This window comes from Fringilla coelebs (genome assembly GCF_963513975.1).
Source record: "Fringilla coelebs genome assembly, chromosome: 4".
NCBI lineage: Eukaryota > Metazoa > Chordata > Aves > Passeriformes > Fringillidae > Fringilla > Fringilla coelebs.
The window spans coordinates 43,996,939-44,285,296 of NC_140032.1; the positions used below are offsets into that span (position 1 = coordinate 43,996,939).

The following is a 288,358-nucleotide window of genomic DNA, read 5'->3' on the forward strand; positions in this document are numbered from 1 at the left end:
AGACTGCAATAAAACACAGCTGCTGTGGAATTCGCTTAATCAGAGACGTAGGTTTGCAGGTATTTAGTCCACAGTATGTAATTGTATGCAGGCAGTCTGCTGAAGTGCCAAAGTTGAGAAATGCAGCCTTTGCACAAAAGTTCCATCAGGGCTTTTAGCCCAGAGACTTCAGTCTTAATTTAATCCAGCTGCCATGAGAACCATTATAATCAATGAACAAAAAGAAGATTTGCAGAGTCAGCAACAAAACGCCACTTTAAGCACCTACATATTTGAGAATCCAAGTAACGTACCTTTTCATAAATAAGAGGCTTCCAACTGAGCATGTAATAATAAATGAAGTACATTGATGCTGGGCCACAACATGTTTAGAAAAGCTGGGGGCCACTAAAAAATAAAGTGCATTTAGAGCAGGGTTTTAACCACCAAAAAAGTCACAGAAATAGTGCTGCATTCTGTGGCTGGCTGCGGTCAGACAGCTGGCACCATCATCATCTTACCCACGTACCTATTTATGCAAGTCTGACACCACCTTCAAAGGAGCAATTTTTACCCTTCTTTGCACACTTCTGTCCCGAAACATCACACAGCACTGCTGTCCACTTGGACAGGTACTGTTGGACATGGTCATATTCATTTTTCAAGTCTGAGCTTTTTCTTTCTGGTCCCTGATAAATCAGAGCAACACAAACATAAATTCTGCATTTCACACAGAGGGAAGTGCCCCATGCTACTCTGTGGCATTTTACCTTTGGTTTGCTCATTAATGTAAGCAGCCCAAGTGCCATGTATCCTCCATTTCTGCTGATAATGCTCAAAGAGTGCAAGGAGGAACATACTCTAATCATCTAAATCAGATCTGGACACAGCAGTATTGTTACTGTACAGTGCCAGAGCTATCTGAGTTAAAAGAAAGAGGAAAATCCCAGTATTCTACTCATAAACACAGATGCAATTTAAATGTTACAAACGTAATGGGAGCTGTCATAAGAACTGCAGGCATGACATAGCAATTTCAGTTAATACAGCAGAGTAAATTGCTTATTAAATCAAGCCATCCTCAAACAGGAGCTGTGGCTACAAATTCAAATGATACAATGACATAATTTAACTGCAACAAATCACACTGCTCCCATCCTTTTCTTTCCAACCCTGAGATTTTAGAGCATCTTAGGGGAGCTAAAAAACCCTCCTGAAGCATGAAACCTTCTGAGAGGCTTAAGCAGAGTGCACAAAAGGGTAGCGAGTGTGTACACGCTGTGCTGGATGGTGAACTTCTCTTGGTAAATAGAACTTAACCTCTTGAACTTAAACCCTTGGAGTCTGCAGGATGCTGCAAGTTTGTTTGCAAATGTTTTTCTCTGTAGGACTGAACAGACCACTTAGGCTTTGTGCACAGGCCAAAGAGCGGCATTGGTGGCAGGAATGCTGCTCAGGCTTCCTGTCTATCCAGTCCTGCTCCCATTCCAAAGCACAGCCCCCTGCTGATGTCCAAGGTCCACCTCAATCACACTTTGTTTTCTCCCATCCTAGGAAATTTACCAATCTTACTAAAAATACCAAATTACACCTGAAAGGCGAGTGCTCTGTACCACAGCATGACACCACTGAATTCAGACTTTTTGCAAAGTGACAAACCCCAAAGAAAGAAGAAACAAGTAATTTATGAACTGGATGCTTGGAATCATGTACCTGGGCCTGCTGGTGGGAGGGACAGTCCATGCCTGATACTGGAATTTTCTCATCTCCGCAGAATACAGCTGAAAACAGAAGTTCTCATTTCTGTTCTTCAAAACCAAAGTCAGAAGTTACCAGGACAGAAAAAGACAATGCATTTTTCACACCCAGAACTGCAACACCAGTAACTTGATCCTATTCAAAATATCATAATATTCTTTAGGGCACACATGAAAAAGATCATATTTAAGAAAAATGCCTAGAATACAATAATAAAGGTAGTAAGCACAGCCAGCAGCACGTGAACTGCACCTGACTATACATGTCCAAAGATCAGCACAAGCAACAATGAAACTGCTGAGAGCTTTAGTCCAATTAATACAAACCATGTGTCTGAGACTAACCCAGAAAGCATCCAAAAATGGCCAAAGTAAAAGAGAATGACTACATAGTTTTGAAGACAAAGTGCTCACTTTAGAGGTAGGCTGCAAAAACAAAATAAACAAAACCAAAACCAAACCAAAACCACACACACACACACACACACAAAAGCAGGTTGAAAATGCTGGAAAGATTTCTTGCAATAGCAGAACAGCTTAAAAACACACTCCAAGGCTACATAATTGGAAATGTGGCATTCACAGTTTGAAGTATCTAGTAGGAGACTGGAAATTCACTTTGGTATCACTAAGCCACCACCTGAAGTCTTTGGAATGGATCTGCCAAGGCACTTCATTTGGAACTGATGCTGAGCCAATGTACCAAAGAAGGACTGCTCCAGTCACACACCCACCTGAATGTGGGGAAAACCAGATCACAAAGCACTTCCTTGTTGTTGGAAAGAACAGCATAATGCTGTTGTCCTTCAGGGACCTACAGGCAGGACCACAAACACAAGTTTTTTTGGGAAAGGATGTATCATTGGTGAGAGACAGGATAACACATTATCTAACTGGAGAGAAGCTTATTGGAGAAGCATTTGGCTGAAGAGCTTATGCACACAGATGTGATTCATTTCAAAAGATCAACATTTTCAAGCTAAATCACAGGTTCTGCATTTTGAAGGCAGGAAGAGGCAATTCCCACCAACAGTTTTTTGTGCTGGCTGCCAGACATTATACTGCTATTACATCTGAGATACAGCTGCAAGTCTGATCCCATTCAGAAAAAAAGCAATGCAAAGGTACACGTATGATCTGTATTTTTACATTCTAAGCCAGGGTCACTGCACTCATCCACCTCTTCCTTTTGGGGAGCTGGCAAACATTTCCCGTTGGTGAGGGGACACTGAGCACAAACACAGCTCTGACCTTTCAGCAAGAAGTCTTCCACAACTCCAGATTTCAAAGGCTGACTTTTTCCTACTGGATGTAAAACATAAGCTCTACTAAAATGCATGAGGAAAATCCTCTCCTTCCTCCAATTTACAGATGCTTTTATGAGCAGTCCACATTTTAAAATCCTCATGTAGCTTAACAGACCTGCTAGGATGAAACTGCAGTGATTTTGTCCATTTGCTGAAAACACCAGTTAAAATTAACAATCCCAAAAGAAATCCCTTCTACCCAGCAAATAAGGATTCTTAGTTTAGAATACAAACAAAGGAAAAGAGTGTTCAGGTAGTAATTTACTGCCTTGAGCACTGGTCTGCAGAGTTCTTTATTTTTAAAAAAGTGAAATAATCTTTCTAATTAGCTTTTAAAAAGTCCTCAAAATAAAAAAAAGGGATTAGATTGCTTCTGCATTTTAGCAATTGTTTCTGAACCATTAAAAGTCAGCTGATCAAACTTTCCTTTTGCTCACCTGTAGTTCTTGCAGAAGAGGTGAGAAGCAGAGCAAGCACTGACTGTACAACCATAATGCTAAAACACTTTGAACACACTCACTGAACCCCATCAGCCCAGGCCTGTGAGTACAGCATGGAAGGCAGCAGAAATGAGGGAGTGGGGAAAGAACCCACAGTGCCCGAGGAGAAGTTTAAAAAAAATTAAAAGAAAAAAAAATCTATCAATTAATCTCATTACCCATTTACATCAACAATGGAGGGATGGGGGAATTGAAAAAGAAAGAGCTCTCTTCAACCTGGGTAACTAATACCTAAGGAAAAACCCCACAGCTTTGGCTGCAGCTTCCAAGAAAGCTGGTGAGGTGAAAGAAGACCATGTGGAGGTCAGTAGGTGATTTACAGAATGGTGATGCAGTGGCACCTGAAAAACTAAACAAGTCATAAATGAAAGCAAACCAGAGAGAGTCAGCTAGAAAGCAACAGGACCCCCAGCCATCATGGAAGTGAAGACTGTGCAGCAAACAAGAAAAGATGGACCCAGAAAAGATCTGGAGGTGATTTTGGTGGAGGCAGACTTTGGGATTTTTTTTCTTGGAAAAGCCCACAGCAGGCTGACACAATGAATGCAGACACTTTAATCTATACCTTGTAGATTAAAGGAAGAATTTTTCAGAACTACCTAAAGGATTTAGGAGCTTAAATTGCACTGCACATTCCAGAGGAATTTGATGTGCAATTAATTAGACTGTTCCGGAATGTCTTTGGTTTTTGTTTTTAAACTGGTTTCATCCTTGAAATCTCTGAGAAAGTGTGTTTCAAAATAAGAATGTGATCAGCTGGAATTCCACATTATGGAATTACAATGAGCAGGAGAACTAATGTATGCAAATGTTATTTCTGATTTCTGTTTCTTCACATTTTTTGGAATCACTGTTAGTTTGTATCCTGGCCAAAAGGGTTTATGGCTTTCTTGAACTAAGCCCCTCTTTATGTAGCCAACTACAACACACTGGAAGCACAATTATGCAGCTAAGATAAGACAAAATACAGTGGTGATGCACCAATTCATCACGTTTGGGTTCTTCTAATGAAGCCCATTACTCACAGAAGAGAATTTTCTCAAGCAGTTAGTCAGCAGCAGACAGCTTTCCCCATTACTCCTTCCTTTACTGAGCTGGTGAATAGCCTGGTCCTCCCCTCACCATCCCAGAAATGCAATATTAGGAAAAGTCAACACCTAAATTAAAAGTAAACAAACAGTATTTAACTTCCCCTTAACCAAAAGAAATTAACAATAAAACAGTACACCTTTCATGAGCAAGCAAACCTTTTTCATTTAATAAAAAAAAGACAAAGAAAGACAAAAAACAGCCTGCTGTCCATTTAACACTACAGAAAAATACAGAGTATCTTTCTTTAGCTTATTAAAACAAGCATACAAATAAACTAGACACTAATAACAGCTTGCATAGAAACATTTTGTTTTGTACTTTGTGCAAATCTTACTAAATAAGGCATGCTTGCGGGCTTAGGTAGCAATGCAAGAGTTACCAAGGAATGCCGAGGAACCGCAAGGAAAATTCCAGGCAGTCTGCAATCCACATCCACTTATACACACTTCACTGGACTTCAAAGCTCAACAGCTGATAGCTGCAGATCTGTCTGCGACATAAGGCAATATGGTATGTGTAGGGCCCAGCACCTGCTTTCAGCTACTCTTGGGTTTGCTACACATAAGATCACTTGAATTCAGGAAACCTGAGCCAGTAGTTAAAATGGGGGTTTTGAATGGAGATCGATAAGAACCCGGCTTCAGGGTGAAGCAAGGGAAGAGGCAAAGAGGACAATGACATCAAGGAACACAGCCCTTCACATAACCCCTTCAGGGTTTTGTGCAGATTTTGCATGTCTTTTATACTGTGAACTTTTCCCATGGGGCAATGTTTTTTCAAGCAAACTTGTCTCCTAACAAGTTATCCAGAAGAGTATTTCTGGAACAGAAAAAGCTAACATATTTGTGTTTCTTAGCCAGCCAACAAGTGTCTACTGCAGAAATCCAACAGGAATCAGTGACACTGAAGAAGGGTGGCTGTGTAACGAGGAAGGGATGAAGAAGGAAGCTGCAGTAAGAGCAGTATTAGAAATCTCAAATAAATTATGTAGCACAGAGGAAAATTATAAGGCCTAACTGGAATAATATTTTGCCTCCTTCTTCCCCCTCCAAATCAAGTATTTTCAGGAAATATTGAAGTACAACCTTCTTTTGAAAGCAGCTTTGCATTAAAAAAATCTGTTTAAACTCCAAAAGCTTTTCCAAAACACATTTTAAAAACCCACTAATAATAATCTTCAAAATCCCCCAGTATTTTTTAACATAAAATGGAATGTTCCTGGGCTAGAGCTGCCAGCTCCTTCAGGAACTCTGGGAAAAGGGCAGCTGCAAGTACGGCGTTCCTCACGTGTGCAGGAAGGCTGGGATGAGCCAGGCCTTTCTTTCCTTTCTGTCCCAGGAAAGGCTGCAGTACAGCTGGGTAAGCTTCGGGAAGATTCCTTCCTTTCCCTGGGTTGCTGCTGTGATGGACATTACCTAAAGACAGGAGGAGAGGGAGAGGAAAGAAAAAAGACTCTGTATATTAAGCACACAGAGTACTTGTGCAGTGCCCAAACCCAGTTTATAAGGATTGTGTTCTGAGCTGTAATTTGCAGTACCCACATTGTGCAGGGAGATACTCCACTAATCCAGCATTTTAAAGTTCTCCGTGGCCTGGTTCTATTGCATTTTTTATTACATCTTTCCCCAGGTTATATATCATTCATTTACAGCTCTGATGAGAGAAATATGTGGGCAGAAGAGGAGTCAAGGGAAAGAGTAATATGGATTTACTTTCTGAAACAACTGATATTATCTACCCGTCTAGAGCCAGCATGGTTGTCTCCATTTCAACAATACTATGCTCTATCCCTCCCCCACATCAAACTGTTGTTTTGATTTTATTTCTTTTTCTCTGTCCTCTCCCTGTGAATCATCATGTCAACGGGTTCGAGGCCAAGCTACCACATCACCACAGAAGTTTGAAGCAAGTCCGAAACTAAGGGGAAAAAAATTTTTTAAATTGTATTTTTCTGCAGCTATAGGCCCCACTAACTACACTTACTTCCCTGTAAAGCAACTAACCATTAAAAAGAGAGCAAGTGAAAGCCACTGTGTGCTCTGCTATATGATCTCTGCTGCCAGAGTTCAGAGGACCAGAGCTCAAGTATCAGAATGTATGGAATTACAGTGACAGCAGCACTTAAATTTCAATCAATTGCTCCTTGTTTCAACCTGAAGCAGAACTGCCCTTTAATTAGATGATAATTAATTTAGTGAAACTAAAAAGGTGACAAAATCTAATGCTGATGGAAATAAATACTCTACAAAGAAAAATTAACCTCTAGAACTCACTGCTACAAGATAGAACTCACTGCTACAAGGTATCGTTGAGGCCAACAGCAGACATAGATAAAGTCCCGTCTAACTTACAAGTGGGATGTTCTCCTGAGATGTATAAGTAAATCATTAAAAAGAAATAAAAGGGCTGTTTTGTTAATTCACATATGGCAGACAAACCCAAAACTGCATTGCTGCCTTCAGAAGGGGTTTCCCTTACACTGCACACAGTTTATGTTAACAGTCTCAAGTGATGCCAGCCTTGCTCTGAAACCCCTCCAAGCAGTGAAGAGAGGGAGCTGTAGATGAAGGCCTCACTCGATGCTGCACAGCAATCCTTGTTCAACAGCTCTGCACTTTTGTTCCTTGCCTGTACTTCACCCAAGGCACTGTGGAATTACTCTACTCTTCCAAACACTTGAAAAAAAAAATTTCATCTCAATCATTTAACAGACTCGTACTTTTCTTGAGTTTAAAACACCTTTCCAACTCCAGAGTTATCAATCATTCATGTTGTTATTCTACAAATTTCTACCTACTAGAGACAGAGTACAGGAATTTCTATTCTGTGGGAAAATCTGACTGTGGGAGGAAAAACAGCTTAAATTATAGATTACAATGAAAAGATAAAGTTTTAAGCTTCCCCTGAAGATTTTTTCTCGGATTTTCTAATGTCAAAACATTTCATAATTAATATTTTAAGTTTTTTTAAATAGTTTAGGCAATATAACCAGAATGCTAGTACACTGTCAAAGCTTTGCTCTTCTTTGTACTCTTCCTTTTAAAAAGAATCAAAACTGATACATCTCTAAAAATATTTTTTGTTTAGATTCAACTGCTTGTTTGGAAAAAAACCCAAAAAAACAGAAAGGCGCAGAAAGCTGATCTAGGAACTAGAGATTTGGGGTTTTTTTTCTTTGATCAGGATTGTTCACTTCTCTCTAGGGTCAGGATGCAATCTGAGTCATACAATTGAAAATTGAGCAAATGAGTACTCTGAAGATTGCTATCAACACACTGAAAAAGGGGCAGCTTGCACATGGAACTACATCGTGACAGCTCTAGATGTTTAACCAGAGCCCAAGCTGCTGTGGAAGAAATCACACACTACTGCAAGCAAAAAAAGAACAAATTGTACCATTTCTGTTCAAAAACCTTCAGAGACCAACCCTGTAAAGTGAGAGGAAATTCTCTATAATGTTCTGGTTTTACATTTGTCTTCCTCACTAACTCTGCCTTCAGGTTCTCATATGTGAATTCTGTAGGAGGTTGGCTATGCTCAGACCTGCAGAGAACACTGGGGTTTATTCACCATTTCTTTTCAGGGGAAAAATCCCTCAGAGATCAACCAATATGCCTGACAGTCAGAGATGGTGTTCAAGCTAATGCAAAGAAGTCCATGGGGAGTTCCCAATTTGTTGTTTGGTTTTGTTTTTTTTTCTTTTTTTTTCATTTACCATTATTGCAGCAGTTCCTACCTTGCACTTTTTAATCAACATAATGAACTACTGGTTGATGGGCTACTGAGCCAGCTCTCCCCCAAGATTACAGTCTGATTACCTGCATCACTAATCCTGTAGGGAACCAAATCTGCAGTTATCCAGAAATTTACTTACTCTCCATTTATTTGTCAAGAGAAGCCTTCTTTGCAGGAGTTGCCACTATACAGAAAAAAGTGCACTAACAGTGTGACTAAGCAGCCTTGTTTCAAAGTCCTAAATAATGACCAGCATGAGTCAACCTGCAAATTCTGAAGCCCACAGAAGAAAACTGATGTAAAACAGGAAGTATAAATAAATGTCATTGGGAATGCATTATGTGAAAGTTCTTATTGCCAGCACCTGAGAAAAAAAAAGGACTCTGAATATTGCCTCCTAATCTCATCTCCCACATGCTAGCTATAATGCCATCTGATTGTTCAGCTTTCTATTCTATGGCACCAAAATGCAGAGCCTAAAATGCTACTGACATGTGCAGTACACAGTTTTTGTACAGCAGACCAATAGACCAACTCTTTGGGAAGCAGCCTTAGCAAGATCATAATTTTACAGACTAGATATACTGCAAACCTTAGAAACACAGACTATGCTGACTACAAACTAGGCAGATTATTCTTCAGAGTCTTGAAAAATTAAAACACAATTAAAATGGCACATTAAGAGTCCTGATTTACACACCTCTGGAAATCCAAGAAAAGCATCAACATCTTCACAGAAGTGTGGGCAGAGTGGGTGATTATTAATGACTCCCAAAGATGAGTAAGCACACACCTGTAAATGCAGCCTCTCTTGAACCCTCTTACGGAGTCAGCTCTTCATGACTCACCAAATTTGACATATTCCCATTGTGTGGTAAGTTGGCTTTTAAGAGAAGGCTGCATCCACCACTGCCCACTCAGAAGCAAGCTGAGAACAAGCATGTCCTCAGGGCAGGGCTTCAGCTCTATCCATTGCCTGCCTGTGTCTGGAAGTTTCTTATTTGGCAGCTAAGACTTCATTTTGTTTATTTTTACTAGCTTGCCCCACAGTGGTAAAAATAAGTACAGGTATCTGTAAAGACAAGTGCAGTATGCACTGTGCTTGAGAAGCAGCAGATGTTGCAGAGTCCCCTGCAAAGCTGGCTTGGTGGGCTGATACCTGTATAACTCCCCACTGCTCAGACACACATACCTTTTAGTTTTTTCTGTTTGTTTTACTTTGTTTGTCATACAAGAAAGATACTAGCCAGAAAACTTCCATTGTCTTACCTCCTTCAGTGGTAGCTCAAACCATGACACCAAGCCTCATTCAATTGTTGCAGAAACCAGTTCTTACTGTCCTCCAACATTTATCAAAAAATAACCAATGACCTAGCTGAAGGTCAGGCTAAAAATAAAATGAAATCATGCACATATGCCACCTCACCTGATGCTTTGAAAGCGAGTTTGTTTACTGACAGCAAGCCAAGAACTGATTTTGTTCCTTCTTTAAACAGACATTTTATATACCAAATAAAATCTCGTAAACAGCAAAGAATATCCAAATAGACCCATACACTGTGATCTACTGAGCATCATCACTTTAAAGTCAGAAGGATACAGCTGGCTAATAACATCACAACACACCACACCTTTTAATCATCTGGAGAAAAGGACAGGGGTAATAGGTAAGTCATTCCACCAGCCCTCCTCTGAGCATGCTTATCATTTACCTTTGGTGAGCAATTCTTCTGCAGCATCAGACATGTCCACACGAAAAAGCAGGTACTGTTGGGCCTCCAGGAGAAGACCTGGGAAGTCTTTTTCAGTGGAAGCAAAATGTTCAATCTTATTTTTCACAGATGCCAGCACCTGCCAAAACAACAGTAATAATTACTTCTTTCTCCTTTGCTCCCACTGCAGCCATAGCCTGAATATTCAGGCTTTCTCTACCTGCATTAAAATAGAGTTCTGACAAAAGCTATGGTCATAGAGAGTTTCCAGTTCTTTGCACAAATGTAATTAAAACATGGAAATGAAATACGAAGCTCGTAGACAGGTAGGAAAGCTGCATGTGAAAGGAGCTAATGTAAGGTTTAAGGAGACACTAAAGACACTGCTCCAGCAGGCATAGCTAACACTGTGGTAAATACCTGATAGAGCGAGCGCACGCTAGGCTGAAACACCATGTTGGTGTTGAGCAGAAAGGAGCGAAGAAGCGGCTGTGGATAACTTGCCAGCTGAGTAATAATCCCAATAAGCAGCAAATTTACGTGCAAGGAATTCTCCAGCATGTTCTCCAGCTTCGACAACACTACACTGATGAATGGTCCTGCAAGAAAATAAGAAGGAATCAATGCTTTTGTTTCCACAGAAGAAAAACCCTAAGATCCAGGAAAAAGGCATTTAAAGGGAATTTTGACCATCATAACCAACCAAATTAGCCCTCCCACACAGTAATTAAAGACAGCAGGGAGAAAACCCAAACTGTAGCTGAACAGAGAAAGCAGACTTAACAGAGCTGTTGCAAACTTTTGTGGTTAGCAGCACATTTTCTACCTAGCCAATCAGTTTACATTAATGGCTTATTTAACATGCATGACTATTCCACTTGTATGTGCCAATAAGGATTTAGCCTAGGACATTACAGTCTACCACTCTATTCCCCTTGAATAAACTGGAAGGGTACTACTAGTTTAATGCAAACAGAATCTGCTCTTTTTACTCTTCCTGTGCCTTATTTCTATGTCAGGACTGGCCAAAGTGAATTATTGCTAGCTTTCTTGTTCTATCGAAAAACTGGTGTTCTAAAGAAAATATGAAAATGCTATTCTAAACATAAAAATCAAGCTGTGGTAGTTCCCATCACAAGAAAAGGCATCTTCAGTATACCAAACAGTCACACAAAGCAGGGAAAACATTAAAATAGATTTATAAGCATAATTGCTGGTAGACATAGGCGTTATCATATAAATGTCACCAATAAATAATAGCTTCAGTTTGTGCATTCATGCTGAAGGACAGCCACTGAACTACAGAAGCATTTACCATGAAGTACATAAACCCTTAATGCTCAAGCTTAAGAACCTTTGCAAGGCTGAGAATGACTTCACCCAAATACTACCCTGTTAGACCACACAGCTGGGGAGATGCTTGAGGCAGCCAGTACAAGGGACTACCTCACAAGTAATGTCCCTTGTCCCACCACACCATTCCAGTTGCATAAGAGCCAGGAAAACCACACAGAAGAATCCCTGGATGATTAGCACTGTTATCTTTGAATATCCCACCCTCAAACCTAGCAAGAGATACATGCCATGGGCATTTCTAGGGTCAAGCAGATGGTCATAACCCAACCCCATTCCAGCTCCCCTCAGCTTGCACATGGCTGCCATTCGAGCTGGCTGGGCACAGGCACAGCCCAGTTCAATGTGCCTGCTGCAAACTGCAGCAAAGGCTAAGGCACTTCTGGCCCAGAGCAACAGGAAGGATCAAATGAGGAGCGCCCCTGCTGCAATTTCACTTAACAGAGCTCCACTAAAGGCTGGGATCTGTCATGCTTTACAGCAACTGTGAGCACAAAGGCAGCACTCCTTCCAGACTCATCTCTCTGGATGAGTCTGGATGAGGGTCTGGATAAAGGTGTCTGGATCAGGATTTACTCCATCATACAAGGCAGACCAAACCTTACAATCTCTCAGGACTAATGCTGGCACAGGAAAAGTGGGAGGGCCAGTGTCGACAAGGCTTCATGTGGCTGCCGCTTTTCAACCACCACCACAGCCACCAGAGCCCGGGCACCCAGTGGAGCAGCCAGCCTTACACACTTCTGCTGACATACAGTTTCTTCTGTCCCAACATAACCTATTCTGTTCATGGTGACAATTTCACAGAGCTCCTGAGGGGAGCTCTACTGTATCAAAAGGGATGGCAGAAGGAGCTGAGATGTGTCATTGTTTCTCTTCTCTAGGTAACACTTCAAAGGTGTAGGTAAAGCTGAAGCTGCAAGGGAGGTTACCAAACACATTTAAAAAAATTAAAGTGATAGCATGACTTTCACTCCCAAGAATTTATTGAAATGAGAATCAGAGGATGTAAGCAGAGTTTAGAAGCCTTGTAAGAAAAAGGGTAACTAGATGAGAAGTCAAAAAATTACTCCTTTCATGGCCATGAAGTCAAGTACTGATATATGGAGAAGGAGGAAACAAAATACAAATTCCTGTTCCTGAGCATCACAAGTGAAAATAGAGATGACATGCCTTTACTGTGGATATAAGACACTGAGAGGGCATTTTCTTCACAGATTCATAGGCCTGAAAGGAGCATCTTTGCATTGCTGACACTTACTGGCTGTGGGAACCTTCTGTCAGAGAGAGGCCTCATCCCTTAATGACAACCCAAAACAGTAAAAGTAACCTAAAAACTTTATCAAACACATCTACCAACATAATACAGCATCCCAAATTAGATACAGAATCACAGAATGGTTTGGGTTGGAAGGGACCTCAAAGACCATCTAGTTCCAAGCTCCCTACCCTGGGCAGGAACATCTTCCATTAGACCAGGCTGCTATCTTTGAAAGGCCCTGCAATTTTAACATTTCCAAGGTGCTGTTGTGAGTACCTCCTTACAGGCAATCACTAAGACCTACATTAAAGCCAGGTAAGGAGTCTAAGAGTAAAACACACTGCAGATGGGTAGCAAACATCTAGGCTTATCGTGTTTAGCTTTTTATCTTCATTTTCCTCAGTTTTGAGGTTTTTGTGGGTTTGGGTAAGGGGTGGGTTTTTGAAAATGAACAAATGGAGAGGGACTGGATGAAGAATGAGAGACAGAACATTTTTGAGCTACATTTGACAGCAGATAATATGAAACAAAGATGTGGATACAATTAATGTACCACCACAGCAAAAACAGCAAATTAGTTGAAAAACAGACTGGATTTTTCAATTAAGAAACAGTGCCAAGCATTCTGGCATAGCTGACCAGAAAGGGCTGCTTTTCAATGAACACATATTTTCCCCCTCAAAATGAATGAGAAGCCATCTTATAGAGGTTTTTTGCTGGGTGAGGAAACCTAGTACATTATTATTTTGTATTATTTGCATTACTCTGGTATCTAAGAGACCTAATTAAAGAGCAGGAGCCTGCAGTGCAAGGAGCTGCACAAATACAGATCAAAAGCCCACTCTGACCTCCAGTAGTAAGGCCATTCCTGAATAGCTTGGACAGTCAGCAGAGAGCAATCTTAAACTGCTGCCTGGCACTGGACAGAAAATCATGCCAACAGCGAGGGCAGACCTGATACTGGAGAACAGGATGTCAGGGCAGAGCAGGGAGACAAGGCACGTACAGACACGGCATCAGTGCTGACACCTTCTGCTACAATGTGGAATAGCAGAGAGAGGAAAAATGGCACTGTGATGTTGCATCCATCCCATCAGAGATGAAAGTTGCCAAAAAAACGAATTATTTACCTGGGCTCTGTATATTAAAATAGCTACTCTAAAGACCTTTCAACTGAAAAAGCTTCCTCTGGTGTGACAGAGTTCTCACATACAAACAACATAAGCCCTGCTCAATGTTCTAAACAATTACCAAGAAAAAAAAACCTGAAACACTACCATTTGCTTTCACCACACTGATGACTGCTGTATTTTCACATTGGTTCTCTCACTCTCCTTGGAGTGGTTTCAGCTATGTAGGCTATACCCTGTTTAGTGCCAGGACTCTTCCTTGCTCTATGCTTGCATTGTGTGCCACACCGTGTGATCTCATTTGGCCCCCTTTAATCACCATGCCTTCTAATATTTGTTATGTATGTAATTAACAGGACTTTCCACCTGTAAATGGAGCACTCTGGCTCCTTGGAAAGTGCTTGGGAGAGACATCCTCTTTTGGTCCAAAGGGAGATATGCTCTCTGCAGAAGGGGTATCTGCTGAGAAATTCTCAAAGTCCTCCTCTTCTTCTGCTGGAGAGACAGGATCAGGAGAATCCAACTTCTGCTCCTCCATGCTTGCACTGTTTGGAACCAGTTCCTTAATAATCCTGTCATACTGTGCAATGAAATCCTCACCATCTGTGCTCAGCACTTTTACACTTAAGTTACAATCTGCCTCCTGAGAAGAAATCTTTAACTCTAAGTCTGGCTGTGGATCAATCTCAGTCATTTTCTGGTTTATTTGTTCTCTCATTACACCTTTAGTTGAGCTTGAATTTCTCTTACTGTGCTCATCCAAATCCATTTCCAGCTGGGTCTTTGCAAGAGACCCATTGACTATGGTCTGGCTCTGTGCCTTGTGTTCTCTGGCTACATTTAAAGCTTTCTCCTTGGAGCTGTCATCATCTTGAGTATCCTTCTGGGCACATAACCTGTAAACCATAACATCATCCTGAAAGTCTGACTCCTCTATATAAGAGCCTTTGATGAGCATAATGGCATTTTTTTTCATTTCTTGAATGTGTTTTGGTGGCTCTGCAGGTGGCTGCATTTCTGTGCTTCCCAGATCATCATACGGTTGTGGAGAGCTCACGTTAGAACCAGGAGAAATCCCCGTGTCATAGCTATCATCCCATTCTAGCTCCAGCTGCATCTTCTCACTGAACGGAGTTGCTCGAGCAGAGCTACACGTGCTAGGTGTCCTTTGCTGGAGCCGAAACATGGGGTGCTCCACATCCGTACTGCTCTCCTCTGCAAGCGTCTGGATAAAGGTGTCTGGATCAGGATTTACTCCATCATACAGTGCAGACCAAACCTTACAATCTTTCATGCACTGGATGATGGCTTCTTGAGCTTCCCCCAGGTACTGCAAGTAGCTGATGTCCACAGCCCTTCCATATTCCACAATGCAAACAGACTCAGAAGAGCGTCTATCAGGATCTGGAAGTAAAGAAGACAAATCGTATCAAGAGTAGTACATCAAATTTTCTCCACCAAGGCACTAAGATGTTGCAGGGAGAGTCTTTAACCCTAACAATCCAATAAGGCAGGAAGACCGAAGCACAACAACTGAGATTTGCTCATAAACACACGACTTTTTCCTATTGCAAAGACAGAGCTGTAACTCAAGATTTCTATGAGAGCAGCCTTCATCCAAACCTTAATGCAGCAGCCAAACTGAAGCAGCCAGAGTTGCTGCCGCGTATCAGTACACTATTGTCATTAATGCATATTCAAGCTGGATAGTTAAAACAAGGTTTTGATAGACCTGGACATATGGAAGGAATTAAACAAACTTTCTACTCCAGGCTTGCCCAGTTTACTGTTGCCCACCACATTTCCTTCCCCTTCTATTCCTTCACAATTCCTCTCATAAGGTGCTACCAAATCAAACTCAATTAATTATTTCATCTTCCCCTGAGCACCAATTACCTGTAGTTTGTGATGGTTTTGTCCAGAGAATATAGTCTTTTCCTTGGCTTTCAAGTGTCAAAGTGATTCCAGTGGAGCAGCAGAGAGGGGTCAGGGCCAGCAGTTTTGCAGCAGATACCGAGTAACAGTCTCTCTCTTTCACAGCCCGCCGCTGGCTCAGCATCATGTGGTTGCACGGGATCAGATACCTGAAACAGCAGTGCCCAGCATCACTTATCCTTTCATGTTAGAGAAAGCAGCAACACACAGAATTCCCTTTCCACCTTCCTGCCTTCTCAAAAAACAGTAATAATAATATTTACAGTGATCCATTTTCTAAGCCTCTCAAGAGCACTCTTTATATTGTGATGCTTGATTTGATAAGGAGCTGTGAAGATGAGCAGAGATAGGAGACAGTTGCATCAGAACAGGGAATCCTTTGGAGGTCAGAGCAAACCTGTTGTAAGAAAGTATGGAGGAAACGTGGGATGGGCAGATGTCAAAGGCTGGCAGAATGGTTTAGTCTGGCTATGAATGCATCCTGTCTCAGAGACAGGATTTATTTGTTTTCCTGGGAAATCCAGAGAGAGGCAGTTTGCCAGGCAAGCAGCCAGGAAAAAAAGGAGGGAAGGGTCATCCAAGCATTTTACTGCAGTAGATCAAGATTGAGCTCCTAGGCAGAGGAGGGAAGAAACTAGAGAAGCTAAGGAACAGAGAAAGCACAGTCTCATGCTGAACTTCTTTAGAGAACTTTGGTTTTACTTTTTAAAGGCACTTTTATAAGAGTCTCAAAGTTAACTGCACCAATGATCTGTCATTTAAAATGCAAATAAATTCTAAAGGATTCCCTAAATAAAAAGATCAACCACAACACTCTAATGCTAGAGTGGTGATATACTTGTGCTCATAGACGTCCTAGCAGTATTTTCCAGGCACTGCCAGATCTATAGGGAATTTCACCTTAATGCCTGTGTGTGGAGGGACAGACAGTATCTGGAATATTCATGTGATCTGCAATGTTAAAAGCCCAAATCCGTTACACCAATATTTCCAAATAAATAACCAGTCCTCATCTAATAAACATAGCCAAATTATAAGTATTTTGAAGCAATGTATAGAATCCCAAATTAAACCCAAAAATTAGCACTGCATTTAGTACATCACTTAATCTACCTACAACAGTGCAGGAACATGAAGTATTCTCATTGAGCAAGGAATCAAAGAGGTGGAAAACAACAAGAAGGGTAGGAGCTGAAAACAGTATACAGGTCTGTATCACAGTGCATAATACACTAGAGAAAACATGCAGGAGGGAAGAATTATGCATTTAGAAGCAGGGAATAAGGACTTTGGAAGTGATAAATATATTCTTAGCTTCTCTCACTTTTATAGAAATAAATCACAAGAAAATCTCTTGCTCTGGAGATCTCAGGACGTAAATCAAACTTCGTCAGGTCTGGTAGACTTTTGTCGGAGCCATAAATATTCTTATCTCTGTAGTTACTTGGATTTCTGCTCTCTTGGTGAACTCCCACTCAGCTCTGCATCCACAGAGAGAGACCATACGTCCCAGAGCTAGCATGAAGAATAGGAAGAAAGAGTTTGGGCTTTACCTTAAAACCAGCTGTAACATCACATCTTCACAATGCAAGCCAATGAGCGTTCTGAACAACGCCAAGGAGACCACACAGAGCTGGAAAATGATAAACATTGTCAGCTTTTGATCTGGAAATTGTATCTTTCCAATCTTTCCTGCATACTACATTACAAAATGGCTCTGCCAGAACATCATGATTTATAAGACACTCTTAGAATATTTCATTTAGCCAGCACCCCATGAGATTTTTTTTTTCAAGTTGCTTAGGGCTATACAAGTAATATGTTACACTTTAACCAAATACAATCCTAAACAGAAATTTCCTTTAAATAAGCTATTAAAAAAAGAAGGCTTAAATATTATTTAAATTTATTAATTTAAGTTGACTTAACATGAACTGAACCCTGCAACTTCCAATGTAGTGTTTTAGTTTTCACCTGTGACACAGAATTTGAACCAATTAAAGGTCTTTTCTGAAAGAAAAGTTATAAATCACCTCAGGTTTCTGTTGCTTTAGGTATAAGGAATAATTAGTGCTCTGCACATTAAGAAGATGAATGGTTGAAGAGCTTCACAACAAGCCTTTGGAAGAAGTCAGATTCTTGCATAAAAGGTATGTTTTAACTGGGGAAGGGACATAGAGGAAAGCAGATTTCCTGTTTTCCCCCAATGAAATTTACAAGGAGTAGAGTATAACTTTTCTTCATGGCATGAAACTTCAAAAACACCTGCTGCCTCAAATTATCCTGTATTTAAGAAATTTACAGGGAAATAGCAATCATTAGTCTTTGCAAATCTGGAATTTTCTGAATAACTAAATCCAAATCTATTTTTGTACTGTGTAAAAAGATAAGATTTAAAATGCACTCAAGAAAAAAAGAGGATAGTATTTTTACAAGTCCTTTCAGGCACCTGTCTGTAAATAAGTTTAACTCTGTGAATTATTAATTAGTATTTTCATCAATAGTAATGTACACAGCTTTTGTGCTATGTTTGCACTTGGCTGAGCTATACTGCAGAAAACTCCTTTAGCATCACAGAACCACTTTGGCTGAGATCCCGAGCTGCTCAGGGCTGCAGAATTCTTTACCATTCCCATCTCATTTGCCTATGGAATAGTATTTAATGATAAGCAGAGACAACAGCATTTGCATTTTTGTTGACAGAACTGTTTCAGTTTTCAGAGTTAATCCATCTTAGTGATGCAGTAACAGCAGCATATATCGATATTTGCATGCACGTACATTTCAAAACAATTTTCAGATGCAGCTACTGTCCCTAATACACAAATTTAATGCACATGCTGGTGTTCTGGCTTCTCTAAAACATTACTGCACATTCTAAGCATTCACTTGCACTAAAACAGTATTCTCAACTTCATCCATGAAGCTCTGCATCACCCAAGAGTCAGCTAAGGCTGCCAGTCAACAGAGGCTCGCTCAAGTAGTCCAGTGCAACAAGTAGTCATTTTCTCATCCAGAAGATCCAACGGTTGGCCAAGGTAACAACTCTCTCTGGCAAGCAGCTCTCCAGCCATTGTGCTGCATTGTGCCTAGGCTGAGAAGGGGCTCAGCACAAACCTGAGGTAAACCCTACAGCACAAGGCAATGAAGGCAAATAGAAGGAGGCATCAGCCTCATCACTTGAGCAAGAAAGTGTGTTCTTTTAATCAAATAAAGCAGGCAACATCATAGTTAAGTAAACATGCTACAGAAATACAGAGTATAGATTCCTGAGAAATACATCAGTGAGATTGCAGTTAACAACTGGGATCCATTTGGAGACTTCCGTAGAGGGCTCCCATTGTTTCCCCAGACGGACTATTTGAAAATGCCTGTTGCTTGGCAAAACTCCAAAGACCAGAAATGCTCCTCACCACAAGTATATTTATAAGTCCCAGGGAGAGTTATCTATGATAGCACTAATCCAGCATGGGTCAGAATAAAAATGCTTCCAAATTTACCTTTTATCTTCTAACAGGATTCAGGCTTCCAGAAGCTCTCTTTACCTCTATCCCATTTCCTACATATGTGAAACCACCTCACAGGTTTATTAGCTTTGTATAGTGGTTTCTAAATGTCAAAACACACACACACACAAAATTGAGAGGGTGCAGAAATCATTCTATTGGGTGGAGGGGAGAAAATTCCTAGCTAAACAAGTACCCAACTGTAATATATGAAATCTCCCACTTAAACATTGAACCTACATCCATGCTGAGTTCCTGAAATTCCTTCTGCTTGTCTTACCCGGAATGGTGTGTTGATTCTGCTGGTAAGTGTATCCAGGATATGAACATTCTCATGTCGGTGCAGCAAGATAAAGCGGAGGAAAATCTTGAGGAGGGCTGGCTCCGAAACGCTGCGCAAGAAGAGATCCAGGTATGCAGTCGTAGTCATCACTTCCTCCACAGTCACCTGTAAGCAAAAGTAATGCAAATACTGCAAACACAAACATACTGCACACACAAAATATCCACCCATCCATCTTCTACAACAGCACATCCAGCAAAGCTCTCCATTTTTAACACTGCCACAAAAACACTGAGTCTTCACTCTTAAACTGGCCTCACAAGCATTTTGAACACATTTCTTACCTGTCTTGCATCCCCAGGAAAAATATCCTCCCTCATACTGACACCCCAGATCTCACACATAGTGAAAATCAAAGGACCAAATCATGCCAGAAGATCCCCAACACCATTCTGCCCATGTCATCTCCTTTGCATCACACTTCTGTTGTCCCTCAGAAGCACAGAAGCATTTTCAGATGTTGTGAATGCCTGCATCTACCACTTAATTAAAAATAAATGTCAGAGCAGAATCAAAGCACAGTACAAAGTCATGGTCGTGCAGCTTTAAAGAGAAAATTCCCATAGATATCCAAAATTTTGTCATGATTTTCCTTCTTTTTATTTTGCCACAGCACAGTTTCTCATTTTACTCAATTTTTAAAAGGAGTATATATACAAATATATTCACACATAAAGCCCAACCCAAAATCTTCACTACCGACTATTAGTAGATCAAAATAGAATTCATGATCCATGTGACATTTGCATACCATAACCCACGCTGCTCTGCTTATTGCAATCCCTTGGAGATTATCTATTCACAGAACACACTGGCAAAGCACAGAAAATTCCAAAGCCCACCTCTGCACCATGTATTGCTCTTGCAAAGTCAGCATTTTTTAAATAGTTACCCAGGAATCTAATAAGCTTAAGTGCACAAAGATAAACCCTTAAATACAAGAATCTGTCTATATGAAAGGAAGTATTAAACATCTTTTGTTTACCAAACTTAGCTGGATAAATGAAAAGACTGATTTTATTTAAAAAAAAAATCAAAGCTGTCACTTAAGACCTAAGAGGATTTAGAAAATACTCAGAAGGGCAACGTTTACGTAATATGCTGTAAATATTAAAATCCCTGTTCCATTATGCTGCATGTTAGCCATGTACACAGTAATGTCATGATGCAAACATTCTCTTTAAAGCATTTAACATCACAAGCTGCTTCTGGGTGGTTACACAGAACATAGGAATGGAGTACACAGCCTGCAGACCTTATGGAGAGAGAAGCTCTAAAGCAAAGGTCATTGAATCACTCTCAGTCTGAGGCTTTATTCTAATACTCAGCTATACCATCATTAATACAGTGGGATACTAGCTCATTTTGGCATTAGAAACAAAGCAGCAGTGAAGTAGCAACAGCCAAATTTTTCATCAGGAAATAAAAGCAGCCCAGCTCCAATCAGAAACTTTTTTTCTTGGAATAGGTCTGGGGAGTTGTTGTGTAAAAAGGAATAGCCTTCTGGTGAAAGTTAGTGCCTCTTGTCCTAAGAACTGTCTTTTTTGCCTTTTTTTTTTTCTTTTTTTTATTGCAGTGAGTGGTAAAAAGCAAAGCCAAAGAAATCCATCATGTGACATCATTATGACACCATACAGTTCATGGACAAGTTTAAACTCTCTGCCAAGGAAAGGCCAGACAGAAGTAATGCATCCTTACATCTCCACGTCACTTCTCCATCCTTTATGGGGAAAAGGAAGCACGTTCATGGCTGTCAGTTTCACCAATGTTTGCTGACAGAATGTATATGTATCAAATACTGCAGCTGTACATGAAAGCAAGAAAAGCCAGCAGATTCACAAGGGCAGTGACCTTTTTCTAAAACCCACACTCCTTGGACAACTCATCCTACAATTTCTATCAGTGAGAAAAACCCACATGCTTTTCAAAGTGCGTATCACGAATGAAACAAAGAGCTGCAGCCGAAGAAAGCCAGCTGGAGAGCAGCTTAGAAAAGAAATGTTACATTCTGAGAGTGTGTTCAGAGCTCCTAACAGCTTGGGCAGTAGACAAAAAATGAAATCATGTTTAATAGCCAACACTTCACTGATACCACTAAGCAGAGCTAGAAGAACCAACCAATGATTAATGAAGACCTAATAGTTCATAAAGGTGTTACTTGCAGTCTTGTTAAATCCTAATTTTTTTCAATGAGGAGGTTTTTTGAAGGGTACCACATTATACTTAATTTTTATTTCTTCTTGGGGAAAAAAGTTGGTTAATCTGATTAACCATTTTCCAAGAAAGAGACAAGATGACTAAGTTTTGTAAAGATTTAAATGGATTTGTCAGAATCTTTTTCAATTTTCAGTGAAAACACACTGCCTTATCTACAATACTCCTTCAAATTTCCTAAATAAATGAAGCTAGGATCTATTTTGAAGGGTCACTGTGCCACACTCAAAGTAGGCACATTGAAGCTGCACAAGCAATTTTTATGCTATCATGTTCTAGAAGTTCTAGTGTTCTCTGAGTGTGCCTTTGTGTGCAACTTGTCCCTACAAACCAGCAAGAAGACCAACCTTCTGCTTCCTTGCAAATCAAACAAAACCATTGCTGTTGGGCACTTAAATGCAAGCCAGGTATGCAACTTAGGAAAAAGATCAATTAACCTGGCAAACAGATGTCTGTGCTTTTACAATTACTGTATCTTATTTTGCCATCTTGCACTCTGTGTTTGCTTCTCCCTTTTAGCATATCTGATGGTGAGTGTAACATCTGAAGATTCAAAGCACCTAGAGAAGTATTCATGAAAGCCAATTTTAACTCCACGAGGCTAATTTTCCTTTACTCTGTAGAATACATTAGTCTGCTCTGATTGAGCCTCTGGAGAGCTGACTCTTTTTGCAATTAACTAGAGAAGGACGCTGGAGAAATCAGTTAGATGAGGCTAAACCCAGCCTTGGCAAAAATCCTTTTAACTCTGCACACCTTCTTTACAGACTGCATCATACATAAAACATGGAGTGTTGAAAGTGAGACTGGTTCAATTTGGACAGTTATTATTGAAGATTTCTGTTTTCCACTACACCAAAGCCATGCTATTAAGCTTCATTCAGTCTACCTGCTGGCTGTCTCTTCTTAAACAAATGTCTCGTGAGACAGATTTGGGGGAAGAGGGAAATCATCTCTAATAAATTCAAATCACTACTCAGATAAACAACAAAAGCACAAACCTTCCCAGAGAAGTAAAGAGGTGCTACCCATGTCAAGTACGTCCACTACAGTGAAATCCTGAGGCAGTTCAACAAAAACTGTTATTGTAAACATTGATTACAGTATCATTTCCCCAAGTAAGCTTTTAGTTACTAGCCCTCGGAAATGAACATCTTTGAAAAGATGATAAATAGCAAGCCAAAACTTACAAAAATCTTATATTTAATTGGAAATTCTTCACCTTTGGTAATTCAAATGTCAAGAAAAATACTGTAACAAAGGGAGACTAATAAAATCAAGACATGGGTTTCTAGAAAAATCCTTTGTTAAGTAATTAAATTTCAAGTTTGTTTCTGATAAAATTTTTTATTAAATTTTTATTAAGTTTCAAGCTATGTTCTGGTAATACCTTTTTCATAAAGGTATTTCAGCAATAATAAAATCCACCACTTCCTCAGCAGCAAAAATAGAAACCAACCAGTAGCATCCCTTGCATTAGATCCTTTCTGCTAATGGCAGAGACCAGGGATATCTCTGCTCTTAAAATAAAACTACGGGATTAAAAATTTAAAAAAACAACAATAAAACAATTCATTTTCATTGCATTAATCAGACCACTACTGTACCATTTTTATTTTGATTACCCACAAACATAACTAAAAGTTGCTGCATTTTTTTTTCAATATAAAGTGTCTATCTAAAAATACCATTTTAAAAACCTCATCCATATGTTTTTCTATACAAAATCAGTTGTTACAGATCTTTTTCTGAGATGTAAACTACAACAAATGGACTAGCTGAGAGTCTTCATGGCCAGAGAGGTATTTGACTGGAGATTATTTAAAAGAGAAGGCCACTTTTGCCATGTAATACCCTTCTATAATTATGTAATAATTTTCAGCAAATCTTTCCTCGCCTCCTCTGATGACTGATTAGATGGTGAGGCAGAACACTGCAAAGGGATCCAGCTTTTACAAGTTACTCTGCCAAGTAATAGCAAAGAGCTAGAAATTACTGTTACTGCAAGCTCAGTTTAATATATTACACACTGTGTTAGACCAATCACATGGATTCTTTACTACTGGCCATTTTCCCTTGGGAATCACACATATATTTTCTAATTTACAGCTTCATGCCCACTTACATGATTATGCCTATGTGATTTCTGCTTTCCATCACATATCCCTTCTTACAAGGACTTCATATTGCCCATGAAAAGACCACAATGTTCTTATTTGAACTTATCCTCTAGATCCATCCACAAGCAGTTTCAACCTGGGTAAGTTCACCCCACTGATTAAAAAAAACCATTTCCAGTGTCTTCTTATAATTTTCAACTTCTTGCCCCCTACTTTTACAGGCAGAAGGGTTCATGCTGCACAATGAATTGGATCAGGAAATTGATTCAGATTAAAAATACTCAGAAATAAAGATGAGTTTTAACCTCAATCAGGTTTCAAGTACAAACAGCTGTCCTGGCAAAAGAGAGGGACAAGCAGGGTCAGGGACGGAGGATATTTGCCCTCTGGGGGAACCAGAAAACCCAAACTGTTTCAGCTTCCTTCAGCTTACGTTTAAAACGTGCTTCAGTTTATACCAGGTTAAATTCAATTAAACTGCATGGCTGAAGCAAGCAGTGAGAGGTATATATCCACACCATAGCTGGTAAAATTAAGTTTTTTGTAGCTATTAATGGGCTTCTGCAAAGCACAAGGCTATTCAAAGTTTTCCAGTGACACTTGGTTTACATGTTTTTACAGCAGCTGTCCAAATGCTTTTCAGTAAGGTGAAGGATGGTATTATTCCTAAATGGGAACTGACAGTCTTGTAGGATATTTATAAAGATGCTCCTTCTAATCTGTAGAGTATAATTTACAGGTCATTTCCCCCTAGCTGAGCTGTGTAATCATGAAGCAAGTATTATTGAATTATCACAGTAGCACACCATGTCAGAGGGGTTTTTTTAGATGGGTTAATGTGCAGTAGACTTGAGGTCCATTTGATAGAGCTTATTTGACAGGATTGTGCCAGCAACTCTGTAGAGCAATTCTGTTCACTTGGCCAATAATAATGTTTTACGCCAAAAAGCTGGTACAATTTTCCATTATTCAGAATAAACCAAACATATTCAGATTAAAACAAGCCTTCCAAGTATAAAAATAATTAGATCATAGTTAGCAATTAAATGCCATGTAGTAGAGGAGTAAATGCTGACATTAAAATTTTGCTTTTATCATATAATTTGTTAGATTTTAGCGCTTTCTTCAATAAATTGAAGTACCACAAATTACATAAACATTCAAAGTGGTCTGAATAGCTGCCTCTGTCAACCAAATTCTTTGAACGCCAAACTAAAATGAAATCACATGTCTTTACAGTGAAAGGACGTATATAGCCAATCTGAATTGTACCAAAAGAAACAAAATATTTATAAATACCAAAGTGTGGCACCTAATTATCTAGCATAAGGTTTTGACTGCAAAATATATACATATTCAAGGTCTTCTGAAAAGGATTTCACTTATATTTCTACAGAAGCACTGTAACTACCTAAAAGAATAAGGTAAATAAACACAGTCTACTAACAACTACATAGAGACCAAAATAAGGTAATACAGCCTCTAAGAGAACCAGTAAAAATGACTTCAACAGGGTTATTCTGGATTCACTCTGGGATTTCAATGAGGTTTCAACTGAGGAGAAAATTAGTCTTATTCGATTACTTAGACCCTTGTATAATCTGCCCCAAAAAAACCTTGTATTTTATTGATAGAGCTTGATGTTAGTTTTGCAAGACCAGCAGGAAATAGCCAGTGAAATGTGTCACAGAATCCAATGGTATGGCTCTGTACCATTCTCTGAACTGAACCATACCTTCTCTCGAGTATTTTTTTCCCTATGTATCAAAATATAAGGAAGAACATAAAGAGCTGTATAATTTCAAGTTGTAACTGACATGTCACCATAAGTTACCAGTCTTAATTTAAGAACAATTTCTGTAAGATAGTCTTAATTTTTTCTAAATCCCAGACACTTACACCAGAAAGAATAAAAGTTTTAGGCAAAAAATTAAATAATTATAAAAAACTACCAAATTAACATTTTCTTTAGCTCTGTATCTTTACAGACAAACCATTTATTCCTCTGTTTTCAAATAAATTTGTGACCTTCCCCCCTGCTTTGCAAACAGATTCATTAAATCACTTCTTTGATGTCTCAAGCAACTCCTGTATCAGAAGTAAGGGAGGTAAGACTTCTGTAAAATGTACAATAACATCCAGATAACCAAAGGACAAGACAGAGCTCTCCAGCACAGCCAGCTAATGCACATGCCCAGCTACATAATACAAATCTGGGCCCTGACTACCCATTCAGCAATGTGCAGCTTTGGAGATAGGAACATGCTTGTCAATCGCTCATTACATATGTAGGTGGGATAACCCACACAAAGTGACAAGACTAGGACAGACAAGGTATAAATTAGGCTACAAGAACATGCTATATTTAGGATACTTATCTTTGAGAAATGAAGTTAGGGAGTCATAAGCTTGAGAATGTTTGGGTTATTTAAGCACATCACAGTTAATCTGCTACAAAAATAACCTGCACAGAGCTCACTGTGAAAAACAGGTTATTTCAAGCTAGCTAGCTTGCCCGATCAATTTGAAACTTCCTTAACTGGAAAAAACCTGAACTAGAGAACACTTTTTTTCAACTCCATACTAGCTTCCCAAAATAAAACCAGAAAAATCACACCAGGAAAAATATATATTGGTCTTCCCACCCCCAGACTTTTTCATAGAAACATCTCCATCCTCAATGGTCTTGTACTTTTTCATTCACACAGTGAACTGTGTACATAGTAAGTATTTATAAGGAGACTATGCAAAAGTTTTTAAAAGGCAAAGCTTACACATGGTTCCATAAATGTCAAAAACATTTCAAGATCACACATAAGGTAAAGTTTTGAACCATGCAGTGAAACTTTAAATTATTTTTAATGAAATTTTACTTACTGAAATTTTAATGCTACTTTGACCAAAAGTCTTTTTTGATAGTCAGATGTTTTAAGCTGGAAGAAGAGAAGGAAATCGAGGAAAATAAGTAAGAGGCCTGGATGAACTAAGAGCCCCTAAAAAGTCTGAAACATGAAGAGACAGAAGCATGGAAAGGTGACCCAAGAGGAATATGGAAAAAGTGCCTGAATATGCAGAGAAAGGATGTGGAAGGCCAAAGCCCAGTTGGAGCTGAAGAAGAGCTTCAACAGCAAAAGAAAGATCATGAAAATGCATGCTCACTGCTAAATGGTGATGGAGACCTGGTGACAAAATACATTAAAGACATCACAGTATTTAATCCCAGAATAACTAGGGTTGGAAAGAACCTCTGGAGATACCTAGTCCAATCCCATTCTTGACTGGAACTGTCTTTGCATAAACAATTAATGTTAGTCTGTGTCTTGCTGCAGAGCAATTTTTTTCTTCAGAACATATTTCTTATAGAAAAATTAGAATATAGTACAGAAAGATCAGGTTTGTAGTAGTCAGCCTGCCCAAGCCATTCTAAAGCAGAGCCAGAAGCTCACCTTCCTTCCAATTCTTACATTAAGATTTAACCATGAATGTGAGATTGGATGTGGGATGTTAGGACACATGAGGTCTAGACAGACTGACTGGCTTCCTTCTGTCCTATCACCAAGAATTATCAGAAGCAGCTGTTTCACACCAGTTAAATTCTAGAAATAAGATTTATAGAAACACCTTAGGAAGATGTACCAGTAATTATCATCAGCTCTTCTTACCACCCTTTAACCTTGCACTGATCTGTCTTCCTCATCAGGTATTTATACCATGCTCCATTACACACTGTATTTGAACTCAAGCCAGAATGAATCAGAACAATCCAAACTGAATGACTGAATTAAAACTAAAATCTTCAGCCACAAGGAGACTTTATGACACCAAACCAATCTGAGACAGTTCAAAAGAAAAAAATCAAGATACATTTAGTATTGGACAGTTCAAAAGAAAAAAATCAAGATACATTTAGTATTGTGCTAAATGAAAGAACTTCTGTTTCAAAAACTGTCATGAAACATCTGGCCTCTCACTTTGGCCCTTTCCATTTTTTTATTAACCTCAAGGTTAATTACAACATTAACTCCCCAAAAGGGAGATACAGTTTTCAAAGTCCACTCTTCCCCTTAGTATAAATGTTTTCAATGGAAACTAGAAATAATTTTAATGTATGAAGGAGCTGCTGCAGCATAATTATCATAGTGCATAGACATATGTCTCAAAAGCAAGAAGGCAAAATATTTATTTCCTGTTATTAATGTGGAGCACAGGACAGAAAGACTGAAGAGGTCAAATGCGCCTCAACTTAAAGTAAGTTTTGGTCTCACAGATGTATCAGATCCACTAGATGGTGCAATCCATCTTCTCCATTAAAATCATTTGAAGTTTATACAGAAGAAGTTAATTTTTAACAAGGAAGAAGTCAATTTTAATGCTAATCAAGGAAAGGTTGATTACTGGAAGAACAAGGCACCAACCAGAATATCAGGGTTCAAGAAAGATCTAGGCTATTAAAGTCACCTATGTTAGCAGCCAACATCCCCATTTTCAAGAGAAATATGATTTCACCCACTTTCAGAGTATATAAACAAAATTTTCATCAAAGGAAAAAAGGAATCACAACAACCATCTTTAAATTATTTACCATCAAAAGGGAAGTAATCAACCCAATAAGAGGTCAGGAGATTTACTGACTGATAAGAATGGCTTTCAGATGTGTGGTAGTATTCAAAACAATCTAGGGTTAGTCTCATAGAATTCAGAGATAAAGTAGTACTCACTAAGACTAGAATCCATTCTGCTATCTCCCTCATTATCCATAACCCTGACCTAAAACTGGTTAGGCTTTTCACTTCTAATTCCCAGTCTTGGTAAGGGATTAAGTCCAGATACAGGAATAGAAAAAATTACAGCCAGGTAAGGAGGTGAACAACCTCAGGACAGATTAAAGCCTTGATCTGGATCATAGCCAAATTTTACTTCAACCCTCGCCCAGTTCCCAAGTGTTTGAGGTCTGCCAAATCATTGGAAAAGACTGCATTGCTTATGACTTTCTTGGTGACTATTTACCGTGAAGAATTGTGGGTGCTACTGAAACAAGTTGTGAACAAGAAAGCAGAGTACAGTGTTTCACTGTCCTCCAGAAAATGGAACAGCTGTAATGCTTTGTGCTTGGTAGGCTTTGTGAGAATAAGGAGACCTTACAAAAGTAATTTTTTTGTTTGCTTCTGAAAGTTTTTTGTGGATTTTTACTCTCAGCTGTTTCTACATTTTCTCCTCAAAAGGAGTGTCCTTTTATAGGGCAATAGACTTAAGACTTAATTCATAAAATCACAGAACCATATGATGACCTGGGTTGGAAGGGACCTTAAAGATCATCAAGTTCCAACTCCCCTTCCAATAGCAGGGACACATTCCACTACACCAGCTTGCTCAAAGTCCCATCCAACCTGACCTTGAAAATTTTCAGGGATGGGGAACTGACATAATTGACATATTCTGCAACAGCTGGAAATGTAGCTTTTTGCAGTCCAACCAAAAAAAATAAATATATGATTCACTAACATTGGTGACATATTTTGCAAAAGATAAACCCTAAAATTCTAAGAAAAAATGAATTATTTTTCTTCAAAGAAACATAAATTGCACTCTAATGCATTAGAAAACTGATACCGAACTCTATTTAGGAAAATAACTCTACCCAATATGATAAGGAACTACAAAACAATAGCAACCTTGCTAAGACTAGCATAATATTTCTTGACTAAACATCTTCCTTGTGAGCATCTTCCTTTAGAAAAATACTCATTTAGGAAATAAAATGCTCATGGAAATACGTCTACCATGATGAAATGTCTAAAATGTCACTGCTTTTTTGATGGTATGTGAGTCTAGAACAACACAAACATTTTGGTTCTTCATTACACTTAAGAATTTTAAACATTTTCAGAAATACCTATACATTGCTTAAGAAAGTATACAGAATGAAAAGATGGAGAGTTAGTCTAGAAACATACTGAATTGCACGGAAGTCACTAGTGACAATACATTACAACAACAACAACATGATATTGTTGTTATTGTTATTATTATTATTGTTGTTGTTGTTGTTTTTGTTGTTGTTGTTGTCTGAAATTATTATTAGTAGTAGTACATTTGATAGTATCTTTACACAGAGATCTTCCATAATACTTTTTCCCATTATTCTTTTGTGCCATGCTTGCAGACATCACTGACCTTATGGAGTGCAGGAGCCATTACTGGCACCAAAAATCCATTGTAAATGTAATTCACAAGCTGGTTGCGTATCAAGGGATGTGCCACCTAAGTGGGTGGGGGAGAGAAAGACACAGAACAGCTCCAGTGAGATTTAAAAGACAGGGCACAGAATGGTATTATTCACTACCAACACCCTTTCCCATTTAATAATACATTAATTTGTCCTTCTCACCAGCATTTGATATGATTCTGGTTCTTAACAACTGTTTCTTCTACAAAGAAATACACACACCATCTTTAATTACAGTAAGTCTGCCAAACTTGAAGACATGGCTTTTCAATCTTCCTGCATGCTGACAAAGATGAATGGATGGACAGAGAAGTGTATACAGTCATGCATCAAAGCAAGATCTGAAATTCTAAATTCAGCTCCTGCAACCTTCTCGGGGTCACTTGAAGGTGGATTTGCCATTGTTAACTTGTCCTTCTACAATAAAGAGAAGCAGAACAGCTGCTCTCCTGTAGTTCAAGAGTAGGCAAATCAAAGCACTCTCTAGCTATGGGGTAAGAATACACTGTTCACATGCCCTTCTCCCAGCCACTGTAAAACAAACAGAAATTACAACAAAATCTGTACAGTTCATTCAATGGGATGGTTAAGAGCTTTAAAACAAACAAACAAACAAACAAACAAACAAACACCCCCAAAATATTATTAGAGGCCAAAAATTTACTTATTATAATTAAACTTACTTTTTGTCTTTGCAATGAAAACACATCAATTCATGTATATAAAAGCAAAATGAAATTCCATTCAGAAGCTTTCAAAACCAAAACATTGTGTTTGAAGTTTACAGAGACTGGAGTGCCACAGCCTACCCATGGCCTCCAACAGATTTTCCAACCTGCAATTCTTACCAGACTTCCTTTAATTTGTAACTCTTAATTTGGTAACAGGAAGAAAAGAGTGGCCCTTCCTATGCTGTGGTCCAGGGAAAAAGCAGTAAATGGCAAGAGGTCTTGGCTACTCTGTTCCTTTTTAATCTCTGGCCAAAGTTTTTGGGTGAACACAGACCATTCTATGTGCAAAGCAAAAATTCCTACTGTCATTGAGCTTTCAAGTCAGCTGAAGACTATACAGACACAATCAAGCAGCAGTCAGAAACTGCTCTTTCTGCATGTCAGCTGATATCCCTAACCATTTTGAATCTATTTGAACAGTGTTTTTTTAAAAATAATTCATTCTTTAACTTTTCTGCAGGGCCCTTTATGTAATTTTTTATGATAAAGGTATCAATTATGATCTCCTGCAAACGTAGATCTGCAGAATAACTCTGGTTAGACACCAAAATTAATATTGTCTCCTCTTCATGTTTAAACATGCATGCTAAAAACCTTGTATAGTGCATTTGAACAATGACAGCTACTATTATTTTTGCTTGTTCAAGGCTTTAATAGTCAATCAGTTCCTTTACTGTACTTTGCACGCATTGCACCGAAACATATCTTTTATTTAACAGTAAATGTGACTAAATTTTCAATCCTATCCAGCACATTTCTTCAAATAACACAAATCCACAGTTTCTGTAGAATTTAGATCCTGTTTTAATGAAATACTGGATTTAAGCATTCAAGGCTTAAAAACAATATATAAAGACAAAAATTTAATTTTACATTTAAATCAGAAAAAAATAGTAAGGGAGCAAAGCACTGAAAAGAAGAACAGAACAGATTCAAAATAGGCCAATCTAAAATGAATTAATACTTCTAGAAGAACACCTAAATAATTCTGCTTGGAAGGCTTTCTTTGTGTTGTGCTCACCAACAGGCAAAACAGACTATTTTCACTATTTTCTTCTGTATGCTGTTATGAGAGCTTAAACAAATACAGATATAAACCCTATTTTTCCCCACATGTAAAGGCAGTCCATTTACTTCTAGGATCAACAGTGGTATTAAAATGCAATAAACATTTGCTTTTTCTTTTAACAGAAAATGTTCCCAATATCAAGCTTTCATTTTAAACATTTGGCACCTCAAAACCACAAATATATTAGTTCATCCTTATAACCAGGACAGACAGCACAAGGCATTCATTTTCTACACAGCTTTAATAGTTCATGCCATTGAGCTTTAATAGTTCATGCCATTAACAAAAATAAATAAACTCTATGACATACAAGCTTTTGCAGGAGCTGTAACTTACTACTACTTCTAAAGAATAAGCTAACTCCATTCAGTTACCTGTATCACAGCATTGCAAAATTCAAGGGAATTCATGAATTGTACAAGGGCTGGTGACAAAAGCCAGTCGTCTTTCATCAGACAGTGCCATTCTTCTCCTTTTTCTTCCAGCTTTGTAGGCAAAGATGAATAGAGGCCACTTAGTCCTGTTGCTAGCACCTGTATTTCAGAAACAGAAGAGGAAATAAGTTAACTTTCCATCTGCTTGAATGGCAGTACCACAAATGGTTTCTCCTATTAGTTTCAGTAACATAAGAAAGTGTTAAGATTAATTTAATTTCCTTTCAAAAAAGTCCTGTGGCAGAAAGACATAAATATTTTAAAGAGCCTTCCATATAATAAGCTTAGTTCAAGATCTGGTATTTAGGAGAAAGTGATGGAAAAAATCAGGTTATCTTGTCTTTTTTTATTCATCCAAAGTTATAATTTCTTTTAAAAATTTTCTAAACTTATTTATGCTTTCCTTTAGTCCCTTTTAGAAACAGCCATCAGTGCCATTATCTACAGCTTGTCTTTTGCTGGTGATTCATATGTCACTGCTCAAACATGTATGAAGTCATTTCACTCAGAAACATGAAACATCAGAAATGGAGGGGGAAAGTGCCCCATTAACAACAGTGAAGTTCAGCCCCACTTAGACCACAGATACATATTGACTTTGATTGCCAGGCACTTAGACTCAGCTAAATTCACTTTTAAAGAACTAAATTTAACTGTTCATAATTTCCCATCTTCCTTACATATTTGTTTAAAGGAGGGAAACTGAAAAATAAAAGAGTCTGAAATCAGTTATTATTTAAAAAATGTTTTCAGTAATATTAAGCCTTACAGGTGATTTATGTAGAATGTATCACCGAAGAACAAGAGAGCATTTTTAGTTACAATTTAGAAAGCATATTTCCAAAAAGGTTATTAAATTTTGCTGAATGTATCTAGAGTACAGTATTTTCAAATGCACTCTTTAATTATTAAAGTTATTTGAAGCCAGAAACTTTCTAAATATTACTTAGGACTCTTATCCTTCTGAGATGACTTCATAGAACTTCACAATTAATTTTTTAATATGATTCTCATTTTAATGGGAACATTATAACTCAGCCCGATGGAAATCTTTTTAATTTTCATTCCACAGACACTTCTAAGAATATTTCCTCTTACAAATGGCTACTTGGCATCTACAGGGCTAGACGTCAAGCTCAGATGAAACACAGATCTTATCTACTAAAACACTGGAAAACAAACAGTTGACAATGTCCAGATCAAAGACCAAGGGTTCACAGACAGTGATCAGGTTTTGGTCCTACCCAAGCACAAGCAATTGTAATTGTTAATCCATACAGTCAGACTAAGTCTGTCTTTCTGAATACTTTTTATTCCTAATAATTTTGAAGATGGATTTATTCTGGCATAGGTAAGTAAGCCAAATATTAAGGTGGAGAGGGGAATACTGTGGAAATTGACTGCTTTAGTACAGTGACACATACACAGTCTTATATACACAGTTAGATAAAGGACAAAGCTGGACATATGTTAAAAAAATGAGAATCTAAAGCTATTGAGCAAAGCTTTATTTGTACAATCCCATTCTTCTACAACCAGAATCTCTTTGGGGTTTTTTCTTTCTCACGGTAGAAGAGCTCAGAAAAAAGCTCATACAGAACTACCTACACATAACCCACACAAACACACTCTCACAAACCCAGGCTTCCGATGATGAGAGAATTTGACATTTGTTTGTCTTGTGAACTTTTAATTAATGCACACTTGATTTTCCATTGTCTGCTTAAAGTTTAATTGCTATTCATAAACACAAATGCACCCTCTCAGTATGCAATCTGATTCTCAGAGCTGTGTCCCATCATGTTTCTCCTTCATGTGGGTATTAGCCCTTAAGCACAAGAAGCTGACCTTGAACAAAACATACTACTCTCCGCTAAAAGGAGCAGTGAACTCACAATCAGTCAAAGTCTTGAATTCTTTAGTCTGTCAGACTTACTGAAGTAAGAAGTGACAGATGCAGCTGCTAAAATCCATAAAGTTTAGGAAGCTCTTATTTTTGCTATGAAGTATAACACAAGTGGCTCTGTGGAATTGTTTCTTAAGCACTGAGTAGCCACAGGATGCAATTTCATCTCTTCAGATAAAAAATATTTTAAAATGTTCACAAAGTGTATGGTATAAAGAGGGTTACCATCTGAAATTACCAAGAGAACAGAGTTTTAATCAGAAATGAAACATTAATGAAAAAAGTAATCTGAAAGGGAAGGAAATGAATGCATTCACATCCTGAAAAAGGAAGATTGGTTTTATTTTTTGTTTTATGCAAGCAGTGTCCTTTTAAACTTCTTCTAGCATTTGTCATGTCAGCCCTACATGCTCATCTACTTTTACAAGCATCCTCAGCATTTTTTTTCTCACCACTGAGTCATGGGTACCTCTACAAACCAGTTTCTTTGATTTATTTACTTTCTCTTGACTCACAGAAGACATTGACTACATGATTTGCAATCCCAGGCATACTATGTGAGTATAATGTGTTGTTAATGCATAAACAATTGCTATCTGGACAATTATTTCTTTTTAATAATTCTCTCTCCTCCGACATCCATAGTCTTTCTCTCTCTTTGCAGCCACAACTTTTGAAGGACACTACAGAGCCATCCCTCCTCCTGCTATAACAGTTGCTTTCCTAAGCTGCAACGTATTTACAAAGTTTTGTGAGGGACTTTGTGACGTTACCCTGCTCAAAATTCTCGAGAAACATTTTTTTATTATAATGCTGAACAGATAGTATTTTCAATCATATCCAGAAAACTTTCACGTCAAAACATGATAAAAGCTATTTGATTTAAACCAGAAAACTTTACCAAATAGTTTGCCCACACATTCTGTGCTAAAAACATTTTTTAGTGATGCAACCCATTGCAAACTGTCTCCTTCCTTCCTTCCCTATAGTCTCTTCAGCTACAGTTTTGAATACTGTGGATCTACAGCCAGCCCAGGTTTTAAAAAGCTGTTAACCAAATTTATGTCAAAAAACAGGAAGGTTCACATTGGAACAGATCTAACATTGATCTGGGCACATAAGGCAGCAGAGATTTATGGGCAGACCCCTCCACAGGGGATACCTATATTATGAAATAAGGCATGGTAACGAAAACCCTACATGCCAACCCATCCCCAGAAACAAAGATAACATCAACACAGTGCCACCCAAAATGTCTCTGCTATTAACACAGGACTGCATTAACTGTTTTGCAGAGTACCTGAGGCAACATTTGCACTGATTTCAGTGATATACAGCAATGTCACTGACACCTACAAAATCCTCCATCAGAACAAAATCTGTTTTTCAGTTCATCACAATTCAAATTCAAAAAAGATATTGTGCTGGGAAGCTAAATATATGGCATTACATTAAAGTCCTATTATAGACTTAGGCCAACCTCATTACTGTTCAGAGAAGTCTGATTTTAGCACATTTTGACAAGAAGCCTTCCTAATTGGAATGATTGTCAGTCATGACTTCCTGATGTTGAAAGCTGGCTTTTATCTTCAGTGTAATAAGTCTGGGTTTTTGTTGTTGGTTTTTTGTTTTTGTTTTTTTTTTTTTTAACTAATTGGAAAATGTAATTGTGGAAGTTATAGCATGGATCCAATAACGGTATCTGTCTTAAGGACAGCCGGAGAATCAATACTATATTCTTTGGCAGTATCTATTAAACCAGGTCAACTGGAGTCTCAAATTGATGCAGTATTTACAACTGACAAAAGAAACCATTTAGAAGTTTTGTTGTGGAATGTTTAGGTTTCACCTACCCTACAAATGTGGCTCTGCCCTACTGCTCAACGCAATCTCAGAATAAATGAAAGCCTAAGGCTGGAGCAGCTGTCGAGCAGTGGCAGGGATTCTAGTGCTCTCTCTTCTACAGCTCTCTGCTTTAGTAGCCATGTAAGACTGTCCTCCACTTCAGTTCTCCAGTACTTTAAATCAAAATGCAAGCCATGCAGAATATAAAAGAATCCATCCAAAAAGTGACCCACGAGAGCAACTTCTGTACAGAATGATATTTGGGTTTAAACACATCCATTGCAGATCTCAGACTGTGATAAGGCATGAAGAAGCAGGTGTTGTTATTCCAGTCTGCTTTAGCTTTAAAACTGCAGTAGCACAGCTTTGTTAGTTGAATCAGATTACTTACTTAACAGCAAGGTAAGTAAAGGTTTTCTATTCGTGTAGTAACATCAATTTGCCAGGTGTAACAATGTAACAGTGCTACCAAGTTTTGTAACACAGAACAACATAGCAAGATGGCGGTTAGCCTGAGACAGCCATAGAAACATCCAATTTTGTGACAATGAGCAAATAACCCTTTTATCTTGAAAAAAAATAAATATTTCTGTAACACCGTCACTATTCTCACACTTGTTTTTTGGACTGTTAAACTGATGTCAGTGTGGGAAGCACAGCCAGCTTAAGCTTGTGCTGCCACCTGAAACAACCACCCTCAGGACACCTCACTCCTCACTCCCTTCAGCCCCAGAATCTCAAAGGTACCTCACAGTAAGATATAATAGATTTCCCTCCCACTACGTTCTGCTATAACTTCCATCAGTTTTCCAATTCAATTCACTGTGTGACTGCAAAAACATTTGTGCTGGCCCAAAAGCACAAAAGTATGGAAACCAGAAGCATGACTGTGTTTGGCATTGGGGATGGTTTAAACAGCATTACCATTTATGAAATAAATAGGCGCCAGCAGAAACAAATGTGTTACCACACTTCTTTACCAAAAATGACAGAAAAGGAGGAAAGAATGCAGGAAAGACAGTTAGTTTAGCGCTGAAGACCATGTAAAACAAGAACAACTTACTGGGCAAAAATAGGTGTTTTCTGCTATGTGATTTGCAACAAGGTTGTTTTCTGCAGACAGAGACATAATAAAAAGCAGGGCATCCCGGGCCTGTTGGCCTACTGTTCCTTCTCGATGGATGAAGGGGATCAGCAGGGAAAAAATGAGGAAATTGGCAGCTCCTTGGTCCTCACTAGTGTGGAAAAACAGTTCTAAAATGGAGGGATCTTTGGCTATTATAGAGCAGAGCTGGTTCAAGAGGACAACCAACTCTGTTTCCACTGTTGGAGTGGTTGTTCCTGAGCACGAGCTCAGCAACATCATCAAAGGCTTCAAAATGGGCTTGTGATGCAGCAAAGGCTGGTGAGACTGGGTTACAAGCATTTCATACATTTTGAGTTGCTCGATTTTTGTCTCATCAGTGAACTGTCGCCGTAGGCTCCAGAGGAAAAGCTTCTCCATGATGTTTTCTGAGACCACAAACTCCAGAATAGGCCCCATTGAGGCATCCTTTGCTTGCTCCTCAATTAATAAGAAAAGCATGTGCTCCACATAATTCTGGACAGTGCTGGCCTCATCAGCTGAGATTGCCCCATATTTTGCCTGAGTATTTTTCAAAGGATCATGCTTCTCTAAGATTTTCAGAACCTAAAGAGAAACAAAGATAAAGTTTTAATGCGCTTGAATGCATCATAAAATGCATGCACCTATCACTACAAGGGAAGAAATTATCAAAATTCTTTAACACAAAAAGCATTGTCTTTTTATGTTTTCAAATTTAGGAAGTTTGACAGACAAGACCCAAAAGTTTCACATTTGGTGTGTACAAGGCAAGAATATACTGCTGTTGTTCACCTTTTTTAATAAGCACCCAAATTTGTCATTTACTCTATTCCTGAAAACAAGGGGTTCTCTCAAATAGAGATAAATTAGGTTTCATTAGTGTTCAGAAATTGAGCTTCCATGATGTTTGAAACAAGTTTGTCATGGAAGACTGAAATAAAAGGGCCTGTTCTGCAGCCAGAGTAACTGTGCTCAGGAATATCAATATCATGGGATGTTTTGCAGTAGTAAGAGTAGTAGCAGCTGACAGTGCTATTCTTTGTTTGCCAACTTTTACATGATACTAAGTAGCCATTGACACCCACATACTCTTGAAACTTTCAATATAGTAATAATAGTCAGACCAGCACTTGTAACAATGAAGTACATTCTGTTGTGCATGCAAACAATAAAGCTCATAGTCTGCAAAAAAAAAAAACAAAACAAACCATTATCTTTAGCCTTTTTCCCACAAAAGCCTATAGGAACAGTGGCTCCCTTAATATGACACATCACTAGTTAGGTAAGAAAAGGTGATTCTTGAATGACAGCTTCTCTGACTCTGGAACACCTCGGAAAAACCACCATCTGTCTGGCTAGTTTCTTGGAAGCACCAAAGAACAACAAGAACAGCAGCACAGAAATCAATTTTATCTAAATTGTTAGGTTATTAACATTACTGCACCAAACAAGATCTTATATTATGATGCTCACAGCAAAACATCTTTGCTTAAAAGCAATTATCTTGATGACATGCAAACAATTTTTAGAATATGCTGAAGTGTATAATCTACATCTATCCATAATAAACGAGAGTGCATACAGCTTTGCACTGTGCATCTAATTTGCTTTAAAAAGGATAAGCAAGGCTTACCTAGCACAAGGAAAAGAAGCACAGAAGTCTGCAACTTTGTGTGCAAGTCACAATGAATCAACAGGAAAGCCAGTAAGAAGATCTAGGCCTTCAATAAGATATTACCATGTCCTACCATTTCCCATTTAGATGCAAATCCAGAGTTCCACATGTGGTTAGTAAAGGCTAACCATACCTTGAAAGGTCAATTATCTTTGCATTTTAAAAATAGTTGAGTGTCATCTACTACATTCTGCATGAAAAGACATTTGTTCCTGAGCAATTCAGGATTATCCCAAAAGAAAGAATGAAGCAAATTTGTATTAATGCAGCTTACTTCAATCAATAAAACTAATTAACATTACCTGTGCCCAATGTGTTCTAAACACTATCATGCATGTTTCTGGGTCAACACCCTGCAGGCTGGGAGCCTGCCTGTTTCTGCTGATACTTGTTCCAGAGGACATTATAAGATTTCCACAGGTCAAGCCAACTAGGTCATGCTGAATTTCTTTTTGAAATCCTCCAGTGAGCTACAGATGTTCAAGCATCGTGATGAGATTGATACTGTGACCTGAGCTTTGGTACCCACAGAAATCTGTTAAAGAGAAAACAAAACCAAAAAGAAATGTACCACACATGTACCAGTGAACATCAAATTATAGTGTCTAACAGAAAAAAACATTCTTAAAGAGAACACAAACTTTTCTTCTTTTAATTCATTTTGAGGATAGAATTTTTTAAAGCATGTTATATGGGATATTATTTGCTCATAATAGCTTAATGCTCAAACTTTTGAGATCAGTGACTGTAATAAGGTGCTACTGAAATAAACAAGCCCAACAGAAGTTTATGCAATAAACATTTTATGCATATCACTGCATTTTTAGTTTCACATTATGACACTTGCCATCTGACCATGTCTGTTCAGAGTTACTTAGTAACTAATGTTGCATAGACTGCACAGGTAAAAAAAAAAGAGGCTATTTCTCCAGGTTTTTTTTTAAAATATCTTCCAGTAATAGATATAATTACAAATTCTTAGAAGTGTTCTGCCAGAAACCATATCATAAACAGTTGAAAACATCTGTAGAGCGCCATATTCACATAGAAGGGTGCATCTCCATCAATACCAAAGTAAACAAAACTGAACAACATGAAAGATAAAGCCTTCATGTATCCAAAGCCAAATAAATTGAGAGGTCATATTAAAGGACTATGACAATAAGAGAAAATATTGAAACATTCCATTCATCCATTATTTAATATCCTAGCTATATGAGTATCAAAGTAGCTGCACACCTGCAGGGGAAAGTTAAAATGAAACAAAGATTGATATCCTGCAGATATTTGAGAGGCTTAAGAGAACATAGTACTCCCTTACACACCAGTGTATAAGTCACACAGCTCCCCCCAACCCTTTTTCTTTTTATAAAGTTTACATCTTTATTCTCCTTTTTGCAAACCAACTAGGCATTTAATTTATTTCACTTTGGGACCATAGCAAAAAAAGCCCAACCAGAAGCGTCCAACAACAAACAGAATTTTTTTGTAGCATAAGCTGCCAAATCCCACACAGCAATTCTTCGCCAGTATAGAAGGGATTTCTCTTTGCATATCTTAAAAGATGAAAATCTCTTCTCTGTAGTGGACATCTCTGCTCCCTGTACATGTGTTCTGTTTACATTCTTGAAGCTGCTAGCAGAGGAAAACATACAGTCTGTCTCAAAAGTAGCAGTGACTTCTGCCACTTTAAAAGAGTTCAAAAATATACAGGGTACAACTGTTAAGATTTCTGAGGCAAGCAAGGAGGTTATGCACTTCCCTGTGTATATATACACACACACATATTTTCATATATTCAAGATTCAATCTTCATCCTAACCCCGCTTCTTTCAGCATTTAAATGTACTTCCTATGCATTTGCTAAGCACTCTCACACAATACAAGTAACACAATCTAGCCCATCCTTTTTGCAGATAACATATTCCATGTGTGGAGAAGCCAGGACAACCAGTATAAATCCTGCACACTTTATCTGTTTGGGTGACAACGCTTCCAGAATGAAGCTGGCACTCCAGGATCTGAGTGTTTTTATCATGACTTCCTTAAGTAATAATATCACTATATCTTAAATGCACGCCTTCTAGCAATGTGTTTGTAACTCTGAGCACTCAACATTTCTACCAAGAAACACTGGAAAAACACAATGCATGCTTACACACCAATTAGAAAAAGCCTACTCTAAGTACTTTGCCTAATACCATAGCTGATAATCCAAGGAATATTTAACTGACATATACTTCAGATCACCTGCCCACTTCCTGCTGGTTCCTTTTGCCAGCACCTCCTGCAAAAAGAAATCTTTCCATGTCGGTAGAAGTCCAGCAGACTCCTCCAGGCAAAAGTGACCTTCACTTTACAACCCTAATTCACCCTTTTAACAGATCTCTACCACGCATGAAGCAAGCAGCTTTGGAAAAACTAATATGATCTGTAATTAAAGATGGTATCAGAAGGTGAAGTAAGGGAAGTTAATTAACAAAGCAGAGGCAATTTATGAGTTCCATCATTTGACAACTTAAAAGTTGTTTCAATGTAGCCATTGCATGTCATTTAAGAATTTAACTGAAACTAATATTACGCATCTACCTATCACATGACAAATTCCATCAGCAGCACAGAATCAGAAACTTAACATCAGTCTCCAGTACTTGTGATAAAAACAACAACAAAGGAGACTATGGCTGTCTTCACAGATTCTGATAAAAATCAGTGCTGTGAGACTCTCCAGATGCAGACAGTTCAAGCACACAGCAGACAAAAGCAGCATGCCAAGGGGAACACAGGACTGCCACAACATGGCTCCCTCCCCATCTTTCTGCTTTCCACCAGCTCCGCCCAAGGCTTGCGCTACTGCTGCGCCTAGGGTTGGGGTTAGGGTTAGGCCTAGGGTTAGGGCTCAGAAAACCACAAATCTAAAAGTAACAAGACAGCATTGCAGACTGAAGTGTGCAATAATATTTCTATGTTCAATTCAATTCCCATAAGGAAGAAAATATTTCCAGTTTCAAAAGCGTCTTGGGATGCTGGGATTTCCTTAGTAATACAAAACACTAATATATTGTGTAGGCTTTAAAGACTTCAAACTCTGTAATAGTGTTTCAAAAAGCTTTTGACAACTTAAGTGGTCACAGAATAGGTCCTAAAAACAGCATCCCTATTTTAAAAATGCAATTGAACTGGATGAGAGAATATCTTGTAAGATACATTTCAAACTAACATGCTGTAGTTATACCAGAAGCAGACAGACTACATTCATTGTAAGCAGATTTTGTTACTATATTAGGTTTTCTTGATTATATTGCAAGACCAAATGTGCAATACTAAATGTAACATCACATCATTCCCGGTGAATTAAATTTCACTTCAATTAAACAAGACAAATAACCTGACCAGAATAAGTCCAAAGGTGAGGAAGTAAATTAATTTATAAAACACCAATTCATGGAGAAAAAAGCAGAAGTGAACTCAGGGGCCACTAAGAACAAAAGTAACCATTTATTTTAATCAGCTCATTATTAAAATTTTACAATAATTTAGCCTTTTGTCTCTGCTAAATCCTGATCAAGTTATTACTCCACCATTTGATAACCCTGACAAGTGTGAATATGCCTCTCATGCAGTCCATTCAAAATTCTACTTCCAAAAGCCTCTGCTCAAGTTTAATACTTGGACTCTGCCGTACAGTAACAGAACCTTCCTAGCAGGTAAATCTTTCACATCTTATCTAGCAGTTGTTCAATGATATCACAAGGTCAAGCCCACTTACATATGCCTTCTAGAGCTATTTCAAAAAGCTTTAGTACAACTCAGCCTACATCCAGTTGAAGAAAAGCAGCAGTGCACAAGACTCAGTCATTGGGCTCGTGGGAGGACATCTACATTCAGCTTTCCTTCAGAAGCCTGGAATCCATCAGCTCTTTTCACACAGCTGATTACAGGGCTCAACACCTCAAGCAAAACAAGTACTTATTTTACTGCGAAGTACAGTAGGAAGAACAGCCTAGCAGAGAACCCCTTGAGAAGTTTTCTCACAGTTTTCTCACAGTCAAGTGACTCTTCTCAAAAACTTCACTTTTGCATTAATAAAAACCAAACAAACCAGCACGAAAGTTTGCAGGATTGGGGTTTCTCTGGCAATGCATAACAAAGACAAAAGATACACAGCCTAATACAGTAACACAGTAAAGAAGGTATAAAATATGCTGCAAGGCTGTGCAATTTATCAAGGTTGTCTTCTGTTGAGACATTAGGATGCCATGCTCAACAATTCACAAACACAAGTGAACCTCTGTTATCAGATACTGCACTTTTGCTCTCTACAGGCCAAAGCTTTCCTCTGTCAGCCCAGGTACACAAGAAGCAACAAAGAAGCCTCATTTGCAGTGAAAGAAACATTAAATATCAAAACTTTTTCATGGATCAGCATAGCATAAAGGGGCTTGAAATTAGACCACTTCAAAAGAGCAGAGGGAAATGATATGCTCTTGCTCACAGCTATGCAATCACGCCTCTGCAGTCTCTGCTAAGTGGATGAGGGAAGTAGGAGAAAAATAAGTGTCAAATTTTAGCATGCCTCAACTTAGTTTCAACTTAAAAGGGACCTTGTTCAGGATTTGTTTACTTTTGGTTGAAAAGAAAGCCTTCTGCACGAATTAGTCAGATTTTCTTTAAGGACTATGATCAGGGAGAGGGTTTAAATCTTAACAACAGTGTTCCAAAGGAAGACATCAGTCCTTTCACAGAAAAGGATTCATAGTGTTATGACAAAAGTTTTGCTGCAAAAGCAAAGCCTATGAAGAACAGTCACATCCTACCCTTAATGATCCTATTCAATCACCACAAGAGTGCAAAAGGATTACAGGTTGTTCACTGGAGAGCAGTAGGTCTGTGGTAGGCAACTGCAAAACTATCAGTGGCTAAAAGTCACTGCTTCAAGGAACACTCATTTTCATAAAGTCCTACTCATCTCCAGAAGCTCTACTAGCAAGAAAGCTGAAGCAGATAACTAGAGGAATCATTTAAACAATGTGAACTATTATCTGCCTTCTTAGTTCAGTGCTGCAGTCCCAATTTCTCCTGTCCTTTGTCTACCTCAAGCAAGCGTTTCACATCTAGGCAGCCTTCTTCAATCCAGCTTTTCTACCCAGTATTTGCAAACATGCTAAGCCTTCCATGTGCAGGTGGAACAAGATGTTTTACACTGATAAAGCTATCTAGTTAAAAGCCTAACAGAGAAGAGACACCACAAATTTTAAAGCAATGTAGTTAATCAAAGTATCAATCTGTTCTCATCAAGCACAATTTAATCCAACCTGCTAACATGAAAGTAAGAATGTCTTGTGCCTTGTCCCCACAGACTGCCTAACGATCTCTCTCATGAGAGAAACTACACACAGTGTGCTTTATAATGAGACAAAAAATCTTCCTGTCCCATCTACAGTCAGCCTGCTTCAGTTAAAAACCACAATTCATCTTTTATCAAATGTCTGGGGAGCTACACTACTCACATATTTATTGTAGATTCCCATTAGCTCAATCAGACTACCACTAAGCTCTTCATGTGATCTGTATAATCCTACCGTATGATACATTAGGAGGTCCAGGTTCCAGGATTAAATGATTCCATGGTTCTCCAGACATATCAAGATGCAATTTCCCCACAGCAAGCAAGCAAGCAGCAGAGACACCCCAAGGCCCAGCTGACCACTCCAGCCCAGCAGTGCTACACAGGCATAAACAGACTTGCTCCAAGAGCAAGCAACAGGATCAACTCCTGCTGGCAGCCTATGCCCTGGGACATGGCTAAGCCACATACGAGGCCCTCAGAGACTCCTGCTGCATGGGGCAGCCAAAATGAAAGAACAGAGATGCCAGTTAGGCACTATGATCCAAAAGGCATTGATGGGTTAGGCTGAAATTACACACGGTGTACCCAGCAAAGATGGTTCATCGAAGGTCATATTACCAAAGTAGAGAAATGGTACTGACTGCTCAAGAAAACAGGAATTAAGCAACATAGACTACTTGACAGAGACCTTGACCTGCTCAGGAAAGGCCCGATTTACCTGTTACACTACAGGGTATGTTCATCTACCACACTCATTTGCACATAGGCAATTTCACTGGAACTTGAGAGCATATAATTACTGAAGCTGTGTTTGCGAAGTCCCAGGAGGAATGAACTACATGTTCATATCCCTAGGTCATAATTCTGGAGCTAGAGAAAGAAAAAAAATATGGTTGTTATTCTAATGGTATGATTTGATCCTTTTTATGAGAGATAAAGAATATAATAAACCTGTTTCTCTATTGTATTTTATGTCCTCACATTTAGCCTACTATAGAAAGGCAACAATTCAGTAACAATTAGTGGTTCAAAACACATATTACATTGGTTAAAAACATAATAATAAAATAGCAGCTAGGGTCTTTAAAATCCAAGATAGATACCTCTCTATTCCCAACAGCATTGTGGCAGAGTATGACTGAGGTGTCCAGTCTGCTACTAGTCAAAACGATATCAAACTGAACTTTAAAAAAAGGCCTTTAAAATAGCAGTTCAGAAAAGCTCTTTTCTACCTACAAACTAAAGAATGCAGATGTCATTGAACTGAAATCAGTTCAAAGGCTTTAGCTTTGTTGGTTCATTCCCACACCACCAGCAAAATTGATGACTCCAGAAAAGACTGCTTCCACACAAAACCAAGTCATAAAAATGTCCAAGGCCCACAGACCAAGGCATTTGGTGTTGTACTGTGTGAGACAGACATTACAAGCAAAACAAATCTCAGTTTAAAACTTTGTACTGCAAATGTTTCCATACCAAGTTTCAAAGAGAAACAAAACAACTCCAGAGGGCACAGCACAGGTCACTGAGTGAAAGAATCTACTTTCCATTATTTCATGTATAGTGAATTACAAATATCCCATGCTATGTCTAGACTAGTAATTTTTTGCTATAATTTAAATGAATTATTGCTAAAAAGTTGTTGCCAAAGTCTTCATCTTCACTGAGAATCTGTACAGGGTTTATTTCAAAATTCATCACTATCCAGGAATGGGAGGGAGTAACACATCAGAAAGCAGACATTTGACAAAAGCTACTTTATGTTCTGATTATGCTAGTGGAAGAAAGAAATCAAAGTGACCCATGAACTCTGCACATCAATTTTGCTTTCCAAGATAATTCTGACAGCTGCATGACACACAAACCCAGCTCCAACATGCTCATAATTTAGAGAAGCCACGTGCTTCCTGAAGTTGTGATGCTGAAGTGATGAAACATTTTTTGTTGTTTAGATTGTTTTTGAGAAAGGTAAAACAGTTTCCGTAGCCAAAAGTAAAAAATAAATTCATAGGAAATTATTAAGTTGCCTTTCTAGAAAGCCTTCCTGACAGAAAGATGAATGAGACCAGCAAAGCAGTAGAAGACTCTATATACTCTGAAGATTTAAAACTATTTTCAGAACACTAGCATACAGAACAGGAAATACTACCTTCCCAAGAGAAAGATGGTCTAGAAAAATGTTATCAATACACCTGTAATTATCATATGTAGATTACAGAAAACAAGATTAAGCTATATATTTTATGACTATAGCAATAATATGTAAGACAATTTTTCAAGTGATTTGTACAACATGTCAAATTACTCATTATAATAAGCATAAGAAGTCCGAGAATAATGTTCTCAAGTGTACAATGTGGCATTAAAGAAGACGTGTGTGCTTTCAGCATTAATCACAATAAAATGCTAATACACATATATTCTAAACATTCTGTGCTTCATGATAGAGAAGCCACAATTTTTATTTTTTTTTCATTTCCATACTCTGGGTTGATTCTGCAGGTTCTAAATATAGTCCAAACACAAGAATCAGCAGTAAAACACCATTAAGACCACCATGATTATTTGACCAATAAACAAAGAAACCAAACAACAAGCTTCCCAAGAGGGTTGTTGCCAAGTTTGCACTGAGAAAAGAACTTCCACTCTGCAGATAGAATTGCTCTCTTGTTCACATACACAGGATACTTCTCTTTATGTTTCTCTTTCAAACTAAAAGCACCAGAAAAGGACAGAATATTCCATAAAATCAAAACTGTTATGTGTAGAATGGTTACGCATAGTTGTTAACATAATCTATATGGATATTTTTTTCCTCCCAAAACTTCATTCACAATACAAAGTTCTCTTTTTCCTGGAAAAAAATCAGTTTATACCTCTATCTAAATTTAAGTAGCTATAATACAGTAAAACCCTTCTATACCTCTCAATATGTTCATTATAGTACCTGGACTATAATAATTGACTAGAGAACTTGAATCTATCATTTATCTTCTTTAGCTACTGAAACTACTCATTTTAGAGATAATTACCACCCCAAGCTACTTATCCACCAAGCCAACCTTATTTCCTACACTCTGAAATGATAGCATGTTAGTGACATGATGAACTAATGAACAAAGAGAATGAGCAAAAGCATCTTGTTACAGAGCTTCAGGACAACTGTTTCAGTGTACTGTAGGATGGCAGAAGCCCATCACAAATTACCCCTCAAACTTAGTCAACTTAATGAGCCACTAAAATCTGAAAGATATTTTCCTATCTTGCCCTATGTACATTTATTGCCTCATACTAAATAGGCCTCCTGGCAAAATGTTACATTTAGTGGATTGATACTTTTAAACATAAATGTATTTTTGTGCGATTTCTTTCCTTCTTAAAAAGAATTAAAAGAAAGATAGAAAATACAGAACTCTTGAACCAGTATTGTTTGCATCAGACATTTCCAACTTAGCTTAGAGAAAGCTCCAGAAGCTGCTGAACTTCCTTTGCTCTAAATTATGTTCAATTTTGACACAGAGAAAGTCCCTTGCAAAATTGGTTTTTATGATTTGCAATTATCAAACTTGGGCAAAACCACTGAATAAACATTACTGCTTAAGATGATACACACAAATCATTATATCTCACTGTTAACTGAAGAACAAAGAGGTGGAAGAATAAAAGGGGGGGGGGGGGGAAATTGCAAAATGAACACTTCCTTACAAAATCCTATCCTACCTCTCCAGCTCCCCATTCCCAGTGCACAAAACCCCAGGTATTCATGTCATAGGAAAGTGCACAGAAACACTGCTCTCCCTCCTCTCCCTTTCCATTCCAACTCAGAGCAGACAATCAGAAGTTGAAGATTCATGTTATATTAATTCCTAAAACAAAGTCAAGAACCTCAATAAAATAAAACATCTATGAGCACAGTTCTGCGGAAAAACACCCTCACCTCCTGCAGTGACACTCTTATTTAAATAAAAGTATTAGTACAGATTTGCATGGTGGGTGGACTTTGGCAGACTATAGATTTCTATATGTAGGTTAAATTTTTTGCCTTTAATAATAATAGGGTAGCAAACAAGAAAATCCAAAATTGAGTGTTGGCATTTTTATGATGTTTAGTGCATAAAAATCTAGATCAAAGAAAAACCTACATGTTATTTATATTTCCATTTCCATTTAGTTACATTGCATTTTATACAGGCGGTAGATGTTTTTCCCTTGAAGCTTCTCCAGCTTTCCTAGGAACAAAATTATTTGTGTCATGTAAACAGTGTTAAGTTTTTCATTACACAGAGTGCAAATTAATTCTGTATCTCTGATCTCCTAACATAAGGCTACTCTACTATGAAAATATTTTACACTCTTACACTACCTAGTTTTCTGCAACTGAAAACTGAATATCATTACAGCATGTCCCATTCCTGTGAATGCCTTTCCCTGGATAATGAAACATCTGAATGCATTGGCCAAAAATGAAACATATACAGTCTGTACAACACTTGTCTCAGACATGTTGCCAGCATGCAAAAAAAAAAGAAACTGATAAACAATCAGAGGAACAATTTAAAAAAAAAATTATTGAGGTAATCTGACACTTTGATAGCAATTCTGTATAATTTTTTTCCAATCTTGCCTTTGGACCTTTGAGTAAACACAAACTGAAATACAGGTGTCTTTCCAGTCCAGGAAGGAATGCAGATAAACTAGCAACTCTCACACCCTGGACAGTAAAAGAAGGCAAATAACCTAACAAATTGCAAACGAAAACTATTCATCTTGTAAGAGGGGTGCTCTGAAAAACTCAGAACCTCACAAATGTATCTACTAAAAGGTGAACCAAGTATCAGATTAAAGTGAAAATACAATCTAATTACTATTTAAACTTTCTAACACTTGGAATGACCAATACTGAAAGCCTGGTAAATAAGAGAGTTGGACGTCAGCCCTGGCAGGAATGCTTCTCAGCACAGATAACCAAAGTCAAACCACAGCCTCTCCCATCTAATTTTGTAACACCTAAGGAGGCTTCTACCGGCGTGGGAAAGCACAGGTTCCACCCATCACCAGGCTGCTCATTCCTGCCTGCACAGTTCTCAAAGTGGGGAGTGTCTGTGTGTGTCCTGGGGAAGCCTGCAGCTTCTCACCTGCATTTCTGTCCTTCTGTAAGGCTGTCAGAGCTGCAGAAGCCACAGTATCCTCTCAGATCTGACACACCAGTCCTCAGAGAACTCCCAAGCTGAAGACAGAAGCAGTTCAAAGGGGCAGGAGAAAGTCTGTTTGTATGCATAGACCTTGAACAGCTGTCAGCTGTAACCACAGCACACTTGGAAGTGAGACATCCAACTTTTTTCCTGAGGACATTGTTCTTGACATGGAATTAAAAAAATTATTACTATTTTCCCAACCTCTGAACTGTAGAAAGCATATGCCAAACCAATTTTTTGTTTTGATGCATCAGTTATGAAAGCACTTTAGAATATGCAAAACTGTTACATCATTCACCAGCTACCCCTCTGCTAAAACAAAACTCATGGTATTTCTATTGTCACCACACACACTGCCATCTCCGTTCTATTTTATCTTCACCTTGCCCCACAGGTAACATTGTACTTGCACAGTGATTGATGCCACAGCCACTGCAACAATAAAGCCCTTCCCTTCTGTTTCAGAACTATCAGCAGTTCAGACTTCCCTGCTGTTCTCAAGCAGACTTTCACTCTGAAAGACATTACCCTCAGTCCTGAGAGTCACAGAATGTCCCAGGAAGCCCTCCAGTGACTTTATGAAGCATTTGCATACAACCAAGTGTCTGTGCTGAAAAAACGAACAGAAAATAAATGTTCCTAGTAAGTCAGCACAAAACCAAATATATATGACTAATGACAAATTAATGAAGGATAGAAGAAAACCCTGCCCTTGTGAGACCACACCTGGAATACTGCAACCAGGTCTGCAGACCTCAGCACAAGAGAGACGTGGACCTGTTAGGGCAAGTCCAGAGGAGGGCCATAAAGATGGCACCTCTCCTACAAAGACAGGCTGAGAGACCTGGGGTTGCTCAGCAAAGAGAAGGCTCCAGAAGGCTCCTCATTAAGCTTTCCAGTACTTCTGGAGCCTTACAAAAAGGAGGGAGAGCAATTTCTTACATGGATAAACAGTGATAGGACAAGGGGAAATGTTGTTGAACTACAAGAGAAGGGGTTTAGATTAGGTGATAGGAAGAAGTTCTTTGCTCAGAGGGTAGTGAGACAGTGGAACAGGCTGCCCAGAGAAGATGTGGATGACCAATCCCTGAAGTATTCAAGGCCAAGTTAGAGGGGGCCCTGAGCAACCTTGTCTAGTGAAAAGTGTCCCTGCCCATGGTGGCAGGACTGAAACCAGATAATCTTTCATGTTCCTTCCAACCTAAGCCATTCTATGATCCTATGAAAGCCTCTCTTCAGGAGTGCCAGTACCAAAGGCACATACAGCTGCAATTATGGATACCACAACAATCAGCCTAACTGGGAAGAACCAGTCCTCAAAGTTGCCAACACTTAAAAATTAAAACCACTGGATCCATGTGTACAGGTGGGGTTATGGCAATGCCCCTCCATTCTCTAACTCAGTAGGACTGGGAAACAAATCTGTAGTTTTCTCTAAATAGGGGAAAAAACTGAGTTTTCTCTGCAACAATGTATCTACCTATCATCTGACCATCACTAAGATCAACACAGAAAATACAACACAGCACTGTGAAGGATGAGTACTAGCATAGTCCATCTACATCCAAAAGTAGTCCACAGGCTCTCTGCCCCTCTGAGCTGCTGCTATTAAAATACACTGCTAGCATCCCTCAGCACACTACAAAGAGGTTTAAATATCAGTTTAACACACAATGGTAAGAAAAGAGATTCCCCTTACACCCTAGCAACCATTTAAACAGATTCTGTCATGACAAGACCATATGTATTTGAAATATTGCTTTAATATGGCTCTAGAAAGAGATGCAAACATTAAAAAATTCAACCTGAGAATGCTAGTAGAAATTTTTTTAAATAAAAGGCCACATGGAAGCAAACCTGAACCAAATCAGCTTACAAGTGGAATGACTGAGTTTTGTTGCCTCAGACACCAGAATCACCCCTGCCCACTCCAAGTCAGTGAATCTTACTAACATTTACTGAGAAACCTTCAAAGCTGGAAAGTTTTGAGAATAATTGAACAAGTTTCTTTAGACTTAGACAATGCTATATGAGCAACTTGCTGGGGAAAAGCATCAAAACTGGACTTGCTAGAATAATTACTTCAAATGTGTTCAAGTTTTTTTACTTGCTCTGAATAATATGCAGGGCACACAATGATCATCATCATGAGCTGCAATGGTAACTGCTTACATACAAGAGCTCAAGCCATGAGACTTTACTCCTTCAATTTTCTTCTCCAATTCTATTTCCTTTTAGATGGGCCCGAGGCAAATTACTCAGCTCAGTTTCTCCCTTAATACAAGGACCACAGACTTTTGGAGAGCTCTGATTATTATAAAAGCAGCAAGGCAATATTATTCAGTTGACTGTCTGGCCATTTACCTGTCCCAGAAACTCTCAGAATCCCTATGCACCACACTCTTGGAGTTACAGACTACACACTTAGACTTAAAACCCATCACAAACTCCTATTTAGCAAAACACTTCTAAAGCCAGAGCCTACGATTAATGAATTCTCCTCTTACGTTCATTTCTATATTTTGACACTGTGCAGAAGAGATAAGACACAATCAAGGCCCCCTAAATGAAAATAAATAAATAAATAAATGAAGTGTTTCAGAACACCAACCAGTGGGAGAATTTCATGCAATGTATGGCTATTATTAGATTCCTATTTTGCTTAGCAGATCAGAGGGTATAATCGGCAGATGATGCAGCCCTGATTTGCGAAGCACAGCCTTATTAAAGGCTAATGAGATAAATGAGTTAAAATTTACATTTTGCTCCACTGATAAGGTTCATTGGCACACTTAACTCCAACACCATGGTTTGAATATTAAACCTACTTATTGATGTCTAGTAAAGCTAATTATAATGCTGAGGGGCATTAAACTATAATAACCAAGCAGGATGTTAGAATCACATCCTTTAGTATTACTGTAGCCCTGCAGTAAGTGTTCTGCACCTGGAAATAAGCACCTGTTGAGGTCATGCTGAGAGAAAGCACAAGCCTTCTGTGCCTTTTTCCTGATCCTTCTGAGAACCCAAAGCCCTGTTCTTCTAACAATATATGTTAGAAGAAGCAACATCAACATAAACATCACTCATTACTATGATTTCAACAGTGTCTGTCTTACTTAATCCTTGCTGTTAACTGCAATGACTCTTTTCTTTTATTTTTGTATCTACAATATATTAAATTACACTCGACATATACTCTCTAATCCTTAACAGAAAAAGAAAGCACTGAGATACTAACAAAATTAACAACAAAACCCTGGAAACCATACCTGTTGGTTTTTTCTCCCCCTTTTCCACCACCTTCTGGTAAAACTACAAATATAACAATAAAAACACCTCAATTTACTGGAAAGGATACTGGAAATATACTTTAGACCTTACACTAGCCTACGTTATTTTTATGCCCCATCTATTTAAGCACTTAAATGGACAATAATTATTTTTAAGAATAATGTAAGAGGACAAGGACCATAATATTCTTTCCCTTTTAATCTCCACAATGCATTTGTCCTGTGACAGCAATGGAAAGAAGAGGAGATGGGATAATTAAGAGCCAGATATCAGTGGATCAACAGTATCCAGTGTGGAGACTCACATGTGCCAGTCCAATAACAATTTACAGTCAGCACAAGCTTGAGATACACTGTTCCTCTGGGATCTCCCCATCCCAACACAAGAGTGGTGCCAGCTCTCCTTCCTCTAGGAGAGTCATATACAGGACTGCACAGCAGCCATCATTACCTTTTCAAAGTAAAATATAAAGAATGACAACAAAAAGCATAAAAACACTACAGATAAAATCTCCGCTTTTTATTTTTAAGGTAATACTCAAAAGCAGACATTCATTACACACGTAAAAATGGCACTGCAGAACAATTAGATTTTCCTCTTCTGTGGGGAAAAGTGAAAAGGCACTTGTACTGTGACAGTAAAAGGAACTGGCTGAGCAAATCATGTGTGAAACATTAAATGCAACTGCTTTTTTGAACACTTTTGTTCCTTTCAATTTATTACCCGATTTAAACATTTAGCTTGTAACACAACACAATCCATTCCACTTTCTTCAGCCCAGCTCTAAAATACAGGCATGCCATATTTCAGCAGTAGAAGCAAAGAAATGCTATGGAGGTCAGAAAGAAAAGATTTGGTATATGGCTTTCTGTGGAGCTTTCGACTGCATCCCTGCTTGCAGGAAGCTGTGAGTACTGCCCAGCATCCCCAAGCCTGTGCTGCAGACGGGGAAAAAAACAAAAATGAGAGCAGTCTAGCAGTCTACTTCAGTGGTAGATTTGCGATGCCACAAGCTCACCAAGCCAGCTGAGCACTCCACCAGAGCCCTTTTGTATGAATTATGCTAAGGGAACACACAACCTGTCCCCTCCCTCCCACCCTGCCATGCTCTTCTCGTGGGTCCTATGGCACACACCTGAAGCCAAACCTAGAAAAGATTGCTTGTTGAGGGCTCAAAGTATCCCTCACAGAAATGTGTTCTGAAAACGGATACTGGTGACTTTTAAAATGCAGAACCATCAAGTCTCTTTCCCTAAGGGAAAACCCTGCCAGCCTGATGCCACAGGAGCAACTCTCTCTACAGGTTCTGCCCACAGAGCAGAAAGTGCCTCTGCAGTCTTTTTCCTCCAGTACATTGTACTGGATGTGGCTTTTCCCAAACCACTTTATGAGTATGGTTTGTTTACTAAAAGCATAATCAGAGAAGCTCCTCCAATTACTGTTTCAACTATGCTAATACTTGGTATGCATTCTGAATCTGAATGTTTCAATACTCCTCTGCATCTACAATCAACAGATACACCTAAAGCACACTATATTTTTAAAGAAGAGACAGCCAACAGCACAGTATTCCCACAGGCAGGCTTGTCAGGAAAAGATAGGTGGTAAATAATTAATTTTCCTAGGTTAACTTCAGTTCCAGACTAGCATTTGTGAGCATCAGTGCCACAGAAAGGCAACTTATAACTCTAGTTTGTATTCTTGTCCAGTAAGGAGTTTTGCCTTATGTGCAAGCATTCACAGTGAAAGTTTTATCATCTCAGGGATAAAAAAAGTAAAGAACGCTTATACAAGTCCAGTAAAAGCTCTTCTGCAAAATTCAAAGAAACCAGAAGTCTTTGCTTGGCTACTACTGTTTTTTTAATTATTTCCTTCTTTGACAGATAATGGGCCAAACACAGATAGATGCTGAGCACTGATGTCAGACTGCAGCACACAGAAACTGCCAGTATAATCCACCCTACAAATAATTAAAGACATCATTCACTGCTTACCATGCTTTCTTTTAGTCCATTACAGATGTTTGGCAGGAAGGGTGGGGACTATTCTAAACACATTCCTGACAAATCTTTTTAAAACTGATCTTGAGCTTAGCAGTTTAACACATCAAGGTTTCAAAAAGCTCATCAAATGTTACAAATACTACCGATGTAAATTCAGTATTCATGGCTTGAAGTGACTGAGCTTTTACATAGACTATCTATGATCTAATTATTTTTCCACTTCTATTTGATGCCTCAAAGGTGCTAGCAGATCACAACAAAGAATACTTCATAGAATCAGGAATAAATTGGCAATAAAGAGAAGATTTTGCAGAAGGTAGTTCATTTTCCCTGGAAATAATTAATAAAAATGGACTAAAAAAATCTAAAAAACTATTTAAGAAACAAACTTCATTAACATATTGTTTCTGCAATAATTTTCAAAGAAACTGGGTGTTTCTTAAGTAATTCCAGACCTGCTGGTACCTACAGAGGAAATGGAAAAGCCTCCGGCTTAGCGTCCTCTTCAAGTCAGGGAACTCAGTCTAATACCCCTGAAACTTCTCTTCCAAGTTTGATTTTATTTCTTGTGCTCCCAAACTGCCTTGACTGTGTGATCAGGAGCAAAGTTCATGGACCTCAAGATCTTATTTCCTATCATTTCAGTCAACTGAATTTTTGGAGGATCAGAATACAGTTAAATATTTCTTTATAACACAGCTGCATTACAACCATGATAAAGAAATGGGAGAAATGTTCTGCTCTGTTCATTACAATCAATAGATTATGCAGCTCAGTCACAAAGCAGAAGGAAATATGAAAAAGAAAGTAATCTTTAAACTATTAATATTGCCAGAACAACTTTTCTTTCAGATACGCAGACTCCTACCTCCCAGACAGCTAATAATGTCAGAAGCTCTGAGATTCATATGGTCAGAATGACTAATATTTACATTAAGCAAATGTATTGCCATAGTAACATAGACACCACAGAGCTATCTACCTGCCACAGCTCTCTAAATTATTTAGCATGCCAATACTACAGTGACACTGTGTAAATGATCACATTCATTAAGAGCAGAGTATGTGCTGAAAAACTGAATGTTAGACAGCCATACTTATTGCTAGGAAAAAAACAACCGCACCAGTATTCAGAAAAAAAAAGCAGAGAGGTATAGAGGAAAGCTCCAGCCTGAAGCAGAACAACACACCTTTACAATCTTCATCTAAAAAATATGTTCACATCTGCACCCCTGTGCAAAGCAGCACAAACAATAATCTCACTCAAGGGACAGAAGGCTGACCCACTGTGACCAGAACAAACAGAGATTTCAGTTATGTTCCAAGCCACATTTTTGGGATAGTCACTCAACTTGTTTAATTTGAATTTTTTATTGCCAAAATATTATTCTACATTGTGGAGTTGCAAAAGCCAGTACACAGAAAATAGAAATAACTATGGCATACCCTCAGAACAAGGCTATTCCTCAAGAGTCAACAGATTTATGGTTAGGAGAGAGCTGCAAGACTTTGGATGATGGTCTGCCACTTCCTTAAGCAGTAGATGATGGCAGGGATCTGAGTGGTTTGTGTAAGCCACTACTGTCATCCTGAGTTAAAACTTTTGGAAACTTCAAGCACTATGGATATTTTCCCCTCATCACATGCAATGGCAGAATAAATGGCACATGGAGAAAACAAAGGACAGCTCAGGTCAACTCTTGCAACCAGATGGATTTTTCCCTAATTTTTATCAGCTATAGCCCCTTCTTTTGTTGGACACAAATAATGCTTTTTTCACATTTCTCTCTGAATTCAAAATAACAGAGAAACCCCCTAAGAAGCACAGCACAAAGATCCAGGCATAAAATTAACCCAGCCCAGCTCTAACCAATTCCTATTCTCTCTGATTTTTTTAGTTCTTCATAGGCTCAATTTACAGTATGTCAATACAAGAGAAAGCTTTAAATAATTTCTTCTGCTACATTTTTATGAAAGTAAGTCTGGCATGTACCCATCTCCTATTATTCATTTGCATTAAAATGCCACAAAGTCTTACTTAAAGACATTTTAATGGCACTAGTAATAATCAAATCGAATCTCAAACCAATAGATAACTATTACAGAGACTCAAGTAGAATTTGATCTTCAGAGACAGAATTTTCAAAACAATGAAGCGATCGGAACATGCTTTTCTCCAGAGAGATTACTGCTTACATAACAAGAGTCTGCTTTTCTTAAGCAAGTTACTTTAATTAAGAATTGTTCAAGAACTGGCTTGATCCTCCACAGAATGTCCGGAAAGTACAGAGACCCTATTCTAAAAGCAGTTTTAGAAAGCAGCCTCATGGAGCCCAACAGCCAGACCAGTGAGGGTACCTCAAATACTGGTGCTGGAGAGCACAGGTGTGATGAAGAACACCAAAGAGGTGTTCTTACAGAGGTCAGGTCATCTGCCTGAAGTATTTAGGTTGTGAACCTCTGTTTGGAGTCTTCACTCAGTATCCCATTTGAGATTGTGAATTTAACAGAATGTCTGCTGATTTTAGAGAAATATCTGTGAAGGATGAATACCGCTCCTAAGACTGTCAAAATATAAGGGATCATATGAGAAGCAACTGACTAGTGGACTAATTAGCAGTAAGGAATAGAATTATGCAAAGCCTCCAGATTCCAGGCAGAGCTATCAATTACATTTACATGTTACAAATCACCTTGCTGATGAAGTGCAAGCTGGAAATAGGAAGTCACCTTCAAGCGTTCAGCACCTTAAAGCACATTTGTAATGGAACCCAAGGGGATATCTACTTAGTTGTTGGAATAATTTAAAATGTGCACTAATACTTGAAATGATTCCATGACAATTGAGCATTCAGCTAAAGTGGCTGAGATAAGCCTTGACAATTCTAGATAAGAAACCAAAGCAATTAATAGAGGTATCCAAACACTAACCTTTAAATCCACTTAGGCTGAATTTTCTCTTGCAACTTGTATCTTTCAAGCTTTTAACTGGGTGCACTAGGAAAGTCAGTCCTGCTACATAAACCACAGCTAATTCTGAACACAAACCCTGTGTTTTGCTTTCAAGCCAACAGTGAGTAGATGAACCAAAAAGCAAGGGAACACAAAAATAGTGGCTGAATTTCATTAGGTTTGGCTCAGCACCACTACAACAGAATCCAAATTGTTTTTTACAGAGCAATTCAAGTAGCAGCAACACAAAGCACTCAGCTCCACAGGAGTCCTTCATGTATCAGATGTGGTACCATTCACAAACTAAGTCTACATTTCTGCATGAGGCTAGATTATGTCCCCTCACCAGCAGGGCAGTACAAAAAGTAGAAAAGGCCTTGGCTCTAAGTCCTGCTCAGCAGTAACAGAAACATCTCTATTATCATTAGTGTGTCCAGCACAAATCCAAAACACAGCCTCATACTCGACATTGAGAAGAAAACTAACTGTACCTGAGCCCAAACCAGCACACAACAAAAATCCTAGATCTGCAGGGCACTTTGTCAAAGAACCAAGTAACTTCATACAAATCAGTTAAGAGCTGATACTGAGCTTTTGTTTGGTGTTGAGGTGTAGCAGTATCTGAGTAAATACAATTTGCAAGAATATCCCATGTGTTCAAATGATTCCTCAAAATCCACAGGAAACAACCACAGTGAAGACTCTAACTATAGCTGGGGACTGAGACCTGTTTTTATTTTTACTAGAAACCCAAAAAACCTACTTCCACATTCTTCTCTCCTTCTCAGCCAGGATGGGAATGGGAAACTTTGTCAGGGTTAGCTCAGCCAGTGGCCTCTCTCACCCAGGCAACTGCTTTTATACACAGCAGGGAGACAGAAGAGGTAAAGCAAAGCTTAGTATTACTCCCTCAAGCTCTGGACTTTACAAGGAATAGAATCTTTTCCCACTTTGCATACCAAAACAACTCAAACAACTCCCTAGTGCAATGAACTATGTCCTTTTCCCCTTCCCTCCAGCCTCCACAATGAAGAAGTATCATTGCTGTGTCCTCTGACAGAAGCCTCCCACCCAGACTCAGCAAACAGGATTAATGTAGAAAACAAAACCAACCTTTTTTTTGACCCCAGGCAAAAGGCGATGGGAAGAAGTAAAGAAAGACAAAAATGGAAACCAGAAGATAGATTTATATGACTTACAGTGATTAGAAGACTAATCAGCCTCTTCTGTACTGTACAGCAGGGTTAAAACCCCCACCACCACCCTGCACACAGAACAACACACACCCAAAACAATGTACACTGCTGTCAGGAGTTGAGCTGCTGTGTACTTAATATGGAGGCAGATTTACTGATCAGGTATTTCTAAATTCATGTTCAAACCCCGTAAGTGTCATACCTAAAAAGCATATTGAGTCCTCCATATCTATAACTTGAACATAAAAACTGCAGTTTGAGATGCAGACATCTTTCTATTAAAAAAAAATTGGACAATTACATATGCATTAAATAAACCTTACGCCATAAATGTCCTTGATTCTTTATGCGCCTAAACATGAAAAAATAAATCCAACAAATCCCCCACAGAATAAAAAGCAAATAACAAAACCCCAGACATGGGACCAGCTTACTACACATTATTAAAATGCCAAGCACAGTAGGTTGTTAATTTTTCACTTGAAGTAACTGCATAACTTGGTTGGGGAATTATTCAGTTCTAAAATCTCTGTAGCCATTTCATTTCACCTTTCATTTTCTATCATCCACAAGTCAAAATCATGTATGCAGTTTAATGAAAAGTGCATAAGTCCTTGAATACCAGATACAGATAGGATGAGCTGTGAGTGATTCTCACCAAACCTAATAAGCAAGAAACCAAAATAAAAATTGAAATGTACCGATACTAGTATAAGCATAGTAAGTCAGTGGTACTTTATCAAAATGAAAAAATATTTTCTTCTTTCTATAAACCCAAGATACACATTCAATCTTTTTGTCATCTATCCACGCTATGCATCATGAAGATAAATGGTGATTGGTGAATGGAAATAAAATGGTGATAGATGAATGGAAACAGAATGGTGATAGATGAAAAACAGTGACACTTAAGAGTATAAGCAGCCTAAACAGTACTTTGAGTATAAACGTAAGTGCATGAGCAAGAAAATAATTACCTATATTCTACAGACAAACACAGCACAGTCCCAGGGACAGATTCCTTTTCTGTGAACACCCTCATGCTAATAACTGTGCAGGAGTCAGGGTCTGAAAAGGATGCAGAGTCAACTTGTGGCAACTAAACTATTTAACCACAACAGACATGCTTTCACCTGACGAACGTAAGTGGGAATCCTACTTGCAGGGATTCAACCACTCTGCTACAGACAGTTTAAAGACAATTATTCTACATCATGAGATGCTTATTGCTTTTGTATGCTACTATAGCAATTTTTATTAAGAGAATCAACTAAGATGATATACCATATAGGTTTAAAAAGTAAGACGCAAAAAATGTCACCCAACACAAATTCTCTAACTTGTCAAGAGAAGGGGAATGGGATCTATGCCCTCCAGAAGTATCCAGTACTAGGCTTGTCTCAATTAGATTCAAAGCCCATATTGTTTCAGAACACTTAAGGACTTCTGCGGAAGCTAATAGTGACATGGTAAATAAAACATGCTGACAGAGCACATTGTCCTATTAGTAACATGCCAGGCAATACAAAAAGAACAACACATACTTTAAAAACTGCACCTACACAACCTCCCCACTTTGCTTTTTAGAAGACACAGATGTAAGATACACTGCCCTATACCAGTTCAGATGTTTTTCTGGAGTATATGTTTGTAAGATAATCATGCAAACACTAAAAAAATTTCCATAATAATAGAAAAAAAATCAAAGCATTCATAAAAGAGAATGAGTAATTCTGCTCCAGATTTGTTGGTTTTGCTTTCTGTTTGTTTGAGGTGGTTTTTTACTGTTTGGTTGAGCTTTTTTTGTTCTCTCCTCTGCACTCAGGAGGTGTTTCAGGAAAAGCCACAAGTTCTGAACAGGGTCATTCATGATTCTGATTCAGCTGCTGACTTACCTTTCAAAAGTGCCAGACCAGTTTTACCTCATTTCTTTTAGGAAAGCAATGCAATGGGACAGTAACTTCATCTCCCAAATTAACTATTGTTGGATACCCAGCTCTAGGCAATTGGCTTACTCTGCGCAAGCACTTTATTCCTATCCTCCTACATGTTTGTATTTCTCAAAATGCAGCATATTACTCACTTTGACTGTACTTGCTTCCCACATGTTCATTCATCTTAGTTTGTCTCACTGGATTCTTCAACTGCATCTCATTAAATAGCCTGAATTTTTTCTTCCAGTTGCATGCTAGGCTGACTTTCAGTGAAATGAAGGTAGATTTACACCAATGAGAGGAAAACAGAATGTAGTTGCATGGTCTTATACTTTAAGAGGCAACAAAGCTTTCTAGGCTATGAATTTTAATACTCAGAGATTAGCAATTCATCTTAGTTTCAGTTGTATCCTTTTAAGACAGCACAGTTATCTAGAGAATCCCTGATAGGTCTTTTACTAAAAGCATTGCTCCAAAAGCTGTGGTGAAGCAGCAGAGCAGTTCATTGCTCACACAACAAAGAGGTCCTATCCTATGTCCCATGTCCCTGGCACACTCATGCTGCAGTTCCTGCTCAGTTCACAAACAAGTCAGTTCAGCAACAGCTTCAGGAAGAGTAAAACAGAAGGGAGTAAGGCCACATCACAGCAAACTGGGAATAGAACCTGGGGAGGCTGTGCAGCTGTCACCCTGGACAGAGACTCCATCAGCTCTTTTGCTTCTAGAATCACTCCATGGTTTTTATTACCGTAACTGCATATTTAGAGTAAGCAAGTCAGAGTCTGAAGACTTAGAGACAGTAATTAATGCTGTGTTAGTTCTTCTGCAATAATGTTACAATAATTCAAACTTACTAGCAGCAAACATGTTCAACATGTCACCAGAATCACCACACTCCAGGTTCCATCTAACTCTTAACTGACAAATGCAAGAGCAATATTCTCTGCCCTAGTAGCCAATGTACTTCTGGTAAGGGACACAATTGAACATTATATTAAACACTTGCAGAACTGGACAAAAATTCATTAGATATACTGAATATGAACACTAAGGAAAACATTCCCAGAGATTATTCTCTTTTTGCAAATAAATCAATAGAAATTCCTGATTTTTCTAGAGTAAATTTTCACACCCTTTCCTCTGGAATTGAAAGTGTTCTGGTTTATCAAAGATTGCTTTCCTATTTTATTACTCAAAAATTAAACCTTCAAGTCTGCATTGAGCCAGTTTCAAGCTGACCCTTGGAGGCCAGCAGATCTTCTTGCATCTTATCCCCCCCAGCAGCTAAAAGTAGGACTGTGCCTCTCCCTACCTGGCTAAAAAGAAAAATAATCATGGAGAAAGAAACTCCTTATCTATTCTATCCCACCCTCAAAGGTCCTTGGCACGGAGGGAAGCAATTCCAAAATGCATCTACTATGGCACCAGTAAATACACTAGCTCCCACCTTAAAATGTGCATAGCTGACACAGTTTTGAAAAGGAAAACAGACTGATAATGTTGCAGTCATAAAATAAGGGGAGGAGCAGGAAAGTAAGTTGTTTCTCTAAGGCATTATACTTTTCTGACTTGCTCCTGGAATGATGCCTAGCATTACTTCCTTAATCCCAGCAAAATGAAGTTTCAGTCTTGCCATTCATAAATAGAAAAAATTTATGCTGAAGGTTTCTGAGGTGTTTTCAGAAGAGAAATACTTCAACTGCTTTGGCTTTTGAAAGATTTTCCTGGTATCGTGACCTTTCTTAGGACTTGGAACTGAAAGATTTCCTTGGTTATCAAGCCTCCCTCATCTGTTGTCATAATTTATAATCCTCCATAAATTGATGAGGCTCCAGCTTTTTAATATTCTCTTGCATTCTCTAAAGAAAGACACTATGACATTTCCAAAGCAGGGACCTATTAGTCCACACACTTTTTGCCGAGTATCACATTGTAGCCTACTTACTCACTAGAATCACCCACAGGATGAGATTATAGCCAGAGTGGTTTGGGAATGTTTTTTTAAATTAGAAGGTAAGTAATTAGACCTTTAATGACTGCACTGCAACTTAAATGCTAAAGTTACTGAATTGACATGTAAAATCTTCATTACCAAAACCTCTTTAAAAGACTCACCTTTTCAGTTCCAACTGTTTGCTCAAGGGTGTACCTGAACAATTATACCATGAGGCTGAAATGAAGGTTCCTCTCTCCAGCACTTCCTACAACAGTAATACTCAGCTGCTGGTGTGTAGAAAGTATATTTTGCATAAGTCACTTGAGCATCCACAACATTTTACAGATCAGCAATGTAATTTCAACAGAGAGAACAAACTCTCAATTCAAGTAAAGCTCATTAGGATGTAAAGACAATCAGCAAAACTGATTAAATATCAACATCCTGAGATAGGGTTGAGGGGTAGGGATTTTTTAAATTACGTTGTTACATGTCTTTTCAGTATAAGTGGTAGCCATTAAGTGTGAACAACAGCTATAAAGTGAAAAAAAAGCCGTTGAACAAAATCAATATTAAGCGGTACTTAGACCAACTTAGTTTGTAGTATCCCTTTTTATATCTGAAGGATCACAAACTACTTCAGTTTGTGATCCTTCAGATAAAGCACTCAGATTTAAATTGATACAGTGATTAAATTAACACCTACAGCTCTTCAGTGAAACAAAATATTGATGTTGGTAAAGTAAGTCACAGAGGAGTGCCAGAGAAGTCAAAAAGTTACAGGAATTTTATCTAGAACACCACCTTTGGTCAAAGTTTCAATATAATTTCAGATTAGCCTCCTTCTGTGGTAGGGTAGTCACCAACAATTTCCCCTTAGCAAAAGATTCAAGCAAAGACATTCACATATTGTCACATACTGACTCATTGCCACACCTAGCATATAGTGAGAGACTTTCCCTTCCCCTTGAATATTATGTTCCTACTAGGAGAGATGCAAAAACCCCATGTGTTTCATAAAGCAGCTTCTGTGCAAGCTGCAAAAACAATCTTCAAATGAGACTAGTGGTCAGCTGCACACAGTTTGCAATACATGAAACAGCCTACAACAGAACAGCCCTCGTATAAAATGCACTGTAGCAGTTCACTGGAAGAAAGGGGAAGCTTTCAAATTGAATGGACATAAAAAGAATACTAGAATAAATCATATTGCAAACTACATGCTAGTTTCAATAAGCAATGTCCTTCAGGAATGCATTATATTTTAAAATTCACTTCCACCTTTTGTTGGTTAAGATAAGCTAGTTTATTTTAGTTAGTAGAGCCACAAAGTAGGATGAAACAAGTATTCTGCTTAGCTTGCATTTTGCAAACTTGAGCATGCATACAGCAATGGAATCAATTACTTTACTCCCACCCAATTTCTTCACTTTAAATCTCAAGCACTGCAAGAAAATCTCAATCTAATCTGGATAGCAAAAAGGTTTATCCAAATTTCCTTTTCAATAATGTTATACTTACAGTGTACAAATCCTTGTTTTGAAAGACTTACAACAGAAATACTCAATGTGCATTTCACAACATTGAACTTAATATGAAACAAGGGCCACAAGCACTGCTTTAAAAAGCCCAACAGTACACTTGCAGTAGGAGACAGATTAGTTTTTCATTAATCCAATTCTATTTGAAGCAAACCAGACTTTTAAAAAATTCCTGTGAATCCAGAAAGTTGAATGAGAATATACTTCTATACCTCTGAAATATACAATATGCAGAGTCCTTAAAAAAATTAAAATTAGTATGTGATACATGATTTAGACACCCAGAACTTGGACCTTGCATTCTCCTCTCACTGGACAGCTCTTCTTGCCATCTATGTTCCTGCACAAGTGAGAATTTGTGACAAATTACGGAACTCATTGTTACAGGCCATAAGAGTTACCAAAAGCACAGACGATTTTTAAAACAATTTTGAAAGAAAAAGACAAAACCCACTGAATTTATAGAATGGAAAGACTACTAAATAAGACCATGGACTGGTCTTATTATATTATAATATAATAGTTATACTCATCTTACTAAATAAGACCATGGACTGGACATGGCCAGGGACACTGCCATTTGCTTGGACTATGCACATGGTCACCTGTCCCCTTCCCTCCCACCAATTCCTACTCAGAGGACAGCCTACCAAGGACAATTTACCCTGATTTAGTACTAAGGTATAGCCAATTTCAGCACAATACATACTTACCATGTTTATTTCCATGAGACCAAAGTTAAGAAAAACAGTTGTCACTAAGATGAGAAAGCCAGTCATACTTTTCCATTTCCTCATGCCAGTGGCCTCTATCCACCATTACACACTGCTCACTTCCCTGCACTGTGCTTAGTTCTTCAGGGCAAAATACACACTTAGCTATTAAACTCAGGACACGAGCAATGACAAGTAAATTAAGATGGTTGGACAAAACATTCTTTATGACATACCCAGGAACTTTACTCACATTGTGTGATACATACACAAGTTTTTCCCTTGTTTATCTTGAGCTGAGAAAGAAAAAACACTTCATGCATAATGAAAGCCATGTATACATCTTTATATTCTGTGAATTGCCAGGTGGATGTGTTCTTTACAGACCTCTCCCTCAGCATCACAGGGAAAGCAAATTTGTACGCTAGTGTATAGTGATGAAAGATTAGAAATCAGAACCATTTAAATTATTTATAGAACATACAGAACTGATTCCTCAAGAAGGCCATGTGAAGTAGCCTGCAACTGGCCCAAGGAATCCTATGAAAGAGTAAAGTCATGTAATAGCTATTTTCTATTAACATTTTGTGAAATTCAAGGCAGTTTAAAAATTACCTACATCAGTAAAACAGGATCTTCCTCTATAATATTCATTTCTGTCAGTTTTTACTGGCTTGCTCCTAAGACAAAACTCACTGCTGAATGAAAAAGATGTTTTCCTCCCCACAAGTCTGAGTCTTCACAATTTTTACAACGAAAACAAACTCAAAACTCTACAAACTGACACCAGAAGAAAAAAAAAACAATTAAAAACTACAAACAAACAAATAACCCCCACACCACAACTCGGGAAGAATACAGCTCAAAGGAAGCAAGATCCTAAGGTACTCCATATAAACTAATGGAATTTTTTTTACAATGTGTCTTTTATCATTCTGAAATTCCAACTTGAATCTATTAAAGTCTTAGAAAAGTTTAATTGAGAACAAAAATATATGGGAACATATTTGTTCCAGATGCATTAATATTTTCCAATAAAAAACACTAAGGATTTAATACAGCTGGGACTAGAGTTGGTAATCACATATATTTAACAATCTTAGACTAGATACTAAAGCTCGTGTGTTAAGGAATTAGGGGTTTCTTTCATGACTGCTGTTAGCTAAAGCAACAGGAATCCAAACATCCTAGTAAAATTGAGGAGTTACACAAACACAGAATAGGAAGAAATGAGAGAAAGACTCCACATCATTGTGTTGGTTCATGTCACTTCCTGCCATCGGTGACTGTATTGCCTTTCCATTAGCATAACTAGATTTTACATCAGGGAAAGAAGAAAGAGACAACTGAAAGCTTTACACTGCCAGAAATAAAGTCATAGAGTAAGACCAAACTCTAGTTTAAATTAACAGTTGTTGTTACTTAGTTTTCTCTCTGGAGAAGGAAAGAGACTTGTCTTTATTGAGCAAGATAATATATTCTAATGCTACAAACCATCTGAAGAACTCTAAGCTACAGCAACAGATTGACAAATAGTCACTTTGGCAACTAAAGCTGCTTCCATACAGCCACACAATCATGGATTAGCTGCAGGTCAGTACATGTAAAAGCTTTTACTCAATAAATTCTGGATAAGGTGCCATTAGTCTCAGGAATATGTAGTCCCTCCAAATACGCTGCTAGATGAACTTTTAGACAAGGCTTGATATTCCAAAGCATTCTAATGATCTGGGCTTAATAAAACAGGTTTGCAACCCTGTCAGAGTTGCCAAGTTTTTCAGAGAGAGGAAACAATAACATACTGAATATTTGGCAAGCATCAGACTATCTACAACCCCTCAGTTTCCTGAAGATACTTTGATATGATACTCTGGAACCTTTTATAAGCTATTAAAGAGAAACCAGACACCTCCTTAATCCTTACAGAGCAGCGCAGGTTAGGATGAGAACAGGAGCTTTGTTTCCCACTTGACAAAATGGTCTCCCATCAGCACCAAGAATTGCAACAAACAGCACCAAAAAAGAGGTGGAAGCACTACAGAGGAGGATAAAACTAGACACATGCTACCTGAAAGGCAGCTGAGAGATGGCTTTCATTTCATTTTCATAAAGCAAGTGTTTGATGGTTCAGAAATAACAAACAAGGCACAAGAGTTTACCAGAAAGTTAATATTGAATTATAATCTAACAGCTATTTTTTCTAATCATTTTGAAAGAAAACCTGGGTATATAAAAACTAGGAACTAGTGGTTATTATGAAGTATCATATTCATAATAACCACTATTATGGTTGTTAATAACCAGAAATATTTCTATTTTTTCCCGTTTCTAGTGTTGTTTGACTGGTATAAATGTTCCACCTGATACAACAAGCACAACTTGGGAAACCAAACACACTGTCAGGTTTCCTGTGATTTCAAGCTTGTCTGTACTAATCCCAGTCTCATTTCACACCCACACATCAGGCTCCCTCCCTAGCTAGCTTGGGCTTCTCTTCTGTACACAGCTTCCTTATGACAATCTTGCAATCAACACCCACATCTCCTCCCCAAATTATGCCAACTCTTCTATGAAACATTCAGTCTATGAAAACCACACCCCTGTTTCATGCCCTTTAATCTGGCCCTTTTGCAAACTGAGAATAAGCATCTCTTGGGGAGGTGACTCATAAGTGTTCAGCCCTTTTCACATTGTAAAACAGCTTATCTAATAAAACACAGCACATGTACAATGTTGCATCAAGAACCAAACGATATTCATGCTTGTAGATCGGTCTGGGGAAAAGACTTATCTGAATTTTCATCTGTCAGCTAACTAGTTTCACTGCAGAGTAAGATAAAGATGATCCAATGACAAGCCAAAGTCTGGGACCTCTGTCTCTTATTCAGCTTTTGTTGTAAAAGGTTTTCTAAAGTTTCTGTGCTCAATTTTTAAACTCAGATAGAGAATACTTGTCCTTCCTCATTCAACTCTTTTTGTATCCTACATTGTACGTGTTGGAGTCAGAAGAAAAAAAGGAAACATACATTCTTCAGATGACAAGCATTTCAATTTCATATCCCGTAAGCCAAATACTGTGGAGATATTCTGAAACAAACAAACAAAAAAAAGAGGAGTCTTGCCAACTCAAGAGAATCCTGGTGTACAGGCTGTTGGGTTCTCATCAATGTGCCACAGGTAACCTACCTCTGACTTACAGGGTATGTAGGTCACAATATATTTATTGCTCTCCAGAAGCTACAGGGCACTAAAAGACAGCTAAAGCACCTTTGATAATTGCTGTATATTCACTTCGCATGTAAGCAATTACTGTGATTGCCACAGGAATAATGCACAATAGTTACACTGTACAGTTGTGAGCACAAACCGAATTGAAACACAAAACATTGATAGGATGCTCCAGAGCCCATGGTGCCTAAATGCAGCTGAGTGCTACTGGAGACTCTACCAGGCTGATATCAGACTGAAGTCTCAAGCTCACTTTTCATAGGATGGATGTCCATACCACAAAAACTGATTGTGACACCCAAACAGCACTCCAAACAGCAAACTCATGGTTCAGCAGACTTCTGTTCTGAGCTACCTATTACAGACACACACTTATCTTACCTGCAATTAAAGAATATCAACAGGTCAGCAAGGAAAAATTGGCTCTGGCAGTTCTTCCATTTGGTCAAGAATCTAGGCTTAAAGTTTCTTCAGCTTTCAGCAGCATTCAGCTTTCCACTACACACAAGGAAAGGCAGAGAAAGTAGAAAAGTAAAAATTATCATTCTCTATTAACAGAAATATGGCAGTGTAAAAACTGAGAAGGAAAAAACTTCAGCCTTAAGAAAACAAGATAATAAACTCTCAAATACACAGGAGCAGTAGTAACAGAGCATATTTCACACCACAAGACACATCCACACAGACAAGGTCAGAGCTTCCAGGCTTTTCACGAATACCTAGTGAGAAGCCCTTGAAAACACCAAGGGCATCATCAGCTAAGAGCCCACACCACTGCAGAAGCAATCCATATTTGCCTTTCTAGCTGCCTTCTGTTCACTGCTGCAACTTAAAAACATTTCCATCCATGTTGCAACCCAAAAACAATCATGCATAACACACTGAATAAATACGAAGCAATTAAGAAACTGTTCTGGCTAAAATTTAACCACTGGGGGAAAAAAAAAAACAAAAAAACACGGAAGCAAAAAGAAGTGGTATTACACTGAATAGTAAAGCTGGCTACGCTGCCAAAAAACTGATTACAGAACTCACTTTTCAGACAAGAAATGCATCATAACAGCATCTTGTTAAACAAGCTAAACACATGCAAGGGAGAAGGAGAAACCCACACCTTTCTGTCAACACTGAAGTAATTCATATTAAATTTATATTTGACATGTAACAAGGCTGCACACATACAGAAAAATGCAAGTATGAAAAGCGTGTCTATTCATTTACACAGTGCTTAGCATTCAAAATTGATTTTACAGACATCCTGCTAACCTGCCTGACAGAAATTCCTCCAGACTACACAAATTAATTCAAAATAAGGGGACTGACATTTTTCTGTGTCTTATAAGCAGGGAGGTAAAACTCTGAAAGTTCTCAGTATGCTGAAAGGAATCCTGCAAAAATTGAGGAAGTATATACATCAAGGCAAAAATATTTTTTTTTATAAACAGAATTTTTAACCAAGAACTCATAGTTTAAAACAGGTTCTTAAACAGCTTTCCCATCAGGGGAGCAAGAACAAAACAGCTAAAAATTAAGGCCTTATGGGAAGACTCTGTTTTTATATTGCAAATATTATATGGTTTCAGTACATGCTAGACTAGATGACCCCTTGCCATTTCATGCTCCTGAATTTCAGGGATGATTATATCAGGTTCCTCCACAGATGTAACCAGAAATTTCATGAAGAGACTTTTAGCATCATTTTCTCCTTCACCTACAACAAAGAGGTAGTCCTAAAAATTAGCCAGTTTCCAAGTGAAATGGTAACAGGGTCAATCTCTCTATCCTCCAGATCACCTCTAAAACATTTCCTGTAGTAAAATACTGTTCACAAAATTCTACCTCACTAACCCTGCTATTTTTAATATATTTTCTTATTACTCAAAATTATTACAAGTGAGGGCTCTAAAGGAAGAAGATTTCTCCATAATTTGTAATTAATACTAACTTCTCTCCTGTTTGCTTCATACATTCATTGCATCTGGTCGTAAAAATAAGGTACCAAGTTTAATTTGTTAAACACATTCTCCCTATTTTTGTTTTGCTGTTTCATTTATCTGGGTAAATTTCCAAGTGGAGCCTATAATTATGTTCTTGACCAGACGGTCTTTTAGAATAAACAATTATTTTTTCCCTTGGATTATCTTCTTTAATTTGCAGCATAGCTTAAGAACTATTGTCACACACATAACAAAATAGGTATAGTCTAAATGACATCCTCATGTTTGAGATTTTCAAGTTAATCAGCCTGGTATTTTTATTTCCTTTTACTACGCATTAAATAATCCATCAGAGGGAACAGAAAAGAAGAACGGGGGAAAAATTAAAAGAGAAATCTCCCCTACCCAGAGTCCAAACTGAAGTCCTAAAGGTAAGCCACAGCCTCTACAGAAATAACTCTTTCCAGTATATGTGGGAAAGGAGTATGCAATAAGCATCTGTGGAGGGCCTTCAAGTGAACAGAATCAAGGGGGCATTGGGGGAGGGCAGAACTTCTCAGCATATTTGTTTTAAAGATTCCAGCATGCTTCCATCTAAACATCATGTTTTGTCTAGAACCACAAGCCTGAAATTGAAAATTGGTAAAAGAGACTGACACCAGAGCCAATGAAGAACAGACGCATGAGGGACAATCCCATTTCTGACATGGCTAGTGCATGTTTTCAAATATATGCTTAATAAAAAACTACACAGTAGTGCCATATTATCCAAACTTATTCAGTGTTTCAGCCTCAAAGTCCTCCGAGACTGGCTCAATGAATCTTTGTTACCACTACTGAGGCAGTCAAGAAAATTACAAGGGTCTGTTCTTTTGTAGGCTACAAACGTTCTTTTGTAGTCTACAAAAATTTCTCTATGATATGCAGTTAATGTGCAGGTTTTAAAGAGAAAGCACTCAGAACATGGAACGATTCCCTGAACCAACATATGTAAAAAAATCTGAATCTGAAACCTGAGCACCTAAGCTATGGAAGATGTCCAGAACCTAAGTATCTTTAGCTTCCCAAATAATTTGGAAAAAAAAAAAATAACAAAAACCCACATAAAAAAACCCCCACACAGACACCCCTTAGGTTAGAGTGCTAACACACAGTCTAGTATATGAAAGAACAAAAAGCAGAATAATTTAGCAAGTTCCAATTTTGAATCATCCTTTTTAATATTATTTTTAAAAGCCGTAATTAAATTAAAGAAGCATGGTGATAATCAAACTGAGAGTTTCCTGTAGTTGTGATCTAGGAGAGTCATATTAATCACACAGCATCACCAGTTTAGTATTGCCAGACAGGAAATAATACATCCAGGGAGTACTGACACTGGGATCTCTTTGCAGGCACTGACAAACCACTACTGCCAAGCACAGTCTTGCCTTATGTAATTTGGAAGAGCAAATATTGTGCTTTTGCATCAAATACACAGCTTTTTAAAAGCAGGCAACCAGGTAAAAAATAATACACATCTGCATTCTGTATCCTGGATGGTAAGGAGAGGGAACAGAGGGAGAGAGAGGAGATTAAAAGGTTCTGCCTTCTCATTTCTGAAAACTGAGACAGATGAGGAAAACAAAATGGTAGAAGAACTGCTCAAAAACTTTCAACAAGACACAAAAATGTTATATTTTATCTAATATTTTCTATCTCATATGATTTATATTCTGGATCACAGTATTCATACAAATAATTTGATTCATAATTATAGGAATATAAGAAAAAATATATATCTCAGCTCACATTGCTTGGATAGCCTCAAATTCTGTCCTAAAATGAGTATGGTGAGGCATGCATATTAAAAAGCTTTAGAACATAATCGATTCTTAGTAGTACCCTTCATTAATTAGGATGCTCTACTTTGTATATTGAGATCATCAAATCATGACAGACAGCAGTTTTCAATGTTTCTTCAGTCCACAGCAGAGCAGACTGTCAAACTTTCTTTTAACAGGCAGGTTACCAGGACATTCTCAGAATGACAAAACCCTTTTCAAGGATTTATACGTTCTCTCTCCCCCTGTTTTGTTTTTTTTTTTAACACAATTAATTTTGAGCTCAGGGTTATACCGCATTTTATTTGAGAGGAAAGTTGTCCTTAGAGACGGTATCACATCCCATGCATCTTAACCTACACCACTACCCAAGCTGGATATTATGAAAGATGCATAGCTTTGTGGTTTGGGAAATTCAAATTGCTTTCCTTATCTTTCCCCTTCATGTGAAAGCCCAAGAAAATAATCCTAGAAACCATAGTCCACAGATATATGAATCAATACAAATACTCCCAGTACCAACAGATACGATTCAAAACAGCAGATGGACTTTAAAATATTAAGAGGGAAGTATGTTCCGGTTTCATACATGCATTAATTAAGATAACAAACACATCACAGAGGTGATACCTCCTGGGAAATCTCCCTCTGTGAGCAACAAACCAGAAATCTTCTTAACTGCTAATTTTACATAAAAATGTGCCTATTTGCTTTTGATTTAAAGATCAGTTGACATTGCAGGACTTCCTCAAATCTTTGTTTTCCTTCTGCTATTCACAGTTTTGCCCAATAACATGCAGCTGAAATTAAAACCCTTGTTTAATGTCACTGTTGTTATCCCTATCATTTGGACAAGAAAAATCCTGCAGTGAAGAACCCCTTCTGCTTTGGACTGTTACTGGGCAAATAATTAAAGAAAAGGAATTAGTGTATTCAAATAAACACAGGCTACAAGGGCAGCACAATAGAGGGCTGTTAACAACATACAGCAGATTACATGAAAGAGTTTTCCAAATTTTCACTAGCACAAGCTGATTAAGTCTGTGTGGCAGAGAGCAGACTCGCACAGGTCTGGAAGCAGTAAACCCCCAGTGGCTTGGATGCAACACCACACAAATATGAAAAATTGTTTTCAAAGCTAATCCAGGCATCTTCACACTACATTTCCTTGTACTCCCTGTTCAAGGATTTGCTCCCGCAGAGCCAGTGTGGGTATAGCCATGCCCACAGTCATTTTTTTCATGTTATTATCTCTAACAGGGAGTTCTAGCTACTTTTCAACAGCCACAGTACTGCAAGTCTCCCTCATCTACTCCATGCAGGTGAAAAGGAAAAAGAAAAAAAAAAACAACAGAGAAAGAGGCATAATGTTCTGATATCTTTTGGATCCTCCCTGTCAGTTGAAATATAAAAGTAGGGATACCAAAGTGAATTCTCAGTACTGTGCTCTCCCTGGACTTTACACATCATGCTGCACCACAGTAACCATCTCTGTTTTGTACTCAAAGGATTAAAAAAATCACCTCAAAGTCATCTAGTCTTTCCCCCGTGCCATGGTAACACACACCATGTTTCTGTCACAACTCACAGCTGCTTTCATTACCTGTCCTTAAAATCATACACAACTTTTTCTGATATTATATTCCAATGCAATTCCATCTTACCAAGCAAGGAAAGAAAACACATCACTGTGAAAAACACTTTTATCTCATACACTTAGACAAACCCTCACTTTCTGATTTCTCTACTGTCTTCTTCACTTCTTCGAAGCTAAAATAACAGCTCCCAGTTCATTCAGTCATTCCTCCAGACATCCAGGTATCCTTACTGCTCTTCTCCAGACTCTCTCCAATGGGTTCATATTCCCTTTTTTTTTTCTTTTAAATTATTTTTTAATTGATTCCATCTTCAAAACATGACACTACATCAATATTGGCTGGAAAGATTCATTCATTTAACTTGTAGAACATATTTCTATTTACACATATGTGGTGCAGACACAGGATCCCATAACAAGAACTGGAAAGGTCCTTAAGGTCGCCTGAAACAAGCCTCAGAGAGAAGCATTTGGTCCTTCTGGCCTTCTCTGATTGCTCCCGTCAACCAGGAGGCAGAAATTACTTTAAAGAAGCCTTGCTGTGTTTGAAATAAGGAACTGTGTTACAGAGGTTTGCAACACAAACTTCAGTCCCAGTCTAAGAACCAGCTTTATTTAAAAAAACCCAAAACCTTCTAAGAGCAGAATTGAATCATTTTGATTGAAGATATTCTCTAATTTTATAATTCTATAGCAATGCTGACTCCTGTTACTCTTATTGTCCACTAAAATATATAAATCCTTCATGTATATATCTAAAATAAACCTCTCACCCCTAGACCAGATCACTATCTCATTAGGCCATTTCTAGGGAAAACAATGTTTTTCAAGCAGTTTAGCACTTGCCCACAGTCAATTCCTCCAGACATTCTTTAATAAGAATGAAATTTTGATGGTTACTATAATAGAGTCAAGCTACCAGAGGCCTACTGCTCCTCTTCTGTTAGCATTTTGAAAAGAGAAATTCTATTAGTCCAATGGTTTAATCCTAAAAATAAAATCATATGGGCTACTGCTTATTTCTTTCTCATCTTCTAGTGCTTTGAGAGGGTTTAATTCCCAAGAAAAATACTAGAACAGATAAAGATAAACAACTGAGTCTACAGTTACTCATTTCCACTTGCCCCTTGCCTCTGACACCTCTACAGACAGACACTACAATCCCTCTTCTCAGTGGCACAGTATTACACATACCCTCCATGAGTTAAGTAACTGCAGCAGCTCAAGGATTACATCAGCCAGCCCTTACTCCTTCTACAGTGTTTTTGTAACCACTTCAAAATTAAACTTCCCTAACTGCTCTAAAATTCATTCTTTCCTCACACCACCTTAGGGTTTTAGTGCTTGCTTTGGACATCATGTTCCCCTCCAAGTCCCACTATCGTTTATTAGACCTGAGGTGAAGAAACAAACAAAAAAAGACCTCAGTCTGCTTTGCATTATCTGTCCACAGCTCCACTAGTCAAACAGGAGCAAACCTGCTCTTTCTTTTTACTAACTTTCTATTTCCATAATGATTTCTCATTATTCTCTTTGAGCTGGCCATTCTGAATTTTTAATTGCATGTGTGCTTAATTTTTACACTTATCCTTGAAAATCCAGCTGAGAATTCCTTTCACTTCTTGCATTTGATGTTAAAGGGCTCACTAGTAGCCAAGCCAGCCTCTCCCTACTTTTCATATTTTCCTCTGTGGAAGAATAGTTTCAATTTCTGCATTAGCAAATGTCACAGACTCCAATATTCCTGCTTCTGAATAAATCATATTTTTATCTCAGAATATTTAAATGTACTTTGAATTATAACTGATTAGACCACATTGTCTCCTGACACCAAGCCCAATGCCAAGTGCTTCTAAAATGTTGCTGTTGACTTGATGCCTCTTTTTAATCTGAACTGTTGTTACTTTAAATGTTTGCAAAACAAATGCACACTAGTAAGAGAATATGCCTTGCTGCCAATACAACAAAATTTTATCCCCCTTGCTTGCTACAACTTTAAAATCAAACAGTAATGTTTCAGCTAACAAATGTAAGTTGCTTAAAACACTACTAGCAAAAGATACAATTTGCAAATAAGCATGCATTATAAATGCAGTCTTTGCTAAACCACCTCAGTTGTTACTCTCTGAACATTTTATTTTTTTTCTAACAATAAAGGTTCTTGTGAGAAGAAAAAAAAGTTCTCCAAGTTCAAGGATTCCACTGGCATCAAAGAAAAACAAACCTAGCCCTAACGAGCTAAAGCAAATTTTTCAAAAGAAACTCAATACTACTGTGTGTTCTGCTTTATCAACACCAGCAAGTCAGGAACCCATAAGCACTGGGCTGGCAAACATCACCTCTGTAAAAATCATGCCAGCAAAATATGCTGAAAGCAGATGAAACCACTGACAGCCATAAAAATCTCTGTGTTACCTGGCAGCAAGTTCAAGGAAATATCTTTTAGCGTTGTTCACCCTACTGTGACCAAAACATTAAGAACAGAATCACTGCAAAGGCAAATCGGTTTCTGTCCTCCATGCTTTTCCTCCACTCAAAATGTACTCTCACTTCACGCTTCTCATCCTATGAATATGTTTCAAGAAGCTGATAAAGAACTTTCTAATTGTTTACCTGAAACCACTCCAAGCAGACAAGCATAATTAATCTTAATGCAAGTCAGCAATTCAGATAGGAAATTATCCTGTTACACCTATTGCTGACTATGTGTTCTTATGTGTTCTCTGCTTCCGTGTACTGAATGGCAAAATGACCAATTAAAAGGAAGAAAGAAAATAAAAAAGAAAAAAATTCGCAATCCATACCAAAGGCATTCCAAGGACATTGGGTCATTTGAGAACAACATCAGAGCCCAAAATAAAAAGGAGCAGCACACACTTTTGTGAAGTTCTTTATGGTTTGCAGCAAAATTTTTGGCTGCTTAGCACCTGTTGTCACTTTACCTTGGTAAATTCCAATTCCACTCAGAGAGGAACAGAGCCTTCACTTCCAAAACAAATCCACATCATGCTGTGGCTGGGGGCATGCACTTCTTGCAAGTCCAGCACTGGAAAACACTGAGTTCCTCAGAAGTGGAGATAAACTTTTGACCTACACAGATTTTCTTACAGGAAAATGTGATTTATAACACTGAACTAAAACACATTAATGGCATGAGTGAAGTCTAAAAATGCCACCAGCGCGCCAAGAGGAAGCAGCACAGTTCTGTTTACTAAGAGTCATGGGTCCAGTGCAGCAACTTACTGATGTTCCACCTTCAACTTGTAATTATGAAAGGCATACCTCCCTACTCAGGCTTCCTTCTTCCCTTGTATAAGGTGTACATGTTTACAGAAGCACTACTCAGGATCATGCCAGCACAGTGATGAAGCAGAAAACCAAGTTATCTCTCCCTGTCAGGTCTGCTGTGTTGGGGCAGGAACCTGCCACAGCAAAATGAGGTAACAAAATTCAATAACAACCCATGCTATTTCTTGGACTTGGCTGCACAACTGTTTAACCACAGCTCTCTGACTAGTGTGTAAAAAACCTAAACATCTGAAAATAATTTAGTTATTACAATTATATAAACTGTTAATTGTTAATTAAACTAACTGAAAAGTGTAATATTCTCTTTTTTCCTGCTCAGGGGTATCTGAGGTTTTACAAAAGATTTTGTGAATGCAAGTGGGATTGATTCTTCAGTAGTTTAACTCTTCAACTGTTAGCCAACAGCTAAATTTAAGTTACAATCCAAAGGTTTACTGGAATATAAAGACTGTCAATACTTTAAAACTTTTATTTGTTTCACATGCTCTAGGAAATCCTTCCAATTATGAACTTGTTCAAGGCCATCATTTGATCAGTTCCACAGGCAACCTCCACTTGTATTGCTAGAATAGTCTTTCTATATAAAAACCTTCACAGAAAGAAATCCTACCCTTTGCCAATATACAACCCAGGCAACTTGCAAAAATGAGCTAGAATAAGAAGGATAATGGGCACAATTGTCTTTCAGAAATGGTTACTGACACAAAGAATCTAGCATGTTTTTATTACCACACAGCTTTCCTGTCTTAAAAAAAAAAAAGGACAAGTTCTTCTAAGGCATGCAAATGTTTAAATAAACAAAACCGTGTCTGTCATATGCTTGGAGACTACAGTAGAGGTGTAGAGGCACAAGGGGAGAAAACGTTTGACTGTGCTTCTAAAGCTAAATGGCAAAAACTACATTATAAGAATTTGCCTCATACTTTTACACTAATCTAGCTGTGCTATGTATGTTCTCACACAAAAAGTAGATAACACCATGCTCATTATGTTTAGATCAGAATCAACTGTCATGGTCTAACATTACTGTATGCATAGGCAATTCAGTATTGCATCAAAATTTGACCTTTTTTTTTTTTATGGAAAGGAAAAAGATAAAGAAGCCATTGATTTTCCAATAACTCACCACCCATGGCAAGCCACCACAGTTTGAAACATTTCAGAGCAAATTTTCCAACTGTTAGGAAAAGGTGCTACATTTGGTTCAGAGATAATCTGAGTCAAAGTCCCAACTACATCCTGGGCCTCCTGCATGCAGATAGTTATGACTGTGTCATGCTTCCAAACTTTCTTCTGCTAATTAAATGTAATCTCACTTGATAGCATAGGTAACACATTCTTAGATTATGTCTTCACATGCCTTGAGCCTGTATCACCACTCTCACAAGCTCTTATCTTACCTGCTCTGTTTCAATTCCACATGGAATTGCCTCACCTGGACATGCCTTTCAAGACCACCCTAGACAAGAATTTTTTAGCCACATGGTTTAACATGGAAAGCATTCTTATCACACCATCACTGAGTCCCTGACTGAGAGATACCTACCTGTACTAATAGGAAGTCTTATGATCAATGCCTGCAACAGAAAGTAAGGGAAGATTGATTCCCAAAGCTCCTCAGGAATCATAATGCTAACTTCAGCTGGTGAATGCTTCCTTACCATCACAGCACTTCTACAGTTAAAGCTGACTCCTTAAAAAGTACTGGTGTGTGTACACATGTGCTACAATGGAGTGATACTAAGCCAGAGGCACTTAGTGTACACAATCACAAGTGCATTCAAAACTGTTCTTTTAATTAATTAGAACCACAGAATTATTAAGGCTGGAAAGACCTTTAAGATCAGTAAGTCCAACCTGTGACTGAACACTACCATGTCAATTAAACCACAGCACCAAGCCACATCCAGTCATTTCTGGAACACTCCCAGGGAGGGTGACTCTACCCCTTCCCTGGATAGCCCATGCCTGTGCTTAACCACTTCTTCAGTGAAGAAATTCTTCCGAACGTCTGGCCTGAATCTCCCCTGGCACAGCTTGAAGCCATCTCCTCTGTTGTTGGTTGCCTGGAAGAAGAGATCAACACCCACGGGGTTACCTTTCAGGCAGCTGCAGAGAGCGATAGACCGGGTCACCCTTGAGCCTCCTTTTCTCCAGGCTACACACCCCCAGATCCCTCAGCCACCCCTCAGCTGGTGAAGGGTTTAGAGAGTGAGTCCTCACAGGACTCACTCTCTAAACTCTTCACCAGCTTCACTGTCCTTCTCTGGACATGCTCCAGAACCTCAATGTCCTTCTTGTGAGTGGCCCAGAACTGGACTAAGGACTTGAGGTGCAACCTCAGCAAATTGATCCAGGTCTAATTGACCTGATACCCATGACACAATAAAGTCCTAGCTCTACTATCCAAATAAAATAATAAGATCAGGAAAAGGCACTGTTTCTTGTAAGCTGTTTGCATGAGGTTTTAAAGATACGGACATTCTTACAGAGCATCCATACCAGCATCTACTTACAAGTCTTTATTTGGCCAGTATATTGCCAAAAGGACTGAAAAAAATTTCAGAATTTCTAGGCCACTCATACCCCAACTTCTGACTAGTGCAGACCTTTGTAGTCTCTTCTGGAAGCACCCCAGGGTTGTCTTTACTCAATACCATAAGAGCATCAGAAGTGCAATCATAACAGCATCAGCTGTTGTGTACTGCATTACCTGAAAAACAACCAAAAGCACTATTCTGCTAAGAGCCTTCCTTGGTGCCCTCTTTCCTGGTGCTTATTCTGATGCAGATACAGCGCGTGACCATTTTGTTGAGGTGGCAGCTATGTAGTATAAAACTGACCTATCCCATTAGGCTGAGAAGAGACCGCAAGTAAGGTAACAATGCCAAGCTGGCATATCTGAGTAGAAGAGTCTGAGAGCATAGTTATAAAATTGTTACCAAAAAGGATTACTGGAACAAGAGGTCAAAAAAGTCTTATTCTCAGCAGCACATAACAAGCAGCACAAACATGCCAACTACACTAAATATGCCATGGGAGAAAGGGAGAGAGAGAACACATCTCTCTCATGTCTGAGGGAAACTACTGCTCACAGTAACATCAGATCAGGATGTGGAGAATTACATCTTTAAAAAGTCAAGTATGCTACTCAGATATTATAGAGCTAAGCAAGATTCCCATCCGGCTAATTAAAATTTGGAGATCTTTTTCAATGAAACCCTCTGCAGGCATCAAAAAGCAGCATCTATATATAAGAAATAAAGATATACAAGGGAGGAACAGCAGCACTTGTGAACACATTCTTTGTTAAAAAAGAAGTCTTAAAATGATGTATATCAAAGTAATCTTAATAATCCTTCAATGTACAGTTTAACAGAGAAACTGATGCTTCAGATGGTACTGAGAGCCTGTAAATCTGAAGACTTAAGCTTGACAGGCATCAATGCATCATTATAATCTTTTTGAAGAGAAAACATAGCTATATATTTCCAAAACTCAGTTTCATTCCAGGATCAAATAAAACCACCTTAGCAGCAGTTTCTCCAATTTTGCTTCTCTTGGCTTCAGATTCTATGAAAGTTTGTATCCCATTTGGAGGAATAAAGCCCCAAAAATAAAACAAGAAAAACAACTCAAAGCCAAAACCCTTACAGAGTACAATCCAGTTTTTACCAGCACCACCATATAGTTTAGACACAGTAAAGGTTAAAGAAGAAAAAAAGGAAACTATGTACATAAAGCTAAGTTTCTTCCATGGGCTTTGTCCACACATTTTTAATCAATCAAATTGGATTCACTTATTTTTCAAAGCACATATTGTCAATCACCAATAAACAGACTAAAACAGCTGTTAGTGGAAGTCAATTGAAAACATTTGTTTTGATTGAGACAGATAAGAGGAAAAGGCATCTGGATGTTCCACAAGTTTCACCACTGCCATCCTCACATCAATATCTCACTGGTACAATCTTGCCCTCTACAATCATTTATACTTCACCTTATGGATTGTAAGTTTTTCTGTCTTTCCTTTCTCCCTTTGACCTTCCATGTTCATTAAAGCAGAGCCAGAGAGAAAGAAACAAATTACAGCATTAAAACCTAATTCTTAGATTAGTTTCAGATCAGGTGGACTCTTGTAGACACATACTCCAGCAGAAGTAAAGTAGCACAGATAATGTGACAACCATCATCTGACATCACTCTTTCAGGTATTACAACCCTTCCAATCAACATTTTTTCTAAAATGCTTACTTCTAGAAATTTTGATATAAAACCAGCCCCGGGCAGAGACATGGGTCTACACTGCATGACCTAACACTTATTGGTGCATGACCATACACCTTATTGGGGTATGAGAGATCTCTTTGAATGGATAATTTATTATCACCACCTCTTCTCTCTGAAAATGAAAACAAAACTAAGACCCCATGCTTCCCCACTAAGACGAGGCCCTAGATCCTTCTTACTGCTATATGGGAGAATAAAAACACTGTGGCACTAAAGGAAAATGTAACTATAAACTCTTGCACAATATCAGTTTCACATTGATCAACAGAAAATACCTAGGCAGAGAGGGCACTGGCAGATTCTTAAGTCACATTCAGTTCAATCACAAGTAATGGGGTGGCATACAAAATTACACAATTGGTTTTATGCATTTTTTTCTTCTTACTGTCATTGTATAAGATATGTTAATGTTAATCACAAAACCAAACAGCCCAGGGAAGAGAAAAGTCCGACTGAAATAAAAATCTCCAAATACCATCAAGTATGCCTTAGCCTTTCTCAGTTACAAGAAACCACATATCCCAGCCTGGCAAACTCCTACACTGGCAGGCTGGCCTTACGCATGACGTCCCAGAACACAGTAGGCACCTGCCAGCACCTAAGTATTTGTCCACGTGGAGCAATCTAATCATGTCAAGTTGCTACCAGCACCCTTGAGCAACAGAAAGGTTCACATGACCTTGCTAACAGCTCCCCAAAGATCAGAGAGAGCAACACAGTAATCACTTTGCCAGGGCACACTGCCTTCTCCCGCTATCCGGGCCCCGAAGTTGCCGAGACCTCTGCCTTCCTTTGGCATCTAAGGCAAACCCCAACATAGCCTTCGGTGATTCGGTGATTGACGCAAGGAGAAAGAAATAATCAATGTAAATTAACCTGTTAAAGCAGTAGTCCGAACACAAACTCGGCACACAGACACAGGGTCACGCCGGTGACAGCGCCACGCAGGAATACCTGGCACTCCGTTAGGCGTCACACTTGGGAGGAAAAGCCTTCCGGAAAATATCCCATGCTCTCACCTCGGCACTTGACCGCTCCCACAGCCCTGCGCGAAGCCTGGCTCCTCTCTCTCCCACAAGTCTGCGACCAACGCAGCCCAAGGGTCGCCCTACAAACCAACAGCGGAAAAGCCGAGCCAAAAAGATAAAGGGGATTAGGCGGGCATTACTTCCAGTGACCTATATACTGCCCTCAGCCCGCGGCGGCCCTGCGGCAGACGGCAGCTGCTCGGCCGGGGGTGACACCGGCCTGACAGCCCGCCCCGCCTGCCGACGAGGCCGAGCGGCGGCGCGACACCCCCGAAACTCGGCGGCCCGTCCCAGCCGCCCCCTCACAGCTCCCGTCCCAGCGGGACCGGCCCCTACCTGGCGCGGGTGGCGGCGGAAAGTTTCTCCGGGGAGGGGCCAGGCGGGCTCCACTCCCTCTCCGCCGAAATCACCGGCTCCGGGAAGGAAGGAAGGAAGAAAGGAAAGAGGGAGGGAGAGAGGGAGGGAGAGAGGGAGGGAGGTGGCCACCCAGGTAAATCGCCGTCCGCGACGGGACAGCGGGGCCGTCGTTAATCCCTCGGACGAGAGCGCCCTCACGGCCGCCCGCCCCGAAGGCTCCGTCCCCTCAGGCGGGCATCTTACCCCGCGCCCCCCTACCTCCCGCTCCCTCAGGGCAGGCGGCCCCCGCTCGGCACCCGCCGCCGAGTTTGTGTAAGTGAGGCCGGGCCGTGAGTCAGAGCGGCGGGGAGGAGCCGCGACCTGCCGGGGGAGGCCGGGCCCAAGGCGGCCCTTGCCGGGCGGGCGCCCGCCGGGAGACGATTCGGGAGACGGAGCCCGACTTGCGAAACGACACCCCTGCAATTAAGAAAGCTTCCTGCCATCTCTGCCTGCCTACATAGAAAAGCCGCAAGCCAGAAGTACCATTTTAAATCTACCTCGATCTTACAAATTAAAATTAGAGGTAGTTCCCTACTGATACAAGCTGCAAGGTGATCAGTGGCCTGGAGCACTTCTTTGAAGAGAAGCTGAGAGAGCTGAGGTTGTTCAGCCTGGAGAAGGCTCTGGGGAGATCTTGCCTTCCAGTACTTGGGAGCATCTCTCCCAAGCAGGAGCTGGGCCTTTTTAGTCCCGAGAAGAAAAGACTGGGAGAAAATCTCATTAATACATACTAATATGCTAAAGGCAGGTGCCAAGGGGATGGTGCCAGACTCTTTTCAGTGGTCCACAGCCACAGGACAAGGAGCAATGGGCATAAACTAAAACACAAGAAGTTTCACATCAGCATGAGGAAGAACTTTATGTTGAAGGTGGCAGAGCACTGGAACAGACGTCATGGAATCTTGTCTCTGGAGACCTTCAAAACCCAGAGGAGTTCCTGTGTCATCTGCTGGAGGTGAACCTGCCTTGGCAGGAGAGTTGGACTAGATGATCTCCGGAGGCCCCTTCCAACCCTATCAATTCTGTGATACTTGAAGTAGGCTCATAAAAAAGAGTGAGAGGGACCTTTAGTGCCATTATGGGTACATAATGATAGGACAAGTGGTAAGGCTTTAAAACTAAAAGAAGAGAGTTTTAGATGAGATTTTAGGAGAAATCCCATATTCAGAGGGTGATAAGGCACTGCAGCAGGTTCTTCTCAACTCTGGATGTTCCCTCCATGGAAGTGTTCAAGGCTAAGTTGGATGCAGCTTTGATCAACCTGGTCTAGTGGGTGGCATCCCTACCCATTGCAAAAGGTTGGAACTGGATAATCTTTAAGGTCTCTTCTGACCCAAACCTTTTTGTGGTTCTGTAACACTATATACTTCTTATTTTTAAATACCTCGCTGTTACTGTGATAGACTACTGTGGTGAATAGTTAAGCATAGTTCAGTATGCCACTATGTTTTCTTCTTCTTCTTCTTCTTTTTTTTTTCTTAAGGCTTCAGATAAACTAATTAAACTGTAAGTGTTCTTATTATGGTTTCATAAAGACTCAAAACAGGGATAGATAGTGGCATGTTAGGGTAACAGCTTATTTAAAGAAATGTATGGTATAATCTGGAAAGTGTAACGGTGTTGTCTCTGAGCTCAGGAAGCATTCTCTCCAAAGCTCTATGTAATTAAAGGATAATTTACTGAGATTTCTAACTAACTAGTCTCACACAAACTAACTCACACCTAGGTATGCCAGAGTTAAGGTTTCCCAACCCAGAATAAAACTGTCATCCAAAAATCCACTAAGAAATAAAACTGATGTAACATAACTGAGGTTCCTCCACTCCTCCACTTAGGAAGACTGGAAGAATCATTGGTTCTTGTACTATATCTTGACACACATTGAAACTAAATCTAAACTTTAAGGAGCAGGGAGTACTCCCATTTCTAGGGACTATAATTCCTCCCTCACATGCTGTTGTTTATTGGTTTTGGAACTGCAAGATGAAATAGTAAGGCCATATAATTCTTTATTGAAAATGCTATAGCAGAGGTGCTTGGTGCTCAGCAGAGCTAGTAACACCATCCCCTCACAGTCTGAATCCAGAATCTATTGCCTAGATGTCTGAGCATGCATGTCTCTCTTTGGAGAGCTGTTTTCCAATGTTAGATCTGGTATTTCTTTACATAAATTCAGGAAGTGGCTTCCAAGTGCTGCTATTGAGCCTGGCTGTGGAGATGGATGGCATTTGGCTGCTGTCTAGGACAGCAGAGCAGAAGCCAGTTTAGGAATTTGGTAGAATTGTCTGGAGGACTTTAGGAGAAACTGAGAGGATACTTGTCTTTAAATTGTTTGGTTTCAGAAGCACGGGAAGCATCAGCCAGTACACAGAGGAAAGATGCCCTTTGTGTGAAACCTCTCCTCATAAGCAGATCATAAAGGAGTGAGCCTCTGAAGCACTGTGTCTTGCAGATGCCGATAGAATCTAGTTTGCTTCTTTCTGTTGCTGCTCTAAGCATTTTAAAAGCACTCCATAATTATTTTTGCTGTGATAATTAGGTTGAATCCAAGATAGCCGTCCTTTTACATCCCTATCACTTAATGATTTGATAAGCTGTTTTATCACACCGAGTTAGAAGAGATGGAAGTGTAAAGATGGCTTATCACAAGCTCACACTAATCCTGCTACTCACCCTCTTTGTTCTGGAGGCGTTCTTAGCTACTGAGAAATACTTCACCCAAGTGTAAGAGTTAGAGGCGTGAACACAAACACAATTGGCTGACAGCATAATTGCAAGTGGTAAAGGTAACATGAGATTCCACTACCAGTACTTGCTGGTCTTGAATGTTGTGTCATTGATAGAGTTGTGCAGTACCTCTAGTGAAGTTACTAATAATTACAACTAACTTAGTATTTACAGTAGTTAGAGAACACAGCAACATTTTTGCTTATACTTTTGGTCACAAGTTTTACTGCACAGAAAAATCAGGCTTTCTAATGAAATTTCAGAAAGTTTCTGCTTTCTGTGACCCGGGGCATGCCTGCAGCATCAAAAAGATATTTTCTGTTGCAGACAAAAAATGACCAAGTGTATCTATAAAGGTAAACCAGACAGCTTTTAGAAGAGCTCTCTTACAGTAGATTTCTATGCCATTTTTTCATGTTACATATTTTGTCCATTTGTCCATAAAGAAGTGTACTTTATGCAAAGAATTGAATTGCACTCTCCAATTATTAGTCACAGGTGTACTACATAGAGAAAATCCCTAAGATAGAAATAGTTTTATTTAAAGAAACCCAAGTTACTGTCAACAGACCAGAATGCTCACTGTAAATTAAGTGACCTCTGAACTGCCCCATTTAACACAGATTTTTCTTAGATTTTATCTAGATACCACCTCAGTAAAACAAACCTGTACCACATTTGCTTCTTAGCAATAGATCTGATTTCCAGGAAAGGTGTAAGAAGATAAACATTTCCCATTTAAGAATGAATAGAAATACAGGCATTTTCCAAATCATGTTATATGCCTTACTACAGCCATTGTTCCTTATCTTCTCTGAGCAACAGGAATAAAGAAAGTTTGCTTTAAATCTTCAGAAAGATGCTTCAGACTTTTCTCTACACATACCTTAAAACCATCATACTTCGAAAGGAAAGCACTCTAAATGCCTATGGAAAACCTTTGCTTACTTCTACCTAAATCACATTAAATCAGAATGGTATAAGCCATATTCATCCCTTAATGTTAAAAGATGTCCCCAAGCTTTTTCTGAGATATAGTTTTGCAGATATTTTGCTGCAACACACAATTTTCAATGTAGTAGCATCCTAAAATCATTAGTACAGGACAGATAAATGTTGAATTTACATGGATAGAATCCAGACGCTTGGCTGGATTGGTAACTAATGCAAATATGTATATAAATTGGAAATTACTACATTATCTTTAAGTGTTTGTACTTTGATGAACAAAAAAATGTTAAAGATTTCATAATCTTTCTTAATTGGTATGTATTGATTTACCTGTTTCAAGACAACTCTTTAAATAAAGGAAAATTTGTTTGAAACGTTATATAACAGGATTTAGTAGAAGGGATTTACCTATGACTATTATAAGTTAGTGATTTATGAGACAAACCAAAATAAGTTCACTGCCCCTTTAATAAAATTATTTTTCCTCTTTAAAACCAAATTTGGTTATCTATGATCCATTGTAAGGGCCTGACAGTAATTTTGAGAATACGTTAATTCACTGTGCTCCAAAAGTCAGTCCACTCACGGTCTGTAATTTCTCATGCACGGTAAAATGTCACAGGTCAGCACTGCTAGCAAAAGAAGTAATCTTGCCTTCCTCCACCCATTCTGTTCCTCCCTACATTTCCATCTTCCCTGACCTATGCAGCTGTTTATTAAATGAGATCAGTTCCACAATCCAGATTAAAATTACCCCCCTTTTTTGTTCTTAAATTTAACATGGATCAGTTTTTTGATCTGCTTCACCTGCCACCACATAAATCCTTACTCTGGCACAGAAAAGAGAGCAGCATGAGGGCAAGAATGAACTGGGGCATCATAAATTAGCACAGAGAATATATAAAGTAGAAAGTGTGATTTTAAAAAAATGGCTTTTAATAGATAGGCATCTATAAACAACTGTACTCTAGTCTGTTGCTTGTGAAGGTGGGTGGTTTTATGGGGTTTTTTTGAGATTATGTGCCCAAAGCACATGATACAATATTGCTACTCCATTATCTGAGAACTTGCCTATGTCCTCTTTAGGTGCTCATCTTTTCTCTTTGTGCTTTAAAGACACAGAGCTGAATCCTGGACTTGTGCTGTAAATCCTTCAAACTGTGTCTTTGGGGAGGAGGAAAGCAGCTGACAACTTAGGAAAAAAATCTTTCCTTCTGAGAGAAACAAGACAAGACCTCCTTTCTTCTCCACAGGCTGCTAGATTTGCAGGATAGAATTTTTTTCTGTCTTATAAATTTCTTTCAGATTTGCTAAATCATCTTTGCCAGAAAAGATTTCTGTCTGGACCATGGCAAATCCCTTACCTTAAGAATACAGCTGGAGGATATTTAACAAAAATATATCTCTAGAGGCTGAGTAGCAGTAGACATATAAAGGCTCAGTCCTCCTTTTCTAATTACAAGTTGTACTCCAAGGTCCAGGGGGAGATTTGTCCAAGAACTACATAACACATTTTTTAGTGAAAATCAGGTTATCATCATTACTCTGCTGTTCTGGTTATAAAAACTGGGATTACAGCAAACATGGTATTTGAGCAAATAGAGCCAAAGCTACTTCTCTATAACTATCTGTGTCACATCATAATCACTAGAGAAAAACATCCATGTTTTCTAACACTACTCCCTCAAAAGTCAAGTCTGAAAACCTGAATTTAATAATTTAATTGTTTCAGACTTGTAAAAAAAAAAGAATGTTGACAGTTCACCAGCAGGGAAAATTTTAGTAGGCCACAACAGCAGTGCTGCACACTGGGTCAAATGCAAGGCCCTTTCCTAGCTAATTATGATGCAATCTGTGGAGATTCCCTAGAGAAGCACTCGCTTATTAATACCTACACAGTGTTCTCTGTTTCCATAACATCTCCCTTAATATTCACCATTATATTGCCCTTCCAAAGTCACACCTCTCTCTGCTTTCATAAAGCCTTCTACTTTGTCCTCCTGATAGACCTGAGCTACTAACAATGGGGAATAGGTTAACTGTGATATGGGAAAATCCCAAATCCCGCAGTCTGAGGAACACAAAGCCTATCTACCAAATGTGAAATCTGTCTTATTGTAATTTTGCAATTTTTTTTAAAATTGTGCTTAATTTTTTTTTTTCCTGAGCTAATATAAATTTTCATCTGCTGGAAACTGAGGGAAGGAAAAATAAATTGTCATACTGTACTAGCCCCCTGCTCTCTGAATACAATGACTGTGCAGCTGCATGCCTGGGAAGATGCAGAGATAAACAGGCAATGGAAGTTCATATAAGCTGGCATGTCTCTCTTATATTACTTGAAATACAATGAAATATTATTAAGAAGCATTCTTGTGTGAGTATATGAATGCTGATTTTCTCTGTGAATAGGCTAATGCTAGACAGGAGATGAACCATTCAGCTGCAAGGCAAAAAAATCTAAAAATCAGAGACTAGTTGTTACTAATGTTTTGTTTCTCTGCAAGGACTTTTTTGTTCCTTGCTTTGGTCTGGAGTAAAGTGATTCTTCTCAATTTTCAGATACTTTGCATGGCCAGTAGCTCTTACTTTCTACAGAGAAAATAAGAGACAGAAGTAAGACTTGCCAAGGAAGAAAGCTTTGCTTTGCATTTCTTGCAAATGCAAGGATGTACAGAAAATGAAAGTTTATTTCCTGGAAACTGAGTTGGTTTTAATGTTTTGCATTGTAGCTTATTTTCTCTTCAGAGTTTGTGGGTTACAAGAGTTAAGAATCTTAAGTATAAAGTATGGATAGAACTGATAGAAGTTTTTGCAAAATCTTTTGAAAAATTGTTTTTAACTTTTTTGCCAATAATTTGATTTATGCCAAATAGTTTAGTTCAAGAGAAAAGCTGAGCACCCATCTTTGTGTGCAATTAAACACTTCAAACTCTCAGAGTAGACAGCTGGAGAGAGATGAAACCTCCAGAATGACTACCAGCCAAATCGCACATATAAAACCCCGTATTTTAGGCTCCCTCCTTGTTCTGCAAGGTATTCAATAGGAAGTTTACTGAAATTCTCATAAATTTGCTGAATGAGAGGTCAATGGCTGTTGGAGATTTGGGGGTCAAATATCTTCATTGGTAGGCACCTAAATTATTTGAAATAAAGTCCTGTTGGGATTTTTTCAAAAGCATCTAGCTGGTAAGAAGCACTCATAACCCTTTGCATTTTAAAATCATTGGATAAAATGCAAAGACCAAGTTTCAAGTCTTTTTCTCACTCTTTGAGAGTTAGTTCCTAGCTGCCAGCTGATACAATCATTCTCTTGCTTGCTCTTCCAGGATTGTGTTCTTTGCAGCATAGTACTCCATCTCCAAAATACTCCCTAATTTCCCACTTTGCATCAATTGATGGATAAGAAATATTGATGTAAGGAAGGGAAGGTGAATTTTAATTTTTTTGGCCAAGTTAAAATTAAGTCCTGATCTTTTATATTGCAGGCAAATGATCTATTAATGTACTGTATCTAGAGCCAACCGCAGCCCCTCAGCAGATATGTTCTGAAGGAAGCTCCCTTCTGTTCTTTCTGAGAGCAGTTTGTAGATTCTGGGTGCTCTCTAAATAAAAAATCTTCATTTGCAGCCCTAATTAGTACCCTTAGTGTCCAGGAAGTACAGAACTGCATTTACATGCCCTGGATGACACAGCCTTTTAGGTGGCTCAGAGCAGCTCCCTGCTCAGTGGCACTTCTTGGATGGCCTGTGTAGGGGCTACATTCCAGGGACACATAGCTCAGGCTGAATCTCACTCCAGCACCTGAAAGTTAGGCACTGCCACTGTCGGTGGAAATCTGGCTTGCTGAAGGCAAAATAGGGAACCAGAAATACTCAGAATTCTAAGGGAATTTGTCTTTCAGCTGCCTTTTTGGGTATTTCTGTTGATTTTTTTTTCCTTTTGCTGTTCTTCCTTGTATTTCTCTCCCCAAAAAGAAATTCTGTAGTATTTACTTGCATTAAGGGAAACTTGCATATTGTTGCCATTTACCAAGACAAATGTGAATAATACATAGTTACTATCCAAAATAATTTGGTTGATATATTAAGATATTGTTAATTTTGAATTTGGACCTTTACAGCTTAAGAAACCTGCCCTAAATGTAGATCATGAGTTGTATGCCTCTGAGAAATCAGTCTGCATGACCAAGAACTTATATATTTAGAATGTAAGCTTCCAGATACTAGTGTCTGGAGATTCTTTATCAAAATAATTATTTAAGTTCAAGCTTGACACCCTTGTTCTTAAAAAACAATTTTAGAGACTCTGTCCTTTAAGATGTAGTCACTGGAAATGGCAATCCTGACGGAATTAAATGTTTTTTATTTGTTGGCCCTGGCAGCTGTGTATTAGTAAAATAAATAAATTAAATAAACAGAAACATCTGTTCCAGTCACTAGAGGCTTATTGCTGGAGTTATCTGCATCAGATGGGAGGAGACGCTCTAGTAGAGGAGCTTGGCTTTCCAGAGCAGAGATTAGTGAAATCAGTAGGAATAAATATGTAGAATTGTGTGACCTGTGGGAAATATCTCACCTGCCAAATGATGACGCTAACTAGTGTTAAAGTTTGAAGTCCTCTAGTATCTATTCTGCATTATTCATACAAGTAGAAATCCCATTATATTCCAAGTGCTAGCAGAGTCTCAGTCTGTATCTTATTAAAAGGAAAATCTGTGGCTTAGTTGAGAACATAAGCCTGTAAGATTTTTAAGATTTTTCTTTTTGTTCATTATTATTGGATCCAGGATACCTTACTCCATGTATATGTAAGAAGAGTAAATGTGTGAGTGTGTGTGCGTATATATATATATATATATATATATATATATATATATATATATATATATAAGTATATATGACTATACACATAATTTTTTGCGTGTGAGTGCACTGGATAGTTGTCATGCACAGAAAGCAAGAAAAGGCAATCTATTAATGCCTCAGAATTACAATTCTATTAATATCTCAATAAACTTGAGAGAGCAGACAAGATAGGTATCCCTTTGCAAGTATTCCTATGCTGGTATTCCTACATGATAAATTGATTGAAGCTTTGGTACAGTTTTCAAAAAGATGCAAAATAAATTCTTCATCAGCTGGACGTGTGTAACTTGCTAATTTCATGAAAATAACATGGGGAAGTTGTATAGAGCTGTAGGAAAAAAGTGGCAGAATGAACTAGAATGTTTCACTTTTTGATTGTAATCTGCAAAGTCAAATTGAAGTTGCTTACTGGGTTTGCAACTGTATCCGGGAATACATGATTGTAATAATAAATAATAAAATAGAAATGAAAACAGAATTGAAGTTTATAGACTTCTTCTGAAGATGATTGTGCTACTGAAGGGCTATAGTTGTATAGTGCATGGTTATTTCAAATGGCAAAATCAGATTTCTTTGAAACTAGTTCTGTACTGAATCCTCAGCACTTCAGAAAATAATTTCTGGTAGTTAATCTGCTCCTAGCAGGAACTCACAAGTTGGCTTCTTTTGATAGAAATTGCTCTCTTCTGGGAATCATGGAACATAGAATGGTTTTTTTCAAAGGGACCTTAAAAATCATCCTGTTCCACCCCCTTGGCCATGAGCAGAGACACCTTCCACTAGACCAAGTTACTCAAAGCCCAGTCCAATGGTCTTGAGCACTTCCAGGGAGGGGGCAGCCACAGCTGCTCTGTGCAACCTGTTCCAGTGCTTCACCACCCTCACAGTAAAGAATTTCTTCCTAATTTCTAATCTAATCTAATCTAATCTAATCTAATCTAATCTAATCTAATCTAATCTCAATCTACCTTCTCTCAATTTAAAGCCTTTCCTCTTGTCCTATAAATGCCCATATAAAAAGTTCCTCTCCAGATTTCTTGCCGGCATTCCTTAAGTACTGCCAGGCTGCTATAAAGTCTCCATGGAGCCTTCTCTTCTCCACCTCAAAGAACCCAAACTCTCTCTCAGCCTTTCTTCCTAGGAGTAGTGCTCCAGCCATCTGATCATTCAATGGCACTCTACAGGACTTGCTCCAATAGGTGCACCCACAGCCTTCTTGTGTTTCCCACGTTATTCCTCACCTTCTTCTGGTTCAATTGTAACAATCAGGGACTCATAGAAACAGAATCATTCATGTTGGAAGTGATCTCTGAGGCCACCTTGGTCCAGACCTTGCTCAGAGCAGGACCAATTAAACCTGGTTCCTCAAGGCTTCTTCCAGCCCAGATTCAAATGCTTTAAAAGTTTCTAAGAATGGAGATTCCACAACCTCTCTGGACCATTTTTCCAGTATTGGACTGCCCTCATGGTAACAAAGTTTTTTCTGGTACCTCGTGGGAATTTCTGCTTTCTAACTTACTCCTATTGCCTCTTGTCCTATCTCTCTGCCCCTTCAATAAGGGCATGCTGCCAGCTCACATTCAACTCAATTTCAAACAAACCACCAGTATCTCCAAATCCTTTTATGTGGAGCTGCTTACCCATCTGGCTTCTAGCCTGTCCTATTGCATGAATTTATTCCAACCCTGACACAGGACTTTGCATTTGCCCTAGTTAAACTTTATGAGGTGACCATCAGCCCATTCACCCAGGATACAGAGGTCCCTCTGAACAGCAGCCCTGCTCTCTAGCCATGCCCTCCAGTTTGGTATCACTTAGAAACATGCTATACATACAATCCATCCCATCATCTGGGTCTTTATAAAAGATGTTATACAGTATTGATCCTGCTAGTAAATGATAGCTATCTGGATTTTGTACCATTATTCCTAGATAGTTTCCTGAGGCCTTTTGATGTTTATCCCCTTTATTTCAGTCAGTAGAATTTGTGGCACCATTATTACCATAACATAAGCACTGGAGTGCTGCCAATGAAGAGATCTGGTTGCAGGTTTAAAGCAAGTGAGTAAGCAGCAGGTAGTGGTAGTGTGAGGGATAGTAACTGAAGCCTAGGAGGAGGTCTCAGGATCAAAGGGGAGTAAATAAAATGGAGGACAAGGCTCACTGATTAAAATTGATATGGAAGAAAACTACTACTGGCACTTCCTTGGCTTAGAAAGTTTCTGAATACCTTGCTGCTGAAGAGAGAGGTCACTCAAGCTATTTTCATACTTTTCCTGGAAGTATGGACTACTTGCTACTGCAGAAGATGGGATATTGGGCTGGACAAACCCATCTGTGGCTCACTTCGTGAGCCATTATTGCTTACTTTACTTTCCTCTCTTTTCACATTAAAACATGAAAGTATCAACAGACTAAGAGGTAGTGATGTATAAGTTGGAGAAAAGAAGATGTTGTCTTTGTTTTGATAAGCAGGAGAATATTGAGAAGGTTGGAGGTTCCCACTATCTTTTCAATTCTTTAGAAGCATCAATTTTTTGCAAATAACTGTTACAGTTCTGGGAAGTATTGTATTTACCAGTTCTCTGAACTTTAATCATTGTATGTTCAGCCAAGTAAGTCAGATGGATTTGTGTGGGTAAAAGGGATATGTGGTAATTTGAAGGAACATGAGTTTGCCAGCAAAGGCTTCCTCAGCTTTGTGTGAGGGTACTCTTTAGTTTCCAATTTGTATCTCAGTCTGCTAGATAATCTTCAGTCTTGCTGAAGTCAAAGTTGTTAACTTTTTAGTACAGCCAATATTTGATTACTAATTGGTTGGCCTTTATCTCTCCACTTTTCTCAATTTTGTATTACTTCTGATTTCCAGTAATAGTAAAATGTGTGGACATCACAGATACAAATATTAGGAATTGCAGCATGAAGATAGTTATTGTGTAATAACTCAATTTGATAATTGCAGCTATTTGAAGTAAAATTATAAATGGTTCGTATAAAATAATTTTGGTTTTAAGGATAATGAGCTGTATAATTTAGTAGCACTGGGAGCTAACTTCTTTAAAAGTTGCTGTGGCTAATGCTTTTCTCACACTAATTTCATGCTGTTGAAGCTCCACCAGCACTAACAGAGTTAATCCTAATTTTCATTTACATAAATGCAAAGAAAGCTCAGCCTCAGTGATTTTTTACATACTGTTTCAAGGGTGCTTGAAATTGCTAAACCCACTTAATTCCACATAAAAATAAAGCTTAATGCAGAGAGATCTAATTGTTCTTATGTCACACACAAAACTCCCTGGTTCTTTGACATTTTAGATTTGCAATTCTCGGTGAACATTCAGAGGCATTTTGAGCTGTATTTTTATCAATGAAAAGTCTGTGGAACTGCTTAAGTAAAAATTAGCTTGCTTTAATGTTGGCTTGTCCACTAGTTTCCACAGATGATGGAAGTGCTTAACTGCCTGTATCAAAGGGAAGAAACAGCATTTGATTTTTAAGACATAAATCGAATACTTCATTTCTTACTCTTTGATCAGCTTTGCTTATACGGGCACGTAATCTGACCCCCTTTGCCATCCAATTTTCAACCTCTTTCCCCTCCCTCCCTTTAGTATTGAGCTTTTATCACGGCCAGTTTTCCCCCTCCCCTTCCCCACTGCTCCCCCCTCCAGGGAGTAGTCATGCCTCCTGCATTTTTCTCGCTAGTATTTAGAAGCCCCTCTGAAATGTTAAACCCTTAGGAAAACACCCACTTGTAACATCAAGTGCATTTTTTTTTTTGTTGTTACTAGGCTGCCACTCTACGGCCGTGCATATAAACTACAGCTTTAGTTCCACTGGAGGAGTTTATGGGAATGAGTGAGAGAACATCTGGGCTTCATGTCCTACAACGTGAGTATGAATACTTCAAAGAGGACAAAGGTAAAATCTACCATATCATGTGTAGGCATTTACCAGACTGATGTCTTAAATACATTACAAAGAATTTTTTATCATTAATAATGTGCATCCAGTAGTGCCCTAACATAGCCCCTGCTTGTCCTGGCTGTCTAAAATAATACTAATTTGTGTTAGATTTTCAAAGGAAAGCAAAAGGACAATGCTTTCAAAATACTCTGGCCAGGAAAACAACTAAATGCTTAGACTGACCCATGCCTGGTATCCTTCATAAGTATGAAGTTTTGATGACTTTGAATCTGTGCAATAACTAAGTCATAGAAGTGAATCAAGTATTTTAAGAGTAGACATTTATATGTAGCCATACACAGTGGTTTATAAACAGGTTAAAGGGGTATTAAACTTTTCTTAACAATGGTTTCACTTACACTGTTGCCTAGTAAGTTATTACATAAGTCACTGTTTTCATAGCTGCATCTGAAAATCGATAGGATTGCAATTTAGCAGATGTGCCTGTGGGTAGAGTACTGTGAGGAAGTTGTAGATTTTTCTGCCTGTAAGCACTTTTACTTGAGTCCTCCCAGTGTCAAGACCTTTCATAGCCAAAAGTCATGTTCAAAAGTGTGGGAGTGGCACTCCATATGTGTTCCTCACCCTTGGACAATTTTGCATGTTTCCATTCAGAAAGTGGAACAAAAGCAAACTTGAGATGTTTTCCTGCCTTCATTTTTAGCACACCCAGGTTTAGAGGAAAACTACAAAGTTGATGGAGATCTAATTTCTTGGAGATGTTAACTTCTAAAGAACATAGTCCCTGGTTATGACTTGTCACTGACACAATCAGTTACTACCTAAAATATTGTAAGGCTTCAAAATTATACTATTTTCTATTATAGTATTTTGTGTATAAATAATGTTTGAAAGTGATCTGAAAACCTGAGTCCAAAGCAAATTCATTCGAGTGAATAAAAGAGGTCTTATTGGTCAGAGAAGCCCAGTAGATGGAAAAGAAGCTCAGAAGTTTTAATAGGTGTTTTGCTTTGAATATGCTCCTGCATGCACTCCTAGATGTGCTGGAGGGCAGAGAGGAAGAAGGATTATTAAAAATTAAACAGCTTGCTCTTACTAAAATAAAAATCCATTGTATAGTTTTCATTGATTCAGTTTCATTAAACTGAAACAGATGCTGACCTTTGGCCATGTTAGTAACATTGTTCCAGACATTCTCTTCAGCATTTTAATATATTTTGTTAATGTAGGTTAATATTGTAAGATGGGACAAATCTTCTTAGAAGGGTATTTTCCAGGATCTTCAGCCATAAGGCAACTTTGTTTTCTAAACAGAGCCAGCTGTTAAAAGTGCTAATTAGTTCTGCCAAGAAGGTAATAGTGCCTATGTCCTAATAATCCAAACTCTTATATATATTAGGAGGTTCTCAATGCTACAGTTATATCCCCCCATTTAGGAATATTACAAGAAAATTTTACTATGAACAGGAGGTTAAGAAAGAAGGGGAAATCAGAAAAAAATATAAATCAGGTTCTCAGAAAGAAGTTGGACAAGAAACATCTTGGGTATAGGAAATAAACCAGTATAAAAGGAGATATAAGATTATCTCATTTTCTAAAGTATTTCTACAGCAGTCAGTGCACGCAAGAGCAACATAAGTGGTGTGACTTAAAACCATACTGAAGTTCCAAGTGACAATATTGAAAGATAATTAAAGCATTTTCAAAGAACAGGGATGCTGACCAAATAGCCAGAGGCTGGAATGCAGAAGAGAGTGAGTTTGCCTGAAGCATGATGCAGGGCAGTGCAAGATCTCTCTCTGTAGTTTATTTGTTGCAGTAGAAGCACCAAGGTCCCCAGCTACCATCGGTGCCACACAAAAATCTATAAAGTGCTACAGTGCTGCAGTCTTTGACACCTAACACATGCAGCTGAAAGGCTCAAATCTACCAGCCAGGCTAGAGTGAGAATTAGAGCAGTAGACAGTGAAAAAATATCAACACACTTTCTGTTGGGTGGCAGTGTGTCAGGCAGATGCGCATTAAAATACATATGCAAAGACACAGCGTTAGCAAAAGCCAGGTTAGCTGTCATTTGAAATAATTAATTTAACTTTTGGTTCATGAAGGTGAATTGAACTGCAAACCAAACCTGGTACTGTAACAGTTAACACTGGTTTTGAGCTGCTGTAATAAACTGAACTATATGGAGCCCCTAAATGTCCATTTTGTACAAAGCATTGTATTATTTCCCCTGAAACTTTTGGAAAACTTTGTCACCATCTACCATAATTTTTCTCCAGCATTATTCCTAAATGATTGGAAATGCCATTGCACTGTATTCCAGATATGGCTGCAATAGGGCTGCAACAGGACTCTAGGGGAGATTGTTTATTCTGCTGAATTCAAAATATGAGCCATAGCTATTCTCAGAATGCCACCGTTTCTTTGGTTTTACAATGGCATCACATAACAAACTTGTATTTAATTGCATACTTTTCACCTGTCTGGTTTAGCTCTGCTTCTGAGATCACAGGTGGCCCAAACTGATATGTTTTTTAAAACAAAATAATATGCCCTCAATATTTTGGAAATGTAAAAACGTCTTAGAAAGAGACCTTTTCTTCCCTGTGCATCTAAATTAATCAAAAGGAGAAAAGGCCTATATAACCAAATTAATGTTATTGTCAAGACATGAAAATATAAATAACAGCTTTTACCTTACATTTCTTTTCTCTTGTTCTGTTTACTAGAAATTAGACAGTTAAACAGATTAAGTGTATTTATCTTATCATAGTGTTCAGGTGATTTAGTTATTTCCAGAATCCTGTTGAGGCAACACAGAAAGTGCCTGGAGGACCCAAAAGTAAATTTCCCAGTCTTCCTGACCTTTGCCAGTAAAGATGTTGGGTAGCATCATTGAACCAGGAAGGGGTAGAGCCTTAGAGAGGCTGAGTTAATACCTCACTTCTCCCATTCCTCATGAAATGCTGTTTCACTTTTCCGTATTTCAGTTTCCTCATCCATTATATTTCCTTCCTCTTGTTTCTGTCACTTGTTTGCTTGTTTGTTTGCTTTCTGGTGCTGTTGCTTAGGTTTTGTCGGTTTTTTACATATTGTTTGGATAATAAGCTATTCAATGTAGGAACAGTGCATCTAAACTGTCCAATAGGAATTGGAAACACTTTGTGTCAGTATAATCACACTAATAAATTCTTCAGCTCAGCTACTCTAGCTCACTTTATTTACTAGACACAGTGAAACAAAATGAGCTAGAGTAGCACACACAGCACTTCCTCCTCACTAATAGTCTGTTTTAGTGGGAATGAATGGATTTAAATGAGTGTGCTGGACACCTGCTACCACTTTTGGAAAATGTTGGAAGCCATGGTCCAATCCAATCAAGAACATAACCCTAAGAGATACTGAGGGTAGTATCCCCTTGAGCTGCTCTGCTATCTCTCACCTCAGATCAAGTTTTGCATTGAAATAATCTTCTGTCCTGATTCTCCTGCTTTGTTTAATTATGTGTACTGTTTGTACTATTTCTATTAATGTTCTGTCTATAAGGCTACCAATTCTTTTCCTGTTGGCTTGACTGCAAAAGTCTTATCCTGAACATGCATGGAATTTAGCACAACCTTCAGGCAGTGGTGAATCTCCAGTACTGTTATTTATAAAAGATATTTTAGGGACACTGTACAAACAGTAGTAAATTTATTGAAGTGTAAAGAGAAAAATGGCTCAACACAATGCAACACTTCAGGAACACATTTTGATATAGCTCTCAATCACACACAAACATGAAGTTATACTGACTGTCATAAAAGAATTGGATGTGATAAATTCTGTGAGCCTTATATTAAATATAAAGGCTCAAAAAGCTAGCCACTTTCACTGATTTTTCTTCAGTCTTATATTTAACAAATTGCCACAAAATTATGTGGGTGTTCTTTTCTTTCCCTTCAAAATACAGCTTTTTGAAACATCATCCTTTATTATTCTCATTTCCCATCCCAGTGGATAAATATTCATATCTCAGAATTTCCCACAGCTGGTAGAAATTGGCAGCCCTGTTGTTTGCTAGAAGAGAGGCAAAGGACTGAAATGGAATGAAATGGCCTTATTGCCCCACAACTGTAATCACATAAAATCAATCTGTAGGTTTGGAAAATATGTAGTTTTCCATTGAGTTACTTCAACATTGTACATGTTTTGTGGATAATGTGAGGATTTACATGCCTGACCCAAAACCAGCTGAAGTTTGTAGAAAGACTGATTGTAACTCTTTGGAGTGTGTCCTCATCTGCTGACAGATTAAAATAGATGTAAAGAATACCTGTGCCAGGCTTCTCTGCCTGTTTACAATACAGGAAAAGCGTTCCTATTTATACTGTTTTTTTAAGAGAGGAAACCCAATTCTGATGTAGAAAGGAGCCTGACAAATTAAGTAAACAATGCAGCAGGGCTACAGGAGAAATTTTACACTGCATGTGTAGAAAAAGGAGAACTGAATTCACAGCCTTAGGGGAGGATAAGCAATACCGCCTTTATACCATCTTTGTTCTCAGATTCTGGATTGCTCAGCAGTCTGAACTGACTTCTGACTGGTGCTGAGATTCTGGCTCTGACAGCTCTTGTTTGCATGTTCTGCAAGAGGCCTTTGGACAAACAGCCTGTATATTCCTTATACCACCACCAAAAAGGACTTCTCCCGTTGCAGAACACTCCAGCTATTTTAATGAGCATAAAGTGAGTAGAGAACAGTTGAAGATGTTTAAAATGCAGAAGAACTACTTCAATATTATTGCAATGCCCCAAGGTATTTTAGTGAGGCTCACTCACCTGGAAGCTGTGCTGATACATCTCTGTTGTCACTGTGCCTGTTCATCACTGAACTTGCTCCCAAGAGTAATATGAGAAATGGAGAAAACATGACACCAGAGGCTGTGGTGAAACCTACACAGAGCTTCTTGTGATCAGGGTCTGGGTTATTGTAGATCAAGTGGGTTCATCATAAATGTTATAAATGATTAAATGTGTAAGAATATTTATTATATAAAGAGCAAATACACAAAGACAACTTTTTATTGTAGCAAACAAAAAATGTAATCAGGAGAAAAGTAAGGAATTATTCAACTTTATAGTTTATGGCTCAGAGAACTATGATATCAAATGTAAGGCCAGAATTTCTGTGAAGTAACATCTCAGTGTGTCTTTTCATTATTTTAATTTTCTGGTTTAACATGTGAATGTTCAGGAGATGTTTGGGGCATTTAGAAGTCAGAAATAAACTAAAATGTATAGCAGTTTGTTCTGATCCTCACTTTCCTACTGCTACCCCTTGCTTTCTGTCTCTCTCATTGTTCATTGTTCCTTAGAACTGCTTTTCCTCATTGTGATCATGTCATAGTCCTTGACTGGACTATACAAGACAGTTCCTCTAGATGGTTTCTGATTCTATCATTTCTCCTGAATCCTCATTTCTGATTCTACCATTTCTCCTGATTTCTCACTAGCATTTAATGAAAGTGATATTTCTGCTAGCCTCAGGGTTTCCTGCTTGAAATAAACTCTCAAGTAGCATGTAGATATTAGCCAGGCTGAGTGAAGACAGAGGAACTATGGCAATTGGGAGGCCTTTTAGTGAATATTTTCAATATAAAAGGATTCATTTTCTAGAACTCTAGAAACAAGACATTGGCAAGTCAAAAATTAAATCAAATAGACATAATTTTTAACGGTTTTTACTTAGTTCAATAGAATCTCTTTGTTTTTCTTTCTTAGGAGTACTGTGAATTTCTGTTTTTCCTGTTTCTTCTTGGCTCACTGTTTGTATTCTGATATCACTTTGCACAGAAAAAGATTGCCTCTTGCAGAGTTCAGTTACATGTGCTGTTCAAATGATCCTGACAAAGATGAATGGTAATAAAAATTGTTCCTCCTTTGAATGTGATTTGGATTACACTGCAGAAATTGTATATCAGTATTGGATAGAGCTGTGAGGGGGCTATACACAAGAAATATAGGGTTATATCTGGACATGATTTGTCATTCCCTTCTTGACACCACTCATTCTATATGCGTGTTCTTTATTTATAGGCAAGAAGCATGCTGACATTTCAATATTTCTTCAACTCAACAGTTCAGAGTACAATCACAAGAAGAAAAGCAACACGTGTACCCACAAATAGCAAGAGATGCATTTCACTGGATTTTCCAAGTATTGAAAGGTAAGCCACAATGCTAATTTTACAGACTTTTGATAAGGAGAGGTGAAATTATAGGATTAAAAAAAGAAAATACATTTGAATAGCATTCATAAGATAATGAAGAGATTGGGAAGACAGCATACAAAATTCCCTTTACATTTTAGTAGTAACTACAGGAGAAAACAGATGCTGTCCTGTCATGCAACATAATGTTTTATTTCATTTAGTTCTGGGCTTTAATTGCATTACTAGGGACAAAAGTCAATCTTTGCTTATTTCTGTAAATTATGTCTTCATTACTGACAGAAACAGTAATGATTATGTGTACACAAACAGATGCAAAAGACACAAATAAAAGTCATGCTATTGTAATTAGAAGGATGAAAAAAGTGTATTAATTGAATTAGGCTTCAGTTAATTTAATTAACATGCCAGGTTATTGTGATCATGAGCACATTAGAGACATCTTAACAGTGATGATTTTCCATCTCTCATGCCCTCTTCAAATATATATTTTATCATACATTAGGGAAATATGAAAATTCATAGTTGTTCCCTGAAAGTCTTGACCAAGTAATAATGCAGAATGAACACAATAGTTCTGTTAGTAGAAGACTAAGAATGTTGAAGTATTTCAGAATATCTAAGATGAAGATTACATCTTGCAAAAGCAAGATATTTCCGTATTTCAAGCTAACAAGAACCTTTGCACTCTTGAAAAAATTCACTTCCCAGGGAGAACAGGAAGTGTAATCAGGCCAGTAAATTTTCAGAAGCCTTGAACAAATTCCAAAAAAAGACTCAGAATATAAACATTTGGACATATAACTTTTCCTGGTTTTAACATACCAGTTGTAATGTTGGCATATGTGAACCTGTATAGAACTAAGCAGTCACCTTTTTTTCCCAACTAGATCTTTTTCATCAAGAAACCAAAATAAAGATCCTACTAGATTTAGAAATCTCTGATTCAGCCAACATTATGTCAATATTATTTGGCTTCAGTTGCTAACAACTTGCAAGCTGGAGAATTAATAACTAGACTTCAGTTGCCACCATTCGCTAATGAGGCTGGAACGTGACCTGTACACCTAACCAGCTGTGAATAAAACAGAAAAAGCACAAGGATCACTTACAACTGTCAAACTAAGGCATTTTCTTTAGTGCTAATCCAAAGATGGATGAGCCCTAGTGCTGCAGCAGTATATCAACATTCAGCCAGTGTAAACACCAGAGTAAAACAAGACACTGTTTACTCCAGAAGTTCTCAATATATTTTTTCTTTTTGCATTGAACATTTCCTATGTTTTTCCCTGGGACTCTTTTCACCAATTCTGTTTTATATATATTCTGTTAGTAAAGTGTTATATACACTTTACAAGCTTTTGCCAGGGTATGTTTTAGTATTACCATAGTGTTAAGAGAGATGAGGAATTCAAAATTTTCTCTCACCAAATTATTCCTGTTTAACATAGCACTGAAAGAAAAATGTCCCCCTTGGCCTTGGTTGCAGAGGTCATATAATCCTGTTGAAATTAATGGAAAATAATGCAGTGCATATGTGTGTGCACACTCACAGACAAATATACTATATACACTGGATGATAAACCCATATTAATCCCCTTGGAAGATTGTATTTACTGTAAGTGCATGAGATGGACCTTATCTGGACATTTTATATTATCCTCTTGCAAATTTTTGCATTCCTTCTCAGTTTTTAATCATTGCTTTGCCAATAGTAATTGTGTATGCCAGAGCTATCAACAGTAGAAAATTCCATATGTTGTTGCACAGATAAAATACAGACAAGAGAGTAACTCAAACCTACCTTAATATGAACGTCTCCAACCTGAGCAAAAGAGAGGGCAGTCTATGTAGACTTCATAGTTGAATTCTAGGTCAAAAACCTGTGTTTTAATTATATATTCAGTTCAATCAGAACATCTCACATGTTTTCTCTCATCTTGAGGAAGTCTGAAATTGTAGTACAAATTTGGTGCACAACAACGTCATTGACTTTCAGAATACAAAAGCTTTGATAGAATCCTGAAGGTTTTGTGGAATAAAGTTGTGTCTGAGAAAGCTGCTTCAGGACTGATAGGTTGCTCCTGGCTCCAGCACAGTGCTGAACACATGGCTTTTGTGAAAGCATCCCAGAAACTCCTTCTGACACTCTCTTCCTTATTTTCCAGACCATTGAACTTTTACTGATCGGGAATTGAACACTGTAGAGATCCTTTAAACAACTTCTGGTGTTTAGACAGCATTGGGAGGAGAGGAGTTCATGTAGACATAAAAGATTTTTTTTCTGTGAAGCAGATCCTGAACTGATAAAGTTATCCTGAAATAAGCATTTAGAGAATTTTGCAATAAAGACAATTTAGTTAGTCAATGGGAACAACCAAAAAGAATGCAGAAAGCCCAGGTGAGTGTGTCTGGAATTCTTTTTTTCCCTACTAATTCCTGGGTACCACTTCCTGTCCTTAAAACAAGAAAAACCCATGTAAATTGGAGTGAGACCTTTTCTGGAGAGGGGAATAGCCAATACCTCTTTCCATGGTGTAAAACCCCAATAAGTTCTACCCAGGCTTTTCTCTGCTTTTCATGTTTTCCATACTCCTAAAGCTTTCTGCTCAGCAGCCCCTTGAAGAATGTGGCCTTTCCTTTGAGCTAATGAAATTACAACAAGCAGCTGTAAGATTTGGACTAGATAAGCTGTTTTTCTGTGAGGAAAGAGTGCATTTTCTTTATGATTAAAAGAATAAACGTTGTGAAGAATAAACAGTATAAGTAGCTTTAGCTGACAAAGACAGAAGTTTGGGATAGGCTAGAGAAGCTATGATACATGCACATTGGGGAAGAATAGGAAAGGCATAAAGTGCCACAGAAAAGAAGATGTGAGGGAAGTCTAAAACAGTTTGAAAATTATGCCTTAGGGAAAATCCAAGTTGCTACAGTTTTCAGTTAAGAACTTTGTATACAGAGCTCACCCAGAAACCAGCTACTGTGAAGCTCTGATTTAAGGTGTGAGTTTGCTGTGAGAAATTTTCCATCCTTGTCAGGATTTTGCCAACTGCATCTTGCAAAAATGCTGCTTCATCAATCCAGACCTACTGGGAGCTTCAGAAATTTGGCAGATATTAGAACTTCACTTTACTGAATCACAGAAGGTTTAAAAGAGAGCTCTGGACATCATCTAGTCCTACACCCCTGCCAAGGCAGGGTCACCTAGAACAGGTGACACAGGAACATTTCCAGGTGGGTTTGGAATGATGCAATCCTAAGATCACACTTGGTGAACATGGAGAAAATGCTGAACCCAGTGAATTGTGTATATGTAAATGCAAAGTAATTGGGAGATAGAAAAAACCAGGATAAGGCCTCCTTTCTTGCTATACTGCTAAGAAAACTCACCACTGAAGAATTTTGCAAGAGGTCATTGATACAAAAAACACCAGATTGCTTTGTATGGATATGCCTTTGGGCATTGTCAGCTCAGAAACCACAGTTGTTTAAATAAGTATTTTTAACTGGAGTGAAGAACCCCTAAAAGCCTACCTAAATAGATTCTTGCAAGCATGAGTGTGAAATACATAAACCCTTTAGTTGATTTCAAGTCTTAAGCCTCTTTAAAGCTACTGTGGAGGTCCTGATGATGAGGATACTTTTCATCATCTATTCCTCTGCTGACATTTGGTGATTAGAGTAAGGGTTGTGGTGTAAAATTGAAAAAGACAGGAGTGACACTATCTTGTAGGATTACTTTTCCCTTTAATTGCTACTGAAATATGCAGGTCCTTCCTTCTTACCAAAGAAATTGAAAAATAAACACTGTTAAATTGTACATGATGTTTAGCTGTCTGGCTTAAAATAAGCAGGTGTCATCCACAGTTTGTCAGGGGTCCTAGCCAAGTACTCAATCAAAACTGTCAAATTGTTTTTTCACTCAACTTTTAATAAAACAAAATTGTTCTAAGAAGTTGTGTGTTTTGAATGGATCACTAAAACATAATACCTGGAACAGTTCAAAGTAATTTATTTTTCAAGTTGGAAACACATAATATTCTATTTGTCATGGTGTATTTTGAATTGTTTTAAAACTTCTACAATAGAAAAGTGTTTTTCCATTAGTAAACACACATTAATGCATCTAGACTGTTACAACCTCATTAATATTAAACCTCTGAGCACTGAATTAGTAATTATCATACAAATATTTAATTGCAAATTTATTCTGTTGCTGTATATTAATGCTGCTTTGTGAACACTTCCATTAAGTTTGAATTCTGTCAGTGTTCAGCACAAGAAAAACATGAGAGAATGCAGGTGGTATTGTGGAGGGGGAAAAAACCCCAACCCAACCAACTAAACACACACAACTACAAAAAAAGAATAATAACCAAAACCAGGAGACTGTAAATTTTAATATTGAACTGCAAATATTCTCTACCTGTATGTCATACATGTTTTCAGTGAAAGGCAGTTTAGATGCATTTAATGGCAGAAGAACAGAAGAAAATAAAATCAGAGCTACTTATACCTTTAGCCCATTTCAGTACTGTGAGAAACTCCTAAATTTACCTCAATTGACAAATTACTGCAAGAAACTCCTAAATTTACTGCAAACAACAAATTTATGACCCCATTTCACCTTTTGAAATTTTTTTTAGGACTCTGTTTGCTCTCTTCCATAAGTTTTTCCCTCGTCAGCTCTTTGCACTGAAGTGCAAGCTGCAGCAGGAAAGCTGCTGGACTCTCTCCTGGGGCTAGCATTGTCTATCCTTAGGTATTAGACTCACGCGTGTCCAATGTAGTAATACTTCTTACATCATGCTGCTGCCGGCTCGCTTAGCACTATATCAACTTTGTCCTCTGATAACTCTGTGGTTATGGAGCAAACAGGAGCATATTTCAGCTCTCAAACTGTGGATCAATTTGGCTTTGACAGCCTCCCATTCTAAGAAATAATGACCTCTGAACCAGCTCTTTTCCCTTCCATATTTTCTCACTTTTTTCTACTTCTTTTTCTTAGTCTCTCTAATCATGGAGGCAGTAGAAATAAATTTATTTATTACCCCACAAATGGGGTAAATTAATAAAGGAGAATTATACTTTAGAAATATGTGGGAAGGGAAGGGAAGGGAAGGGAAGGGAAGGGAAGGGAAGGGAAGGGAAGGGAAGGGAAGGGAAGGGAAGGGAAGGGAAGGGAAGGGAAGGGAAGGGAAGGGAAGGGAAGGGAAGGGAAGGGAAGGGAAGGGAAGGGAAGGGAAGGGAAGGGAAGGGAAGGGAAGGGAAGGGAAGGGAAGGGAAGGGAAGGGAAGGGAAGGGAAGGGAAGGGAAGGGAAGGGAAGGGTGCTTTTAGCCCACAAAATTTGGAAAACAGCAAAAGTAACAAAAATTATTTGTAAATGTAATATTTAAAACTGAAAACTGTAAGAATCTTTCTCTGAATAGGTTTTTCTCCCCTTGACTGCCAATTTTTGGTCTTTTGAAATTATTTGATTTGCTGCTTTCATGCAGAGAAATCCTTCTCATTTTTTAAAAGCAGTCTCAAAATTTCTAGTTTTGCATCAAGGTGATTTTTTAGGGTTTCAGTAAGAAAGGTCCTTATTCATGGAAACAAATACTCTTCTATTTTAATTATCTTCGTTCATCACAAACCCACTTAAATTTAGACTGTCATCATGCTGATATGCTAGGAGCCACAAGTAGTTGTAAAAAATGCAAGGAGAACCTGCATTTAGCTGGAGACATTTCAGGAAGCCTGCAGGCTCCTGATATGTCATTCTCCAGCTACACTAGAACTCATTGGATCAGCTGAACACAAATGGAGATCAAATTATCAGATCTTGGCCCTCACCAATGTCAGCTTCCTACACTGGCTGTATCGCTAACGTCATTCGTCTATTGAACGAGACCCTTGCTATTTTTACTCAGAACAAAAATAATGTTGTCCTGTCCAAGGCTACATTTTCCCCTTTGAAAATACTCTTTTTCATCCTTTGCATTTTTTAAAAATCTTTTGTCTGCATTCTTTTGTGGTCTGAGGCTCCTGTATCTCAGCCAAACACTGATACATTCATTGCAGGCTTCAGCTGCTTTGCAGAGCCTAAATAGACATTGAGGCTACACGGGCGACTTCAATTAAGTAGTTCTATAGAACTGACATTTTTTGTTGAAAAACAGTGTCTTTTTGCAGGGCCAAACAAAGTGGCAATTCCAAAGATGCAAATCAGAACAAAATACTTATAAAATAATAACCACCAAGGCAACTAATTGTAAGCATTCAGCAGAGTACAAAGATCCATTTACCCAGTTATTTCCTCCTTTTACTTTACCATTGTGTAATTACAAGTATGTACATTACAGCAAAGATGCATATGATAAAGTAAAATTTCAGTGAGAAATTTCCAGATTTTAATAACCAAATTGCAGACTTTTTGAGACAGTAAACTTCTTTTCCTTGGAGAAGCGCAACTATGGAAATATACAAAAGCCTTTTGTTCCTACGCACATGTATGCAGCAGATTCTCACTGAAGTAGAAGAATGCAGTTATTTTTCCTTCATTCTGCTTGTAAGACAGAAATACATAGTACTTCATTAAATGCCTTAGAGCAACATATACACTAATGCTTTCCTCTCAACCACCTTAGACTACAGCAAGCGCTTTCCTTCTTTTTCAGTTCTTTTTTTAAAAAAAATCAACTTCTGTTACTTGCAACTATATGTACTTTCTCTTCCCATTTTGGTTTTTTATATCATTTCTATCAGTTTATTTGCTGAAAAGTAAAAGAGAAGCTTGGTTCCTTTACTTTCTGAAGAGAATTTCCCACATTTAATTCCTTCTGCACTTCAAATCATTTGGTCCAATTCATTCTCTCCTCCTCTTTGTTTCCTACTTCCCTTGGGTCCATCAGGCAAGCAGCAGAAGCCTTTGTGTGTGTGTGTGTGTGTGTGTGTGTGTATTCTGATCTGAGCCAAATGATCACAAATTACTGTCTGGCCTAAGCTATTATTAGACTTGCCAGCAACTGTGGCTCTTCTGATTATTTCAACAGCTGGTTTTGTAGCTTGTCTAAAGATGCAAAAGCACAGTTCTCTCCTCCCCACAGGAACAGCTTACCCGATAAAGGGCTGTGTCAGGATCTGCTCCAAGACTGCTAAGGTAGATCTGCCATTGCTGCTCAATCTATCTCTTGCAGATTTGTTAAAGCCTACCTCCCTTCCTAGGTACCTCTATTATTTACACACCTTTACCAGGTATCAAGCCAGTGATGTGTGGCATATGAGAAAAAAAACTAAAGCTGTTTATTACTTGAAAATACCAACATAAACTAGAAGTGAGTCAAAGCTCACAGACAGAGCATGGATGAATGCATCTGGCAAGCACTAGGAAAGAATTACTTGCAAGAAATGGAGGCATTTAAAACCTAAAAACCATTTCCAAGACTGAATGCTTGTGGCATTCCTCAGGGGTCCGTACTGGGACTCATGCTATTTAACATCACTGATGGGGAGTTTAGCAATGACACCAGGCTCTGTGGTGTGGTTGACAAGCTGGAGGGCAGGGATGCCATCCAGAGGGACCTGGACAGACTTGGGAGATGGGCCTGTGCAACTTCCTCAGGTTCAACAAGGCCAAGTGGGAGGTCCCCCACCTGGGTTGGGACAATCTCAAGTGCAAGTACAAGTGAAGAAGCAATATAAGAGAATGGATCAAGACTACACCTTGGGAGCAGGATGAGGGAGTGTTAGTGGATGAGAAGCCTGACATGCCTCAGCAATGCATGCTTGCAGCCCAGAAACTCAACCATCTCCTGGGATGCATCAAAAGACAAATGGCCAACAGGTTGAGTAAGGGGATTCTCCCCCAGTACCATGCTCTGGTGAGACCCAACCTGGAGTGCTGCTCTGGTCTCAGCACAAGAAAGATGTGTACCTGTTAGAGAGCATCTCAAGGAGGGTCATAAAGATAACCTGAAGGCTGAAACTCTGCTCCTATGAAGACAGCTGAAAGAGCTGGGGTTGTTCATCCTGACAATGAGCAAGACTTTGGGAGGACCTGACTGTGGCCTTCCAGTACTTTAAAGAGGCTTAAAGAAAAGAGGGAGAAGGACTCTTTACATGGACAGATAGTGACAGGACACGGGGGGATGGCTTTAAGCTGAAAGAGGGTGGGTTTCAGTTAGATACTAGAAAGAAATTCTTTAATGAGAGGGTGGTGAGACACCACAACAGGCTGTCCAGAGAAGCTGTGAATGCTCCATCTCTGGAAGTGTACAAGGCCAGGCTGGATGGGGCTCTGAATAACCTGAGGAAGCAAAAGTGTCCTTGGCCATGACAGCTGGGTTGGAACTGGATGACTTTTAAGCTCCCTTCTAACCCAAACTGTTCTTTTGTTCCATTACTGGTACACTGGCAGTGTGAGCATGCCTACAGATAATTACCCTGAGTAATTCTATCTACTAGTAAGCAACCTCCTTTTAGGGGGATTGAGCATTATTGAATATTTTTTGCAAAAAATTCAGAAATATGATTCAAGTACTTCATTGAATGCTGCCTTGCATTTTAATTTTTGTTTCCTACTTCCCTTGGGTCCATCAAGCAAGCAGCAGAAGCCTTTCTGTGTGTGTGTGTGTATGTATTCTGATCTGAATGTTGTGAAATTTTCTTCTTTCCGGGAGTACTGATCGGGAATTGTTTCCAGTACCTTTTACAGTAATATGTTGTTTATTGCTACCTGAATTTTATATCCAAATATGAATTGTATTTTAGTTTGATCTCTTCCTTTCTGGTGAAATCTATCTTCAAACACTTACAGGCATTTTTTGAATGGCTCCTCTAGCCCTAAATACAGTCACTGTCCCATGTGCATTTCCAGCTGGCAGAACTTGATACATGGCCAAGAGGTTGCTTCAGGGACTTTATCACTTTCTATAATTTGGTTATTGCAATTCCATTTTTAAATTGGACTTTCACGGTGATAGCTAATGAACTCGATGACTGTCAATGTTAAACACTCATGATCACTCTATACTGTATTATGTGATATTTTTGGGAATGTTTTCTTAGTAATAGCTGGAGCTACTCTGTTCAGCGTGATTTTCTTAGGCCTAAATTTTGTCCAAATGTATTTTTCAATTTTATGTGCATGGAATACTCTGTGTCAATTTCATCAACAGCAACAAAAAAAGGGTTAATCTAGTCTTTGAGGGCTCTTGGAATTCGTATTATGTTCTATGGTTTATTTCTGGTTTTTTCTTCCTTAGTAATTTTACATTATACCAAGTTTCCTTTCTGCCAAACAGCAGTGAAGCATATAGTATAAAAAGGAAGATATTTTGGAAGTGAAAAGTGGATGATCCTTGTTGTTCTTTGTGGTTAGTGGAGTTTAGGATCTGAATGCAGGTGCTGCATTTTGGTTCCACAGTAGAGAACCAGAATACAAACAACACACAATTTGTTTTACATGGGAGAGTCTCTTCTGTCTCTCACCAACAGCATGTACCTGTTGTACATACAGTGCTCCACTGAAGAGTTTTGTATCTGCTCTAGATCATGTACAAAGCATGTTGATCTTGCACTGGAATTTGTAAGGTGATTTCCTTGGACTACCATGCAATCTATCCATGCAGACATCATCCAAAGCATGAGGCTTTTGAGAACACATACCTGTTTCATTTGTCTGTTATACAGTCCTGCTGTACATTCAATTTTATTCCTGGCCTTACATCTTTTTACAGTATAAAGGCTTATGTCCTCCAAAGAATACCTATTATACCACTTGAACACTAAGAGTGGAAGAAAGCCTCTGTTAAGGAACAATGATTGTAAAGTCAAGCACTGAAACACTAAAAAATGCACAGAAAATTATTTGTATTCATGTATTATATATTTTTTCAGTTTTGTGATTACTTTTTTTTTCAACCTGTACAATATACTTTATTCAATGTGAGCATAGAAGATCCTCAGTGTGTCAGCACAGATATTGCTCAACATTAGGATTACTCACTGTTTAGTTGTACCTTCCTGCTCTAATTTGTGGTCATATACTTTATTGGTTTACTGTCCTTTATTCACTTGCTCTGAAGCTGAATTTATCTTCCTTATATCCTGTTTTAGTAGTATCTACAACTGAATAATATGTAAAAACATTTATGATTAGGTTTTACAGCTACCATATGAAGTGAAGAAGCAGTATCATTTCTATTTAGATATAGGCAACTGAGGGCCTGGGAGGGTGGGGGAGAAATTAGACATAAAACCACACAGGTGTCTAACTTGAAACCTGGCCATATTTTTCATATCACTTCAGCGCCGTTAAGTGTGTACCTCTCTGGTTTCAAGTAGGTCCTAAGATAACTTCTTAAGTAGTTCAAACCACGGTAATGAACTCGGGCCAAGACACACATCCTCCTAGCTGCGAACCACAACTGCTGCCCGTCAAAAACCTGCCTGTCCCCAGCCCTCAGCCAATATCGGGGCCACAGTCTGCTGCACCTACAATTCCTAGAGCTCCCGGAGCTCCCGACTTTCTGGCCACGCACAGCAACTGCCCTTGTCACCTCACAGGATCACAGAATTGTTAGGAGTTCATCTAGTTCAACCCCCCTGCCAAGGCAGGGTCACCTACAGCAGGTGACCCAGGAACGTGTCCAGCCAGGTGGGTTTAGAGTGTCTCCAGATAGGGAGACTCCACGACCTCCCTGGGCAGCCTGTGCCAGTGCTCTGCCACCCTCAACGTAAAGTTGTTCTTCCTCGTGTGGAGATGGAACTTCTTGTGTTTTAGTTTGTGGCCACTCCTTGTGCTGTCGCTGGGTACCACTGAAAAAGAGTCTGGCACCATCTTCCTGTTGGCATCTTGCTCTCGTCACGAAGCGAGGCAGACCTCGCATCCTCTCGCCGCAAGCCCTTTCTCCCCTTTAGCAGGGGGCTGCCCTGGCTCGCACACCCTGCTCGCTGCCGGGCCTCGCTCGCCGGCCATCCCCGCGCGGTGCCCGGCGGAGCCGCCCGGCGGAGCGCGGCTGCCCAGCGGCGGCAGCCAGGTACCTCCCCCCGCCGCCGCCTCCTCCGCCCCCTTTTGTGGCGGTGCCAGGCGGCCGCCGGGTTTCCTGCTGACGCCGGAGAGCCGCGGATGGGCAGGAAAGGCCGCCTCTCCCCCCGCCTCGCCCCGCCGGCAGCAGCGCGGAGCGGTCTCCGGGAGAAGCGCGGCGGAGAGGGCGCAGGTGCGGGGCGGGCCCGGCGGCCGCGAGGGCCGGGCGGCCGCGCCGAGGAGAGGGCGCCGGTCATGGCAGCCCCCGCTTCTTGAATGCTGCCAGCCGCCCCTCCGCCGCCGATGGCCGAAGCCTGGAGGCTGGAGGAGGACGAGGAGGAGTTGCGGGAGCTCGGCAGGAGGCACCGGAGGGTCGCGCTGAGCTCGGCAGCAGGTGAGCGGCGAGGGCGCGGCGGGCCGCGGCGTCGCTTCCTCTGGGCTGGCCCTGGCCCGCTCTCTGTGTCTGGATTCCTGTCGGGGGCAGGGCGGCATTGGCGGTGCCGCCCCGAGGTGTGTCGGCCCCGGCAGCCTCGCCCCAGGGCAGCTCGGTTCAGCTCAGGTGCATCCGAGCCGCAGGCGTGTGCCCGCGGGCCGCTCCCGGAGCCTGCTCCTGCTCCGAGCTCGTCGGAGTCATACGGTGGCTTAAGTTAGAAGGGGTCCTAAAGATCACCTGGCTCCAACTCCCCTGCCATGGGCAAGGACGCCTTCAACTAAACCAGGTTGCTCAGATTCCCATCCAACCTGTCCTTGAGCACGTCCAGGGATAGGGCATCCACCACTTCTCTGGGCAACCTGTTCCACTGTGTCACCACCCTGAAGCTAACATGGACACGTGCTGACTAGCACAGACATGTCCAGGTGCGTAGGGTGCTTTATCAGGAAATTACCTGCCCATTTTTTTCAAAATACCAAGGCAGTGGAACATCTAGATAGCAAGTTGTTCATGTTTAGCTATTTCTGTGTAGGTTTGGACAGCAGGCCCCTGCAAAAAGGCAAGAACCAGTGCATGTGAGAAGGAATAGAGCTGAGGAATCAGCAGATTGTCATTGTAGAGAGACTTTGACAACAACAAACTTTTGTTTGAAATTATTTACTCGAGTGGACCCTGGCAGCAGCAGAAATTATTTAATTCAGACATCATTGTTAATTGAGGGTCAACATGCGTGTCGCTATCCTGTAGTCACTGAGGTGTGAATGCAGCATTTCTTTTTCTGTCATTGTAAAATCCCTTCCAGAATAAATAATTTTCATAATGTCTGTTTCCAGCCATGCTACGTAGTTGAATTCCAAATATTCTGATTTTTAATAATTATGGTACAACTTTAACAATATAGCACGCTTTGCAATTCATGTGAGTTTGCATCCATTTGAGCAGCAAGAAATTGAGTGTCCCTTTCGTAGCTGATAAAAACACAGCAACATGAAGGATTCTAGAGGAAAACTTTCAACAGACAGGCCCTGTGGCCTTCAGTGGCTCAAGTTGTGTCAATGCCTGTCTTTGCAGGTGCAGGATTAGTAGGACCCTAATGAAACCACCGTGGTTTGGCATGTCTGCAGGGTTTCACCTTGTCTGGGGTAGAGTGCAGAAAATCAGTGTTGGTTCCTGTATGGTTTCCTCCACAGCAAAGTGTTTGTGCTGCTGGTTATGATGTCTCTTTTCTAAAAGTGTTCTAGAAGTTTTTATTAGTGGAAAACATAGAATTGGTTCTACAGTTTATGTATCTATATAACCTTTGCCACCTTCTTGTGGAACAAAGCTTGTTCCCAGAATTTGTCTTTGACACAGTGCTATTAACCAGTAATAAAAGGTGTTTTTTCAATTTTTACTAGTATTTTTTCCTGACAGCCACCCCTTGAAATGGGGCCAGCATTGTTTGTTTATCTTACTGGTGTAAAGTATGTGTGAATGAATAGTATTCTGCTTGAGCAGTCTCGCCTCCTTTCCATCTGTTTGCACATCTTTAGCTGGAAAGCACCACTAAGACTCCCAGCGGAGTATTCTTAAGGCATCAGTGAAGAATATCATCCAAAGTAGATGAGTTTGCTGCTCTTCCCTTACTTGACCTTTATTTACATACTTTTATTTACAAACCTTTTGAAAATTAGTGGGGCTTTTTTGCATGTAATGTGCGGTTACCTGCCTAAACGGTAATACAAATAGGTGTTAAATAAGCCTGGGAGATATTTTGTTGTAGGGTTTGAAAATGTAGTGGCATCTTAGCAGGCTGTCAGTTTCTGTCTGTTAAAGTAGTTGTGAATGCAAGCAGTTTAAATTTCTGCTATGTTCAGCCTGTGCATGGAAGTGCATAAGGGGAGTTGTTCACCTTTGTCCTGCTGGTGCAAGGCATGTGTGCAAATTGGGAGCTGAAAGGTGAAAGTTCACAAGTCCTTCTGACTTCCTGAACGCTCCGACTTGGTTAGCAGTGGTTTATTGGAGAAGCAGAGCACAGGAGGCTCTGCAATGAAGAAATAGTATTTTCCCTTGAAGCCAGTCACAGTTGTGCTGCACCATGTACTGTAGGATGAAGCCAGCTAGACTAAACTAACAGCTTGCTGCTGCTCTAGAGGTGTGATCTCCTTTGGGGATGTGCGGTTCTGCTCTCTCGTGTGTCAGCTTTGCTTGCTGCTCGTCCAACCTGTTGGTGAGTGAAGTCACTGGAGTTGTGGTTTGGTGGTAGCCTGGGCTAATGTATGGGGTAGCTGCCTCACTGGGAGCCCCTGTGCTTGCTAGAACCTGCACCAACCTGTTCTGGTGCATTGTCCAAGCAGAGGGATATTTTTCTAGTTCTCTTCAGTGGTTCTGAGTCTTCTCATTCAGCTCACTGTAATGGTTTTGGGTGAATGTTGAAGCTGGCACAAGGGAAAGAGTAGGAACATGCAGCCAGAGGGAGGTAAGAGCCTATGCCGGTCAGAAGTTAGTTTGGCTTAGATTGCTGTGAAACTGCAGCGTGAGAGCTATTAGGGACCTACTCATGGTTTGGTTTTTTGTGTTTTTTAAATTTGACTTACTGGAGGGTTGATTTGTTTGGGTTTTTGCTGTGTTGGGCTGGGGACTTATTTTGCTGGTTTAGTGAGCTGAAGATGCTTGCTTAAGCAGTAGACTACTAGAGCAGATCTTGGAGGAGCAGGGAAACTTGGAGGAATGAGATAGGCAAAATGATTTGTTCCATGGAGTAGTTTTAGATAGCTCAGGTGATGTGTCTGACTGCCTGTGTCTACCACACTGTATGTCACGATCCCATGTCATGGCATTATTTTCTCTAAATTCAAGAAAGCTTTTATTTGGCATGTTCTGGAAAACCTGTGAGAAGATATATTAAATAGAGTGATTTGAAACTCTTCTAAGGAGACTATTTTCCCTTTGAGAAAGTGCTGATAGATTTATATATATATATATATATATATACTACAACATAAACTTTAAAAATTCAACACAGTGAAAGTAGCTGCATAGGTTCATTAAAACTGAATCATCTGGCCACCTGCTCTGGGAAAGGAAACCACTTTTGTTGGAAACTTTTAGGGTTTTCAACTGCAATATAAATAATGTGATCGATTTCTACCTCCCTTGTTGCTTATTTCTGTCACATGCATTATTGTTCTGGAAAGTTATAGAGACCACAGGATATTTACTAGATTTTTTTTTTTTTAGAATGTTAGTATTTTTACTTAGTTTGTTTTCAATAATCAAACAATTTTTAAATAAATATACTTTTTTGTAAAATAACTAAACAGTTAAAAAAAAAAAAACCAGAAAAAAATTTCCAAACAATCCAGAACAACCTCACTAAAATGCTGTTTCTCCATAGACTTACAGGTTTTCTTCAGTCTAACTCTAAACATTGGTCTGGTGTGCTTTCCTATTTTTGCTACCTTTTTATTCTGTAACTTCTGACTAACGTGGACTTCCAGGAAAGTTTATAATGAATGTAGTAAATTTTAGTTATGAACTACGTTGGTTGATTATCTGTCCTTACTGTCCTTACATTAGAGCTGAGCACCACAATATTCTGATATTATCTAAAGCACACAAGAAATTTTTAATACATTCAGTACCTGCATTAGTTCACTTTGAATTCTGGCCAGTGCTCCCTAAGAAAGAATAGCCCATTATGGATGTGGCAGAAATTTCCTTACTTAAAAATAAAATGAAATTACCAAATATGGAAACCAATAATGAAATTTATTTGAGTTGATAATGAAGACCTATGTGACTTTTACTTTAATTGTGGTTAAAAGTACAGGTGGTCAAGGCTTTGGTTTAATTTACTATTACTTTGTTTTCCTTATCACAAATGCTTGGCTGTGGTTTGCTCTCATACAACGGCTGTAAATTTTGCACATGAGTTTAGCTGTGCTGACTGAAACATGTCTAAGTTGAGTTTTGTTGTGGTTTTTTTCCCCTTCCCCTATTTCTGTTTCTCCATAGTAGTTCAGATGTTTCCTGGAACTTTTTCAACTCTAGTGAGCAGTTTTAGATTATGGGTGAAATCATCTGGTTTTGGTTGGTTGATTGACTGAGTGCTTTGGGGTTTTTTTATGCCAAAACAAGATTTAGTTCAGAGTTGGATCAATTCATTACACTCCCACAACTCCCACATCAAATTGGCACTGACTTGTTTTCAAAGCTGAGAACAAAGAGATGTATCCAATATAACAAATTAAGGTTGAATATTTCACTGCTCAACATGCTGAGAGGTTGTGGGGGTATGTTGTAGTGTGTCTGACAGAGTTCAGTGAACACTACTTTGCAGGCATCATGCACTTTTTACAGATAAATGAGGAATTTAATAAACAATGCTCAGCAGTTCTTCCCATGTTAATGCAAAACTACATATTTGGCCTTAAGAAGTAAAGAATAAGATAGTCTGAAATTCTTCATTAAATTCTTGGGTCTGAGGCTGTTTTGGTGGTGATGTCCTTTAGGGTTCACTGGATCATAACAAGGACAGCTCAAGCTTAGTCCTTCCCAAGAGGTGCCAGTGACCCTGGAGCCAGGAGAAAGCATGATTAGGAAAACGGTTATTCGAAGACTTAGTTGGTTAACCAACTCTTTTATTTAAGAAGTGGAAGAATCAGCATCTTGCAGAAGAGAAGTCAGCATTGTTCAGCTGGAAACTTTTGTCTGCGTGCCTGTGTCCTTCAGCGCTGATCTGGAAATTGTTCTGCTTATCCATAACAAGTGTAACCATTTATCCTCTTTTATTAAGAGAAGAGAAGAGAAAAAAGTCTCCATCAAGTCAATAATTTGTTTTAAATAAATTCATAAATGTACCTAGGATCTGCTAGTCTGCCTGTGTGTACACAGGAAGCCCTTAAAAAGAGGACTAAGAGGAGCAATCAGGATAGAGGAGTGGGTGCCACTATTTTAATTATTTCTTTGTTTAGTCAGTTAGCTCACAAATTCAAGAAGTGGTGGAGTGGATGGCCAGCTGAACATCGCTTCCCTCTTTTCCCTGGGATTCAGTCTGTTTTGTTTTGATAGTCCTGATGCAGATTTAGGAGCTTCAGTTTTAGTAACTGCTTCAAGCACCACCAGAGTAAAACACTTGACCTCCAAAAAAGACAAGTAATGTAATTCTCCTGTAATAATCTCTGACTGATGCTGGTATGTTGTATCTTGGAAGTATTAAGAAGATTATATGATTAAGCATTTTTCACAGCCCATTGAAGTTACTGGGCGCATTTCTACTATATTTCATAGTCTTTGACTGTAGCTTGTTTGAGGTAAATATAAATACTAACTGAACTAACTAAATATAAGTACTAACTAAAGCTTTTCTGGAAGTTAAATAATATAGCCTATACATAGAAATTCTCCAACGCATCTTGAGATTCGAGTTAGTGGCAAGAAAAAAACCCACTTGCAGTTACTTGGCCCAGAGTATAAACGGAACCCCAAAGAATGTTGTGCCCTCTGAAGAAACAATGCTGCTAAAAATGAAGGCTCGTCTTACAAAAATATTAAATAACTTCTGGTAGTCAATGGGGTATTTCTTAGCCAAGGAAACTGTAGAAAGACAAATAATAATAAGTATCATTATTAAGTGATTAAATGGACCTACTTCATATAGGTCAGAGCCAAAGCAAGGCACAGAAGTATATAATTGCTTAAGGAGAGATGAGTTTGTAGCCAGAAAATGACGCATAGAACTGTGATTGCGCAAAGACCTTGCTGTTACCTGTGTTGTAAGCAATCATTTCCTGTCAGGGCAACAAATGATAAGTCTGGGATGTTGCATCAAGAATGAGGATAGACAGCAAAGCATAAAATGAGTCATAACTTCATTGCAAGAAGCTTCTACCAAAGTAGTTGTTGTTTACAAATGGGAAAAAATGTAATACTTGTAAATAAATTTGTTAATATTTGCTTTTGAGAGTATAGCCTTTGTTGTTCCAAAATGGGTTCCTTCACCCAGTGTGCAAGAGGCCAATCCACACAGAGTTGAGGTATTTATTTAGTTCAGCTCAGAAAGGGGTCCTGGCTGGCAAATTCACAAAGCCAGTACACGAGTTATCAAAACTTTTCATTATTTATACATTTTGACAAGCAGAGGCGTTAATGTTTATTTGCTATAATTTAGAAGTTCTCTTATTAATTAATATTTTATTTCCGTTAGTTAAATTACTTTCTTCTTCTGCTAATCAGCCCACGAGCTCACTCTTTTGAGTATGTGGGTTTCTTGAGTTAATGGCTATGAGTCAGTGGTTGTGGTCTTCCCCTGCCAGAGTTGCCTTTTACCTAGTTAGCACATTAGTTTGATGAGTTGGCTTTGTTTATTCCTCCTAATCTGGTTCCTGCCAGTTTTATCTTGGACATTCTGCCCAGTGTCCTTGCAGTCTATCAGTTCAGCATTCTGTTGTGATTCTGTTTCTCAAATTTTGTACTCTGAAGTTCTGTCTTGTTTTTTCTTTCTTTATAGCTGAAGTCACTGAGGCATGTTAAGCTGCAATTACTGAGATGTTAAATATAATTTATCTATTTGGAAGCCATGCATCACCTTGATTTAAAATCTGGAAACAACAGGATAGTGGTGTTTACACTCTCCATTAAAAGTTGGGGTAGTTATATGTGTTTTGTTTCAGTAAGCATCTCACACAATATGTGCCATATGAAATTTTATTTTGATAGCATTAAAGTAATTTGCCATGAACTTCTTTTCTTGATGCTTATTATCTATAGTGAAATACAGTGCTTTTGCATGCTTCAGTTTCTTTGCTTTCCTGACTTTGTGTTTGTGGCCATGGAAGCACTGTCTGAAGGGAACTCTGGGGTTACCTACTCTAGCCTCTTTCTCGAAGCAGGCCTGTTGCCAAGGCTTTGTCTTGCAGTGTCTTGATAAGTCTCCTGAAAGAGAGAGATTTACAGCCTCTGCAGGCGACCTGTTTCAGTGCTTTACTTATTCCTAAAGGAAGAACTTTTGCTCACCTACAACCTGAACCTCCCAAGCTACATTTGTGACCATTGCCCCATTCAATATTGTCCACACCAGGAAGAGTTTGCATTTATGATCTTTGTTGCTACTCTACAAGTAGCTGTGTGCTGTGGTTAAGTCGCTTCTTTGCCTTCTCTTTTCTAGGATAGAGGAGTCTGGCCCCTTCAGCTTTCTTATTGCACAGTCCTGCCTTGCTTATTCAGGTCCTCTGACTGTATAGAAAAAATGTAGTGGAAGTGTTGTTTTCATTGCTGGACAAGATTTTTTACTCTGTATGCACAAAAGGCACTGAAGCATTCCAACAGCAGATTTGGGAGCACAGTATATCATCTGTTGATCTGTGGTTTATGCTTGGCAAGCATCCTTCCCTTTAGTGAAGGACAAAAATAAGTTTTGTGGCAAAGCATAGATTTAGTGGTTGGTGGCACATACCAAGAAAAATTCCTGGTTTTCCCCTCAACGTTGTATAAATTTTGACAGACACAGGATCTTTAAATTGACCACTTGATGTAGTGCTGTTACACTAATTTAGGTGTTTTAAATCTGTAGAAATTTGTATGGATTTAATGTGTTATTCTAAAAACATTGATTTGACATTCTGACTTGAGAATTTAGAATCTTCTGACAAAAGGTGATGGAATGCTAAATAAGATGCTTCAAAGATGAACATAATTGGTTTAGAAATTCTTGCATGTGTTACAAAACAAATCTATCCTTGCTTTCCTGCTTTCTATGGTTATATTTGGGTCCAGCATGAAGGGCTGGATGACAGCAAGGCTGAAAAGGTTCACACTGGAGTAGAAGCTGAATGCAACAAATTTTACTGTTCATTTCTTCTTTTCCCTAAGCTTTTAAAGAGGTCATAGCATTTATTTTATGTGTATGTGTTGTGACCTCAGTCAGCTTGTTCAGGCTTTTGAAGAAAATATGATTGTATCAGAACATGCTAAAGATTTCAAATTATTGACATCATTACTCCTGTGGTTAATAGTGGGCACACTGTCAGCTTTTCAGAGCTGTGCTTGTAGCTCGTGTGTCACAGCACACAAACTGAAAATACAAATGTCTTCAGGAAAGTATGCATGAAACACCAGGATTCAGTTTTTACTTCCAAGAGAATTCCTTCCCCTTTGCAGTCAATTTCTTAGCAACTACTGGGAGGCCTCATATGAAAGGCCCTGCTAAATTGCTGCCAATGGATTTATCTTTCACTAATTTAATTCCTTTTTTTAATCCACTTAGACTTTTAGTCTTCAAATCTTGCATGGTAGTAAGGAGCACAGTCATTCATTATATGAAATCAGTTACTGCCTTTTGCATACCTGTTGGTATTTCTGCTGGATAATCATTGTTTCTTGGATAATGATAATAGATTTCTTATCAGTATTCTGCTTTTTAATGTGGTTTTGATCATGGTGATTTGCTTCTTTAAAAGAAAGCTTAGGTAAATTTTCAAGCACTGTGTTTACTACAAAAGGGTTCTGGTCCATTCTCCTAGACAGAATATTGTATGTATAAAAGAAGTTGTTCCATGTTTTTCTTCAGTTATAGCAATTAGGTTCTTTTTATAAGAGATAAGCTAAAACTAATATAATTTGTTTTCTCAAGTTGGTAATTTTGTATTCATCTTTAATTCCCTCTTGCATTAAAAACTGAGTTCTCAATATCACACATCTATACAAGAAAATTGATTCAGATTGTGCACATCTGTGCTAAATCATTTAAAAGAATTTTTGAGTGTGCAGTGTGTTGTGATCTTATTTGTTATTAAAATACTGTTCGTTCATCCTGTTGGAGAGATGGGACATAAATGTCTGGAAACAAGCTCAGCATTTCAATAACTCTGTCATTTTAAATTACTCCTTTGGTGTGCTGTATCCATTTTATAGCTGCATTTTAGATTTAGGGTACAAAACTAATGGAAATGTGTGACTTGGGATCAAAGTAGAAGCTTTATAAGAAGTCTCTCTCCTTCTACCTGGTACTTGAAGAACAGCATTGTCAGGTGCCGCAGTTCAACTGATGCCAAATGCTGTACACTTTATCATTTGTCTTAAGCTTGCCATTCTTTGCAACATCCAGTGAACTCCAAACTGGCATGATGAAATTCACCTGAGATTGGAGTTCCTCAGGCTGGCCACCTGCCACATCCTACCTGGACAGTTTACCACATCCATTGTTTAAGCAGGTCAAGTCCATGCTTGGATGAGCATCACTGCCAGCATGGAACAAGTATCACTGAATGATGAGATGGGATACCGCTGCAGACCTCATGTATTCAGCTCTTATCAGCTTAATTTCATGAAAAAAAAGAGGTTTTTTCTGTTTGAGTATGCAAAACTTGCTGCAGATGACCAATATCATCTCTGGGAAATACATGGTAGCAGCTGCCTGACATTAGGCACGTTTCATTTTGTAATGGCTGTCCACAAGCTTGATGTTTGTGGATCCTTTATCAAGAACTATTTGAAGTGTGTCATTATGGTATTTTGTCACTATAGCAATGTAGAGGTACTCACTAGTATATTTAAGAGGCTGAATGCCTCTGACAGGATCTGTAGACCTTTTTGGTGAGTGCATGGAACTGGGGAGAGGTCTAGTAATACATGGGAGGGTAGGTATTTCCTCCAAAGTGCCAAACAATTGGAACTGTCTCTGCCAGCATTACCAGAGTGTGCAGAAAAGCAGTGTTTATCTGTGGTAAGCACAGGATTCTTTGTTTTGAGGGTTTCTGAATGCTTAATAACTTTGCCATCCTTTTTCTTGGTCAAAGCAAATTTTTGAAGCCTCTCATTGACTGTAGGTGAAACTGCTTTGTGTTACCATGTTACATTTAGAAGACTGAGAACAAGGTGCAGTAGTCTCATGTCAAGGGTACAAACAGGCAAACAATTACTTTTATAACAGCTATATAAGGTAACACCATGGTGCTAGGAATCCAGCTGTATATAGTGACTACTGGTCAGGATGTTCTTCCAGGACCAAAGGGCACACGTATGCAGAGTTCCATGCGCACGTTAGGCCAGTAATGAAGGACTCTGAGGTACTCTGACGGGGATTTGGTAGATGTTTAACACCTTGGAGTGGATGTGGATAAGTTCAGTGCACGCCTCAGCAAAATATCTTCAGAATGCCAGGTGATTCATATTTTTAAAAACTGGATGCCGATCACTGCATTATTAAATAATATGCATTAAAACATTACTTTCTTTAATAACAGCAAAGTGGTGGGCTTCCTGTTCTGCAGAATAGTGGCAGAGAGTTGCACAACTTTTAAGCATGTGCTCAAAGCTGATGGAAGAGGGTTAGCTTAGGGTACAACAATTTATTCATATATGCCACCATCATTAAATAAATCCATTTTTTGCACTTTCACATTAATCCCTTTTATGATGTGTCTAGGTCTTATAGTCTTTGTTGGATGGTAAAGTGCAAGAGTCCTTTTTGGGAATAATCCATTTTATGGTACTTCAGAAGAATCCCGTGCATATGAGAAGCAATTGTTACATTCATTTTCCTAGAATTTTTTTTATTTCTGTGTTGGGCAGAATTACCAATGTCACTGGAGAGAAAATATGTTGTTAATAGGCTTATGTTGAATGGACTTCCCTAGAAAATTAGTGCTTGTAAAAAACCCAGTAATATTTAAGACTGTTCTCATTATGTGAACTGGGTAAACAGCTTGGGGGATTCTTTAATCATAAATATTGACAAAGGACCATAAAATACTCCAAGAACAAGCTACTGAGTATTTCAGCGATATCTTAAGAGAAATAAATACTTTCATTTGCCTGGTACATTTCTTCTATTTTTAGAGATATTGTTGGAGTTTTTTTGTGGTTGAGTGTATTACAGTCCTTTCTTTTCATACATTATTTTCTTTGTCTCTGTCATTTCATCTCCCTAGTCTCCAAATTCCTCCCACAGTGCAGACCTATGCACTTACTTGCACTCACTATCATTCATGACTGATATTGCTATCATGTCTGATATCTAAGTTGAAAGCAATGTCGCCTTTTTTCTGTCAGTGGCTTCACAGGATGAAATAATCAAGAAAGAAAATTTCTTGTTTGTTTTAAAACCAAATTAGTTTCCTGATATACAGAAGGCGGAATATCTTTTGAATTGCTATTCAGCACTTTATTGTGAATCCATGTCTTGTCCACATTCAATCTGACTAGCTTCCAAGTGCTTCATCCGCAAGATTACACGGGGGACTTTTGTTATTGAGGTTTGCCACCTCAGCAGTATGTTGTGACAGGTGAATGTACCTAAACAGAGGTGTTCAAAGCTGGAGGCACTTTTGGTGCTGGATGTTCTGGTTCTCGAGTAGGGCAGACGCCTGAGGAGGAAAACAATGGAATAAATTTGGATCTTGCATATTGTGTGTGAATGCATATAAGATAGTCTGTTAATACGTGTCCAAAGGACAAGTTTATTCATACATCTAACTATTGCATTTTTTGTATGTGTATCAGCATCCTTTGACAGGCGGATGTAGGTAGGACCGAGTGAGCTCTGTGGTCTTGCTGAGAATATGCAGAATCTCTGCAGGCATGCTAAATCTCTGATTCAGGAAGAAAAAGGTAGTACAGTGCTCTTATAAAAAGATGAAAGATAAATTCCTTTTAATGGCAATGCTAGAAACATCAGAGAATTATTTTTCAGGAATGTAGATTTAACATTTTGGAAATGGCTAGAGAGAAATGTATTTTGTGGTTATAAGTCTCCTGTTCAACAAAATATTGAGTCAATTAACACTTTCCTTATGAAAGTAGAAAATAATAAGTGGTAGGGCTCATCTAGAGGAGCTCCCACTGTGATTCTGTGGCATACTGATATCTGTGTCTAGTTATACTTGAAGTACATAATCTTAGAATTACATTGCACTGATCAGCTGGGATGTTTTTTATGAAGATGTGGGGATTTGTACTTCCAGGAGTTGCTAATTTTTTGAAAAAAGAGCTTTAGAAGCAGCTGTGTCCTAATTTTCCTTTTTAAACAACTGTGGTAGAAGGCAAAAGTGTGGTAACATATGTGTGTAGTGGGTGTATTTGATTGCTTATGTACTTTGTTTATCATTTATGGCTTAAGAACAAGCCCAGTTCCCAGTGCTGAGTTTAGTCTAGGTTCTTACAGCATGAACCTTTTTGAGAAATGGTGATAGCTTACACAGTCTGTTTCCTTTCTCTTTTGTTTTCTGCATCAGCCCCCTCTTTTGCTGGCACATATGCTCACACTGATGCACACGCACTTTTGCTGTTGCAGGAGAAATGTAGGAGTAAGAATGAGGGGGTGGAACTTCGGAGTCACAAAAACTAATCAACAGCAAATGTAGCATTGGCAAATGTGGCCTCTGCTGTCCAGTAAAATCCTTTTTCACTTATATGTTGTGCACTTAAAAGTGCACTAAAGGCTTTAAAGATGATTATAGTTTATTTTTAACCTTTTTAGCAAGGTAAAGATACTATAACTTAAAGTCTTAGGATAATTACACGCTTTATGGTGGTCAGTAGGTTTCAAAATTAAATACTCTGAACCTCTGACTGCAGAGGTTCATTGTATTCTCAGGTGTATGTTGGGATCCATCCCCAGCCATCTATCAGTTGTGTTTAAGAGTTGGGGAAAAAAAGCATTACTCCAGTATAAAAAACTCTACAAATGCTTTGTGCTTACAGACTCAGTTACTGTTTAGCACTAAAACTGACAGACTACTATAATTTCATTGTGGGGGATGTTATAAGATTGTTTTCTTCCTAGCAGTGTACTGCTCTGGAAGTCAACAGCATACTGTAGAATTTAAAGTAAGTATAAAAACTGTCGGCCTTTACAATTAAAAACTCTGAGCATGTCCTGATTTTGTAGCCTTTTGTGGTAAAGGGAAAGCTATACATAAAGTAAATTCTAAAAGTTTCTTCCAAGCCTCTCATTAATCTCTGCTTGAGCCTTCTGCCTTTTAAACAACTGATAAGGGACTCTGCTGTTAAAATATTAAAATACTAAACAAATGTTCAGTTTTATGGGTTTTGCTGTATGACTGTTCCTAACAAAAATGAGCAAAATTTATAGTAGATTCTACACAGTGGAATCGATGTGCATTGTTCTGGTTCCATACCTGAGGGAAGTGCTGAAAGGAAGGAAGAGTGGCTTTGAGCCACAATATGCCTTAACAAACAGAGGCAAAAATTGGCAGTATCGGTGGCAGTTACTGCTTGTTCCAGTGCAAATAAAGCAAATAGTGTTGAAAATCCCGCACAAATGCAGATCTTCCCAGAAAATGTGCAATTTGTTTGAGTGAGGGCCCCATCTACACTGGCAATTAGAAATGAATATTTGGGGTTTTTGATTCAGTTGTCTGGCAGGGACTGGTGCACCATTTAGCTATGGTTACCTGGGTCTAGATGTATATGACTGAAATAGTGGCATCACGTTTCAGCACGATGCTTTGTAAAGCTGCTCTGTTGGTCTTAGTGTCTGGCTTTAAGGCCTGATGGACTTCAAAGCTCATTGGGGATTGAAGCATTCAGATGTATCATCAGATGGAAGTTGTACAGTCTCTTCCAATAATTTTCTTATCCTGAAAACCTCACTTCTCTCTATATTTTGGTGTTGCCAGCACTGCTGAAAAGCCCATGGTTTCCATTGCTTGGCTTACCTGGAGGTTTGTCATTGTTACAGTAGCACATCATGCTTGCTTTCCTTGTGAAACCACTGCTGGGCCATCGGGGGCTAAAAACTGCTGGGATGGAGACTGCTGGTTGCTCTAACTATGTGTCTCCCTGGAGGGTGTTAGTGCCCCGCCTCTTTTGCTGACTGGTCAAATTCAACAGGCATAGTTAAAATCAAAGATACAGTATTTCCCAGAAATGGGAAGGGTGTGTGCCCCCCTTTCCTCCCTTCAGCTTTTAAGAGATCATGCTGTGGAATGGGGTTAAAAGTGGGAACTTAGCAGCCTCAGGACGTAATTGCATTGAAGGTTCCCCAGTAGCTTTGCAGTTTGATGCAGCAGAATGTGTGTTAACTTTCCACTCCTTTTTCAACATTTTGTGTTTATACTTGAATTTTTTTCTAGTGAGAGCAAACTTTTCAGTTGAAGTCACTCTTAGCAACAAGATGCTTTGAAGAAGCTTGCAAAATAAACAGAGGAAAATAATGGCTCTACTGAGTGTGAGTTGCCTTTTTCCTTTTCTTTGCTTGTCTTCCAGAAACAAGAGCGATTGCCTTAAAAGATACTGTTTTCTGCATTGGTGGTCTTTTTGGCAAAACTTATGCTATTTTGGGTTTGTGGAGCAACTGAAACGATGTTGACCCAGTTATTTTTCTTCTGATAATTATTTTTTCCTTGAGAAGAAAAACTTTTCTGTTGTATTAAAAACAAACAACAAAAGAAGCTAATTTTCCTAAACTTGGAGTGTAAGAGAATTACCTTTTTTTCTGAAACCAACTGGAACATGGCGTTTCTGTCTGCCACTCAGCCTTTGCATGCTGAAAAAAGGCATAAGGTGTCCATGCTGCTGCTGAAATACACAGAGCATGATTTTGTAAAGAAACGCTAGATTTGCCATACTATTGTGGTATGAAGAGCAGATTTTTGTGCCTTTATGTTTTCCTTGATTCTTCTGCTGTGCTTAGAACTGGACAACAGTCTTCCCAACTTCAGCCAGGAGTCCCTGACTTCTTCCACCTTGTCTGCTCCACCTGCTAGCTGCTTGGCTTCTTGCACTATATCCTGCTTCTGAACAAAGCTAATATATTTCTCTTGTATGGCTGTAATTTTATGAGGGCAACAAAGGTTTTTATAAATAGTAGATGTGCATATGAAGTGGAAAAAATCTCTAGTACGGTCTGCAGGGGGTTGGAGCATGGTCAGTTCTCTGGCTGATCTCTGGCTATGCAAATTGTGGGTTGGAGGAGAGGCAGAAAGAACTTCATTAACTAAAATAAATTTAGGATCATACAGTCCGGTTCTGTAGCTTGTGAGTACTAGCTGCTTGTAAATTCCTAGCATATTTTATTACAGCTACATACACAGTAAGGAATTTTATTACTTTTAGCAACAGAAAGATAGGGAGGACAGTACTGGTGTCTAATGTCTGGAAGGTAGTATCTGTCACTAGAAGTGGCATTTTTTCCTGTGCATTTTCTATGCCAGAGTGCAGACAGGCTTTGTTCATTGTAAGTGCTAGTCCAGCAGCATTCAGTGTTTGCTCTGATCTGACACATGGTTTTGGCTTCCAGAGTTTAGAATTGAAGAATATACAGTTTTCTGCTAGAAGGACATAATGTCTTGTAATGTTTTATAGTAATTTATATCTTTGATATAGAGGAAAATCTGTAGTGCAGGATTTCATTTTCAGATCTTTGTAACAATACAGTCTTCTTACTTATTTCTGTTAGAAAAGATTTCAAAGACATACCTCTGCTGTTGAGGTAACATGTGTACAGAAAAGAGAATCGGTTACGTACTTTTGCGACTCAGCTTTCTTCAAGGCAAGGATTTGCCTATAGAATGGAGAGATAAGATCTGTGTGTGTATTAAAAAGAAATTGCCTGTTTTTTCTAGGCTTTCATATTTTAGGGTTTGTAGAGGTGTGTCATTATTTGAATTGATGCTTGTACCTAATGCCAAAACAGCATTTAGAATTGCAAAATTTACAGAATCACAGAATCAATTAGGTTGGAAAAGACTTCTGAGATTGAGTCCAATCTTTGACCACACCACCTTGTCATTCAGACCATGGCACCAAGTGCCATGTCCAGTCTTTCCTTAAACACCTCTGGGTACAGTGACTTCACCACCTAATTGACTCCAAGCACATAACTGGAAGATTGAGCTCTTTGAGTCTCTCATTATGCTTGAAACTAAAACAAATTTAAAAGGTTAAGGTCACAGCAAACTTAATGAGGTGGAGGTTTTAGTTCTATTTTAAAATGTTGGCTCTTTGCTTGTAGGATTACAATTTGTTCTTTTCAAGATTATTATGCGTGTGGATGGTGTGCTCTCACTAAGTTTATCAGAAAATAAAATGTGCAAAACCAAATAAAGTATTGAAATGCTGAAACAGGAATGAAAATACAAGGGAGAAGGGAATTGCATTGATTTCCTGAATGAGCAGGTTGCAGCGTTGTAGGCGGGCTGTGGTGGATCTGCTGACTGGCCATGGGCTGTGTGGGGAGCTCCCAGATGCCGAGCTTCCATGTGCTCTGACTCGGTTTCTTCCTTTTTGCTGGTTCATTCACACCATCGTTTTAGCAGTGGGGGGGGGCTTTGTCTGAATGCTGTTAGATTGTGGCTGCTTACAGGGCAGGAGATGCTGATAACAAGCAACAGATGGCAAGCAGATTTCAGTACGAAATCCAGTCTCATTTTGTTCAGTGCTCCCAGGTAAGGAGGTTACACAGTGAGGATGGAAGGGAGCGTGTGTTAGAAGAACTGCTGCTGCAGATCTGGTTTGAGCTATTCCAGAGCTATACCATGCTGCTTCTGCTAGCAGAGTTGCACACAGTGTGATGAAATGAAGATCGCTGTGAGTCAGGAAGACAATAAATTATAACTGTGTGGCTATGACAGCTCAGTAGGAGCACCTATGGATGGAAAAAGCATTACATACTTTTAAGCACTGTTGACATGAGATAATTTTTTTACCACTTTAATGAAAGCTTAATCAAATGAGCACATAAAGCTGGGAGAGGAAAATACTTCTTTTACACAGGAAATAAGACTGCACAAACAAATGTGTACTGTTAACAGAGCAAATTTTATTTCAAATGCAGAGCTTTAAGATTGAAAATACAATCTGTGAGAATGAAAATTTTTTTAGGAAGACTCTTCTGTATAGACAAGCTTTTCAGTTAAGTGTTTATTAATGCACAAAAAATAGCTTTCTGTTTAAAATACACAGAGATCAAATTAGAAGCAAAATCACCATGGTCAGTGGAGATTATGTGCAGCTGTAGGAATTAACTTCTGCTTGTATAGTGGATCTTCCTACATTAAAAAATTAAACCCCCACCTCTAATTTTAGAATATATGCATATTAGGTGGACAACAGTCTGAGCTTTTCAAGTGGTTCAAAAGTCATGCAGTAAAAGATATTCTAGACTTAAAATATGAATGATAATACATAAATTCTAATATCATAGCACTGCAGTTATTTTATAATGCTTGTACAATAATCGTAACTCTTGAGAGAAATATTTTATACTTTTGGTGCATACTGGAGCTTTATGTGTAGATTTTTGTGAGTCAATCTCATTAATCCAAATAAGCTACTTGAAATACTTACAGGATGAAGAAAACCCTTTCTAAAAACACAGAAAAATTCAATATTTGGAACCCCCAGAAGCTGAAGAGTTAATGGTGGGGTTGCACTGGATTCAGTATATTTGCAGATGTTGCTGCAACCAACTGCTGATTTTTCTCCCATCCTGTCAGGGAACTCTGCCAGCCATGATTCATGGAATGATTTTTTTGCGCTGAGTAATCTGTGGTTTTTCTTTTTTCCTCTTCCCTCTCCCTTATTTTTATCCTGAACTAAAGCACTATTCATTTCAGCTAAAGGGAGGAGAAGCTTCCAAAGCATTAATACAAAGCATTAAATACACTGTGTTTTGAGTGGAGGAATTGTAACAAATGTTAAACTTGCAGTAATTTTACTTGGTCTTAGGCAGTCTAGTTCAGTGTGGGAAAACAGTTTTAGAACAGAATTAGCTTTTGGTTTTGCTAGTCATATGGTTTCACAGTTCTCTTAAGACTTCTGTACTAGTATTGCTAAAGAACATCCAACTTCTGTGCTGATATTATGCCTCCTTTCTCACAGATCGCTCAGAAAGAAATAAACCAGACTGCCGCTCTTCAGGGTAAGAACTGTATTTCTCTATTTATTCTTCCCTTCTCTTTCTTTTTTTTACCCTAATTTTTTCCTTTTATTGGGTGAACTAGGAAATTGGCCAGAAATATAAAAATGTCATTCTTCTGTTTATCTGTTCTGTTTATTTTACAGTAATGTAAAATAAAAAAGTTTTGTGTTAAACAAAATAAGTTTGTGTTAAAAATAATTGTTTTATATTCTTTATGGGCAAAGTTCTTTTTTCAAGTAATTAAATAGGACTTGCTACATTGTAATTGCACACACTGAAACTCCAAATGCTTGTTTATGTATCATGCATGGGGTTGTTTGGTAAAACTGTGGTTTAAAACAAGAAGCCCCTCATGACTTTTACTACTTTGAGCTGTTTGCTTCTATAACAGGGAAAATAATTCTTGGTTCAGTCAAAAATAGCAACACTTTATTATTTATTCCATTAACTCTGATCCTATCATACCAAGATTTCACAAGAAACAAACAAAACTGTTTTAAACAAAGCCCATGTGCACACACCCCAACACTTTGTGTTTATTTAGAATTTCCATCAGGACTTGTCATGAACTTCTAGGCTATTGATTTGCAAGGCCATATTTTCCCTTAAGCTTCTGAATATTCTGTAGTTCTTCTTATCCTTTGATTTTTAAATAATCTCTTTCTCTATTGCCTCGTTTTCAAACTATCTTTCAGTTGTCCACTGGGGAATAGGATTTTGTCCATGTCATGTGGTAGATAGTGGAATTTTAATGAAACAAAGTGATAGAGCAGACCAGTGAACACTGGCTCTTCCATTCCTTTGTGAAAAGTCTTTCCAAAAAATTCCCCTGGTGTCTAAGCTTTTGACATGATCTGACCTTTTAATTTGATTTTTACAGTCTACATTTTTTCCTTTTTGGTACAGTTTTACAGTACAGTGGGCTAGGATTTATAGCTGGAAGAACAGTGTAGCATTTTCTTACAGCACACTTGATGTGTTGTATCTATTGTGTGATGTGATGGGAGAGGATGTTTTTCCCTTCCCTCCCCCATCTGCCACAGCACTGTAGCTGATTCCAGCAGTGTGTTTAAGTTACAGGGGGGTATTGCCTTTGTCTTTGAATACTTTTATCTGCTTAAAAGCTCAATCACTGCATGTGCTGATTTCCTTTAATACTTAAAAATACTGAACTTTTTTATTTTATTTTCTTTTTTTAAAAGTTTGTGGTTACAGTCTAAATGTTAGAACTTTCATTAGATCATGTCATATTAAGATAATGTCAAACAAATCCAAATCATTATCAAAAGGAAATCTTATTTTATCAAAGTTTAGTTTAAGGTTGAAATAGCTTCAATCTCTCTTCCCCTTTCTTCCCCTAGTTGTTCTCACCGGTATCTTTTTGTTCTGGAGTGTGTTTTACAAGTTTGAATTTGAACCAAAAGCAAAGTAAAACTTCAGATTTTTTTCTATGGAATTTGAAAGTCAAATGTGGACCAGCCTTGCCAATAAGACACTGCCTTAAGTTGCCTGGACTACAGTCTCCAAATTCTCATGTGAAAAGCACAGAGTAATTAACAGTATATTGTAGATTGCTCATAATGTTGAGAGAAATGCAGCTTTCAGTAATCTTTCATTCCTGTCAGTAGTGCATGTGCTTTGTGGCCATATCTATGTATCTTCTACCCCCTTCGAAGTCTCACTGGCCATTGTGTCATGAGCTGTGAGGAACACAAGCTGCCATTTAAAGGGTAGTGTTGTTTTGTGCATGTCTCACTGCACTTTCTAGACTGGAACAGGAGCAGCCTGCCTTACTTAAATGATATACTCTGCTAATTGATATTGCTACACTCAGTGGTTCATCTCTCATTATAATTAGAAGCATTATTCTGTGGTGACAAATTGCTAGGCGAGATTCTTATCCCAAGTCTGGCCATATCATGCCCTGAAAAGAGCTGCAGTTGCATCAAGGCCAGAGCCCCTTGATAGAAGACCTGAGGGAAAACTAAATTGTGAAGTATGCGCAGCTAAAACTGAAGTGCAAAGCACTCTTCTCTTGTAACATAGGCAGCATTTCCAAGCTGTTTGAATGTTACTGGGGACAGTTTTATTCCATTCTATGATGAGCTACTGCACTTTGGATGCTGTCCTCTCTGGGAGCAGTTCATGACAAGGGAAGAAGAAAATGCAATGGTTCAGGGGCATCTTGGCTACTTATTCCTTAAACTGAATGTTGAGGGATGCATAGCTTAAACACATAAGATACTCTCCCTCTCATGGTCTCAAGTGGAACAAAAATGTCACTGCAGGCGAGACTGCAGGTCTTGAATTCAAGGTCTGGAAACAAGAGTTTCTGCACTAGAATTACTTTGAGGTATTGAATGTGGACATGGATAGACCAGCTAACAAGATGAAGGAATAAGCAGTGAGCCTTAAGAGAGGTAGATAACCTAAGATGAAATAGCAGATGTAGATGTTTCCAAGAGAGATTCAGAGAAGTAGTTTATTGTTTCATACAAAACTCTGATGAGATCTTGCCCAGAAGTCTGTCAAGTCTAAGTAAAAGTGGGGAACACTGGGATAAGAAGAGGCCCAGATATCCACCACCAACTCTTCCTCATGCATTGTAAGGTTAGGTTGTGGTCTGGAGCATGATCATCGTAACAAAAAGGTCAGATAACAATATTTCTTGTGATTTCAAGGTTCTAAAGTTTGCCCTTTCCAATCTCCTATTCTTATATATGTCTCTGCCTATGTATTTCTAGACGTATTTCAAGCTTGTGCTTGAGTCTTTGCAGTACTAGGGATGAAGAGTTTATATATAGTGAGACAGGATCAATTTTAAAACATACCTTTGGACATAATTCACTTCCAGTGAAAGACATTAAAAACCTAGGTAAAACAGTATATAGATAGTTCTAGGTAAAACAGTATATAGATAGTCATTAATATAGTACTTTATTATCGGGTGATGCCATTTAGAAGAATTTTTACAGCAGTATCATGAACTTTGACAATTATTCTGGTTTGGTTATTAGCCTGTCAAATGTTTAGCATGGGAGAAATGCTACAGAAAGAGGGAGCATTCTAAGAGTGATACAGGGATCTAGCATGGCATGGGGAAGAAACCAGGAGAGTGGAAGAACCAAAGACCACAGATGAAGATTTAAAGGGAGGGAAACAGGTAACGTTTACAAAATGTGCATTATTACGTTATCTTCTGCCTCTTTTGGTGATTAGCAACCACCTGACATTCAGGAGAGTTTAGATAAAGGAGTAGCAGAACAGGGCCTGTGTATCTATTTTGTGTACTGCTCTGCACTGATTTCTTGTTAAATATAGCACATTAGTAAGATCAAAACAAATGTTCACTGAATCCAGATAATACCTATTGCTATGTTAAATTTTTATCAAGAGACATTTAGTTTCATGACCTAATAGCCACCCTTTAATTGCTACATTTCAGACAGTATGAAAATATATCTCTACTGGTAACAGTGGTCTGTAATTGTAATTCTTGATTTTACTGTCAGGTCATGCTTGTACTGTTGTCTCTGATAGCTTCAGGTCATGCACTGCTGCAACACAGGTCAGTTAGGTCAAAAGAGGTAGGTCTTTATTCCTCTAATGTTTTCAAACTGAAAATTATATTATAGTAATAGAATAGAAGATTTCAGGCATCTACATATTTGCAGTTAATCCCTGAATGTGAGTAAAGCTTGTAGAAGGAACTAGATTTTTTTTTCTTCTTTGGATTAAGGATTAGGGATCAAAAAATCCTGAAACGTAGTCCTATAATTTGGTATAATTCATTGTAGTTGCCTTGACCTTGGAGATGAGTGGATGAAGGTAGCTAACAACTGCAGCAATTTATTGAGAGATTTAGTAGGGTATCAATCACTTGAAGTCAAGTCAGAAATATCAGTGTCTACTGTGAAAAATGGGGAGGGGGATGAAAATAATTTGTTCATTTCTAGAAACAGATCCTAGTTTTTACTGCATATAGTCTGCCTGGTGACTTTAATGTGTTCAAGTTCTTTTACAGCTGGTTGCCTTCATTTGATTGCAGTAAATTGAGCTTTTTTTATTTAAAATGCATCAAGTCACCAATATAAATAGACAAAAGTTGTCTTTTGTTCCTTTATAAACAAGCACTTGTAGTGGCTGATCAAAGGGGCTGCTGATCCCTTTAGTGAAGCTCTGGTAAATCAAGTGATCATTTATATGAATGGTATTTTGTATCTGACTTTGGTTTTAGTTGTTTGGGGTTTTTTTTTTCATGTAGCAGAATTCCATTAGTGAAAGCTTCTCTGCATTTCTATTTCCTCTGCTACATAATGTTGATTTTGTGAAATTGTGTTGAAGAAATACTACAGTAACAGTCAGACTATCTCTTAAGAATGTGTTTTCCCAGATCAGCTATGAAACCTGAAAAGACACCCTTTAATGAAGATCTTAAGCATTTAACAGAGCATGAAGGGAATCCTAAGGCACTGGCTTGAGAATGTGGTTGAGCTGTCCCCTCTTTATAATTAAAATGAGGTGGTTTTGCAAATCAGTATGCTTTCGAGGTCTTGAGAAAACAGACAGTAACAGGTTTTTCTATGTTGTAACCATTACAGTCAGTCATTTAATAGTTTCACCAGATCATAGAGTATCCTGAGTTGGAAGGTACCCACAAGGGTCATTGAAATCTAACTCCTGGCCCTGGACAGAACCATCCCCAAGAGTCACACCATGGGCCTGAGAGCATTGTCCTAATGATTCTTGAACTCTGCCAGGCTTGGAGCTGTGACCACTTCCCTGGGGAGCTGTTCCAGTGCCCAAACACCCTCTGAGTGAGGAACCTTTTCCTGACACCAAACCTAAACCTCCCCAGGCCATTCCCTCAGGTCCTGTCACTGGTCACACAGAGAATCAGCGTCTGCCCCTCCTCTTCCCCTCACCAGCAAAGTGTGACTGCAGTGAGGTCTCCCCTCAGCTTTCTCTTCTCCAGGCTGAACAGACCAAGGGACCTCAGCCACTCCTCACACAGCTTCCCCTCCAGGCCCTTTGCCATCCTTGTTGCCTTCCTCTGGACGCTCTCCAACAGCTCAGCGTCTTTCTTGTGTTGTGGCAGCCAGACCTGCCCCCAGCACTGGAGGTGAGGCTGCCCCAGTGCAGAGCAGAGCAGGACAATCCCTCCCTTGCCTGGCTGAGGCTGCTGACCCCCAGGGCAGGGCTGGCCCTCCTGGCTGCCAGGGCTCAGTGACTCACATTCAACGCCATGGACCAGGACTTCCAGCTCCCTTTCTGCAGCACTGCTCCAGCCTCTCATTCCCCAGTCTGTATGTCCATTCAAGGTTGCCCTATCTGAGGTATAGAATCTGGAATTTGTCTTTGTTAAACTTTATATTGTTGGTAAATGCTCTGTCTTAGTCAAAGGGGCAGTGTGGAGAGACTTCTGCTGCTTTTGTACTGAGAAATCACAGAATGGTGGGAAGGTCATGCAGATCATGTAATCAAGCATGGTGCTCATAGTGGGAAGATGCTGATGTTAGGTCAGGCCTGTGATGTTTTTTATATCCAAGATTTGAAAATCTCCCAGGAACAAGAAATTGAGCTTACTTATTTTCAGCCCACTCTGAGTCTGCTTGTCTGTCATTTACTAACTTTTTTCCAAATGATAGTGCTGTGGGAAACTACCAAAAGAAACAGTCTAAACACTGGACTACTTAATATCCAGGAGGACCAAATTCATTCACACAAACATCCTGAACGACGGTTTTTCATCACTGTTGTTTAAAACCCATGTGTTGCCTACTAGCAATGTGTGGACAGCCTTGTCAAAGCTTCTGTTTTACACAGGAAAATTTCCGGCTTTTGCCCATCAAGCCAGTGTAACAGACTGTAATACACATCTGAAGTTTGAGACTTTGAACCTTGCTGGCGCTCCATCTGAATGGGAAGGGTTGTGTGTAGAAGATAGAATGAATGTTGGGGGATGTTTTACTGTGATATTCATTAACTTTTAGCTTTTGCTAGCCAGATACTCACTCCCTAGCCTTCCAATTTTTAAGGCTAGGGAGTATCAGGTTACTCTTGCCCTAAGCAGGCTTTTAGGCTGTGAAAATAGAAATGTCCGGCTTTTGTACCCTCCCAGTAGGTCAGAAGTTGGGGTAGTTCTAAAAAGTACCTAGTCTCCTTTCCAAATCCCTGGGGTGCAGTTTCACAATTGCCCTGAGCTGAGCTAAGCCTGTGTTACTCCAAGAACGAAAGGTTTCATTCTCTCCTTTGGGCTGCTGTCAGTGCTCATGTGGTTAGTTGGATCGCATGGCTGGTCTCCAAGGAAAAAAAAATAGCTGTGTCTCCACTTCACAGATGAAGCAGGTTAGCAGGTTCAGCATAGGGGGGCATAGTGATTTCTTGCAAGTTCCACAATCAGTCAATGGCAGAATTGGAAACAGGGGCTCTGAGTTGTGACTTTTCTTGTTATCTTAAAAGTAGTCTCATGTGACTCCTTTATTTTCAGTCTTAGAGATAAATTTTGGACTTACTCACTCGCTCAGTGCAGTCCTGCAGGTTAAATATAGATTTAAACTGGTGCAGTTTGAGATTGGAATCTACTTATTTGTCTTTCCTTTATCACATGTTTCTCAGCACGTGCTTTCACCTTGGACCTGTTGCTTCTGGAAGTAGAATAAGCTGGAGCAATTTTGTGCAGCTTGTTTCTTTGGTAGCTTCTTTGCCACAATAAATCATTATCCTTAATTTTTAATTTGCAATGTCAATTTTTACTCTGCTCAGTTTATTCTTACCTGTAAGTGAGGGGAAAAAGAATCATAGGTAGAGCTCAGGAATAAATGGCAGATGGGTTCAGCATAGTTTTTGGCAGTTAGGGATCACAAGAGTATCTAGAGCCTGTTCCTGGGGGTGTTTGTTTTAATGTTGGCAATTTGTCACTGTTGTGTTGGGTATTTTTGCCTATTCATCTCACAGATAGCAGTAAAGAGTCGTTGTGAAGGGTGTATCCTAGCCAGCCTCCTAGATCCCTAACTCCTAAACAGAGAAGAGGGATTTGTTTTAATAAAAAGAGTGCTCTGTTCCTGATTTCTGCAAAGGGAATTCTGAAGGACTGTTTGCTCTGGTGCCCTGAACAACTCTTTCCGTTGTCTGGGCTGCTCTCCAGTGCTTATTCTAATTCATAATGGAAAATAACGCTGCAAATGAGATGGTTGTTGAAAGGATAAAGAGAAAAAGGCTCACCCTCTGTCCTTGCTGAAAGAATTACACTGCTTCTTTGGGCATCTTGTGTACATGAGCAAGTTTCATCATCTTTCAGAATAGACTTCTATAGAAAGTACTGAGGACCATCCAGACACATGGCCACACTCCTTGTGCATTAGAAGAATTATCTGGGGCATGAACAACCATGATAGACATAAGTTCTAAGAAAAGTGGTTTCAGGAAGGACACAAGTGCACATTTTTTAAGTCAAGTTAATCAGTCATGGTTATAATTTTACTTCTTTATAATTTTTTTTCTCCCAAAGACATTTCAATGAATAGCAGATGAAGTTTATGTGGTAGCTGGGAAGGAGGGCTGGGAGAGAATTCTTTCCAAAGGTATTTATAATGTCCTCAAAGAAAACAGAAAAGGAGGAGGAGCTGCTAAGAGAAGCCTGTAGGATATGTGTCAGGGCTGAGGAGGCAGACTCAGCAGGTTGTAAACTTACAACGCAGAAGTAGTAATCGTGAGGCTGTCTCTGAAAGAATTGCATGTTGATATTTTAAGAGTGTTGGAGCTTTTGTTTATTTCCCTAAGGATTTATGTAGGTTTCTATCTAGGCTCAGTATCTACATTTTCTTTTGCCTCTGGAATTTGAGTGGGAGAGCTCAGTTTGCAGTTATATTGTATTCGTTTCCGTGGCCTCTTACTCTGATGTGCACAAAAGAGAAGAGATTATTATTTCGTTCTTTTTTTTTTTTTTGTTCTCTTAATGTACTGCTCACCTACTTTGTAATTTCACTGTAAGTTATTTCTTTGGTGTCTTTGTTCTTTATTCTAGTATAGGGAATCAGTTACCTTAAATTCCAGCATCTGATTTGGCAGGTTGAACATTGAAATGATTGATCAGGTACTCTTTTAAAGCATGTAACAGTTGCATTCTTACTACATCATGGGGGTTAAGTATTCCTAGTGAGGCCTGTCGCATTGAGAATTTCTTCCTCTTAAATGTATTTTGGTATAATGTACAGTATAATGTGCAGTTTGCGCAGCTGTACTTTTGAGTCTGATTCTGTCATTTGTGAGAGATTGCATTTCTGATTTTTCTACAAAATTTCTCTGTTCAAAAGTGGTATTTTGCTCAATGCAGGCATTAACATTTGAATTTAAGCCATGTTTGCATACTGTGCTTGTCCTAGTTTTGGCCATCTGTGACAAATCACAGGCTCAACTGAGCTAGTATTAGCCCATAGTGTAGACAAGGATGAGCTGCTTTTTTATCTGTTCCGGCTGCTTCAGCTTCAAGAAGAGAAGATCCAGTGATACAAAATGTCATGTTGCCTGTTCCTTGGAGGCTTACAACTAAGGCTGGTCACCAGCAGGTCTCATGCCCCAGGAAGGTCCCCTGCTACAGAGGACTAAAGTTAGACCATGCAACCCTAAATATGGAAAGCATTCATAGAAGTATGGTCTTTAGAAGTATGCATAGCTGCATCTTATTCTTGGGAGCATTGTTGTTACAAGAGGCTTGTCATCTGACTGTGGTGGACATTGTCATCTCCTGAGGCTTGAGGCAAAGGCTGACTTCTAATTAAAGAGGAGGTCCAAATCTAATCAGGGTGTTCCAACCACAAGCAGTAATTACTGTGTTAAATCTCTCTTTTGATCTATAGCATAATAATCTGGTTGAAGCAAAAGAAGTACCTCAGTGATATCACATTTTTATTAGGCAATACTTTTGCTTGTAATAAATGCTTAGTAAAAAGAAACAGCTTTGATTTTACTATTATACTTCTTCTATTTCATGTCATTGGACTTCTGCTTCTCCATCCCCTTACACACCAATATCCGGTATCTAGTATTAGAACCTGAAAAGAGGTTGGAGAAGTGAGAGGACTAGAGGAAATGGCCTTAAGCTGAGACAGGGGAAATTGTGATTAGATATTATTTTTTAAAAAATTCAATTTTATGGTAGTCAGGCATTGGAGTTGGTTGCTCAGGGAGGTAGTGGAGTCACCATCCGTGGAGGTGGTCAAGAGACATCTGGATCTGGTGCTGGATGATACAATTTAATGGTTTAGTGATTCAGGGGTTACAGTGGTAGTGCCTGGTTGACAGTTGAACTTGATGATCTTAAAGGTCCCTTCCAAACTTGATGATTTTATGATTCCATGAATACAGTATTAGTTCAAACAATCCTGATATAATTTTGTGATTGGACCAGGTCAGGAAGTTTCACAGTTTCTTTGGACAACTGTTTTTAAAACCACTCTGTTGTTTTATTGCCTTTTTTCCATGGCCCCTTCTAAAATGATAGGTCTATGAATAGCTAAAAGCATGTAGTGCTCCTGACAGGTTGGACAACTAGGAAGAAAGAGAACAATATGATGGGACAAGTACATTAATGACAGCTGCAGGAAAGGCTTTCTCACCACACCTTGCTGGTGTATAGGACAAAAGATTATTTGCTTTAGTGTTCAATCTGTCTTCTTCCTTCTAAGGCTGTTGACAAGGAAATGAGTTCTGTTAAATGAACTTTTTACAGTGTGAACTGTCTAGAAATGCTTTCTGTTAATAACAGCATTTATTTTTTTGACCAAAGACAGATCTGAAATGACAACGCAGTTCTCTGGTGCAACTTGAAGCCATTTCCTCTTGTCCTTTTCCTTGTTATTTGGCAGAAGAGACAGACCCTCACATTGATATAACCTATTTTCATGTGGTTGTAGAGAGCAGTAAGGTCTCACATGAGCCTCTTTTCTCCAGGATAAACACCCCCAACTCCCTCAGCTGCTTGTCAAAAGATTTGTGCTCCAGACCCTTCACCAGTTTTGTTGCCCTTCTTTGGACACTCCCAGCACCTCAGTGTCCATCTTGTAGCAAGAGGCCCAAAAAACTAAATACAGAATTCAAGGTATGGCCTCACTAGTGCCAAGTACATAGCAGCAATCACTTTGCTGGTCCTGCTGGCCACACTGTTTCTGAGGCAGGCCTGGAAGGCCACCTGGATGTATGCTGGCTCATGAACAAACACTATCAACCAGCATCCCCAGGCCCTTTTCCACCAGGCAGTTTTCCAACCATTCTTCCCTCGGCCTGGAGCAATGCCTGGGGTTGTTGTGACCCAGGTAAAGGACCCTGCTCAAGCAGGGTAATGCTACAGCACATTGCAGGGATTGTGTTCAGACAGTTCTTGAGTATCTCCAGTGAGAGAGACTCCAGAACCTCTCTGCACAATTTGGCACAGTCGCCTGAACAGTAAAAGTTCTTTCCTGTGTTCAGTGGAACTTCCTCTGCATCAGCTTCTGCTCCTTCCCTCTTGTCCTCTTGCTTGGCACCACTGAGCAGAGTCTGGCTCCATCCTTTTGTCATCCTCCCTGCAGATACTGAGGCATTGATGAGGTCCCCTCTCAGTTTTCTCAAGGCTGAATAGGCTGAACTCTTTCAGCCTGATATTTTAAGGGACATGCTCCACTCTTATTGTCTTTGTTGCCCTTCTCTGGACCTGCTCCAGGAGCTCCTGCAGTCAGGAGCCTGGAACTGGACACAGCCCTCCAGATGTGCCTCACTAGAGCTGAGCAGAGGGGCAGGATTGCCCCCCTTGTCCTGCTGGTATTGCTCTCTGAGAGAAGTGATACTTTGTATTTATTAGCCAACAGTAGCTTTTCATTAGGGTTTTTTTGAATTCATCCATACTTTTAGCACCTACAGTGTGTTGTGGTAAGCAGTGCCAAAGCTTAACCTCTCATTGCATGTTGAAAAGTCTCTGGCTCTTTTGAGCTTGGGTCTGCTAGTTTTGTATAATGCTTTCTAAGTTCTGTGGTGAAAGCGACTGAGCTGTCATTCCCCATAGCTTTGCTGCTTCTTGAGAAAGTTAAAATGGTGTTGTTCTGCTTTTAAATAGATCATGTCAATCAATTAGGTAGTCTTAAGGAAAAGGTCACTATTACTTTTGGAGGCCCTGAGGCATTTTAGCAATAGGCAAGAAGGTTGACTGATACGAGAAAAAGGACGGGAATGATTTACTGCCTTTGGAATTAAGGATGTCGCTGAGAGTGGAGATTAGAGAAATTACCTGCTTATGTTATCTGAATTCAGGGCCTTTAAGTTAAACTGGAGATTGAAAAAAACAATATTTATTTTCTTCACCCGTCCCTGTAAAAATTATGGATCAGGGGTTAAAGGTCAGAGATGAAGAGGTAGTTATAAGAAAAGGGTAACCTCCCTGGTCCCTGTTTTTTCTGGGTTTTTTTCAGTTGCTGGAGTCAGCTGATACTTTGTGTCTTTTTTTTATTTCCTCTGCCTAATTTACCTGATGACATGTGACACATTGGTTGAAGTGCATGGAGGAGCATGTGATAGAGCTATGTGTTTGGGGGATACTTACAGGTGAGGGAAGGGCATTGATATCTGTGGCTGTGAAATGTTTTGGAGAGGTATTTCTTATGGCTGTTGCTCTGACAAGGTCTGGTTCAATCTGTTCTACAAGGTGTTTGTTTCTGAAGCTAAATTTAGTTGGGTGACAAAAAATTATAGTGATTATTTCTTCCAAGTTGTAATCATCCATTAGAGACTGCAGTATTTACTGTCTTGCTATATAATTTGAGGTCCATGATGTTGTAAGACAGCCAGGATATATGATTGAGGGTGGAGGGAGTTCCTTTTGTCTTGTAGTATGTTTGCATGGTGACGTGCTCAAAGATGAGATCTCTGGAGAAATGTCCCCGGAGGTTAAAAGCCTTCTCTCAGTTGTTGAGGTAGGTATTTTGTTCTTACAGCAAATTCAGTGCTGTTCCCACCTATCAGGATTTTGCAGTGGGATAAATACAGGTTTTGTAGGCATCAGAATGATTTAAAAAATTTCTTTGGCTCTGTGGGTCAATGCTTCTATTTCACTCTTGGAAAATAATTTGAGTATGTATAAACTTGAATGCTTTTCCCCAGCCTGGGCTAGTGAAGGTGTTAACTTTACCTATATGCTATACCTTACCAACCTTGTAGAACCACAATTAAAAGACTTGAAAAATAATCTTTGATGCATATGTTCTAGGAGTTGACCTTAAACTCAGAATTGCTGGATCACTGTGAATGTATAAAAAGGACTGAAGTTTAAGGTCATGTTTAAACTCAGAGGTAAACATTGCATACCTACAGATATGTGAATGTATGGTTTGTTGTTGTGTAGTGCAAATCTCTGGTGAATCATTTTCTGTATTTTGTAACCAAAAGCTTTATGAATATCTGTGGCATAGAAGAAAAGGAAGCATTTCAAGAAGGGCAGGGGAAAAGTGTTCAGGAAAACATGCCATTTCTTTGACTGAGCTGCATGCAGGGTACCTTCTGGAAAGACAGGTCCAATGAAGGGTGTGGTTATGAGATTTTGTTTGACAATTTCTGTACACTGTGCATTCTGTAAGGGCCACTGTTATAAGTTCATGGATCTCACATACTGTAGGGTGTAACTGGGTGAGTCAGCAGTACATTGCAACAAGATGTGATCATGCATGAAAATTGTTTTACTTTTATGAGATTTTAGTGTAAGAGGGTTGAAAATTGGTGTTTCTGCTGCTTGTTAAATTATTTGTTTATAAGTACAAATGGCCTATTTGAAACCAGTATGTTTCTTTATATGGATGACCTTGTAGTATTCTTAAACACATCTTTTGGCTGTTGGTTCATATTTATGTTGTACAAGGGGTTTTGGTTTTTTTGTTTCTCCTTTTTCAGCATTCAGTTTGGTGCATATGTATTAATATTTCTGTCATGTAGCTGTCCTTCACAACAAATGCCTTTACTGCCAACACACATCTATAATTAAAACAATGAGGAAATTCCCTTTGTTTCCTCGCTCAACTAAAGGTTAAACTCCTACTTCCTTATAGGCAACATTTCATGCTGCTTGTTTGACTCGACTGGCCTATAAGGAAGTAGAATTAGGCTGAAGGAGCGCAGAAATCCTATGGCATGGGACTTGTCAAAGAACTTGGCATTGGCAATTGTTTTACTTTGAAATTCTCAAAGGTGTTCAACTGGTTTTTTGGCACTGAGGTCACACCAGTACTGAATGCATTTTGTAATCTCAGTTCTGTGGGTTAGGTTAAACTTTACATTTTAGATCCCAAACATCTATCTTTTGTATTGCAGTGCTGGAATCATGCTGCTAATCTTTGACTAGGCGAGATCCAGATAATATTTCAACTGCTGCGTGTGGAACCTATTTAGTAGTGTTCCTGGGAAGTGAGACTCAATGATTCACCTGTCAGAGGCCTCAGTTGCCTCAAGATTCCCTGGGAACTCCTTCCTTATTACTCTAGTGTCTTCTCAAAGGATGCACAGTAATTGAAGCAAGTGGGCGTATCTTTTACAGATTTTTACACAGGAAACATACCTAGGCAAAATAAACCTGTACCTTGTTGCCTTGGTCTGATTACTGCTGTGATGGCTTTGAAGTCTGTATACTTGCAAGCACCTGAGCTTTCTCCACTGGATTCCTCGCCTCCAGCATATGTATCATCCGGGTCTTGCTAAGTTCTTGCCCTTGCAGTCAACACCCTTTTGTTCTCTTGTTCTTTTCTGGAGCAATGTTCTTTTGTGTTTCTGTTCTAAAGCTACTCTGTTTTCAAAAGTCCCCATCTTTTAATTTCTTTGGGTGATTTCTCCACCCATTCCCTATTGTTTTCACTTTGCTGATCTGAAGATAAGTGATTTAGTAGGGATTTAAGATACTCACTGCTGTAAAAGTAGTGTTACCTATTTTGTTACAGTCATTATTAATGTTTCTAGTCAGATGAGAACATTGACTTACCACTATTTCCCTTTACAATACTTAAAAGATAATCTTACCACTGTACTCATATGTTCTATGAAATATAGGAACCATTTGAAGGAAATCTGATATTCATGCTTTATAACAGTTAAAGCCCTGTAAAGACATCTTGAATCCTGTGGATCCACATTTACTGGTTTTCTTTATGCCTTTGTCCTGCTCATCCTTCATGATTAAACCAGGTTTTATTCATCTATGATGTCAATTACAAAGGTTCTGGAGCTCATTTAGCCACCAAGTTGTATTTGATGTACAGAGATGTATGAAGCAAGCAGAATGTCCCATCAGTGGCTAGAGAAGGCTTTGATTTACTGCCTGAAATGCAACTGCAAATAGTTGAATCAAAAAACCATTCTTTAGAAATAGGCTTTGTTTTGTACTCTTGAACTGTAAAAGTAGGGCACTGTCATCTTTCCCCATGTGCAAATGCAGAAGCTCTGTACACTTCAATGGTAAAGTATTTCCATCAGCAGAAGCTGCATTTTACATCTAAATTGTTCTATTTGAAAGCGCTGGTTCTTCCCTTCTGTTTTTTAACTGTTACTTTCGTGTCTGAATGTAATCCTGGCTGGGCCCAGATATCCTGTTCCTATCACTATAACAATTCAGTGATACTTGCATTTACATTTACAGTGCTACATTGCTATTATGCTATTTTTAAAATTATAGGTGTTTTCTACTCCCAGAATTATTTACTACCAAGATTAAATTGCCAGTAATCATAAATACTATTTACTGATTTTATTCAAAACATACTAGCTGGCTTATCATAACAATGAGTGTGATATGTTGATAGATGGCATAGTGGGGAGCCTTTTTAGCTGTTACAGGAGGGCCAAAGTCTTCTTGTAGCATACATTTTATTGGGAGCTGAAATCAGTCAATATGCAATGAAGACTGAGAATTACTTGAATCATGCTCTAGGCATTTGCATTTCTGGAATGACTGTGTTTATGCAGTCATCTTGGGGTTAGGGGCAGTTCAGCTCGGGTTGTTGACTGAAAGAAAATGCTGTAGGAAATCTATCTAGAGTGTCTGTGGCTCAGGATCAGGAAAGAGTTCATTCAGGGTGCACACAAACCAAGTGACTTGGATTCACAAAAAATTTGGGAGGTGTTTCAGCTTCAGGGTCTAAGCTGGACATTATTAAATGTGGAAGCCGTTGTAACCTCATGACTTGTAGGCTGCTGTGAGAATTGAAGTGTGAAATGTTATCATCTGCTGCCATGATTTGCTTTGACTTCCTGCCTGTGTTCTGCCTTAAAATTGAAGGTTTCATTGCTAAAATATGATCCCAAAGTATGACAGTGACAAGCACATGAATATGTAATAAGTAGTTGAAGAAACAGCTAGAGAGCAATTCTTGAAAGGATTTCCCTATGCTGATCAATGTGAGCTGTTTTAATTAGCTGAGCAGCTGGATTTTAGCTGCTGCTTAACTACATCCTCACTTGTCCAGACAGTGGGAAGTCACGGTTGTGGCATTCATTAAGTGATGCAGAAGCAGACATCCTCAGCATATTGATGAGGATTGAATTGTTGCTGGACTTAATTACTGGTTCAGGATTTCTTGCTTTTGAGGCTGAACCCAAGAGAGAAGTGAAGTTGTGCGGGGGTGAGTCTTAATTTCTAGATGACCTATCTGTACTATTGAGCATGTGATTTCTTAGGTGGGTAGATCTTTTCTAGCCTCCTGTACCTGTAGGGCCAGGATGATAATACCCCATGATCTAGCAGGGAGCATGCAAGTGTTCATTTTACAGAAAGACTGTGGGGACAGGCTGCTGCCAACTGTGTTTGTTCTGGTGCTTGCCTGATCTCCTAATGAGCCAATATGGATGATCAGCACTTACAGGGAAAAAAAATATAAAGAGTGGATCAGCTGATGCTGAAGGATGAGAAGAGCAGCTGACATGAGGTATAGCCAACATTTGGTGATTTACTGTCAGATTAGTGGCAGAGTCGTGGACTTAAGGTTTGTTTTGTCCATGGAGGTTGAGCTGCTTATCCCAAGGACTGCTGCTGACCTCCCCATCCACTCCCATCGCTTCTCCGGTGCCACCCTGCTGCTTATGTGGTTCTGCAGCCAGCTGGAGCAGTTGGCCTGGCTAGCTGAAAATTAATCAGGATATTTGGGATGGGATTCTTTGTTGTTAACAAAACCACATGGCTGATCCAGCAGACTTGTGACCATGCCAGCACCAACACAAGAGAGCTGGTGGAAATGGTGAGCATGGGGAAGGCAGGGGTACTGGCAGTGCAGTCTGCTTCTCTGATACTGATGGGGAAAGTGCACCTGGACTCCATGTGCCATGTCAGCTAAATTTACACTCTCAGCTAGAGGACTGGGGCTCCTCAGCAATGGAGGCATTTTAGACCAGCTAATCACTGTGATTGCATTTTCAGTGGAAATTGACTTCCACAGGATTAATACAATTCTGTCTACTGCACCCACATCATAAATTTGGAATAGCTGTGAGTCTTCTGTTTTCCTTCAGGAACTTTTTGGTAGAACTAGTAAGTCTGTCTTTGGCCTGCAGGTGGTGGTAAATCTGATCTTTTGCGCCACCCCTAATTTAGCTATTAAGTTACTACCATCTATATCATATATATATGATGCTTTTTATTAAACTAGTGTTTTGCCTTACAGTAATTTCAGCATGAGCTATTTTAAAATTCTTGGCTCACATTCCAAGAAGTCACAAGAGACAATTAAAATAGTGACATTTTAATTCTTTTTACTCTGTGAGTATAAAACAGGGTCAGTAACCATCACAATTAGACATATGTTTAACTTTTACACAGTTATGTGAACCTAAGAACTGATACTTTATGAAAAGCTTCATATAACTTGACATAAAGGATAAATTTTGAGATGTTGGAATAAATGCTTGAGAATATTAATTTTTTAGAACAAGTGATCATTCTTTTTCATTATTTTTGTTGGCATTTTTCCCCCTTTAGGCTTTTATGTATGTCTAAAGTGATGTATGAAAAAAGTGCAATCAGTTTTCCTGTAGAATATTCATTGTTATGTCAGTTTAGATAAATAAAATAAAGGTCGTGGTTCTGATAAAGGGAGCAGGCAATGTGAAGGGCTGCTCAATTCCTGCTGAGAATCCCATGCAAGCCAATAGGAGGGTGTGAAAGTAGATAAAAAAGAGGTACTGGGACAGGCTAGTAGCTTGGGATGTCTTTTATATCCCAAGCAGTATCATAACCTGTAGAGCAGAAGGCTGTAGATAGCCAGGGTAGACCCTCCCTACATGGCTATGGGTAGGCTCACAGGCAGGAAGGGGACAGGAAACCAGTCCTGCCTGTGATCTCCAGAGGCAAGTAAAATCCATCAATCCTCTGCCTGTTTGCACTCAACAGCCAAACTGCCTCACTGTCAGCCAGCTTGTAGGAATGTGCCCATGACGTGCCCTCCACTGGACTGAGACTTTAGTGCTCCTGAACCAGCTAAAGGACCAGGTGGGTGAAAAGATAGCCCAGAACCTCCAGGCCTCTTGGCTTAGGTAGCTGTCCTGCTCTGGGCAGACCCAGCTCCCTGCCTGCTCCCTTGGAGATGGCTGTGTGATTTGAGCTTTATTCCACTTAAACAGCACCTCCCCATCTCTGCTGTGTTGGGACTGCTGAGGTGAGTGATGCTCACACAGTCTCTGAGTTGGGTCAGGAGTCACCCTGCAGCAGCAGTCTTCTGAGAAATCTGGTAGCTACACTGAAATTGTGTTTGAAGAAAGACAGTGCTCAGTCAAGGAAGTGTTGAAGCACAGCCCCAGATGAGGGAGAAACCATGGTTTATGCACAGTAAGTGCACTTACTCCACTGAACAGTTTACAGCTCTTTGCCCAGTCTACCTTGTGGCAATTTTATTTTCCTAATGCACAGATCTGAAATACACTTCTGAAGCATTTTTCTCAAGTATTTATATTTAGAAAACCTGTCCTTGTAACCTAGAGTAAAGCCTGCCAGAAAGAGTGAGTAGGTGTTTAACAGCTTGAAACACACCACTCCAGGTTCTTTATCTTTCAGAAATGGTGACCCATAGGACCCTTTTCAATTGCTGCTGACTTGAAGTACCCAGCTGCTTTCAGCATAGCAGGCACAGCAACTTACAGATGCCCTCTGAACTTACTGAGTGGGTTTTTCTGGGTGCAACATGGGTTTTGAGGAGCTGCCAGGGGAAGCTCATCAAAGCTATTGCCTTAGCTGGAAATGAAACCAAATTTGTGATTTAAATTAACAGTTAGCAAGGTCTAGGATAAGTGTGCAGATGTCAGAGGAGTTGCTCTGATTGTTCAGTCCTTCCTGCTAGAAGATGGGGGGTGGGTGGGATGGCTAGTTTGCATCTTTACTTACTCCGTTTTAGATATGACTCTGGTGTTGTTGCTGATGTTTATGAGATTCTTTAAGACTTTGGAACTTCCTGCTGTCTGCACGGTTTTCTTCCAGCAATACGAGTTTGAACTTTGCTTGTGTACATTGCAGGGTGGCACAGGAGCTGCTGTCTCCCATCCCCAGAGCTAGTTATTGCCACACTGTCCCCTCGGGTGTTCTCTTATCTTTATGGGGGAGTTGCATTTTGGATGGATTAATATTTCCTTGCCATGTGCATTTGTGAGGATTTTTTTTCCTGCCTTTTGGTTCATTGCTGTGCCTTATGAACAGGAGGAGGAGGTGGGAAAGAGGCAAGAGTCATCCAGTACAGTAATTGCTGCAGCTCCTACCTCATCAAATAGGAGGATTAAATTTGATTTGGTTATGTTAATTATTTGGATGGCTTGAGAGAAAACATGTCATTAACTGTGGAGCAAAGGAGGTTATTAGTAACCTTATCACTTCTCTCTTTGCAACACAGAATAAGAGACCAGGAATTGCTTCCTATGGAGCAGGGATGGGTAGACTTAACATAAGGTCTATGTAAAATCACCAGCTGCCCCAAGAACAGCATCTTATTTAAATTACTGGGGTTTAGTATATAATGAAGTTATGAAGTTTGCAGCTCATTTACAGGGCTTCATGAGGAAAAAAAAATGATGTGTCTACTGTCATTTCCGTGTTTTTAAAGGGCTTAAATAATTGTAAGCTAGATGAGAATCAGACTCTCCTGGGGGTAGGAAATGTAGTGCTTTGCCAAAAGGTTGTTGATGAGTGACCTATTAATGGAAAGTGGAAAAGAAAAACTGTCTTCTAACAGCTTGTTTTGCCGGTGAGCTCCTAAATTTTCTTATAGAACCATGTTATCCTGGGTTCTAAATTACAGATAGTTGTATATTTGGGCTGCCTTGCTGCCCTTGATATATCCATTCTTCACCTTCACTAGGTTGGTTTCATGAGAGGTTTTACTTCTTTGTTCTTTGCATTTTAATTTAAAGAATGTTTTCTATGTATCCTTTTGGTCTTCATGCCATATGGAAGGCTTGAACGTGAGGACTCCTGTGATTTCCAGCCAAAAGTACTTGTTTTTATATGAAAGTGTTTATCAGATTCTGAGGCAAATTGCAGTGGGTCAAAGGCTTTTGCCAGTGGAAGAAAGAACTTGTTTCTTTTTGTTCTTACTAATATTTGAATGTGCGTACTTCATAGATTTCTTAATTTCTACCTATAAAACTTAAGTAAATCCTGTATTCTTCGTATAGAAAGTTACTGCTGCTCCAGGAGATTTCAGATTTCTGTTACCAGACTTCAGTCTCCTTCCTGTCTAATAATAAATATTATTAAAACCCTAAAGTTTGTAGTTATTCAGAGAAATGAAAGCAAAAAAATAAAGCTTCAAAAATTAACATTCAAAAGAAAGAGACTTGAGATACGAGGAGCTGAGAAAAGAGTCCAGGGTACAGCTGTGAGGAACACACAACTAAAAGTGTTTCTTAAAGATAAGGCTGTATTTTGATGGGACACTTTGAAGGAACGCTAGAACCCCTTTCTGCTAAAAATGCACAGTGAAATATGACTGATAGAAATGTTTTCTAAAGCAGCTTTGCGAGCAGTGTGGATTGGGGCCAAGCCACATTTGAACTGTTTCTGAAACCAGACAAATAGGCATTGTTTATCCTAGACTAGCCAGACTGTTTCAGAAAACAGTTCAGTCAGAGCAACATTCATTTCTAGTCTTAATTAGTTTCCAGAATGACTGTAGAGGGAGGACGTTTTTCATCCACATCCTTTTTGACTGTCTCTTCTCTCTTCCAAATCCCCCCACTCTTCATCACACTGGAGTAATTGCAGCCATCATGTGCATGTGGAAGTAAACTGAGCCCTGACAGAGTTGGTGTGCTGCACCAGAGCAGACTCAAAATGCTAATGCATTCCCTGTACTAACATTCTTGCTGATGGAGTCTGGTGCTGGAATGTTTCTGGAAAAGGCTTGATTAGTGTATCTTTGTTTTGTTTTTAAGATACTGTATTAATTTGAACCAGATACAGTCTATTTATTTTCAGCCTTTAAAAAGTCCATTCAGCTTCTCACCAATAAATATTCTTTATCTCTTGTGTTTAAAAGAGAAAAAAGAGAAAAAACCCCTCTCTTCTGAACTGGTTTGTTGGTTGGTTTGTTTGCGTTGTTTTAATTCTCTGTAGCTTAGCATGAAGTGGAAGAATATTAACACCATGCTTTTCAAATTACAACATTTCTGAAAGTGGTAATCCCAAATTAGATTTGTTTTTTACCTGCAGAAATAGTAGGGACTGCTGTGTCTCTTAAATAGAACATTCAGAGGGGAGACATCAGAAACCTTAGTCTTACTAAGAAAACAGATGAGTTGGCAAAAGGAAACATTTTTCTGTCCCTGCATATCAACAAATATTTGGTCATGTTGTCTTCCTAACCCCACCCACCAAGTTATTACTGAAAAATGTTATCTTAACTGGAAGAGAAGACAAGTTGTTAAGTAATTGTTAAAAATATTTAGCAAAGGATTGTAGATTTTTACTTCACTGTGTAAGTTTTATTTATTTATGAGAATATAAGTCATTAAATACTTGCAATCTGTGAATATGCACACCCACATGAGACAGAATGTGAACTTCAAGACAGAATTGAGAAACATAATGGATTTAATAACTGGCTTTCTATCTTTGCAGAGTTTTGAAGCCAAGCTGTAGCCTGGTTTTCATTAAAAGGGGTTGGGTATGGTTGTATAGTCCAGGAGTTTTGGACAAATTTCTGTAAGATAACGCAGGGGAAAAAACAGGCTTGGCAAACCCTTTACAATATATGGGGAATTTTTGCATGGTGTTACCTAATTGTTTTCTCTTTGAGACATTAACCATGTTTTAATAATTCTTTTTTCTTCAATAAGCCAAGGACCCTTGTCATCCATAAGAGCGGCAATCAAGAGATGTAAGTTTACTTTTCCTTTTTGAGAACTGTAATGTAAGATTGCTACATCTTTAATTTTAGTAACTGTTTAACTTGGTATGCAAAAACAAAGTCACTGTAAATAAGTGAGCAGTAAGCTGAGGGGCTGTAATTTCTTTCTTTCTTTTTAGACCATTTTTTTGTTCCTTCTTTCCAGTTGCTAATATTTTCTTATTTATGTACTAATGCATCTGTGCACAGATGTGATCCTTCTCTGAAGAGCTTGGGTTAGATGTGCCAAATTTTTAGTTCATTTGACAGAATAGAAGATTGTTTGTTTAATTTTAGTAGAAATCTGCAGCAACTGCTTATTCACTGTACTGGGGACAGAATTAAACTCCTGTACTGGGCTTGTTTTGGAAAATAAAAGATTGTTTATAAATCTTGAATGAAAGTCCAAACTCTTCTTCCCCAATTTTAGCATTTAAATCCTTTTCCCCTTTTCCTGCTCCTGATGTTTCCAGGCAGAGAGTTTCTTTAGATGCATCTTTCAAAGTATTTTATGCTGTTACTTTCTTCCCCTTTTCAGTTTTATTTCTTTTCTGTCCATGACTTTAATTTCATATTAATGAAACAAGTCTCAGGATTCTACTATGGGTAAAAATAAATTCGTGTATGTTGTACTGATTTGTTTCTCCTGGACCTATTAGTCAGGGACTCATTAGTGTGGATTAGATTGGAGGTAGTGAAAGGGCGTCATGAAAGTTTTACTCAGAGCTAGTCTGCATGATGCTGTCCTTAAAATGCAGCACTTTATTTGTGCTGTTGCTGCCACAGATAGAAACTGGAAAACAGAGAGCACCAGATCACAGAGGACCTTTTGTGGTGGAGTCAGAAATTCATTCAGACTGCCTAAGCCCAGGTACCTTGCCAAACTGAGAAATCGTCTATGAGATCATTAAGCATTTTATATCTGTGTTTTTGAAAATGCAGTAGCAAGTGATTCTTTGTTTTGAGGCATAATCACATAAAAATCCAGTCAAGAAGCTGTGGCTTATGGTAGTAACTTTTTAACATGAAATATAAGTACCATGTGAATTATTTGGATAATAAGCTAGCAAAATACTATGCATGTACATAACAAGGCATTGTATATGAAACTATACTTTTTGTATGCCATTATCCAGTGCTGTTAGGATGGGCCTATATTACAATGGACACTGAATAATTCCTAACCCCCTTTACCACTAATCTGGAAGAAGTATGGTATTCTCTGGACAAGTGTATTTCGCTAACAGAGTTAGAAATCTGTCTTTCCTAATCCCTGATTCTTTGAGCTCTTACTCTCAAATTTGGAAGAAACATGATAAGTATGTACAGGGTTTCAACTCACCCACCTGTGGACAATGCTGTATATAATTTTGTTTTGGTAAATCTCTCAATTTCTTGTGGCCAGAGAGAAAGGGGGTTTATTTTCCTTTGGCACCCTGACCACAACTCCAGATAGAAGCATGGTGTCATTTTCTGTTCTTTGACTTCTCCATAGGATTCAGAAAAGTGAGCGTGACGTAACCTAAAGGAAGCAAGCATTTGAACATGAGATTTGCTCAGGAATAATCTTTTGATCTCAACTCTTAAAAAGTTACCCCAGGATCTTTAATGATGGTCTCAGGCCTGGGCACACCACTGTTATCCAGCTCCCACTGAAATCAGTGAATCACTGTTTCCATTGATGCCAGCACAGCAACGTGGGCAAGAATGGCAAAGGAAGGGGAAAGAGGCAAGCCAAATGCTGCAGCAGTGAGACAAAGGAGAACAGTGTTTTCACTCACTTCTCCACTCTTCCAGACCAGGCTGTTGTTGGGAAGCAGGGCTACAGAAGCAAGTCTCTTATCCTAAAATGTTGGAAGAACCTGTGGGCTTGTTCCATTCTCATTCTGTCCTACATAAATACATGGCTGAATGAAGGATGTGTAACAGCTTGTAACAGCACTCTGAAGCTGTGGCTTTCCATTTGGCAGTTTTGCAGCCATTTTTGGCTGTGGGTTTTGTTTGTTTTTCATTTTGTTTGTTTTGCTTGGGGGCTTCCTAGGTTCTTTTGGCTCCCACTTTTTCCCAACCAGATCAATTCCGTGACCTCCTTCTCTTCCCCATCTGCACAAACATTTGGGCTGGCATAATGCAGGGAATGGTGCAGAGGCAGGAACATACAAGGCAAGGAAAGGTGTAGGAAGAAGTGAAGTGCCTTCATAAATCAGGATTGTAAAATTTGAGTAAAACTATGGACTTGCTCTAAGGGTGTAGTAACAAAGATTTTATTCAGCAGCAATGCCAGCCTCTACACTGCCTAACAGTCAGATCACCTGTGATAAAGGTATAGAGGACTACCCTGGGGGTGGGAAGAGGAATCCTCTAACCCCCCTGGGTTATTATTTTATCAGTTCCTTCCCTGATTGCGCAGAGAAGCACTAGAGCCAGGGAACAGAGGCAGGAAAGAGACTGCTGTTGGGGGTGGCATTTTCCTTCCCCTGTGCTGCTGGTGGTCTGAGCCCAAGGTAAGCAGGTTCAGGGAGGTAAAGTGAGACAAAAACTGTACAGACAGTGGTTATTTTTTTATCCCTGTGAACTTGATGTGGAGTCACATGAGTGCTAACATTCACTCAAGGGGAATCAAAAATCCATGTTTGGAAGGGGAATTTGGTATCACCATTTCTTTAGCTAGGTTCAGGCATTAAATCAGCTCAGCTGTAATGTCAGACAATCTAGTATTTCCTTGAGGTGCCTGGAAACAGAATCAGAAGAGGAGCAAGACCTCCCCCTTGTGCCAAGAAACAGTTTGGGAGAAAACTCTCTTATTGCAGAAATGCATGAAAAATTCCAATTAGTTTGAACCTCCACGTCTTGTCTTCACAACCATTTCATACAGAAATAGTCTAACCAGATGTTGGGTGAAATCAAGGCTCTTTTTTCTGGTGTTGGCTTGAGGATTATCTGATCATTTTAGTGTTCCCTGAAGAAGAATCTCTGCAGTCATGTAACTCCTTTGATATTTCAAAGACTGCAAGTGTGGCCTCTTCCATGGGAATATTCTGTCAGTTCTTCATACTGCATTACTTCGTAGGTAAGGGAGGGGAGTGTGTGACCACTCCTGAGGCTTTCCTTGAAATACTGTAACAAATAACCTTTATTCCTAATCATGTATATAGTGAAACAAATAACTTCTTAGTCTAATAGTCTCCGTATTTCATAGGTTTAGAAGAAATGTCTAACCTGGTTTTAGAAAGCATTGGAAGAAGGTGTGTTTTTAAATATTAGCACATGTCCTTGTTGTAGAAAGGCTTGGCCTGTTTGAGGCTATCTTTCCAATCTTTCATGCAAAATTAAACTTGCTTTTAAAACCCTCTGCAATGACAAAACTGTTCAGTATTTCATACAGTTTTGCTAATGGAGGCACATAGATATTGTTATGCAGTGCCCACAACGGAACCTTATCTCTGAGCACATCCTTGATACCTTCAGTTGTCTTTGAATTGCCTTAAAAGGTTGCCCAAAAGATTGTAATTTCTAGCCCAGCTGTCTTTAAAGGCTCAAATCTGCATGATAGACTCCTGTTGCCATTAGCTTGTCTGTAGCATCAAAGTTTATGGGTCCGTGGTATAATGGTGGTTGTACTTACACAGGTGTTTTGATCCCAAAGCTTAAAATGCCCCCTGCACCATATGTATGTATTTCAAATACAAATGACACATAAAGCACACTTGAAAAGCAGGACCCTGAGAAGAAACAGTAGAAGAAAAAATTTGAAACATAAGTATGCAGCACAAATAGGATACCCTTTGCTTCCACACATTTAAAAATAATTGGAAAAAGCCCACTAAATAGTTCTTCTAAGAAATATATACAAAAGAGGAATCTATAAGTCACTGATCTGCCCTCTATTTACAGTATTACAATTAGTCCTTTATGCTCTACAAGGTTAGATGCCTCATTGACACTGGCTAATAACGTGCTTCATTGACACTAACAGAAATAAATACTGACAGTGGTATGAGTTGATTTGATTTTTTTTTCACCCCACAAGACCAATAAAGTTATAAGATAAAAAAGTGAGATTTTTATGCACTGATATTTTCCTCTCCTTCCCCTTCTGAAGCTACTTTGTTTTACTTACATACCACTAAGCATAAGCTTCTGGAAATGTTAGTGATTCTCACCCTGAGCATTTTTTATTGTTGAAGTTGAGAAACCAACTGTTTTCAGTCATCAGTGTATAAAGCAGCACTGAAATACATTTCCATTGACTCCCCTGGTGGAAGAGAGGTTTTTTAAAATCTTAAAACTGTCATAATTTGAAATCTGTATTTTTCTGATGGAAAAATGAATAATATGCTTTTTCAAGACAATCCACAAAGGGAAAGAAGAATGGTCTTAAAGGATGGAAAGACCACAAGGCTAGAAAAATGGCTGAGGTTTTTTTCTTGTGTTTTTTTTAAGTCAGGTATATACTATATTTTAACAATTCATGTCTTCTTTCATGCACTTTTTAATTTAAATTAATTTCTTAGAAATAGTGAAGGGATAAAAGCTGTGCAAGTCTGGGGATGAGGATTATTTTAAAATTTTGTATTTTCTTTTCCCTAGCATTTGTGGAATATCTGAGAGCAGAAGATGCAGTAGCTTCCATCTCTGTTTCTGCTGTGCATTTAAATCCTCTTAAGAGCTTCCAAAACAAAATATGTACTAAAAGTGTGGTTGTAAGATAATGTGACAGCAAAAGTAGAGGAGATGTTGACAGAAGAAGGAAAGACTTTGTCAGTGTCATTAAATAATAAATGTTTATATTAAATGCTTATACACATGGAAGTAACTTGATTCCATTAATGCTTGAGAGATTTTTTTTTCAGAAAAATGAGTACATTCTGAAAATGTACATGATGGCTTGGTCATTAGTCCTCTTAAGGAGACTTGTTTATATATATTTATATATCAACTAGTAGAGTTATTTTTATATAAATATTTTAAATGTGTTGTTTTCAAGAGAGTTTGTTTACTTGAATGTTGAAGCTTGATGGATTACATGGATACCTCACTAGAATTTTTTTTTGCCTATGTTAAGAAAGGAAAAAGGTCTTTCAGGCTTTTTTTAGGTTTTTCCTGTTTAATAAATAGAAGCACTTTGATAGATAGAAGCACATTTAGAGTCTCAGAGGAAGAAAGAACTTGTAGAACTTATCCAGAAATTAAGAAATAGTGAAGTAAGGTGACAGGCTTATCAATTCATTTTTGCATTCCTCTTTAATTAGCTTTTATTTCTCCTGCCTTTATCATTGGAATTGGACTATAACTCAAGCAGATGTATTGACCACATTTACCAAACGAACACTTTCTTCTATCATGTTTGCAAAAGTAATCTTGGATTTGATTGGTTTGAGTCAGTTTGGGGTTTTTTTCCTAATGTGTGTGTTAGATCAGTGCTATGTTAAGATCTCTGAGGAAGAAGGTGAAGGCAAGGTGTTTATTTACTTAGTCAGACAATTTTTACAGAACTGATTTAGATGTGGAATAATTTGAGGTATGCCTCTTGCTGGGATCAGTGTGCTTGCCTGTGCCTCTGTGGTAGGGGATCCCAACTTCTTTGCACCTGTATCAAGTCCTCAGTGTAAATTATTATTTTTGGAGGTGAGAAAAGGCAGACCCAAATAAACAACAATTTTAAACTAGGAAAAGCATTCAAAGAGATTTGTTTTCCCTTCCTGATTCCCACTGTGTTTGCTTGCTGAGCCATACAGTGGACATTTCCATGTTCAGTTATATTCTTTGTGGTTAATTTATTGCAAGGAAAACTTCTAAACAGCCACTGTTAAAATTGGCATGTGACTAGGAATAAAATATACTTTTATTTTCATTTTTTAGGAAATAAAAAAGTGAAATAAATAGTGTTGTAAATAGACATTACAGTTATCTCCTTACAACACTGGCACATGCACTATCCTTGCATGACTAACCCATTTGATCATGGCTTCTGGCGCTCTGAAGCCTTAGTTTGTTCTCCTTTACCTCCTCTTTGTCTTCTGTAACCCCTTCTTTTTTTCCTCTAGCACTCATGAATAGTGCACATCCAAAATGCCCTGTCGAAGAGGTATGTCTGACACAACACTCTGCAGCTCTCCAGTCAAGTATGCTTTGCTGATTTCGGCTAATGATGCTGTGATGTAGCACAATAAGATCCTACCACTTCCTTAAATTGCACTTGCTATGCAAAAAATTTTTCCCTTGGATAATTTGTTTTTCTCTCTAAAGAAATCCAAATGAAAATGCAATGTGGCCATTGAAAAAAAATATTTGAATGTAAATATGGCAAAACCAGAAAAATTAAGAAGTCGGGATTTGCTTATTTTATGTAACTTAAAACACATGATTTGAAAGAAAAGATTTCTGACTCTTAATCCACAAGTGATTTAAACTTTGGCAAATAGCTAGCTGGGAACATTTAATATTTTCTTTTTACATGAAGGAGAGTGAAATATCTTTTTAGGTTCTGTGCCTTAGTACCTTTCCCTTCTATAAAACAAACAGAAAGAGACATTAAATAAGATTGAAGAGCACATCTCAGAAATTATCCGTCAAAAGGAAAAGCCTGATATGTTTAACACTTCCTTTTGTTTAATCCATGTATCATTTTAATGAAAGGAAAAGAAGTTTCAACTCATGGGCCCCCCCAAGACAGAATATAGGAAGGTGTGGAAATGAAGAAGACAGGGGAAAGGAGCATCTCTTGGTGGTAACTTGGACTTAGAGAGACTTTAAATTATTATAAAACTCCACTCTGACTATTTTAAAAACTTCTCATATTTAGTACAAATATTTTTTTTAACCTTGGCCAGTCTTAAAATCTGGGATTTAGGATCAGATGCTCTGTGTTCTGCATTTCATTGATAGTGGATTGGTAAGGGCTTTGCTATTATCCTCATATTGCTGTGACATTATATTTTAACCTCTTCAAAACTTTTGTTTCTTTTCTTTAAATAGCTTCTCGGACCTCTAGCCATAGTGATCAACAGAGGGATAGAAGGTATGATGCTCCTGTTTATATTGGAACTAGGTGTTACTGTAAAACTTCTTAGATTGTGTCACAGTATTACTTTTTATGGCTTTCTCCTCTAGTTTATTTTTTTCATTGTCTCTATGCTTAGTATATTTAGAGCAGACTTGGGAAAAAAAATAGAAATACTTTGATTTTTAAGCACGATAGGTTAAGAGTTTGAGGAATTCTCTCATCAACTTTTGTATGTGTCCTCAAAAGGAGAATGCAACCAACCATCAAACCTCTGCAGAGCTGTTTTATTTTCCTGACATCTATGTACAGGATCACTTCACGGTGAAAATAAGCACACTTTCAAGCCTTCTTTCAGTTTCTAAAAGGGCATTGAGAAAGGAGGTCACCAACCTGGATCGCTGGTGAACTGAGTCTGCCATTATTTTAGATGTGAAGGAACTGTACCCTTCTTTTTTTAAATTGTTTTTAAAATAGTTTTAGAAGTTATGCTTCTGCAGCTTTATTTCTGTCAGCAGACGGAAGCTTCTGTAAGCAGATGCTTTATCTACTCACAAAAGTCCCTTTTCAAAGTGGAAGTTTTGTGAGATTCTGGATGGATCAGTAGTGCTGCAGGGACCATGGCCTGGGAGCGTGGGCCACCCCTGCAGCTGATGATCTGAAAGAGCTGGTACAGTGATAAACCAGGGGTGCTACCTGTGGGTCCTTCACTCTCATGGAAGTCTCTGTAGTACTGGGTGATGGAAGCAGATAGGCCCTGTCCCAAAGGCCTTGTGAGGCTTGCTCTGCCCCACTTCAGCACCCTGGAAGGCTTCCCTTGGTGTCTGAGGATACACATGTTTTTAGGTATCCAGCCAAGAAGCAGTTTTAACTACCCTGCTGTTTTCAGATGGTAGCTGGCTAAGGGTAAACACATGATTAGTTCTCATTATCCCATGAAGACTAAGACTTCTGCCATCTAATTGTGTTTAAGTACTTTAAGCATTTAAATTATTTCACTGAAGGCTGTAAAACTACTTTTTGGCTAAGGCATTTAATTAAGGGTTTTGAATGGAAGCCTAAGTGTTTGTTAGAAAGGTCAGGTGAGTTGCTTTGAAATCATGGAAGAACACCTTTAGTTAAATCAAAAAGACCTGAGCTATTTTTATTTTCCGTTCTGGGAAAACCTTGGGCTGTTATACTTTAAAAGAACTATTTGTAAATGTTTTAGGTAATTATTCCCCTTTGCCTTCATTTCTAGGCGTCCTGAAATTACAATAGTTGCTGCTGAACCCCTCCGGCCATCCTCCTGGTTTCCAGGTGCAAGTCCTGTTACTCCTCAAGGATTAGGATTCCCTTCTGCTTCATCTCATGCTCAGTGGAGGAGAAATGAGCATCTTCCAGCTGAGGTGAGTGTGAATTTACATGAGGCATTATTTGATTTACAAAGGGGAAAAGCTTGTTAGGTTAGACAAGAACAATTTTTACTTGCTCAGACTTTCATCACATTGAATAGAAGACTATGACAGTGTTCTTTTCCTCTGTATATGTTAATTTAGTATTTTTTAATTCATATGCCAATTTTTTTTTTAAGTGTCATATCTGGATGTACCTTAATATTTATCTCTCTATTTTGTAGCTTCCGCCATCATACGAGCAGGTGATAAAAGAAATCAATCAAGTGCAAGTCAATACAACAAATAACAATAATGCTGCTGCTCCTAGACATACCACTACTTCTGCAACACAAACTGACTTTCCAGAGGAATTAATCAGCCATTTGCCAGGAAGTAATGTAAAAACTAGTGCGTCTGCACATTGGGAATCTGCAGGCTGTCGAGGTGAGGCTGTTTTGGATTTCTCTGTGATGAAAACCTTACTCTGTCTTCTGAAGATGCACTTTATTGTTGGTCTGTGCAGCATTTAATATGAAAAACAGTTGCATTTCTGTGAATTATTACTGCTGTAAATTTCTATAAAAATCCTTTCCTCTGAAAAGCTAGTATTGCTTTCAGAATATCATTAAATCTTGAAAGTTTTGTTCAATTCAGCCAAAATGACAATCAGAACTTTTGGGCCAGGAGCTCAGATATCTTATAAAAATAGCAGCACTTCACACATTTAGACTGAAAAGTGTGCTAATGAAGCTGGGGAAGCTACTATACTCTTCTTTGGTCTGGATTTTATTTGCATGCCTCTCAATGCTGCAAGTTAACAGGAGCTTTTGAACTCAACTTGTAGATACCATGCATTTCAGCAATCTTCAGCTTATTCCTAAAGTTTGTATATTTTTCCATTTATCTTTTTAGGAACAGAACTCTATTTTTACAAGCACTAGTAGAGTGCTGAGTGAAAGCCATCATGTTTACCATCCTGATGGCAGTCAAAAAATAACACAAATTAAATGTTCTGGAGCAGATAAGTAAAACCTTTTCTTTTCTGTTAGCAGGGCAGAGTCCTCTTAAACCTCCTAGGCCTCCTGCAACTCTTCTGAGTAAGTCTCCTGCAGAAAATGAGAATCCTTTAATAGTCTTTGAAAATCCTGAAGGTCAGAGGTGCCAAGAAAATCCCAATGCTGTGATATGTCCTGTGCCAAAGCCAAGATCAAGAAGCAATCTCAGACCTGTGGTCAAAAGTACTGAAAGTAAGATAGACAGTGGAGAAGAAGTGAACCAGTCTGATGCAAAACAGCAGCAACCTCCAATTCAGCAGTCACCTCTTCTGGATGAAGACAGCTTACTAGACAATCACTTGGTGATGGACAGCATGAGTACAGAAAGGAGCCAAAATAGTATTGTTTCAAGGATCAAAGTTTTTGAATCCCAAGGCACTAATGATACCTCAGGATTATCAAAAAAGCCAGAAATTGCCCCTCGTTCATTTGTTCCAAGATCTGTTACCACTAAGAAGCCAGTGATTGCTCCAAAGCCAGGGATAGGCAGAGTTTCAGAAGAGTGGGATGCATGGACCGAAAGCAAATCAACACCTTCCAAGGAATTGCAGCCTCAGCCTGAAACAGTTGGTAGCAGTGTTGGAACCAAACCTGAACTGCCAAAGAAGCCAAAACCCAGCCTTGTTAAAAGTAGCAGTAGTGATTTTCTTGATGCAAGGAGTGGATCGGTTGCAGAAAACAGCGATGGACAGAAGAAATTTCCTGTTCCTGCTCCAAGGCCTCTTGTTCCTAAGAAGTCATGTTACTCAGAAAATCCTGCCCTTTCTTTGGCCTCACTAAAACCAGTTGCTGCTCCTCCACGGCCTTCTGTATCTGCCCAAGACAAGGTTTTAAGGTCTCTGGGGGAATTGTCCCCTGCAGCCAACTCCTCAGCACCTGCTTTGCAAAATAAGCTAGATGTGGAAGGAGATCTGATCAGTTTTGATGATGATGTTTTGCCCCTAAGTCCAGCCTGTGTAGTTAAAGATAGCATCAGTTCTGAAGCAGCAGCAGGTAAGCAGAAATTTTTTTTAAACTGTCACTGTGGTCATTCTTTGCAGGTGTATCCTGTGGGAGTTACATCTACCTGTCTTGTCGGGGTTTATGTGTGTGTAAGAAACTTCTGGTTTTCTGTCATGCCAAGATCACTATGAAATTACATGTATTTTAAGACTTTGGAGATTTCAAGGCAATATAAATCTCAGAACTTGTCTGCTGGATATATTACGTGATTACTAAAATAATGATAAAAGACTTGATCATATGTGCTAGGTGTCACCTCCAGAATGTGCAACAATTCTCTCTGGAGAACTTGGGATAGCTTATCTCTCACCATCTAATGTGACTGATTTATGTGAGTGCCTCAAGTTCTGGAGTGGAAACCTAGTCATCTGAAGGGGGAGCAGTGTTTGTGGCATATAGGAGCACTCATGATCAAACATACTGGGGTGGTCTGTCCATCTCACCAATGCCTACTTATTTTCTCTGTCCTGTCTTTCTGTCTTGCCTTGTCATGTGACAGAATTCTTGTAACACAGTTTCAGCTTCAGGGTTTTTTTAATAAATGAAAATAATTAATTCATGTGAACAGATCAATTACTATAACTACATTCCTTTCATAAACCTTGTTTGATACTATTAGACGCTTTGGGTTAATTTTTTTCTAGGGCTGTTTTTAGGTAGTGGGTGTTGGGCTGTCATCACATTTTATAGCAATAGGTTTTGCCCTCTTAATATTCAATATGTCTGGTTTAGTTCACCAGCCTCATTGCAATCTAGGGAGAGTTCTGTTTTAAAGCAGAGGGTGTGTCATACAAAATGCTCATTTAAGGAAGTGGCTATGACTTTCAATTTTTTTTTTGTTAGCCTCATCTATTAGGTTTGTGTGGGCAGAGTTTGATATTGGGGGGCTACAGGGTGGCTTTTCTGAGAAGCTGCCAGAAGCTTCCCCCATGTCTGACAGGGTGAGAGGGATCCCATGCTGAAGTAGAGGAAATCCTCCCCTGAAGAGGAGGGAGTGTCAGAGACAAGGTGTGATGAACTGACCACAGTCCCTGTTTTCATCCCCCTGTGCTGCTTCAGGGAGGAGGTTAGAAAATTGCAAGTGGAGTGGAGACTGGAAAGAAGGAAGGGGCGGGAGTAGGTGTTGCTAAGATTTGGATTTATTTCTCATTACCCTTCTCTGATTTGACTAGTAATAAAGTCAAGTAATGTTTCCCCAAGTCAAATCTGTTTTGCTAGCTGGTGAGTGATCTCTCCCTTCTCTTATCTTGACCCAAGAGCATTCTATTACATTTTCTCTCCCGGTTCATTGGAGGAGTGGAATGATAGAGTAGCTCTGGGGGACACCTGACATCCAGCCAGGGTAAACCCACCACACATCATTTATCATCATAACTTTTACAAAAGAGAGGTGTAGATGCTATGTAGTTGTCACGGTAAATCAATATTGATGATTATTAACAAATGCAATTTCTTCACAGTTCGTGAATTATATTGACAGATGAAGTTCCAATTTGTTATTGTTTCTCCTCTCTATTGTCATAAAAACAAGGCAGATGTAGAACGTTTCCTTAAAGTTTGAAATTGTTAAGATTGGTATGTACAGACGTACGGTTCTCGGGAGAGCTTATGTAAGCAAAGAAAATAAGGCAACAAAAGATCCTGCAGGAGAGGTGATTATTTCAACATAGATACAAGTCCATTTTTTCTTGGGCTGACAGATTCCAGGGACATGGTGAAAATGTCACCAAAACTGAAAGGAGGCAGCAGTACAGGGTGACCGGAGAGGTGTTTTGTACTTATGTCAAGTAAATGTATGCCTGATGGTGTCTAGGTGGGAACAGAGGCATGATCATTGTGTCTGGAGACTGCAGTCATGGAATAGACCCTGTACACGTGGATGGTTTTAGAGGAAATGCCATTTAGAGTAAAACTTTTGTAGTTTCAGTCATTTTATTTTGATTAATAGAGGAAGCAAATAGAAGGAAAATGTACCTGTTCTAAGTAGTAGGCAAGAAAAGAGAATATTTACATTTTGAAAATGTATAAAAAGGAAAATAATATTTTAGCTATGTACATTAAAAGACAGACTTGCCCACAACCTAGAAAAAATATAGAACATTAATTCCTCCATTAAATCAGAGGTTGAGTGATCACAAAGGAAAATCACCTGAGAAAAACAGCTTTCATGATGAAGTGATAAGAGTGTTGTTCTTACTCTTTCTGGTTGGTGCCCTAGGTGTTATTCTTCATTTAATTAAGAAGAAAATGCTTTCCATCCTCGTGGTTAACAGAGGAATTATTCATAGAATAATTTCCTGACTTCTTAAGTCACCTGCCCATGATTTTATTCATTCAATAAAATGTCATCTGCATTGCAGTTCCTTCTTGTCTACTAAAGAGAAAAAGGTATGGCAGCATTGCCACTTTATTACACTGCAAAATTAGGACTGATTCCAGATTTTTAATGGCATTTTTGAGCTCGAGATCATATCCTGTACGCTGGATAACCAATACTCTGCAGTGTCCTGATAGAGCATCCGCAAGAACAACACTGGCTCTCTGAAAATGAGGCAACACAGAGCACTAACACTAGCTATTTCTCATGTTCCCATAGGAACAGCTTAGGGATTTGCAAGATGAATCCATGGTAAAATGTTTTGTGAAGGCAGGAAGAGAAGCTCTAATCTTGCTCCCAGTTCCCCAGACCTTTGCATTTCTTAGATATTTGTCATTGTCATTACTTAGCAAAATGACAGTGCTCTGCTTGTTGTTATGGCAACCTTAGGAAACGAAGGCAGCTTTTATGCAGTGGCATTGGAAGCCAAGCACCAACATCTTGTTTGTCAGAGAGCAGCATTACATTGCATATTGCAGTGTTACCAGAGCTTCATTTTGTCTGGAACAGCACAGCTGTGTTAGGCCAATGTACGCAGAACTGCAGGGATCAATCCCTGCTGCTGCTGGCTCCTGCTGTGAAAGGAGGAAGGGGAAGTGTTCAGTGCATGATGAGGACACAGAAGGCAGAAGTTGAAGTGAGCATATGAATGAAAAGGTGAAACAGGCAAAACAAAGTTCAGAGTCTTCACAGTAGTTTAGTTGACTGATGTTAGACATCAGCTTCCTCTAACAGAAGTGTAAAGTAAGTGAAAGATATTTGAATTCTGTGTATCTGCTAAGATCAAGAGTGTTGGCAGCAAACCACTCTAGTTTCACCTGTCTAAATGTCAGTGTTTAACTGGTCGTTCAACTACCAAAACTAGCTGAATGATTCAAGTTTACCTCAAGCAATCCTGTGAATTTTGTCAGTGTTTGACAGCATTTTCAGCACAGCTGTTACTTGAGTGAGTTTACCCTTATCCAAACATCAATCATTTTATCCTTGTCCAACCTGTGTATGAAGAGGGGAATCATTCTGGTGTAGATAGAGACTCTGGATACTGAGATTTCTTTTAAAGCTTTCAGCATCCACTCAGACTTGAAGTCTGTGGGAGCTTTGGAAGCTTCAAAATTCAGAGGTGAATTGTGACAGAATCTTGCAGCCAACTCATGATGCTGGCCCAAGGGAAGTGCTAGGAGGGAGAAGTCAGGAATGACAAATCTGTAGAACTGCTTTGTCATCGCCAGTCTTAAGTGCCATGCTTTTGGACTCAAAGGCTAATGTTCAAAGCCATTTGTATCCTAATGAAATTACTTCTATCTAAATCAGTCATTTAGAATGTGAAGGCATCTGTTTGGGACTCTACACCTTTTGTTTCTAATGCTTTGATCATAGTTATGGTGTTTTGGATCATCTGGGTTACTTCTGCATTTCTTTTATGGCTGATAACGGGAACTTATGCAGTTCCTGGTGGTTAAAAGTTTTGGTAGTCTATCAGGTGGGCTCAATTCTCACTTATCCATTTTTACAAGGCTTGGAAATTAAATCCTAGTGCAAGTTTAACTGTAAATTTCACAGCTTCAGAAGACTCATGATTTTTATCTCTAACTTGTATCAGTTGCTATATCAAAGCATGTAGTGGGCCTGCTTGCTAAAAGTTATGAGAATGTATGTTTTGGACAAAGAAGATCAGGTTATGGTGCATTTAGAGCACACATTTAAATTAAAACTTGGAGGTGATATTGCTGCAATGTTTTTATTCCTTTTCACATGAAGGGAGCTCTTCTCTGTACTTCCTTCTCTCTGGAACAGCATATAATTCACTGATTGCTCTGTGTCTGACATAGCAGAACTCAATTTTAAACCAGATGCTGTGAAAAGTAGTTCAGAGAGTGCCTTACCTTGCCAGCAGGAGACAGCTCTCATTTTGATATCTTCATTACATTCAGGTCCAGCAGTAGTGAGACTACTGCATTTCTTAATTATTTTATCTGTTTTAACTACTTTATTGTTGTATAAAGGTTCATTTCTGTCTTTGCTGAGAAAAAATATCCAGCTAAAGCAATGCTGCTATTCATTTATATGTATTGTTGCCTCTTGTGGCATGAATGGTGGCATTTCTATGACATTATAGACAATTCAGAAAAACTGCTGCTTGAGTAACTCCAGATTTCTCTGCTGTGGGGATATTGCCCAGCTGCTTGATTTTAATTGCTTCCTCAGGATGGAAAAGAAAAACAAAAAAAAAAAAAAGGAAATACTTCTTAGATTAGTCCAGACATATCATCAAAATAATGCAGCTTTTCTTAAGGTTCAGCAGGGTTTCTGATGACTCTTATTGTGGTTATTTTCAAGACACCTGTCTCCTTTTTTACTTACTAACAAATTATCACCCCAGAAAAGAATGAGCTGTCTCATCCATTTTAATCTGCTCTTTGGCATAAAACCCTGTAAAAACAGTTTTACCTGAGGACATGCTGCTGTTGGAGATTGGGGGCTGTGCTGTGTCCTGTTCTGCTGCAAGGTTGACAGTCTCCAGGAAGAGTGATAAGAAGCATGCATTAACTCTTCAGACACTACAGATGCTTGCTTAGTGGATATAAATTGGAGCCATCAAGGACCTTGAAAGTTGGCACAGGAGAAGGCCTTATATCTAGGCTCAAGAAACAAATAAGGTTTTTAAATCATAGCTACATAATAGATGAGCAGCCCTTTAGGTTGTCAAATGCAAATTAATTTGGTTTGAGTTCCAGGTCTATAGATGCTGTGAAGTAACACACAAGTAAAAATGTTCTTAATAAGACCTGTCTTCTCTTGATAATTAAATCTGTTTATTTTGCAATATTTAAAATGCAGATATCCTTTGTTCACAAAGTTTGTCAAAGAACAACAAAATGCTTATTTAAAATAAGATGTTTACTAAAAAGCCCCTTTTTTTTTGCTGAAAGTGTGTGAGATTCTTGCAAGAGAGTAGATAGATATTTTAAACAACATTATAAATTACCTTGTCCTTCACATTTTCAATTTAAAAAATATATTTTGTATGTCCGACTGCTTTCCATTACCTGCTTTGGAAATTTCCAGCTTGCCTGTTTTGGGGCACTTCAGTCTCTTGGCAATAGAAAATCATTCATTCACCTGGAAAGAATGGACAAGGCTGTGTTTCTTAAACTTCAGGGCAATTTGGGGGTATATTTTCTTGGTCACCCATTGTATGTCCAAATACCTTCCAGCGTCTAATTTTTGAAGTCAGACCAGGTTACACAACCAATTTCCAGCAACATGCTCTCACAGCTGACCTGTTCTGGGCAGGAGGTTTGATCAGAGACCTCCTGAAGGCTCTTGCAATCTGAACTATCCTAGTCTTACTTCAACTAGCAAACTAGATCTGTGAGAGAGATGTAGTCTCCAAATTCTCCCATAGTAGCTCATGCTGGTATGCACAATGGTTTGTACCAAAGGCAGTGTAATTTGCATCACCTTTACTAGTACAGATGAACAAATGGTTATGCTTTTAGATATACAGAGGTGCAGAGTATGGACATTTCCCCACTTCCAGAGAGAACAAACTGAGAAAAGGTCCATCTATATCTCTATATCTACAAGTATGCATGTCATTTTCTACCCCATGAATGCTTTTATTGCCATTAAGTGTTACAGAAGTCCAAGAAGTTTTGCTGTTCTAATAGTAGATTTTATTTTATCTGCTCTCCAGCTTTCTGGCTACATGGATGAGATTTCAGTGCTCAGTTAAGGACAGCTTGTATTTTCAGCAAGTACATTTAAGTCAAATCTTCTGTGGCATGTCTTGGCAATTTTTTTCTATACTTTACAGAGAATACAAAACTCTGTATAGTTCTTTGTGCACTTTTGTCACACTGATGGCTAGGCTCTTTCTGCAAAGCAGATTTGCTTGCCTCTCCTCCAGGTTAAAGTGTGAAGCAGTACTAAGTCTCCTCCCAAATTATACTGCATTCCTTTTATTTGAGTGAGCTGGTCTAGTCTCCTAGCATTAAGAGGATACCAAGAAGCCTGAGTGTTACCTGGATTTACTTTCAGGTTCTGCACAGATCAGATGCTGAAAGAACATGCATACCATTGTCTCTCTCTCTTTTTTTCTTTTTTCTTTTTTTTTTTTTAATTTTCCAGTCTCTTAAAAGTTGCAGTCATGGCCAGATCATGACAATGTTCTGTGCAGAGGGAGCTGCAAATTGCATATTGTGTGAAAGGTGGTGTAGTCCATATTATTCTCTCTGTGTCAGAAATCCATTTCTAAAAACAGTGAACTGTTAATTTTCTTGATGAAAAATACTGTGGAAAGCAGATTGGTAAAATCACTGATGCTGATATGTAGATTCCATACCTGTCTAATACATCTCTCTGTTGTTGTAAATAGGTTGAAATTTAAAATGTCTGAGTGAACATCAGACTTTTGGCATTTCACAGTGTTTATTGAGCATGAGCCCCATTCTTTGAGGTGTTACCTGTCAGGTTTCCATTGACTCTCTGGCTATAGTACTAGGTGGGGCCTGTTTTTGAGAATCTTCCCCCAAGTATGGGTGGATTATGCTTCCATAAACACCAGAGTGCTTTCACAGGGCTAGGTTTTAATAAAACCAGTTGTTGATGGGGTCTGTTCCTGTTCTCTGCTCCTGGAAGGCTCCGGTGACAATACTGTTCTGTGTGAAGGGAATGTGGGAGTTTTGCCTTTAACAGCTGATTTAGGTTTTTAAATTAAACCTTGAAAGTGGACACAGTTGCATACTTCTGTTCTGGCAAGTGAAATATCAGTATCCACACCTTTATATTCCATTGTTCTCATGTGTACTGAGTACTTCTTGCAGGATTGAGCATCTTCACAACAGATAGTACTGTTTGGACTTTTAGCCTTCCTTACTATTTGTTTGGAGATTCCCCTTATTGGTCCTGAGGTATCTATTCCCATCTTACTACCTCTCACTTGAAGACTATCAGTAAATATTTCAGGAAAATACCCATCTATCCTTCTTGCATGGGCAAAACCTGCTGCTTCTTCTGTAACCTCATTTTTAATTTTAAACAAAGGTGTATGTCAGTGGGAGGTAAAAGGTTGTTTCCCCAAAACTGTTAAAAGAAAGGAGATTATGTATGGTTTATTTGAATACACAGCTTGCATTTGTCTTTCCTTCCAACAAGCACAGTAATACATGTTATCACATAACCCTTTGAAACAGAAGCTCTAGAAAAAAATGAGACTAAGGAAGCCACAGATTTTAAGCATTGTTGTAAAACTTTAATAAAAAAATTAATAGAAGTCTGTTGATATGTCTTATGAAAAATTGCTTGCAGATTAATTTCCTTGAGCTGAGAAGCTTTAAATGAGTACATTAACAATTCTGTTTTCACACCTCCATGAATTATGCTCAAATGATGCCCAATTGTTGTTAAACAACATAAAAATTTGATATGTTGTCAGTCCCATTGCACAAAGCAGCACAGTCATTTTCTCAGCCAATTTCTGCTGCAAACCCAGCACTGGGGAATGGAATAACACAAACAAGGTAATGAGTTTTAAACTAATTATGAGGTGACAACAGTATAATTGAACATAAGATAATGAGTGGAAAACTAACATTCATCAAATGGTTTTCTCAGCCTTAGAAATTGCTTTTCTCAGACTTAAAAATTGTCAGATGTATTGATGTAGAGACCTCTGCCAACTGCTGAATGGTCAAGAAAACTGGTTTTATGCATAGCAGTGATTAACAGCTGACAAACAGCAATTTTTTACAATTTTAAATCTTTAAATTTACAAGACTACACAACTGTGATAGTTTGGGATATTTAGAGCATTTCCACTTGGTCTCTCAGTGTCTATATTTTCATAAGATGGGGGCATTGGAAAATTGTTTCCTCATTTTTCATGCAGAACTTCCTTCACCTTTGCAGAACCTTACCCTGGGAGGTGCTGTGTGTGCCAGAGTGTTCCTTATGGTCATGCTGTGTCAAGGAGCCCATGACTTAGCCCTGCTCACCTTTCCTTTGCTCATCCTGTATCTCCAGCTTCCCTATATGCAAATGCAGCTTTGAGGCCTTGCTGCCTCCCCAGGGTCACTCCTCAAGTGTGATGTAGAGTTGCCAGACAACTAAAAGAGAACAAAGCCCAGTTTCAGGGTTTGGGGTTTTTTTCAGCTGCACCTAAGTCACTCTAAACACCAGCACGAAAGTTAAAGTTTGATAAATCTTCAGGATTTTTTAAATGCAATTCAAGTGTTAGCATTGTAGCTAGCAGATGGAGGTATAAAATAGTAAAAGAATATTGCAGCCTTGCTCCAGTGGTGGGATTTTGATTCCTTGTAATGACTGTACTTCCAGAATGTTTCTACCCCACTTGTGGTCCGTGTTTTCAAGTCCTCTACAAAAACTCTTGCTATGATGCAGCTTTCACTGAAGAGACCTAAACCCTCTACTGTAATGTGCTAATCCATAACTTAAACAAAATGTTGTTTCACCCTTACATTCTAAAGCATTGTGGGCTGCCTGTACCTAATTTCCAGATGCAGTGGAAATCTTTGGGCACAATGTGATGGAGCCATCTTTTGTCTAGATGGTAGCAGAATTTATTTTTAACTGTAGCCTGTATACCTTTATCTGTAGACGAATTGCTGACCTGCCATGATCCTTTGTACCTGAAGTGTAGAGTCCCAGCTGTTGTACAAGCAGCCTGACAGAAGGAATTGATTTGCTTGATTCCTGATTAAAATGAGATCTGAAGGTGGCCGAGTGGGTTTCTGGGGAACCTGTAGGCTTTAAGAGAGGCCATGGCACAAATCCACACAGCGCAGCCATACGGGGTGGATCTGCCTGTGAAGAAAGCCTTAAGCAAGGGGCTGGTGGGAGGTGGACATCTGAGCAGGGTGAGCATGCATGGGCCCTATGGCATGTTGTCCCTGCTGTTGTGACAGCTGCACGCTGGCAGCAGGAGCTGGGGGCACTGCCAGAGGGGGCTGATGGCAGATGCACTGGCAAGGGGGAGCTGTGGCCACTGAGTCGTGTGCATGTGGGAGGGCATGAGGTTGTTCATAAATAAATATTGCATTTTTGGACTTTCTTAAATCTTATGTGAATTGCCAGGCACAGATACACAGTGTCTTGCTTGTATTGGATTGTAGTGTTCAAAATTGTCCATAAGAAATCACGACTTCATATGACAAAACATTTTTTTCTAAGTGTTGAAGATAAAATTTTATCAAACACAGATTTTTCCAACTTTATCAGGAGTATGGCAGTAGTTTTGGGAAAGAGTATGCTTTTATTAAAGTCATGAGGAATTCAAAGAGATGCCCTGCATATTTCTTCTCTTGGACTATGACGCTCCATAAATAACATCTCATTGAGCTACACATCTGAAAAGGCCAGCAGAAGAGATCAGACTCACTTGTTGTGGCTATGAATATGTGTCAGATTTATCACCCAGAGTCCTTCTCCAGTTTCTACCATACACTTTTATGATTCTGTTAAGCATTGCCATTTTACTCTAGAATTTGATAATGTCAGACAAAGTAGCAGCAGTTGTTAAGAAGAAAGAAGTATTGCTCTTTGATATGAAGGTGTATGTGAGAAAGAACACGTTAATTTGGTCTTTATTTATGTACTAGTGTTTTTACAGCTGCATTCTACATGCACCTATGTTCCCATGCCTGTTAATAAGTAGACTAGTGTTTAAGGTAATGAACCATGGGAAACATTGCTCCTGTCTTACCAGTGGAATGCTTGGGCAGGCTTGTAGAGGAATGAGTGATATAGGCAGGGGCAGAGCACAGGCACAACTCTCCTTGGTCTGAACCAGTTCCCTCCATGTCACCAGGTTTATAACCAAGAAAATTATGCAGAATCTTCAAAAGAATTAGTTGTTCTACAGCAAGGACGTCTTGTCATCAGTAGTATTTAAATGTTTTGTATGTTTCAGTAGGTATTTTATCTGCTGCAATGCTGATTGTTTAGCTCTGACAAGATTGTATTGATTAAAACTTTTGAGTGGGTGTTTTCACAGCTATGTCAGTGCATTAGATCAAGTGCTTTGTAAACATTTCCCTGAAGCCATTCTGATTTCAGGTCCCTATTACCAAGCAATGCAGTTCCACTTGTTCAGTGGCTCATATAATTCCAGAAGGTATCTGGAGCATGTTTATGTTAAGTCAGCTATGAAAGCAGATGTACAAAGAAGAGCTGTTACTTACAAAGAGCTGGGTATGCTAGTTGCATCAGCCTGATCTATTTTTATTACTGTATTGAGTGTGAAATATAAGTACCCTTAATAATGAAAGCAATATTTGGTATTATTTGTGTTCAACAAATAAGTATTAAAGATATTGGGGTCTTTTTCTCCTTTTAGATCCGTTTCAGTTCCTTACCAAAAGTGAACCTGCCAAGGAACAGACGGCTCAACCAGCTTTGGCTCGGAAACCCACTGTAATCCGAATCCCAGCTAAACCTGGGAAATGTAAGTTCTTCTCCCAGATGTCTGAGAAATGTGTTAGAAAACCATTTCAATTGGGGCTTAAGTGATTTGCTGTTTAGTAGCTAATATCAGCTGCCAGAGGAATCCCATGATACAGTTTGACAAGTCGGAGGAGCCAGCCTGAGGGTTGTGGTGGGAGGCAGAGGTAGATGAGCATCATGTTCCACTCTCCCTGATGGAGCTAATGCATGTCAGAGGTGAAACTGTATGTAAGGGGCACATCTAAAGGCTGGAAAGGAAGACTTGGAGGAGACTCCTACCGCAGAAGCAAGCTTGTTTTGTCTGCTAAGTCATATTCTGGAGCTGAACCTTTGGCCTAACTGACTTTGGTGCTGACCTTAGCTGATGTTTAGTGGTGCTCCCAAGCTTCCTTGTCAAAAGAAAAACATTGGTGCATTTAACTTTCCTTCAAATACAACTTGGTTGGGATGTTTAGCATCATTTTCATCATTTAAATCAAAAAGTTCCTTTGATCCTTGCTAGTTTTGAAATCTATGGTCATTTAAGCAAGAATGTTTAGGTAGCAGTTTAAGGGAATAAAAAAAGGCATGAGAACTGGGATGCAAAAACCTTATGTGTTCAATTTTATGTCAGGGTCCTGACTGTAGTTTTCTGAGAGTCATTGTATTCCTAAAGCCTGCCACCTCTAGTCTTGTACAGCTTTACAAATGACACCGACAGCGTCTCAGAGTGGAAATTTATCAATGAGCCACAAGGTCTTTGTGTTGGTCTTTGCATGCTGAAGTGTGTACTTGCAGAATTCTGTTTGGCCTTATCTTTGATCCTCAGAGCTTAGGGAAAAATGTCAAAAGATAGCTCTTAAAACTCATATTTCAAAATCATGTTTTGCCACATTTAGTAGGTGTACAGTCAACTTGTGGTCAGGTGGTATTTCTCATAGCAGTTTCACTCTTTGTTTCCCATCTCCCCCCGTCACCAACCCACTGTTAAATACTCAATTTTCTTTACCCCTGCATGTGTAAGAAATGCAGTGAAAATGATTAAAAATGCAGAGAAGACTGGAGATAAAGCTGTGAGGAAAAGTCTTTCTATTAATACCTGATTAAAAAGAAAAGTTTATTTCAATTGGAAGAATTTATTTATGAACTACTGTAAAGAAACTATGACATAATTCTTCTCTATAAAGGAAATTTTAATTACAATTAAAAATAAAATTAAACAAAAAGCCAACCAACTACCTGACATTTTTTCCTTTTTTTTTTCTTTTTTTTTTAATATGGATACCCTTTTGAACTTGTAGATAACTGGGCTCTTGCTGCTCTCTAGCGGTAATTGAAATTTGCACAAAGGATTGCTGGTCCTGTACTTAGCTACAGACAGCAGGAGGTTGTGAAGGGCTGCCTGCTTTATGGGAATCAGTGGTTAGAAGATTGATGGAATAGGGAGAAACAGAAGCATATTCCAAGAAAGCAGAGTAGCCTTTTGTCAAATAGGAACTGCTGCAGAAATGGAACCTGTTAAAAGTTAAAAGAGGAGAACAGTACAACTGGGCCAAAGTAAAAATTGGTATAGTAGGGTTTACATTGTAAAGGCACCACATAATCTCAGTACAGGGGAGTCTTTTGCCATCTTGTTTATTGAGGAGATAAATTCTGTCAGGAAAAACTGAAAAGCCCCAGTAAACAAACAAAACAAAATAACACAAATTTTTTTAACCCCCTAAAAACAGCCCACCCATTACTACCAAAAAGGGGACAGAACTGCTTAAGAATTTGAACTCCAGTGAAGTTTTCAATTAGGGCTAGCATTTTTGTTGAGATGTGGTTAGAAAGGAAACATTAAAATTCCACTTCAGTTAATATACTTATAAATCACTGAAAATAACACCTGCCTTCTAGTTCTTGGGGATTTTTTTTTGTTGTTGTTCTTCTAGTTCCTTTAATTCTAACCTAAAAAAGAGTAAGGGAGAGGAAATTAGGCCATCTGTGTATATAACAAGATTTGAATTGGTAAATAAATGTCTCATGCTTTTTGTATCATTAAGACATGATAAGAGAAGATTTCTTTTGGAATTACTGCCAGATATTGTTTTTACTTTTCATCCATTGCAGTACCTTAGAAAAGTGATGAACTTGCCAACTTTTTTCTCCCATGCCTGGTCACTGCCAACACAGTAACTGTGAGCTTCTCCTAAGATCCATTGAACTGATCCATTTCTAAACATCACAGCAGTGTTTTGCATAATAGTAATGCAAAAAAGGCTTTGAAAATAAACAACATTTCTCCTTCCTATGTTTCTTTGTTGAGAGTAATTTTCGAGAAGTGACAGCTGAAGGTTTTGTTTTGAATAGCATTTCTCCTCTTTTTTTTTTTGTCATCAGTCTATAAATGTCCAGGCTATCTACACATATTTTTATGTAACTCCAAGTTCAGCTGGAAGTCAGAAGAGCTTAGGTGTCTGTAGTTCTTTCTATGAAGTTAATTTTCTTGTTATACAAACAGATTGTAAAATAGATTACATGGTTCCAATATATAAAGACAAAATGTTTGATAAATATGCTGACAAAACCTGTCCAAGTGCTTCCCAGGTTTCAATGGCAGAGACATTGAAAGCAAATGTCATATTTTTAGAAGGGTTTTCTATTCTTTATTGAGTGGGAGGACATCATCACTCTTCCCTAGTAAGGTCTGTAGTGTTTCCTCTTCCATGTCCTAAACTTGCTTTTCTCCTTAAAGACTACCTGGCAACTTCCATCTCTGTTTTCTGCCATCCTGAATTTTGTAGCAGGTGATAATTTATTTTCTTGCCTTTACCTTTCTGGAGATTCTTCCATCCAAGTCTCCTGATCTTTCAGTGTTGCTTGAAATAACCCTCAGCTGTTTTCCAGCCTGAAGGATATTCCAGGAGCTGACAGCTGAAAAAAAAAGTGAGCCAGTTTAGAAATGTGGTGATGGCGTTTCAGGGTATCCAGTAATAAATCTGACATTCCAAGGGGTAGAAACTCTTCTACTTGTCTTAATATTATATCACCAAATATTGCAGCTGAAACCCTGAAATTCTGAAATGACTTTGGTGTCCTTAGAGTAAAGTGAAGATCCATTGTACAGGATGGGAAGTACTCCTGAATTCAACCTCAGAGTTATGATGTTCCCCTCATATCCCTTTTCCCCTCACTGGTCTTTAAGTGGTTCTTCCCTTTGGCTGCTCCAGCTTTGAGAAAGGAAGTTGCATTCACAGAAAAAAATGCCCCAAACAAAAGTGAATTCCTTTATCTATTGTTGATCCACATGAAGAGGGTATTAATTAGACTTCAATTTGGGATTTTTTTTTGTTTGTTTGTTGTTTACAGCTTTAAATGAAAACCCACATAGCCCTCCGCCACTTCCTGCTGAAAAGCCTATTGGGAACACATCCAATATCACAGTGGGAAAACCCAGCAGTGGTGACCTAGTGAAAAAAGGGGTAAGTCAGAACTGTTTTCCTGTATTACAGCTTTGTCTGCTTTGGTTAAAAGATCTCTTGTGATCCTCAAGCATTTGTAAAGTAAATTTTTTGAAGGACCAGAAGATGAAAACAACTACTCAAAAATATAAGGCTTTTTTCTTTTAATTCTGTTCTCTAATTAATTAGGTAATTTAGAATGCTGTCAGTTTTTGAAAAAGACTCTGGTGATTCTACTAAGCTTTGATCACATCTGTCTTCAATTTTCTGTATTCATCATCTGAAATCATGGTATTCTACAAGTGAGTGTCAAAAGCATTGCTAAGTGGCTCAAAGTCCAGTGGGATTTACATGGTGAAATGTTTGCAGTGTTGTGCTTTAGAAATGTATTTTTTTACCTTCGTACACACAATTTCTCTCGGTGTATGTACTAATTTGCAGACAGAGGAAACTTTTCTGTAGAAGAATGAAGCTTGCTTTTTTTTCAGCTCTTTCTGCTGAGTAGAACCACCTATTTTGGGAAGTAAGGCTCTGCTCCTTGCTCCAGGGCATGTACATAGTAATGGTAGGCATTGTAGCTAAATGATATTTGACACAGATTTCCAAAAGGGAATTAAACTAGAAAATGACAGTAAAATTTACAAATATTGAGTTTTCTGATGACAAGAATGGCAGAAAATCTTGTGAAAGCCACAGGCAGTAAAAGATCAAATCAAATTAAGAGTCCTTTCTAGATGGATGCTGCCAATAAATGCCTTTGTAGCTACCTCTGCTACTAAGATAAAGGATATTAAAATGTTGTCATTGAAAAGGCTGTTCAGAGAGGTTCCGCCTTTTCTGAATAATGCTGAAAAAAATAATTTACGAAACAAGACATTAAATGACATTTTATGCAGTGGAACTCCAAAACTTTTACAGTCATCAGGTTATTGTGACAGACGTGTAAGCTTCAGCTTTTACAAAAAGATTGTATTGAATCCACTGGAACATTGAAATTCTATGTTTGGAAAGGTAAGAGCTGTGCTTCTAAAACTAGTATTGTCAGTGGAAGTGATTAAATGGCCACAGCAAAAATTGTTGCCCATAAGCAGCAGTTGGCACAGATTTCTTCCTTTTCACACAGAAGAGGAAAATTTTTTATATGAAGATAACATCCTCATCTGAAAGTGGTGGGTTGTTTTCTTTCTAATAGGGTCATTTAATCAGAACATGAAATTTGGGAACTCAATCAAGGGTCAGATTTTATCCGGGTGTTTTCTAGATGAGAAAAATCACAGAAATTGTTTATGAGTTTCATGCATATTCAACCAGCTAATTAAGTAAACAAGACTGTTCAGACCTATCTAGAAGTATTGGTTCAGAAAGGGTTTTTTTGAACCCAGATTCAGCACTCTGATTTATGATGCTGTTCCAGAAGCAGCTGTGCTTGTTCCCCAGAGCTGGCAGAACTTTCTGGCACTGGGATGAAAACGAACAGCAGGAGGCAGTAAGGATGGTCACTTGTTAATCCATCACTGTGGTCCAAGCCCTTCAGACATGGCACATGTCCTCCTCTCTGACTGCTGTATGGGGGTAATCTGTGGCAGTGCCAGCATGGGCAGCTGGGAGGAGTGATGCCTTAATCTGCCAAAGCAAGATTCACTGGGATTTGTCTGTTAGATCTCTAGCAAACATATTTTGATGCCTTCTTTAATGGGAGCTAATGTTGTTTGCAAGAGACGCTGTCCTGTGTGAGTTGCATTAATGTCATGTTTTCTGCTTTAAGCCTGTTCCAAGTGTTCCACGTGTCAAAGTTAAATCCAAGTTGATAATGCAGATCCCTGTGGGCAGTGTAATTGTACATTTGTATGACTCTCCTGGAATTGGCTCTTAAGTCCTTACTGCCATGTAGTAGGAAAGGAAGGGCTGGGTCATACTTAATGCACAATTGAAGCTGTGTTTCAGGTCGTAAATCAGGTTATTTGCCCTCCATATTTTCCTCCATGTCCAACAACACTTTAAAATTGCAGGATCACACCATAATTCTTACTACTTTACTCACAGACCTCCAGACACTCTTGGTTTTCATGTCCATAGGATATAATTTAATATGAGAATTATATCATTAAACGGGATTTTTTATTTTACTTAGGCTTAAATAAATGTCTTTTTTCTTTTGAATGGTTGTAGGAGTTAGATCACTCAGAACAAGCTGGAGTGCCTCAGCTAGAACCTCTACTACCCCCAAGGTGAGTATGGTTCTCTAAAAGCCCTTAAAAGTGCTGTTTCTAAATTAATTTGCATAGTTAGTCTCAATGTAGACACTACTGACTCCATCTATAGCTCAGTAGTCTTGGCTGGGCACTATGCTCACTAATAAATAGGCAGGACCAAGTTGGTAGCTGTTTAATACTTGTTTGTACAGTATGGTATGAGCAGGGAGATTATAGGAGAGCAGCTGTTTGACTTTTCAGCTAATGTACAGTGGCTGCTGACAGTCATTCCTTTCTGAATCTTTAACCTTTTCACCTACAGCACTTGCACTTGTGGTGGGATTTGGGTGGTGAAGGAATGGAGGTGGCAGATGATGCCACCCTGAAAAGGGCAGATGCTGGGCCAGCAGCTTCCCAGAAGCACTGGATAGTCTATACACTTTGGACCTAAATGCAGGTGCAGGATCAATGATAACCTTGGGGGTTTTTATTCTTATGAACCAAAAAGAAAGAATGTGCGCAAGGGCAAAAGTTGCTGGACCAGCCTTTAATTCATGTCCATCAATGCCAGAGACACAGTGGATGGAGATCTGGCATTGACTAGCCAGCCCACTGTGGGTATCTCAGTGTTTGCGTTCTAAATCTGTGACTTTAAACACAAGAGTTTGCTCTCTTGTGTTAGGACAAGAGAATCTTTCTGTTATTGAACTGAGTCTATCAATAATAATAAGTATTAATTAACAGGAAAGAACATGGATGTGCCACAAGGAAACACATAATTTACTGGCTTGTTCCTTCCCCACATTCAATTTAGTATAACATTCCTGATTCTTATGAGGGTCTCTGGGACTGCAGTAAATATTTTGTCCTTTCACTCTTCTGCTGAAATGGATTTTTAATTTATTTTAAGTAAGCAGTAATAGTTCACTGAATTGCTTGTTAGGGTCTTCTCATTTAGTTAAGTTGCTTTAAAAATGGGTGAATTGGTCAGTTTACAAATTTAAAGTAGTTTAACTTGGAATATCCCCTTTTGTCAATATTAAAAATGCTTAGTTTAAGATGAGGCCAAGAAAAGGAAGAGATGGATGATGAAGAGAAGTGGAAAATTTTTTTGACATTTAAAAATTGTTCCATACTCAAATAGTAACAGAGAACTCTTATCAGGAGCATTAGTAGAGCAGTAGTATCTTCTCAAGTAAAGAGTGACACTCACAAAATGTGTTAGAATGATACTTCAAAGATCCACCAATGCACACTTGTTGGGGTTGATAATTTTTGCAGACCCATGAGGATTGTACATGAGCAAATAATTATGCTGAATTACATTATATGAAACAAAAAAAACAGTTGTAGCAGAAACTTGCAGTAACTGGTTGAAGATCTCCCAATAACAATCAAATGATACTGTAATTTTGGAATATTACTAGTAATATTAATTCCTAGTGACTATTACTATTGTCACTTGCTAAGGTCTGATTTTGGTTTCTAAACTGCTCATCTGCTGATAGGAGTGTGGGGCCTCTAGCATTGCCAGAGAACTTGAGTGCTTTCACCAGTGTTTTTTTTCTGTGGTAGACATTGTTGCATAAAAAACGGTAAATTCTGCTATTGATGGCAGTGTGCAAAGTGGTGTATGTCACGAGTTTCATCAGTCACTTCAGGTGAGTGACATCCCAAGGAATGAGCTAGGTTGATTCCTGAAGACCAGCTTTCACAAAAGCTCTCCAATAGCAGAACTTCATCCTGCAGCAGCTACAAAGAAAGCTCTTTCTAGAGGTGGATTGCTGAAACAAATCCTGTTTATTTGGTGGGGTCCCCAGAAAGCTGGCAGGCTGTTGGTGAGCAGACTTGGAAATACATAGTCAAAGGATCTGTCTAAGGGCTTGGTCATCTGGTCCCAGTCAGTATCTGAAGAGTTCATGTATTGCTGGAAAACTTCAGATGCTACAAACTGTACAGCCCAGGTCATCACAAATCTTGTTTCCTTACTGCACACTCTGTATCTAGGATGAAATGGCAGGTTTATTAATATGTATATTTCTCTGATGGTTTGCACAATTTTTAGGCCTGTGGATGGAAAAATTATACCTGCTCGACCTCCCCCACCTAAAAGTGTTCCTGGAAGGCCACCACCCCCAAAATTCTCTGCAGCCAAGACCTCGTCCCAGAAGGATGTTCTTTCGCGATCTAGTTTGGACATCGCTTCTGATAAAAAAAACAACAAGTTCAGGTTGGGACCCAAGAGAGCAAAAAGTGCAGTCTTTAAAAATCCAGATCCAGCATTACCTCCTAGACCTAAACCAGGTCATCCTCTCTACAATAAATACATGGTGAGAACTGAGATATTCTATCTAAGTAAATTGTTTTTATAAAACAGTGCTGGTTAAAATAGTATAAAAAAGTGATTTAAACCTACTAAGGTAGGTTAGTATTATGTGGCTTTCAAAGTGCATCTATCAGCATAATCTTCCCTAGAAATTGCTAGTAGATAAATAGTAATAAGTCCTGTAAGGCAATACTGGGGAAAGCAATAAATACATGCAAAGTATATACTGTGTGGTGTATTTTTGTGTATATATGTAATTATATTATCTTTAATGCGTAGCTCTTGGTGCTTGGGGGTTCTTTTTGCAGTCCTGGGTTCTGAATTCTATTTCAGTGAGATTATGCTGAATAATTGCATTTGTATATTGGTTCAGCCATACATATCAAAATGCTTAGGGAAATTGGGGAAGCATTGGAACTTATAAAGTATTTAACCTTATTTAATCAAGCTTGCAAAGAGTGAGGACTGTAACATTGCAAATCTTATATTTTTCATCCTATTGATGCCAACCCTTTTCAATATAAAAATGGTTTTGGTATTGTAGGTGTTATTAGGGAGTTTAAAATACAAATTGGATCAACACTGCAAATAAAAACAAGGAAGGTCTTTCCCCAGAAACTTGAAACTGGTCAGTTATAGAGCTGGTGGCTGCTTGAACTGGTGCTGTTGTCAAAAAAAGCGGCCATGCAGCCATAGCATGAACAGCATCAAAATTCCATCAGCATGAAGTGGAAACTTTCTGTTGCCACCTTTTTCATCTTTCACTTTTGCATTTAGAGTTTTGTGTATGAGATTTTTTTCTGTAGGAGATCAGTAGTAATTCCTTGCCCTAAGTCTTACTGTCAGTGGAAATTTCCTCCGAGGGTGTTTTTCTAGTGCCCTCCATGACAAATTAATATGTTTCTGCATGAGAGTGTCTTTCTGAATATCTCGTAATGTATGGTGTGATACCAGTTAAGTGTCTAAGACACTTTTAAAGGGGTGGCAGTTCATATCACCAGCAGTCTGTTCTGAATGCCTTCCAAAGGAATTTGTCCTCTTCCACTGGACTCCTAATTACCTGTAGTGGGTGGTTTAAATAGCTCAGTCATCTGACTATTATCACTTGAAGTGAAAATCTGAGATGTTTAGAAGTGAAAAAAACTTTGATATTTGCCTCTGTTTCTCTTCAAGCTGCCTGTGCCTCATGGAGTTGCCAAGGAAGATTGTATTTCCAGGAACACTGGAGAACTGTCCTGTAAGGTAAGGTGCTTCTTTCCTGCTGGCTCCTCTTGCAGTAAAGTATCAAATGTTTTAGTCTTCAGAGGTTACACTGAGACATGTGATAGTGATTTATTAAATCCTTGTGTTTCTGTAATCAAAACAAAACAACTGCCAAAGCAAAACCCAATAATGGTGATGTGCATCATAGCACAGGGACATTCAGCTTATGGAACAGAGCAAGAGTAATTACTTGGTGTGCCAGAAGGGAGAGGAAACTGGTAAAGTTCCTCCATCTCATAGGAAAATAATCACTCCCTTGGCTGAGTATCTGAGAATTGAGCAAAAGATAAGTGAGTACTTTATGAAGTGCTGTATGATACATCAGCAAATTGGCTTTGACATAAGGACTTGACAGTATTTTCTTCTCTCTGCTTCTACAGATCCTGACTTGGTTTTAGGGCATGATCCTATTAATATTAAATGGCTAGTGGAAATTAGAGCAATGAGCAGCCTTTTTTAGTATTATCAAAAGCCTACGTAGCTGAAATAGATTTCTGTGCAGTATGTTGTTGTCTGTTGTTGTCTGTCAGGTCTTATCTTTGTCTATGTTGGGGTTTTTTTGTGGTTTTGGTTTTTTGGTTTTTTTGTTTGGTTTGTTTTTTTTTTTTTTTTTTTTTTGGGGTTTTTTTTTTTTGTTGTTTTTTTTTTTTTTTTTGTACACAGTAAATTACTTTGTATGTAATTCACACATCGTCATCAGTACAGCCTAAAAAATTCCTAGTGGGTGGGACAGAGAAGGTGGCTCAGCATTTTGAATATAATTTCTCTTTATGAAGATGCCACAACAATACTGTCAGCTCCCCTCAGTGTTACCTTAGTGTAAGCAAAGGCGTAGTGGCTTCCTTGCTCCTCTTGGAATATTTGTTGGCATATGTGCTCTCCCTGCTGAGTGTGCTGGGGCAGAGTTGGTGTGGGTGTTCTCTCGAGTAAGGAAGAGTGACTGATGGCACAAGTACCAAGCACCAGTGCAAAATTTGTCCACAGCCCTTGCCATGAGTGTTGCTATCAGTACTACAGATTTCTGGCCCACAGAGATAGCTGAGACTTTTTTTTATACTTGGAAAAGTTGCATGCCTTCCCTTCCTTTCACTGGCTCAAAGGTAGATCTTGGTGAAATGTATTCTTGTTTACACCGGCAAAAGGCATACTGAATTCAGACTGTGTGACCAGTAACCATTTCCTTCTGCAATACCAGAACAACTGTGTGTCCAAAGTCAGAAAATTAATTCAGGAGTACATAACAGAGAATCTGTTAGTATCTTCCATGATTCATAAACTACTTGGATTTATTTGTTGTTGTCAGGATTCAAACCACCCTCCAAAGGTTTCTGACACAAGTGCACCTCATGCTGTAGTCCTGCATGATTTTCCTGCAGGTAAGTAAATGTGAATATTCTGAAAGCATGCTTTACTCTAAGACTTTCAAATGGAAATTTTCTTAGAACTTAGAGCTTAAAAATGGTGTGGAAGCTCAGTCTATAAGGTCTGCACATAGAGTTGTTCGAATCATTGGGTTTAGCTGTAGATGGGTACTCTTTCAGTTAAAGCTAATTTATTTCTCAGGTAAAATTAAGACTTTTTTAAAACTGATTCTGGTTTTGCCTGTGGTATTTGTATTAAGAAGGTTTTACTTAGAGAAAATCAGTGAGTGTGACAGGTACTGTTAACTGAAATGATGTTGTCTTACAGAGCATGCTGATGACTTGGACCTTCATTCTGGAGACACTGTTTGTCTTTTGGAGAAAATTGATACTGAGTGGTACAGAGGAAAATGTGGGAATCGCACAGGGATATTTCCTGCCAGCTTTGTTAAAGTGGTTGTATGTAGGCTTTGTATACATTGCTACATAACATCCTATTGCATTTGTTTTCTGGTTCTATTTTGCTAAGGCTCCTGCATGTTTAACTCCATTATGTGTTTAGATAATCTCTTATCCCACTGGCAGCACAGAAGACTCATCAACTTGTTTGTGTGGTATTAGAAAGATGCTTGATTTGGCACAACCAGCTTGTGTTATGGGGAATAATTTGCTATCAATTTAAAGCCAAGTGAGAAAATCATTGCCCTTACCAGATTCTCTTTGGAAACACATATAGTTTCTCAGGGTCCTCAAAGCATATTATTTTTTGACAGTTGCACGTCAGAATCAACACTCAGTATAAGATGGTTGATTTTTGTGCCTCCCCACAGTTTCCCATCTTCTGTCATTTTCTCATCCCTTGAACTTTGCTGGAATCACCACTTTTTTAGCCATGTAATGAACTAGGTCAGAGTAGCAATTTGAAACCATGTTGTTTGTTTTTTTTTTTTCTTCCTAGAATACTGTTTTTTTTCCAACAGGATCAATTTGCCTAAGTGGTTTTCTAAGTGGCTGCACAAATGGTTGTGCTGGCACAGTGCAAGGAGATTGTGTTGTTGCAAATGAGCAGCTTAAACAATCCTGTTCCTCAATGTGGCACTTGACAGTGAGTGGAAGGCAAGAGACAGGTGCTCTCTTGGAGCCCAGTGGTAATTCATTTAAAGGATACAGTATGGTTCCTTGCAGCCAAATGCTGGGTCAAACCTATTGCAAACCTGAGACTGAAGTCCATTTTGTGACAGTGGAAAGGGCATTGGGCTGTCCACACCGGCCATATGGACATGGAGGAATGCCAGAGTGACACCAGGATGCTGGGAAGGTGCATGGCTGGCACCATGCAAGGTGCAGGAGGTGTCTGTTGGCAGCACTTCCTGGGGCAGCACGGCTGGCAGAGTGAGCCCTGCTGCTGAATGGGCAATACCAAGGATTTGGTAGGGTGTCTGTTTAGTTTGTAGTAGTGGTATTGGAGAAAAATTTTAAGATCTGAGAAGTGCTGAAGAATAAAAACTAAACTCTTAGTTAGTAGTAATGGAACCATGCTTGATTCACTTTCACAAGAAAGATTTGTCAACTAAATTGATTGGCTGTTTCTGCACACACCAACAGTTCCATTTAAAAGCTCTTGCTTCTACTGATAGCTAGTGAAGAAAAGATTTTATGTTAAAGCAGTGGAGTGAGTATTTGGGGTCAAATTCAGCATTGATACAGACAGATACAACTTCATAAAAGCTAGGGAAGATGGATTTCTATTTTAGTTGTAAAAGATGATTATCCTTTGAGGGCAAAAATCTTTTGTTTGAGGATTTGGGGTTTTTTAAAAAAGAAAAAAGAGTGCAGTACATGAGGCTAATTTACTTGAGTGAATTCTCCTGTTAATTCATGTCAGATTTCATCTTGATACAAGGTCTCCATACAATACACTAGAATGTGTTTTACAGTATTGAGCTGGGTAGTAGTTTGGATCTAGACACCTAACAATAATACATAGTTACATAGTTATGGATTCCCACAGAACCTTCAGAGCACCACAGATATCAGCTCCTTCAGCAAGAGCAATGCAGGGTTTATTTGTCCTAAAAGGCATTGTGATTTCCTCCAGTGCTTCACACAAGCTATGGAACATTCCTGTTGATTTCATGGGAACTGGCTGGAATAATAGTGAGCTGTAACCCAAAGCTCCTCACCAGGGCCTCTCAGCTCCTAGTCCTGTACATCTCACAGATCATCCTTCATGTCACACCAAAAAATACAGTTGAAATCTTCTTGTGATAAAGGACTTGAATGTTGGGTGTTTGATATACCAGTGTATTGATTTTTAAAGTTGTATTTCTCCAATTCAAGTGAGATTTGTGAGATGTGGTTTTGTTTGGAGAGCAGTTGGCTACCAAAGCACAGAAGGGATAAGTGTAAACAGTAGTTTTGTCTGTTGTGGTGTACTGTGCTAGTAAATAATTGAGAGCCAGTTTAGAACTGGGATCTAAATTCAACAACATGTGGTAGCATCTAGTCACATATTCTGTCAATCAGTCATGCTACAAGTAGAAACCATAAACCAGCTTCATAAAACAAAACATTAAATATTGCTCCTTGTTTGCATAAGATTAAAAAATGAGAAAACAGGCATAAATTTACATTAATGTGGTCATATATCAGAGCATGCCAGGGATTACAGAGTATCACACATCTGAAAAACAGATTCTTTTAACCAGTTTCAAGTTTATTGTGGTTAGTTGGCATGAGCTTGTAATGGAAGATATAATTTATTTTATTGTCTTATTAGATTGATGTTCCAGAAGAAGCCAACAAGAAAAAAATACCCTCTTCATCACGATGTGTCAAGTGAGTTAGATGAATCTTATTTGCTTTATCATGTTGATTTACAAGGAATGAAAAAGAAATATTAACTTTGAAACAGGGGCTCTCTGCACTGAGGTTAATAGGGTTAACAATTTATTCACCAAAATACATTGTTAAAATTAAATTATATGTTTTAAAAACCTGAATGTTTATGATGTTTTATAAAGACTCATATTTAGTTTAAAAAAACCCTAAAACCATCCTTTCATGAAAACTGGTTCCAGAAACCATGAACCAATCTAATTAACTTCAGCAGCATTGTACATTCCTCTCTTTGCTCCTGACCTTGCTGCTTATTTCCATTGTCCTCACAAGATGGAACACGGTAGGGCTCCTACTCGTGTGAAAGAACAAGATACAATGGAACAGAATATAGAGGTATTTTAAGCAGAGAAATCTGTCTGTCCCTAAGGTGTGCAGATGTATGGGTAAATCCAAAGTTCCCCCCAAGTTATCAGATGAATTGCCAGCACTTTCATTTCTGATTTTCAAACTTGTACTAATATTTGTGGGCAAGAAATTATTTTTCATGCTACTCATGTCTCAGTGATGTTCATTGGATTTCATAATCAGTCATTCCGGGAATTAAAGCAAATTCATGCAGGGGCAGGAGCAACTGGTGTCAGTGGGATCATGCAGTCGTTCTTTAGATGAAGCTAGATTTGTCAGGAAAAAAACATTCTTTTAAAAAGTTGCTTCTGCAGCTAAGAAAGCAACAGAAACATCTTTGCAAAAATACTTGGTGGGGGACAGGGGTGGGAATCAAGCTACTTACTTTGTTTGTGTGGTATGAATGTATAGAAAGAATTAAAGTCTATTATTGCTTTTTTCCAGCATGGCATTTCTGATAAACCAAAAGTTTTCTTATGTTAATTTCTTAAATTTAATTTATTAGGTTCTTAAATAATTAAATTTATTTAAGTCAGGGGGAAAAATAATTAGGGTTTTTTTCAGTGCTGTACCAAAGTATACAAAATTTATCAGATGCATTGAAGTTTCTTTCTTTGATAGATAAGCTTTTTTCCCTATAAGATTATAGGGATCAATTTTACAGAATAAAGTATTTTAAAGCAGATAAAAACTAGCTTCTTCCTATGAAACCTCCATGTATTTGGGACAAATACACAACACTCACTCCCCGCCCATGTTTGAGTGCATCTAAATGGGATGCTAGCTCGAAAAATAATCAAACTCTTAATAAAAGTCTGTCAGGACACTTGCTTGGATATAGGCAAAGATATGAAATTGGACAGGTGACTGAGAAACAAGGGCATTTATTGTTGCTTGGAAGGGAAATAGGGTCTTTTGCAAAATACTGTAACAGCCAGCAATTGGGATGCAGAAATTGCATCTGCTTCTCCAGACTCTGTACTCATTCTCCTCAGAAAGTAGAGATTAGAACCAGGGCAGGCCCGCAATTTTCCACCTGTCTTATCTTCAGTGCATTTTTAATCATTTTAATTAAAATATCAATCCATATATTGCATACAGTGCTGTCTTATTATTAAGTAGACAGTAATAATAAAGGAGCAAAATCATTTTCTCTTTTGTTTGTGCAGGGGTCCAAGGTGTGTAGCACGATTTGAATACATTGGAGATCAGAAAGATGAGCTCAGTTTTTCAGAAGGTGAAACTATTATCCTGAAAGAATATGTAAATGAAGAGTGGGCCAAAGGAGAGCTCAGAGGCACGTCTGGAATTTTCCCCTTGAACTTTGTGGAAGTAATTGAAGACCTACCTGGAACAGGTATGAAAATGTTTGCAAAAATCTTCAAGAATGTGGTTTTGTACTTAATGCAAATAGGCAGCATATAGGAGAAAATTCCAAAAGGACAGCAATTGCAGAAAGGAGGTAAAAAGAGAGGGAAGACTGATAAAGAAACCCTCAAAATTAACAGTAGGACTTCTTAAGAAGCTATTCTTAATAATGACTTCAGATATCTACAATCTCTGTCATTAGTAACATTCTGAATAGAGACTGCTCCTGTTCTTAAGATGTGCTTTACTCATGTAGGTACAGAAACAGCACTGAAGAATAAGGTGGAGGTTTCGTCTTCCCTTCCTCAGGTAATAAAACTTTGTAGGTGAGGGCCAGAATTTATGTATGTATTTACAGACACTCATTATAATATGAGAGTAACTGCAGAATGTGACACCACTCCCACAGCACACAGTGCTGCATTGTCAGACCCTCAGTTCTGGCACAAGGCCTAAGCTGATTGAATTCAGAGTCTCTGACAAATTAACATTGGTAAATTTTTATCCTTTGTGCTGAAGGAAATTCTTGTTAGCTCTATTTTAAGTATTGCTGCAGTGATCTAATTTTGAATTTATTAATCCTTTCCCCTGCCACCAGAGATAAAAAGGAATGTGGCTGAGCCTAGATGAAATTCTGTGGTGTTAATTGCTCAGATGCCATTCTAGTCTACATCTGCAGCAGCACTGTTGTATTGGGAGGGTGTCAGGACAGCCATGTGCTGTACAGCTGCTTTCAGCAGCATCCATCAGTTTCTGGGCTCCAGTCACACTTGTAAAATTAATGCATCTCTTCTGTTAACTTGAACAGAGCAACAGACGCTCACTAGAGTGGTGTGAAGCGCTTCATGATTTTACAGCAGAAACCAAAGATGATCTATCCTTCAGAAAGGGAGACTACATCCAAATACTGGAACAAGTAGATTTGGAGTGGTACAGAGGAAGATTGAACGGAAAGGAAGGGATTTTCCCAGCAGTTTTTGTTCAGACCTGCTCAGGTACAGTGCTCCTACTAGATGGCGGCAATTCATTATTCATTGGGTTGTGCCAGTCATGACAGCTCTGGGAGAACACAACGACATCAACAAGTAACACACCACCAGAGTCTTCAGTATTCTACAGCTAAACTTAGGTTTTGAACCAACCACTCTAATAATGGCAGTATAATGTTCCAGTCAGTAAGTGACACAGACTCTGGGATGTTGCCAGTGTGGTTTGGGCACAGGCAAAACGGGGCCACTGAGCCACCTTTCAGGAGTAATTCAGGATATTGATGCTGCTTCATCTTAGAGCAGAAAGAGACAAAGTCAGCATTTATTATGTTATCACCATTCAAGTTAAGTGAGTTATAAATTTAGTCTGCAAAGAAGAAGAACTGTGAGACTGTGTAATACTATAAAATGGACTGGTGGCAGTAGAGTTTTTTATTCCAGTAGGACAGTGAATTCAGTACAGCATAGCAATAACATTTGGAGACAACCTGTAGCACAATAGTGGGGAGGAAACAAGAGAATGACAGGAAACTTCTCCAGAAACAGAGATTTATTTCACTCCCATGCAAGTAAATTCTCTTGTCCATGTTCTGTAGCCAGGGTAGAGCTGTCACAGCCTGGAGGAGGGAAGAAAGGAAAAGCCAAAGCTCTTTATGATTTTCATGGAGAAAATGAAGATGAGCTTTCCTTCAAAGTAAGTACCTCTCTTAGACCACTTTTCAAGAGGTCTCATGCTCCTAAGGAGTGCTAAAAAATACGGTTCATCCCCGTGAATGTAGGCTTTAGACAAGAAGGATGAAGCACACAGATATTAACACAGATACTAATATGCGTAGATATTAACACATTTGATAAGCGGTCTCTCTAAAAGACTTTTTTTCCCTTATCACTTTTGTTACCTATCAGCAAAAATCTTCATTAAAGACACTGGAAGGAGCTCAGGAGTTGCAGAATTCTTGACTTCTCTGATCTAGGTAACATGACAAGATAAACAAACCTTATTTTGCAGTACATTCAGTTCCTGATTGGTTGATATGGTCAAGGGAGCCTCTCCTTTGGACTAGAAAGAAAACTCTGAGTAGGAGGTAATGGTGAGAGTGCAAATACTACAGCAGCCAGGCCTCTGAGGGAAACCTAGTACAGCAGAATCTTGAACTGGCAACACAGTACAGACTTGCCACAGGAACAAGGGGAAAAATTAAATCTGTGCTGGATGGCCGGATCATATTAAGCATGAACAAGAAACAGAGTGCCCTTGATATTCAAAGTCATGATTTAGGTAACCGTGTTCTCAAAAGCAAATTTCTGAGAAGCAGTAGACTTTCACAGGAGCTGAAACATACAGTATTTTCTCTTCTAAAACCAGCAAAATAGTTTCAGCATTAGCGGCTTGCAGTGCTGAAAGGATAGATGATCCTTTAAAGCAGAAAAGGGGAATAGAGGTACTGAAAGAAAGGCCAGTACTTCGGATGAAGGGTGTGGCACGGGACAGTGAGAACAAGAAACAGTACCAAACACAGGACCTGCAATTTAAATGGCCATACTGAGCTTTTAGATTGCCTTTCCTTTTTTTGGGAAAGTTTCCAAGTGCTAGAAAATATTGGGACTAAATGAAAAAAAAAAAAAAAGTCTTTCCAGTGTTTTAAGAAAACAAACCCCAGAAACATACACAAATAAGCACTAAAGCATGGGCCCCATGAGCCAGCTCCTACCATACCTGGAGAGGCAAAGCAATGTGAGAAATTATCCAGCAGTGCTCTTCTGTCCCTCCAAAGGTGGTGATTTTCCAGCATAGACAAGTATTTAGCCTAAGAGAAGCTTCAGCTTGCTGTTTTTTGCAAACCATCTCCAAAAGATGTAACCAACAGGAGACTGGCCACATCTTACTCCTCTTCCCTTTGATTGCTATTAATTGTTTCTAAATAGGATCAGCCTGCATGCATTAACATTGCTCAGTAAGATTGCACAGTAAGCTGTACTGACTCCCACTGCTCCTTCTCTTACAGGCAGGTGACATGATAACAGAGCTGGAATCTGTAGACGAGGACTGGATGAGTGGAGAGATACTAGGAAAGTCTGGGATATTTCCCAGGAACTTTGTTCAGATTTTAAAAACACCATGAAGTGTTGCCTTTCTACTACTCCCTGCGTGTGGGAGAGAATGTTTTCTACCCTAAAGGCACAGCAAAGACATCAACAAGTGTTGATTATCAATGTTTTGCACTACTTTTTCTAGACAGTCATAGTAGTATCTTGAAGTCAGATAAGAAAATTTGAGTCTTTTGTGACAGTGTATGTTATCATGTTTCATGAATGCTCAGAGAGCAAAACAAGCAGGCTTTTTAGCCATTTCCAACTAGGGAAATACTGTGGTGCAACATCATTTTAACTTATATAGCATTCTAGTATGTTTACTCTCTGGTATTATATTTATCATGCACAAAGTCTACATAACATAAGCTGCTTTGGCCTTCTTTGAACTTCTTAAGATCCAAACTTTAAAAATTGTTTTAATATATAATTACAGCACTCAGTATATAGATGAAGTTTGATATTCAGGTTTCATTACTGCTTGAGTTCCACATTAGCAGTAGAATCCACTTGTTTTATGACTTAGAGGATAAGAAAAATAACTGGTATTTCATAGTAGAAAGGTATCAAATCTAATACTGGTAAGAGGGGAAATGGAGAAATAAATCCTTGTGTAGTATCCTTCTATTCTTAACCCAAGCTGCTCATACAGCAAGATCACAAAAGTAAAATTTTTAAGTATTTTGCCTCTTAATGAATTCTGTTTAAATTGGTATGAATCATCTTAGACCTTCCTCGCTTTCCACAAAATACTTTGCAAGTACAGGTTTAGTTTTTTCCTACTGCCCACTGTTCTTTGAGCACCATCATACCCTTCTTTCCCAGCTGAAGTTAGTGACAGACAGTGTCTATGGAGCTTTCTCAGATCCCAGCCATGGAGTAGCTCCACTATTCCAACTATTTGCCCCTCCTCTCCCCTCATGGAAGTGGAAAGCCAGTGTTCACCCAGTCTGCATTTTATTTGTCACTCAAGCACTGGAACATACTTCAGTAACACTACACCTACCTATCCTTAACATGAAGGATATTATAGAGCCTTGGGTTTAGTTTTCAGCAGACGTGGGATTAGTTTCCAGTTTGTTGCCACATACCAAATACACTGAGCATCCTTACAAATGGTCTGCCAAGGCCTTAAGGAAAACATGCCTGGCAAGAGGTTACTCCAAACAGCTCTCACCAAGGCACTTGGTACAAAGCAGCAGTGTAGCTTGACTGACCAACTAAGATGGATGTGATTGAGGTAGTTTCACAGTATAGGAACTTCTGGTAGTCAATTCCTTTTTGTAACAGCAAGGAAAGTGGCAGAGTAGAGCTCACCAGGAGCAAGCCTAAGGGACCTGCAGTGCAGACATGAGGGCCTCAGCACCATTCACCCACAGTCACTGCCAGGCCACAGAACTTGCACAGACACAGCCTCCCCTTTGCGTTCTGCTCTGTGTTTAAACTACACCAGTACCCTTCACACAACCGGGGGATGAAGATCACACAAAGTTTTAATGAGCTGAGGAGCTGGACTTCTACTTCTAGTAGGGATTAACATAGGCAAAATGCTGGATTATGTGCTGTTCTCGAAGGTTGGAAATGCAACAATGGCTACAGCTGTTACAGCTGTTTTAGCAGCCCCAGCAAGCCTGTCCAGAACTCCTGTGGAATCATGTGGCAATCCACAGCCAAGGACAATCCTTCTCACTCTCCCAAGTTTTCCTGTTAGGAGACTCTACAGGTTCCTGTTTCTTCTTGGATATCTCCTAAAGATATCCAAGGAATTGCCAGGTCCTTCAGAGACACACCGCACCAGTGTGGCGGTAGATGAGGCTGAAGTGTATGATGTTTACTTACTGTTTGTCTGGCAGTTTTCTAAGGTTTTGATATAAGTCTCAAAAGTAGAACTGATTTTTTAGTATTTTTTTTCAATTTCCTCTTTCTCATTTTTATAACTGTGTCTTAACCAGTTGTTTTTGTAACTTCACTGAATGTTTAAAGTCAGTGCCTGTTCATTGCCAAGACCACTCTGCTGTATGTAATCTCCTCCTCCCTGTGGGGCAGGGCAGGAGTAGCAGCAAGGCCTTTTACTCAGAGCACCGAGTGCCATCTAAGGGCTGCTCGCATGGCTGCAGGCAGCTGAAACGGCGTCTGTGTGAACGCTGAAGCAAGGGAGATGCTCGGCTTTTACAGGGCAGGATTTTCCTGAGACAATGCCCAACACCATCGTGAGACTGCAAACAGATCACAAGACAAAATTCCTAAGGTGTACAGAAAAGCCGGGAATGAGGTGGAGTGCAAATCTTAACTGCAATGTAGTAGCAAATTCCAGCTGTAACCTTGAAATCCAGCTAGATCTCCATGCATTAGAATAAAAGCCTCACTTACCAAAATATTTAATTTGACCCATCCTCTAGAAATATCTTCAGGAAGATAGCTTTGTTCTGTGTACAATGAACAGTGTCCTAAATAAACCTTTGTTAAGTCCAGTAAGTTTGTTATGGTACCTCTGTAAATTAAGAATGTATTTAACCAATAAAATTTTTATAATTAAGTCATGATGGCATTTTAATTGTCTTATGCTGTGGAAAGCAGAGCTTTCCACTTGACAGTTTGAGAGATCTCATTCTGCAAAGTAACACCCCACCCCCAGACAAGCAGTCCAAACCCTTCAGAGAATGTGAATGATTTTAACAGGTTATTCAAGCCCTTGCGTATGCCTCACACTCATCACCTACAGAACTTACCACATTTTGCTACCTGCTGCCTGTCACCACAGGGCATCACACTGTGTGTTTCTCACTGTGACAATGTTGTGAGGAAGACACAGGCTGGTCCTGCACATAATTTAGGTGTGCTTTGCTGACTGCTGCTTTCATACTCCATGATTTTTCAGCTGGTATTTGATGAGAATACAGAGGATGACACACAGTATTTTCCTTCCTGCTTTTCCCCAACCTGAAATCACACTACAAAGCCTGCATTTACCCAGAACACCTACATGGCAATACACTGTTCCAAACAATACATTTAAAAACCTGAAAAAATCCCAAGTTCTTGTTCTTTCCCCCAGTCTTCTTGGACTAACCTTTTGGCACCATACAGTCCCCAGATATGTAAGTATTAAATAAAACCTATTGTGTCAAAAATGTGGCTGTCTGGGATTCCTGGAGGCAGGTGACACCTGCCTCAGCAGTACACATGGAAACAGCAAAACAACATGATTCCTTGCCCCTGTTCCGAGGTCCTGAGTGTTGAGCACTCAATACTCTTCCTTCCAGTACACAAAGTAGAAAAAACAGAACATATTAAAACTGAAACTTGGAATCACAAGACAAATCACATCACCTGCAGCATTCTGAAGTAAGTTCAAAAGCAATCTTCTCAATTTTGCCTATTCCCTGGTCAAAACCAGAATTATCAACTAGGAAAATGTGAAAATCCCTGGCAGGGAACAGTAACATTTTCACTATCTTCCTTTATTTCTGGTCCTAAGTTCTTGGACAACCAATTGCAAGAGCCACCACTCTCAGTGAATTCCATGTTTTGCTCTCAGGTTTTAAATCACTAACTTAGCAACAATTTAACAGTACTAACTTTAGGTTTGTTGGCCTAAACAAAACACATTGATAGTGCACGAAGATCATTTTAGCCAGAAAAAAACACTCTTTCGCTTATAAGCCAACATAAGTTGAGCAAGAATCAAAAACGCTGTTAAGATAATGGAAAACAAAATTACTCAGCAAAACATTTAAGTGCTTTGTTTTCAAAACATACAACATTGCCTCTTTACAGATTTTCTCACCCTGAAGTTCCACACGTCTTCCAATACACTCATCCCTCAGTTCTAACAGGTTAAAATCCAACACCCAACTCTACTCCTCAAGCACATTCTGAATTTCTGCAATGTTTAAAATTAACGCTGCTTCCATCATAATTATAACCTTAACACTTAAAACACCTTCTGACCACCAGAGACCACACCTATCACATGAGAGGTTGTATTAAATTACCAAGAAATTTAAACATATGCATATTATTCTGAAGCAAGTCATCTGGATAAAACTGTAAGACTTCCCAATAATACCAAATTCTGACAGGTTTCCCTGTGCAATTTCTGCCTTTCCCATACTCTGAGAAGAACCTCTCACCAATACAACCTCTGCACACATACACAAGGTTTTTCTGGTGAGGACTGAAATTACTGGGTAAAACCAACATAAAGAATTCACAGAAAGGACAACCCACCTTCTTCCACTCATCTCCACAACACAACTGGAGAAGTACATGAGTACTTCTTTTATTTTAACTCTTTTTTTAACCAAGGCCCTAGGTTTACCTTATTGAAAGCTCATCCACACATCCAGTACCAATATTGTCCCGGAATAATACAGGCAGCCAACCAAGCATTAGTTCTGTATATTAAAACCTTTTATTTTCCACCAATTTTCAGTTTCACACAGACTCTTGCACGGGCGGCTCATATCCATCAGCTCGCTCAACCTTGGTGCCTGCCTCATCCCCAGAGGGCTTTCCAGCACCACCACCTTCACCATGCAGCTCCATCAGCTTGCCCACTAAAAAGAAGCAGTGACAGAAACAGTGAGAGATGGACCTGTTTGAACAGTTTTACATTACTCCATTGCTCATCACACGCAAATGAAACCACCAGAATGTTTTCTTAGTTAGGACTAAGTCCATTGCAGACAGCTCATGCACGGAGATGAGGCTGCAGTGACAGTCAGATCAAGCAGTGAAATAAGGCTATGTAATGAAACTACAAACGACACCTTTTCCTAAAAGGATCTGGACTCAAGCACCTACTGCTGCATTACACGGGAATGTCAGAAATTGGGGAAATGGAATCATTCCACATCATCTGGGACCGAAACATTTTGTCATCATTCATTCCCAAAGCAAAGCTTTTCAGCATTCAGCAGCAGTTCCAGGCAAGATTTCAAGAAGCTCTAAACTGAACGCTCACTGCTTGGCTTTCAATCCTGGAAGCCACACATGGGGACAAGGACACACTTTCCCTTCTACAACTACTAACGCTCATTGAAGCTGCTATACCATCTTTATCCAAAAGCAAACACATTTAAACTCCCTCCTTTCCACACCCTCCTCCAAATGTCTGCAGGAACAGACTTACATTCAAACTTGGGCTTCTTGAGCATCTTCACCTTGCGGACATAGACATCGTGCAGAGGGTAAATGGACTGACAGGCCTTCTCGATGTCCTTGCCAATGCTGTCTGGGATCCTGAGAAATCACAAAGCACCACAATGCTAAAAACTTTGCTTGCTTCTGCAGCAGCAACACAGGCTTTAAAAAAATCCTTAACAATACAAAATACTCTACAAAAGTTTACACCATCACTTCGACAATTTTCTTCAAGTACATTTAGAGTCTAAAGTCCCTTGCAATGTTAGAAAGGACATAGTGCAAGTGTGCTCATTTTAAAAGCAAATGTGCAAACTTTTGGAAGCAATCAGCACACTGAGAAACTTCTATCAGAAGAGCTCAGAGCATTCCCAGCCCCAGTAGATCAGAATTACAACTTTAGTGTCTGGAGAAATGTGAACCAGAAATCTTCTGTAAAGTGCTTTTACATTTATGCAAATGTCACAGTGGATTCAGGTCAAACAGGATGCAGAGACTAGGAGAAGCCATTTGCAGAAAAGGGTGATTTGCTTTCCAAAGGAGGGGCTCTTTGCCTGACCAACAGCCTGGGATGCACCAGCACTCCCCAGGCACTCAGCAAAAACCAACTCCCAGACAAGGACCTGAACTGCAGGTGAGAAAAGAAGAACACAGCCAAAGCTTACAGCTTATTGACAACTTCCTTCAGGTCATTGGTCTGCACCTCCCGGGTCATGATCTCCATCATTTTCTTGCGGATCTGCCGGACCTGCTGGTGCTGGGCATAGGAGGTCTTGCGGATTTGGTTATTGCGCTTCTTGGTGAAGCCCACGCAGAAGAGGCGCAGCAGATACCCATCCGTAGTTTTGACATCCACGTGGGCTTCAATCATTGTCTGGAAGAGGAAGCACTAAACATTTAGCACCCTGCAGCACAAGCTGCCTAGCCCCACACACCCCACACCGTCTGGTGCCACTTCAAACCAAACGCAGCTCTGCCAGGCACAGCGCTTCCCTTCCCGCCTCCCTCCCTGAGGCACCAGCAGCGACCCAGACCTTGTTTCTCACACACCTGCCATTTTTTCACCATGGAGCACATTTTGTCCCGTGTGAGGTCCATCCCATGGAAGTTGGTCAGACAATTTTTGCCCTGAACGTCCTCAGTGATCAGTTTAAATTTGCGGAAGGCAACCTCATCATTCTGCAGATCAGCCAGGCTCACCTCAAACACGCGGCCCTTCAGCCCATCAGAGGCAATCTCTGTGAGATGGAACAGAATAAAACACTTAGATTAACACTTAGACACACATCCTTCAAATCAGACACTGAATTTCCTCTGGAATCCTCTTCTCTGATGCTTTTTAATAGTGATCACAAAGCCAGCAAGGTTGGAAATTTCTCTCTTTGGGAGGAATCATTTCAAGGCAATAGTATCAGGTGTGGGATATGAACAGCAGCATAAGGCAGATTCTACCACATCCAATAATTTGGTTTGTTTCAAGCATAAAGGGGCTACAGAGTATTTGGAAATTATGAAGAGTAATGAGAAAACTAAACATAAAAAGCCACAGGTGCTCAGCAGAGATGAAGCAGCAATGAACAGCCCAGTACAATAATTTCACATCTCCTCCTCCAAAGAGGAACCATTTTAACAACTTTGGCTGGTTTACACTTCGTTTGGCAGTGACCCTCATTTTATCTGTTTCACATGTTACAGTTCAAAGTAACAATCATCCTAACTTTGAGTGCAGCCAGCAGGGTATCATATAGCTATTTAGCCATTCTGCAAGGCTAAGCTTCCAAAAACAGGGTTATCTCTATCCAGACACCTCTGCATTCCTAACAGAGGTCTCCTCTTGCTAAGGTACGCCAGACTATATAAAACCGAATTTACCCTCCAGTGATACATCAGTGCTCCCATTAAGTCAGCTCAGTCTGGCTCTAATCTTTACCCAAAACCTTTAAATTTCAGATATTTCAGTGTCCAGTGTCTTGATGTACTGGTCGTTATGATCCTATTAGGACTAAAGCCTCCTGTGGCACTGTCCCACATCTCCCCCGGTGACAATCAGAACTAGTGCTTACTTCTCAAACTTTTCCTAACTTGCCAGGTTACCACATGAGGAGCTCATTAGAAACTTCAGGCCCTTCCTTCCATGGTTTGGCATTCCTGTACAAACAAGAGCCCAGTATACGGACTTCCTGCAGCTAAGCTAATTTTTTCAAACAAATCGGTCAACTCAAAAAAAGTCCACTCAAATCATCCAACTTTTTTAGCTTCCAAGCTCGTAACAGTACAAGCAAAACCCGTTTTTCAGCAGTCATTTATCCAAGAAGCTCTTTAACCTCTTGGAGCCAGCACATGGAGCAAACACAATCCCCTGCTCTGCACCAACCCCAGCTACTCACTAGTTCCTTGAGTCCTGGTGACAAGCGTCTTCCCGATGTTCCGGATATTGAACATCGCCGGCGCTTTGACATCGTACCAGTCCTTCTTGGAGAAAGGGTCGACCCTTAAATCAAATGAAGAAGATTTTTTAGCCGACTTTCTCAGACGGTACCGAGCTCCAGTAAGACCTTCCTGTCCGACTGCCCGCCGCTGCCACGGCCCCACCGGGCCCACGCCCGCCCGGCTGACGCCATGACAGCATCGGCCCTGCTCCGGCCGGGCCGCCGCCGCCATCCGCCCCGCATCCCCGGCATCCCGCCGCCGCGGCGCCCCGCCCGGCGCCCCCGGGCACCGCCCGCCCTCTCCCCGGCGGCCCTCACACTTTCTTCTTGGCGCCCTTCTTGCCGCCCTTGGTGAGGCGCTTGTTCTTCCCGACCGCCATGGTCCGGCCCGCGCCGCGGAAAGGGCGGGGCCCGCGCGCTCCCGCGAGATTATACGAGAGCGGCGCTCGCGCGAGACCTGCGAGAATGGGGCCGCCTCCAGCGCCGGGAGCGGGGGCGGCCCGCCCGGGACGTACCACGGCGGGACGGAACCAACGGCGCGGGGGGAGCGGGGGGAGCCTCCGCACAGCGCGTGCCCGTGAGCGCCCCCGCCTGGAGCCCTGCGGTAAATTTTACTGTATAAAAGATGTTACTTTTTACCCCAAGGAGTGTTTGTCAAACCTCCACTTTGCGTCCCGTGCAGAATAAATAATATCTCCTTTCTAAACTAGACTCTGTGTTTAAAGGGCTCCTAAAACAGGCAGCTTTCCCAGGCCTTGGGGCACCGAGGGGACAAGCAGAAGTTGGTGGTCTGGGCTGCCCCAAATGCCCCGGCCGATGGCTCCTCTCCCCACCGCACAGGGCAGGAGGAGGCTCCGCTCAGCCCTCCGGCATGGGCAGGGATGGCACACGGAGAAGCGGTGCCCGGGACAGTGCCAGGCAGTTGAGACCTCTCTGGACAAGAGGTGACCACCAGCTGTGGCTCACCAATGAGCCTCACAGCAGCCTCTGGCAAGGATATGCCTGAGGCTGTGCCAGGTAGGATGGGATCCAGCACAGGTACCCGCACCATGCCTGCTAGAGACAGCCCACTGCCAAGCATCCAGGCTTGTTCCTCCTCCTGTGGGCGCCATCCCTTTTCCACCCACACCAGGACAGTGGAAAGCAGAGTGTGTCTGAGGGATCATGGTGAGAGTCCCCATCCTGCTTCCATGCCCAGGAGCAGGGCATTGAGAGTCAGCAGGGGACTGTGCTTCCATGTCTGCAAGGTTTTGGCCAGGTGCCTGAGCTGTTCCCACTGTAGGGACTCTGTATCTCTGCGGAGGATTTCTTCAGAGGCTGTAGAAATGCCACCAGAGCCAGGGCAGGAGCCTCTGCACCTTCACCATGGCCAGTCTTGGAGGTGTTACAGCTCTTTTGGGAAAGGTGCTGCCCAGGACCTCATTCTCTCTTTGCCACTTCCCATCAGAGTCTCTCTGATGTCTTAGGAGGTGAGGATGGAGACCACTTGTGACAGCCTCTCCTGGGCACTGCATGCCTGGAGGGGACATGCTTTCCTTGGGGCTCCATTAAATTGGTCAAAGGAAAGGTGTGTTTGGTGAGCTCAGGCTGGCTCCTGGCTCTTTGCTTGTCTCTGCATCAATGGAGCAGCTGGCAGCATGGGAGGAAGCAGTGAGGAAAATACATCCTGGCACTTCCCAGGGGTATGAATTTGCCTGCAAGGGGACTCAGGGAAAAGGAACACATAGGCCCCTTAGCACTGCAGAAGAGCCATGGATGTGCCATACCTTTCAAGGGTTGTGGGAACATCTGCCAGCTGCCCCAGAGGTGATGGTGACATCCTGCCCACCACCAGGGAACCACAGATCTTTCCCAGACACCCAAAAGGACCCAGGTATCCTGCCTTTCATGGGACAGGTGGCCAAGGCCAGAGTGGGCAGGGGCCACCCAAGGGGATGCATGCAGACAGTCACGTGGTTCGTTAATGACTGCCTAATGACCTTGGGGGCCACGAGGGTAAGTGGGGCCTCCCGGACATCTGGCTTCCCCCAGACATCCACTGGACCTTGCTCTTTACCCTGCCCCTCCTCCTGGATCCTTGCCCATTGGGCACAGCTGGGGCCAGTATAAAAGAGGTGCAGAAGAGTGGGAGGGATCCTGGAGACCCTGAGGCCATAAGGGAAACCGAGGCGCGCACACAGGTGCGGGTGAAGGGTGCATTGGGGACCAGAATGTCTGCGGGAGGGGTCTGTGAGGAACCCAAGCATCCAGTGGGGAAGGGAGGCTGTGTATGGCATCCTGGTGTGGGGGCACAGGGTGGAGCTATAGGGGAGCCATGGGTCTGAGGAGCAGCTAGGGGGTGTTCCAGGGGGGACTGAGGTTTCTGGGGAGCGCATAACTTTAGGGGACCCGTGCATCCAGGTGAATCCACAGATAGCCCAGCTGTCCAGAGGTGGGCCCCCAGGCATCGGGAGGGGATTTGTATGGGACCCAAGGATCTGGGAGGGGGAATCTGTAGGATAACCAAACGCCCAGGGTGGGATTTCCAGTCGGGGGCCCAGAGGTGCGGATGGCCGTAACCCCACCTTCCCCAGGTGTCCATGGCGGGCTGGGTGCTGTGCGTGACGCTGGTGCTGGCAGCGCTGGCAGGGGTGGAGGGCGAGACCCGCTACGAGAAGTTCCTGCGGCAGCACGTGGACAGCCCCCGCACCTCCACGCTGGCGGCGCACCGCTACTGCGAGACCATGCTGGCGCGGCGCCGGGTGACGGCCCCGGGCAGGCCCTGCAAGCCCTCCAACACCTTCGTGCACGCCCCGCCCGCCGAGCTGGTGGCCGCCTGCTCCCAGGCGCCCGACCCCGAGACAGGGTTCCAGAGCACGCCGAGCGCCCTGAGCCTGACGATGTGCCGCCTGCGCGGCGGGGACACGCGGCCGCCCTGCGCCTACCGCGCCCGCCAGGCCCAGCAGCACGTGCGCGTGGCCTGCCGCGACGGGCTGCCCGTGCACCTGGCGGGCACCTACACGGCCCCGCAGTGAGGCCTGCCGCGCTGGTCTCCTGCGGCCTCCCTCCCGTCAGGGGCTCTGCTAGCGCTGCCAATAAAGGAGGTGTCACGGGCCCGGGCTCCAGCATCAGCTTGTGGCGGGACCCTGCGATCATACCCCTCCCTGGGTGCCCCCTCTGCCCCTTGGGTGACCCCAACCCTGTCCAAGCTTTGTTTGGCCACCACGTGCCTCATAAATCCCTGGGTTTTCCCAGCCTCCTGGGTGTTCCATAGCCCCCTGGGGTGTCTCTGCCCTCTCCTGTGCCCTCCCCCCTTTCCTGGGTGTCCCACACGGGTGCCCCATAACTACCACCACCCTCCCAGCCCAAGGCCCAATCTCCTGGATGTGCACCCAGCCCTCTCCCCACTGTCCTGACCCTTTGGGTGTCACATTGCTTTCTTGGATAGTCCATAACTCTCACAGGGTTTCCCAATCTCCCATATGCCTTATGACCCCCCTGGGTACCCCCAAATTCCCCCATGTCTGCCCCATAAACTGTCCCATAAGATGCCCATCTCCCACATGTCTCTGACCCCATCTGCGACCCCTCTGGGGCTGAGGCTGCTCCCCCTTGGGGACCCCACAGGACGGAGCTCTGGCTGGGGCGACACAGAGCCCTGAGCCGCCATCCCACACACACTGAACACAACACACACACACAATGCACACGAAACCTGCACTGGGCACGCAGCTGCAGCCACACAACACAAAGTATTCAATACTCACAGCCCTGCTCCTAGCACAGCACACTGCATTAGCACACACAGGACACACATACCAGCACATACAGGCAGTATGCACATATACAGAAGTTGTGTTCCTGAGTCTCGATGGGATTTCACAATTTCAGCTGGTGTTCATCACCTCTTGTCCTTCATTCTCCCTGTCAGTACTTACCAGGACACTTACAAGCTCCCCCCGTCTGAGCCTTCTCTTCTCCAGGCTGAACAGTCCCTGCTCTCTCAGCTCATGCTCTGGTCAGACATGCTCCATTCCCTTCATCATCATCAATTCCTTGCTGGACTCTCTCCAGTATGTCCATGGCTCTCATGTACTGGGGAGTCCACCACTGGATCCAGGACTCCAGGTGTGTCTCAGTGGTGCTGAGCAGAGGAGCAGGATCACCTCCCTGCACGTGCTGGCAGCACTCTGCCTAATGCAGCCCAGTAGGCTGGGGGACCCCTTTGCTCTGCTCCTATTGCTGTGGGAGCCCTGAGAAGTGCCATGGGACTCCTGACATCCAGGAGCTGTGCTGCTACCAAAAGGCAGCCCAAATGCATCCAGAAAGTGTAGCTGAGGAGGAAAAGGAGTGCAGAAAATGGTCTTCCCAATCCTTTTCCTCCCTCCCCAACATATCTCTTGCTCATGTGCCTCAAGCAACTCAGGTGCTCCTTTTCTGAAATCCATGTGGAAGGCATTTTGAGGGCCATCCAGGGACTGGTGAGGTCCACCAAGGCCCAGTGAGGGAAGCCCTTCTCTTTGTGAACTGGGAAGGAATTTCAAAGGTATTTCGGGCATTTCTGGACCAGCAACTTACAGCAGACTCACTTCTCCACCCTGCTCACTCATGGTCATGGGAGGAGCTGACTGCCTCAGGAGGGAATACTCAGGGTCTCTCTAAGTACAAGGGTTTGATCTCTGCTTCTTGGTTCTTCAGGATTTGGAGGAGGATTCCACCTCTCCACTTGTTCTCTGGTAGGGGAGATCATCCCGGCAGTGATAGAGAAAAATATCATCACTGTGATTTACCCTCCAAGCTTTGCACTACAGGCTCTGAAGTACATGGGAGAGGCGGCACAGATCTGAGCTGCAGTCCCAAAACAGCAGTGCCATTTCTGGGATGCCCAGCATGCTGCAGCTACCTGAGTCTGCTGGAAAGTCTGGATGATTCCTGGCATCTCCCATTTGATGGCAGGGCAGCTCCACCACTTCAGCACATCCCATCCCATTATTGCACTGTTGGTTCACTCCTCTGCTGTGTTTTCTCCTAAGACGCAGCTCTGTTTCTTCAGCATATGTTTGCGCCTGTTCTTTGTGAAGGCTAAAGGGAAAAAAAAGCCACAAAGGAATCAGGATATCCAGAGGGTGTTGTGGCCTTTGCCACAGGCAGCAGTGGGCCATTTACAGGCAGTGGTCAGCAAATTTGTAATGGCAGCAAGCAGCAAAAAGCCATGGAGTGACTGGTGCCTGAAAATAAAGGAGGGAATTTTGCAATATTATGTTTTAATAAATCAGTGCATTTATTTCCTAATTGGTTCCTCATTTAGGTACTTTCATGTCCTGCCTAACACAGTCAAATGTAAAGTTGCGAGGTTTGTGGTTGATTCTGCTTTGTAACACAGAAACTGATCATCTCTGCTTTGTGGGTGGGAGTTAGCAAGTTTCCTAAGGTCACAGAAAAGTCTGAGAGAGGAGTTCAGTTCAGACCTCCTCATCCCTATTTAACAGCCTCTCTTCCCATTTACGTCTTTTTTTTTCTGAAGAAAAAAAATGTCACCAAAAATGTTTCAAGAACAGCACTGTATGCCTAAAACTTGTCTCTGAGTCATATCTGCTTTCATGCCCAGACTTTGCTTTGACAGTGGTCAGCCTGCTCTGCTCACTCACTCTATTGTCAAACTATTAATTCCTTCAGCAGAAACTGGCCGTTGCTTGTTTAGCACAGGGAAATGAAACAAATAATGCTGAATCACGCACTTCATTACGGCTCAAGCTTCCACCGCCCAGCCTTTGATGATATAAGATGAGAGGCATGAGCAGCGTGTCAATATTTCCAGTGCTACTGTGGAAATTTGTTCCTGCTCCTTGAAAAGCAAGGGCATTTTTTTCAGAACCACAGCAGAGAATTGCTTAAGCAGGCACTGCAAAGACCTTCAGAAGTATTTACTCAGCAAAGTCATGTATCAGCTCCATGGGTTTGGCAGAATGAGTCCTGTGAAACCAGGCAGTAGCTGCATGCCATGCATGCCAAAATTGACATGGAAAAAACTTCTTTTGAGTGTATCGCTTGCTCTTAAAATACACCCTGCACAAATACAGCAAAATACAAGACAGTTTCTGTGAGGCACATCCACCTTTCTTGTGTGCTTGGATCACTGGGAAAGGGGCTGCCAGGCTGCCTGGGGGCAGCACGAGACTAGAAAACAGCCCTTTCCCCCTCCAGCAGTACCTCTGAGATCCTGGGTCTGTGCTGCTCCTCCAGCCGCTGCTCCTCAGCACTGTCCCTATGGCACAGGGACCTCAAGCTGAGTTCCCAATCAGACATATCCTGCAATCCTCCTTCCCCCTGACTGGGTGACACACTTGGCCCCCAGGGTGCAGGGTCATCTGTGGCCCCTGCCACACAGGGAAAGATCCATCCCCTCCACCATTCTTGAAGAAGTTCCTGGGCATGGGGACAAGAATGCCTGCTAGGAAAAGGGGAGCTGCTGCTCATGGCGTGGTGAGGACAGCAAAGACAAAGGAGGGTGTAAGACACCAAAGTCCTCAAACTCAGCTGTGACACTCAGCTGAGGCTTAGGTGTCACCTTCCCCACAACAGCTACACATCAGAAATCCTAATGCACTTCTCCTGTTCAAGCATCAACTCTAAGACCTAAAACCTGGCTGGAGAAGAAGGCTGGAGAAGAAGCATGAGCTACCATAGGGGAAAGCCAAGAGCTAAGAATTTCTGTTCATATGAGACCAAGAGGCTACCAACCCAATACAAAAAAATATAGCTGAAAAATACTATTGTTTGCCTCTGGTCTGCTGGGAATGCTGCTGCAAGGTGCCAAGACCAACACCAGAACCAGACTCAAGTGCTCAAAGTAAGGCGTTTTGATCAAGTTAACATCTCACACCAAGCAGGCCCTATGCCAATACCTGTAATAGTGTGTGTCACTAAACTGAAACTCAGCATGCAAAATGGATTCAATCTCATGTTTTGAGGGCTGGTTGAATGTTTGGCTACCTCTTGAGTCCACTGAGTACACAACTTGCCTTGCAAATTATCTCCCCTTTGCCAGCACAACATGGATCTGTCATGGCCAGTCCCTGTCTCCTTCAGTGCTCTCCTGCAGAGCTGCCACCAACCTCTTCCCTACATTCATGCTTAGAAACTGAGTCATCTCTCCATCTTATCTCAGAAAAACATGCTGAGTTCCTTCAGACAGGTTCTCCAGCTCTTTCATCACTCTGCTAGCCCATGTGAGACCACATGCAGCAAATCAGAGCCAGACCTTCCAGACTCTTGTGCCCAGGATTATCCATGGGATGGACGGTGGTTCCCAAGCCAGAAAGCTCCTGCTACCTGTACCAGAGGGAAGTGGACTCAAAAGTCAGATGCAAGAAAGCCTATGTATAAAAAATTCCCAGCAGTTGCAGTTGGAGCCATCCCACATTCTTCCAGCAGGCAGGGACGTGCACAGCCTTCTCCCTAAGGGGATCAGGGGAAATTCATTGCAAATGGGTGCCCAGCCAAGGAACTATCCCCTCCCATCAGCAGCAACCATAGCCAAACAAATTTTTAAAAAAGAAAGATCCAGGTGAGAAGCCTGAAAAGGATTCACAGAAAGTACACAGTGTCAAGAAAACCTGGGGAATTAAAATTCCCCTAAGACCAGGCTATGTCTGGAGGTGAATCAAGGTTGGAGGAAGGTGCTCATGAATGTCTCCCTCTTAGAGCTGGTAGCTCAGCTAGTGATATCCTGTCTCAGTTAAGCTGATGCTGGGCTCCCTCCAAATGTCCCTAACTTACTGCTTCTCCAAGGGCTGCAGAACTGATATCAGGAGCAGGGCACTTGTCTCTGCCTCATGTTGGGGTGGAAAAGTAAAAGAAGCTCGCAACTGCTGAAAAATCTTTTTTCTTCCTTAGCAGCACTACCCCTTTCCCAATCTGAGTGCCTGTTCTATGTCAGGTTGAGGGAAAGGGGCTGAAGGGAGCCAGGCCAGTTTCTCCACCTTTCATTGTGCTGCTCCTGCATCCCATCTGTTGGAGAAACATGCACTGCACCCAGCCCTATGCATTTGTAATTCAAACACCAGCAGCAATAAGACCCTGCCAGCGTGCAGTGGCACCAGCCTTTCACGTGCCAGCTCATCTCTCGATAAAGGAGTTAAATAAATGTTAGACAGAAGGGACAGGTGAATTACCAAGCAAAGGGAGGGAGCTGGAGGGATGGGGAAACCAAAGCAACCTGGCCCTGACTTTCCCCCAAGGCCTTGGAGGTAAATTGGGGATTTTCCATTTCATTAGCTTTACAAGGGGTAATTCCCAGCATCATTCTCATGAACAGACCCACCCTGAGCTCCCTCTCCTCCTTTCACACTCAACAGTGGTGCTCCACTACAGCTGCACCACTACACAGGAAAGCCAGGCTGTATTAGTATCTAACAAAGGTAACAGGCAGCTGATATTGAACTGCCTGCAGAGAAAAAAATAACTGATACACAGAAACAAGCAGTAATTTTTGTTTTGAAAGGCAGAAGCAAAATGGATGCCAAAACTCACAAAAGATGTGAATTTGAAAGCCCTGGGTTCTCCCTTGCAAAGGAGCATTATATGAACTGCCCTTGCTCCTGAAGAGAACCAGCCACCTGCTCATCCCTTCTTCCCACTCTAGAGCATGGTGTTGCTCCCGGGCAAAAAGGTTCTGATGCTTTGGGAGAGGTGGGGATCAGAGGACTGTCCCATAGGCACAGAAACCAACTCCGTACAGTGAGTTCATTAGAAACATGCACACACGCAGGCAGGAGTTTATTAGTCCACATTTGCCATACCAAAAACCAAAAATCCCCCAAAATAGGGGCAGATTCCCAGTTCTGCCTGCTCACAAACTAACAGTGCTGAGGATACTAAACATGCCGTGTGCACTCTGGCTGCAGCGCAGGCCAGGAGCTGAACGTGCATTCGCAGCTGAGCTTCAAACCTCTCACATATGAAAGGGCTGTGTACCTTTAGCCACAAGGCAGTCAGGAGCCCTCAGCTGCCTCTGAGACACATCCAAGGTCAGAGCAGCTGCAGCAGTTTTAATGTGTGCAAGAGGGAGGCTGGCTCAGCAGATGCTAAGTACTGGCAGCACAGCCAGTCCTCCAGTTCAACGCTCCTCTCCGTGTCCACGGCCCTCTCTGCAAACTTCATCATGAGCAGGGCACGCTTCATGTCCACCCAGTTCTGCAGCACCTGGCGCAGGGTTTCCTCGTGGCTCAGGGGCTGCTCCATGAGGTCTTTTCGGGGCCCCCAAAGCAGACACTGCAGCATCCGCTTGGCCTCGGTGATCCGCACGCGCTTGATGGGATCCGCTTCCAGTAGTAGGTGGGCCAGCTGCTGGAGTCCCCGGGAGTAGATGGACAGGCTGGGTAGAGCAGGGAGGTCCTCCGGGCTGTACTCCTGCTCCCTGAGGTGCACCTTCTCCTCAAAGGGGTTGGGCTGGTGCAGCAGTTCATAGATGAGAATACCAGTCTGAAACTCATCGAACTTCTTGTACTGAGAAGCCGACACAATCTCCGGGGCCAGCCGGGCCTGGCTTTTCTTCAGCTTAGAGTCTCCAGTTCCAGGCTTCTGTTTAGCTTTCAAAAAATTGCTGATGATGAGGCGGGGCAAGTGTTTGTCGTCTTTGGCTTTCACACAGCTCATGGGGGGCTTGCAGGGCACAAGCAGGAGGTTCTCCAGGCACAGGTCACGATGGATGATACCATGCTCTTTGAGATGCTCCAAGCCGTTGCAGAGCTGGAGGAGCAGGAAGCAAACGCGGCGTTCGTACAGCTCCGGCTTGGCTTGGTGGAGCATCACCGAGTCCCTCACGAAGTCGGCGGTGGTCTGGCTCGGCACCTCGCGGGTGATGACCACCACACAGTCGTGCTCGCTGGCACTGCGGGAGGGATGGAAGCCATCTCCAGGCATGCTTTTCCCCACATCTGAGGCCAGCAGCATGCTGGAGGGGACGGAGGCCACAAAATGCCCACAGTCCTGTTGGATGTTGAAGTGAACTGGCACTGCAGGGCTGCAGTACGAAGCAGCTACCTTGGACTCCTGGGTTTTACAAATCTGTGAAGAGAGACCAAAAGAAAAGTCTCATCAGCCAGTGACAGAGACAGGGCAGAGACCAGAAGTTGAGAGGTGGGATGCTAAGCTGTGATTTGCAGATGCTCTGGAAGACAACAGGAGAAGCAAGATGTGCACTGGTCCCTTAAGCACTTTAAATTATCTCCTGATTTGAGGATTGTTTTTATCCTGCAACAGCCCAACCTTAGCCACCAGCTGTGTGGGTTGCATTTTTGGGCACACTTCCTTTGCCAGGCAATGCCCAGTAACTGCAGGAAAGGAGGACAGCAGTCCTACCGCCAATAACTTCTGAAGATTTTGTTTCACTGCCAACAGAAGCAACGTATCTTTTACATCACAGATATCATTGAGATAAACTCCTGCAACCCAAGAGACATTCCTGGAGGGAGAAGAGCAAAGCTTGTGGCAGAAGACATGCTGTCTCCATCTCTGGAGATAGTTAACACTCCTGGATGAGGCCCCATTCCATGTGAGTGACTGTGAGCAATAGTGCTGTCTGTGGGGAGGGGTGGACAGAAGCCTCCAGTACTTTCTTCCCACCTGATCCTTCTCTGGTCCCAAGCCCTGGAGCCACTTCCATATCCTCCTCAACCATTCCACTTCTGTGTGTCAGCAACTGCTCTCAAGCCCCCGATCAATGGCTGAGGGAAACCAGCAATAAGCTGTACTCCTTGGCATAGGCAAGAAAACCACCAAAGAGAAAATGGGAGGTGACAATAGGCCTAGAAAGAAGTGAAAGTGCAGCAAACTCTAGGGAGAAAAATACATTTTATAATCTGGATTCTCTTTAACCTACATGATTTCTATCTTCATTTTTTTCCCTATTTTAGCTTTATACTGCATTAGAGACTCAAAGCCAGGTTTATAATAGGAGTATCCATTAGCTTATGGGGCCTTCTGGCATTTCTATTATACTTTTTTTCCCCTTTATTTAGCGATGTGTTTATATGTCATCCACAGGAGTAAGCAACAGGCTGAAACTCAGCATAAAAGGTTTGAAAGCCTGGAGCGTGCCAGTGCCAATCACAGCATGCGTGCAAAACCGGACGAGAAATCAATTTCGCCTCCGAGTTAAAATATACACAAGAATAGAGAGGAGCTGAAGAAGAGGGCTGCTTTTGTATTCCTCTAGCAAGGGTTTGAATCCAGGCATTTACAGATAATTCACCCAGATGAGACAAAAATATGGAGATAGGGCATTTCAAATCCTTATTGTCCTCTCTTTTTTAAACAAAAATACCCTGCCCTGGCTTATTTGTGGAAAGACAAGCTTTGGAGAGCTAGGCAGAATGCAGATGAATGCAGTGGGACCCAGGATGACGAAGGAGGTCCCCGAATGCAGAGCAGGCCTTCCAGCCCTCTGGCTAACAAACCTGCTTGTTCCTCCTCCCAAAGGAAAGTCATGTAGGGGGGGGGAATTCCTGGCAAGAGAGAAGTCTCTGGAAGAGCAACTACAGCCAAATGAATACAGAGAAATCTTCCCTATCCAGCCATTCTTCTTGACTTTGGCTGCACCAGAGGCATCCTCCCTGCTGCAATCTCCAAGTAGGAGCCTGGGCTGGCTTAGTCACACACCTCTAGTGGAGAAAGAAGCCAAGGCATGGAGCATATCTTGGCTTAATTCCTCTAAAGCCATTTCCAAACTGTTTTATACATAGTCATGTGTGTGCACAGCTCAGACTCTGGCTCCTGTTTCTCAATAGGCTCCTTGGCTCAAATCTGATCCTCTGCCCATTTTGAGCTCTCCAAGTCTAATTTTAACTACAGGTCTGTGATCTCTTTCATGTCAAAAAACCTATACCAGAAGCCAGGAGGGGCAGCTAGGGATCAGCCAATTGAATTGTTTCATAATTATTCATTCCCTACTTTGGCTGCCAAAGGGATGGTGGCACACAGGAATTGTATCCATGCACATGGATAAACACACACAACTGGGCTGGCATAGAGCATGGCCTTGTTGCAGTGTCTTTGACTTTGTTAAGCCACTCTGCAGTGTACCTAGGACACAGAGTAAGCCCACTTCACACACAGGGACACAAGTGCAGTCCTGCCAGGAGGCTGAAATGTGCTGTTTCTGCCTTGGCAGGAATTCATGTGCTGCAGCCATAGAGCTGAGCTACTGAACCCCACCTAGCATGGCAGGCAAAAGCAAAGGTGTGGGTGTGCCACAGGGAACTGCAGATTGAAAAGGAACACAACAGTTCTTAGGCTTCAGGAAGAAAGTTGTGATGGATTTAGGTATAACACACAAGAAAAGCTGCTGCTCTGAGTGCTGGACTAGGGGTATTGGTGCAAGATCTCATCTAATTCGACTGGGCTACTTACAGCCCCCCTGTTGGGTTGGCTGTACTTCCTTTATGAACTGGCTTTTAAGCTACCACTTAACTAGAACATCCCTTAGGGACGTATTAAAACATCCTAGAAGAACCCTTAGAGTTCATAATGGTGGAAACTATTCAGCAGAGATTTTTTTTCTTTTTTTTTCTTCCTTAATGCATCTCTGACAGTGCTTTTTTGGGAATTACTTTAGGCTTTGAAAACAACCTGAGGAATAAGCAGCGGTGAGATGTCCCCAGTGTTAAGTCAGAAGGGAAATTAAAATCCCTGTATTCAAGTAGTAACATTGATCAAGAACCCAAAATCCACAGGACGTCCATGGAACCGGCTGGATAAGCTTACTTATCCAGGTTTCAAAGAGCTGAACTATTGCACCTCAAGTTTCCATTTCAAAACACGTATTCCGTGGAGTTACAGGAAAATATTTCAGACCTGACCTTACGCAGTATGTCTGGGTCAGCCTCACATTGTTTAATTGGGATCTGCAATATCTTATTGTCTGTAGTTTCAAGATCATATAAGCACTCGGTATCTGGGTCAGAGCTTCCACTTAAAAGGCAGGCAGAGGCAAAAATGCTGTCTTTTGAGCAGCCTTTCATCAGCTTGTGTCATCAGAGGCGAATGCCTCTGAGTTTACAACAGAGTATTTGCACAAAGCTGTTTTCAGAGAGAGAAAATGGTTGGGTTTCAGACCCCTTTAGCAATAAGCTAAATCTGACTGCCATTTGTTACAACAAAAACTCCCTCTCCAAATTAACCTTCGCAAGCAGTAAGGGGAAAGTGGCATTTTGAAAGGGGTTTTGCTTGCTTAACTTCACCTGTGAGAAATACAAGCAGAGAAAACAAGACATTGCATGAGATGCCCTGTGCTGCTAGTGCACACCTCTCCACCTAGAAGATGGAGAGAAGCCTGGACACCTCCTGGCTGTGGCCTTACCTTCACAGCATAGGTAGTAGAAGGGTCCTTGGAGCAAGTGGCACAGTAATAAATGGCGTCCCCCGAGTCGCAGCAGGGCTTGTTGCACGTCAGCTTGAAGAGGGACCAGTTGTTCTCGCTGAAGTGCAGCTCGTTCTTCTGCTCCCGCATGAAGCAGTCCTCGCACTTGGCGACCAGGCGGCGCAGGGACTCGGCGTACAGGGCCCCCAGCTTGCTGTACACGCCCTCCTTGCTGTCGATGTTGCTCAGGAGGTTGTGGAGGCTGGAGGCCGAGGACACCTGGCTGGACACACTGAGCTGCGAGGAGGAGAGGGACTGGAGGTTTCTGCTGGGCCCGCAAGCCCCTGTGCTCTTAGCGGTGCTTGAGCCCCAGTAGCTGTTTCCTTTGGAGCTTTTCTCCAGGGACTCAGAGGAGGAGAAGGCACCAGGGCGGCCCCGCAGGCTGGCTGGGTGGATGAAGGGAGGCTCCTCTCGGAGGCACATATTGCTCTCAGAATGGCTGACATTCAGCCTGGGGCTGGCAGCACCAGCTGCTTTGCCTGAAGATGCCTGTCCCCCAAAAAAGCCATCTGGAGAAGACACAGTTCTGATCACTGTCTTCTTCTGGGGCAGAGGGGGCGGGCAGCTGGGGACAGAGGAGGGACCATCCTCAGTGGAGATGGGAAGGAAAGGGACAGAGGGAAATACTTGGCTCTCAGCTGGAGGGGGCGAGTGGTTCGGCTCAGATGAGTGTCCTAGGAGAGAGCAACACACAAGAAGATGCCATGAGTGGCCCTTAGAGGCTGAGAGCACAGGCCCTTCTCCATATCCCTGATACTCCCCAGGGCCCTGGCTGGGAAGAAAAGCAGCAATCCAAGTTACATCTGAACCCAGTGCACAGTCTTCAGCTATTCACAACTGTAAAGTATCACTGGAGGGGTTAGGGATTTAACACAGTTTAATAGAGCAGGTTTGCAGAACAGGCTGCAACCAGCCATCCAGAGAAATGCACTTCCCCACCCCTGAAACCACTCCCCTATCAACTGCATATACAGTAGTAAAAAGGTAGTAGAGGGTAAATATTTAAGCTGTGATGTCATCCACAGGGAGGTAAGAATGAAGCACTTGATACAAGGACAATCTTTTAAACACAGCCTCTCTCACCTGGGAGCTGCCACCCAGTGTTTCAGCAGCAGGGCATGATAAGGAGAGAGTGACTCATGGCACATGGCTCTAGCCCTCTGGCTGTACTGGAGCACTCCAAGTACATCAAACCTTTCTCTCTGCTTCACACTGGGGAAGGGTTGCTGAGCAAGCCTGGGATTTTGGCAATTTCCATTTTGCTGAAAAATCTGGCCCTCCCCCCACGGCCTGTTTTCCAGCTTATTCTTTGCTCAGAGGGCAGGCTGGCCCCACTACATAGCACTAAACTCCAAGCAGCTCCACATGCCAAGTGCACGTGGATTGGGTTGGGATGGCTGGCTCATTTTGGGCAGTCATAGCAGCTGCCAGAATGGAGATGGGTAATACACTTACATGCCATGAAAGAAGTGGGACATAAAAAAAAGGACAGAAAGGTGATCTGACATTGAAATAAAGAGCAATAATTTCAGGTCATAGAGACAGAACGCATGAGGAGTGGAGAGGAAATTAAAAGAAGAGAGACAATAATTCAAGGGAATTTATCTATGCCACTTGAATGAGAAACGGTGCTCTGCTAACAACTCCCATGCAAGTGTAAACCTTGAAAGGTGAAAGGTAGGGTTTTGCTCCAAGCAAATAGCAAATAGTTTAGCAGATAGCAGGATCTACTGCTTTCTTTAAATCCATCTTCCAAAGCTGCAGAGTGGTAGCAAACAATCCTTCCTCCTCACAAAGCTGCTGCGGAGCGTTCAGCTGCCAGCAGGCACTTCCTCACAGCGGCTTTCTGCCTGCTCCAGAGGAATGCCCTGGGGCACTTTCCATGTCAGCCCGCAGAAGGCATTTGTCTCCTCACAGCCCAAGTGACTCACCAGCAATTACGTACAACCTCCAAGTGCAGGGGCTCAGGGCCCTGAGCTCCCAGCCTGTCCTGGCGTGTCACTTGCAGGTTTGCACCAGCTGTGCTAGACCTGCAATCCTTCTTAGCTGCTCCACCACCTGAGATCACATGAGGTGAGGGCAGATCCCCTGGTTCTCAGCTACCAGAGTGGATGCTGGCACCATCTGGCTGTATCTCTCCTCACCAGACCGTGGTAGCACTGGTCAATTTTCATTTGTCTCCTCCAGTGCCAAGGCTCTCTGTATGCACCTCCTGTAATCTATCCCATCACACCAACATCACCGAGAGATACCTCAGGAATGAGCAGCACTGATTTCAGCTTCTGCAGGTTTGTCTCCCATGCAAAGCTGTTTCAACAGAGCATTTCTGACAATATGCTCAGAAACAGCTCTGTAGGAAACATGAATCAGCACATGTCTCTTTTGCCCCAGTGCTTGGGTGCCAAGCTATCTGACTCCAGTTGGACCCTTGCCCCAGGTGTGTGCCTGCATCGTACACCCAGTTGCCCAGCAAGTGACTGCTCTCCAGTTTCAGCTAAGAAATACCTGCCTTAACAATTGAGATTCATGTCCCAAGCTTTAGTGAAAACCCACATCATACTCTAATGGGTCCACAGGAAAGATTGTCTCCATTAAAGCCCTGTCAAAAGTCACAGGCAGGGATCAGCATGGCACCTCTTGCCACTTCCATCCATGGGGCTTTGGCAGAGGATAGAGCCAAGAGAAATTCTTCAGTGTGCAGTCCATGAGTACCTCACCAGAGGCATCTCTGCCAGGACATGCAGCTGAATCCCTGTTTAAAGAGACAAGATTTACTTGAGAGAGTCTTAGGAGACAAACGTCAGCACTGGAATCTTTGGCAACCGGTCCACATGCCTAGCCCACAAATGCCAAACTGCTCTTAAGTTTTTTTTATATGCTGCTGGGCTCTGCCCCAAGCAGAGGGTAATGAATTAACCTCTTTCACAACTCTCCTAACAGTGCTCTGCACCTTCAGCATGGAGTCCTTCTGCATGTCAAAGGCTTAAAAGCTCCCCTCCACTTCATTTTAACATCTGACAGCATAGCCAATTAATTTGAGCTCACCTCACTCAGTGACTGACTGCACAGCTTCTTGCTTGCATCAGCAAGACAAACTGCATTTGAGTGTTCATTTAAAAACTCATCTTTCCCATGATGAGCTTAAACAGTTGCTTCTGTTAGTGAAGGCAGAGAAATCCTCTTGTTCCTATCATTTTTGACAGCAAAATACTTCTGTGCCTAGCAAGTAAAGATCCAACATATGGGAGTTTTTCTTACCACTGTACAATTTCCTGGCAAGGTCTCACTCTCAGACTCCAAGTTAGTGGTGGAAAAACAGAGTTTCCAGAGCTCTGGCTCTTAATTTTATTGCTGCACATTGTTGCTCTTGGAAAGACAGAACTTCCACTACATGAAGGTTGCTCTTGCTAAGGAAATACTTTCTGAGCTGCTGAACACGTTAGTGCATGTCTAAGTTACACACTGATGAAAAAAAATTACTTCATAGTAAGTATTTTCTAATCTCAGTTAAACAAGCGCAGGCAGATTTTTTCCCCTTAAGAAATAACTGGGAACACAATGAGAGGGAGAGATCATGTCTAGCACAAAACTCCTTCTGGTACTCCTCAAATCTATGTAGAACTTTCTATAGCAAGGCTTCTTGTGACAACGTGAAATGCATGAAGCACAAGCAGGATTGTTTTTATATGGAGATTTTATCTAGACCAGAGGAGATCTACAGGGTGAATGACATTGGCATGTGCTGAATGAAGAAGTCTGTGATGTTGGTCTGACTCTGCCACATTCATCCAGAGTGCATCAAGAGACAAAAGGGTAGGAGAAGTGGGAAGATGAAGGGTCACGGGGGGAACTGGGGACTGGACCCTCGTGCCCCCTGCCCCGAGGATGCTGTCTCAGTGGGCAGTGGGTCTCAGGTACAATGCCACATCTCCCATAGGTGGTGGTCACTTACTGCCATCGCTGCCGGTCTGTGTGTCCGAGTCCAGGCTGTCGCTGGAGCCGGCCGTGAAGCTGACGTGGGCACTCCTGAAGGGTGGGCTGAGGCTCTCTGCAGAGCTATTGCTGACTCTCTCCAACTCAGTGTTACTTGGGTTCATTTTCAGACCGTGCCTAGAGAGAGTGAAAGAGAAGTCAGGAGACAGATGGCAAAAGGATACCCTGCCTGCACTTTTGCATTCCAGCTGAGAGCAGCCTTAGTTTGGTCTCTGCCTATCCAAACACTGCACAGTGTATTATCACACCAAACTACCTCATTCCTGCAAACTTCTTTTCTTTCTCGAGTACCTGGGGAATTGCATCCCACAGACTCTGAGCAGGTTAATAGCTTGCAGTTCCCAAGCCAAACTAGCTGTGCTTGATCAGAGAGGGAAAGCCGGTGAGCCAAGAGCATTCAGCCGAAGTCTGCACCTCCTTTACCTAGAACATGTGAGGTCCTGGACCACATCCTATTTTGGCCACTGCCACTTGGAAGTGGGGACCCACCAGTGTTTGCCTTCAACAAAGTTCTCACGGGAAGGAAGTAGCATCACTCCTGCCATTTTACAGAAGGCAAGTCGAGGCTGCATGTGTGAACCCCATTCCTGCATGACAGAGGGATAGGAAGCAGAAGAGTCCATCATCTCCAACCATGCATCACAGTTAACAAAAAATATCTTACAAAAGAAGAAGCATCTCTGCAGAAAACATGAGTCTGCCAAACTCAGAACCTACCACACAGTTTTTAATGTAAGACCTGCAGTTTTTCATGCAGCTTCCACCTAAAAAAAATAAATAAGCTAACCATAAACTGGGCTTATAACCTGCTAGGTCATGGTTTAAGTGACCAGTTTAGGCAAGCAGGATTTTTTGCTAAGATAAAGAATTTCCCCTGCATTTTGTTCGTGTTTCTGCCTTGGAAAACAACAGAAACTGTTGAAATCAGGCAGCACAGAAGAACATAAACACTCTTAGCATTGGTACAGTTCCCACTCTGTCAGCCAGAACACAAAGGTTATCAGTCCACATTTTTTAAGTAAAACTGCCAATCTGCTGATAAAATTCAACACATTGATTAAGAATGTAAAAAGGTTAGGAGCAGACTTGTACAGAAGTAAAAGGACTTCCACCAGCTATCTTGCTGGAAGGTATCCGGTGTTTCCTAATCAGACGGCTGAATGGCTGCTGAGAAAGACAAACAAAGACATGCACAACCATTTTCTTGTGGCACCCTGGTCACATGCATGGGACCCCTCCTCATCCAAAACTTCTAAGCACAGCAGACACAGACTTTTATTTGAAGATTGAGAAATGTTTCATTCCCAATCCAGACAAAGCACTTACTCTTGTGTCCACACCACCACATGGAGAGCAGAGTGTATGAGAAGCCCGGAAGAAACTTCTGCCAGACTTCCTCATTTGCCTGAGCAGCCTTGGTCTAAAAATACTCAAGGGCTGATGAAAATAAGGCTGTAAAAACCAGTTCAGGTATACTAGCAGAGACACTGGTCTTCCACCAGTGATGAATTTATCACAGCAAGCCTCTTGGGGACAATTTACAAAACTTCACAATGCACCACACAAGTCACAGTTTAAAAAATGAGAGAGGGAGAAAGAGAGAGAGACAGAGAGTTTGAGGGGTTTAGGTCTGTTATGGCTAATGCTATTGAAAGCAACCAACTGCACTTAAATATTTTTTTTACTATAAAGATGCAACTTTATCCTATAACTTTCTCACATGTTTAAAATTTAGTAATTTGGGTGGAAAAAACGCAAGGCTGCACACCCATGCCAGTACACTGTCTGACCCAGCAAGAATCAAAGAAGCATTTGAATCCATCAGAAAAGAAGATTTAGCAAGGTATCCAGTCTTGATTCACACAGATGAGATGTTTTCTAACGCATTCCTTCCCCCAGCCCCCCCGAAACCTCGGTGCATTTCTGTTTCTTTCCCATCACTAAACACAAACTCACGGAGCTGCCTTACCATTCCCGCACTCAGAGAGAGATGAGACTTTGCTCGGCGCGGTCCAAGGTCCGCCGTGCCCAGCCACACCTATTTCTCCTCTGAGCAACCTGGGTGCAGCGTGGTGCTGGCCAGAGCCGTGCTGGCTGCTGCCCTCGCTGTGCTCAGCGTGGCTGAAGGCAGATGAAGAGAGAGCCCCGTTTCCTCCCCGCGCCGCCGTGACTGATGTAAAGCGCAGTTCCTGAATAGGCGCACCGAAATAGAAATTGTTTGCCGCTTAAACGACATCCTGCTCTTGTTTCAGATGTTGCAGCCGGGCCAGTCAATACCTCCTGGAATTACCTCTGCCTCACATCTCCCTCTTTTCCTATGAGCTGCTTGAATCCCAGGGCGCAGCCTGCACAGATCAAAATACCGCCCACTCTACCGAAGAATTACTACTGAAATCTAGCTAGGGTTCAAACTCTCCCATTTCAGTAAAATTCTGCCCCAAGAGCTGAACAGCTCATTGCTGCAACAGCCTGTGGGACCCTGATTTACAGCTACCCCAAACATCCCCTGCTTTGCTAGCATTCCTTCCACCTCACCTGAGTGCAAGGGGGTGGCTATTTTCTGTCTTGCCCTTTTCAGCAAAGGATATTGGAAATCACCAAGGGGTCTCGGAAATAAAGAGCACAACCCGTCTTAAACCCAAAGAAAACACTGGGTTTGTGCCCTGCAGCACTGATTTGTAAACATCTGTGGGCTACATTCCTCTTCAGAAAGATGTAACAGTAGTTAATTTACATCAATTTAAAAATGCCTGCTTAGCACCTCAAACATAACCAGCAACTTCAAGAGCAGCACCAGAGCTGTCATTGTGTGCCTGTGCATAAAGAACAGGTCACCAGAGTCAGCTCTCCCAATCTAATAACCCAAACCCACATGATTTCACAGATTTTCAACTCTCTAGTTGAAAATTCTGGTAGCTTTAAATACAGTTCAAGTACTCAACATCCTCTGTGCAACAGCCTGGCATATTCAGGCAACCCTTCCAGCTCCCTAGTTCCAAGCTTTCCCATCATAAACAATTTCATCCAGCTGACTTTCAACATGGTTCTCACAGTCCTGCCTAAAACAATTCAAGATTGAAAAAAAAATGATCTTGTAAAAAAAGCGCACCAAAACAAAGCAAACCCCCCCCAAACCCATAGTTTGGAGTTCCTTTAACGCTGAAAAGGGACCGGGCTCATTTCCCTTGTCTCAGATTGCACCTCTGGTCAGGGCCTGCTTTATTTTTCCTGCATCTCAGTTTGACCTCTAGCCATGTGTATAATTTCACATTTCTCCACAGATGAGGGTCCCACCTAATGCTGCCGCATCACCAACTGCATGCTTTGCACTTCTCAGAGAGACAGTGGAGATGGGCCCCAAAGCTTGGCTCCCCTAACTGCAGAAGACCCACATGCCTTGGGATATTGCCCCAGGAATCCCTGGACTTTGGACATACCTTGCTCTTGAATTTCCTGACTGAGATTTGACACGGAGATCTGGTTACTTTCCACAAGTGCAATGGGCAGGTTTTGAGAGCAGGAGGCCCCTCAGACAGAAAAGCTGCCAGGCTCCTGCTGGCTCCTTTCCCGCAGCCATCCCCGGGCAGCCTGTTGGCAGCACTGGAGGATGTGCAAGGCACCTCTGCCCTTCACAGAGCCACTGTCACTCTGCAGTGCCATCACAGGGGTCTCCCAGCCTTGCTGTGCCAGCAGGAGGAGGACTCTCCTCCTCAGCACAGATGACAGGACTGAACAGATAACAGAGAAGCTGAGCTTTATAAATCATGTGACAGAGCAACAAGAAGAGGAGAACAGAGAACACACAGAGATCACCACACAGCAAACTGCACTCCAGGAGGTGTTTGGTGATAATGTCAACAAGACACCCCCTCCCAGTATAAAATAATGGAACTAATGCACAGAAGAGAGAAAAGCCAGACTTGCATTACAGCATCAAACATAACATATGGCTAGGCATAATTATTACACAAGAGGAAGCACCATTGTACCATATGCTTGTCTATCATGAAATATGAATAATTATATCTTCCTCCTCTTGCCACTTGCTGTTTCCTCTAGCATCTTCCCCCAGTTGCAGAGTGAAATTAAAACCCAGCTTACAGGAGCTTACAACATTTGAAGTTTAGATTTGTACTTATCCTTCTGCTATCTGCTGGCAAATGTGGAGAAACCAAAACTGAGGTAAGGAAAAGAAAGGATTTTGAAGAACTCCTCCCTGTACAAGAGGGGTTTTATGTAGCACAGGTTAAGTCGAAACAAGGGTTTGGAGTCTGGAGATGCACAGGAAATTTCAGATAGGGTACAGAATTAAGATGGTAGGTGGGTCAAAAATTAAATCACTGCATACTCTAATGTGGTAAAGAAGGTAAAGAATCTCATTTCAATTTCCAACTCTGTGCTTTTTTAAGTGGTAAGACAGGAAACACACAGAAGGGTGAATGACTTGAATTTTAAAAGAAACAAACTCTCCTAAAAGATAAGCTGATAGATCACAACCTTTTAAGCCAGTGTGTTTTGTCACTGGGGTACTCCCTGGCACTGAGCTCCAAGGAGAAATGGGTACCTCAGGAACGGTAAGAAAAGAGGAATATTCTGCCTCAGATACAGCTGCTGCTCTATCACAGACTGATTCCTGGCAAGAACACACAGCACAGCCCCACCAGCCAGCACCACCTCCCCAGCGAGGAACAAACCTGGCTCTTTTCCTGGTGATGCCGTTCCCAACACCTGGCTCTTCTCCTGTGATCCAATTCCCAGCATTGCAGCTTTTCTGTAACACTCCTGTGCTCTGCTCCCTCCGGCAGCAAGCGGCGGCAGCAGCACCGGAACAGGCAATCTTGGCACTCCTCGGGCTCTTTCTCCCTGGCTGTGTTCAGCACTGACAGGTGTGGGGAAGTGCTGTGCTGAACCTTTGCTACCCCATGCCAGCGCACTCAGCAAATATCAGAAGCTTTTTTCGCCACTGCCTTTTGAAGGTGGCACTAATTGTGATGAAAGCAGCTCAAGATGCAAAACAGCATCGCTTTTTTCTTTCTTTAAGAGGCACACGAAATAAATTAGCCATCAAGGTTTTGGAGGCTAGAAGAAACCACGAGGATCATTTAAGCCTGATCCTCTGCATAAGAGAGACGTAAATTTCAGCAAAGATTCATTCCTCATGCCAAGAAACTGAAGGCCATAGTAGAGCATTTTACACCAAAGAGCCTTTAAATCATCATTGCACGTACATGTACTGGGGATCCTACTTTCCCTGGTGAGCTCCTTCCCTAGCCAACTACCTTCCCAGCTTTTGGAAGAAGACCAGCCACCATCTTCCCTTTTCAGCCTTTTCCCCCTTGCAATTATACTTATTTGTCACTCTGTTTCTTATCTTTCTTATTTTTTATCTGTCATTCTAGACCAAGCAAACATCAAATATCTATAATCTTTCAAACAAGCAGAAAAAGAGGATTGTATGAAGAAATAGTTGCAAGAGATCCAGAGTAGCCTTATATAGGATCAAAACCAGGCACATATTCATTATTTTTCCTTTTCTTGTGACAACTTTTAAACCCCCCTGAAATCGCTCCTTCTGCCATCATAAGAGACAGCTTACTTCCAAACCAGAGCTTCCTCAGTCTCTGGAAGGAATGTACCCAGTAAAAAAAATTTTCCCTTTTAATTGTTAAAGCCAAGATGAACAAAACAAAATCTACAGACTCACTTTTTCTTTCTCTGCTTTATAACTATTCAAACACACATGCAAGTTTTCCTTAAAATAAGCAATTAAATTTCATTAGGAAAGTCAAACAGGTAAATTTAATTTTCCACCATGAAATCAAACGCCTTGCTGCAGCTTGAGATCTAGAAGAAAAAAGGACGGTTGCATGCCTTTCCTGCAGCTGAGATGAACCCTGATCTGCTAAGCCCCTAGCTGAAAGCCTGTGCCACAACCAGGTCTACACCGGCTTAGCCTCCATCCCCCAGAGGAGCTTCTGCAGCTGAGCCACAAGGGAATGTCCTGGGCTGAGGTGCTCTCTCTGTGTGGGGAGTACATAAGCCTAACAGAAGGATCAGTGGTTCTGCCATCAGGGACAAGCACATATTCACAGGCAGCCCAGCCCTAGGAGAGCATGGATGTGCCTCAGGGTCATCTTTGTGATTCTGGTTCTTCAGGTATTTGGATGCAGCCCAGGACGAACAGAAGGGATATTCCTCCAGCACCAAGCCATAGCCCAAAGCTTCAACAACACCGGGGGTGACACAATGCCACCATGGTGATTTTACCAGCTGTGCATGCAGCTACCCCTCCCACCACTCTGGTTCCTGCACTGGCATGCTCACAGCAGCCACAGTTTTGCTTGAGACAAAAACCAAGCACCCTCAAAGCAAAGAATCAAAGCAGGGCTTGCAAAACCTGAGTCTGATCAGATCACTCCTTACTGCTCCTCAGCTGGCTGGGCTCCCTGGGCTCCAGCTTTGATAGCTTGAGGCAGGACTAAGCTCTTTTGAGTAACGTGCCCCAGGGCTCAGCTACAGGCATCAAGGCCCTCGGGAGACAAATACCTGTAGCACAACCTGCCCTGCAGCCACAGGGGGTAACCAACGCCTACCTCAACCACCTGGCAGGGTTTACAGCTCTACAAGAGATCCCAGTCATGGGTGCCACGTGTTCCCTCACCTCAGTTTCCCTGCCTGCTTTCACTTAGGCTTTCTAGCACACAGATGCTTTCATCAGGATGACTCAAAAGCAACTGTTAGAACTGGCACAGCCCAATTGCATCAGGAGCATGAAGTAGCCCCTCAAAGGGGCAGAAAATGCTGCACACTCCTCTGGTGTCATAACACCACACAGAGGACGAGAGCAAATACATCTGTGTGCTCATTTGCTTGTGGACCTTTTGTTTCCTCTGAATCCAGCAGGCATGTGGCATCACAGCAGGAAGCCTAGCATTAAGGAGAACTAATGCCACTTCCCTTCCCTTGAGAAACCTCCTTTGTTCACCTTTTGGCCAATTTAAAACACTAGCTCCTTGGGTTAGCCAATCCCGAAACACATGGAAGATTCACAGTCTCAGCCTGGAGGTCAGTGATGCCTACACGTAAGCTTGACCATGGACCCCAAGGCCAAGTTCTCCTCCAAACACCCATCTCTTCTTTTGACTTTTAAATCAAGGATCTGCAGTCAAATCTGTTGTGCAATGCACAGTTTCAGGCAGCAAAACTACCACACACAATAAAGCAAATATGGGACACCTGCAAAAGGAGAAAGTATCCTTCCCTGGTATATTCAGACAACATAATTAATGGAGAGAAAAACAAATTTTCCCCCATTTGACCTTTGTTTTATTTATTTTTTCCCTTTTCCTCCCTTTTTTTGTTAATTTTTTTGTTTGGTGATGCACACAGCTGCAGATACTAAATGCATGCTAAGTACTGTAAGCTGGAGGTTTTTTTAAATTGCTAAGCAGGGCTTTTTTCTTCCCAGATGGACAGCTCTCCCTCCCTCACTTTTGTTTGGGGCCTGCACTTGCCCTGCCTGCAAACCTGACTTGCAGGAAAGCAGAGAGCAGAAGGCTGCCTGAAGCCAGGTGGCTCCCACACATAACAAGCCCACGTCGGGCAAGCTCCAATTACCTGCTTGCAGGCAAGGAGCCCTCCCTGGGAAACTGCAGCTTTGAGAGTTCACCTTGAAAGCAGAAAGTCATTAGAGCCAAACTGAAAATGTTGATTTTGGAGGCCCTTGTTATTAGCATCAAGAAAACTTGCCCAGTCCCACCTACAAGAGAAGATAGCAACCAGGTTTTCTATGCTATTCAACATCAAGGAGCTGCCAAGACAGAATGAAGCTGACCTGGGAAACACCAGCCAGTCAGAGCATGGACCTTTTTCTTACTTGAATATTGGGACTTAAGGCCATATCTCGCAGCCCTGGAGGGCTTTTACAAGTGCACATGACATTCAAACCAAGACTTGCAAAGATCAGACAGCTTTTCAGAGTAAAAAGACAAATAGCTTTTCAGCTGTGCAGTCACTCCCCATACTCCTGAAAGCCCACCTTTACATAGAAAAGGAGAAAAAAAGAATGGGAAGCACCTCCCAGTCAATGAACTCCTGCAGCATCCCAATTGCAAAGGGTTAACAGACCACCATGCACACACTCACGGGGCTGTACCTAGACTGCTTTTTCGGTGGCGGCGGTGGCGGTGCAAACTCCACACCATTGCTCTTGTCTTTAGGGAAATCAAAGGAGAAGGAAGAAGATTTGGTCATTCCAGTCTGGCTCTCCAGTATCGGGCTGTCTTCCACAAAGTCAGCACCAGCTCTTCCACTCTCAGCTCTTCCTGTCCATGGGTGGTTTGAGACCTCCTGTTCCTCCTCCTGCTCCTCCTCCTCCTCTATGCGGCCCTGCTTGGCCCAAGTTGGGTTATAGTATTTCTGCCTCCTGTCATAGGACGAGCCTGCCAGGCCTCTACTGGACTCCTCCACAGAGACCCCATTCACATGAGTGCAGGGAGAAGGGGTCACCCCAAAGGCACCCGTATCAGTACAGCTCCTCGGCAGCAGCTGAGCACCAGCTCCATCATGGCTGTTGTCATCACCAAACCTTCCCAGCTGGGAGCTGACTGGGGGCACACGGCTCCCCTCACTGCCTGGCTGGCTGTTTTTGGACATCTTTGGGGGGATGGCTGGACTCTCAGTAAGTGAGGTCTTGACAGGAGCTGCCAGATGAAATCTTGTGCTGTTTTCACATCCAGATGCTTGAAAAATCTGTCCGGACTCAATAGCAGGTGATGAAGTCCCAAAATCAGGGTGGGACGTGGGGCTGATACATGGCCACTGAACTCCTACCGCTGAGTCAGGGCTGCTGAGGAATATTGTCTTGTGATCATCCTCGGTGTGTGCTGTCATTATCGTTATCTTTGCTGCCACCTGGCCAGCGGAGTCCTGGTGTTCCTTCTCACCTCCCAAAGCCCAGCCACCATCCCTCCTTAACCCATCAGCTTTCTCCTTGGCAGTGCCATGGGCCAGCTTCTCCGCTTTTGCCTGGCTGCCAACAGCCTTCAGCTGTGCCTTCCTCCTCTTGGTGCTCTCGGCATAGATGGGATCACCATGGGCTGGCTCGGTGAGGCGAGGGCACCGCGGCTCCACCAGAGCCTGCTGCGGGGTGCTTGAACCCTCAGTGCGGGGGCCTCCAGTGACAGAGGGCTCCCCAGGGTGAGGTAACTCCTCATCCTCCTGGGACAAAGAAAGGGCGGCCGCCTTGCAGCTCCCCGTGGTCTCAGGGAGGGAGGCAGGCTCACTGTGGAGAGCCAGGTTTTTCCTGTCTGAACACAGGGCATAAGGAAGAGGATCACTCTGGCCTTTCGTGATGCAGAAGGCCACGTTCACAGCTCTGCGCTCCTCTTCGCTGAATTTGACTGCCCGGCCACTTGGCCTTGGAATCTCGGGAGCATCCCGCTGCCTCCACCCGCTGGGAGTGTGACTCTCCTTCTCACACTGTGCAGCCTTGTCCTCCGTACAACAGGGCTCCCACGGGCCAGGGTGCTCTTTGTGGCAGTTTGTGATTGAACAGTACTCGCCCCCTTCGCTTTCCAAGACAGAGGGGTTGTGACCACAGTCACGCCCCAAAGGGAGTGCTGCTTCTTCTCTGGCTTGGGAAGAATTGTTTCTGCTGGAGTTAGTGGTGCTTCTGTCCCCCAAGGCAGATGGATTAGGGCAGGGGACCTGATGAGGCAGGGCAAACTTGTCTTTAACTCTGTCCTCCTGTTTGCCCACCTCACCCACAAGTACCAGGCTGTGGATGGAGACGTTTCTCTCCACTCGACTCTCCAGGCCACGCAGACCCACCATGGAGTAGCTGGGAGGACAGCAAGACAAGCAGTCGCTGGGCTGGTTGTGAAGGAAAGGCTTTCTCACACCACCATTGCCAAAATTGTCAAGGCAGATACGCTGTGCATCTCCTGATTTCAGGAGGAGTTGCTTGCCAGAAATCACTCCCCAACTGACCTGCATGGGTCAAAGAGACAAATTCCCTGTCAGAACATGCATATGCAAAAGGAAAGACGAATAAAATTTAAGCAAACCCACAAACTGCAAAAACAAAAGCCCAGCTCTGCAGAACAGCACTCTGGAATTCACCATCTATTTTGCTGTGCTCACCTCACCACTAATTTCCACAAACCTTTCCAGGTAAAACTACACTTGTTCATATTTCCTGGACCATTTGTAATCCTTGCATTACCAACAATGGCAATGCACTGGAATAAGACATCCTCCTTTCTCTTCCTATGGGTTTGCTGCCAGAAACATGTCCAACCTGTCATCCTGTCTGTGAATCACTGTGCAATTAAAGATTCAGAGAGCGAAGGAATATTTGCACCTCTCTCCGCTTATTTTCATTTCACACTGCTCCAGAGTGTGTGACTCCAGAACACAGACACAGACTATCATGGGTTATCCTGGGATAGCAGCTTGGCCATGCTCAGAAGTAGGGATGGGGGAGCAGGCACGCCAAATCTGCACGCACAGATCAAACACCACCAACAATGGCAGCTCCCACTCATGTGCCCTTCACCCCTTAGAAGAAAAGAAAGGGACAGCAGTGAGAGGCTAAGAGAGCTGGTGAGCCCTGACTCTGCTCTGGGGCATGGGGAAATAGGAGCACACCTATGCCACAGGCAGTGGGGCAGCAGCCTGTGCGTCACTCTGCTGAGGCACTGCTGGTATCAACTGGTCAGGGCGAGGAGCTACACCCACAGGGCACTACTGCTCTGGCAAAGATTGGTAGGAAGGAGTAGGAAGGCAGGGCACTTTCTTCCTCACCCACAAAGACCACGGATCCAGTCAGCACTGTCTGCAACCAGACAAGACATCTTTTCAGTAAAACTTCCCAGAAAAATAACCCGCATCCTCATTTTAAAACCGGAAGTTTCTAAACAAACAATGTATTTTTAAGCTCCTCTGCACATGGCTTGTGAGCAACACCTCATTCAGCTTCACCCAAAGATACACTGAGAAACCAATACATGGCTTAAAATCCCGAGTCAAGACCAGAAGGAAAAACAAAGGGAAGCGTTTGTAACAGATATTCCTAGCACTCCGAGGGTAGGTAAGTAACGGGAAGTCATGCTTTGACTGGATTAATCATTACCTGTGACAGATCTGCATTCATATTCACATCCGCCCACGCGTCAGAAACATCCGAGTTTATCATTGTTGGCTTCACAGCAATTGTTGGCTTTGAGAAGGGGGAAGTAGTTATACCTTCGTCGTCCAACACGAGGCTCTCGGGCTTGGTCCTAGCTCCATCCGGGAGCACGCCACAAGCTCCCACGTCTGGGGGTGTTTGCAGCCGATGGGAACTCTTGGGGTTGAAGCAGTTTTTGCAGGAGCCGGGCTTCCAAACGTGTTCCACAAAGTCACTGCACGCAGACATCTTCAAATCCTCGTGGGTCAGACTGAGAGCCCACTGCGTCTTCTGCACTGCCCTCCACTGCTCATTTTGCATTTGCTCCTGAGCCACTCGAAAGGATCACCTAGTCATCTGGAAAAGCACAACACTGTCTGATTAGCTTGATTATGCCCCCAGACTGGAAGATTTTTAATAGGACAGGTGATAATTACACTTACTCTGCCTTCATCACAAAGGCATATTGTTTACGAGGCTTTTTTCACAGCTTAGCTAAAGCCCACACAATCACTTGAAAAGTCTCAACTTCTAAGCATAGCTCTGTAATAGAGAAGACATCAAGCGAGCAGCATTCCTATGTGATTTAATTCCCTGCTTAATCAGCATGTATAACCAGCCTCGTGCAAGGTTTAGATCAAGGATAAAGAAAAGGGGTCTTGGAAATAGCTGTTCACAGCCCCACAAGCAGGGCCAGTTAGGAAAAATTTTTCTCCAAAGTGGCATCCTCTCTCTGGAAAATAAAAAGGCCTGGAGACACAAGGACCAGAATCAGAGACTGTGTAACCAAGGGGACCAGCAACAACCTTCCTCCACCCAGAAGCACCACTGTGATTACTGCCGTGGTACACAAAGGCTTCTCTCCCACCCAGTGAAAGGCAATCAGCAGGGCTGGGACTGGCACTGATTTGAGCAAGTGTCTGGCAGAATGCTCTTATCTCGTTTGCCAAGAGCCACAAATAACAGTGTCAGCTCGCTGAAACGATTCATTGTCTGGAAGGGGAGAAACGTTTTGCTCTTGGATTACTTACAGACAAGGATTCCTTCCCATCTTCCTTCCCCAGGAGGGAAATGACCCAGGAACAAGACATTCCTGCTGCATTCCTGTGTCCCTGAACCCGCCACCCCCCTTCTGGCCAGGTCTGATTGCACTCTAGCCAGTAGAACTAAACCTGGAACTAAGAACTTTGGAGATACTTCCGAGGAGGACTCCCGCAAAGCTCAGCGGATTAGGAAAGATCAGACAGAGAATGCAGCCGGCTGCTGTGGGTGTCAGGACGCACAATTTCCCCACGAGGCTCCAGAGAGTCCTTCCTCATCTAACCAAGTTTAGGTCATCCTCCCCTGCCCACCTGATCCCCAGGCAAACGGAGGCCCCTTTCCTGAGGGTCTCCAAGTGAACAGGCACTTTTACACTCCAATCCTGGGGGCACATGAGCAAAATTTACCAGCCTGATCGTTAAGCACTTCCTCCATGTAGGCGTACTGGAACACCACCAGAGCTATGGACACTTTTGCAATTGCATGCACCCCTAAACCAGCTTGCACTGCAGCAAAGATTTTTGCCTCTGGGCTCAGAGATGCCCTGGCCAGCCCCTCTAACAGCCACCCACACTACATGGCATAAAGAAAGGCAACTAATAAGACCCTGGGTGGGACAAAGTGAAAGGAAAGAGAGCCACTGACCCACAAGCATCACGGAATTCAAGTGCCACCTATGGGAAGGGTGTCTTTGATCGGCTAAACCATTAGCACCTGCAGACTCCTTCTGTCTGGCAGGCAATAAATTAGGATCTGCTTCTTGAAAAAGCAGGAAAAAAAGGGAATATCAGTGGGATTCACCAATCAGATTGCCCTGTGTCTCTTTTTTGGGAAGACACTGTTTTAGACAGGCTTTTTCATGGATTTCATAGAGTCTGAATTAACCAAAGGGCAGCAAATCACTCTCAGACATATTCCATAACCTTCAATGAGGTTAATGGTATTTGCAGGGAAAACAGCTTTAAAAATATTTCATCCTTTGTTTCCTTTTAGATCTAGCACACAGTGTCCAGCATCACCCGAAGTTGACCAAGTGTCCTGATGAGAGCCAGCAAATTAAAAAGAAAAATCAAAGGGAGGGAAGCGGCTACCGAAGCCAGAAAAAACTCTTCACTTCTGGTTTAACATACGGCGCTGCCAAATGCCTGTTAAAGACCAGGGTTTCCCTGTCTCCAGCCGTCATTTCTCGCTGCCCAGATCCCGGGGCGGGCCCGTGTCCGCACGCCGGCTGGGCACCAGGGACCCACCCGCACCAACCCACGCGGCGCCGCGCGGGGAAACAGGCCGGGATCGGCGAGAGATAAGGGACCGAAAGCCAGGACCTGGGTCTGTCCCCGGGCAAGCCGAAAGCCAGGACCTGGGTCTGAGGCATTCCCGAAGCCCCCGCGCGTCTCGGGGCACGGGCGAGGACTCGATGTAACGGCTACCTGTTCCCTAGGATAGATTCCAGGCTGCGGCGCAAGGATGCTCCGGCGCAATGGAAAGCCCCAAGCCCCCAGCCCAAGTAGCTCTGGCAGCCAGACGGACCCTCCGGGGCGCCGGGCGCCCACTAGGACCGGGAAAAGTTTACCGGGCAGAGCCCGCCGGGGCTCCCGGGGGTGGGCGGCGATGCCGGTCTGGACCGGAGCACGCCCCGAGCCGGCTACAAACCCTCACCCCGGCCCTCCGCCCGCATGCTCGGTGGGCAGCGGCACAGCCCCACCGCCCCGGCCCCGAGTGGCGGCGCCGGGGTCCCTCCCAGCCCGGCTTTGTCCCGGGAGGCGGAGGCCCGGTGCCCGCCCCGGCAGCAGCTCCCCGCTCACCAGGCTCCCGCGGCGGCGGCGAGCTCCGCTCGGCTCCGCGCTGCGCCCGCCACGGCCGCCGCCGCCACCGGCGAGTGGCGAGCGGGGCCCCGCGTGGGCCGGGGGGCAGCGGCCGCCCCGCCCCGTCCCGCCCCGGTCCCGCCCCTCGGGCACGGCGTGGGCACGGCCCGGGCGGGAGCGGCGCCCCCCGCGCGTCCCCGCTCCGCACAAAGCGCTCTGCCCGCGCCCCGGCAGGCGTACGCGGCTCGCAGCCACATCCCCACTGCACCCCCGCCCCGGCAGCGCTCCCGCAGACAGGCTCTGCCTCAGGGACATCCTGGCGAGCATCAGCCCCCGGGGCATGCAGGCAGCCACACACCCAGCAGCACCGCATCGATCCCATAGGGTCCCACGCACGAACCCACTCCGCACCTCGACACCAGCCTCGAAGACGGTCGTGATCCAGCTGGAGGGCACTGGGAGCCAGGGAGTTCAGAGGGTTCATTCGTCTTTGCTCATCAGCTTTCCAGACAACGACATGGTGAAGTTCATCTCGAAGGGATGCTGTGGAAGGGAAATAAGTTTGCCGTAACTGAAATCAGGATTTGACCCCACTGTGCAGAAACTGCAGACAGCATCTCAGGAAAATCTCAAACCTCTGCTGGTGTGGGAGGCTGGGCTTTATTAAAAGGGAACAGGATGAGATTTTGTTCATTGTAGCGTCTGAGCTACGCTTTAGGGCAGGCTGGAAAAGGAGTAGTCTTCACTTACCCTGGTACTTGTTCTGTGGTGTGTAGTTTTGAGCATCTAAATTCTTCAAAACTAGGGAAAGCCAAAACAGTTCTCCCCCTGCACTGGTCGGGGCCTTAGTTTAGTTCCTTGCCTAAGTCACCGCTCCTTTAGTGCAACCAAGCATTCCTAGTCTCATACATAACAGTGGATTAAAAAGGCAAATAGGCTTGCATAATGGAGAATCCAAGCCCCAAATAAACTGAAGATATGCACAGCACTTCTAGAAAAAAAAATCTTTCTCAGGAACCAAACATCCCAGTAAATTCTTCCCCTTCAGGGAATTTTGGCAGTAGCACAGTTTGCAAACATCCCGGCTGGCTGGTCTTTTGCAGTTGTGGCTGTCTGCTCATGTTCTCTCTCTCCGTTTTTGATCAGTTATTAAAACAGTCCAGAGACCCCAGAACTCCTCCACTTAATTTGCTGTATTGCCATGAAGACATCTGCTTAACAACCTCCCGCTTCTTCTTTCAAGCAAGCCACTCACAGTCAATTTGCTGCATCTTTTTGTGTGTGGGATCCCAGTGCCAGCACACCCAGTTGTACGAGTAAATTATCTCTCAGAAATGCCTCACCATGACAGAAACCTCTCTCCTAGCACAGATCAGCTCATCTGTGGGAAGGGAAAATGAGCTGGGAAAACAAATGCCCCAAATTTCTGACATTTTCTCTATTTTAGAAAGTTTGATGGAAAGAACCCAGCTTTAACCAGCACAGATGAGGTTGTGGCTGCATGGCTGGCTCATCCTGGAGGGTGGTAAACTTCTTCAAATTCAAGTATCTGAATTTCATACCTGAAACTTTAAAAAGGGCCTCCACTCTTTTCAATAAGAGTGCTATAATTTTCTCAGCCAGCCTTCTTAGTGAAGAGTCTAGGACAGCTTTGAGAAGAAAAACCAGATTTAAAATTCATGCTATGTTCACACTGGAACAGCATTGAACTGAGTGAATTCTCCTGAGATGTTTACCCCAAGTAGGAAATCTTTTCCCATGCCAGAGGCCTTGGGATTACAGGATAATTAAAGGGGTTTTTTTCTAATGAAGTCAGCCTGTTAATGCCCAGAGATTTCAGTAGAAAATTGAACAACCTCTAGTTTTTATAAAACAATTATTCTGTAAGGTCTGAGACCAAGCATGATGGATTTTATGTGTCTGTAAAGCCACGTGGTTTCCACAGTACAGTATTCATCATTGTCCAGTTTTGGTATTTTCTCAATGTCCAAGAAAACTGGCAGAAAAGAAGCCCTCTCAAGTGGAAAGCGGTACACAATGCTTGCTAAGACATGACTACATATCCTAGCCAGCCATATGTCTCCCAATGTATTGTTTTCCAGAACACTGTCACACAACGAGGCACATGGCTCAGAGCAGCCCTGACAGCACAAAGGGAAGCTTCAGGATGACTGGAGCTTCAAGTGCCATCCCTCACTGATAGAAGAGGGATCATCACTGAGCCTTGCTTTCAAAGAGTCATCTGTAAGGGTAACCCCTTGGGAGCGGGCAGGCAAGCAGGCACAAACCCACAATGAGTGTCTCTGTAGGCAGACAAAAGAGGCAAAGCCCTCTGGAGATGGGTTCAGCATCACTCAAGCAAAGTTGCCCAGTTACCAAGATTGCTGGTGCCAGTAGTGCTTTTTACTCCAAGCGACTTAAAAGAACCCAGCAACAGGAAAATTGTGATACCTTTTATCAGGTATGGTCTGCACTGTGTGGTTGAGCAAATCTGAGTTGCCACTTGTGGGGCACAGATCTCCTCCTGGCCATGGTCCCTGATGTGCCGGGGTGTCTGCCTATCTCTGCCAGGACTCCAGCCTTGCCCATGGTGTCACAGCTGGTAGATCTTGTGTGTAGAAGGGAGGTGTCTGTGCTGCCACCAGTTTACCTGTTCATATGCAGCAAGAAAAAGGCACCTGTGATGGAGCCAGGGGCAACCAGTGCCAGCACCTGCTGCCTGTGGGGTGAAAGGGCAAAGGGGCACCCTAGAGCAGGCTCTGGGGATGTTAATGCCTGGTGCCAGTCAGAAGTTGCTGAGTCAATGTGCACATCTCTGGAAGCTGCCTCTCCATGCACCACAGACCCTTTGCCTACTCCAGAGGTTGGTGGCTGTTTCTGTGCCCTTTTTCTCCCCCAGTCCAGGAAGAGCAGATGAAAAGCATCAGCCATAAACAATGAAGGATGTGGTCTCTTAACCACCCTCCATGGGAGTTACCCTCACTGATAACATCTGGAGGCCAAAAGAATGAACTCTGTAGGACCTGTCTACCTTGTAGGACTGGAGGAAAGGCCTAAATTGCTAACCCAACCCCAAGCAGCAGCTCTCCATCCCACCCTGGCTTCCATGACAATCTGCAGATCAGAATGCCAGCCAGCGACAGGCACCGCTATTCCTTAGCTCGGGGCACTGTGTCAAAGGGGGAGCTTGGTTCTCCTACCCAAGAGCAACAGTGGCTGTTAAGAAATCATGGGATAATAGCCCTTTTGATGGATGCCCGGCTTGTGCTGTTGGGATGCAGCGGTTGTGATGGAGCTGGGAAGGGGGAGGGGGCAGAGAGGCATATGACAGTGCTGATAACAAGTGGGCTTTGTATGCTGTGGCCAGGGACTCCCACAGCTGCTCCAGTCCCCGATCTCTCTTGAGGTAGTTTGGGCAGGAGAAGAAGCTACAAAAGCTCAAGCAATTGAGGATGACATAGATAAGATTTTAATGACTCAATCTCTGCTTCTCTTTAAGAGATGAAACTGTAGCAGAGCACCTCTTCCTTCCATTCAAGCAAGGTCTGTAGAGGAGAGGATTCTCTGGGCTGGTGGTCTGTCTGTTGCGGTTCCTCTTGGACAGGGAATGCCCTCAAGTGGGTCGGTCCCACTTTTTTTCTTTGTAGCTGTGTTTCCTTTCCCTGTGTAGCTGTGGTGAATGCTTGGAGCCCACGCTGGCCAGGGGCCTCATCTGCTTCTTGCCATCACTCAAAGGGTCTTGGTGATGCTGATGTAGAGTCTGGTGGTAATCTGGAGCACACTCTTGGAAAAGGGCAGGGCAGGTCATTGCCTCCAAATTATCCTGTCCCAGTGATCCTTGCAAGAAAAGGAACAAACCTGGGGGTGAGCACCATGACAGAGGATGGACCATTGGAGCACACAGCATCTGACTCCAATTAACTCTGTGTATCCCTGGTTCTAAATCTCCTGTCATCAATTGATGACAGTGGTTTTTTTTTGTTACGATGCATATTCTCTGTGAAATGGGAGATGGTGATTATGGCACTTGGATACAGATTGCCAAGCAAAACCAACTCCCTCCTCTCCCAGTCACCCCCAACGTCCCCCCAAAAAAAGGCTGAAAAACCCCAATCCGAAACTCCAAAACTACACACACTTTGTTACAGTAATCCCTGTCCTAATAGGAGACAAGCACAAACTCCCAGCCGGCGTGTGTGGTTGCTCTTAGTAAGCTTTGGACAGCCGGGGGATTTGGGGATGGGATTAGCTAATACAATTCAGGCTCAATTAGCAAAGGAAACATGGAGATTCCAGCTCCCATCGGGACAGATCTGGGCAGGATCCCTCCAGAGGGTTAATCACAGAGCAACTCGTGCTTCATTCACAAATAACCAAGCTGCCTGCGTGTGCCATCCCACTTATGGCTGGGCTGCCGTTGGAGCGGGAATGCTTGCCATTGCCAAACACCCCCTTAGCCCTTGGACCCGGCTAACACCCTCTTTCCTGCCATGGGCTGGGAGAGGGAAGGACTAACCGCAGCGGGGAGGGAGAGCAGGCATGCACGCAGGTGCAGAGAGCTGGCAGCCAAACAAAGGGAGATCGCAGGAGCAGATACTGGCGCTTGCAGGATACAGTCACGGCTTTCTGCGAGCAAGACCAAAGACAAGGGGAGGGGGGCAAAGGAGATGGTTTCTCATGGAAAAGATGCCGAGACACATCAGCAATTGGATGCCAGCACTGTGTTTAAAACTGGGACCCCTGGGCAGGGCTTTTGTTGTCAGAAATGCTCATTACTCGGCCTGTTGGGAGACAGGCTCACTGGGCTGCTGAGGCATTTATCAGGACAGACTTCCAAGCACCGCTAAGCACCTTGGGATGAAGCAGGACCCACACCTCTAAACAGCTTAGTGAGCACCAGCTTCCAGACTTCCCCTGATATGAGTCCCCTTGAAAAGCTGAACCAAATCCTCATGGATGCCTGCTGAGCATCCCCAGCCTCAGCTGGTTCCTCATTTCCAAAAGCTGCCCTCAAATCTCTCATCCTCAGGGTGTTTTAAAGACACATGGCTCCTCAAGAGCTGAGACACAGACTCCCTCACCAGACAGGCCTCTGCTTGCAGAGCTGGTGAACCGGTTCCCAGGTTGCGAGTTGCATGGGCACGCTCTCCCAGGCATGGATGGGTTTTGCACAGCCCTGCTGGAGACTGGCTGCTAAACACTGGCTTTCTGTGGAAAGCACATGAGCTTGGAAAGGATGGGGGCAGGCCCCAAAGCACTTGGTGCTCTGGGAAAGGTTGCTCCTGAAGACTGGGCTGATGACTGGCAAAGGGCAAGATGTTAAGTGATTTTTCAGATCAGTTTTCCGTCAATTCTTGACTCTGAAGTCAGGAGTCAGGAATCAGACCAAAGAAGGGTGATGAGGGACAGGGCTTGAGCCAGGCAAAGCAACTGACCCGGGAGATGGAGCAAACCAGGCTTACTTTCCCAGCCTTCCTTGGAGAGAGTAGCAAAAGTTTCACAGAGTAAGGTAATAGTCCAGTAGACCAATAGACCAGTGCCAGGCAAACACAAAAAAATGTCAAACAGTTCCCCAGGTGTCAACTTGGGAAACAAACCCACCAGCCTCTTCCCGGTTCAGTATCTGGGACTCTCACAGAAAAAGCAGCAGCCTCTGGCACCATGGAGCAGCTTTGTGGGAGACAGCAAACACCACATGTCCTCATGTCAGAGTACTCCAGGGTCTGACACTCCCATCACAGCCAGAAAACATAGCTAGGCCTGGAAGAGCCATTGGCATGAGCAGACACACAGGCACGAGGCACTGCAGGAACGCACACTGCTGATTTCTGCCTCTCTCCAATGAGACTGCCTTTTTTCCTTGCTCCTCAGCAGTGTTTGGTGTTTGCAGGCACTGGGAAACCTTTGCTCCTTGCACTCTTTCCAATGGAGCGTGGGAAAAGCTCTCACCCTAAGCAAAAAAAACCATGGGAATTTGCTTTCAAGTCTATTCTTCTCACTCTCTTTCTCTCCAAGTGAAAAGCCCTGAGCTGGCTTTTTTTCTTTTCAAGGCAAGTTTTCTGGCCAAGGCAAACTGGTGTTTGTCTCTCATGCTGTCAGCAGAGTGACAGGCGTCAGCATGATGAGGGGCAGTGGCAAATCAAGCAGGACAGAGGGAGTGGCAGCAGGCTGTGTGCATCTTCTTTCTGCTCTCCCCCCTCCACTTTTAGATAAGGGAGACTGCACATGTCAGCTTCAGCAGAAAGAAATAGGAATTATTTGGAGGGGTATTTTAATCCCAGAGGATATATAGAGCCCTTGGTTTGACGCTTGGCTCACTGAGGCAGGCAAACAAGAATGGAAATTTAGCATTGAAAAAAAAATAAAGCGAAGGCTTCCCCCTCTGCTTCCTAGACCTGGAGTGAATAGGTAGTGAGCAGAAATAGAAAAGCATCCTCCCCTGTCAGGAGCAGGACCAGGGTTTTGCCCATCCTTGATCCAGCTGCCCTGTGATGGATCTGCCCTGTCAAGGCAGACCCTGTGCCAGCACCTGACACACACAGGCAGCAAGTGCTGTCAGCCCTGTGTGCCGAAATCTCCAGAGGGCTGGGATGGAAACACGCACTAGTCCAGCTGCTCACTCCTTGCAGCACCCCAGCCTCCAGAGAGCTGGAAGGAGGCACTTCCCAACCCACCAGAGAATGTCTGACTCCTCTCCTGGCCTCTCCACCTGCCCAGGAGGCCTGGCTCTGTGAGTCTGCAGGAGGGCAAGTACCTTTGGGCAGCCTATTTGCAACAAGGCTGGGATAGTGCAGGGAGTCAGGGAATTTTCAGGCAAGAGGAAGAGGCAAAAACATGCACTTCCTTGCCTTGGGGACTGGAACACCCCTTCTCCAGAAAACAAGGCTGAAGGACTCAGCAGGCATCTGCAGAACTGGAGACCATGTCAAACCTGAAAAAAACTAGGCCCTCAGGTAGTCCTGACTGCATCCCCGGGGCAGGCCATCACTGCAGGAAATGTGCTCCCTTTGCCCAGGGATGCTGGCTGGGAGGGAATAAAGGCACCCTGACCTCTTGCCTCCCCACACAGCCCTCTCTCCACTACTACAGGGCAACCATGAGGAGCACCAAAAAGACAACTGTAAACCCTGATACGACCCAAGAGACCCATTCTATGCCTGTGTAAAAGAGTGAGGAATGCCCTTTTACCCTGAGGTTCAAGGCAGACCTCTTAGTCTTTCAAACTCCATCCTGAAAGTAACCTGATGCCCCCAGCTATTTTTCTTGTGTGAAACTCCCTCTGTAAGAGGTGCCTTAGGTGAGCAGCTGCACAGACAGCCAGATCCCAGAGGAGGTGTTTGCTTTCTCCATCTTCCACACTCACACACCCTCTTTTTAATTGTTTGCACATCAAGAAACGACTTGCCGACTTGCCGTATTGCAGCCTCCCAAAGGGAGGCAGGCATTGAACTCGTAACCTGAAACTGCCTCTCAGGGAGACAGCCAGCACCCACCTCCCTCTGTTCCCACGTCCTCTCCCCTGCTCATCCCCGCCTGAGCAGCAGCCATGTCCTCCCCTCGCTCTGTTCAGCTCTTCAGCAGCTACACCCTTCGCTGATAATGAGCACAGAGAAAGAAAGCACAGAGCTGCCATTCAGGGCCTTTCTCAGACACCAAAACATCTCTGTGCATTAATAATCCCTTTCAAAAGCCCCTTCCTTGCACACATCCCACCCTCCCCCTCTAGCCCCCGATGCTTTTCAGGAGCACTGTGATTCATGTGAGGTGCGAAACAGCACGGTAAAATTTTAATACAGCCTGAACACGATGTGAGAGCTCTCAAATGCCTTTTAAGCAGCCTGCCTGTTTCCAGCAACGCTTTGAAGGCAAGATCGCTTCAGCGCTGTGTGAAGAGCTTCAAAGAGAATATTTGGGACTGATTTTGACATGACTCAGAGAAGGCAGGAAGCCTTCTAACACAGTTCCCTCAAAGGATGAGCACCAGCAGAAGAACGTGCAGGCTCTCACCATCCCTCCTTGCTGGGGGTTGGCCCAGCTGGACCATGTGGGAAGGGCTGGGAGGACCAGAGCTGTGTGTACCTATGGGACACCCACTGAGTACTGTGACCATGTCCCCATCTCCACAGACTGCCCCGGGAGACATTTCCCTGACCATTGGTTTTATTGCATGCTAATAGCCCTGGGGCAAATGGTCTGCCCCCAGCTGTGATTCCAAGGATTGGAAAGCAGGAGAGATTTCTCCATGCCCCTGGGTACGTGTGATGATAGGAAAAGTATGAGAATAAGGCAAAACACTTGGATGAGTCCAAACAGAGAGAGATGCTGATAATACCCAAGGACTTCTCTACAGCCAGTAAACAAATGGGAAACAAAACCAGTGTGCCAGAAAGTGGGAATAGGAGGTGAGTGAACACGAGGCAACAGCAGAGGAGGGTAATTCCCAGGAGAGGCTTTGGAAACTTCCGTGAGCCAGCAAACATTTCTCAGCTTTGCTGCTGTTCAGTGTTCCTTGTGTTCCTGGGTTTCTCCAGTCCTGCAAACAGCAAAGTACTCCTCTCCTGTAAGATAATACTCTGGCCTTGGAGACTGTCATACTCGGCCTGGAGACACCAATGCCAAAGCAAGAGGCTGAGCTCCCCATTTCCAGGTGTCCTGCCAGCTGGTGTCCAGCTGGCAGCTCCTCGTGATCTTGAATTATCTGTGCCTCCACACCACAAGCAGAACATCAACTAAAACCACCTTGTCCAGGGTAGGGGGGGATCTGTGTTGGCACTGAAGGACTCCCACAGCTCCTTGCCAGACCATCCATTCCCATTTACATGACAAACGATCCCCAGTAGTACATGTCACCCAGGGCTGCACCTGTGCTGACACATCCTGAGTGTGGTTACTGAGAGAAGAGCAGCTGGAGCACTTGGCCTGGCTGCCAGGGAACAGGCACAGAGAATATCCCACTCTGGGCTGTACCTAGATTGGGAAATCTCCAAAGGGGACTTTTTAAGAGGAAAATCAGTGGATTTCAGAGCTAAACTGCATTTGCCAGAGATTTGTCAGACATATCTCCTAGGACATGTAGAAAATGGAGCTCTATAAGACAACTGGGAAGTGACTAAGGCATGCGTATCAATTGTATCAACCTTTGACCAGAGTTTGCTCTGAGAGGGAACAGAGGCACCATCTCACCTGCAGCAGGTGAGATTAATGCAGTCATCAACCACTTAGCCTTCAGAAGGACTGGGCCAGCCCTAGAAACACATCAGCCAAGTGCCTGGGCTGAGGATGAATCTTCTTATGCCCAGTTTGTGCTCTCAAAGCTGCAGGAAGATGCAAGACAGAGATCTTTCTGCTTTCTGGAAGTCTGCTGCTCCTAAAAGGTTGCAGTCAGCAGTACTTCACAGGAGAATGGAGACAATGGAATGCAAACTGTTTTCAGTGCAGTTTAAGCAAACAGCGAAACTCAATTAGCTCAATTAGCTAATGGACACACTGAGTGTCGGGACACACCCATGAGCATGGGCACGGCTGCAAGGAAACGTCAGCGCGTCTGTGTGCTCAAAGCCACCGTCTGAACTAGGAGTGACAGGGAGAGAAAGCACTCAGCAGCCCTGGTGGGGAGTGGCACATGGGGCGCCTGAACAAAGGGTGTGACAGGAGGGAATCACAAAATCACCCACCAGGCTTAAGCAAGGAAGTGTGGCACCACTGTGGAGAAATCCCCCAAAGCCTCTCCAGGAACTCTCTAGCACATCTGTACACTCTTGCATGCAGGATGGGGAATCAGAGATGTGTGTGCTGCTGCAGGGCTGCAGTCTTGTGGGAGGATAAATCCCATGACTAGAGTGTGGCAGCAGAGGGCTACAGGCTTTTAGGAAGGGCAGAATGGGTAGATGAGGATGGAGAGCTGCTCTTCATGTGCATGAGCAGCTGGAATACATGGAGCTCTGCCTGGGGATGGATATGGAGCCAGCCAAGACTCTGTGGACTAGGACTATAGGAAGAATGGGCAAAGGTGATGTTATCACAGTGGGTGTCTGCCGGGGGCCACCTGACCAGGAGGAACAACTGGATGAGGCCCTCTACAGAATGGAGTAATGTCAGTGTCATGTTCACAGGTCCTGGTGTCCTTATGGGGCACTTCAACCACCCTGATTTATGGTGGAGGGACAACATAGCAGGACATGAGGAATCCAGGAATTTCCCAGAGTGCACCTGTCATAAATTCCTCTTCCAAGTGACAAAGGATGCAACAAGGAGAGTTGCTGTGCTGAACCTCATACTCATCAACAAGGTGGGGCTCAGAAGTGAAGGTCAAAAGCAGCCTCTGCTTCAGTGACCATGAGATGGTGAAGTTGAGGATCCCAAGGGGAGGGAGGAGGGTGAGAAGCAAGTTTCAGGAGAGTAGATTTTGCCCTCTTCCAAGGTCTACTTACAAGAGTCCCAGGAGATAAGGCCCTGGATGGAAGAGGTGGGGAGGTGAAGGGAAGGGCAGGTAAAAAAAAATCTGGTTAATATTCCAAGTTCATGAGACTTTCATTCCAACAAATGTATAGCCAGGTAAAAGTGCCAGGAGGCCCATGTGGATGAATAAGGAGCTCCTGGCCAAACCCAGATACAGAAAGGGAGCCCACAGAGGGTGGAAACCTGGGAGGAATATGAGAACATTGTTTGAGCATCCGTGTCCAAATTCAATTCCAGGTGGTCTTTAGCCTTCCTAACTCCAGGTGGATTGAAAACAGGGTGAATGGCCTCACCCAGAAGGTGTCAGCTGGAAGTCTTGTTGGATGCCATTCAGTGTCAAGACTGGGTATGATCCTGTCCAATATCCTCGTTGATGATACGGATGATGGGGCAGACTGTGTCCTCTGCAAGTTTGCTGGTGACTCTACTCCCAGGAAACTGGGAGGAGTGGCTGCCATTCAGAGGGACAGGCTGGGGAAATGGGTTGACAGCAAATGAACATCAATGACTTCATGAAGTTCAACAAAGAGAAGTGGAAAGTAAATGCATCTGGAAGGAAACAGTGTCCGGCATCAGTACAGCCTGTGGACCAGCCATTTGGAAGGCAGCTTGTCAGAGAGGGCCTCAGGGACCTGGTGGCCACCAAGCTGAACATGAGCCAGCAGTGCACCCTTGCAGAAAAGGCTAACAGAGTCTGGGCTGCACTGGGGAGAATGCTGCCAGCAGGTGGAGAGAGGTAATCCTTGCCTCTGCTCAGCACTGGTGAGGCCACTCTGGGTGTATTGTTTCTGCTCTGGGCTCCACATTACAAGAGAGACATGGCGTGAAGACGATGAAGGGACTGGAACATTTTCCCTGTGAGGAAAGACTGTGAGAAATGGGGTTGTTCAGACTGGAGAAGGGGAGACTCAGACTTATTCATCTATGTAAATACCTGAAGGGAGGGAACAAAGAAGGTGAAGCCAGGCTCCCTTCCGTGGTGCCTGGTGACAGGACTGGAGGCAATGGGCACAAACTGAGGAGGTTCCATCTGAACACCAGGAAATACTTTTTTATTGTGAGAATGACTAATCACCAGCACTGATTTCCCAGAGAAGTTGCACAGACTCCATCTAAATTCTCATACAGGATGGAGGCTGACCATCTGGAAGGCAGCTTTGTTATAAGGGTGACTGAGCACTTGCACAGTTGTCCAGAGAGAGGGTGTGGAATGTCCATCTTTGAAGGTATTCCAAAGCTGACTGGACATTGCCCTGGACAGCCTTCTCTGGGTGGCTGTGCTTGACAAGGGCACATTGACTAGATGACCTCCAGAAGTCCCTTCCACCTCCAGCCATTCTGTCATGGAGTGAAGCAATAACCCTTCACAGGAGGACACACTTATGCCACAGCACTAAGCCAGTTGATGCTGCTGGACAGCCACAGAGGGAAGGGACAATACCCCACATGAGGTGACAGAGTGAACTGGTTGAAATGTTGCCCACCTATAAAAAAGCCACTTGAGATCTGAGGTCTGTAATGCCTTACAGGCTTCCTGGCACAGAGGGTGTGGTGGCTATGGATACAGTCCAAGGAAACATAGAGGTACAAGAAGGTACAGCAATACTGAACAGATCTTCCCCCTGAAACCCACACAGAATTCCTAAATGGTTATGCTACAAATCAAGATGAAATCTTCCTATGTCTTGGAACAGAACCATTTGATAGTACTGTTGTGCCTCATCTAGAGCCCACAATAACAATGCTACCTGAGAATACCCAAGGTGCATAAAGGCCATCGAATTATAGAATTGTTTAGGTTGAAAAAGACCTTAAGATCATCAAGTCCCAGGGGCTATGTTTACTGAGATAAAATCTGACTTCTCAAGAGTAGCATCAGACAAACCCAGCCCCCCTTGGTATTTTATCACTGGACAATGATTTATGGAGCAGTCTAGGAGCCAATCCAGCCAAGGTAGAAAAAAGCAGGATCAGAACTGGATCCTGTTTGGCTTTGCAGCTGTATCTGACATCAAGTTGAACATCTCTCTGAAAGGTCAGCCCTGCTAAGACAAGCCTGCTGGCACAATATTGCATTAGAGGCACCAGTAACCGAGTGGAATTCTCTGTCTGGTGTTATAGTAAAAAAATACAGAACCAAAGGGAACCTCTACCATTGAAAAAAAAATTTCTAAAAACAAGCATCAGGGATGGGTACCAGTCTCTTCCTGAGTGGAAGGGAAATCCTTGGTCCCTCACTGAGATTTGCAGCTGCTGACCTTGTCTTCTAGCTAAATGGGCCTGTGTCCCTCACTGAGATGGCAAAAATGTGACCGGGAGTGGCTACATATGTTACGGGTAAAAAATTTTCAGAGCAGCTGAGAGTTGGAATTTGTGCTATGAGTAAGACGAGCTCCTACAGAATGAATTAGCAGATGTTTTAGGTGATTCATTGTCTTCTGATAACTGCCCAGTTCCGGAGGCATTGCTGGTATGTGAAAACAAGGTAGGTCTGGGTGAATCAGAGGGCTGAGGGAAGCGTACTGGTGGTAGTTAGCAAACACATGCACAAGTTTATCCAGGGACCAAGCTGTAAACTGCCATATTTTCCAAGGTCTGCAGCGAACTTCCTGGGAAAAAATGGGTCTTTGCTGTCTGATTTGGGGTGTGCCTTGGGAGCAAGCCCATTACTCCTTCCTCCAAAGGCAGGCACTGGTGTGAAAGGCTAGAAGAGCCAAGCTGAGCCATCTTTGCATGATACCTTCTGCCCACCCTCTAAAAACATGCCCAGTGAGTCCTCTGTGCCAGGTAGCACTGGTGCTGCCTGAATAATCCTGGGTGTCTCCAAAAGATGGGAGTACATTTTCTTTCATCTCTTGCTGAGCTCCAGGACACATCTCCAGATTTTTTGGCCATTATTTTTCCACCAAGCACCTAAACTACAATATTTTGTTTGCATCCACAATTGCCATATTTCACATCTTGAACCCACAGGCTACTTTGGAGAGAACAGAAGGGTCTGTAGGATGAAGAAGAACTTACTGCCAGCTTATACCTTCATTGCCCCTGGCTTCCCACTTTAAACCAAAGGGTCTGCATTTGTCACAGAACTAAAAGGAGCAGAAAACACAGAGGACCTCTCAATGCAGCTCAATGGCCTTGCATATGTCCCAGAGCAAACTTTGTAATTATACCTTATCCTAATTACTGCTGCAGTAGCAAAGACAGTAGAACAATGGAACAGGCACCAGCTCCCAGGGCATCCAGGCAGTCCAGGCCATGGGAAAAGTTGGAAGCACTCCCAGCCCTACTACTAAATCCCAAATTATGGTGCTCAGGAAGCTCAGCAACAAGCTTGCAAGTTCAGACATTTCAGTAAGGCTATTCCAAATGCAGTGACAGGCCTGAGGGAGGAAGGCATGGTCAGCTCTCCTGCATGTGCTGCATTGCCATCGTACCTATGAGTAACATGGGGCTGCCTTGCAGAAAAAGAGGACTGCAGTGTCCAAGTGCAGTGCAGATGTGCTCCTGATGTGAGAGATTAACCCAGCTTTGGTATGGATTCAATATTTGCTTTTGCAGACCCATAGCAGCGTCATCTGGAAGAGCCCTCCCCAGTTTCTGGTCCAGCCTGCCTCTGGGAGCAAGACTGTTCCCAATGCTGGGGCAAGCCAGGTGGTTTTGTCTAACCAACCCTACCAAATCCCCAAAGGTGACAGGCCAGCTCTGCTCTGAGGAGCTGTCCCAGGGCTGCCTCTCCTCTTAGGGGAGATTTTTTTTTTTCCCTAAAATCCCAGTAGTAATTCCTTGCAACCAGCTTTTTATAAAAGGGAGGGAGAGGGGGAGGGAACAGAGCAAAGGAAAGATCTGAGCATTAGCAAAGCTCAAACATTTGCAGGTGGCCTTAGACTGAAGCAGTTAGCTCTGTGCCCAGGGCTGGCTTCCAGTAAGGAGACAGCTTATGTGATGGACATGAGAAGCAACAGTGGGAGAGTGAAGAGGAAGGACCAAGAGGTAGGTAAGATCATCACTCTTAATCATTTGAGGAAAGCACATGGAAGAAACTGATGGCTCTGCTGCCTTCTGTGCATTTAGCTTCCACATAAAAGTTGAATCTAGAGGTGAATATCTCACTGAAGGAATCCATTACCCTCCACAAACCACCAAGATAAAATGATGACTGCAGTCTCTCTCTTAGGCTCCTACAGCCAAACTCCTGCCCCAGCATTCAGCCTTAATGATGAAAAGAAAGGGGTCAGGAAATGAGGCAAGATTGTGAAAGAAGAGGTTAATGAACTTTCAGCCAGGTGAAATGTGTATGAGCTACAGCAACACCATTATCAGAGGAGGAGCTGTCTCCAGTTCTCAAGCCATACTCTCCAAGAGCTAGTGGAGTGGAAACGAGGAAATGGCACAGAATAAGCACAGCATCCTGTTTAAAAGGCTTAAAGTCAAGTTATAGATCCATAATTCAGTGTCTAGAAAATTGAGCTGCACAAAGGATTAGTTCAGAGGCACCAAGGGGCTAGTGTGGGGACTGAGAAGCGAATAGCTGCAATTTCTTAAGAACTATTTTATACCAAACCATTTAAATTTTCTCTCTCAAAGATCTGGCAGATAAAGGGTAAGTAGCAGATGTGAAAATTTTGACCTCCATAAAGGACTTTGTGTTATCCCATTCAGACTTCTTGTCAGAAAGGGAAATACCATCTAGATGAAAGATGGATGTAAAATTAGAGCAAATAAAGCACCTTTACAAGAACTATTCCTGGCTTACAGTCAGACTAGAAAGAAATATACAGAAAGGAACAGCAGGAAAATGGTCCTGGCTTTCATACTATTCACTGCTTCTGCACTGTGGGTTAGAAGTCACAATACACTGTCTTAGAAATATTGTGGGAAATGTTAAAGAGAAAACAAAGCCAGAGGAATGCCAGAAAGTAAACCCATCAGATGACCTTTAACACCTGGCAGAGATAGGATTTGACATGATCCAGATGAAATTCAATTCAGGTATAAAGCATTTTGAAATTGGATCAATCCACCCCATGGAGAGAATGGGATGTGGGATCTGCTGGTAGGAAGTCTCTGGATTGAGGAGCTGAGGTATGACAAAGCCAAATAGTGGGTCCTACATGTTGGCCACTACAGACTTTGGCCTCTTCAGAGATCTGCTTTGTAGAGGCCTGAAGGAAAGAGGGGCAGAGAGATGCTAGTATTCAAGGATGACCTCCTGCAAGCTCCAGAGCAATGCATCCCAATGAAGTGGAAGACTGGCAAAAATGCCAGGAGGCCCACATGAATGAACAAGGAGCCCCTGACAAACTCAGACTCAAACCCTGCTGTAGGGAGGCTACAGAGGGTGGCAGCAAAGCCAAGCAGCCTGGGAGGAATACAGATACATTGCAGCCAGGGATCAGGTTAGGAACTGCCCACCCTGACAGAATTAAACCTGACCAGGGCGTTGCGTCAAGGGCAACAAGAAGAGCTTATATAGGTACATCAGTAATAAAAGGGAGAATGGGACACTTGATTACCCAGGACATAAAGAAGGTTGAGGTACTCAATGATTTTTTTGCCTCAGTCTTCACTGCCAAGTGCTCTAGCCACACTAGCCAACTTGCAAAAGTCAAAGGCAGGGATTGGGAGAATGAGGAACTACTTGCTGTAGGAGAAACGGTTTGAGTTCATCTCAGAAACCTGAATTTGCACAAGTGCATGGGACCTGATGAGATACATCTGTGGGTCCAGAGGGAATTGGCAGAAGAAGTGGCTAAGCCTCTATCCATCATATTTGAGAAGTCATGCCTGAAGTCTGGTGAAGCCCCCACTGACTGAGAATGGGGAAGCATTTTTTAAAAAAGGAAATAAGAAAGAGACAGGTAACTACAAGCCTCTTAGTGCCACCTTGGTGCCTGGCAAACTCATTAATCAGATCCTCCTGGAAACTATGCTAAGGGACATGGAAAATAAGGTGATTGGTGACGGTCAACGTGGCTTCAGTAAGGGCAAATTGTGCCTGACAAATTTGGTGGCCTTCTGTGACAGTGTTATAGTGTTGGTGGCTAAGGGAAGAGCAACAGACATAATAAACTCAGACTTCTGCAAAGCATTTGACACTGTCCCACAAAACAATTGTCTCTAAACTGGAGAGATGTGGGTTTGGCAGATGGAAAACTCAGTGGACAAGGAATTGGCTGGGTGGTGGCACTAAAAGAGCTGTGGTCATCTGTTCAACGTCCAAGTGGAGACCAGTGACAAGTGGTGTTAGGTGGTCTCAGCTGGGACCAGAGCTGTTCAATGTCTTTGTCAGTGACAGGGACAGGGGGATCAGGTGCATTCTCAGCAAGTTCACTGATGACAACAAGCTGTGTGGTGTGGCCAACACACTGCAGGGCAGGGGTGCCGTCCAGAGAGACCTGGGCAGGCTTTAGATGTTCAACAATGCTAAGTGCAAGATCCTGCAGTTGGGGTGGGGCGATCCCAACCACAAATACAGGCTGGGTAGAGAATAGATTGAGAGCAACACAGAGGAGAAAAACTTGGGGATTTTGGTGGACAAAAAGCTGAACATGATCTTCAATGTGCCCTTGCAGCCCAGAAAGCCAACTTGTCCTGGGCTGCATTCGAAGCAGTGTGGGCAGCAGGGCAAGGGAAGGGATTCTTTGCCTCTACCCCACTTTAGTGAGACCCTACCTGGAATGGGATACCTACCCATCCAGCTCTGGGACCTCCAGCATGAGAGGGACATGGACCTGTTGGAGCAAGTCCAGAGGAGGTCCAGAGGAGGGCTGGAGCATCTCTCTTACAAAGACAGATTAAGAGACCTGGGGTTGCTCAGCCTGGAGAAGAGAAAATTCTGGGAAGAGCTTACAGCAGATTCCAGTATCTAAAGGAGCTTACAAAAGAGCTGGAGAGGAATATTTTGCAAGAGAATGTAGTGGTAGAGGAATATTTTACAACACAATGTAGTTTAGAACATTGAAAGAGTGAAAGAGTGTAGGTTTAGATTAGATATTAGGAAGAAATTCTTTACAGAGAAGGGGTCACAGCACCAAGCCTGCCAGAGTTCAAGAAGTGTTTGGACAATGCTCTCAGGCACATGATGTGATTCTTGGGGTTGTCTTGTGCAGGGGCAGTAGCTGAACTGGATAATCTTTGTGGTTGCCTTTCAATTCAGGATATTCAATGATTCTATACTGTGAGGGTGGTGAGTCACTGGAGCAGTTTGCCCAGAGAATTTGCGAATGCTTCATCCCTGAAAGTGTTGAAGGCTAGATTAGATGGGGTTTTGGGCAACCTGGTCTAGTGAAAACGGTCCCTGCCCATGGTGAAAGAGGTTCAAAGTAGATGATCTTGAAGGTTTTTTCCAACCCAAAACATTCCGTAACTCAATGAAATAACATGGGAGCAAGATGCAGCTATCTCTCCATCCACAGCTATTAGAATGAATTCCCATATACTAGAAGTTTCACAATTTCTCAGCCTCCAGAACAGGCACAGGACATAGCTGTCTCCCACCCTGGGCTTTCTCAAGGGGAAAGGTTTAAGCAGGTCTTTTCCACTGTGGCCTTGGCCATATGTCCAGTGGTTTGGCCCACAAAGCTGACCAAACTCCCAGCAAATACGTAAAGGCACATGTATAAGCCATCTGCACTTTGGTTTCAGGTGTTTCAGCCCAATGGGAGATCAAAGTCCGTGCAGATGAGTCACATTTACAGTGTAATGAGATGAACCTCCATCATGGAGCACTGCCTTTGCCTTGCCAGTTGCAACATGCTGCGCACCCACGAGCATTAGCTTTGCCCTTTAGCTTGCAAGATCTGTGGCCCAGGAACTGGACAAGCATGCAGTTTCCACAGCCAGACACAGCTTTAACTGCTCTCTTATTCCCGTCTGAAAAGGGCTGCACCTCCAAATCCCAACACAAGAACTTCATGTCTAAACTACTCCCAACCACTTCAGGACTGAGTCAGACAAAAATAGATATAGCTGCAAAAATGCTTTTTGTATCATTCTCGGAACAGAAAGCAGCACTGGGCAATCTGGCAAGTCCAAGTGCAGCAGTTTAGAAAGTGAGCGAGGTTAACAGATGAGTGAATACCTAGGGGGCATCTAATAAGGCTTTCAACAGCTCATTCCCAGGATCCAGTCTGAATAGCGTTCAGACTCACAGCTGGGCTGCAGAAAGAGAGCAGGAACAGCCCCAGTGCTCACTGATGGATTTACTGTTCCCTGCAGGTGTTACAGGATGCTGACCCCAAACTGCAGCTCCCTCACACCAAATTTTGAGCAGGGGGAACAGCCAAAACTGCAATGGCCACAGGCCTGAGTATGTTAAGCCACTGCTGGGTCACAGCCCTGGAGTGAGACCTGCCAGTATGGGTGCTTGCAAGCCCTTTAATGCCCAACACATCCCTGCTCTCTGATAACCCCTCTGAAGTGCCTCCTCAAGGCTGCTGTTACCACTATGGTCAGCCTGGAAGTGGTGCAGGTCAATGGGCAAGTGGAAGGCTAACAGTTCTGCTTGTGGAAGTGCCACCACAAAGCCTGGATAGCTGGGGCATGGAGCTGCCTGCTGGGAGCTCTGGGGAGCACACACAGATTCAACCAGCTGGGAGATCACAGACCCTGTCCTGCCTGGGGCTCATCCTTGGCCCCCCAGCAGGCACAAAGACAGCAGTGTGTGTGTCCAGGGAGGAAGCTGGGAGCTGGGCTGGGAGCAGCTCGTTGCAACTGCAGCTGTTTGCACAATGCAGAGCGTGTTCCAGTTGCACTCACATGCTGCAGGGGCCATTGCTTGAGAGCAAGGAGAGCCCTCAGTGTGCACTCCTAAAAATGGCCCCATGCAAAATGCTAGAGGAAAAAGCAGCAAAATTGAATGGTCAGAACAAAATAATTCAACCTGGACACCTGGCTAAGGAAGTTTTCCTTTGGGGTGGAGACTGAGGAGAGGCTCAGATAACCAGGTCTAATGCTAAAAAGCACAGCATGGACTGTTTGAGCCATCGTGCTTTGATGCTAGCCTGCAGGGATTTAGGGTTTCAACTCAAAGGTAAACACAGATGGATAGTGGAGCTACATAAGTGTCTAGACCAGAAGAAATTGCAGCCCCCTAAGTGCAGGTCTTGCCTGCATGGGCACTGTTCTCAGCCAGTTCCCATCTCCTACATCAGGCAAGACACAGGCAACTGCCACACTCTGCAAAGTGAATTCTCCTCAGGTGAGAAAGAGGATCAATTATATACAGCCAGGGTCAACTATTGTGGCTGCTGGCTACCTGCCATCACAGGGCAACCCAGGGTGGCACAGCATAGTCCACAGACCTGGCAGCCTTGTGGCTTGGTGTCCAGCATGGGCCAAGCCCACTTTGAACCCAAGAAGGAATCTGGTACAGTGTAATTTGCAGGACACACAGGCACTGTGGTGGTATGGGGGCATCTTGCCATATGTGACACAGGCAAAGCCTCAGGGTCAGTGGGATGTAAACAGGAATTACCAGCTGCAGGCTCCTGCTAAACAGCCCTGGCCCCAACTGTTCCCCACACAGCAAACAGGATGCTGAGACATCCTGCTGCTGCTGAGGAAGGGAGTCAAAGCAACCTCCTTGAAAGGGATCCCCCTGTCCCCAAGTCTCAGTGCCAGCCATGGAGGGGCAGTGCTAACTTTGTGCAGGGAAGCTCTTCTCCACAGAGCCACATTTTGAAAGCTCAGTTGGGTCTAGAATTCTGATCAGACTATGAATCACATAGGAAGCTGTGGAGATTGTTGTGTGCATGTGTTCTTTGGCCATTGCTGGCATCAGGCAAACCCTGCTCAGCTGGTGTGACAATCGGGGAACCCAAAAGCTACTGGTCCTATCCCCACTGATCTCACACTGTCACCTAAGAGACACCAGTACTTGTCCATTCTGGGGTGCCATCACTACCTGTCTGGAAACAGGCGGCTAGAGAGGCAGGGAACAGGTTGAACACAGGAACATTGCCCTGAATTCATTCCCAGCCTTCAGTGATGCAGGCTATCTGAGGCTGGAAGAAGCAACTCAACACTAAATACCTCACCATGGAATTTTTAAAAAAAAATTCTTCCTTGGAATCAGTCTCAAGTTCTGACTATCCTGCCTTAGAACTTTTCCAGGACCAATTAGCTCAAGGCTTTCTTCTGCTCTTCCAATTTACAATGGGGTATTAAAAAATAGTAATAAAATGCAAGCCAACTCAACCAGACCTGGATAAAGTTTCCATCACGTTCTTAAAGAGATGACTGTAACAACATAGGAAAAACTAAGTCACAGCCTTGGAGAAGTAGGAAACACCAAGTAAGGCGGCTTTTCCCACTCAGTAGCTAGGGCAATGTGGGAAGGAAGGCAGTTTCAGCCAGACCATTTTATCTTTGAGGCCAGATGGCTTTAAATGCTTCCCCAGAGCTTGGAAAGGGCCAGGCACTTCTTTGAATTTCTTTTCATACCACCTCATTAGAAAGCAAAAGAGAAGAAATGAACAATCTATAACTTTGTGGCAACGGGAAACAGCTCTGTTAATCCCATTTCCTTCCCCAAGCTTACTCAGGGCAGGTCCTCCAGCATCAGAGCCACATCACCTAATCTGCTTATCATTGTCCCACAGTCTGGAGCCTGGGCATCAGCCCAAAGGGCAGATGCATCCTCCTGGGCATTATTAATAAATTGGAAAGGCACAGGTTTTTAAACCTGCTCTGGTGCATAATTGTGATACTCCTGGAATCCAGCTTCTACTGCAGTCACAGATCCAAGGAGAGGCCAACTCCCAGACTCAAGCCTGCATGAGCAAGGGCAAGGGGGGCACAGCACTGCTGGAGGAAGAGATGAGAGAAAAAGGAAGGTGCTGCAGAGAGAGGGATCCTAGAGCAGGCACTGCAAAGCCTAGGGTGGGCATTACCCTGTTGGTTTCTTAGCCTTTCTGAGTAAAATGTGGGCAAACCCAACAAAATGAAGAATTCCTCCCTTTCCATCAGCATTGGCACACGCCCACCCATGCATCTGGGATGGGGAGAAAAGTCCTGGCCAGCCATGCAGGACTCAGTGCTTGCTATCACCGGTTCACAGCTTGGCCTGGATGCTCCATGGGCAGCCACTGCTACACCTGACAGCACTGCCACCAAGCTGTGATTTGTCACCTTGGTAAAAGCCTCCTGAGCGAGGAGGAGGAGGCAAAGGGCACTGATAGACACTCATCCATGGCACTGTGCCACCCAGCTTGCTACCAGCCCTTTCCCTCTGCCCTCTTCTCCTCCAGGAGCACTACATCTCACGGCCAGCCTCCACTTGGTGTCCAGATGGAAAGGTGTCCAGATACAGCTCACAAGAGAGTCAGGACTATAAGGTTTCAGGCTTGCAGCACCTGTTCCTGTGCGGAGATGCCATGGCAGAAGGCAGACTCGGGAAACACATCAGGCCAGCAGCATTTGCTGTGTTGGTTGGACCCACAGCTCCCAGGGCAGTAGTGAGTACCTTGGCACAGAGTCAGCGGTTGGAGTAGGGTAAAAGTTACAGAAGTTAATTGGACAGGAAAGGAATGAGCAACCCCTAGCTTAGTTTCCCAGATGAGGAGTGCCAAGTTCTAGCAAGCTACTAGCTATGTATCACAAAGCCAGGTGCTCCTGTTCTGGAGTATGCTCATCTGGCTGCTCTGTAGACATGGCTGGAGACGAGCTTTTGGCGGAGTCCAACCTACCCCTGCCTTCCAGCTGGACTTAGATCCATTGTTCAATAATTTCAAAATCCCTCCCCAAAATGATCTGGCACCCAGAGAGCTGAAGGGCTTCAGGACTTTGGGAAATAGCTGTGGGACAGAGGAGTGGGGAAGGGAGCCGGGAGCAGCTGGTCCAGCACAGCCCCACGCAGCCCTCCAGACGGAAGGCCTTCCTTCCTCCAAGGCCAGGAACCACAGCGCAAAGATGCCGTGGGGCACACGCGGGCAGCCAGCCTTCCAGCTCAGCCGGCGTTGCTCGTCCCAAATCCATCCCCAGAGGATGCTGCCCTCTCCTGGGCTCAGTGTGACTGGCAGAAACTCAGGGAACTTTGGTGCTTTTTGGGGCTCAAAATCGTTCTCAAGCGTGGTGATTTCCCGTACCTGTCTCAGCGGACATACCAGGGACTCTTCCTGCCCAGAGCCAGGCTGCTGCGGGTGCCCTCTGAGGGCAGCGTGGGACGGGAGGAACAGGGCCAACCTCAGGAGCTCTCCCTGAAGGACAGGGAGATGGGGAGGTCTCTTGTGCCAGTTACTGAATGCGAGATCTGCCAGCATTTCATCTTAATTATTTTAATTAATTAGTTAACTAATTTGGTAGCAAAATAAGCTGGCATGCAGTTAACGAAGGGAACTGTAACAGGGTCCTACGCCGCCCCAGCAGCCCGGGCACGGACCCCATCCTGCCACCTGCGAGGGGACAGCGGGGGCCGGAGCTCCGGCGCTCCCCCGCCCAGGACGGTGCTGTCCCCGCCCCGGGTGCCGGCCAGCCCTGCCCGGGCCGGCACCGCCCGCCGGCACCGCCTCCTTCCCAAGCCTGCCGGGCTGGGGCGGCTCCGCGGGCTGCCCGCCTCAGGGGCTCCGGCACGGCCTGAGGCGCTCCGGGACCGCCGCGGGAGCCCTGCCCTGCCTGCGCCGGTGCCACAGCTCCTGTCCAGCGAGCCCCGGAGCTCCCGCAGACCTCGGGCGAGCAGAAGCCCTCTGGAGCCCGCCTCACCCACCTCCCCAGCATGCGGACGCCGGCGGAGATGATCGTGGGGCTGGTGCTGTGCCCCTGCGGACTCCTGCTGACACTCACGGGCACGCTGGCACCCAGCTGGAGGCAGGTGAGCCTCGTACCTGACCAGCCCGTGGACGTCGTTTGGGAGCAGGGCATCTGGGACATATGCAGGGAGCGGCAGAGCACGCACGACCGCCTCTGCGGGCAGGCTGACGAGCTGGGCTACTTTGAGCAGGTGCCCGTGCGGGTGGCCCAGGGGCTGATGCCCTCCTCGCTGGTGGTCACCCTGGTGGGCTTGGTGGTGGCTGCCCTGGGGGTTCGCTGCTGGCAACCGGAGCCCCGACACCTGGTGGCCGGCGTGGCAGGGCTGGTGCTGCTCCTCTCTGGGCTGATGAGCCTCATACCCAGCTCCTGGTACACCCAGGAGCTGTGGGCACTGCCTGCAGCGCCTGGCAGCACGCTGACCGTAGGCTACAGCTTGGTACTGAGCTATTTGGGAAGCTGTCTGGAGATCCTGGGGGGGCTGGCCCTCGCCCTCAGCTTCCATCACTGCTGCAAGGAGCGCAGAGCTCCCAAATTGCCCCCCAGCCCTGTTACAGAGGCTGGGTCAGGCTCCAGTAGAGCTTACAACAATCCCTGGGACGTGCTGGAGGATGAGAAAGATGGACAGAGCTGGGGGAGAAGCCTACCTTGTGACTCTGACTTGTAGCCCCAGCACTGGGAAGCATTGGGACAGCAGTCAGCTTTCTGACATCAAGAGCAGTGCTGGCCCCTGCCCCTACAAGCCATGCCCTTCTCCTGGGGCCCCTCTGAACCCCTCTGGGTCCTCTCTTGGTGGAAAGAAGACCAAGGACCTGTTTTGAATATTTGCAACTTCCTCAAAAGCCTGCTGTGCTCCAGGATCTATAACTGTGCCAAAGCCATGCTGGATTGGGAACCAGAGATGGCTCCAGTCCCTCCGTGCTGCTTTTACCTCATCTTCCTGTACCATGCACAGCAGCTTGGGCAGAGACAGCTTTGGTGCTCCCATGTAAGCAACATACAGGTCAGAAGTGGCAATAGGGGAGAGGAGCACCTGTCTCACGTCTCTGCCCAGCTCAGGACTGTGCTAACAGCAAAATAAATTCAAAGCAATGGGTTTGTGCTATGGGATGGTTATGGGCTTTCTGCCAGGCAGGTTGGGCTGAGAGCCAGTGGGCATGGCTCACCCAGCTTCCCTGTGTTTTGCCTGAAGCAGGGAGGAAAGGTCTGTAAAAGGGCACAGCTAGCTTTTATAGCACTTTCCTGAAGGACTTTTCCCCCATGATCAAAATCAGCTTGAGAAGATGTTTCTCCTTCCTGGTGCACAGCCACTTCAGGGAGGGTGGGAGTGGGAGGGTGGGGGGAGGAAGATCGCAGAGGAAAGAAATAGCATTTATTTCCCCTTTCAAAATTAGCTTGGTGTGAGGTGGTAAAACTGGTCTCACTGGTTTGTAAGGGACACTCAGGAGGTCAGAACTCCACTATAAAATCCTTCTCAGCCCCCTGCATAACAAGGTAAGAGCCAAGCCAGCTTCCTTGAAGAGTTATTTGGCCAGATTCTTATACCAGGTGAGCCCAAAGCACCGTGGTCAGTAAGCTAAGCCTTGCTGCAGAGGGACAGTACTCAAGGGACAGTCTCAGAGAGTATGTTTGACTTGGAGACTCCCTGATAAACCTCCCAAACAGTTTTTTGTCTGCATTCTTACGTTCCCTAGATTTTAGACATCTAGAAAGAGCAAACCAACCTCCCCTCCCCAGCCCACACACAAACCACAATGGCACAAGAGATGCTGCACAACGTTCCTTTATGAAATTACGGTGTTGATGTGAGATGGTCCTTTCCTCAGCAGGGCTGGCAGCTCCTGCAGAAATTACAGATGGGTGTATCAGGGGTGAGTCCCACCCAACCTCTCTAAGCCCACCCCACACATTAGCACAGGCGGTCCAGCCACAGGCAGAGTGGGACAGCCCTGTCAGACTCTAGGCATCGTTGGTCTTGCCCCTCTCCTTCAGCAGGAGGGCAGAGCTTGCTTTAGGAGTGGGCACCATGCCAGCACTGGGCCCTGGGGCACTGCAGGGTGGCAGAGGGGTCCCTAGCAGGGCCTGCTCCAGATGCCACTCACCTCTTTCCCTTCGTAAGCTTCATTCACAAATGTATCACTCTTGGGGGGAAGCTCTTCCTCCTCCTCATCCTCTTCCTCTGGATCACTTTCACGGTGGTACAGGGTCAGCACCCGAGTGGAAGCAGTGCTCGAGGTCCTGGAGAGGGAAAAATGTACACCAAGAATGGCATGGCCAACTCCTATGGGAGTTGGGACAGATCCCAAAGTCCTACCACTACCCCTGGTAACAGCCTGCTGGGGTGATTGGAGCTTTCCATATAACCCAGGAGTGTATCAAGACTCCACGCTGTCCCTGGGCAAGGAGACTCTGTCCCTCTCTATTGCCAGCTGTACCTGGCCCAGTCCATCCCCTCACCTCCTCCGCCTGTCCCGCCTCCGCATGTAGGCCAGGGCCCCCACAGCAGCAGCAGCGAGCAGCAGGAGCACAGCCACCCCCAGGACGATGGGTCCTGCCAGGGGCTGCACCTCGGCCTCCTCGCAGTAGTCGCCACGATAGCCCAGGGCGCAGTGGCACGTCACTCGGCCAGCCTCGATGGCACAGTCCCCGCGCAGGTTGCACGTCTCGCTGCTGCAGGGCACAGCCCCCAGCACCTCCTCCGTGCTGGGGGGTACCACGAAGGGCTCTCCGTGCTCCTGGGGGCCAGGGGCTGCAGATAGGCTGGGGTGGGGCTGCCGAGGCTGGGCTGCAGCTATGGATGAGACTGGTTCCTGTTCTACGTGGGACATTCCTGATGGTGCCACCGCAGGGACCTGCGTCCCCACCCTCACTGAGGCGCCTGGAAGGATGGGCATGGATCAGCAGAGACTCAGGTAAGAGCCCCTTCCCAAAGTGGGCAAGACTGGGCAGGCTGTCCAGTACCCAGGACCCCAGCACGCCAGGCTGTGGGCTGACACTCACAGTCAGACTCATCGGAGCCGTCGGCACAGTCGGGGCGCCCATCACAGACCTGCTCTCTAGAAATGCAGCTCTGGAGGTCCCAGCAGGCCTGCAGCGGGGCGGGGCACGGCGGTGCCAGCGCACACGCTGCCCCATGCACCAGGTGGTACCCGGGAGAGCAGCGGCACTGCCGCCCTGCAGGGTTGGGCAGGCAGAGCTGGGCACAGCCCCCATTGCTCTTTGCACAGCCATTGGTGCCTGTCAAAACAGCACTGGTTAGCACGGCCACCGCAAGGCACAGCTGAACCCCACAGATGCCCTGGGCTGGAGCAGTCCCAGACCCACCTTCCTGTGAGAACTGGCTGTAAATCCTCATGGCTACCAGCTCCTGCTCCATTGGGAACCACCAGTTCTCAGCCTGCTCCAGCCGGCTGTGCCAGATCTTGCTGGAGCCTGGAGACACATGGGGTCAGCACTGCTCCACCTCCTCCCACGAGGGTGCCTGAGCTGGGAGGTGGGGGGGTCCCCTAGCTTGCCCTTCACCCCACAGAAGGGGCAAGCCTGCACCCCCCACAGGGCCTGGCAGAACCCCGTGTCCTAGTGCAGTAGGAGGAGCTGGGCAAAGCACAGCAGACAGACCTACCATTGGTTGAGGTTGTGCTCCAGAGCAGAAAGCCTTCTCCTATGGCAAAGAGTGAGAGACCACGCAGCCCTTCCCTCACCAGCCGGAAGCGGGATCCATCCAGCTCAACACTGCTGATGGTACCTCTCTCTGCAAGACACAGGTGGAGAGGCTTCAGTGTGGTGACAGAGTGCTCCTGGCTGCCCCTCAGGGCTGTGCCAGGCTGTGCTTTGCAGACTGAGCGCCTGCACCACTGCTACCCCACCGCAGTGCCGCGGCTCAGTTCTCACTCACCGTGGTCTGCCCAGTACAGCCTGGTGCCAGCACCCCCAAAGGCAAGGCCAGTGGGAGCCTGAGCTCTCCTCCAGACCACTCTGCGGCCAGTGCCGTCCATGGCCACACACTCCACCATGGCACCACGCCCACGGCTGCCAGCTGCTGTGACAAAGCACATGGTGGAAGCACGAGGACACAGTGCCAGCCAGCCAGCACCCTGCAGCCCCTTGCTGAGTAGTGCCAGGACCCACCGGCCCCTGGGAGCTGCCACATAGATGGTGGGTGGCTGCCCCCCAATCCAGTAAAGGTTCCCACTCAGCCAGTCCAAGGCCAGGGATGTCACCGTGCCCTCCACAGCTACTGCCTTCTTCCAGGACAGCCGTCCCCAGTCCTTCAGGCGCAGCACTCCGATGGAATTGCCTCCCACTTCTGCAAAGTACAAACTCTTGTCTTTCACTGCATAGTCAACGGCTGTCAGGCGGCTGACCTTGGCCAAAGGCAGGGCCCGGTGTGGAGGAAGTCCTTGGGATCCAGCTGATGTGGGCAAGTCCTTCAGGTAAACCTGGAGGAAGGAGGCAGCACTAGGATGTGGACCCCTCTTCCTGACAGTGGCAAGAACAGCAGCCCCCAGGGCTGGCTCCAGAGGACAGTACCTGTGCCACAGCTGCCGGTGACACCAGGAGGGCAAAGGCTGAATCACGGATGGGCAGACAGGTGGTCTCATTGGCGGCCAGCATCAGCCCAGTGGGGCAGCGGCACTGCCCCGTGTGCCTGGCGCTCAGCAGGCACAGGTGGGAGCAGCCGCGTGTCTCACAAGGGTTGGGGGCCGTGGGGCGCAAGGCTGGGTGCATCACCTGTGGGACAGCAGGCTCAGCCTCAGCTCCATCAGCACCTGAGCATGACTGACAGCACACCATGCTCCCAGGGCCCACACACAGCCCAGCTTGGGGCAGGATGGTGAGGCAGAGATGGCCCCAGAGGACCAGAGACACTTGGCCACAGAGACTGCTGCTCAAGGACTACTGGGATGGGGGTACGGCTCCCAGTGCCTCTTCACTCAGAGGACAGTACTGTGCACGATGGGAGATCAGCAGAGCTGGCACAGCAGGGCTTGGGGCTCCCCAAGAGGATACCTGGAGGCCATGGGGCTGTCCATGCCGTTTGACCAGCATGGTCCTGTTCTTGCCACTGGCCTTGTCCACCTGCTGCACAGACCATGTCTTCTTCTCCGACCAGTAGAGCTGCCCCTCGCACACAGCTGCTGCAAAGGGGCTCCGGACCCAGTGCAGCTTCAGGACCTGTCGGAGAGGCTGTCAGTGCTCACCCTGGTCCCCATCAGAGCCCCATCACCAGTGCCCCATCGCACCTTCACACTGCTGCCATCCAGACGTGCAGAACCAACACTGCCCAGCTTCTCATCCAGCCAGAAGATCCTCTGGGTGGGGAGGTCGAGGGCCAGTGCTGTGGGCCAGCCCAGTCCCTGGGCCAGCAGCACATGCCGCCAGCTCCCATCCATGCTGGCCTCCATGAGCCGTGAGTGGCTCCCCACCTCTGACCAGTACATCAGCCTAGTGGGAAGACAGGTACGAGCCTATGGACTTGACAAAGTATCAACCCAGCACCAAGGCAGCCTAGAAAAGCAGCCTGGAGCTTCCCAGCTCATCATGGGTGCATTGAGAGCTCCAGGCAGGGCAGGGGCAGGTGTCGAGGCTCTTTCTTCTCCTGTCATGCAGTCCCCACAGCACCAAGGTGAGGCCATCCCCCCTCTTCCCCAGCCTCTCATCTGCCTCCACAGAGGAAAATGGGGCAGGATAGGGATGGCAAGGAGGTCCCTATGTCCTCTTATCCCAGACTTACCCTGCCAGAGGCTGGAGCACCAGAGAGTGGGGCTGGTCCAGGTCTCCATCCATCACCACAGTGTACTCTGGTATCCCTTGCCAAGGAGCCCCCAAGCGAGTAGCCAGCACCTGCCCTGCTACCCCATCTGTCCAGTACAGGTTCCTCCCAAGCCAGTCCACTGCTATGCAGTCTGATCTCACACCTGAAATGCATTCAAGAGGCAGCACCTGTGTGGGGTGACAGCTGCACAGTCCTTTAGCATAATGCTCCCAGCCCAGATCACTCCATCCCAGAAGCTCTGGCTCCTCCCAACTTTGCTCCCACTAGTGCTTTTCCACACAAGGGATCACAGCTTGGCACCCCACTGCAAAGAGACTGCACAGTGGGGTAGGCCAGCCCTGCTAACCCCATGTTGTCACAACCCACCTTTCACCAGTGTGCCTTTCTTTCCTGAGTTGAGGTCCTGCCAGCGGATGCTCTCTGTGGCCAGGTCCATCCAGAAGACTTTCCTCTCCACCAAGTCGTAGTCGAGTGAGAAGACAACACGATCCTTGTCAGTGGCCAGCACCACCTCCTCATGCCCACTCCGCAGGCCGTAGGACAACACCTCGGACTGCACAGCCACCAGCAGCTTGGGCTCTGGTCCTGGGGTAACACAGAGCCACACAGATCCTGCTTAGCACTAATGGTACCATGGTCCCAGCACATGTAGGCAAGGGACACAGCACTCACAGGCATTGGAGCTTGCTGGGACTCAGCCCATTCACAGGATTACGAGGTTTCCCATGGGCAGCAGACACAGGGGGACAAGTATCCACCAGCCCCTAGTGTATCTTAGAGGGCCAGGGCCAGCCTCAGTGCTGCTTGGCCACCCCAGGACTTACCAGTGAGTTTGCAGGTGTGGCCATCAGGCTCCAGCAGGTAGCCAGGGAGACAGCCACAGCTGTAGGACCCCAGGGCATTGAGGCATGTCTGGCTGCAGGCTCCCTTGCCCCACTCTGTGCACTCGTCTATGTCCATGCAGGACAGACCATCCACAGCAAGCCGATAGCCTGGGCCACACCAGCACCGCTGGGGGGAAAGGAACCATCAGCTCCCTAACCTGGGGACATGAGGCTCCCTTCTGCAGCTGGAGCAGGGCATCATGGTATGACAAGCCCCTGCCCCAGGGCTGCTAGCACTCACAGGGCCCTGGGGTGAGGGGTAGCAGAGATGAGTGCAGGACCGCTGGCAGGGCACAGAGCAGTTCCCCCCCTCGTCTGAGCCATCCGCGCAGTCCTGCCGGCCGTTGCACACCAGGGATGCATTCAGGCAAGACCCCAGCCCACAGGGGTACTCATTACTCTGGCAAGGAGCAGGGTGGCCTGCAGGGACATGTGGGGAAGGCTGCCCTGAGCCTCATCCAGCAGCTCCTTCTGCTCACTTGGGGCAGATTTAGCTGCTCCCAGAGGCTGCCTAGAGCTCAGTGCAGGCAAAGCTGTGCCAGTAGCCTGGCTTCAGGCTATTTTAATCCAAAGGCCACTGGCCCCTACAGCGACAATAGCTACAGGGAGCCACCACAGCTGCTTGGAATAGGCAGACAGCATATGGGGCCCTTCACCTCAGCACAGACACATACCCATCTCCCTCCATGCTGGGCACCCACCAGCCAACCCCTGGGTGAGACAGGGAATAAAATAAGGGTGTTGCTCACAGCCAGCCTCGTCACTGCCATCACTGCAGTCGGTCTCTCCATCACAGCGCCAGACATCAGGGATGCACTCATGGCCACTGGAGCAGCCCCACTGCTGGTCCTCACATGGCTCTGCTTCCCAAGGGCAGCCCTGCAAGGCAGAGGGTGAAAAAGGCTACCTGCCCTCCTGGGCATGAGTGGGGACAGGCTGTGTCCCCACTGCTACACTCACCTGCTCGTCTGAGCCATCCCTACAGTCAGCAGCACCATCACAGCGCCAGGCCTCTGGCACACACTCCCCACTGTGGGAACATGTCACCTCACCCTCACGGCAGAGCAGCGGCCGGGGCACAGCACAGCCCTCCTCATCTGAGCCGTCCTGGCAGTCATGGTCACCATCGCAGTGCAGGGCCAGGGCCACACACTGCCCACTCTGACAGGAAAACTCAGTTGGACCACACTCCTTCAGCACTGTGGGCAAAGGCCAGGGCTGAGCAGGGGCACTGTCCCCATCCTCTCAGCAGGTAGCCCTGGGCAGTGCCTGCTCCTGGACCCACAAGAAACCTTCTACATCCACCTGTGGGGCAGGCAACCCGAGTCCGTCCCATTCAGCCCCAGGGTCTTACCACAGCCCTGCTCATCCGTGTGGTCCAGGCAGTCGGCATGGCCATCACACAGCCAGCTCCTGGGGATGCAGCGGGTGGCAGCGTCGCAGCGCAGGGCACACTCCTGCGTGGGGGTCCAGCAGCCCATCTCATCTGAGCCGTCGGGACACTGTGGCACCCCGTCGCAGTGCTCTCCCGCCCTGACGCACACGGCTCCGCTTGCACAGTGGAATGCCCCTGGGGAGACAAGGGGCTTTGCACTGGCTGCAGAAGGCAGCCAGGGTGCCCAGACCATCTTCTAGCCCTCCAGTGACCTAGAAAGGCCCCACAAGGGACAAGGTTTGGTCCCTCCTAGACAGTGCATCTCCAGCAGCCTAGGTCCTGAGCAAGGTGATTGTGGCAGTCTCAACTCAGCCACATCTAGGCCACTATGAGCAGTGACATCAACTCTATCCTTTTACCAACAGCACTTCAAGCCCAGTGCCAAGCTCAGAAGGAACCAGCATGTCACATCACAAGCATCAGAGCACAGGACACAGACTTTACCAGGACCCTGTCCCAAAAACCCCACTAGGAAGCAGCCAGAAGCCCTGGCACAGGGTGACCCAGCTGCACAGGGCACGGAAGAATGGCTCCTACCTGGGGTGTTGCAGAGCTGGGCGCACCCATCCTCATCAGAGCCATCTGCACAGTCCTTCTCTCCATCACACAGGTACTCCTGGGCCACACACCCCGTGCCATCACGGCAGGGCACATGCGTGCGAGAACAGGACAGATGGAGAACTGGGGTCAGGGGGTGTGCAGTGCTGAGCTGGAGGGGTGGGGTAGGTGGCACCACCCGTGCAGAACTGTTTGAGCGTGGCGTGGTTGTGGTTGGCTGTGGGGCAGTGATCTTAGTTGTAAAAGACCGAGGGGTGCTGGTGGCTGGCTGCACAGTGGTAGTCTTGGTCAGTGTGGTCCAGGCAGTGGTTGGTACAGGGGTGGTCTTCTTTGATGTGGACTGTCTGGTGGCGGTTTGTGATGTAGCAGACTTGCTGGTTGGTGCAGTAGTAGTGCTGAGTGCAGTGGTGGCCTGGCTTGGTGGTGGTGTTGTGGTGGAGGTGGTAAGCTGAGCAGCAGTGGTGCTTGTGGTCGTCCTCATAGTGGTGGTCACAGGTGAAAGAAGTGGCACAGCAGACCCTTTGCTTGGTGGCACTGGCAGAGGATTTGGGATTTGTTGGGACTGTACCCTCCCCACACTCCAGACACCTCCCAGAGCACCCCACATGACCAGCAGTAGCCAGGCACCCTGCCACAGCTCAGAGTAGCACGGGCCACCCAGCCCCCCATCAGGTACAGCAGCAGCACCAGGCACAAAGCCATGGCCACTCTTACCAGCCTGCAGCTCTGAGCCCACGAAGGCCACCACTCCTTGCACACCTGCTGCCGGCAGGGACAGCACGAGGGCCAGCGTCCTCCGGTCCCACAGCAGCAGAGCTGTCCCATTTGCTGACAACAGGTATGGCTCAAAGGCAGCCACGAGGCCATGGGACCAGCTGGGTGCTAGGGTGACTGCTTGCCGCTTGGTCAGACTCAGCGCCTGCAGGCCTGTGAGGCAGAGGCATGGTAGGACCTGGAGCCTGCCCGCACCCCTCATGGCTCACCCTGCACCCCACAACCCACAGCTATGGCAGGGACCTCATGGCTGAGGCCAGGGTTCTGAGTCTGCCCCACGAGCATCCCACGGCCCAGGCAGGGAACTGCTGTATGTGGGGCATGGCTGATCGCCCCTGCCTACATCCACCACCTCCCCTCCCTGCTTCAGATACCAGCAGGGCTCACCCAGGGCTGAGCTCCAGAGCATGGTGAAGGCTCTGCTGTCCATGGCCGCAGGGAGGTCTCCAGGCCACGTCTCATTCCAGGCATCCCATGGAGCACCCCCCGCCAGGCTCAGCGCCTGCAGGGGTTGCCCGCGGGCCAGCCAGTACAGGGCACCATGCTGCCAGTCCAAGAAGAGGTGCTGGATGCTGCTGCGAGCGCGGTGCAGGACGCGCGGGGCCTTGTCAGATGTCCGGATCACACCGATGTCCCTCCGGTTACATGCGAGCCAGTACAGGTCCCCCGAGCGGATGTCCACACGGGCAGAGCAGACTTGGCAAGAGCAGGCAGGCAGTTATGAGGCTGTCCTATGACCCTGCACCTCTGCCTGGGTGCCCCTAGACCCTAAACCCAGGGCATGGCTGCCCACTGCCTCGATGTGGCTTCACTGTGGTCTGCACAGACCACTCAGACCACTGTGGTCTAGACGCAGGAGATCCTCAGGCATCAGGAAGTATCAGGAAGGGGAATGTGCCCTCTATCTCTATCTCTATCTCTATCTCTATCTCTAGAGTCTCACCTGGCAGCCCAATCACAATGACCTCTCTCCAGCCAGGGTAGCCGACAACACGCAGGAGAGTCCCATGGTCATCTGTCCCATAGAGCACTGACCTCTGCCAGTCCACATCTTGCAGGTGGAGGGGCTCCTGCCACTCCTGCACCTGTTTGGTGTGTGCTCCAGGGCCCACATGCACCAGGGAGATGGACTTTCCTGATGCATACACGATGGACAGCTCTGCGGAGCATAAGGGCAGTGTGTGAGCACAGCCCCAGGGACACCGGACGGGGTCACCAGAATGAACCAAGACAGAAATGTCACAGCACTGGTGTGTGCTGGGAACCTCCCACCAAAGCCACAGCCCCTTATGGCCCTCCTCCAGCTACCACACAAATGTATATCATCCCAGAGAGCCAGACCCTGCTCACCTGCACACTTCCCCGAGGGCAGGAGGAAGAGACCCTCTGGACATGCACACTTGTAGCCCCGAGGATGCACAGGGGACAGGAGGCAAAGGTGACTGCACAGGCCCAGAGCACATGCAGCAGTGTTCCCTGGGAGCAAGAGGATGTTAAAAGCTCAGGTAGTCATGACCCCAGTATCTCTCCCAATCTCCAAAAACCACAGACTGTCCTGGGACTGGATAAGGTCTGGAGGCAGGGTAGCAATGTCATGTGAGTTAAGGGGGCTCAGGTCTACCCAAAGCCATGGGGACCTTTCCTACACTTTTATAGGTTCCCTCTGTACCAACCCCACAACCCTTCATCACAGCACCAGGCAAAACATTGGGCAGGACCTGGTGAGCTCCAGGACCCAGTGAGCCTTCCCTAGAACCCCAGGGATGTAGTGGGGGTTGCTGCCATGCTGCCAGCCCTGCAGCAGTGCAGCACCTGCAGGTACTCACTGGGAGGCTGCTGCAGTGCATGTAGCACAGTGAAAGCTGAGATAGAGGCACGGAGCAGCACTGCATGCTCCTGGGGAGAGGCCCAGGTGGCTGACACCAGCTCCGTGCCATCGGTCCAGAAGAACCGGCTCTCAAACACGGCCAGGCCCAGCGGCTCCGTGTGGCTCCGCAAAACAGCATGGAAGGAGTGGCGCCCGCTGCCATCCACCCGCAGTGTCTCGATGGACTGGGGACAAGGCAAGGCACAGTGGCCATGTGGCATCCCCACACCTTGGCCCTTCTCCTCCCAGCTCAGGGATGTATGCCAGACCTAGGCACGGCTCCCTGCTGCCTCCCATGCTTTGGCCATGGACACAGGGGAACAAGGGCCACCCTCCCAACTCCCACTTCATCATCTCCCTGGGTGTGAGAGAGCCCTGCTGCCCCTTATCCCTACCTCCTTGTACTCGCTGATCCAGTACAGCCTGCCAGCCACATGGTCCAGGCTCAGCCCCACAGGCTCCTCCATGGGCACAACTGTGAGCTCCCGCCGGTTTGAGCCATCCATGCCCGCTGCAGCAATGACTGTCCGGCCCCTCTGTCCACGGTTGACCCAGTACAGGGACCTGGGGGCAGGCACTCAGCACCACTTCACAGGATAATAGCAGTGCTGCCATGGCCCCACAGCAGGCATTGCATGCTCAGCACCAGCATTGCAATCCCAGAAGCCTGGGCCAACCCTGGCTCATTCACCGCTCACCTTGCCGCTGGATGTACTGTCAGCTGCTCTGGTGCAATGTCCTTCCCCAGCACTGTCACATAACCACGGCCATCACCCAGCCCTGCACAGATAGCTGGAGGATGGCTGCTGGCCCAGTACAGCTGCCCTGTGAACCAGTCCACAGAGATGCTGTTCACCTCTCCGGCATCTGTAGAGAGAGAGCAGTTTTAAGGCACACCTGCTCCAGGCTGTGTGGTAAACTCGGGCTGCCCCTTCCTCTATGCAGGAAAAGCAGTACTGGGGTGGCAGGTCAGCTCTCAGGACTCATCTCAGCCCTGCTACACCACGCTTAGTCCTGCTCACCTGCATAGAGAGGCTGTGTGCCTTTCCCTGGGTGGTGAACACGGAGCTCTCCATCCTCTGTCAGCCAGTAGTAGGTTTCTCGGAGCAGGTCATACACCAGGGCACGAGGTTCCGTCTCCGTGGAGAGCAGAGGCCGGTAGGCTTGGGTCCGTACATCCAGAAGGGCCAGGTCCTGCCCCACGGCCACCAGGATCTGTGTTGAATTGTCTGCCATGGTGAGAGGAAAGTCACTCATTGACTAGGGGCATGGCTAGCGGGGAGCACTGCCCAGCCCTTGTCCAGCCTGGGCTCCCCTCCTCTCCCTACCTGTCACTTCGCAGGCGGTGCCATGCCGCAGGGTGTAGCCCTGGAGACAGGCACAGCTGAAAGTGCCTGGGGTGTTGGTGCACAGCTGGCTGCAAGGGCTGTACTCCAGGGAGCACTCGTCCACATCTGCACAGATAGATAAGGTCAGCAGCCTGCCTCAGAGCTGCCCCAGACAGCATTGCCATTGCTTCTCTGGGACTACAGGCAATCTGTCTAGATACCAGAACATGGGCCTCAGCCCCAAAATGCACCAGCTGCTGCTGGGACGTTATCTAGACTCAATCTTTATGGACTGTGTGTGACACACAGGCAGGAGCAGGGCAGAGGCAGGTGCTTCCCCAGAAGCACGGGCTCTGTGGAGACACTGCTGTCAGTGGCCAAGGCCACACGTCACGGAAGCACATGCACCCTGACCTCCCCTTACCAGCACAGCTTTGCCCATCTGCCTGCAGCACCCAGCCAGCCCCGCAGGAGCACTGCACTCCCCAGTGCGTGTCAGTACATGTCTCTGCACAGCCCCCGTTGCGTACAAAGCAGCTCCGACCTGTGGGGATGCAGACAAGGGTGACATGAGGCAGGACAGCTCTGTGGCTCCTCTCCTCCTGTCCCCACCCAGATGGGCAGCAGGCAGCAGCTGCCTGTAACTTACCACATGTGCTGGGCTCATCCGTGCCATCCAGGCAGTCATCCTTGTCATCGCACATCAGGGACTCCAGGATACACTTGCCCTCATCACACCGCACCATGCCAGGCGTACAGGGGGCTATGGCACACACAGCTCATGTCAGCAGGGCAGACCAATACCCTGGGCACAGGGAAACCGTGGGTCCCAGCCTCATGGGGAGGCCCTGCAAAGCATCAGCAGCTTCCTGGGAAGCTTGCCACCATCCCAAGGAAAGCTGGGGCCCAGGAGAACAAAGCACTCCCTAATTCACACATGGCCCAGACAGGTCTCACCCTATGGAGGAGCATCCAGTGTTCTTGCTTACCACAGACATCTTCATCAGAGGAATCACCGCAGTCATCAATCCCATTGCACTTCCACTCAGCCATGATGCACACCCTATTCCTGCACTGCCACTGCCCAGGCAGGCAGGGGTGCTGGGGACACCCCTCCTCGTCCCAGCCATCCTCACAGTCTTGGTGCCGATCGCACAGCTCCCAGTGCGGGATGCAGTGGTGGGTGCCGGGACACTGCACCTTCTTTGACCCGCACACTGAGGAAACAGCGCAGCACTCACCAGCCTGCCCTGCATCCCCAGCCAGCCCCACTCAGCTCCAGCAGAGAGTACATACCACAGTCCTGCTCATCAGAGCCATCCAGGCAGTCAGCAGCACCATCGCAGCGCCAGCTGCTAGAAACACACCGTCCATCGTCACATTGCCACACGTGGGGGTCCCCACCACAGGCAACATCTGCAGGGACAACACACAGTCACTGGGACCTACTGCTACAGCAGAACAACAAGGGTCCACTTCATCCTGGCACGGGACAGGTGCTGGCAGTGCCCAAGGAGCATAGAGTTCCAGGATGTGTTCTCATGCCACAGATATTCCCAAGGATCTCTGGAGCACATATGTCCTTGCAGGATGCTACACAGGCAGAGCTGGCAAAGGAGGTGTCTCTTGCCTGTCCTGCCCCACCACTCTCCAGAGCACCAGGGCCCCTTGATGTTTGTGCAGCACAGCTCCCCAGGCCACCCCATGACACCGGATGGGTGCTACTCACCGCACTGCTCGTCTGTGCCGTCAGGACACTGCTGCTCGCCATCGCAGAGCCAGGGAACGGGGATGCAGCCGGAAGCGCAGGCGGCCTGGCGTGAGGCTGCACACGTGAGGCTGGCAGCCGCTGCGGGCAAGAGGGAGCCGGGCCCGGCATCAGGCGGGGTGGCCGCAGCGGGCATCCACCTGCAAGCGCCCCCGCAGCTCCCCGCCTGGGGGTCCCCGCATAGCCCAGTACGGGGAGGGACCAGTCCCATCCAGGGGCAACTCTGGATCTCCTCTGGGGCTGGAAGCAGAACTGCTCCTCCGTCCCCGCTCAGGGTAGGCAGAGACCCCCCCAAGCCTTCTAGGCATCGGTACAGGGCCCCTCGGGACGCAGGAGTCCCCATGCTGTCAGGGTGACAAGTATGCACAGGCGTCAAGGACACGCCAGCGGGAGAGGAATGGAACGGGGACATCCTCAGTGGCAGGGGACCCCCCAGTGCCCATCGCGGGGGGATGAGCAAGCTTCCCTGATGCGGCGGGCGCCCACCGCAGCCCCTGGGGATGAGGCAGGGACTTTCCCCCGACCGGCCCGCCCCCCCCTCCCCGGTCCTAGCTCACGGGCGCGGCGTGTCCCGGCGCCAGCGGCGCTCCCAGCCAGCGGCAGCAGCGGCGACAGGAGGATGCTGAGGAAGACGAGCACCCGGTGGAGCGGCGGCGGGGGGCGGCCCATGGCGGCGGCGGCGGGGAGGGGCGGCTCCGGGGGGCCCGGCCGGCGGAGGGAGCACGGAGCCGCGGCCGCCGCTTTTATGTCCGGGCGCGGACGGCCATTGGGCACCGCGGGTACCGCCCGCCGCCCGCAGAGACCCCCGCCCGCCCCGCCACCGCGGGGGCTGCGCCGCGCTGCCCCGGGGAGCCCCGGCCGGGACACGGGGTTCGCCGGCCTCGGGAGGGGCAGCTGCGGTCCCGGGCCGGGCGCTCTTGAGATCCACCGCCCGCCAAGAGCCGAGGGGCACGGGGGGACCCCTGGCCCCCGCCCCACTTCGTCCTGCCGGGAGGGGGTTGTTGTGAGAGCCAGCCGTGAGAACCGGGCCCGCAGCACCTGCGCCGGCCGTGGGAAGGCAGCGACAGCCTTGAACGAGGGCGCACCCCCCGAAAACAGGGGGCTGCGCGCACCCCCCAGCCCGCCGGCCTCGACCTTGAGCGCTGTGAAAGAGCCGCTGGAGCACAACAAAGAGAGCGAGAACAGCGGCCGGGGGAGGAAAACAGCCTGGCGAGAGGATAAGGCACCTGCCACTGCGTGGGAAAGGAGTCCCATCCACCAGGCAAAGCGGGGGAATCGCCCAAGCCGCGGAGATGGCCCCGGGGCACGGGAGTTTGCGGACCTCTCGCTACACACCCGCGGGAAACTGCCGGTGTGCTGCCTTGTTGGCTTGTCTCCCGGCCAGCTGCGTGCGGTGGCATGAGTGTCTATCCGCCCCCAAGACTGGTCTGTACTCCAAGCACATCCATGGCCTGTGGGTGCTGTGCACTCATCCTCTCCAGCCTCCCCATCAAAAACCTCCCTTCATGAGAGCTGAGCCTAGAAAGCTGCTGCAGTGAGTGCACACTTACTGACACCACTGTCTTTCTGTGAGACCTTCTGGCATGTGCACGTTTTCTGGCTTGCTCAGAAAGGGAAAGCTCCAGGATGATCTCCTGCATGCTGGGGAAGAGACGGAACCAGCCACAGGGTTGGCCCAGGAAGGGCTCTGACACTGCCAAGTGAGCTGGAAGCTCAGGGCAGACACACCCTCAGGCAGATGGAAAGACCAGGGTGTTGCACAGCTCTGGGTCAGGAGGCCCAGCACACTGGCACAAGGGAGATACCCCAGGCCAGTGGCACAACATTTGTCCTGAGGTGTGGTGCCCACACCCAGCTGTCTCTCTGGGCAGCATCTCAGTAGCTCTGGGCAACTGACTTCCCCAGGAAGCACAAGTGTGCAGATCCTAGGGATCATAAGCATCCTTGTGGCAGGAACATCTGGCAAAGTGGTTCCTAGTGGTCAGGGGAGAGAGTAGAAAGGACAGAGCAGTATCCAGGCATCCCCAAGACTACCCAAAAAGCTCCCATGCCCTCCTCACACCTGTAGGACAATGCTGAGATTTGTGTTAGGACCATGGGGATCTGCCCTGTACCCCAGCTCTGCCACCCCTCAGTGTACCCACACCACCAAAGCGTAACTCCTCACACTGGCTGGCTGGGAAGGGCAAGTGGCAGCAGAGGGACTGTGAAAAAGGGTCCAGAAGTTAGTGGGTACAGTAGAAATGCCCAGTGCCCATGAGCATCAGCTTGGGGAGCTGGGGCAGCAGTGAGGGAAAGAACATGTGGTATGGCCAGCCTCTTGAAATGCAGGAGATTTTTTTAGAAGCTTGATTTAAAGTCAAAGTATTTCAAACACTTGTATATAGACAAAGGAGCATACAGGTTATATGTAGGTATAGACAATAGCCCACTGTACATAATTGTATTTATATGTACCTACAGTGACTTGTTCTCTATGACGTACTGGTTATTTTTTTCATGGACTTTTGGAGAAATTTTTTGGATATTTTCTGGTTTTTCTTTACAGTTGCATTAGTAGGGAAGTTTTCTTTTCTCACTGACATTTAGATTTTCCCTTCTTTGCCTCCAAAATCTAAGGGGATGTTGATGATTGGAGAAGGCTGGCACCAAAATGAGAGGGAGCAAATCTGTGCTCACACGAACAGCAGCATGAAATATACTATAAAAAAGTCCAGCACCATGTCCCAATAACACCTTTAACTATTCCAAGTACAGCATTTTTTTTCAAACATTCAAAGGCAGTTTCACATTAAATAGTATTATTGATTTTATATTGTTCATAGAAAATTACATGTATCTTTTCTGCTGTATGATTGATCATATTCTCTTCTGTTATTGCTGTATTCCTGTTCCTTTCCAGTCACTTTTAAGTACTCTTTTCCTAAAGATAAGGGACATCATGCTGTTAAAAAAATAGACAACAAAAATTCTGTGGGACACTCTGCCTCATATCAGTTATCAAGCTTCTGCAATCTTGTTTCCATAAAGAAAGGACAGCTCTACTTGCCTCAGTGCTGTGTGGCCTGCTCAAAATTAAACAGCCTGCAATCTGTTGACTAAAATTTATGCCAGTGGGAAAACTGGATTTCATGAAATACCTATTTCTTTCTAGGAAATCATCTTATGAAATGCTTAAATAAAAAAAAAAACAATTGGAGAGCATTACAAACTATTTTTCAAATACTGAAGCTTTTTCCAGGTTAAAAAACCCCCCCCTTTTTCAACCCTGTGCCTCCAAGAACTACAACTCCTATTTCAGGGTCTGGCCCACAGCCACACTGATAGCAACACTTCCATGAGATTTGCAGAATGGTGCCCTGGTCTGGTGCCCAGACTCCCTGACAAATCCGGTCATCTCAGTAACTCTGTCCCAGGACAGCCTTGCAAAGTGGGTGACGGATGCTCTGCTAGAGGGGTAGGAAATGGTTGGACACATTGTCTTTCATTTGCCGTTTTTCTACTTTGCTCTCTTAGCAGCATTGTCTTTGTTTTGCTTAAATGTCCCTCCAACCTAGGCCCTCATGGCCAGCTCAGTGCCCAGCAAGAGCAAACAGGGCTGGTGGCAGCACCTGCCTCAGGGCATTTAAAGAGCAACAGACTGGTCTCATAAGTGGCACCTCCAGCCTCTGAGAGCCTCAGCATAGGCAGGAGGAGCACCAACACCGAGATCTGTGTGTGGGTAAGTCCTCCCACGTCCCAAAGGCCAAACAGCCTTGAAAAATTCAAGTTTGCAAACTTAAGGCACCACTGGGGAGAACTGGGAAATATTAGCACCTGCTGTGATACAGCCTGGCAAGATGCTTAAAGAAACAGCATTGTTTACCACAGTATTATTTCCCTTAGTTACAAGGGGTTTGAAAGGAACAACATTCAGGCAATTTGGAGGACTAGTTTTATGAATACACTAAGGAAACTATTTCTTGTTCTCTGCAGTAACAAGAGGTACACTGCTTTCAACACCCTAGGCAGGTTGGAAATTTGATGTGTTTGCCGCCATGCTTTTTATTTCAGAACACAACCAGGTAGGAAGATCTTTTTAAGAAGCAAGTGAATTATCAGGATAAGGAAATTGAGACAGTTTTGAGCTTTCGTTGATTTAGGGAAATAAACCCACCAGGTACTGTCTACTGCCCTGAAAGGTTCCAAGAGTGTTTGCTTCTTTTCAAAAACCTCTAGGCTTGTGATTATATCCCCCACATCCTTGTCACCCTACAGTTCCCCAGCCCGCCGAGAATTAACTTTGAGATCTGGAGAAGATGGAGAAAGAAATCACGACCTCCACTTTGAGATGCCACTTCTCCCTCACAGTCTCCCGTCCGGGCTTCACCCTTCAGGATCCGCTTGTGGTGCCTCTCCGCGCCGCCACTGGGGAGCAGCAGAAGGCTGCAGGAAGGTCCTGCCTTGTTCTGCTCTCCCAGGCTCTGCGAGTAATCCGTGAGTCACGGAGGCAACGGAGAAGGAATTCAGGACGTCCCCACCTACAGATGCCATAGCCCATGCTGAGCCTAACAGCAGCCTGTCACACGTCCCAGCTTTCAGCCTCACAGCTTGTCACCAAACCCTGCTCAAAGCTTCCTTTGCTGGGGAGGTGGGTTGCTGCAAGAAGGCCAAGCCCAGGTTCAGCTGAGGACAGGATGGTGAGGGGCAAGTCTCCTTGCCTGCCTCTGGGGTTCTGATCCTTCCACACTGGGAGCAGGAAGGAAAAATCACTGTGAGCCTGCACCAACAAGGCAGAAGCATCTCCCCAGGACTGCAGGCATCCAGGGCTCTGTGAGATAGCTGTGCTAAGAGGACATGAGGGATCTACCACTTGGTGACACATACATTCATCTCTGTGTATACACACATACATCTTTAGACAGATGCCTATACAGATCTACACACACCTACATGGATGCTGAAGGACTGTTTCCAATCTTTTGATACCCTGCTTCTCCGAGGTGTCTCTTGCCAGGCAGGTCCATGAGGTCAGTGTATCCTGTACATGATATTTAGAACAGTGTGAAGTGCTGCTGTCCCCCACTGCTGCACGGCATGCCCAAGAGAGTGGGAAGGTGAGCAACCCACCCCTGAGCAGCTGAGTGTCCCCAGCACAGATGGGGGAGATTGCCTGTGAAGATTGAGCCTGTGACTGGAAAAAGGGCAGCATTCACTGCTGCTTGTAATCACTGGGATTGTACTCATCATTATGGAAGCCTTGTCAGCTGTGATGAGCAGTGGCTGACCCTTCACTGTCTCCTCTGGGCTCGTCTCTCTGTCCCACCCTGCTTTCCAGCAGTCTCCACTCTTTAAAGCAGCCACACTGTCACACACACTTCTTGCTCACCCCTCCAGCCAGTCCTGCTTTCAGGCAAGATGCCACACTGGACAGACGTGTTTCTAACTTTTGTGACCAGGGTCTGGAAGTTTTTTTCTTTTTCCAAGGAAACAAACAGCTGGACACAGCTTGCTCTATTTGAAAGAAAGTAAAACTCTTCAGAAACAAAAGGAAAAACAAAACCAAAAAAAAGCAGCACTCTACCTTCCTATTCTGTTTTCCATCCTCTATTTAGTAAGTCCAAGTTCTTCCTTGTTCATACCCTGTCTCTGGTTCTACACACATCCCTTCAACACAAGAGTGAAAGCCCAGGTAAAGGTGCTTTCTCACTGTATTCCCTGGCTGACCTCATTGTGTATCAGAGTAAAACTCAAATAATGAGAAAAGGCCTTCCTCTTCCAGAAGCAGGCAACCCAAAATTGCTGTCATCACACATCCCCGTTAGCATCACATCACTGTTTTTAGCTGCTCAGTAAGGCATACCAAGAAAAAGAATTGTCTTGGTCATCTCTCTCTAGATGCATAAAACTTCACAAGAAAATCTGATTCATCATTGCTTGGAAAACTAGCCTGGCTTTAACACACCCCCAGAACAGTTCCTCCCCACCCGCCTTTGATCACATTTCTTCAGGATTTTTTAAAAGGGAGTTTGGCTTTCTGATTTCCATCTGCCTGCAGATATTTGCTCATTCTCTGTATAATGAAGGCTGCATCTGCACTTGGCCACTAACACAAGGCTCAGCTGGAGCAGATAGCGGGCACATCATGGCTTCTTCAATGCACCCATGCGTGTTCCCTCCATGAGCATCATGGTGCAGGTTGGGATCTAGGTGCACTTGGCTCTCACTCCCAGGAGCACAGTTGGTGTCCTGGACCAGGATGCCCCCCTTGTCTCACAATGTTGCCCTGGGGCCACTGATTCCTGCTCTCAGTGTTTGCACTTAAGCCTCACCTACTTTGATTGCTCCAGGCCTGGGGTGACAGTGCAGCCCACTGTGATGTGAAGCACATGCTGAAGCCACTCTTGAAGGAAGCGACAGCAAATCTCATCTTCAGCCAACACTTTTCAGGGTCACTTTTTTAATGACTGAGCAGTACTGAGAGCTGCAGGGAGACAAAGGAGGCTATAAAACAGGCCAATCTGCCCTCCTCTCAGGCTATCACTGATGATCTTACTGCCAGCGAGCAGTAAAGCATTATAACCCTGGGACAACCTGTGCTCCACATATTATCCCCTTTCTTGTTTCCCAAGGAGCTTTGAACAAAATTAAGGGGGAAAAAAAAGCCACAATGAAGAAGAAATTATGCTTAAGGAAGAGAGAACTGGGAAAAGATGCAGGTCTCTCTGAAACCTCACCCAAGTTTCACTGATCAGCATTTCTTGGGCCAGACATGGTGTCTCCATTTAATAGCCCTTGATGGCTTTTTCTTCAAGATATTCCTTTTTGAACTCTTGCAAACCTCAATATCCTGGAGACTTCCTCCTCTCAGTTCTGCACTGTGGAAAGAAACCAGCTCCCCTTGCTTCCTTATAACAGGACACCCAAGAGCTTAGCTGGGTGAAAGACAGTTCCTCCTTGCCCTCTCATATCTGCCCTCTCATATCAAGGCTGAATATACCTACCCTGTCCACAGTGTAGAAAGGATTTCTAGATCTTTAAAAATCCTTGGTGCTCTTTGGCTCTGGGGAGACCACTGCTGTGCAGAGCATCTGAGACGTGGGCACATCCTGACTGCAGATAAACTGCAGTATTTCCATTTTGTCCCATTCCTAGACATTCCAAAATCCTGTCTCAGACAGGACAGGGGTTAATCCATGCTTTGACATCCTGAGAGCTGCAGCTAGCAGCCAGGTGCCTGTGAAATAGGGCATCCCTGCTGCAGCTGGCACATACTTGCACAGCTTCCTATGGATGTCCGGCTGGGACATGGTGTGGCCAGCCCTCACTCTTCAGCCAGAAGTGGTGCTTCCCACCTTGCACCATCAAGCTGGGTCTGAGCCCAAGCCCAGTGCAAATCCCAGATGTAGGATTTCGTGTGTAGGAGTACTCCTTACATCCCTATCTGTGTGTTCCTTACCTAGCAGATGGCAGGTGGGCAGTTGGAGCAAGAAGGGCACCAGCTCAGGCAACTGCAGCTGTTTGCTACTGAAGGGTCGACATTTTGTGATGGGCTTTGGTATGTGCTGCATTTAGTCTTTATTGTTGAGTGTCTGTTTGCCTTGAGCCTGGAACCAGCAGAGAAATCCCAAAGCTCAAGCAAAGGGGAGGAGCACTCCATGAAAATTTGATGGGAGCGAGAGACATAAATAGATAGGGTTTGTATTCCTCCGTGGAAAAACACTGCATAAATCCTTCTAACAAGATTCCAAAAGTGTCATGCAGGACAGACATTTTGGCTTTATTTCATGGTTCATGGCAGCTTTGCTCTTTGCCAGATCAAGCTGCACCACACAGAGATTCACACTGACTCAGCTTTTAGCCCCATGAAAAACACTGCCGCTGCATTACTGCCCAAAAACAGGCACCCAGGGAGCTGGGGCTGCATCCAGAGCATCTTGCTTAATCTCATGAATACCAGTCCCTGCAAAAATAGAAACAATTGCCTTCTCACAGAGGAGCTTGCTGTATCAAGTTCCTAGTGCTCGCAGCAACCAAGTTCAATTAGTGTTATCTTTGTGGCTGGTAGATTAAATTGTTTCTTTCCTGTAATGTTAAATAAATAAGGGACTTCTTTTGTGTTTTGGTGAGGTAGGAGGTTTGGATTATCTTCTTACCTTTATGACATACTGTACCCACTTAATTTTTTGCATTGATGACATGGAAAGTGTCTTTGAAGCCAAAAATGCAGTGTTTTTGCCATACATAGCAAGTGTGTTGGCAGAGACACTGGTTCAGCTAAGCAAGCAGCCCACATTATTTAAAACAATCCTAAAGTCTCCAGAGCTTAACATCTGGGACAACTCTGCCATGTCGAACTCACTGGGATGAGACTGGAAAACAAGTGGAGGAGAGAGCCCTGTAGCCATGACTCTGACACTGCCTCAGTTTCTCATAAGAAGTATTCAAATGGGCTTTCTGCTTTAGAGGCTAATTCCCCATCTGAAGGCAGGGTTTTTATTTCCAAGACGTAGTCTTTCTTTCATTTAACTGCCAGAATTTTAATTTAATCAACTTCTAATGAATAAATGCAAAAGATTTTGCCTACACTACTGCTCACTGTAACTTTACCTTGTCTCGGGTGGCTGTTAGTAAGATGCCCCACCAGCTCTCCCTGGAAAACCTGAGGGAAGATTTTTAAATCTCCTGTAATCTGTCTTTTCCAGTGGGATGCCCAGAAGCTACCAAGGTCCTGATTTTTAAAGGGTGCAAGGCTTTTCTCAGAGACTGGCAGTCTCCCAGGAGGTGCCCAAATGCATGGGGAAGTGCTGACATCCACCCTCCAGGACACAGCCACCTTTCTGGAAGCAGTCTGTCTCTGCATTTTTCCTTCAGAGCAATGTAGGAGTGTCAGCATTGAACATTTCCTTGAACACTGAACACGTTCCTTGCAGGGACTGTGCCGCTAAATCCTGGCACATAAAGCACTGCTCTCATTTTCTCCTTTCAGGGTGGCACCATCTTCCATTCTGCCCAGCTTACTCTGGTTTAACTCCTTTTCCTACAAGCAGAGGCTGCTTGATACTGGCCACTCAGTCTGAGTCCCTTTCTTCAAACCTTTTAAACCCACAGGTCAACAGCCAGCCATAAGTCAGAATTAGACCCAGGGTCTCCAAAATATCCTGGTTCCAGGAAGATCAAGCCCAGCAGAGGCAGCAGACCTCCTGGCAGGACCTCACCCCATCTCTGCAGTGCTATCAAACAAAGACGTTGAGCATCAAGGCAATGGGTTACTGGCTCTGCTTTCCAGGGGACTATTTGCTTTTCTCTTGCCCTGAGCACCCCTGGGTTGTCCTCTTGCCATAGCAAAGGAAGGGCTTTGCAGGGAACAGTAGGCTTGAGACTTTCAGCATGCCTCTCCTGCAGTGAGTGGATGCTGCCAGTCTCTTTGGAAAGCCCTGGGGTTGGCTCTAGCAATATATCTCCTGCAAACTAGAGCTCTGGGCAGCCACAGATTGCAGCACCTAGCACAAATACATGGCCCAGCTACATTTTTTTTTCTGGGAAACAAAGATGTGTGAGCCTTAGGACTATTTACTATCAGGTCTAGCTTTATAGAGGGGTAGCTGTGCTGATCCAGCCAAATATGTTCCCTGTGGCCTTGTGGCTTTTTTGGGAAGTACCAAGGGGCAGATGACACCACCACAAGCAAACAGTACTGCCTGAGCTGGTTGGGAGGGAGATGGAGATGGCACATGGGATGCTGTCATACAGGAGATGCTGGGTGTGATTGTCATTGCATCCCTCATGGCTGGGGTGAGAATCTGTCCTGAGCAGTCTGTGTGGCATGGATATACCAGGATAAAGAGAGGGCAGCCCAAAATTTCAACATGTGTTAGCTGTCCACACATCTAATGTATGCCTCACCACAGTCTACAGCTTCCTCACATGGGGAAGAGGAGGAGCTGGCACTGATCTCTTCTCTGTGGTGACTAATGGACAAGCATTAGGTTGGGTATCAGGAAAATATTCTTTACCCACAGGGTGGCTGGGCACTGGAACGGGCTCCCCAGGGAAGTGGTCACAACACCAAGCCTGATGGAGTTCAGGAAGCACATTTGGACAACACTCTCAGACACAGGGTGTGATTCTTGGGGCTGTCCTGTGCAGGGCAAGGAGATAGACTGGATAATCCTTTGTTATTGCCATCCAACTCTGTATATTCTATGACTCTGTGATTCTATGCCAGGATATAAATTGCCTTATGCATGAAGAAAGAACACATATTTAACTTTGCACCCACCATCAGGGCCCCCATCTCCAATTAAGGCATTCCCAGGCCTTTGGGGAGATGATAAAAGCAATAAAGGAGGCAGAAAGTAATTAGGAAAAGCTCAAGGGCTGTAAAACCTTCCCCCCTATTAACTGCACTTGCATACAACCTGCCAGGCTTTTTGGTCTTTCAGAGATAACCCTGGGGTTACACACTCAGGAGCTCAGTCTGTCTGAGCCTGCCAGCACCTCCCAGCCTCAGTGAGAGCCCCAAACCCAGGCAGCCTCCAGGGCAGCCTCCAGCACAGCACAGCCCAGCAGGTGTTCCAGAGGCCATGGTAAATAGCTGTGGCTTATTAAAACAGCCCCAGCCTGGCAGCCAAAAGTAAAGCAGCAGGAGTGAGACTTTGGTCTTGCAGAACTACCATGAAACCAGCTGCCAGATGTTTCCTTGAGCGTATCTGCCTACCTCTGGAGGAAGGGATGAAGTAAGATGCTCAGTCTCAGTGCAGACACTTGGGGTTTGGTGTTATGTAGCTGCTGCTGAGCCATACCAGCCCAGCAGGGCACAAACATTTCATCCTGATATTACCTGAGAGACAATCAAGCAACTGCCAAGGCCTGGCCCCATCCCAGCAGGATGCCAGGGAAAAACTTCTTCACAGAGAGGTGTCTAACCTCAGGCACCCAAGAGGGACACGGGATCCTGGTGGCTCCTCTCTCCAGCTGCAGCTCAAGGTCTGGTAGGGGTCTGTGCTTGCTTTGTGCTCCAGGGCTGTCCAGGCACAGAGCTCACCACACTCTTCAGCAGCCCTGCTCAGCATAAATCTAGTACTTGTTTCCATCTGAGGCCTAGATATAAACTTGGAAAGTGTAGAGGCTCTTCCCAGTCACTCTGCCTGACTTCAAAACATTGGCAAATTACTCATTAGTGCAGTATGGACTGGATTAAAACATTGTAATATATGGTATTTCTGTGGGTGTTGGAATTAGTGGCATTTATTTAAAGTTTAATGTACTGCCTAACAATTCAGTACTTTAAAATAATGTGGAAATTATCATTGAACATTATAGAATGCAAGAAAATAATAAGTTCTGGAAAGAAATACCAGTCATATAGGGCCAGAGCTGCTAAAGAGCACAGTCACATGCTCACCATCTCTACGTGATCAGCAGCCAGCACAGACTTCCTGCTCCCATGCAATGAGGGAAGGGGATGCTCCAAACCAGGCAGGGAAAGGCCACACTGAGTCCTGTAGCACCTACCACAGGGGAGCCTCAAGACCCTTCTGCAGATCCCCTGTTTCACTGTCTCAATCCTACCACTGGGCAAAGCAGAGGGACTTCTTACATCTGCTCAGCACTGGGCACAGTTAAGGTGATTTAGTCTGAAATTCCTTAATGCTTCATTTCTGGCTTCTGGCCACATTCAGTTTCCTGCACTTCTGTGGAGGTAGTGAAGCTTTCTACTGCTTCATTCAGCCCTTGTTTCACTTTGCTCTTGGACACCACTAAATGGGGCAGAGAGAATGGAAGCAAAGCAGGCCAGGAGCAGATATATATGCTGGCATACTGTTTGCAGTTGGTTTCCCAAAAATTTGAGTTTGTGGATAGGATTGATGGCAGAGAATTTTCCACATGTTTACATCGCATCTCCACTGGATATGAAACAGGCACTTTACTCAATTGGACTCTTTGCCAGCCTTTCAGCCTCTGCCGAGCTGGGGCTCCCACGTTCCTCTTGCATTTGCAAGAAGGGAAATTTGGGTTTCTGCTGCCATTTGGGTTTCAGGCCTGCCTAGAGGAAAAGTCTGGGTTAGATTAAGCTCTGTGGTGACGGAGAGCCCGAGGAAAAGGCTGCACAGAGGCACTTGCTTAAGGTACAGCTGCTTGTGCCTGAGGTGGAATAGCAGAGACCTCCCAGGAAGTCCAGACAGCCAAGGAAAAAGAAGTCTTGCAGTCCCCAGAGGGATGACAGGGAAGCCACAGTGCTGATTGCTGGAGGCACCTTCTGGAAGGCATTTGATAACCATGTTTGCTTGAAGCCTGGAGCTAAGACTGAACTAATCAGTCATGAGCCCTGTGCACCCCAAAGAGCACTCACCACCAGCACAGGGGACTTGGCAACAATGCCCATGGAGCACATCTTTGTTGGCTACAACTGCTCAGCATAAGCACCCACTTGCTTTTCCCTCTAAGCCGAGTCCAGGGTGAGACTGAAAAGCATTAAACAACTAAAAAAAAAAAAAAAATTAGAGAGAGTTTGAATATCCTTTTTCATGAGATGAAAGGAAGAGCAAGATAAGGACGATGTTTACTTATAGGTTAAATAATAGTCTCCAATACTCACATGATACACAGTGGCTGGCTGCCATGTTGCTTAGTGCTGGGCTTATCTAACACGCTGCTCCCAGATGCCAGCCCATGCCTGTCTCTTGCAGTCTGTAGCGTGCTCAAGAAAGGAGTTTGCCTTACCTTGTGCTGGGATATCTCAGAAAACCAAGTAAAAGAATTCAGGAAAGCTCAGAAGCTTCTTTTCAACGATCTTTGGTCACTGTCAGACCTGGTCACTGAAACAGAAACTGGGTCACAACCTCTGGCAAAACCCATCCAGCATGGGAAAGGCAAACCATGAGGGAACCTCCAGGCACTGCTCCATGCTTTGGAGCTAAAATCTGACTTTGATCTGCCTCTGAATTTACACCTTGCTCTGATGGCAATGTCTGGACTGGCTTTGGGTCAGACGCTTCAGCCCAAATTCCAGGTTGGCTGTGGACAGGACAACTATAAACAGCACTGCAGAGACCTGTGAGACACGGAAATGCAGAAAACCATCTTTTCCCTCTCCCTGTGATGCTCCCCAAACTAGGCCAACAGAATAGTAACTCGTGATGAGAATGCCATGGCTGGCTGTATCTCCAAAACCTCACCCAAGGAGACAAAGACTGAGGCTGGGGAACTTGGAAGGGCAGCAGGGTGGGCTGTGACTCATCACAGTCCTGGGACATCCCAGAGGGAGGCCAGGGAGGGCTGTGCACCCTCTGGGGCCCTACCATGGTGGCCAGGCTTGGGAACCTCTTAGATGACAGCGACAGCAATGTTTTTGCATTTGACACATGTCACACAATTCAAAGGGCTGTGTGGTGTGCATGGCTGGGCAGGCAGGGCCACTCTTCATCACTCAAAGTTCCATGGAGGCCTGCTCAAGCTCTGGGAACTGCTGGGGAAAATGACCCCCCTGCTCCTGCAGCTCTGTGTAGGGCAGGCCAAGGGCAGTCTCCACAGTGCCTTTGAGACACAGCACATACCACTTGCCCTATGTGAGTCTCCTTGGGAGTGAAATGTGACACTGAGTGTGTGGGGCAGGTGTCATCTCCTTGCATACCAAGCCCCACTGCCCCAGCCCATGTATCCATATGAGGCTTTCCCAGCTGCCCTTATTCCTATTTCAGGACCACTTGCATTCCTGGCTCTTATCAGGCTTTTTCTAGACACGTGAGCCCCCAAGCTCAAATGCCACTAGCCCACATCTGGGCCCTTTCCTGTCCAGGCACTGAGCCAGCTGCACAGAAGCTGGGGTGTCAGTGTTGACAAAAGGGCAGCTTTTGGATGATAATTTGTTTTTTTGCTCAGAGAATCACAAAAATCACAGACTCTTAGGCTGTTACTTCTCATGGTCCTGTGCATTATCAAGCAGAGACTCACCTGCCACAGGGCAAGCATCTTTGAGTTTTATGCCAATGTTGATCACCAGTGCATTTGCTGCTGGTCCCAGCTCTTCCAGTACAGGATGGCTGGAATTACCAGGGCTTCCTGGGCTCCCCAACTAAAGCATGTAGGTGGGGAAGCATCAGGATGTCACTGCTTGTCTCCACAGGTGATTTCAAGCTATTTGGAAACCCCCAAAACACTGCCAATTCAGCTTATGGCCAGACTTACCAGAATGATGCTGTTAATTTTTGGGCTCCCTAGCAGCCTTGGTACTTTTAACACTAAATGGTCTTGTTTGTGATTTTCTGATCACTAAAATCAGAGAATATGGCTTTCACCTGCTGAGTGTAACATCTAGAGGGTATTAAAAGACACATGGATGTGATGCTTAGGGACATGGTGTAGTGCTGGATTTGGCACTGCTGGCTTAAGGGTTGGACTTGACAATCTTAAAGATCTTTTCCAACCTCAACAATTCCGTGATTCTACACAGTAGTCCTCAGGTAGGGAGGAGTTGGGCTGTCTTGCTCTTTGCTCTACACCTGACCTTCTCTCCCCATAGAATTTTGCCTTCTGTGAAGATTTTTTGGGAGAAATTCTAATATACCTGTGACACTGAGTAAGCTTTTTTGTGAAACCTTAAGCTCAAGTGTTGTCCATCTCTCCCCTCACCCTGTCTGGGAGAGAGCTGTGGCAGATACCTAAGGAAAAGAAATGCTGGGCAAGCCTGTAATGGTTTCTCTTCTGATTACTTTCCCAGCCAGGCTAATTTGCAGATCAAGGATTTCCTGGAAATGTGGGAGTGTCTTTGCAGGCAACAGTGGCATTTTTGATTCTGTGAATATATCTGGTCCCTTTTTGAACTCACATCAGTTTTTAGTATCCACAAAGTCTTCTGACAGGGAGTGGCATATTTTATGTACACCTCCTTTACAAGTGGAAAAAATAAGAGTGGTCTCTTGATAGCAGCTGATGGGTTGACAGGATCCCTGATATGATCTTCATTCATGTAGAATTCACTTCATTCAGAGTGAGTAGTGAAAGTAACCAGCCAAACTTACTTAAGACTGTAGTGCAGATGGCAGATGAGCATGTTGTGGGGAACAGTGGTACCCAGCAGGAGCCCATCTGGTCTGCAGTGGGAGCTAAGGCAGGCAGGAATCTCCAGAGGTGCAAGAGTCACACTGTGCACTGTGGACAAAGGTCTGTGAGCCACTTCACTTGTGCACAGCCTGCAGAGAGGCTTAATTGCTTCATGCAGAATAAGATATCCCTGTATTAGCAAGGGATGCATGTGTTTACCTTAGGCTAGGATATCTTGCTGGATATTAAATGTGACATCTCACTGGATATTAAATGTTATGTTAAATGCCACACTGATACATGAGTTCTCCATGTCTTGTCTGCCTCTCATCATTCTGTATTTGCTTACTGTAGTACATACTCTTAATTTTAAGCAGTGTGGGGGTTTGCCTGCTCCTGTGAGAGCAGTGGTCCACTGAGATGGGTATGTGAACTACCACAGACTGCATCAGGGGCCTCAGTAGCCATCAATGCTTTCAGAGAGCAACAATTTCAAATGGGGAAATATAATCATACAGTCATGGATAGATCTGTGCAGAATGGTGCTCCGGAGGTGTCTGTCCCATCCTCACTCCTTGTGTGAGGGACACTCACACTCAGCTCAGGATGTTTGGACCAAGGCAAGATTGGTTCCCAAGGATAGAATTGTGACCATCTCTCTGGGCCGTGTACTTCCATCCCATTGTTCTGGAGCAGTGGTTTCCACCTATCTCATCAGAGGTCCCCGTCTTGCAGAAGTGCCTGTTGGCTCTTGTCCTCTCACTGGGCACCTCTGAGAAGGTTTGGCTCTGCATTCACTGTCACACAGAGTGGGGTACTATTTGTTCTTCTCCTCTGGGCTGAAGAAGCCCATCTCCTTTGATGTCTCCTTACACGCCACATGTTCCTGCCTGGTGGCAGCCCCTGGGCTGAAGCCTGTCACCATTTATCACACACTGGGGACCAAACTGGTCACAGTGCTCCACATACAGCCTTGGCAGTGCCTGGCAGCAGGGAACACAGCCCTGACAATTATTTAAGAGACTCACACTTTGGAATGACAAGGAGAAAGCAATTAAACCAGGAGTGCTGTGCATATTGCAACCACGATGTCTGATCATAAGACAATAACACACTCTTAAGGGAGAGTGAGCTGCAAAACAAAGGAAGTCCGCTCAATAAATAGGATGTGTGCTCATGCAGATAAGAAATTCTGGGGGCCAGCAGCACTGTGAGTAGGCAGTGGTCAAACCCGTGACAGACTATGCACTGCAGCATCCATACCAGATGGGGACATTGCTGCCTTTGCAATGTTGGTGTCAAATGTCCTCCCCTCCCTGAGGCAGCTGCTTCCAACCCTTTATCAAGAGATTTATTGTAATTATGTTATTCAACTTTCAATATTACAGATTGCTTTGCACTTAAGTCCTAATTTGAAATTTATGCTTTATATTTTCAATTATGATTTGTATGTTGTAATTATGTACAAGCATTTTTATTGCCATATAATAGATAAATAAGTATTTTCATATTTGGTGGTGTCAAATGGAACATATTCCCACCCCTCCATTACCCAGACTGCAAGGCAGCAATAAACCAGGAGTAGTGATGAACTTGGCCCCCAGTCGATGCGAGAGCTGAGGCTGTGAGCAGCCAATGACTCACACATTGAGCCAGTTCCACATCAAAGCCCCTGGGTTAACCAGGGGCCACCGGTTGCTATTTATAGCTGCTCTAGGTCACATTTAAGCAGAGGTTTTAAAAATCTTGGGGGCAGGTTGAGTGCCAGGGTAACTCCATCCAGCACATGGTTGCCTGGACAGGAATGGTGCAAAGCCCCAGTTGTGCTGTTGCACAGGCTGGATCATCCCTGGCTGCCAGTGAAGCCACAAGCAGCTTGGGTTAAGCTTTTAATCAAACAGTACTTGGTTATTTAATTTGATTGAGCTAACTCTGCCTACCTCTTGGAGGACTAAGGAGCAAACTCCTTACTGGAGCAAATCCCACCACAGGCCCAACACTAAAAGCTGTGGGACCGAGGGCTTTAAAGGTTGTCCCAAAGATGTCAAACAGCTCAAAACCAGCTCACATCAGCCACAACCTGAGGTTCATTAGGCATTGTAAAGATTCCCAAGGAGAATCCACCCAACAGAGGGAGGGGAACCAACCAGACCTTGTAGGAGGCAAAGTCAGAAGACTGGGCTTGAGTAATTTCAAGACCAAGCAATCAAAGAGAGCTGAGAAAGCTGGCAGGGTTTGAGGTGAGTCATTGCTCTGTGGGTCAGCCAGCTTAGATATACAGCCCATCTCCAGGATGTGACAGCAACTTCCTGCCTCTGGGACGTGCACTTGAGGAGATCCAAAGTGCTCTGTGAGTCTCAGATGATAAGGTTACAGCAACCAGCCTCAGAAAATAGTGTTTGGTCTTTTCTGGGTTGTTGCCTCACTGGGAGCCTGAATATCACAGACGACTGTATTCTGAAGTAACCCTTAGATGAATGGTAATAAATAGAGCAGAGCATTTGGTAGTGTCTGCAGTTTTTCAACATTGCACTATGAGTTTTGATGGAGTGGTACTGCAGAAAATGGCCTATTGTGGCCTTTGGCTTTCAGGCAAAAACACCTAAGTTATCACTACAGCTCTGGAGGTGAAAAAAAAATCAAAACCCAAGGTGTTTAGCTGCTATGCACTGTTTCACCTCTTCTAGATTTCTTTCTCCTTTATTAGGAGTAGATAAGCCAGCAAATTCAATTTCCAGCCTATTTGTGGCGACTCTCGGAACCATAATATTTATTTCAACTTGGTGATTTTCCTGCAGCGCCTAGCTATTGCTGTTTTTTACAGTTTTGCTGGTGCTACTGGATTCAAATCGCTGTGAGCTGGTCTCTTATTTACAAAGCCAAAGACCTTCTCTTCCACCACCTGCTGTGTCTGCACCATCTTGACTTGCTTTCCAACACTTTAACTTCTGCTCAGCAATCAGTAGCCTTCAGGGAAACTTGAGGGACAGCACACTGTTTGTCTTACTTTTGGGAGGAGGTTGCACTTTCTTTACTCTGGTTTTCAGCCACAGCAGGGTCCCAGTAGCTGCTGATGAAGGGAAGCTGAGTAGATCAGTAATATGAGATGAGCAAAGACTAGAGGAGGAGAAAAGCTGAAAGAGACAGATAAAAATGCTCACAGGCTCCGTGGGCTTGGGACATGAGCTATTCCTGGCCATCAGCACTGGGACACTGCTTACTGTACCATTCAATGGCCTGACTCCCTCCTACCCAGCCAGAGACAGAGGCAGCCTTCCTATGAATAGCTAGCCTGCTTTCCAGAGCCCATTGGAGTTATTCCTGCCCTGGGTGTGCCTCTTGTCTGCAGGCACAATTCCTAAATTCTGCTTCATCCAATCCAAGTTTAGAAGTCCTTGCTGTGGTGCAAAGTGACTGTGCATAATCCTGTGAGGTGGAGATGAGATTAACTGGATCTTGTAAGATCAGGCAGGGAGAGAGCTGTCTCTGCAGGATCCTAAGTTCTCAGGAGACAAGGCAATGCCAAGGTACTTGTAGACATTGGAGGCATTTGTATGCTCCAAAACTGGGATCTCAAGCGACCTACTTAGTGGCATTTATTGTGCAACTTCAGAAGTACATGATCTCCAGAGAGGGGCAATTTTTGCTAGCAGTTAGTTTCTGCAAGAAGGAAACTTCAAGATTCTAGTTAATTGGGTAAAAACCCTTGAATAACTCCTGCCCACACAGGATTAAATTAAAATTTCCAAATAAAAAGGCTAGGTTACACTTGAAAAACATTTTCAAGAAATGCAAAGGCTGATGACTGGAATAGCTTCAGCTGACCTTCCCCAGTACCGTAAGATTCTGCCTTTATCACAGACATTGCCTTTGGCACTTGCTCAGGATACTGTTTAAAAGTCAGGCATCTTGTTCCTTCTGATTTTCAGATTCTCTCTATAGTGAATGCACAAAGACAGGCAGGTCCAGAAAGCAACAGATCCCATCTTTCATTGACACTAATCTTCAGATGAGACAAAATGCTTCATGGAGGGATGGACCAGCAGAGAGCCTGGATACTCAGAGAGGCTCAGCTGAAGGGTATGAACCCCTGAAAGGAGCTTAGGATCATATTTATCATCAAGAACTACATGCACTCGTCAGTCTGGCTTTTTCTCCCCAGCCTTCATCAGCATACAAGTGGCTTTCAGGCAAAGCTCAGCCTCTTGCACAAAGATAAGCCCTCTGAGTCCCCAAGTTCAGATACATACAAGTTCCCAAGACAACTGCTCCACCAAATAAGGTTTGCAAACTTTGTAGCACACCAAAGTTAAAATATATTATTGCTTCACCATAAGTTATGCATCTAGGGCAGGTTCAAATTCAGACAGTAGGATACCTGTATGGTATAAAAAAGGCAAGCTGTCAATGCACCTGGGCTGATTCAGCCTGCCTGAGAGGAGCTGAGCATCTCTCCAGATTTGCAATCACACCAGTGTATCCACTGAAACAGCCCAAATTCCTTTTCATACTCTTGCCATTCCAGCCCTTGCTGTCTCTCTCCCGCAGGAGCACATGGGGAATTTGGAGGATTTGAGGTTTAGTCCATGCTGTGTCTTTATGCTCCTTTCTTTCTTCCTTCCTGTTTGCAGCTTTTTTTCTTTATTTACACATAGTATCTGCACAACCAGGCATTCAAACAAACAGCAAAAGGGATGGAAAACCACCATGTTTCTCTGCAACAGCTGAAGCATAAGAAAGAAGAGTTTCTGGGAGGTCAAACCAGACATTTCCACAGTGCATGCTCATAGAGGAAGGAAGGCTCTAGAGAAAAAAAAAAAGTAAGGATGTTGCTGCACTGCTTTATGCAATCTTGGGACAGACAACCAACCTCCTTTCTATTGCTATGATTTTTCCAGAACCACGCTGACAAGAATGAATTCTGTTGACTGCAGGGAGGCAAGGTCCTTGAGCAGCTTTCTGAAAAGAACATTATGTATGTTGAAAAAGCAGGCGGTACCTTCCTCTTCCTGCAGGGACTCACCCCCTCTTGGGTCTCAGTCTCTGGAGAAAAGATTTTTTTAACTTGGTACCCATACCCACCCTAGCACTGATACAACATTTTCAACAAACACATTTTATGTCAGGCCAAGGACTCCTCTCTTTGTTGTTCCTGTCTGCCTGTCATTTGGTTTCTGTACTGTCATCTGTCTCCTTGTGCTGTCCTTTGA

At 42.9% G+C, this 288,358-nt stretch overlaps 6 protein-coding genes across 9 annotated transcripts; 3 read left to right on the forward strand and 3 right to left on the reverse strand.

The window, feature by feature from the left end:
* Positions 1–5,373: 5,373 nt before the first annotated feature.
* FHIP1A (FHF complex subunit HOOK interacting protein 1A) lies at positions 5,374–82,307 on the reverse strand. Its single transcript, XM_084204445.1, has 13 exons — positions 82,253–82,307; positions 68,659–68,775; positions 39,238–39,470; positions 37,219–37,845; positions 32,345–32,503; positions 30,119–30,205; positions 19,548–19,715; positions 17,315–17,394; positions 15,723–15,910; positions 14,193–15,230; positions 10,503–10,681; positions 10,083–10,221; positions 5,374–6,050 (listed from the first exon to the last, which is right to left on the reverse strand). The coding sequence occupies exons 3-13, from the start codon at positions 39,337–39,339 to the stop codon at positions 5,833–5,835; spliced, it is 2,985 nt and encodes a 994-aa protein (XP_084060571.1). The 5' UTR covers positions 39,340–39,470; positions 68,659–68,775; positions 82,253–82,307; the 3' UTR covers positions 5,374–5,832.
* A 30,133-nt stretch (positions 82,308–112,440) lies between these two features.
* On the forward strand, positions 112,441–194,063 carry SH3D19 (SH3 domain containing 19). 4 transcript variants are annotated; one of them, XM_084205066.1, is made up of 22 exons: positions 112,655–112,749; positions 126,864–126,958; positions 130,612–130,651; positions 151,967–152,007; positions 158,064–158,104; positions 158,995–159,037; positions 160,260–160,407; positions 160,638–160,839; positions 161,445–162,443; positions 173,186–173,293; positions 176,623–176,735; positions 178,884–178,942; positions 180,972–181,236; positions 182,406–182,474; positions 183,799–183,871; positions 184,185–184,315; positions 186,636–186,694; positions 188,272–188,459; positions 188,727–188,779; positions 189,279–189,465; positions 190,056–190,153; positions 191,466–194,063. In XM_084205066.1, the coding sequence occupies exons 5-22, from the start codon at positions 158,089–158,091 to the stop codon at positions 191,580–191,582; spliced, it is 2,928 nt and encodes a 975-aa protein (XP_084061192.1). In that variant the 5' UTR covers positions 112,655–112,749; positions 126,864–126,958; positions 130,612–130,651; positions 151,967–152,007; positions 158,064–158,088; the 3' UTR covers positions 191,583–194,063. The 4 variants fall into 4 exon arrangements, with proteins under 4 accessions (XP_084061190.1, XP_084061191.1, XP_084061193.1 ...); XM_084205064.1 differs by lacking the exons at positions 126,864–126,958; positions 158,064–158,104 and having other exon boundaries at positions 112,441–112,749; XM_084205065.1 differs by lacking the exons at positions 126,864–126,958; positions 158,064–158,104 and having other exon boundaries at positions 112,441–112,749; positions 161,448–162,443.
* Positions 194,064–195,941: 1,878 nt separating this feature from the next.
* On the reverse strand, positions 195,942–199,553 carry RPS3A (ribosomal protein S3A). The gene is made up of 6 exons (XM_084204731.1): positions 199,443–199,553; positions 199,083–199,186; positions 197,746–197,933; positions 197,361–197,569; positions 196,685–196,794; positions 195,942–196,109 (listed from the first exon to the last, which is right to left on the reverse strand). The coding sequence occupies exons 1-6, from the start codon at positions 199,502–199,504 to the stop codon at positions 195,988–195,990; spliced, it is 795 nt and encodes a 264-aa protein (XP_084060857.1). The 5' UTR covers positions 199,505–199,553; the 3' UTR covers positions 195,942–195,987.
* Positions 199,554–201,230: 1,677 nt separating this feature from the next.
* Positions 201,231–202,201, forward strand: LOC311153133 (ribonuclease CL2-like). Its single transcript, XM_084204743.1, has 2 exons — positions 201,231–201,304; positions 201,698–202,201. The coding sequence occupies exon 2, from the start codon at positions 201,704–201,706 to the stop codon at positions 202,136–202,138; it is 435 nt and encodes a 144-aa protein (XP_084060869.1). The 5' UTR covers positions 201,231–201,304; positions 201,698–201,703; the 3' UTR covers positions 202,139–202,201.
* Positions 202,202–208,133: 5,932 nt separating this feature from the next.
* PRAG1 (PEAK1 related, kinase-activating pseudokinase 1) lies at positions 208,134–228,007 on the reverse strand (the record flags this gene model as incomplete). Its single annotated transcript, XM_084204597.1, has 5 exons — positions 208,134–209,171; positions 212,464–213,197; positions 216,476–216,633; positions 224,672–226,506; positions 227,651–228,007. The coding sequence occupies 5 exons, from the start codon at positions 228,005–228,007 to the stop codon at positions 208,134–208,136; spliced, it is 4,122 nt and encodes a 1,373-aa protein (XP_084060723.1).
* Positions 228,008–253,702: 25,695 nt separating this feature from the next.
* CLDN23 (claudin 23) lies at positions 253,703–254,401 on the forward strand (the record flags this gene model as incomplete). The annotated part of the gene is made up of 1 exon (XM_084204368.1): positions 253,703–254,401. One exon carries the CDS (start codon positions 253,703–253,705, stop codon positions 254,399–254,401), a length of 699 nt encoding a protein of 232 aa, XP_084060494.1.
* Positions 254,402–288,358: the final 33,957 nt, after the last annotated feature.

Excerpts from the sequence above, each read along its gene's own strand:
- FHIP1A (XM_084204445.1), bottom strand. The coding sequence starts at position 39,339 with ATGTCCTCTGGAACAAGTATCAGCAGAAACAGGCAGGCTCCCAGCCTG. Across the intron at positions 32,504-37,218 it reads AAAACACCTATTTTTGCCCA|GTGCTAGCAACAGGACTAAG; the intron begins GTAAGTTGTTCT and ends TCTGAAATACAG. Across the intron at positions 30,206-32,344 it reads TTTGCAATGCTGTGATACAG|GTGGCACATCCCTTGATACG; the intron begins GTAACTGAATGG and ends CCACCCACTTAG.
- SH3D19 (XM_084205064.1), top strand. The coding sequence starts at position 112,632 with ATGCTGCCAGCCGCCCCTCCGCCGCCGATGGCCGAAGCCTGGAGGCTG. Across the intron at positions 176,736-178,883 it reads GTGACCTAGTGAAAAAAGGG|GAGTTAGATCACTCAGAACA; the intron begins GTAAGTCAGAAC and ends GAATGGTTGTAG. Across the intron at positions 178,943-180,971 it reads GAACCTCTACTACCCCCAAG|GCCTGTGGATGGAAAAATTA; the intron begins GTGAGTATGGTT and ends CACAATTTTTAG.
- RPS3A (XM_084204731.1), bottom strand. The coding sequence starts at position 199,504 with ATGGCGGTCGGGAAGAACAAGCGCCTCACCAAGGGCGGCAAGAAGGGC. Across the intron at positions 197,570-197,745 it reads CCATGGTGAAAAAATGGCAG|ACAATGATTGAAGCCCACGT; the intron begins GTGTGTGAGAAA and ends TTCCTCTTCCAG. Across the intron at positions 196,110-196,684 it reads CAAGAAGCCCAAGTTTGAAT|TGGGCAAGCTGATGGAGCTG; the intron begins GTAAGTCTGTTC and ends GCTTCTTTTTAG.
- LOC311153133 (XM_084204743.1), top strand. The coding sequence starts at position 201,704 with ATGGCGGGCTGGGTGCTGTGCGTGACGCTGGTGCTGGCAGCGCTGGCA.